The sequence below is a fragment of the Canis aureus genome, chromosome 31 (assembly GCF_053574225.1).
Source record: "Canis aureus isolate CA01 chromosome 31, VMU_Caureus_v.1.0, whole genome shotgun sequence".
In the NCBI taxonomy this organism is placed as follows: Eukaryota; Metazoa; Chordata; class Mammalia; order Carnivora; family Canidae; genus Canis; species Canis aureus.
In genome coordinates this window covers 24,402,441-24,690,798 of record NC_135641.1, presented here as the reverse complement: position 1 = coordinate 24,690,798, position 288,358 = coordinate 24,402,441, and the positions used below count along the sequence as shown (strand labels likewise).

General features: G+C 41.0%; 3 protein-coding genes across 16 annotated transcripts in view; 2 read left to right on the top strand and 1 right to left on the bottom strand.

Annotated features, from left to right (window-relative positions):
- The window catches only part of RTP2 (receptor transporter protein 2), a 3,794-nt gene extending 631 nt beyond the window's left edge, over positions 1–3,163 (top strand). The window contains exon 2 of the mRNA XM_077879526.1: positions 2,647–3,163. Within this exon, the coding sequence (XP_077735652.1) occupies positions 2,647–3,163 (517 nt within the window). The remainder of the gene's footprint in view (positions 1–2,646) is intronic.
- Positions 3,164–25,955: 22,792 nt separating this feature from the next.
- Positions 25,956–27,433, top strand: SST (somatostatin). Of its 2 annotated transcripts, XM_077880038.1 has the most exons (3): positions 25,956–26,214; positions 26,427–26,441; positions 27,066–27,433. In XM_077880038.1, the coding sequence occupies exons 1-3, from the start codon at positions 26,077–26,079 to the stop codon at positions 27,276–27,278; spliced, it is 366 nt and encodes a 121-aa protein (XP_077736164.1). In that variant the 5' UTR covers positions 25,956–26,076; the 3' UTR covers positions 27,279–27,433. The 2 variants fall into 2 exon arrangements, with proteins under 2 accessions (XP_077736164.1, XP_077736165.1); XM_077880039.1 differs by lacking the exon at positions 26,427–26,441 and having other exon boundaries at positions 25,959–26,214.
- A 118,720-nt stretch (positions 27,434–146,153) lies between these two features.
- On the bottom strand, positions 146,154–260,195 carry RTP4 (receptor transporter protein 4). 13 transcript variants are annotated; one of them, XR_013369472.1, is made up of 8 exons: positions 259,868–260,007; positions 209,625–209,730; positions 209,149–209,313; positions 159,961–160,064; positions 158,833–158,897; positions 154,916–155,033; positions 148,350–148,491; positions 146,154–147,184 (listed from the first exon to the last, which is right to left on the bottom strand). XR_013369472.1 is itself a non-coding variant. In XM_077880036.1 (2 exons), exons 1-2 carry the CDS (start codon positions 260,047–260,049, stop codon positions 257,123–257,125), a joined length of 1,287 nt encoding a protein of 428 aa, XP_077736162.1. In that variant the 5' UTR covers positions 260,050–260,195; the 3' UTR covers positions 256,890–257,122. The 13 variants fall into 13 exon arrangements, 1 of the variants encoding a protein (XP_077736162.1); XR_013369473.1 differs by having other exon boundaries at positions 148,383–148,491; XR_013369474.1 differs by lacking the exon at positions 154,916–155,033.
- Between the last annotated feature and the right edge of the window lie 28,163 nt (positions 260,196–288,358).

Here is a 288,358-nt window from a genome sequence, read left to right as displayed (position 1 = left end):
ACATTTATTGTCCATCTGCTGTGTTCTGGAAACTGCCTTGGCAGCTAACTAATTCTATGAACTTGTGCAAGTCCTTTCCCTTCCTGGGCCTCAGTTTTCACATCTTGCAAAACCAGGAAGCTGGCCTTAGAAGATCAGTTAAGACCCTTCCGGCTCTATTGTCTACGGTCTGTGACAAAAAGACTTAGCTTTGGGCATGATTTCCCCTTAGGTTCCTAAAGCCCAACATCTTGTACTTTAAAGGAACCTCATGACTTCCATGGTGCAAAGTGTCCTTGAGTGTAAGGGGTCATATCTATATGAAGCCACATGCCTCTCCTTCTAGACTGTGATTTGGGATCAGGACCACAGAATTCCCTGCCCAGCTGCCTCAAACTCATCTTCAGGGCCTGTGCAGGCCTCTTCCTAAGTCTACTGAGTCCCTAGGTCCCCAGGGAGGCCAACAGGTGGCTGTGCTCTAGGGGTGTGGACACGCAGGCCTTGGACACACAGACTGGGTGATTCATGCATATTTGTATGGTGGAGCCAGCTGCTGAGGGTGGCAATAGGAGGCAGGCTGGGGGTTGGGAGCTTATGTTTGTACTCTTGTTCTAGGACGTGTAAATATTAAAGTGAACTTGTATTTGGGACAAAAGACAGAGAGGTAGATCCTGGTTGGTTTATTTCAATTCGGATCAATTCAAGAGACATTATTGTGCATCTGTTAGGTGCTGGGTCCTGGCTCTGTCTCTGGCTAGCTTTGTATACATGGATGACTCTCTTTCTCTCTGCTTCTGTTTCATCTCAATAAAATGAAAGGTTAATTAAAAGATCCTTAAGGTCCCCTTGCACTAGGTCTGCTCTTCTGAAATTTAAGATCTGAGGTCTAGCTTGAGGGTGAGGAAAGAACTCTGGATTGGCTTTATTAAAAAGCTGTAGAAGGAGGGGACAGAAAACACAAAGCTTCTGAGCTGGCTGTTGAGAGGAGTTCAAAGTGCTAGGAACTGGGCCCAGGGGTTTAGGGGCTGAGCTCCACAGGCTTGTGGCTGCTCCTTGCCTCAGGTCTCAGCTGGTCCTACTCCTGGCTGGTGACCTGTGACCCCCAGCTGGCTTCAGGCAGGCCTTCAGAATGGCTGCTCTTGTGCTTTTCCTGTGCACAGGGTCACTCTCCCTGTAAGTCATAGGATGCATCAATCCTAGTGCCCCACAACTCTAGTCTTACATGAGTGGGGACCCCCTTCTGACTTAGGACTAATCAGGCTGCTCTCCTGGCCAACCCTGCCTTGCACTGTGCTGGCTACTGTTCTGTGCTAATGTTGCCTGTGGGATCCAGGCCTCAGGGACAGGTTTGGCTTCCTCTCTACCCCACGGCCTGGACTGTGTGTGCTTGCATAAAGTAGGTGCTAGGTGGTGTCTGTTGGACTGAATCGAGTTCCTCATCAGAGATTGTTTAGGCCATGCTACCGGGGACCCAGAGAGAGTCAGCAGTGAGGGCAGACTGGGCCCAGTAGACCCTCGATTGTAAAGCTGTTATAACAGGGTCCTGGAAGAGGTTTCTCTCAGGATGGAAGGAACTGTCCTGAAGGTAATGAGTGCTCCATCACTGAAGGTGTGCAAGCACTGGGTGGGGGCTGAGGGAGTGACCTGGGCTACCTGAGTCTCAGACCACTTCTTTCCACTATCCTTAAGGCTGGGACTCTAGCAGGCTGACTAGTCTAAAGTGCGGCCTGTGTATGTAAGTGTGCATGTATGCATGTATGTGGGGGAGGATGCAGACTAGGAGCCACTTTTCCAGTCTCTATTGCAGGATTGGACTGGGGTCTACGGATGACTTATCAAGGAGTAACAGAGTATTCTTTGTGAAGGTATAAGGACCAAACTCCCCAGTCCTCTCCCTGTTGGCCCATCACCCAACCACCAGTCCATCCGATGGAGTCTTTTTTTTTTTAAATTTAGATTTTATTTATTTATTCATTAGAGACACAGAGAGAGGCAGAGATATGGGGGGGGGGGCAGAGAAGCAAGCTCCCTACAAGGAGCCTGATGTGAGACTTGATCCCAAGACTCTGGGATCATGACCAGAGCCAAAGGCAGATGCTCAACCACTGAGCCACCCAGGTGCCCTCATCTGATGGATTCTTGACAGTTATTCAATGAATAATTCCTGTTGGTCTGTGCCCAGTAGTTAGAGGCATCTCCTTTTCTCCCCAGGGCAGGCAGGATGTATCAGTGAGACCTGTAGAGGCAGGGGAGGTGTGAGTGAAAAGAGCCTTATGGGACCTCATCACCCTGCATCCACAGATGAAAAATAAGGCCCAGATTGGGGGAGTGAGCCCTGGGAAGCATACAGGTGCATGTTCTGAGTGCACTAGGCTTAGGGGGAGCTGCGGCCCCAGGAAAGTGTGCAGGAGGCAGCCTGGAGAGAGTGCTAGAAGCCAGATGGTTCCAGTGCCAGCCTCCCGAGGACACTGCTCCAGGCCCAGGGGAGCTCACGGGAAGGAGGCAGAGCCTGCGGAGCGCTAAGGAACCCAGGGGACAGCGACCGGGCAGCCTTGACCTCCAGGCACAGGTACACAGGGCCCTTCCTTCCCGGGCTCCTCCTCCAGGGCAGGCTGGCCATCCCCTGCTGAGACGGAGGCCGAGCATCTCCATCCTCCCCTCCCGCAGGTTCCACTGCTCCTGGTGCTGGCACACCTGGCAGTCGGCCCACGTGGTCATCCTCTTCCACATGTACCTGGACCGCGCGCAGCGGGCGGGCTCGGTGCGCATGCGCGTGTTCAAGCAGCTGTGCCACGAGTGCGGCACGGCGCGGCTGGACGAGTCGAGCATGCTGGAGGAGAACATCGAGGGCCTGGTGGACAACCTCATCACCAGCCTGCGCGAGCAGTGCTACGATGAAGACGGCGGCCAGTACCGCATCCACGTGGCCGGCCGCCCCGACGCCGGCCCGCACCGCCCCGAGTTCTGCGAGGCCTGCCAGGAGGGCATCGCGCACTGGAAGCCCAGCGAGAAGCTGCTGGAAGACGAGGCCTCCACCTACGCCATCTCAGGGGCCTCCAGGCCAAGCGCCCAGGACGCTGCGGGCTACAGCTTCCTCTCCCTTCGCTGGTGCCTGGTCTGGGCCTCCGTCTGCCTCCTCCTGGTCTACCTGCAGCTCTCCTTCCGCGGCTCCGCCCTCCTGTAGGGGGGCGCTCCCGGCCTGCGGGGGGGGGGGGGGTCGGGGTGATCCCTCCGCAGATCCACCTGTGCTCCGCACGGCTCTGTCTGGGCCTCCGTTGTCCCTCTGCAGAATGGGGGCTTTGCTCTGGGGATACTTAATGGTCCTTCCATTAAAATTTATAGGGAGGATCTAAGGAGGACGTAGGCTTGGTGGTAGCAGGAAAACCGGGTGGGGGGGGGGAGTAGCTTCTCCTCCCCTTTCTCCACCTCCATCGCGACCCTTCCTTTGGCTTCATGTCCATCTCCCACCCCACATCAGGACCCTGGTAGGTCCTGTCGAGCCCTGGCCTCAGCTCAAGGTGGTCTTCAGGTGCTCTGACCTGCCGTGGTTCCCCTGGGAGCGGGCGGTGATCCCACCCTATCCATCAGGACTCACTGCCTCTTGGTTTTCAGTTCCTCTCCTGGAGAGTGTGCTGCCCCCATTCTGAAAGTTTCAGATTTTTACTTCGGTGCTAGAGCTGCACTGTCCAATTTGGTAGTCACTAGCTCTACGTGGCTATTGAAATTTAATGTAATTAAAATAGAATGAAAAATTCGGTCCCTCGGTTGTGCGAGCCACATAGCGAGTGCTCAGTAGCCACGCGTGGCCGTGGCTACCATGTTGTGCTGCATGGATATAGAACATCATCGTGGAAATTTCCACTGGACAGCGCTAGTCTAGGGGCTGAAATTCGCACTTAAATGGATGCGGACTCATAAAAATAAGAGGGGGACACAGGTTTAAAGCATGAAGCTTTCTGGGGGCAGAGGGAGGTAGGGATGTGCTGTGTTAGAGATACACAAATGAATCTGTAACCTCTGTGTTTCTGGCAGTCAGTTGATTGGAATTTATTTTCTAGGAAGGAGAACCTGTTAAAATTTGCTGCAAGATGATGGCATTTTCTCTCAATCTCTGTTGCTCTCTCTCTCTCTCTCTCTCTCTCTCTCTCTCTGTGTGTGTGTGTGTGTGTGTGTATGGGGCTTGGAGAATACATTCCTGTGTTTTAAAGGAATGTGTGAGCTATGACATCACTAATTACACATGATGCAGGGAGATGTTCCTCAGCCTTCCTGAATGAAAGTACCTTTGCACCTGATTCTATGGCCTTTCTTGTTCCTGGGGCCTATTAGACAGATCTATGGATGTGGATCTTTCATGTGACAGTGGGGCTATGTGTCTCCATTGAGGGGAGGTGATGACCAAGGGGAAGCATAAGTAGTAGAGGCAGACAGTACCTGTCTTCCAGCATCTTCTTCTCCCAGTCCATGAGACTACCCCATTAGGGGAAATGCATTTGCTGTGCCCATTCCCTTAGGCATAGCTATGACTTGAGTAGTTTGACTCATGGTTTGGTGTGAGATGACCTTGTGTTTATTATTGTCTGGAATAGGAAACAGAAACCCTCCTACTCACACTCCTAATTGTTCCCTGACATTCACAACTTTCCATAGCCCACCTTTAGAGCATCTATCCCAAGTGGTCCCTGAGAACTGAAGATAGGGTTCGAGGCTGGTGTGTCCAGCTAGCTATGTTTCCAGAAGTGAGCTGATTTGGACACAGTGTCCCACCTTCCACTGCATGTGCAGGCTTCTCCAGCTTTAGCGGGGGCAGGAGGGGGTGGAGAGGGAGGGTCTTGGTGGCTTATCTGGATTCCCCTCTGAACTTGTAGGAGCAGAAAGCCAGGCAATCTGGAACAATCTACCTCTCTTTGGTTGGGTGTACTAGAGGTATAGGCAGAGCAATAGACAGGAGCATTTGTGGACTGGGGGGCTTGTGAGGTTGTGTTCACCTCTGTTAGCTACAGAAAATGTTCAACTGGGCCTGTGCAGTGTGTGCCCCATTGGGTGCTGTAGACAAGTGGTGGCTTCTGGGAAGTTGAACTTCAGGAGCCTGTGACTCATATGGTCTCCAGAGTTCTGTTTGCCCCCTGCTTTGGTCTACCTTGGGACTCTCAAGGGAACATAAAGGGACAGGATTGGGATGAAGTGGCACCAGAAGTATCTGTTATTAAACTTGTGGTTTGTGGGGTCAGGGGCAGACTATTGAGATTGTGTCGGGGGAAGGTCAGGCCTTAAGTAGGTTAGGAAAGCTGGAACCTCTGATGTGCGGCCTGGAGTTGAGGAAGGAAAAGCCACTGAAAATGGAAGTGAGGGTGAAGGCCTAGAGTGTATGAGATGAGATCTGGGAAAAATCCAGAAGGTCAACATACGGTCCATCAGCTCAGTCTGAATATCTAAAAATATCTGTGTCTTTCATATTTAACTAAAATGACCCTTCTCTGACTCCACATCCACTCTATTACCATGTATTTTTAAAAAATTCCTTCAAAGCCAAGTTTCTCAAATGAGTATATTTTTCTCTACTCTAATTTGCTCCTTAATTCATAACAGTCTTATTTCCAAGTCCCTAAAACTGTCACCTCATGTTCTATTTCCAAACAGTTGGCCACCTTTCTGCCTGTATGTCACCTGTTCTGGCTACTGCATCCTGTAACTCCTCCTGGAAGATTCCATGGCAGCACTTGTGCCTCATCGTCCCCCTTCTGTTTCCTTCCTTTCTGTTGTGATGTTCCCCCTCTCGCCCATCCTTTACAGGCTGGGGTTCTCCTCGAGGATCCCTGTTGTTCACCTTTGATAATGAGTACTTGCTCACAGAGTAGGTTCTCGTGCCTGGGAACTCCCAGTCTTTGCAGCTCTAGGAGCACTGCCACCAAGCTCCAGGCCTACAGACCAATCAACCTGATCACTGGGAGGTCCCCCAGCATGACCAAGGCTGACCTCATCACTTTGCCATCCAAACTTGCTCCTCTCTCTACTCTGAAATCTGGGAATTACCTCCTGACCCTCCCTGACTGCCCTACCTCCTCCCCTGCACAAATGGATCAACGTGTCCTATTGATTGTTCTTCCCAAGTACCTCTGGTCTCTGTTCTTTCCTTACCACCTTTTGCTGCCCAAACTCATCATTTGGTGTTTCTTGACTCTCAGCCTCCTTCATAATCATAACTTAGCCTTTAGCCTTCCCTCATATTTTATCACTCTCTAGGGGTGATTTCCTATTAATCATATATGGTCAGCTCACTGTCTTGCTTAAACTCTTCCAGAGATCTTTTCTGCTAACAGGCAAAACTTAGTCTCATCAGCCAGGCACACCTCATTTTCCAGATAATAATAATATACAACATTTAAGGAGCTCAATAAACAGTTGTTATTATAATAATTTACTAAGTGTGAGATGCTATGCTAAATGCTTTGTGCATTGTCTCATTTAATTCTGAAAACAACTCTCTGAGGCAGGCACTAGTATCATCTTTATTATGCTTGAGGCTCAGAGAGGCTAAGACATTGGGTCATGCCACCCTTGTTAGTAGGTCCCAGTGCTGAGGTTGAAATCCAGGGTCTTTGATTCCAGAACTTCAGTTTTCCATCACTGTTATCCCGCCACTCTGACCAAGCCAATGTTCCTCGAACTGAGATGTTCACTCTCTGTGAACCCTGTCCCCATCTGGCTTTCAGGAACCTTTTCTTCCATGTCAGCTGGAGACTTAGCTCCTGTGTGAAGCCTTCATTCACAGCCCCAGGCAGCTTAGCGCCTCACCCCCCTGGGACTGCCTCTGCTACTGCACTTGTCATGTTGTGTTGTCCCTGCCATTTGCATGTGTGCCTGCTCACCACCGTCAGTTGTTTTTCACCTATCTCCCCAGTACCTGGCACAAAGTAACTGCTTAATCAGAAAGTTGATGGATTAGATTCTTGTCTTGGATGCAATATAATCTCCCACAGGAACCATCCTTCCACCAGGAACCATCCTGTGTATGTTTCATGGACTTTGGCACCCCCAAGCTGAGAGGGAAGGACATGCTGACTTTTGCCAGCTAATATGTATAATTTCCTCTTATTAACAACTCCTAAAATAGGCACTGTAAATATCCACAGTTACAGGAGGGAAACTGAGTCTTAATGAGATGTTTAGTTTTGCAAGGCTTGAGAGCTGGTTAGTGGAAATCCTGTACAGGAGCCCAGATGGCCAAGAAATGAAGAATTAAATAAGCTCATATGGCTTAATACATGACAAGTATTGAGTCCCCAGCACCTTGCCAAAAGGGCACAACCATCCACAAATATCTGGATGAGAGCTGGACTTCAGACCAGTAGCTGAAGACAGAGAGGGAAGCTGGATTTCTAGAAACCTGGAAACAGAGAAGTCTGAAAAATGTATAAAACTTGTCTGCTGGAATAAACAACAGAAGTTTAGGAGAACTCTTGTAGACATTCAACGTAGGATTAGCCCCATGCTCATGTACTTTTGTTGCTGTTTTGTGGAATGAGTATTTGTACCCCAGCCCTCACCAGACCTATGCCATCTGGCAAGGGATGCCTCTTATGATTATTAGTTTTTGGTTTCTGTATATATCCTACAACTACATCTTTATTATAGGACTTGTAAGAAGGTAGTGCTCTATAACCCCCTTGTGCATCTTTGTACTGATTTTACGCCATTGAGTAAGCACAGATAGCTTGCCTTGGTTGCTGGTTGGCGACTGCAGACTCCCTGATGAAGACAACAGTAAGGCATGCAAAGGAACACTATGCCAAGACTGAAGTTCTGGTTACCCATCCAAGGATACAGTGGAATGAATCAGTATAAACCCATTACCACCTCTGGAAAAATATGGTATGAGGTACATTTTATGGTTATATAGCTGTGTTCTTTCCATTTTCATCCATAAACCAACACACATCAACTCTGTTTGTTTCCTTGCCTGTCCTAAGTTCCAGGATTACAAAGGTAACCAGACACAATCCCTGACTTGGAGGGCTCATGTTGTGCACTAGTCAATGTTGTGCTAGGAGAGGAGACAACCTGGTCATATCTCAGGGGTGAAGGGCTAGGAATGATCTCTTAGAAGAGGAGTCATGCAGTGGGTATATCTTGAAAGATGTATGGAAGTGGTCGGGAAGTCAAGGCTAGGGCTGGCAGGGAGCTAAATTCAATCCCAACTGGAATGAAAAAGGAAGAACCAAAGAGAAAAAGCTCCTTTCATATCCAGGAAGCAGTGAGCAATCAGGTACCAAGAAGTCAGGGGGATGGATCACAGGAGGACTCTGGGAGCATTAGCTAGAAAAGACAGAAAAACAAGATAGGCTGGGGTTGGGTGAAGATGGTTTTCTTGGCTCAAGTAAGGAGTGAGGCAGGAGCATTTTGATTTATGATAGACATTTTATTGTCAGTTTTAGAAGCTGTCTTTAAAAGAAAATGAAAATGTGATACTGAACAGCAATCCTACCCTAGTGCCTCCTAGAAGCATTTGAATGGCTGCACCACCTGTGAATGAGAGGAAGCAATCGGTCTCCCCTCAATGTCATCTCTATCCATCCTTCTCGCTCTCCCCAACAGCTGAGAATAGTCTCAGCTTCCACTTTAGTTATAGACATGAGTGATCTCTTTAAATGCTCTGTGGGCAATGAGAATCTGGGCTGCAAATCACTAAACTATTAACTTTAGTCAAGTAACACAGAAAGCTTTGTTTATTCAATACTGAAATAAGGTCAATTAACTATTGTAATAATCAGTGAAAGTAGGCAATTTGTTTCCTGTCCCAATTGTTCACATATGTTGAATTCAACTGAGGACTGTTATGGTATAAATGATTTTCCTTTTTGCTTTTCTGTTCCTTTTTATTTCTACAATTAAATTACTTTCTTAGAGATTTAAATATACAGGGATCTCTGGCTCAGCTGTTTAGTGCCTGCCTTCGGCCCAGGGCATGAGTCCCGGGATTGAGTCCCACATCAGGCTCCCTACATGGAGCCTGCTTGTCTCTCTGCCCGTGTCTCTGCCTCTGTGTGTGTATGTGTCTCTGTGTCTCTCATGAATAATGAAAATAAATTCTTAAAAAAAAAGATTTAAATATACAGGGACTCCTGGGTGCCTCAGCAGCTGAGCGTCTGCCTTCAGCTCAGGGCTTAAACCATGGATCTGGGATCAAGTCCCATATTATGCTCCTTGCAGGAGGCCTGCTTCTCCCTCTGCCTGTGTCTCTGCCTCTCTCTCTCTTTCTTTCTCTGTCTCTTACATGAATAAATAGATAAAATCTTTTAAAGAAAGATTTAAATATACATGTTTGTATCCATTATAGATGGTAGAAGCATTAAACAAGAATAAATGTTTCTGATAGAATAAAATACGTAAAACTTTTGATAATGTGTGTGTGTTCACATATCCAAGTGCTTATATGAAAAGAAAAGCAGTCACTGACATTTGGATGCTGGCCTTGTCCTCACAGTTAGGTTGTGGCACTCACTTTTGAACATAAACTATTCATACAACACCAGTCTCAGACCAGAACACTCTGGGGTGATGCTGGATCAAGAGAAGCATAAGACCACTCCATAACCATATCTGAATACAAATAGAAGCATGCACATTGTCCAAATCACAAAAAAACAAAAAACAAAACAAAACAAAAAAAGACCAAACAACCCCCTATCATGGCCAATATGAGTGGCTGGTATGTCTTTACCTGTCATACCTTCTGGCCTTCTAGATAAGAATAATTAACGTACCCCATCATAAGATTATCCCCACTTTCTGATAATATCCATTCCAGAGCATATCCTGTTTAGATGAACCTTCCCCCACGTGGCATGTGCTCCAATGGTATAGTGTGTCTTTTTCATCTGGGATGCTTCAAGTTTCCTAAGTGCATCCTTGTTCTTTGCAATAGGTCAAAAAATCCAACTTTGTTCAGTGACACATATGTTCCTGGTGATCTTTGACTAAAAGAAATTGATGAGGAGCTTATATATCACTTCTTCCAGTGTCCATGAGGCATTCAGATGTCTCCATGAACTCAAAGCAAAATATGCAGAAGATTTTTTCTAAGATATTTAACTGAGGAAACCAGCTAATTAAGATAAATTTAAGAAGTTAGAAATTTTAAAAGGGTGTTTCTAAATCTTAGGATAAAAATGAAATGTATATATTTGCATTTATTAGAAATTAAGGAGTGTAATTCCATGTAAAAATTATTTGTTTTCATGCTTTCTAATCTCTTAATAACTTATTTTACAGTATTGTTAGACTTGTAAAAATTGTTTTTCCCATAAAAAGTTAAAACAGGGTCACCTGGGTGGCTCAGTCAGTTAAGTGTCCAACCCTTTGGTTCAGGTCATGATCTCAAGGTCATGAGATCGAACCCCACATTGGGCTGAGTGTGGAGCCAGCTTAAGATTCTCTCTCTCCCCCTCCTTCTGTCCCTGACCCTGCTCATGTGCTCTCTCTCTTGCTCAAAAAAAAGTTAAGCAACAAATGCCTATTCTAGTACTGATTATCATCATATTTTTAGAAAATGCATTTTTACCTCTATTCTTATACATATTTCAAGAACATTACATAAGCTATTAATTTTTTTGGTAGAATGGAGAGAAATTTCACATACCCTCTTCCCTGCCAACTTGAATTTCCAGTTTTGTTAGAATAATCTAGTATTTTATAACTAAATTAAGAAAATGCTTTATGGCTTACATGGTTTCTTCCAAGAATTATATGAGATATATGCATTACATTTCATAATATTAATATAGGAATTGATTTTTAAATTTTATAATTTTATTTCTCCTCACCATCTTTATACCAGCCCACTCCACTTTTGAGGTCTTTATTTTGATTTATTTTCTTCCTTTCATTTGAAGTACTTCTGTGAGTATTATTTTCAGAGAGGGTCTGTGTGGTGGGTTTGGCTGTCTGGCATTTCTGTTGCTTTTATTCCCCTAGAATAGCTTGGTTAAGTATTATATTATGTGATCATAATACTTTATTTTTTTCTCTCAAAACTTGGTGGCATTATTTCAATGTCTTCTGGAATTTATTGAGACAGAGAAAAACTTTGTTTTCAATCTAATGTTTCTTTTCTTTTACATTGCCCAATCTAATATATATATATATATATATATATATATATATATATATATATTGCAATAGCCACACAAATCTTGTAGAAAATACAGTCTAGAGAATTTCTAAAGCTTTGCTTGTTTTGTTTTATTTCTTGTAGTAATGTTGTCCACAGAGAAGAGAGAGGCATTTATTCTGATTCTTTGGATTGTCTTCGCGTGTTTGAACTACAATTTCTCATACGCTTAATGACTTGTCTCTGCTGATGTTTGCAGCAGGGAGATGGGGGATTGGTCTGTTAGAGGCCATACCATGTCACTTCAAATTATCTGAGTGTCTGACAAAGGAGAAGAAAAATGCATTATTTCATGGAAGTTTTGTTTACTAGAAGAGAGGTCTTATTGGCAAGGGGGTGGTAGGGAGGGAGCTTCCCCGACATGCACCTGCCCTAAATGGCCAGAGGAGCATGGCAAAACAGTCCTTTTCTGTATTTTGTTGTAGATCCAGTCATAGGATCATTGCTTCTCTCACTGACTGCCATGAATACCTTGTTAGGAGTTGACTTTATTGGGCTGCATCCCCTTGCTTTACATTTCTGCAAATTTAATCCAAAATTAGTGCAGTAACTAGATGCTCCCTGTCTAGGGCCCTGGTGTAGTTCCAGAGGTTGGGTGGAGATTCACCCCCATTGACGATCCTTCCACTTGCCTTGCCACTCCAAGCAGGCCGGGGAAGATGAGTTAGCGCTCTTCTGCTAGGGGAGGGTGTCTTTGACTCTTAGTCCTGAGATGAAGTTTTTGTTTGCATATGGAGATCCACAGATTGGCCTTAATCTACATTGTACATGTATCTCTCAGCATTTTAGGAATGTAACATTTCTAGTTCCCAGTGAATACAAATCTCTTTCTTTTTGCATTTGATTATGCCAATAGGAAATTTGGGAAATTGAGAAGGTTTGGAAAGTAGGTGCATTGGTTGATGTGCACCACCGTGAAACTGAAAGTATTATTTCTAATTTGGATTTTAAAAATCTACTCCTGTAAACTAACTTGAATCTTCACTCGATCAAGATAGTTGTAAATAAGTACCCTACATATGTTTAGATACATAATGGGTGATATTTAAGTAACTTTAAAAAAAATAGTGCATTGTATTTATGCATCTCTAGTCCTTCAAAGAGCTCCTTTCTTAGCTGTGGCAGATCACTAGTTCTCTCCTGAAATCCTTTGTCCCCCTCTTCCACAGTAATAGGATCTTAGCTGGGCACATAGCCTTGCAGAATAAAGACTGCTTATCCCAGACCACTTTGCAGGTAAATATGCCTTTGTGATATAAGTTACACAGAAGTTACAGGTGAAGAGCTTTGGGGAAACTTCCCCTAAAAGTGTTCACTTTATGGATGGCTCTTTAACAGAAACATAGTGGCATAAAACAACAGTAATCATTTTGTTACTCTTTCATGGCTGCTGAGGGCAGAGAACTCAGCTGAGAACTTTGGATTGGGTGTCTCTCATGCAGTTGCTGAAGCAGAAGCATGTAGGACTGGCTGGGTAACTTTTTTTTTTCATGTAGTCCTGGGTCTTCTCCATGTGGGCTCTTTGGCTTCCTCACAGCAGGATGACAGCCAGATTGCCCGGTGGCTGAAGGTGTCAAGAATGCGTATCCCAGTGAGGAAAGCAAAAGTTAAAATTTCTTTTATGAATTAGTTTGACAATCACATAGTTGTCAGTGTACCATATTCTAATCAGAACTATCACAAAATCTACCCAGTTTCAAAAGGAGAGAGGGCAAAGAGGTCATCTTTCAATAGGAATATGTCAAAGGCACACCAAAAGAAGAGCATATGGAGTGGGAGCTGTTGTTAGAGCCATCTTTGAGAAATTCAGTCTTTTCATCTCCCCATCTTTATCTTTTTTTAATCCTGCTGCCTCAACACAGGTGCTGTCACCTTTGGTCATGAGGTCAAAATAACACATGGCAGAAGAACAGAGAGGTTACCTGGTACCTAATATCGCCAAGTACCTTAGCAGCCATGGATCATCAACCTGGAATATTATGCAAGAGAGAAATGAACATCTTAGCTCTTACAGTCCCCCACTGCTATTTTGAGTTTTGGGTCACTTGAAGTTAAACCTGGCCACCATGAACCCATCAGGCTTTCCTCTCTGTTCACCAGTCTGTACATTGGAGCCTCAGTTACGTATCACTACGCTCTGTTCCCCAAATATGCTGAGCGTTTCTACTGTTCTCATCTCCAGAACACAGATCTCCAAGTTTATAATTCTCTCATCTTCATTCTTCACCAACATCTGCCTTAGTCCCTTCCCTTAAGTCCAATGAAAAAATCCCATCTTTTAGGAAGCTGTCTCAGATGCCTAGAGAGAGGAGTAAGGACCTCATCCAGCATATTCCCACAACCTGTTTGGTGAACCTGTGCTTCACAAATCCACACTGTCTTGGATGACAGCTTATTAGCATATCTTGAAATCTCCTGCTGCCTTGTAAATTTCTTGAGCATGAGCTTTATTGTACTCTTGCTTGGAAGTTCTCTAAGGCACCTACCTCAGTATCCCTTGTGCTCAATAAGCTTCAATAATTTTGTTCTATGAGTCCTTATTCATTCTCTCCAAGAGGATAGGAGAAAATTTTGCATTATTTTTTAAAAGAGATCTCTGCCCCTGGATTCATTATTTCCCGGAAAACACAAAATGGGAAATCTGAGGATTGAATAGAGTTTAATCAAAGTAAATGTGCATACATAGAACAGGATGAACCATTTGAAAGAGACTAAAGTGTATGGCTGTTTGGTAGGCACAAGTATTTTCTGGAGGGTGAGGTATCAATGGGAACCAAACCTGAAGAAGTTGAAACCATATTCCTGAGAGCCTCAAAAACCTGAGTAAGGAGTATGGACTTCTTTTTTAGAAGACAACAATTTGCATTTAGAAGTTTGAAGGAACACAGTGATACCGTCAGATTAGTATTTAGAAGTTGAATCAGGCCAAGTGTGTAGAATATATTTGAAGGAACTGAGTTAGGGATTGGGGAAGAAAGTCAACAATGGGAGTCCAGTTAGGAAGTTTTTAAAATAGCTCACAAGAGACAAAATGTGGTCCTGGATTAGAGTGGTGACCCTATATGACAACAATGGAAAGAAACAGAAAAGAAACACATTATCTAAAGAATTCACAAGATGTGGTTACTTAAAAGTGCCATTGAAGAGGAGAGGGAGAGAAATATGGTAAGAGAAGAGGTAAATTGAGGCATCACTGGGGTAAATATGATAGTTCCAGACATTAGGGTAAACATTCACTCAATATTTGACCAGCATTTTGTGGACATTTCATATATTCCAGGCAATCTTCAGGTAGACCAAGATGGGAGGGGATAGTCTCTGATGTTGAAGAAAAAAATCCTTTTGCAAGGAGCCAGATGTGCAAACAAACTATTGTTAGACAATAAGGCAATTGCTATACCCAAATAAAACAGCACACAGATAGTCCTCTCATTTTATATTATTTAGATGTATGAGTTGTGAAAGGACAAAGGCATATGTGGTTTGCATCAGTCCTCTGGAGTTGCCAAGAATAAATCTGTGCAGAAATGCCCAACCTCTTTTAAAGAAAGAAATGGTACTTTGGAAGTATCTGGAAGACATAGTTTTAGAGGGGCATGGAATCTGAGAACTGAAGGGGACTAGAAGGTTATTACTGGTTGCAAGAATCTTTTCTCACTAAAGCTCATCTCAATTCTCTCCAGACCTAAGAACAGAGCTTTCCTGCTGCACCAGTCCTCTTGGTAAGAACCCAAAGTTGACTCTGTTCCCCTTTGACTTCTGCTGTCACATGTTGCTTAGCCAAAGGCTTTATTTTTTTTCCCAAGGCATGGCATTGGTTCAAAAGTTCACCAGGAAGCTTTTATGACTAGAAAGTGGAGAACTGGGATAAGAGGGAGACAGCAAAAGAAGCATATGGTGGTACAAACAGGTTGAAAGCTGAGTGAACTTCCCATCATGCCATTGGAAGGAGGAAACCTTAAAACTCTCCATATTTGTGTTGTTAGCATTCAGATAAGTATCCACTTGCTACCAATTCACTGTGTGGTTTGGGCAAATGCACTTCTCTGGGCTTTTATCAGCACATCACCCACCACTCCTACTGCCACACTAGGCCTGGTTTCCAGTTTCACCAACTAATTTCTATCTATCTATCTATCTATCTATCTATCTATCTATCTATCTATAGACATTGAGAGGCTTTTCACAACTCATACATTTTTTCCCCGGGGGAAAGAATCCACTATGTATGTAAGTAGGATTTAATTGATCAAGATATATCTGTCTGGAGGGGATGGGGTGGGGTCTTGCAATAGCAGCCAAATTTCAAGGTGAGATTCTAGAGCCTCTTAGTAGAACCCATTCTTTGGAAGAAAACATCTGGAAGGATGACCTTGACTCTGTGACAGGGCCCGAGGTTTGGAGGGGGGGAAGCAATCTAGGTATGACTTGAATCCTGCTCTCTCTGGTCTTCTCAGAGCTGAGAAAAAGGAGGAGCTTGTTTAGTCCATTAGTGTCAATGGCTGCTGGATCAAAAGACCACAAACTGGAGGCTTCAAATAACAGAAATGGGGCACCTGGGTGGCTCAGTGGTTGAGCATCTGCCTTTGGCTCAGGTTGTGATCCTGGGGTCCTGGGATCAAGTCCCACATCAGGCTCCCTGCAGAGAGCCTGTTTCTCCCTCTGCCTGTGTCTCTGCTTTTCTCTCTGTGTGTCTCTCATGAATAAATAAATAAAATCTTTGAAACAACAACAATGACGATGACAAAAACATGTAACAGAAATGTATTCTCTTGCAGTTCTAGAGGGGCAGAGGTCAGGAAGCAAAGTGTCGGGCCACGATTCCTCCAAAGACTCTAGGGTCCTGTTCTTTCTCACTTTTTCCAGGTTGTGGTAGTTGCAGGGGCTTCTGGGCTTGGGGCTCCAACCCTCCAATCTCTCCTTCTGTTTCACATAGCCTTTCTCTCTGTGACTTCTCCTCTTCAGGATCTCATTGTCTTTGGGCCTTCCAGATAATCCAGGATGATCTCATATCAACATTCTTAATTGCATCTGCAAAGATCCTTTCTCCAGATAAGATCACATTCATGGGCTTGAGGGGTTAGGATGTGGACATATCCCTGTAGGGGCCACCATTAAGTCCAATATAGTCAGTAAACACTGCTGTTTCTACATTGTTTAACAGCATCAATTGTTGGCTATTAAAAGAGCAGTGAGACCCTCCAAAAGGATAGAAGGCAGAAGGGACAAGGGACCCGAGAGAGGAGAGGGTAGCACCAGCTCCCCAGTGCAGCAGGGCCTGTCATCTGGTGCTACACGAGGTTATGCAGCAAGTGACAAGAGCAGAAACCAGGAATTTCCAAGGGTCCAAGCAGAGTGCAGTGCACGCGGGCCATGGTCCAAGGTAGTGCGTTAACCACAGTTTATGACGCAGAGTGAGCCATACAGTTAATTTAATGGGTCGTGACCAGAATGAAAGACAAAAAGAAATAGAGAAGAATAGAAAATACCAGAGTTTATTAAAAGTAATAAAGGTAAGTATTGTTTTGAGAAACGTGTGCAGCGGTGTATGTGTGCACTGGGCTATGGTGTAAAATGTTTTTCATATGTTGGTTGCAGTCAAAAGTTTGAGAGTCACTGGCATAAGAGCGCTGGGCATGGCAGTTTGGGGCATCATAGAGAGAGCAGTGGTCCGGGGAAGTGTCCTTGGTTCTGGGCATAACACTGGGAATGATGAGTGGTGGCCTGAACAGCTACCAAAGGGAGCTCGTGACCTATATGAGACATCCTTGGGGGGGCCTCCGTCTCCTGGAGGGACCTTGCAAAGGCACTGACAAGGGGTTGCAAAGAGAGTTTAGGTAGGTCAGTGATTCGGACACCAGTGGGATATTGATGGTGAGTACAGTTCATGAGGTCGGAGGTCATTTGGGTCACATACAGGAGGATGGTTTATATTAGATCTGCAGTTTGCAAACTTTGTTTTCCCTTCTGTTGCTAAGAAATTTTGCTGCAGAATCTGTGCGGTGGCACAGAGTCCCCGCAACACGCCCTTCCTGCGTCCTGGCAGCCCCTGAGGTCGGTGTCCCGCGAGCCCTAGGCCTGGTTTGGGAAGCCTGTAACGACCAGCCCTGGCTTAGAAGGTGTCTGTGGTCCCTGCTAGTGCAAATTCTTTGATTCCATGGCTCAGACAAAATTCTGTGTCATTTATCAGCTTGTGACTTCTCTTCGAAGCCAAGATTGAATTTTGGTCATCTCTGAATCCCCAGCACAGCACTTGGCACAAAGTGCTCAATAATCGAGTGTTTGAAGAAAGTGGGTCTTTTTCGCTACTTCTTTGCATCTCTGGGACCAAGTGGGTGCTTTTAAAAAGTTGGCGGAGTAAACGAATAAAATCCTGCCATAAATCGTAGCCGAAGCGGTCATGTACCAATGTAACCAGCAGAGGACAGAAGAGTTCAGTTTAACAACATCTTCCTTCCAGCCAGGCTCAGCCAAGGCAGGGAGAGCAGGTCTGTTTTACGGGATTAAGAAATGCACAGTCAGAAAAGGATGGAGACACCAAAAGATGGAAACACATTAATCCCCAAAGCTTTATCTATAGGACAAAGCTCTTATCAGGAAATGGGGTTTTGCTTCAGGCCGACCGCAAGGTACAGGGACAGAACAGGGCCGGAGCTGCCAATCTTTCTAACATGACTTCAGCTACTTAGGTGGAAGAGATTCAGGAACTTCACAGCACCCTTGTCTCACAGAAAGAACGTGGAGCTAAGAGATCAGAGGCTGTGACTCTGATACCACTGGAGAGAGGCCTCTCCCTTCTCTGGACTTCAGTTTTTTCCGCATGAAAATGGACCAGATGATTTTGAAGGCCCTGGTCTGCAGATGAGTCCAACTGTAGCACCCAGTCTGCCTCTGCCCTCAGCTCTTGGGGTGATGTCAGGAAAGTCAATGAAGCCAATGCAGTGTGCTTTGCCCCCCTACCCCACCCAAGGCAAGCGATGCCCACTGTGCTCAGGTGCTGCCCAGTCAAAGGGGGGACAGGAGTTGAAAATAATGGTTCTGGTTGACGACATAAAGAAGTTAGGAGCCAGAGAATAAGTGAGAGGATGAGAGAGAAGGTGGACAGGGGCAAGAGCAAAGAGGGGGGAAGAGGAAGAAAACGGAGGAAGAAGAGAAAGGGGCAAGAGACAGAGCAGAGTGAAAGGAGAGAGGGATAGTGTGGGCAATGGTTTGTGACTCCAGTGTTTTCTAGAATTAAGCTTTTCAAAGACGCAGCTTGTGCATCAGAGTCTTCGCAGATGGGACCCCCGCATCCATGTTTGTAAGATGTGTCCTAGGCAATGGTGGTGTGAAGCCAGGCTTAAGAATCCCCAGTCTAGACTAACACTCGTAATTTTGAGTGTAAGGAAATTGGAGCAGTTGTGGGGCTACTTTCCCTGCCCAGGACATCTCTGTGTCTACGTAGCCCCTACCGCACCGGTCCAAAGTGCAGGTTTAGGATCAGCCTGAAGAGGAGCTTCACCATCTGTTCTGTGCTACCCCAGGGGACAGGGCTCTCAGCTTCTCACCTCCCTTCTCAAACCAGCTCCTTCGCTGCTGGTTGCACTGGGAAGGCTCATGGAAGACCCCAGATTTAGGGGGCGAATAGGTAAAGAGAACTTAGAGATGTTTTCTGGGTGGCACAGTGGGGCACAACTGAATTCAGTTTCACTTCACTGGGGAGCCCTGAGCCGAGGTCATAGATCAACAAGTGAGATGCATCTGGAAAGACTGATAAACTCATGAAGAGAAAGGAAAATTGAGAGGAGAATTAGGGGCAAAGTGTCCTTACCTACGTCTAGTGGGAAAGGAAATGTTGGAGTGGCAGAAAGAGCCCTGCTACACACTGCATAACCTGGGCCCTCTCCATTCCCTTGTCTGGTTAACACTAACACACTCAATCAAATGTGAAACACGACACAGACATGAGCTGGCATTGTTATTCACTTCTCTGGTGTACCATGGACATATGCCTACTTCAGTGGTTATGGATGTGTCCTCCTTAGGCCTTTCAAGAGATGGAGAAACTCTTACATTTCCAGTGACTATATGAGCATTTTCAAATTATGGCTTCACTTTACTCTTAGCATTTATGAACAATTATACTGAGCAGTATTTAAAGGTTTTTCTTTCTGAATCTTGGAAATAACTAAGGGATCGATGGATCTGTGTTCTTGAGAGTATCAGCAGCCTCGGGTTGGGGTATACAAAAGAAAAGAGACTATTTTCTAATGGTCCTCAGTTATGTCAGGTTTATGATGTTTATCCTACCTACAGAATCCATAGAGACCTCACAAATAAGGAGAGAGAGAAGTCTATCTTTAACTCAACCATTATTTTTTATGGACTGCTCTGTACTTCACTTTTTTGTGTCCTCTGAGGAGGATACAAACACAGCTGAGGCAAGATTTCTGCTCTTCTTATGGACTCCCAAGGAATGGAAATATAAAGTGATCTGTGAGAGTCTCTACTAGGGGCACAAAAGACATAGTTTGGGGCACAGGAGAAGGCCATATTGATTCTAAAAGACTCTCTTTTAAAAAAAGATATTTATTTATTTATTTATTTATTTATTTATTTATTTATTTGAGAGATGGTGACAGAGATAGCGAGAAAAAACAGGAGCAGAGAGGAGAGGGAGAAGCAGGCTTCCTGCTGAGCAGATAGCCCAATGCAGGGCTCGATCCCAAGACCCAGGGATCATGACTTGAGCCAAAAGCAAATGCTTAACCAACTAAGCCACCCAGGCGCCCCTAAAAGATCCTTGTAAACATCTTAGAATAAAGGTATGATGTTAGCATAGATGGGTTTCAGGTGGAGGGAAGTGCACGCACATAAAAATGGGTGCCAGAGACTTCAGGGTGTGTACAGGGATGAGCAGGTGGCTAGGGGTAGGAGGAGGGCTGGGATACAGAGAGTGACACAGAGTGAGACTGACCAGGAAAGTCAGGAGCTGAGATAACATGACTGTCAGGCTGATCTGTTTGCATTTAAACTGCTTGGCACTGGGGAGTCATTGAAAACTTTTGAGCTGGAAAGTGACAGGATAGAGACTAGATAAAAGAATTCTGCAACAGACCAGTCTAAGATGTCGCCACCTGCTCCTTCTCTTGGAAAAAGTTAACCTTACAGGCTTCATTCATTAACCTCCTCACTCTTCATTATCTCATGCAGTCACGTTAGGTCAGGCCTTGTAGATGTTGGTGAAAGCCAATGTGGTAGGAAAGTCTGACTCCTCTATCATCAGCAACTGCAGAGGTGCAAGCTGGGACTCTTCCAGCTGAAACCCAGCCCAACAGAAGCCCTTAGAGATTGCAAGTTTTCATTCTCATGCTCCATAGTGGTAGGGTTGCTATAGAAGGAAAGGTCCCTCTGGAATTCTGTACTCCACCATTTGACAAGAAGTCTATTTGTTCACCATAGCCTACTGCCATCTCCAACACCACAAGCCACCAAATCTTCCCTCTGTTGGGTGGGTCACTTACTCCAAATAGATCTCTTCTCAAGTCAAATCTTTAGCCAGCTATAAATCTAAAAGACATTCGATAAGTGAATTCACACTAAAGTGTTAATAGCTACACTATTAACACTTAGTAGTTAATGTCTGTGTCTCCAAGGAAAAGTATACGAAAGAAAAGACACTATTTTATAATGAATGAATCCCAGCATCCATGTGCTGCATTTCTGTGGAAGAGATCTTCCTGGGCCTTCAAATCCCACATCCCTAGTGTGAGACAGGCCTGCCTCCCTTGTTGGGCCAGAGCATCAGCAGGGACACTCAGCTCCCAAAGCCTGGCTCATTATCACCCCTTGACTTATGACCGGCTGTGTCCATCTGAGTAAGAACAACAAAAACAGGCCTTTATTTTTTTATCATGTTTTATGGGTTACCAAATGCTTTCCCTTACCTTGTCTGATCTGGTTCTTGAATCCTATTTTAGCGAAGGTGAGGATTATCAGGTCCATTTGAAGTAGGAGAAAACTGAGAACTTTGGTCTAGTGCCTCAGACATCCAAGCCAGGGCTCTTTTCACTGTTCTGTGTTCCTTCTCCCACTGTCTAAAATTCTCACCCTCTTCTTCCCTTTTATTTTTTAATTTTAAGGTTTATTTATTTATTTGAGAGAGAGAAAAGGAACATGCATGCACATGTGTGTGCACACACACGAGTGGGAGGGGCAGAGACAGAATCTCAAGCTGACTCTGCACTGAGCACAGGGCTGATGCAGGGTTCAATCTCACCACCCTGAGACTATGACCTAAGCTGAAACCAAGAGTCTGGCACTTAACCAATTGAGCCACCCAGGTGCCCCTCTCACCCTCTTCTGACTGGGAAATAAAATGGCTTTCCATTTGCAAAATGTCCAGAAATCTTGGTCAGAAATCCACTTCCCGTACTCTCAGGAATTTGTGGAATTTGAAGGCATTTTAGAGAATGTCTGGATCAGATTTTTGGGGTTATTGATGATTCTTCTCATTTCCTTAACTTAATATCCAAAACCATCAGCATGTCCTTCAAAGCTAACCAGTCCCCATTTCCTTCATGGCCACCCCTCTAGCCCCAAACACCATCTTCTCTTGCCTGGGGAATAAGGTCCCCAATAACAAGCACAAAGCGCCTTCTCTTCCATGGAGACAGGCCCTGGGTGTTGGCTGTAGGAGGTCTGGGTTGGGGAGGTATGAAATACCTTTATGCTAAGCCCACCAGTTGGGCTATTGCTGTTTAAGGGAGGATGTGTTCTTTCATTCTGGCTCCTCTTTTCTCTTAAATGTTCTTAGACTCTTAAGTTATCTCTCTGCTTCTATGCCTGCCCTCCTACAATTAATTCTCCACTTAGCAGAAGGCATTACTTTTAAAATATCAAATTAGGTCAATCCCTTACTAGAATCCACTTCCCCAGGGGTTTCCTTAACACAGCCTTCAAGGCTCTATGTGATCTGGCTCCTGCCTGACTTGCTGGCCTTATCTCTTAGCCCTCTCTGATTCACCTACTCTATTCTAGCCCCCTTGCCTTATTGCTGATATTTGAATGTACCAAGCATGCTTCCACCCAGGGACTTGGCACTGACTGTCCTTCCACCTGACCAGAAAATGTCTTTTTGCAGATATCTGCATGGCTAGCTCCTTCGCTTCATTCAGGTATCTGCTTAAATAGTTCCTCCTCAGAGGACATTCCCTAGCCGCCACACTCTGTATCTTGCTTTAATCCTTATCAATTTGAACACATATTAATTAATTATTTAATGTGGTTATGTTTTGTCTCTTTAGTAGGACTTTGTCTATTTAGTTTGCTGCTAAATTTGACCTGTCAAGTAGTGCAGATTCTCAGTATTTACTTGTAGAAAAATTTTGAGTGAATCAATTTTACAGATGGAGAAACTGAGGTCCAGAGTGGGGAGGGCAGGTTAGTAGCAGCATCAAGACTCAAGAGAATGTTTTCTTTCTGGCAGGCCCGTGAAATGTTCACTGCACCACCTCTTCCTTTGTATTACAAAAAAGCCAGATTCTTTTTCCATATTAAGTCTTCATTTTGAGAAAGAAACAGCATTTTTATATTATAATACAGTCTAGTTTGCCCCCCCCTTTTTTTCAAACTTAAAATCTTTGATTATCAGGGTTGGAAGGAACCACAAAAATTATGGATCAAGTCTTTTATCTTGCAGATGAAGAAAGTAATGACCAGACAGGAAGCTGAATCATGGCCAAACCAGAATTAGAACCCAGGCCTCTCAACTCCCAGTACAGACACTTTCTACTTCCCTGCATTGCTTTATGTTGAACATCTATTTCTGCTTAAAATTTTGCTGTTTCTCATTAAAATGGGTTTCAATGCCTCATATTGGCAGGCAGTAACTCCCAAATGTACATTTTGCAGAGTGGTGGGCAATTGAATCCATGTGTCTGATCACATGAAAGAGGCCTGAATGCCTTCCACAGACACATGTATCTTGGCTGCAGGCTGCTCACCCAGGTATCTCTGGCATCACAAGAATAATGGGGAGGGGGAAAGGTTCTAACATGGAGTAACACCCTCCCTCTGACCTTACCCCTGCCTGGCTTGTGCCTTTGTGCAAGGCACTTACGCTCTCAAGACCTCAATTTTCCTCTTTGGGAGACTGGGCTAGCCCAGGCTGCACTGCCCCACGGTGCAGATGAGGAAGTACTTTGTGAGCCACAGAGGTCTGCATAAGGATGGAGGGAGGTGATTCTTGGTGACAGAGGTCTGAAATAGCTCCCCAGTACAACCACAAGCCTCTTCCCCTCCCAGCTTCTGTAACTTGAAAGAGAAGCCATAGGGGTTGGCTGCAGAGGGCTTAGGTTGGGGAAATTTGAAGTACCTTTGGGCCTAATCAACCTTTATGCAAAGTTTTGCCAGGGGGGGGTGGTTTAAGGAAGATTTCCTGTCCCCTTTTGTCCTGGCTTGTCACTTCCAGGGGTCTTTAGATGCCTAACAATGAAAGGATTATAAAACAAAAACAAATAAAAACAACTCCCAGAAGTCAACTCCTCCACAGCCCCAGCACTTCAACAGGAGTGTGAAGGAAACAACCCAGGCCTCATGATTCCCAAGTAAGTATTTAAATAGCTAGAAATCTTGAGTATTTTTCCTGAGAAGCAGCTTAAGGAGGGAGCTGAGGGAGGGAGAGGCTAGAGGCCTAGGCTAGGATAGCCTAGCTGATGCTAGGCTGGGTGGGAGGGGAAGTGCAGAGGAGAGAAAGAGCTAGACCAACACAGATTGAAGTCAGAAAATGATGGGAGAGAGGGTGTGTAGAGAGAAGACAAAAAGATAAAATAAGAAAGATCCTGAGAGAGAAATTCAGAGAAAAGTTAGGAAAAAGGAGAGAGATGAATGAGGAGGAAGGATAGAGGAAGAGGATAAGGACAGAGGAGGAGAGGAGCAGGAGTCTGGGGAGGGAAGGTTGAAGAGATCCCAGAGCACAGAGCAAGGGAGTGGGGCTGCTATTTGTTTCTGGGATGGCTGCTGTTATAGGAAAACTCTCCTCTACTAAGTGGGGCTGTCAAGGACCAAGTCTTGGCTGGAGGAGAAGTGAGATTACTTAGGGGTGCCTGTGGACAGTTGGGCTGATATAACTAGATTCTGAGTCCCCTGTCAGGGGCTGAGGAGATTCCAGGACATATAGAGAAAAAAAACATACAGTGCCTAGATTGAGTTCCTCTGCTCCAGATCCATTGCTCTCTTGGACTATTCCAACATGTGAGTGACTTTTTAATGCCCCAGTAGTGGTTAGCCTTGCCTGGCCCTGCCAAGCCCTGGAAACTTTAGCACTTCTTGCTGTGCATTATCTCATAGCTTCGGCGTACAGTCACAAAAGGGAATGGTGACAATTCCCCAAATCATTCAGGACACCTCCCATCCCCTCCTGTCTCTCAACATTGTGGTTTTGGTCTAAGTATTGAGAATATATTCAAGATGCATGGCTGGGGACAGGATTGGCCAAGTTCTCTGCTTCACTTGGTTTCTGGAGACACAGAATATATTTTTAGCTTTTTATGAGCTTGAAGAACATGAAATATCAGCCCTGGAAGAGTCTGCAGAGATCATCTAGTCCATGCCAGGGCATTAGCTGATCCTTCCTTGATAGCAAATTATTTTAGGAAGATAAAAAAAAAAAAAAAGCCAAAAAAGCTGTTGAAACTGATCTGGACACCAAACATCTAACCAGAGTACAATCAGAATTGTAAGACATCATTTCTTAACCTTCCTTTTTTATGTGTGTGGGGAGCAGAGAAGTGCTGGATCTAGTCAAGAATCTGTTGATTCTTTTCCCACATAGACACAGAATAGTGGTCACATATGTTCAGGGAGTTCTTGGACTTTTGCATGTCCAGACTGGGGCTCCCTGACCTAAAACTACTCCTACTGAACCCCTGGATCTGATAGATAACTTAAAGCTGAGTGAAAAGAACCCTGGTGTTGAAATGTGGAGGTCTTGCCCTTGCTTCAGCTGTGCAATATATGGGCCAGAGCACTTCACTACCCAATATTAGACTCAGCAACTCAAACTCTGACGTTTCCTAGATGGTTTCTGAGATCACTTTCCAGCTCCAAGTTTCTAGGCACCAAGATGAGGTCAGTCTTGCTTTTTAAATACTTGGTATATTTTGTCACAGTAGGAAGGCAAGTAGATCAGAAATCTTGCAGCTGCTAAGTACTTGCTCCTCTAGTATAGGGATAAGTGAAGTTCTTTTAGAATCCATCACATCCTAATCTATGAGACTTTTTTTACAGAGATAATGGAGAAAGAAATGATTCACTCCTAACATCCACATTCCATTCTCAAATCTGCTTTTAGAAGAATGATTCTGAGTACCCCTTCTCACATACTAATACTTTTGCATTTGTCTGGCCCTCTTAAAATCCTTGAGTATGATGAGAGACAGAGTGGTCTGGGTACATTTACCAGTCTGCAGCGGTGCGTGATGGAGCCTTTGCCTCCTCCAGGGCTGAGTGTTTGTGTATGTGTGTAATTTAGTGTGTGAGCGTGCATGTGCATGAGTGAAATCATGGAATGTGTGTGTGCGCAGCAGTGACTAGAATATAAAAGATTGTATAGATAATGTGGTATGCGTAAAATCGTGTGGGCCTCTGCGGGTGCAGGATTATGATTTTTTATTTTTTTATTTTTTAAGTAAGCCACTTTGGATTGTGTAGCCTCCTCTTACTTCTGTGATTGATTTCACGAGGGTAATGGTGCGTAAAAGCGCTGCTGAGATCTGGGGGCGCCTCCTAGTCTGACGTCAGAGAGAGAGTTTAAAAAGCGGGGAGCCGGTGGGGAGCACACAAGCCGCTTTAGGAGGCGCGAGGTTCAGAGCTGCCGCTGCTGCCTGCGGAGCCTCCCCTAGAGGTTGACCAGCCGTCCTCCCGCTCGGCTTCCCCGCGCCGCCGAGATGCTGTCCTGCCGCCTCCAGTGCGCGCTGGCCGCGCTGTCCATCGTCCTGGCTCTGGGCGGTGTCACCTGCGCGCCCTCGGACCCCCGACTCCGCCAGTTTCTGCAGAAGTCCCTGGCTGCCGCCGCGGGGAAGCAGGTAAGGAGATTCCCTCGACGACTTCTTTTCCCTCCCCCGAACCCCCCGATCTTCCCTTAGCCTTCACCCTACCCCCTTGGGTGGATTTAGGAGGTGCTCCTGAAGAGTTTCGGTGCTTCTCTGGGTCCCTCGTCTCCCAAAGCTCTCAGGAAAACTTTCAAAGTCCAGAATCTCCTCTTACCTCCTTTTTTTTTCTTTTCTGATCAGCGCAGTCGGTCACAGTGCAGGTAAGTTCTTTGGCATTCAGGAAAACTCCGAGCCCCGGGTAGCTTGAGCGCGTAGGGGTGAGGCATCCATCCCCCTAGTGCTGAACGCGGCGGTGCTGGCCCAGGTGCTGAAAGCGCGGACCTCTCAAGGCTACCCTTCCTGAGCAGTACCTCCCTCCCATGCTGCTAAAGGGCACTCTACAGACAGAACACAGTATATTTAAGATTGCGAAAGGTCTTGTTCCCCACAGTTAACTTAGCAAAAACGGTAAGACCAATTCCAGTCTGTGGCTCATGAGCTGGAGATTGAAATCGAATTAAACTGTTGACACTTTCATCTTTGCAAAACTGTATTAATAGTCTACTATTTCTGCGTGTATGTGTGTGTGTGTAAGTCTATAGAGGCGGAAAACTTGCAGGAACATTTGAGTTTTTCAAGCCTCTCCGTGTAACTTGGTGATTATAGCAACTACCCTTATTTTTATATCTGTAGTTGATTTTAGGCATGACAAGAGTGCACAGCTATGAAAATTAGGCTTTGAATGTAGCTGAATCTGCTTTCCAAATTAGGCTTTTCCATTTCTTTTTCTCCATCATCATCAGCAACCTTATCCCTTCTCTCTCTTTCTTTTCTACCCTGTTCAGGAACTGGCCAAGTACTTCTTGGCAGAGCTGCTGTCTGAACCCAACCAGACAGAGAATGATGCCCTGGAACCTGAAGATTTGTCCCAGGCTGCTGAGCAGGATGAAATGAGGCTGGAACTGCAGAGATCTGCTAACTCAAACCCCGCCATGGCACCCCGAGAACGCAAAGCTGGCTGCAAGAATTTCTTCTGGAAGACTTTCACATCCTGTTAGCTTTATTAATTATTGTTGTCCATATAAGACCTCTGATTCCTTTCCTCCAAACCTCATCCCACTTCCCTAATCCCCCAATCCTCAGCAAGACCCTTGCATTAGAAATTGAAGACTGTAAATACAAAATAAAATTATGGTGAAATTATGAAAAACAAGGCTTTGATTTCTCATTGTGTATCTTTCTGTTTAATAATATGGAATTAGGGGGATCCCTGAGTGGCTCAGTGGTTTGGTGTCTGCCTTGGCCCAGGGCATGATCCTGGAGTCCCAGGATCAAATCCCACATCGGGCTCCCTACGTGGAGCCTGCTTCTCCCTCTGCCTGTGTCTCTGGCTCTCTCTCTCTCTGTCTCTCTCTTTCTGCCTCTCATGAATAAATAAGTAAAATCTTTAATAATAATAATAATAATAATAATAATATGGAATTAACTTCAGTTGTGATTTTAGTCAAGTTATTTGAGATATGCACTCCAAATCTCACAGATATACTATATAAAATTCCCTGTGGTAAAAAAGGTTCTGTCCTGAATGGAAACTCTGATAGTTTGAGTCATTTCAAACTGAAATAATTTCAAATAACTCTATGACTTCTAACTTTAACTCAGTGGTAATTATTAGGAAAGGCTGCCACAAATGTCAATTACAAATTAAATACACTTAAAATTGGATATTGAAATGAGTATTTATGGGTAAGCAGTCTGAAATGTCCAACTATCCACCAGGCTCTTATGTAAAATATATGAAAAATGAAAGGGAAAAATCACTTAGAAGCTGAAGGAAAGAAGCTGGCTTAAAAAGCTAAAATAAAGTTCTGAGACTTTAAAATCGATTACTTGTTTGTGGACATCTATTTGCATAAACACCATTGGCTTTATATCTTCTTTGACAATCCTCTCTGTAACTGAACAAAGCTAAAAGGCTGCCCATGTTTTAAAAGGGAGCTCTTAAATTTTTTTCTCAGGGGAAAATAATACTTTTGTTGTAAGTTTCCAGGTAAGAGAAGTATGGGTTGCAAAAAATATGTGTATTGATTCATTCAGTGAATGCTATACTGTTGAAAATATTGGAGCACAATGTCATAATTGCAGGATAACTTAAGAAGAGATTCAAGCCTTCTTTTGATTTTATCAGAGAAAGCATCAAATAAAAATGCAGACTATAATAAAACATTCAATACATGCTAGCTATTATTATTAGCATTATAATAACATACTGAACGGTACCACTCAAGGCAGAGATTAAAACATTGCTAATTTAACTCACAGAGACCCTAAATAGGTTTCCCATCAGGGATGTCTGTTTTAACTATGAACTGTATTTCTGAATAGCTGCTAGAACAATAAACCCAATATAAATACATAAACTCAGTATATAGATCCCCATAGTGTGAGCTTACTGATGGCAGCACACAAACATCTAAGAAGGACTTCATATTTTGTAGAAAATATTTGTGTTAGATAACATACATTTTAATATGAATGTGGCTTAGTATAATTAATTCCTGAACAGCTGATCAAAAGAGAAAATCCCAGCCGCTTTACTAATCTCTGTGAAAACAGAAGACCCTTTGAGGTTTTGGTGCATCTTTTATTTACAAGACATTTAGGAGGGAATTAATGCGTGTCCACTTAGGGGATCTGTCTGTGTTAAATGCCTTATGTACATCTGGTTACCAATCAACTCGGTGAAGTAATAGAATCACATTATTATGATTAAAGCACAGAAGAGAACATAACTTAATTGTTTTCTGTGCAGTGTATGGATTGTATGAGTGCCTGGGGATCTTAACTTTTTAGTATCATCTTTAGTTGTCAATTCCCAATAGCAGTATGAAAATAATTGGCAAGAATTATGTAGTGATGAGCCCACCTATACATTTATTCTTTATTTAAAGCCTAAATTGAATGAAGCATTTGATCAAGGTTAATTATCTTTCAGCCTCACTTTTCCCACCTTTATAAGTAGAGGGTTGTACTGAGAAGGAGAGTCATATCCCTTCCGGATGTGACTGACATTCCTTGCTAATGCTGACAAAGGTGCCAGAGGGGTATTGAGTTTTCACATTTTAATTAATATATGGAACATAGCTCTTTTTTTAATATATGAAAGTTTTTATTTTTTTTTACTTCCTATTTAGTTCATTTGCATTCTCCCTAAGTTTGATTCTCCGAAAGAGCCTAGCATTCCAGCCTGTTTATCATTTTGCCACAATGAGCCATTTAGATTATATTTTCCTTCTTCCTTGCCACAACCACAGAATTCAGCAATCCTCAACTACCTGCTAGTTCTTTTTATGGGAGGGCTTGAACGAGGTATTCCTCTTTTCTGGACCTTAGTTTCCCCATCTAAAAATAGGCATACTAAGGAATCAATCTCAGAGTTCAATAGACCACGTGTTGTAAGCTCGTCGTACACGGTAAGTAGCTGGTAAGCATTGAACGTTAATGGTACTAATTTTCTTTTCACATGTGCTGTGCTTCCTAGTGCCTCTTTCTTTGCTTTTTCTGTATCTTTTCATTTCCACAGGTTCAATTATAACCCAGCCTTCGAGACTTATTTTATGTTCTTGCTTCATAAAATTCTTTCTTTATGCCTTCAATTGGGATTGCTCCCTTCTCTGAGTACTTAACCTGCCTCTCTTCCATGGTGCTTATTTATCACTTCTTACCACTTACTATAACTGTATGAATGTATGTAAGACAGTAAGTATTTGTGTGTAAACTTCCAGTGAGTAGATGTATGTCTGATTCCTAGGTATAGTTCACTTAGTATCTCATGTAGTGTTTTGTGCATAGTAGGTTCTCAGTGTTCATTAAACAATAAATGGTCCATAAGTAGTCTTAAGTGACACAAATCTCTATTTACTAGGTGACAACATTCCTTCTTAATGCTTTAGTTGGCAGGGGAAAATGACATTAGTGGTTATTCTATATGATGCTGGTGTGACACCAGAAAGATACAGCATATGGTTTTGATTTTAAGAACCATGACAGCATGTGATTAGCAGACTCAGTCATTTTAGAAGCTTCAATCAGTTTAGTCTTCTTTAACCATCTTACAAAGTTCCCCAGTAGGGCTGCTTTACCATCGACCAACCATGGGGCTTATATTTACATAGAAAAAGATTCACTAACACTTTTTTCCACATTTGTTTATTTCAAGATCATGTGCCTTCATTTTTGAGCCTAATGTAGGACCAATTTTCTTGGCTTTGGCTCAAACTATTCATAATATACAAACAATTCTGTTTTATGATGACATAAAATATACCTTTAATTCCAAATATCAGACATGAAAGAGGGCTCAAAGATCATCTAGTCCTCACTATTCGTTTTACTGAAGGCTGACTTATGGAGAGGTGAAGCTTTGTGTCCAAGATACCTTGTGAGTACCAAAGCTGCAGAGATGGGGCAGAGATGGGGCAAAGCCTAAATTCCCCCTCCTTACCTTTTCTTCTACTATGCTGCCCCTAAGAAATCTGCACTTCTAGATAATTGATGTGTTTCTGATATGAATCCTAGTTTTGCCCCTGAAATTTCTTCACCTTCCACTACACAACAGGTCTGAATCTGAGAGATAGATTGATATAAATTGGCTTCCTATAATTATAGAAAGACAATTATAGGAAGAAACAGTTAAAGGCATTAAGAGGAAAGGAAACTCAAAGAAGATAGTCTTTCACTTAATTGGATCCAAGAAGCAAACATCGATTCTGTTTTGGAATGGAGATGCCGAGGTTGTCCCAGCTAATGGAGGGACTCTTCCACCAAGGGGATGGAATTCTTCCTTGAGAGACAGTCTTCAGAGAAGTCAGGAGCCACACTTGCAAGACTAGGCAGGAAATACCTCATGGACCACCCCCAAATTCCTTAGGAGTGAAAATGAGTGCTTTCATCCCAGAAGTGCAGCTTTTCATGACCTAGAATAAGCCTCAGTGTCAAGGACTTGCTGGAGACTAGGAGAGAATTTGTATGATAAGGCCCCTGGTTTCAGGGAACTGAGTCTAGTAGGTAAGACATATTTATTAAAAATGACCAAATGCTGTAATGGAGGTTTGCATAGAGTACTAGGGAAAAGGGAGGTGTCAGCAACTCCCTCTCTTTTCTATCTCTAAGTTATTCTTCTAATTCATTTTTAAATTATGGTTGGAAAGTCGAAATGCTTTTATTCTGGATGGAATAAATAAACGATAGGTTTAATGATATAAGGCACACTTTTCTTTTTTTTTTTTTCTTTTTTTTTTCTTTTTTTTTTTTTTTATTGGTGTTCAATTTACTAACATACAGAATAACACCCAGTGCCCGTCACCCATTCACTCCCACCCCCCGCCCTCCTCCCCTTCTACCACCCCTAGTTCGTTTCCCAGAGTTAGCAGTCTTTACGTTCTGTCTCCCTTTCTGATATTTCCCACACATTTCTTCTCCCTTCCCTTATTTTCCCTTTCACTATTATTTATATTCCCCAAATGAATGAGAACATATAATGTTTGTCCTTCTCCGACTGACTTACTTCACTCAGCAAGGCACACTTTTCTAACATGATCTCAGTTAGCTTTGAAAGTGTTAATACTTTTTTTATGTATAAAAAGGCAGAGAATCAGAGTTTAAGCAACTTGCCCAAAGATGTCACCAGCAAGTGTGTTGTGGAGTTGGAACCAGGTTGGCTGATTTCCAATCCAGTGCTCTCTCCACTGTATCTTAGGGAAAAGAAACGAATTACAGGGAAATTGTGACTTGCTGGGCAAATTAAGAACAGATCAGCTCCAGACCATCTTAATTTAGCTCTTCTGTATATAACACACATGGGTATTGCTTCTCAGTTATTGTCAGAGGAGAAATGGATTTAGGCTCTGGGGTTGAGGTTTGGTTTTGTGACCTGATTAGGGGTACTATTTCCAAGGAACTGTTTGTAATCTTTATTTTCACACATTTGATATCATCATTATAGTTTTGCTAAGTGAATAAATGAACAAACAAACAAGAAATTCATAACCTCAGCTCTGAGCACTTCTTTCCTACTCATTTCCACATATACAGAGTTCAGTACAACCCAGGCTTGGGCATTTTTCACCTGAAGCAATTAAAAATTGATGAGTCTCAGTTTTTATTCTACAGGCCATGGAATCTGCCTCACTTATGACTGGGAAGTGGCCATATCTAACCCCCCTCCTCCTCGTTCATCTATGTATATCCTGTGAAAAGTGGTCTTAAGGGTGGGATTTGCAGACCTGAGAATTTCATTGAAATATACAAATGAGGTCAACTTTTGCTAAGTAGGCTTTTATGCCATTGAAGCTGATACAGCTCTCAAGGTCTCAGATAAATATTCTAGGTCATGTAAGTACTCTCCTTCTTATGTTTCACATGTCTCTGGAATAGAGTCCATTAAGATGGTGGAATTGTTATCCAGATATGAAATAGTTTTATTAAAATAAGCAACATTTCCAGGAAATTTAGGCTTTTAAAGTAGAGTTCAAATAGTTAAGAAAGTTAATGCATTCTCAGTTAATTGCTGGTTAATTATATATTTCTTGTATAAAAAATATTAAAAGTACACTTTCAGTTCCAATGCTACATTAAGGTCAGATGGCACAATTTAGGAAGGAATGCATTAAACTACCCTGGAATTGCTATCTCTGGCAAAAATTCATTGACTACAAAATACACATAAAGAAAGTCGAGATTTACAAGTTTAACTAGAATATAGTTTTCTTCCTTGTTTTCCATCAATATTTTCCCACTCACTCCCCAAAACAAGGACAGAAGGCAATGATTTTACCAGACTTCTCCCCAACATCTTCTTCATCATCATTTTTGTTTGTTATTACACATGGAATAGTATGATGCATTCATAATAACACTCAAGGTCTGTAACCTTCACAGTATCTTCTGTAGCTTCCTAGCTCTCATGCATTTCCTCTCACATGATTTTTCAAAATACATATTTATGGATCACCTGTTTGTCATTGCAGGAGGCAGATTTCTGATCTTGTTGCTGCTACCCTTCTTCTCCTTCTCATCCCAGTCCTTCCCAGATACCTGTTCCGTCCCTGATAGTAGCATCCTGAATTGTTCTGGTGAACTGTCCCCTGTGCATTCTCAGCCATATTGTTGGACAAGATCAATTCCACTTCCAGTCCAGATTGATACCAGAGTGGATTAAGTCATTTGGTATATACCATCCCTTGGTCTAGGCACTGGTTCATGGCTGGGCACATGGCCAATCACAGTAAATCTTAAGACACTTTTGGGCACTACCAGGACATCTCTTTCCTGCTGATTGTGGGTAAAGAAGGCTGGCAGTGCAGTCTGAAGGTCTGAGCTGCAGAAGGCACAGTGGAGTGATGTAAGGACACTGGGTCATTGGTGGTTTTGTCAAAGTACAGCAGTAAGCTTATCCTAAACAATAACAAAAACAACAACTTTACTTTTCATACATATGATCTAATAAATTCGCTTAATTTTTAAAAAAGAGTTTGGTATTCCTTTAACCAAAAGCTTTCTTATACATACATTAGGGCTATCTTATATTGTTAGCAGTATATGTGTGTGTGCACACATGCTCACTTGTATGATTCCGTGGTTATGTCTTTGTTTATAAACCTGTAGATATTTATGCATTCATGTCCTGAGAGGAAAAAGGTTAAACTCTACTAGACTGTGTCTTCTTGAAACCCCCATAAGTCATAGGCGTAACAAGCTTCTTTATAAATACTATTGATAATAAAGATGAGAGTTGCCTACATTTGTTTAATACTTTCCAATTTATTCAAGTGTTCTACAAATGTTATCTCACTAAATGTTCACACATTTTACAATTCATAAACTAGGCATTAGGGCAAAATTTATACCTCTGCTTTTTTTACAAATATAAAACCTAATCAAGATATTTGAGTAACTTGCCCAGAGCCACAGATTACTTACATGAAAGAGCTTAAAATTAAGCCTCGTTTCTCTGAAGAATCAAGTAAAGCTGACCATCCATTTCAGTTTTAGGGACACTCTGATCAATTAAACAATGCTAAAGACCTCTGTAGAACAAACCTTCTCAGTTTCTGCTTTCACTCTGCTGCTTGTTATGGTAAGCACATCCACCTTATCTCCAGTGATTAAGCCTCACCACTTGGCCCCTGACATCCCAAGATCTCACCCTATCCACTGGATTCAGAGGGTCCTTTTTTATGGCAAGAGTTCTCAGTGTCATTCCTGGCCTACAGAGAAGAGCCTTCATGAACTTCACAGAGCTCTTTGTGAGGCTTCTCATTCACTGTCTTTCTGGAGAGAGACTCTGGATCTTCTCATGGACTGTAAGTAGGAGGTGAATGAGTGGATATTATGTGACAAAATCACTACAGTTTTCCAATCTAGTGTCTTTTTTTGTTGTTGTTGTTCACTCCTTTGACTTTGGGCTTCCTCAAGTCCTCTGACTTGAGAAATACATCTTGCTAAGAATGAGAACCCTGTTGACCATATCTTGAGGCCTTCCCTGAGGATGGTCTACCATCCTAGGTAACATTTTATTCGCTTTTCTAAAATTGCCAAGTTATTACCACTAATGTATTATTTATTTTGCATGCTGTTGATTGGCTATCACATTGCAGAATGTGTGTGTACGTGTGCATACGTGTGTGTGTATAGTTTTTTAAATGATGAATTCTTACAATTTAAAAATATTTATTGATAGTCTGTTTCCTAGGTGGAAGCTAAAAAGATTAAGCTAAACTCTCCATCCTTAAGCAGTTTAAAGTCTGAATGAATATTTACTAGTAACTGTGATAAGATGTTGATTCTCAAAGTGTGGCCTGGACCAATAATATTAGAATTACTTGTCAGATATTAGGCTACTTGTCAAGAATGCAAACTCTTGAGCTCAGTCCCAGATATACTGAGTCAGAAATTTTGGGGGTGAGTGCAAAAAATTGTGTTTTAACAAGTCCTCCAGGCAATTCTGATGCACACTAAATCTGGAGAATCAGTAAGGAAAAAAGAGGCTTGGATGTATTCGGCTGGTCACTATGATGAAGATGATATTTAGTTTTTTAATTTTGCTCCAAAGTTTTTACCAAATAAAGTCACAAATAAAGTTGAAGTTCTTTTTTTTATTTCTTTCCCAGTTACACTCTCTTTCTTCTCTCTCCTTTTAGAGGTAAACACCTTCATCAATTCAGTGTTTACTCTTCTTGCTCATGGTTTTACATTTATACTATGTATGTAGACAATCATAAATAATACGTTGTATTGCTTTGTGCTTTAAAAATATTTTTGAATAACAGCTTACATATTTTTGAAATCTTACCATTTATATTTTTCAGTCATTTTAATCTCTGCATAGTATTTCATTGGACAAATATATCAGAATTAGTTATGTATTTCCCTATTAAGAAACACTAAGGTTTTTTTTTTTTTTCAAATTTGTGCAGGGGAGGGAAGGTGTTGATGTCTTTAGATCTCTCTCAGCTCTGTGAGACTGTATGATCTCTCTTTACTAAGGAAAAATGTTAAAAGCAAAATAATTCTGCTGGTCTCCTAAGCCCTATTCATTTAGCTTTAAGAATTCCATGTTTCCAGGCAACTTTATATTATAATTTGCTACATTTAAAAATTTATATATAAAATGAAGTCCATCTACTTCTGTTCTTATTCATCCCATCAAGATTTGGCCTCACTGAAATTGCTTCTTTCGAAATTGTCTATAAAGAGAACACTTTGCATCTCAGCAGGTGTTTTAAACTCCCTTGATTCCTATTAGTGTAAGTCCCCATTAGGTAGACCTAGGGAGACAGACAACGGAACAAATCAGACACTAGTTTTCAAAAGCTGAAATACACTGGGTAATATTCTACCTGGAAGGAGCTGAATCAAAAGAGACTGGCCTAGGGGATTAAATAGCACAGGCTTTAACTGTCTGGGTGTATCCAGTCACAAAGAAAATCAGTTGCTCACTGAGTCTAGGCCATGGCCATTACAGCTCAAGGCTGTTTTACCTGCTATCCCTCTTTAAGAGTCTTGTAAACTTACATCTGGTGTATTTCAAGACTGTAACAATCCTGACAGCCTCCCAGTGGTTCACCAATGCCCTTCTGATGCTGGCCTGAGAGCTTCCCCAGAGCTACGTGTGCTTGGGACCTAAGTGAGAGAATCCTAGGATTCTCTAGGTATGAGCTTATCCACCATTCAGAACTTGAACCTGACCTAGAGGCTGTGTGCTAGCCCACCATTCAATATTTGAACTTGCTCTACTATATCCCTATTCACAAATCACCCATACTCTGTTTAAGTTCCTCTAGTGACAAAGGACTTATTGCCTCCCAAGGAACTTTGGGTCTAGACAGAGCAAGTGTAATCACTGCCTCAAAGAAAGGCCCCCAAATTTTTCCTGGGAAACACATGCTTTGGTCCCCTCACTATCCCCATATACTTTCTTCTCCCTCCAAGCCACCTCATTCTTCCTTCTACTTTTTTTTTTCTTTTTGCATGCGACATGTACTCAAATTCTTTTACCCATCTCTGCATCTTTGCACAAACTTGAGTGTGGTCTATTTTATTTTCTCTGAGAGTAAGAAATTATTCTAACGGTCTAGGAAAGAATGATTTTAACTACAAGGACAAATATATCAATTTCTTTTTTAAATAAATGACGAAAGTGAGGTTTAGGGAGGAAAAGTATCATATCCAATGTTACATAAAGGATTAAAGCTTAGTTCTCCTGATTTTTTTTTCTTTACCAGTGTTCACTGGTCCATCTTTCCAAAAATACTTGTAGGTATCAGCCAGATATAAGTTAACTATAGAATTAATTACAGGAGTTGAGCTTGTCATAGATGATGGAGAGCAGAGGCATGGGAATGTTATTTTAAGTTGAGGGGTGGGTTAGACAGCAAAAACACAGAGGCTGGAAAATGCAGAATGTGTTTCAAGAATGATGAATCAGTTCTAAGATGTGTTAGTCGGATCTAGAACTTTCCTTGAACCTCAAAGAACAGTTCAAGCTGAGGCTTTTTCATATTTTTGGGGGGCGGTTGAAGCCAGAAGACAAGTCTTTCTCTGAGATGTTTGGAGAATACTTCAGTTCTGTTTTGAAAGGATACATGAGAAATTTTCAATTTCTTTCAGAAACTGAGAAACATTTTTAGGGCTGAAAACAAAGGCTTTTTTGCCATACTCTGCAACTCTAAAATGAAAATAAAATGTTGAAATAGGCTGTCAATATGTTTTTTGACAATTCAAACTTAAGGTTACTTCAAATAAAAGAGAGCTCTTTGGAAGGCTGATCTATTTAGCATGTTGCCTTTTATTTCTCTAAGTTGGTAGCTATTTCAGCCCCTTTCCTTCCTCTTGTGTTTGTCTTAATTTTTATGGAAAATTGATCGCTTGATAATATCCATGATAACATAAAATTCAGTACAAAGCATTAATCAGAATTTTTGGACTGAGGGGATGACCTATGGGATTATCGAGTGGTTATATTAGAAGGAAGATCTTTGTTTTATACATGAAGAAAATAGCTGTCTTTTGAAATTTCCTAATAGTTCCATAGACCTTAAGAATTTACAAAGCACCTTTCATAAATATCAATTCACTGATTAAAGATAAATGTTTTTCTTCCATGGGGGAGGCTCTCCTCTAATATCAGTGATATACATATGAATATGACATACTTCCTGCCATTAAGAGCTCGTGATCCTTATGGTCAAAACTGTCTTAAAAACATAGCTATGACTAAATGTGATAGCAAATACAGGAACAGTTCAAAGGCTGGAATACATAAATTTGTCTATAGGAGGGGGAGTATTGAAGACTTTGCAAAGGATCTAGGTCCTGAGGATGAGTAAAAATTCGTAAGATAAAGAGTTGGAGGATGATTCAGTCAGATGACAAGCAGATGTTCAACACATTATGAGTGACTTAGATTCATTTGGTTGCAAGTAAAAGAAACTCATTTCATCTTGCTTAAACAAGAATGGAAATGTCTGATCAGAAACCTATGGGCATCCTGTGATACCAAGGCAGGTGACTGCTAAGCACATGATGGGGTTGAACAAGAGCAGATGAACCTGCTGAACTGTAGATCTCTGACTTATAGCCCTTAATCTAAATTCCAAAATCTCAGTGGAGAATAAAAACCTGGCCAAGCTTGGGGTCAGAATCAATGCCAGCCCTACCAACATGACCAGAGTGGGAAGATCAAGTGGTCACAAACATGGTTTCCAAGGCCCTCCACTATGGATAAAAATGTCAAAGAAAAGGGCTTAAAGACTGCAAAGGGAATCCAAAAGGGGTCTGCTATAAGCAGATATGAGACCTTTAATGAGAATCTGGGTAGTACCAAAGAGTAGAATAATGTGGAGTGGGGTGTGTGTGTGTGTGTGTGTGTGTGTGTGTGTGGAGAAGGGGAGATAAAGGAGCTTGGAGAGTTGGCATGAAAACGTTGTAAGAGTTTCACCCTTTTGGTTTTTTGTTTTGTTTTGTTTTTTTAGATGATGAGGGACTTTTAAGCATTCTGAGAGTATGATCAGAATTTTATTTGGGGTAGTTATGTGCAGTGGTGATGTAGAAGATGAATTGATAAGGGATAAACTGAAAGAAGAGAAGACAAGTTAGAGGTTGTGGAAATAGTCTAGGTAACAATCAGAGCCTTGGCTAGACAATGAAGGTGGATAAAATAGTATGAAATGGAAAGACATTCAGGAGAAAGAAATAAGAGAATATTGTGGCCTACACAGTATGGCTGGGGATTTAGGAGGAAGCTCACATGATTACTACTTTTTTGATGGAAGCAATAGAGTAACAGAAGGTGCCATTCACCAAAACAAACAACAGAGGAAGAGAAGCTTATGGGAAGCATGGTAGGTTATGACGGGCATGTTGAATTAAGGAAGGGGCTGAGGATCACCTAAGGGGAAACTGCAAATAAGAAGACAGACATTCGGCTCAGGAGTGAGCTCTGAGTTGGAGATAAGATTTGAGAATCATGACTCATGGATGATAATTGACACCAAGGAGTAAAACTTTCCTGGAAAAATGTGCAGGGTCAGCAGAGAAGTAGGGCCAGACTAGCCAGCCTTCTGAGGGGAGCCCATAGTAGGAGGTGATCAAAGAAAAAGACTTTGGAGAGGAGGTTGAAAGGAATGGCCACAGAGGTGAGGAAACCAGAAAAGACGGGCATCTTGGAAACAAGAATAAAGAATTTCAGGAGAGGGAATTTATCACCATCTTACACTATAGGCCAGGTAGGTTTTTTTGTTTGTTTGTTTAGTATAGTTGTTGACACACAATGTTATATTAGTTTCAGGTATACAACTTAGTTATTTGACAAGTTTATACATCATGCTATGTTCACCACAAGTGTAGCTACCAGCTGTCCCATTACATAGCTATGACAAGTCATTGACCATTCCTTATGTTAGGCCAGGTAGATTTTATTTCCACTTTACAAAGAGAAAACTGAAATGACTCATACAAATTTATACACCTGATCAGTGTTAAAGGTCAGGCCAGAACAGATTTTTTTCACTTTCAAGACTGCTGTTTTTCTACTCCAGAATACCACAGAGAAACTCCCTGGCAGAGATTTTCCAGAGCAGTCACTAAATTCTCCTAGAAGGAGAGGTAGGAGCCCAGGGGATGACCCAAGCTGCAGAATAGGAGCCTGCAGCTGTTGCCCTGCCCCTGCCAGTCAGCGGTGGGCTGGGAGCCCTGGGTGGCTGGGCGACAGTAGCGCTGGCCTCTCCCAGCAGGCACCCCCTAGAGGCCAGCTCAGATTTTAAGTGTGCCTGTGACTTTAGCCAGCCTGAGGCTAACAGTTCCCTCCCCTTAAAATTGCAAAAGAGGCTGAAATGTTGAGTCTTCCACCTCTAACTTTATGATTCTTTTTTGTAACGCAGCATATTGGGTTCTTCCTCACTGCGGGAAAGATACATCTTCATAAACTTTCAATTCTGTTCCTAAGCACGAGGATGAGAGGTGATGAGAGGCACTGAGGAAATACCGGGGACCTTATCTTTAGAGACGCATGTAATGCAGAGTTTTACCAGCTTCTATAAAATCATGGGTGGATACGACCGGGAGACAGATGAGTTAGGTGAGGAGGCAGGGACTGGTGGAGCATGAACATGGAAAATAAATCAACTAGAGTGATACAGTAAAGAAAAGAAAGAAAAAAAAGATAAAAGAAAAGGAAGCCTCACTAATTAAAAATAGCTGAAGCCCTGGAGACACATTTAAAAGCAATCACGTCGGAATGTTCAAATTGAGAACAACAAAGAAATGGCTATGCAGACTCACTCCGTGCTCTGAGTGCCGTTTATAAAAAAATAAATAAACTGATATTAGAAAAAAAGCCTTTCCTTTTGCAAATTCTCCCCTTGTTGCAGAAAAAGAAAAACAGAAAACTTTCACATCATTTTCCTCTAGTCTTTGGGTGTTAGAATAAAAGGAGAATGAAATTAAATTCACTTTAGATGCTTTCCTTCTGGGCTGTAAAGCTGCTGGCATCATTTATCCCGGCCCCGGCACTTACATAATCTGGGTGCCTCGGGAGCCCTTGGAAGTCATTAAATAAAAAGAAGCCATCAAATAATAGGAAAGGAAGGCAATTAAAATGCTGGACCCAATAAGCCAGTCAGAAGTCTTGATTTAAATACAACCCCAGGACCCAGAATATTAGAAGTTCAAGAGTGAGAGGATTCAACTGGGAAGGATAAAGGGAGTTAAAAAAAAAAATGCCTTTAGGAGTGAGGAGGAGACCACAACTCCCTGGGGGCAAGGTCATCTCTCTTTGTAGAGAGGAGGAACACCATCACCAACCACACTCTGGTAGTTCTCAGACTCCCTGAGCACTGGAGGGGACACGATATTGGGCAGGGTGAATGCAGAGGGTACAGATCTCAAATGTAGAGAGCCCACAGAAATGAGATCTGCTATGCAAGAAGACATCTTAGCCCCGAGGCTGACTTAAGGGTGTGTGTCTCTTGCTTATCATGTGTGTCTGGTCTGATTCTGGGAGTGGGCTCTGGAGGTCTTGTGGCTAAGACCTCCAGAGCCCACTGGAAATGGCACTGGCTCAGACAAGTGGTTCCATATGTACCGTAGGCTCCATCCATCATCTCAGACTCAGGCCCTTTCCAGTCCAGACAGGGTCTGAAGTTACCCAGGGAAACATAGGACCCTCCAAACACGCTCCAGAAGGTCATCTTTATGGCTCCAGCACTAAGACCATGTCCATCCGCTTCAGGTTCCTGGAACCTCTCATCACCCCCACATCTATCCTTCATTGTTCCTGAGACATGGCTCAAAACCAGGCACAGAAGCAGAAGGTCTAGCATGTTATAGTACCATGCTTGGTATTTTCTACTCTTTCCAGGGTAGGGTCAGAAGCAGGAAGGTCCAGAGATTGTCACTAGGTTTAGAAGGAGGCTTTACAGTCAGGTTTAGGCTTTCCAGGAAGAGCACAAACTCTCAAAATATGGGAGTGAGAGGTCCCACTGCACAGACCTTCAGGATACCACCTGCTCATTGTTGTGGTCTGAGGAATGTGTCTGTTTGCCAACTGGCTGTGCTGGGTCTTCATAAGTCTTACCCACTGCTGGAGTAACCTTTGGAGATGCTCTGGGAAAGAGGCCCTGCTGGCTTTCTGACTTAGGGTCACATTGGTGAGCCCGTAGATTAATTTTACTATGGAAGGTGTCAGATTCATCACCCTTTCCTACTTCTTAGGATGTCTTCCAAAGAAATCCAGGTCCTAATCCTTGGAATCCATGAATGTTTTCTTGTATAGCAAAAGGGACTCAGCAGGTTGAATTAAGTTAAAGATATTGAGATGGGAAGAGTATCCTGAATTATCTGGATGGGCCCTAAACGTAATCACAAGTGTGATTGTGTTCTTGTAAGAGGAAAGCAGAGAAAGATGTGACACAGAGGAAGCCAAGGAGGACACTGAATCAAGATGCCAAACTGCTGGCTTTGCAGAGGAAGGAAGGAACCATGAACCAAGGAATGCAGCTCTGAAAGCTGGAAAGGCTGAGACACAGATTATAGCTACTGGAAGAAGCACCACCTCCCTGAGGCTCTGATTTTACCCAGTGAAATGGATTTTGGACTTCTGGCTTCCAGAATGATAAGAAAATAAATGTGTGTTTTGTTAAGTTTCCATGATCATGGTAATTGTTCAGTAGGCACAAGGAAATGAATACAAGGCACTCCTACCACTCCTGGAATTTTTTTTTAGGTTGAAGGACAAACAGAAGAATAAAAAACCCCAATAAACCATTTTCAGCCCTGGGAGTTAGGCACACAAGTTCTAGTGTCTTGGTTTTTGTTTCTATCTCAACCTACACCAAATGCACAATTTCTCTTTGCTTAAATACAAGTGAACATGTTCACTGACATCCATACCAGTCTGATTTAGAATGAACTTATTAGTAATAATATCCTGATGCATTTTATTAGTTTCTGATGGCAACATTAAAGAGAAAAGCCTGAGGCACAGGCTGCTCATTTCATTCTTTCTGGTTGGCAGAAAAGACTGCCATTCTTACTCGATGGATGGCAGAAAAGACTGGAAAAGACAGAGTTTTCAAGGAGATTGGGAACTCTGCTGAGACTCTCTTTCGTGAGACAAAAGCCCCAGACTGATCATGAGGTGTCTTAAATCCTTAGGCTTCATTGGAGAAGGACTGGACACGTGCCACAAACCTGCTCTTCTTCCTACCCATTGCTCCCATTCTCCAGGCAGCCCACATGGAGCTCCGCCTCCTTGGCTGACCATGCCAGATACTGGAGAGGACCTCAATTCTGGAGGCCCGGCACCAAGAACTAAGACGTAGGTTCTAGCTTAGACTTTAAGGGATGGATTTCAATGGTTCTTATGTCATCAGGATCATCTTGCCATCAGAGAAAGAAGGTGGATTTTGAAAGGAAGAACAAGGTCTGAACAAGAAGCAAACCTTCAGCCTGAGTGTTCTCTGTGACTTGGGTAGGAAATGGTTCCTGCAGAAGTAAGCTAAAAATCTGGTAGCCTAAGGCTATTTCTTGGAGTAGAGATTTTGGCCTCCTTCAAGTGTTTTTTTTTTTTTTTTTAATTTTTTATTTATTTATGATAGTCACACACACAGAGAGAGAGAGGCAGAGACACAGGCAGAGGGAGAAGCAGGCTCCATGCACCGGGAGCCCGACGTGGGATTCGATCCCGGGTCTCCAGGATCGCGCCCTGGGCCAAAGGCAGGCGCCAAACCGCTGCACCAACCAGGGATCCCATGTTTTTGATTCAGAGGAGCATGAGGCTCCTTCTTCTAGCCTCTGGGGATCGTAGAGGCTATAGGCATAGCTTTGGCTTCCAGTCTTTTGATTCAGGTAGGCAGACTGGCTCAAGGTTGGAGCCAGGGACCCTGCCTGGAGCTTCATATTTTGACACAAGGAAGATATGCTAGAGCTTGGAGTTTTCCAGAGCTAGTACCTCTCTCATGAGGCAGTCCTAAAGAGTGCAGTTACTGAATCTTATGGGGTGAGTGGTCATGGGAGACAGAAATCATGGTTGAAAGTCCTGATTTAAAGCAGCTTTGAGATGAGTAGGAAGATTGTTCTACACATGTCATTACTATCCTCACCTAATTAAATAAACTCTAGCCTTCAATTCAATCTTGTATATAGTTTTTAACTCTAAGCCAACCTATCTCTCTCTTCTCCCTTTCCCCTTCTCTCACTCTCTTTTTCCTTCTTTTTCTCTCACATTGTTCTTGCAGCACTGGAAGACTGAAAAAAACTGAAATAGAAAAATCCATTGGATGAAGGGCCTTGTCTTCCATCCTTCAAATCTTGAAACTAAGGTCAAAGATTAGGTAGTGACAGAGTTAATTACATAGGTTTTAGTATGAGATAATCTTTCTTTTGCATTATGTAGTGACATACTGCAGAGACTATCATTAAAGTGATTTTTATTTTAATATCAGAATGACCCTGTCATGCTCCAGGAATTTGTTGGTATAAAAATTACTGGCTGCCCTACTTTTCTGTCATTAAACTCACAAGATAACCACCTATCCTTGGGTGCTATTTATAGGCTACAGAGGGGTATCTTCTCATTGACTCTGTGGAGTCAATAAGGAACCAGTAAGAAAAAAAAAGGGGGGGAAGCAATCAGGAATCAACAGCTCCTGAATTTAAGAGGTTCTTTAGTTTTCAGTAACTTGGATAAGTTTCAGAATCCTGGGAGTTTTTCTTGCTGTTGTTTGCCTGCTTTTTTTCTTTTTCTATTTAAGAAGTCACATGATATGGTTTAAAGAACACTGGGCTTTAAACAGCAACAGCACAGATTCTCTCATCTAATCCTATCAACCTTATGAAATAAGTATTGTTGTTATCCCTACATTATACTGAGGCTCAGGGAGGTTATGATGACACAGCCAGGACAAGAATCCAGCTATGTTTGATGTTAGAGCACTATACTTTGTTATCAACTTTGCATTAGATAGTAGTCATTACCCCCAGGCATTTCTTCTGATCTTGAACTTGGGTGGGTCTAGAAGTGACACCCAGCACAGGCAAATTTCTACGGGGTCCTGTTGGATAGGATCTGTAAGTAAGCAATCTGATTGGCATACTTATTGTAAATAATGGGAAATAAAGTTTAAGAGCTGGAAAACCAACTGTAAGACCGTTGGATACATTAGACTTGATGTGAAATCAGTGCCACCTCTTAAAGGGTCCAGAGTAGAGAAGTAAATAGGTCTGGGATCAGACAAAGTTTCCAGCAGATGGGAAGGCCACTTCTGAAGCCCATCCCAGCATTCACTGGTTGAACTCAAAGTGACCTGGTGGCAGGGCATCCAAAATGTTTGTTCGCTTGTGTAAGAGTTGGAGGCCTGATCTCATAAGGGGATAAGTCAAGAGACATTTTGGAGGAAAAAAAAAGACAGGATTTGATGATGAATTAGACATAAAACCTTAAGGAGAGGAGTGAGTCAAGGGTAACTCTGTGATTCCTTACTGAAGAAAGAGTGTGCACACAGATTTCTTTTATATCTCAAAACTATACTGAGAGAAGGGCTCCATAAGAACCAATCAGGGCATAGCTCAAGAATTTGGGGAGAATGTCAGAAAATATTGCTTTCTGGAATTGAATTTAGATAATCACTTGGAGATGATTTTTGAGTGATGCTGGTGAAAGTATAGCCTTTTCTCCCTATATTTCTCTAAGATATTTCAAAGATCCCAATTTCAAACATAATTAATACAAGATATGGTAGCCTGGAGCTTCTAATTGGTCCTGTCTATCTGAGGAAGATGTGTTTGGGTGTGACTCTGACTGACACAGGTGAAAGGTGTTTTTGTGACTAACCAGGGAAAATGATAAAGGAAACATGGAGAAGGAAAATTGACAAATGATTATAGTACTTTCTGAGTGAGAAACTGTTCCCCAGACCTAAGCAACAACAAGCCAGAGAGACTTTGCTAAGTTTTGCTATACCAGAAAAAATGTCTGAAAGGACCATCTAATTTCCTCTGCTCTGATTCTTTCATCACTAGACAACCTTCTGATGACTAGTTCCATTTTCAGGGATCCTGATCCTAGAAATGGGGCATCTTGGGTGAAACAATGTTGATGCATCATAATTAAGAAAATTAGTGTCAGGCTGTACTCTCAGACTCTTGTAAACTTGGATAGCTTGGGTCAGTTCCACAGAACACAATCTACCCCTAGGTGAACTCATCCAATTAAGGTATAAGTTGATTTTATTATTATTAGTATGTTAGTTTCCTATTGCTGCTATAACAAATTACCACAATTTATTGGTTAAAAATAAAAATTTATTATCTTACAATTCTAGAGGTCAGAAGTCTGAAATCAGTCTCATGGTATCAATAGGGCCATGTTTCTTCTGGAAGCTCTAGGGAAAAATCCATTTCTTTGACTTTTTCCAGCTTGCTCAGACTTCTCATATTTGAGAAGTCATATTTGTTAATTCATGGCGCCACATCACTTTAACTGTCGTATCTCCTTCTCTGACTCTGACCTCCCTGCCTCCTTCCTCTAAAAACCTTTATCCTTCGGACCCATCTAGATAATCCAGGATAATTTCCTTGTCTCAAGATTCTTAACACAATCATATCTACAAAGTCTTTTTTGCCATGTAAGACAACATATATTTACAGATTCTAGGAATTAGGACATAAATATCTTTGGAGAAAGCAATCATTCTGCCCACAAAAATATTGTCACATTTTGCTCAATAGACTAAGGGCCAGTCCTGGGTTTTTTAATGTCCATAGCTAAGGCACAGGAACACTTTCAAGGTCCTCCTCTCTGAGACTGGGCTTGACCCAAGCAGGTCAATGGCAATGCTAAGATGGGTCATAGGAAAAGCATTGTTTATGACTAACAGGGAACCACGAATACAAATAAGACTGTTCCCAAATGAAGATAAGCAGAATGGTGACATCTTGGTTATTAGCCACATGATGAGCACTTGAAAGAAGTTGGCTCTCAGCCGTTGGATCTGTTAAGCAGAGGCTAGACTACTACTTGGTAGGAATGTTAAAAGGAGATTCAAATGATGGCAGGACTCAATGACCTTTATGATTCTTCTATTCATTAACATCTATTAGTTTTATTAAATGAACTGGATGGAGAAGTTCTGTTTTATTCAGGAGCCACTGTCCCTTAGTAGTCATTACCCAATGTATATTTATAAGGATGAGTCCAATAAATCTCCAAAACTTACCAACAAGAAGCAAAAGTCCCAGACAACTAAATGGACTTCACCCTCCCACAGCTTCCATTAAAGTTAATGAGAAGTGAATCATGTCAATAGAAGTGACATAGTCAAATCTTGAGAAACTTGGGGAACACAAGGACTCTAAATGGTTTTGGCAGAATACTAATTCAAATAACTCAACTTCACATGGAGTGGGTAGGAATAAAGGACAGTGAGAGGTTGTATTAATGCTTTGCAGAACATCCCAATTCTAGCTGCAGCAACATTGCCTCTTAGCCTGAAGTGTTTGTCCAAAGAACCACTTCATTAAAAAAGAGTGGTTTGAGCTACTTAATAGCTTTACTATCAAGTCATGAAGGCCCTGAAGAGGTGGCCTTGCCATAAAATTGTTCCCATCCTGTCTGCAGAAATGTCTGGTCTTCAAACTCAATCTCTATCTCTGCTTTTCATACTTTTAACTCTTTGCTGATGGTTTCACTTTGGGGTTATTTCTTGGCATGTTGTTATTTGTGTCCTATCTGCCTGTGTATAAATTAAGGAACTGAAGGGGTGGGAAAAGTGTGTGAGTGGGCAATGAGACAGGGCAGAGAGGGAGGCATCTCAGCTCTTAGCAAATTTGCAGAGTCCTTGAATGCCAAAGCTGGAAGGGTTTTTGGAGATTAACTAACCCCAATCCTTTATTTTATAGTTGGAGTGAATGGAGTCCAGAGAAGCATAGGGAATTGTCCAACATCTCCTCAGGACTAGTGAGAGGAAGAAAAGGGAGTAGATCTCACTTCCTTTAGCTGTCAGGTGGTGTGTGCTTCTTACTGATGATCACATTCTGTCTTCTGGTGGTGGTCTGTGGCTTCCCTACCCACTTTGGTCTTATAGAGTGCTTCCTGGCACCACTCATCATTGTGAACTTAAGAAGGCCCATCAAGGGGCATCTGGGTGACTCAGGCAGTTAAGTGTCTGCCTTTCGCTCAGGTCATGATCCTAGGGTCCTGGAATGGAGCCCCAAGTCAGGCTCCCTGATCATCAGGGAGTCTGCTTTTCTCTCTGCCTCTCTGCTTGTGCTCTCTTTCTCAAATAAATAAGTAAAATAAAAATCTAAAAAAGAAAGAAAGAAAGAAAGAAAGCCCATTGAACTTTGTCTACCCACCAATTCCTATTCTCCCAAACTGACTTCTCTTTCCCTTCTTAGTTTTAAAAGTCAATTTACTAGCACTTAGCATCACTTTTCTTGGTAGAAACCCTCCACACTTTCCTTCTCCTAGGCACTTGTTCACATTCTTCCCTCCTCATAGAATGTCCTCCTGATCTGGAAGGCATCCTTCATCCTCTCTCCTAGAAGATATTCTCACTCCCTCTGAATCTTCGTAGCTTTTCGTAAGTTCTTCTCCGAGACTCTTGCTGTTTTCTAAATTGTATTAGTTATTTGTGCAAATGTCTCAAAGCACGTGGTGATGAAGGATGAAGTGATGAGGACAACGCCCATATCAGATATCACCCCCGTAGTAGGGGCTGCACCCAGAGAAAATAATGATCACAGTAACAGCAAATGCTGGTAAAACACTTACACTGCAACTGTTTTAGTCATTTTACATTTATTCACTCATTTTTAAATCTCATAACAATCAGATGAGGTCATTTTTTAAATCCCCATTTTACAGATGAGGAAACTAAGGCATAGAAGGTTTAGGTATATTTTTCAAGGTTATCCAGTAGAAAGTAACGATGTCAGAATCTGAAGCAGGGAATCTGGCTTCAGGTTCTGACCTTTAAGCACTACACAGAATAGCCTACATATGTTTGTTGAAATATCTATACATCTACCTTCATGCCTGGGTCTACATTGGTGTCTATCTATTTACTTCTATACCTACATATACATCTATAACTATAGAGGTGCTAGTGAGCACTATTCTCTCAGATGATCACTCATGCCAATTCATTAAAGCTTACATTTTCATTATGGACCGAAGTAGTGAGATTGTAGGTTATCGAAGCATCAGAGCAGGTTGAGAGAGAATAGTTCAGGAACAAAAGTAGAATCTCTCTCTCTAAATCGTCTCAACTAAGACATGTCCTGAATTTTCTAGGGAGTGAAAGTGAGAACAGTACTTTATTGTTAATTATCTTTAAATGCTCTCTATTTTCCGATGGACTTAGGGAGAATCAAGACAAACACCAAAAGGTGTAGGTACATGGAGGCTATAACCAGGCTGTGTTTTCACATGAATAAATAGTAACATTATTTGGTTTTCCTGTGGCCCCATCAAGATAAGTTCCAGAAGCTTTAATAATTAATCAAATTAAGACCTAAAAATCAGTCCCCTTTGAGGAAGTTTGTTTCTGTTAGCTATCAATTAACACTGATGACTTCAGTTCCCTTCTCAGTGTGCTTGGAAACATGGAGGATGGAAAAGCGCCGCAGTGTGTTAATGGAGCCATAATATACATTGCCTAATGAAGCATGAAGGCCTTGTTTACTCTGAATGCTGTAATTATTTAAGAGCTTTTAAAACCCAATGTCAAACCTTGACTTTTGCCTACCTCTTTCTCACAACTGGAGTGATGCACTTAATGTTTTATCTCAACTCATGGAAGTGAACTGCAAATAAATAGCTAATTATGCATTTCCATTTGCCAAATTCTTTCATTGCCATGAAAAGCTTTTGCCTGTCTGGACTCTGTCATTGAGAGATGCTTCACAGCAATGTTCAGAGCTCCCATTTACTGAAGGTCTAAATGCTGAGCTTCACATGAGGTGTCCTGCATAATTTACCTCACAGATCCTCACCACCACCCTATGAACTGTGGATAAGGTATATGAGACCCAGATGTGGCTGAGGTTACACAGGACTCAGAAACCAGGGCTGTTGCTTTTTGAGCCAGCAAAGCACAGTGCATAGATTCATAATGGGTGCTTTAGTCAGACTCCCTATGTTTAGATCCTGAGTCCACTACTTTCTGGATAAGATAAGTTATTAAACCTCTTTGTGATTTGTTTCTTTGTGTATAAAACAGGGGTGATGATAAACATGGATCTCACCTCAAAGGGTTGTCACTTGGAATAAACAATAAACCTGTGGGGTGTTCAGAACAACACTTGGCACACTGTAATTCCTCAACAATATCAGCTCTCACCATTACTTAGCTCTCTGCTCCTCATTGTGTGACCTCTGAAAAAATGTCAACACACATTCACTTCACTCCTGGAGGAGGCCAGGAGCCAAACATTGGTAGAGAAGAAAGATCAGGAGCTGAGGAGTGGGAAGGTGGTTGTCTATCTTGTCTCTGCAGTTACCTCACTGGCTGATGCCTGTGAGCAAGTATATTCTCTTCCTGGGCTTTAGATCCCTCATCTGTAAAAGAGGGTTGACCAGCCATTGCATTCTGCTGTGAAAAAGGCTATGTCAATGAGAGAGAAGGATTTAGAATCTGTTGGTACTTGGACCCCTGGTGTGAGGCAATCCAAGTGTAGGATGCTCTCTGACATACTCTAGGAGATGTTAGCCAAATAAGACTTGTTCCTGTCCTCAAAGGGTATGCCACCTTATGGAGTATCCAGATGGACATATAATACCTCATAACAAGGCACAAGGAGCCAAAGGAGCAGGAGGGGCTGAAATCAGCAGGAGAGGCTTCTTGAAGGAGGTCATACTGGGGTTAGGCATCAAAAGATGAAAGATAAGTATAGAATAAGGACGGGTCATGCCAGGGGAAGGTGAGAGTACCAATAATGACATAGAGTTGGTGACCTATAGGATGTGCACATTTAAGGGATGGTGTGTTGCATAGTGTGGTTCAAACCCATGAACTGCCTAGAAAGAAAATAGTCACCTTACTTACTGCAAAAGATTTGGCTTTGGTTTGAATCTCAGTATTACTTTAAAAAATGTGCAATTCATAGACAAGTCATTTGCCTTTCTCAAATTCATTCTCCACACATTTAAAAAAGAAATCACAGTCATAGGCAAATCCCATTTATAAGGATTCATGAAGTGATGTACATAAAGTATTAAAAGAGAGGGAAGCAAAATGTCAAGAGAGAAGAGTGAGGTGGTATGATAATTAATTGTGTACACATCATATTTTCCCAGGTATATGATTATATATTTGTGGGAGGTACGGTGATATAAAGAGAACAGCGTCTGGCCTACAGTAGTTAGTCAAAAGATACTACTTGGTATTGTTTGTCACCAGGACAAGAAGTAAAGGTAGATTGGGACCAATTTGTGAAGGACTTCGTCTATTTAAATTAGAAGCATGGCCTTGGCCCTGTAGGTATCAGGGAGCCACAGAAAATTCATGAGCAGACCAATAAGATGATGTCCACTCAGAGGCAGGGAAGCTATCCTCAAAAGCTGCCTAGAAGATGACCAGATGTAGGAGCTCACAGGCTGAGTGAGCCTTGCTCATAGATGAGGTGATCTGCGCTGTAGAATCGCAGGTTGCACAGTGCTTTCACATTGTGACATGAAGAAGAAGGCTATCATTTCCATTGCACATATGAAGAAATGAAGTCCTAGAGAATCCAAACAATTTGCCTAAATTTGTTTTTTTTTTAAAGGATTTTATTTATTTATTCATGAGAGAGAGAGAGAGGCAGAGACACAGGCAGAGGGAGAAGCAGGCTCCATGCAGGGAGCCCGATGTGGGACTCGATCCTGGGACTCAAGGATCACACCCTGCTCTGAAGGCAGGCGCTAAACCGCTGAGCCACCCAGGGATTCCCCAATTTGCCTAAATTTGTATTGTCCATTCATGGTAGTGGTGGGATTAGAATCCAAGTATTTGGACTTCTGGTGCACTACTTTATACCACAGATGAATCCACGGGTGTGGGACACTCTGGGGGAGTAGGGAAGACTTCAATATCACAGAGGTCTCTAGAACCTGTCATTAATGCCGAAATGAGCTACTCCCAGACATTCAATCATTGTTAAAATGCAAATGGCACTGTGTGTGTGTGGGGGGGGGGGCGGGGTGTAGGCATGGTGAAGGATCATTCATTTTAGCCATTTAGACCCCAGTTTCAGAGAGCAGAATACTTGGGTGAGGAAAGAGCCTGAGGTCTCTGGCACTCCACAAGGTATGAAGTGACCAGTGGGCAGGGCACACTTAGAGAAAAAGGCAACTGTCAAATTTCCTCAGTGTCACCTGCACTATTGCAGGCCTTGGCTGGCATCATGTTCCTATCACCTACCTGTTGCCATCAGGACAACTGATTTCTGTTCAGGACCTCTGAGCCAGTGTTCCTGCTGTTTTCCTCCACCACAGGACTTGGGCAGACCACATCCTGGCAGTTTTTAAAATCTGACACGGCCAGCGTCCTCTGCCCAAGGAGAGGGCTCAAGTCTGAGGAAGAATCTGATACTGGACATTTCCTAGAGACACATCCCTTCTGCTGCCCTGCCATCTTCCACTTCCAAGGGTGCTCAGGGAGTGGAGGGTCATGAGAGTGCCCTGCGGGTCCTGACAATCATGGGCTCACAGTGTCTGTAACTGGCCAAGGGAATGTGGGCAGTGAGTACTGGTTGTTATATTGACTTAGGGCCCCTAGAAGCCTGTTGGAACAATGCAATGCCACCAGGTGATGTTTTTGTCTTGTAAACAGTTGCTCAAGAATCTATCACTGAGACGAGGTTTACACAACGCTTCCCTGACAAGGCCTTCAGGGCTCTTCAGCACCAGAGCACGGATTCACAGGGCTCCCTTCGGCTGGGGAGAGAACAATGGGATGACTTTTCGGAAAACATTTTATTTTGCCTTGAATTATATAATTCTTGTCACCTTCTCCAGCTGAAACTCAGAGCTGACGGTGAGAACTTTTGACCAGATGTCAGCATCCAGAGTGAATTCTAGGATGTTTCTGTGAAGATCTGAAGTTGCTGGCTCCCTGTCTGCCCTGCCTGGGTTACATTTCATCTCCTCCAATACAACCTCCGATTCCTCTTTCTCCTTAGGAGGCATCCCAACATTCACTCCTTTCTGTCAGCAGGCCTTAGTAGGTCTTTCTGCCTGAGTGCCTGAAGTGTCATAGACTTACTCAGTTCCACTCCCCACCGCCCGCCCCCCCCTTGATATCACCCATATATGAAATCTAAACTGAAGAAATAAAAGGTCAAATTCAGAGAAACAGTGAGTAGAAAAGTGGTTGCCAGTGACCGGGGCTCAAGGGAAACAGAAGTTGGTAAATGGTATTAACTTTGGCTCTGGGGCGAAAAAGACTCGAGGATCTAACAGATAACATACTGACTGTAGTTGATAATACAGTATCATGTAATGGAAATTTGACTAAGAAAGTAGAATTTAAATGTTCCCCTCCCCCAAAAGAGAAATACATGAAGTGATGGATGTGTTAATTAACTAGATGACAAAAATCCTTTCACAATGTATGTATATCAAATCGGCACAAGATATGCCTCAAATATCTTACAATTTTGTCAATCACACCTCAGTAAAGCTGAAAGAAAAAAAAGAAGGTAATAAAACTTTACATTAGTTCCTTTGATCTTCGACATTTCTAGGATGGTATGTAAGGGCCAGAAACCCAACACAAAGTGGTAACCACTTTCTTTACCTTGGTAAGTTGGGGAAATGACTAAGTGATCTAAGTGATTAAGCTACGGGATCCTAGCTTACTTTGGCTCTAGGGTTTATTACATCTGAACGTAAATTACCATCTCCTCTCTCTTGCTGGACTGTGAGATGTTTGGGGCAGAGGACAGGATTTCATTTATGTCTGTTCTCCCAGGTCTTGCCCTGAGCCAGCACCTATAAATAACCATGGCAGGAGGAAAAGGGGGAGAGGAAGAGCATGGAGAGGTGATTAAAGGGAGAGTGGAGAGAAACAGGTGGATTTCCTCTCTATTCATTTTTGTCTTTTTTTTTTTTTAAGAAATCATAAAAACAGCTTAACCAGAAGTTAATTTAATTAAATTGTTAAGTGTGAGCTGAGTTTACAGATATTTGCATAGTGTGATTCAGCAGTTCCCAAACAATGAGTAGAAGTCACTCTGAGCTCAGGATTCTGCACGCCAAAGGAGTTCTGCAGATAATCCTGGAGTGGGTAGTCTCTGAGCCACTCTTTTGGAAATGCTGGATTACCTCCTTGGCCATTCTACCATTCATTCAGTGGATGAGCATTTATCCGGGCCTGGGATGTGCCTGGTGCTGTGTTAGAATCTGGGACGCAGAGATGAACAAGTTAGATACAATCTCCACTTCTGTGGAGCTTGTAACTGGGTGGGGAACCCACGTGAGTGTGCTCTGAGATAAAACAGGTGAAAGCCCATTTTAGTCATGAGGAAACAGAGATGCAGAGAAGGATTTTTCATACTCCCATCTGGAGCTATTCTAGAAAAAAGCAAAATAGACAAAACAACAACTATACATACGTAAACATAAAGTATGCTTCAAGAACTTGCTTCTTTTGTTCTCATTCCAGTAATTTCCCTTTGAAGAAAAGGGGATGGATAGGCGGAGGGCTTTTTGTTGAGGCTTGCAAAAAGTGCTGTGATTGTTTTGCATCATGTTGCCCGTCTGTCCCTTGGTGGCAAATATGAGGTGGGTAGCAATCTTCCCTTACTGGTTAATAGTGGTTAAGCGTATGGAGTTGAGCCCCAGATTCTATCACTGACACGCTGGCTCTGGCTCCTCCTCGCTGTGTGATCTTGAACAGATCACATAAACTTCATGCTATGGTCCCCTTGTCTGTCAAAGGGGGATAAAATAGTACCTACCTACTAAGGTTAAGTTGGTGAAATTATGTACAATGTTAAACACAGCTTCTGACACAATACATATTCAATAAGGCTTAACATTTGCTGTTGTTATTGTTATGATGTCAGCCTCAACGTCCTTTCAGATACTAAGTTTCCTGTGGAATGCTCACCATATCTGTGAGGCTTCTCCCAGGAGCCCATTCTTTAGTGGAACATTCTTTTCTTCCAGTTAATATCCTGTACTGGAGCAGGCTTTGTACCCAGCAAGGTCCCAGGTGCTTTGGAGGACATTGCCTTTAAGAAACTTACGGTCTGATGGTGGAGGTAGACACCTACACAACACATTATTTTCCATAGCAAAATAGAGCCAGTGCTGAGAAAAGACATCAGCACATTGCTGTGGAGTGATAGGACGATTGGGGTTGGCCAGGGAAGTCTTCACAGGGAACTAGGACTAGATAGCGGAATAGGAGAATGACGACAGAAAAGCGGGTGAAGGATAGTCCATGCTAGAAACTTAGGACTCTGTTCTCCCGGCCAGAGACCAAGGGAGTTTTTAGGAACAGCCACAAATGATTAACACTGTTCTTTCAGGCAATAATGCCAGTGACATTGAGGGATGGCTTGGAATTGGTTTCAGTTTTCCATACTCTTCTATCCTTATTGATCATAAATGTCATAAAGGCAGGGAGAGGGGAAAGAACATAGTGTCTTCAAGAATGACTAAGGCCATGTGAAAAGAGGTAATAGGAGGTAAGGCTGAGGGACTGGAGAGGTTCGCAGAAGGAAATGAACTTCCTTCTAAGGGTGATGACAGGGGGAGCCTGTGGTGGGGGGGGATGGCCAGAGGTGGGTATATGTGGGAGTCCCATGATCCGTCTCTGATGCTATGTTCTACATACAAATAGATATTCAAGCAAATCTGTCAATAGGCTGAGAGTTTTCAAAAATCTATTTCAGAACTCTGAGGTTGGAGCCAGAACACAGGTTTCCAATCCTTATTCTGCAGGATAACAGAAAAGCTTCAAAAGAAGGAGAACAATAGGTACCATGGAGGAGGCTATGATGGCCCCTCCAGATGCCTTTGCCACCCAAACACACAGTCTCAGGTGCTGTATGTTGGCCACAACACTCATGGCGTGTCACTTCTCTGAAGAATGAAAGCCTTGCCAGACCAGGTCCTACTCAGCTTTTCCCCCTGCCTTGCTCTGCTTTTCTCACTCTATTTCCCCAGAGAGTACTCCCTGCAGTAAATCGCTGGCACCAGAATCCTGGCCTCAGGGTTGGCCTCTAAGGAACTTGACCTGAGACGAGTGCTAACCTGCTCTAGGAGGTGTGGACTCCAGCAGCAGGGTGTAGGGCAAATTGAAGGTGGAGACTGAAAGCCTCACTTTCTTTCAACTCTAGTAGGAGTTTACAGCAATGATTACCATCAGTATGTGCTACCCTGAACTGTTATTTATGTTTTCATGTTTATTTTTGTCTCTCCTACTAGGCTCACCATTCATTTTATCATAGGCGGCACCCTTTACAATGCCTACGAAGGGCTAAGAAACAGAAACTTCCCGACTATCTATGGATAATACTTTTGAATTTTGAACATTTCCTTGAGAAATAAATGAGAAAAAAAAAAAAACCCTTTGCCTGTAGGTGGGTATCTGAAGGCTGTAGCTTCAGTAAGCCATCTTGTACTCATTGAAAACCTGAATCTTATTATCCACAAACATGCACACCCACAATCACCCAACCTTCGTCAGCCTAACATTCTAACACAGCATTGATAAATATTTGTGTTTAATGGCACTTAAGGGGAGCATTTTGATTTCTAAACATTGGCTGGTGAGTAATGATTTTGCCAAGAGCACAGCAAGAATTTTGCAATCTTGACTATTCCTAGTCTTTTGATGACATACAATTACTCCGCACTGCAGAAAGAAGTGGAGAGAAAATTCTTTAAAGAGCTTGTCACCAGGGAATCATTTCATGGGGAATAAGGGTGGGAGCACCAAATGAATCCAAAAGAAGCTCAATTTTGCATTTTAAACACGATTTTTGCTTTTATCTGAACATTTGAGCCTTCTGAAGGGCTTGTGCTCTGCACTGGAGCAAATGGAGCAAGCAATGGTGGGCTTTGCCCTTGTTCATCTCTGCCAGGTTTTAGAAGAACATCTACTTAGCACTCAAACAGATCTAGAAATGAATTCCTAAGTTGCCAACCTGCTCAAGGAGACAGATGTGTGAACTGGGAAGGGCATAGGAGGCTACTCAGGTGGGTAGTTCAGGCTCCATTGGCTGTGTTACTTTGGTTGAAAGGGTTCCCATGCCAGGGTCTGAACTTTTATAGATTTTTAAAAAAGATTTTATTTATTTATTCATGAGAGATACGGAGGGCAGAGACATAGGCAGAGGGAGAAGCAAGCTCCCTGCTGGGAGCCCGATGTAGGACTCGATCCTGGGACTCCAAGATCACGCCCTGAGCTGAAGGCAGATGCTCAACTGCTGAGCCACCCAGGCATCCCTAAATTTTTATAGATCTAAAGTGAGAATTATAATACCTCTGCAGCAAGGTTGCTGTGACAATAACTGAGATGGCACTTGTAAACTAGCACAGTGCCCTTTACAGAGAGAGCGTTTGACCAATGTGAGCTCTCCTCCAGGTGCCGATTTGTGAGCCAAACTCTCCAGTGCTAGGTCTCAGAGTCACAGAGGCACTAAAGATACTATATGGTACAGCCGAAGGGCCCCAGCTGGTGAGACAGGAGGATGCAGTCCCCTCTCTCTGCTGCTTGTCTGCTGTGGTTATTTGACAAGTATGGCCCTTCTGTGAACCTTTCTGCATATCCTCTTTCCTCTCCATGTATTCAGTTTTCCATACCTCTACTTTCAGAACCCTTATGTATCCTTGAGCACTAGCTGCATTGTTCCAGTTACATTTTCAGAGGCATATGTCTTAACTCCCCAACCAGGGGATAGACTTCTTACTGTGAGGGACTAATTATATGTATCTCTGCAGCCGCACCCTAACCTCCAGTTTACAAAATGGGCCCAGCACACATCAAATGCCAACTAAGTATTGTTAGATTAATGGGATAGGGCCAGTTTTTGTGAATGAGACTTAATTTACAGTATGAGGGACTCATTGATATTATTCACATTTGTTTGACAGTTAATTCTTGTGTACCCATTGTGTGCTAGGCCCAGTTCTGGCCCTGAGATAATAGTGGTGAACAAGATAGAGAAGCTTGCTCATTGTTCGCCGAGCTTGTATTTTTTGTGAGGAAGAGACAAAGGACAAATAAATAACTCTGGAAGTCATAGTGGAATATAGGAAAAAATGATAAGGACCATAAGGGAATGGAGGGAAACTGAATGGGGAAAAATTAAAGAGGAAGACAAACCATGAGAGATCCCTAACTTAGGGAAACAAAAGATTGCAGAAGGGGAGGTGGGGGGGGGGGATGGGGTAACTGGGTGATGGGCATTAAGGAGGGCATGTGATGAGATGAGCACTTGGTGTTGTACTATATGTTGGCAATTGAATTTAAACAAACAAACAAACAAACAAAAAAACTCTGGAAGAAAATTGGTAGTGATAGGTGTTGTGATGGAAAGAACATGAGGTGCTTTGCTGGAGTGCTAGGAAGGAGGTGGTTGGTGGCCAGGGAAGGCTTCTCTGAGGAGTTGGAATCTAAGCTGAGCTGTGAATGACCAGTGAGAACCAGCCAGCAAGAGTGTCAGGCTGATGGGACAGCGAGGACTAAGGTCCTCAGACAAGGGCTCATGCAAAGATCCTAGTTTATCAAGTTAAAGGACCAGAAAGAATGTGAATATGGGGAAGGCCTAATAAGGGCAGTGACTGGGGACCTGATATTTAAGTACTTAAGTAGATGAGGTGACCTATTATTAATGCACTGCCATCCTAAGTGCCTTGGTGTTTGTGCTTTTCCTATCCTGCAGGCAGCACTATTTGAGACATCATCTTGTCTACATGGAAAACTAAATAGCCCCAAGTTTCTCCTTATTCTTTCCTCCCTTTGAAAAAACAATCCATGAGCCATAATCACTGCTAAATTTACTTCCCTGTGTTGCACTTACATTCTTCAAAATTTATAAGAAGAAAAGCAAATGTCAGTGGAAAGAGTGCTAAAATTTTCAGTTCCCTACTTACTTATGTACTTATTTATTTTTTATATTCCACCTGCCTCACCAAAGGATTTGCAATTTCCTGTGCTAGAAAGTACAGATACCATTTAAAAAAGCACTGGTGGGATAATGAGGAGCCGGTCACTATGTCAGAGAAGTAATTGAGGGACACAGCAGGGCTGCCAGGCAGCCAAGGCATGAAGGGTATCTGGGTATCTTAAGAGTTTCCATGGATCTAGTGTTTCCATGGACCTTGAGTCTCATGTTAAATTCTAGCTGTGAGGCCTCAGGTAGTTCACCCCCACTTTGGGCTCCATCTGAAAAATGAGAGTATTTAGGTGAGAGGAATTCTCTGGGCTTGTATAATGTCAACATTTGGTGATTCCAGGTGAGGTTTGTGCCACAGAAGGCCAGGGTGGAGTCAGCAGGCAGGAAAAAGTAACTGGGAAGGATTAAGCCCTGCTTTGGGAGATAGGGGGGCTTCATGATGGGACCTTTGTGCTGTTGAGGTGGCAACATGGTGGCTAGGAGCCTGTACTCTGCCAAGTGGACTCCCTGGGTTTGCATCCATGATTGATCACGCAGTCTCTCTTTACCTCTGTTCTCATCTATGAAAGGGAATAATGGTAGTCCTTACACAATAGGGGTGTTGACAGAATCAATGGCATTCATCCATCAAGTACACTTAGAACAATTCTGGGCACAGAGCAAATGTTCAGGAAGTGGGAGTGACTCCTGATGTTGTTGCTGCTACTGTTCAGCAACCAGAACTCCTCAGAGGAGGGGATGTCATTGCTCCCCTGGATCTTCATGACAAAGAATGACTGGTTGAGGCATCAGGATAATTATTTTAGGCCAGATAACTCAGCCTGGATACCAACTTCACGGATGTGACACAGGAGTGAACAGTAATACTCACATATGCTGAACATTTGCTGTGTACCACATACTGTGATAGAAATCATACTTGCCTTTTCATATAATTTTGTCAATGACTCTATGGGCCAGTAAGGACCTTGAGGTTCAGTGTCATCCATTCTTGCTGGAACCCACATCTGTGACACCAAAGCCCATGCTTTTGAGGCAAGTCAAATACTTGTGGAATTACTTGTTCTCTTGCCTCTGAGCACCTCACTGGAGACAATCAGTCTGGGGACTGCCAGAGTGTCTGTTCTCTGATAGATGAGAGTCCTCTCTTGGGACAGGAGAGCTGGGAGGAGTGCAAGGGGATGCTGGTGGGAGAAAGAATCAATCCTTCTCTCTCTCCCCACACACCCACATGTGCATGCACACACAAGCATACACATGCACACACACATGATCTTACCACGTCAATGGCATAAAGTGTTTCATTTAGTCATAAAACATGGGTTTAGTGTTTGCTTTTTCACTTACTGGACTGTGGCCTTGGGCAAGTCATGAGCCTCTTATTTCTGTCTTCTGTAAAATGGAGAGTCGGATACTCCTCAGCTTCCTCAGCAGAGTTGTGAAGTTTAAATCCTATAGATGATGTATGTGAGGATTTTTGTAAGCCATAGAGCAATACAAATGGCATTTTTCTTTCATAATATATAACCTATATTACCAAGATTTTGCATTACCTCCCTCCCTCAATGTTTCCTTTCCTTCTCAGAAAAATAGAATTATCCTCTTACCAATGATTCTGTCTCCGGGGACACTGGTGTGGCACAGTGGAAGGACAAATTGCCTTAGTTTAGCTCTAAAAATTGAGTAGATCAATTTTCAGAGTGTTGTCAAGTATTAAGTGAGTGGACAGTGAATTTTAGTACAGAGTAATGGCCCACGTCTGTCAATAAAGGCAACAAGACGAGGTGGTAGGGGTGGAAAGCTGCCAACCCAGGTGTATGTTCTGCAGCTAACAGGGAAAGGAGATTTTCCATTAGACAGTAACAAGAGCTAGATGGTAATACCTAGTCCCCATGTTTTCCTTTTTTTGGAGAAGAGCAATTACTATGTTGACCTTAGTCTGGCCAGCCGTTCAGGTTTGTTGACTTGACAATTATTTCATCCTTCTCTATGTTTGCTCTACCTTAATGGGGTAATTAGGCCTGCAGGCTGTCATCAAATATAGTGGGTGCCTGGGAACTTGGCCACCCTGGAGAGTAGATGAGGTGGGATGCCAAGAGAGGCCTAATATAGGGGTAAAGGCATGGAGCTGAGCATTAAGGCTCACAGTGCTTCTTCCTGAATGGGAGGGTTCCCTCATGACTGTGCCTGTTTGGAAACATATCTCTGGAGAACAGAGTGAGGCAGTGAGAGGAGAGCTGGGACTGTGACTCTCAGCTACTTGGCCTGGCCACTTGACCTCTTTGAACTTCAGCCACCTCATGTCAAAATAGTGATAATGGTGACTCACACTCCTCAAGACTCTTGGAAGGATCGAATACACGAATTCATTCCTTTTGTCCTTCAACATGTGTTAACTAAGCAACTACTATATTTTAGACACTCTGCCAAGACTTGGGAATATGGCAGTGAAAACAAAGAACCCAGCACCCACTTTACTACATAAAATATATAGTATGGCAGATGGTGAGGAGTGCCATGCAGGAAAAAGTACATCAAGGGAGGTAGTGCCAGAAGGAGGAGAGGAAGCAAGTCAAGTAGATATCTGAGGGAAGAATATTCTAAATAGAAGGAACAGCAGGACAGAGTAAGATAATATGTGTGAAAAGATTTTGCAAATAGTTAAAGGATTGCCTAAATGTATGTTGCCATTGTTCTATCTCTTAAATCCAGCTAGCCTAATAGCAGAGACTAAGTTTTTCACCGACGTATACACCTGCCTCTCAATGCTGCAGAGACCACTCTAGAGGTTCATATCAGATCTCAACACCTCAGCAGCTCAAATAACTCCTGGAAGAAAAGTAGAAAGGGGTCTCTGCATGATTTTTATCTGCATGTCAGCTTTCCTATTATTAACCATTTCTGAGACCATGTCTTAAAGGACTATAAGCAAACGACAAGTCAGGTAAAAAAGAAAGATCACTTTTGCATTCCGTGAAAAGAAAAGTAAAAGGAAACAGAAAAATCTAGTTGCTGAGTAGTTTTGCTTGGTGCTGGGCTGGTGAGGTCTGCCTCCACAGTATAAAATGTGCATTTCTATTGACATTTAGAAATGACTCTGAGAGCTTCAGACAAAAGACTCTCTAGATGTGCAAGAAGTTTCAATTATTCTGCTTGGGAAAATCATTTTTCAGAGATGCTTTTTGGTGTTGGGCGGCCTCAGCTGAAGTAGACAGGAGAGTTAAGGAGTGGAATTGATAATGACAGGTAGGAAAATTGGTTGTCACTCAAGAAATGGCAGGAACATCAGTGGGGAGACCTGTATGAGGAGATGGAGGATGAGCTGTTAGAAAATAGAGATGGGCTGTAGTAGGAGGACACACTACAACTACTTCCATAAGACGGAGCCTGCCTGACTGGGGGATGGAACTCAAAAAACACAACAGTATTTCGAACTTGAGAGAAAAGGAGACTTTGTGATTTTATTATTTCTAGGTTACTTCTTACTTCCCAACCTCAAATGGATTCAAGACTGGTAAAGAGTGTCAGCCACCATTGCTAAGTCTGGTGTTCTCTGCTTAGCCCCAGGATGAGCTGGTTTTTCACAGCTCCTTCTCTGCCAGCTTCGCAATGACCAGTGGCAAAGATAAACTTGACCTGTGGCCTCATTATATTATACTGTGGACTTGAAAGAACCTCTGACCCAACAGTCTTTTTATACAACAGAGGATCCTCAATGACATGAGAGGGAAAGTGACTTTGCCCAGGTACCATAAGGATTTGGTGGAAAAATCAGGATAAAAGAACTGAGGAATGCCCAAAATACCTGTGTTCAATGCTTGGACTTTGTTGAATGGCATTTCATCAATGTTTACCCAGTAAACCTACAGAGAGATCTTGTCCCTGTAACTAATGTCCAAATGATACCTATGCTGGCCCCTAGGACAATTGGATTTTAAACCTTTGCAGAAACAGGCCTAAAGTTGCCTTTGGTGGGATGGATGAAAGAGGCACAGGATAAAGTAGGAGTTAGAGGACTAGGGTTCAGGTCCTTACTGCATCCTGGCTGTGAGAGTGGGGTAAGGCCTAGAATCATGGACACTTGGGGCCAGGAAGGAGGTTCATGGACATTTAAGCCAATTCCTTTTTCTCCCATAGTCCCCTATACCATATGTTTGAGAGGTCCTCTTGCCCTGTGATAGGACAAGGGGGTCATTCCCACTGAGGGCAATTCCAACTCTTGGAAAGGTCATTCTTATGCCAGCCTAAACTCATAAATTCCTTTTGAATAAATTCTTCCAATGTTACTTCTCTGGAACTCAGTTACCTTATTAAAAAATGGGGATTGCAATACCAGCCTGCTCTGCTTCTCTGATAGAGTAGTAGTAAGGTTACATAACAATATATAATTCAGAAAGAGAAAAAGCAGGGGTGCCTAGGTGACTCAGTCAGTTAAGTGTCTGCCTTCAGCTTAAGTCATGATTTCAGGGTCCTGAGATCAAGCACCCCCAACCCCCACCTTCACATGGGGCTCCCTGCTCAGCTGGGTGTCTGCTTCTCCCTCTCCTTCTGCTGCTCCCCTTGCCTGTGTGCGCTCCCTCTCAAATAAATGAAATCTTAAAAAAGAAAAGAAAAAGCAGTAATGGTAATGTAGGGCCCTGGGAATCACTGCTACTTACTGGGAGACTGGAAGTCCCTCTGAGCAGTAAACCCTGCTTTGCGAGATAGAAATTGGAATACCTCCCCTTCCTCTCTATCACAATTTCCGTTAGGATCCAACAAAGAAAATAAGAAAAAGAGGCAACATGGTGTAGCTAAAGGAGCATTACATTCAAAAACTTACCCTCAGGTCCCTACCATTTCATAATTATTCAGAAATCCTTCATACTCTGCGAGCCTCAGTTTCCCAATCCGTAAGGTAAAGGTGGTAATACTTGTTTGTTTGGGTTTTCTTTCCTTCTGTAAGTTTGTGAAAATCGGTTGAGGTTATTGATCTGTGATGTGTGCACCACCACTCAGGGTGCATGTGCCAGGTTGCTGCTCTTCCTGGGTGGGGAAAAGAGAGCCCACGATCTCCTGCCGTCTCCCTCAACATGTCATGCTCCTCCGGGGACTCCACTCTACTGAACTCCTCTCCTGTGTGATCAGGAGAGGGAGATCTTTGCTGGTGTCTGAATGCCAAGATGAGTGTCTCAGGCAAGCCCGGGGGGATGCTTAGGGCAGAACACTCACTTGTCTTTCACAGAACAAAAGGCAGTGCTCTATTCTGGCCACATTCAAGGTAAACTAAAAAGTACCATATAGTCGAGTCACTTTTCCCTTGGGCCTCAGCCACCATCTTGCTTAATCATAGTGAAGGCCTTTCATCCAGCACTAGGCTGAGATTCAGACTCTGGCTCTTCTGCATTCGCTGGATTAAAAATATCAGAGCTGGGAGCAACTTTTGATCATTTAGTCTACCTCTTTGTGTAGTTGGAGAATCTAAAGCCCAAAGGAAGTCTTGTCCTAGAAGATATAGAAGTTAGTGCCATAGCCAGGTGTACTCAAGTCTTCTAACTCTTGACTATAGTGCCCTTTGGGTCATGCTATACTGTGATACCTCGACAAATAGTGAGAGAGAGCTAACTATGTGTTAGGCATGAGGTCAGACTTTTATTAAGTTCCATTGGTAAACCAGACCTATCCCTGCCCACGAGAGCTGAGAGAGTAATTGAGGTGACCAATACGGAAACAAATAACTCCAGTCCAAGAAAGGATTTATCCCCTACCCCCCAGAGGACTGACTTCCCAAAAGCCTTTATGGAATTTGGGCCAAATTTCCAAGTCTTCAAGCTTGTTTCAACATCTCTAAAATGGAGACATTTGTGTATTCATTCATTCTCTCAACATTAAATATGTATTAGCGCCTATTCCTGCCACATTATTTTGACCACATCTACCTATCATCAATGACTCTTTAACACACAAACCTGAGCTCCACCCCTGACTGACACAGTGATAGCATAGGTCCAAGGCAAGGCTGGGGAATCTGCACCGTGAATAGACTTGCTCAGGTGACAGTGACAAGCAGCCAGGTTGAGAATTCATGGTTTATTATGTGCAAAACACTACTCCAGGGTCACCTGGGTGGCTCAGTGGGTTAAGCATCTGCCTTCAGCTCATGTCATGATCTCAAGGTCCTGGGATGGAGCCTCACATTGGGCTCCCTGTTCAGTAGGGAGCTTGCTTCTCCATCTCCCACTTCCCCTGCTTGTGCTTTCTCTCTTTCTCTCAAAAAAAAAAAAAATCTTAAACAAGAAAAGAAGAGAAACACTATCCCAGACACCTAGAGGGGAGAGACACACAAAGGCTATACTCGCTCTCAAAAGACCCCCGTCTAGTTGAAGATGGAAGTTGGGTCAGACAAGTGAACCAGCTCTGATAGTGCTGTCTGAGGAATGTGAGGTTAGAAGCAAGCACTAGTACCAGGAAACAGCACAGGGGCACCTAAGTCATCTTGAAAGGGTTGGGTAAGGTTTCTTGTCGAGGAGATGCTGGAGGTGGGCCTTCAAGCATGTCTATGAGTCAGTTCCTGGGATTGCTGGGGTGGTATGGGCAGATTAGAAAGGCAAGAAGTAGCTGCATGCAGAGGGAATTACAAGGAGAGGGAAAGGAGGAGGCAGGTGAGTCAAGAGGCTGAGAGGTTAGGGATCAGCCCTGGGAGGGCTTTATTCTCTGGGCCAGGAGGGGGAGCCAGGGTTTTATCTGAAGCTGAGGAATGACAGATTCAACCCAATCTTCAGGATGAAGATTTGGCAGTTTTGTGGAGATCGGATGGGGCCTCAGAAGGGCGATGGAAAGCTGAAGTGAGGCATGGATACTCCGTGTGCCATCCTGCAGCGGGCTGTTGGGAGATGACTTGGCAATCAGCGTCTCTCTGCTGAAGCCACAGATGCCATTACTCTCGTGACACTCCCGACTTTCTGAGATGAAAGAAGACAATGGCTGGAAAGTGGGTGGAGGAGTTAGAGAGAGGGGAGGGGAGGTGGGTGGGAAGAGGACAGGGACGTACTTGGTGTCAAACAGTGTTTAAAATACCCTCTTTGCATCACACTAGCTCTTAATTGGCACCAACCACTGAGGGGCTGATTGATCCCAGCAAGGATCCAGCAAAACAGATAATTTCTTACAAGCTCGGAAATGCATGAACCCCGCGGGGGTTCCCACACACCATGGCTTTGTTGTGCTGAGGTCTAAGGCTTCCTTGAAGGGATAAGTATCCAGGGGTGGCAGGTTTTTGTTTTTGTTTTCTGTTTTTTTTTTTCCTCTTCAAAATGCAGAATATATTCATGTAGTTAATGCCTGTGGTCTTGCTGAGCAGATTAAGAGAGGATAGAACAAAGAGCTGGGCTACCAAGCTACTTGTTGTAAATTAACTCTTAATGTAATGGGCTCCTGAGAGAGAAGTTGAGTATGAAGGATGCTCCAGAAACCTAATTTTGGATTAAAGTCTTGATTCATAAAAGATGTGTCCACTGCATACTTATGGGTTGGGTCAGAGGTAGCCTCTATCTTAGGTCCCGGATCGCCTGGGTTCTTCCCAGATTTGCTGGGCCTTCACATAAGGGGGAAGGAAGCCTACATTCATGGAGAACCTACTATTTACTAGGTACTTTGTCTTTGATTTTTTTTCCCCCCAAAACCCCATCTGGCTAAATAATATTATCCATCTCTCTCAGAGGTAAAGACTAAAACTAAAAAGATTATGCAGTATGTCCAAGATCTCTCTGATAAGGGCTTTAGAGAGTCAGCTGGGCCCAGGGCTACAGAGCTTCTGATTTAAAACATGCATTTGGCCACTCATAGGGTTACTTTTACTGACATTGGCATGGTACAGTCAAAGCCTTTTATTTATTGAAAGCGTGTTGGTATGGTCACAGCAGTGTGCACTTTATGACAGGGCACAGGAGACAGACAACGTTTCAATAGTGGGATATGCTGTGCTGCTTCTGGAAGCCAGTGAGTGTTTACCTCCTAGATATGGATTTTGTTATCTGTGGCTTATGTTACTCTGGCTTTCTTCTCTGCACCTTGGCACATCAGAAAACTGTGGGAATGAGGCACAGCACCTTGGCAACCTTAATCTGACTACATGGGCCATGAGGGAATGCTTTGTGGATGCTAGCCCTACTCTGGGCTTCTTCTTTTTGTGTTACACACACATTCCTCCCTTCTTTCTGCTTTCCTGGTCAATTTACTTCACCAGTAGCAGCAAAAACCCTCTTCTTATTCTTACTGTGTGGATCTCTCTGCCTCATTTTTCTCTTAGTTTGGTTTTTTTGTTAAAAAGCAAAATTCAACTGAGTAAATTTAAAGATCGAATCTCCTCTAGCAAGCAGAAAGAAGCTCTATCTGAGGAGCTGGACAAAATGGATGGATTTCATAGGCCAAAGGGACATGGAGCAGAAATGCTCAAAAAATGGATTATTTCTTCCTGCTGTAGGAGAAGGCAGAGAAGTCTTATCACAGATTACCTCACAAGTGGAAATAAGGAAATTCTAGGCTGATTGATTTATAATTCGACTTCCGGAAAAGGCTAAAACTGCAGTTAGGTTAGGCATCAAGTCTTGCTAGGGCTTAGTCACAGGGACACCACTGGGGGCCTATTGTTTCTTTTTAACACCTTTAACACACGCATATAGGCCCACCTGTGCCCACACACTCCTCTTTTCCATGCTGCTTTTTTACACTATGCCCTGGGGCAGGCTGTGTGTATGTGTATGTGTATGTGTGTGAAGCTTCCTTATTACTTCCAGGTAGAGCTGTGGTGAAGGCTGACAACTCCCTCTCAGGTTAGTTAGCGACTATGTGACAAATATTTGCATGCTGTCACAAAGGGAAATAATGCAATAAAATATTTGGATCTTTGTTCTCTGTGATGTGAAACTGAGTAACTCATTCTTTTTTTTTTTCTCTTCGTACATCATTTGGTGTCACATAGACCCAAACCTTTAAAAAATACTAACAGAAATGCCCTGTTAATTTGGCATGGAAACTGATAAGCTCTAACCTCACAGTCCATTAGGGAGACAGATAGGTGTCAGATAAATTATGATACTGAAAGCTACCAGAATATGCCACCCCAAAATGTGCCTTTTTGGCATATGTATTATTTTTAACTTAAGACAATCAGCAATTGAGAGCCAGCAGATGCAGGAAATGTTCTTTACTTCCCCGCATCTGTCTAAAAATAAAGAATATAAATTTCTCCTCTTGTAAAGGAAATTTCCATTTATAAAGGAAATTTCCATTTGTAAAAATGTCTTTCTAGCTACTCTCCGAGACAATCATCATCTGAGAGGCTCTTAGCTACATAACAGATAACCTTTATTCAGCATACACCTCCTCTCCTCCCCTTCCTATAATTTGCCTCCTGGTTCAGGAGCTCCAAACACTCTTTTCCTTTGTTTAGCCTAAGATGGTACATAAACTTCAATGTCTAGCCATCTTCCTGAGCCACATTTTAACTTGTGAAATCCTATGCATACGTACATTATGAAAACTATTCTTTTTGTTGTTGTTGTTAATCTTTTATCAATTTGATTCAAGTGCCCCAACCATTAAATCTCTGAGGATAAAAGGAGAAAAAATTTTCCTCACTATAAAACAAGGTGATGCGATCAAGATATGATTTTAGTGACATAGGAGCACTTTCCAGTTTATATCACTTTCTTATGTCTATTATTTTATTTGACCCTTGAAATAACACAATCTGGTGGGCATGCCAGGAATAAGAATCCCATTTCACAGGTGGAGAAATTGAGGCACAGAGGCTGATTAGTTTACATGTCTACCCTAGCCTGGGTCATGGCAGAGAATTGAACAGGTACATTTTCTCTCTTACATAGTGCTGTTTGCTGGAAGAAAGAGATTCTTGTACATTTGATTCTAGAAAGGCAAGCAAGAGGCTTAAAGCTTGATATAAGAGCAACCAACAAAACAATTTGGTTTAATAATGGATTTCTTTCAAGTGTCAGGTATTCTGCTGTTTTCACAGTGCAGATCAATTTCTGAGAGAATCTGAGCAAAAAGACCATCCATCCCCACTTCTGTGAAATTGACGTGATCTTTTGCGTCTTGATTCTTTCTAGACCCTGCTGCCAGAGTAGGCATCTTTCAGGGTTGTTCCTCATTACTTGTATGGACAACTTGTTCAGTCTTAGTGACACTGTTGTTATAAATAGCGGAAGGGCAATTAATAGTCCCTCAATTCTTAGGAGTTAGAACCCTCCCAGGAACATCCATTTTGGAAACCTTCATTTCAAAGGAAATGCCATCAATAGGAAATAGTTATTTAATTTCCAAGCAGGTTAAGAGCTTCCCTATGCAAGGATGAGTGAATTATTATACTAATCATTTTTAAATAAAGTAGTTGAGACAGGAAACTGTTGGAGGATAAGAAATTAAAAAGTAAATAAAACCATCCTATATTGCAAAGAGCACATTTTAAGTACATCTTAACAAACGAGTCCTTGAGTTTTGCTGCCCCCTGTGTGTGACAAGCGTGTTTGCTAAGAAGCTCTGTGACCTCCCCAGGCACCCCCACATCTTTTAGTGCAGCACAAAAAAAGAGGCATAAGCCTGTTGAGGGAGTAGTCTTGTGAAGTTTGGAGCAGGACTGAGACAGATTCTGGTTGTCAGTACATAATCCCTTAGAAATGAAGATAATATTACTAACCTCATCAGAATTGGGGAAACGCCTCTCCCAAGGCAATCCACGTTGTCTCCATCAGACTTCTCTTTGCCAAAGAACACTACTTAGTTTTGACATCAAGCTGCCATTGGCATACAAGTTATAAAGCTTACTAAAGCAGCTAGCTACCTTGGGAGGTTTTATTCACCCCAGCAAGAACAACCAAAATCAATTTTGAAATTGTCAGCATGGGCCAGTAAGGCTATTTGGTTGAACTCCATTTTTAGTGAATTTAGAATTTCAGTAATATTTCTACTGACTTTCAGAGAGTTTCAACTGAGACAGCCTATATCATCAGACTCTCTGCCCAAACCCTGTGCTGGTATGCCAGGTAAAGTGGCCCTAGTTTGATTGGCAGTCATTTGTGTTTTTTATGAAGGAGATGCTGCTTATCATTCATGGCCATATTGGGAGGACATAAATCTGTAGTAATGCATGAGGACCAATTTCACATAATTGATGGGAGCGGATGTTCACACACTTCTTAGCCTAGGGCATTTAGAAGGCAACCAAACATGAAAGAAAAGCTATTTGAAGTGTAGAAATGCCTACCACAGGTGATTCATAAAGCCTTTAATGAGCCAAATTTCTTTTTGCAGTTACTTTACCAAATACCTGGAATGGTTTGTTTTTAGAGGACTTCATATTGATGTGTTGACTGAATGTCTAGATACACTGGCTGGAGGGTCCAACTATAATTTTCCCTCTACCACTGAGGTCTTAGAACATTATCCTGTGATTTTTTTTGGTCTAGCTCTGCTCTTAACTCAGGTAATCTGAGTAAATAAGTTGGAAGGTCCTTTACAACTTGAAAACTATGCGATTAATCTGTTCTTGTAGAGCAGTGAAAAGTATTTCCTAGCTGGTAAGTTCCTTGCAGACACATCACATCACCTTGACACAATCGGTAATCTCTTCCTCAACGGAAGCTCAGCATCTTCATGTGAAGACTTATTGATATAATTCCTTTTCTAAGATCTCCAGGATTCAAGAATGAAAGGTTCTCTACACATGTTTTCATTATAAGGAAGAGCTTCTTAAGCCTTATAGGATTTTAAAAATTAGTAGAAGTTTAAGCCAGGCAACATAGAATATAAAGAAAATAAACAAAATTCAGTCCAATTTCATCACTGCAGCTCAGCCATGAGGGCTTATCTTTCTTGTTCAAACAATACCCATAGCACTGAGAACAGTGCCTAGCACAGGTAGGGTCTTAATGCTATTTGGTAATAGAAGAATGAATTATAATTTTGATGTGTTTTCTTCCACCTCTTCCTCTCCAAGAATATTTTTTTTTCATGGTATATTCATGATGTCTAAGTTGGCTTTTGCACCTTGCTTTTTCTATTTACTTGCTTTTATATAAAACATGTGCCTTTGGGGCACAGAATCCTCTTAATTATTATTTGCAATGACTGGCTACCATAGGAAACACGCTCTAACATGGCTGCCTAAAAGTTCAACATGTTGCTTAAGGAACTAGTATTTTTTTTCTTGTAAAGCATTTTTTAATAATAAATTTATTTTTTATTGGTGTTCAATTTGCCAACATACAGAATAACACCCAGTGCTCATCCCGTCAAGTGCCCCCCTCAGTGCCCATCACCCATTCACCCCCACCCCCCGCCCTCCTCCCCTTCCACCACCCCCTAGTTCGTTTCCCAGAGTTAGGAGTCTTTATGTTCTGTCTCCCTTTCTGATATTTCCCACACACTTCTTCTCCCTTCCCTTATATTCCCTTTCACTATTATTTATATTCCCCAAATGAATGAGAACATATAATGTTTGAAGGAACTAGTATTTTCTTCTCCCTACAAGTGCTTACACATAGGCTGGTCAGTCAACCATCAGTATGAGTTGAGTTAGAGATGCATTGCTCTAAAATCATTTCTCAGTTTATGACTTATGAACCTCAAGGACCAGCCACTTTGCAAAGCTAATGGGCTTTCATAAAATATTACTGTCATGAATCAAAACTTTTCAAGGAGCCACTCCTCCCAGTCATACACTGTATCTGTTATGCCCATTACTATCTAAGTTTGTAACGTAAATTTGAAAAATAATGGAACTCTACTTCCTTGGAAATAGCCATTAATTCAAAATGTCCTTTCAATAAGGACAACTCAACAAGTAACAAGCAAGTTCCTGTGTACTGGGCACATTTTGAAATGATTAAACCTTAGTCATTGATCTCACAGAATTCAGTTGGCAATTACTAACACTGTATGAAGCATTGGGTACAGAAGGAAAAAAAACCCTCCTATGTTCTAGTGGAATTCAGAAATGGGGATGGGGGAAGCTCTGGGGACTGACATATAGCAGATAACAAGAAGAAAGTAAGATAAATGCTACAAAAGAGCCATATAGAAGGACCTGCCATGGCACCTGACAGAGCAAGGTTAATTTTGCATAATGGAGTGGTATTTGAGGTCAAGAGGCTAAGGTACATCGACTGACAGCTTTTACAAGGAATAAAGAATTAAATGCTTCAGAAGAGGACAGAGGGAATGTGGGAATTCGTTCATATGGAGGAGAGAGGTTTTTCCTGCTAAGAGGTGGTGGAAGAGGAGTCCTGTAGGAGAGAGCATCCAACCATACCTTGACAAGAGGGTGTGAGAATTGAGAAAGGGTTCTACTGTGTTAGAATAATCCAGCAACTTTTATCTGTGGTCAGATCCCTAGGACATAGTGCTTGCCTTTTGTTTCATGGTTTCATTTTTTATTGTTTTATGATATTTTAATAACCAGAGTACGATTCACAGCACCACCAGTGCCCTTGGCAGTTCTAGCAGTGAATGTGTAAGCCACGCTGGCTCACCTCCAGCAAAATTCTCTTCCCCTGGGAGCCAGGTCAGCTGACATGGCATTAGTACTGAGACAGTGCCCAGGGCTTCTCACTGTTACTGGTCTGTCTGCCCTCCACTCACTTTGTCTAAGTATCTCTGGTAGAGAATATGCCCTGGCACCTGGCATTTCTGCCCATTTAGGGCATTATCCATCCCACATCAAGGTGGAGAGCAGATGGCTATGTAGAATTTAGAAGGGCTATAGTATTAAGAGCAAAAGGCCTTTTTTCTTCTCTGAGAGGGAAGAGGTAAACCATGGAGGAAAAAGAGAAGCTTCTCAGCAATGAAAGAACATTTATCTTCATGAAGTTGCCACAGGTGGCTGTGGCAGGCAGTGCTCTTAGAAGTGCACTTCGAATGCCTGTGACACACTGGTGAGAGCACAGAGAGCTGTAGCACATAGTGGTTTCCACAGATCTGGTTTGTGCCAGGCCAAACCTTAGATTTGGAAGTAAAAAATGTAGGTCCTTGTCTTCTGATTCCAGATGATATAAGATACTAATGATAACAATTAATAATGGCAAATGTGTATGGCATTTTCTATGTGCCAGGATCTGTTGTGTCTTTATATACATTAATTCTTTTACTCCATTGAATCTTTGTGACAACTCTATGAGGTACAGACTGTAAACCCCATTTTAGAGATGATCCATGGAAATAAAGGCTGTACAGGATAAAAGTTGTTTTTTGTTTTTTGTTTTTTGTTTTTTTTCATCTGAAGGAGAAAGTTTAATAGTCTTAGTAAACCTCCTATGGTTTGCATGGAGATCTGATTTGTGAAGCCATTTAGGAAACTGCCATACATTCATGAGGGAGTCCCATTACACCATAGTTTCTTCCACATTTTCTTTCTTAATTTGTACTGAGCACTTGCAAGGTAAATGACATGAAGCTATCACTATGATGGAAATAGATAAAGAAGACCCAGCCCCTCCCTCAAATACTTACCACCCACTGGAGTTGGTAAGAGACTCAGGTGAATGACTCCAAAATAAAGAAGGTGGGATAAGTGTCAGGAGAATGATTCAAATAAGATTATATAATAACATGTTATCTGCAAATAAATAATTTTACTTCTCCCCTTCCAAGTTGGGTGCATTTTTTTTTCTTTTTCTTGCTTAATTGCTCAAGCTAGGACTTTTAGTGTTACGGTAAATAGAAGTAGCAAGAGTGAGTATCCTTGCCTTGTTCCAGATCTTGAAGGAAAAGTTTTCAGTTTTTCACCATTGAACATGACATTAGCTGTAGGCTTTCATATATGGGCTTTATTGCATTAAATTTCTTCCATAGTTATTTATTGAGAAATTTATTGATCATGAAAGAGTGTTGAATTTTGTCCAATACTTTTGGTACCTATTGAGATATCATGTAATTTTTATCTTTCCTTCTGTTTATGTATTGTATCAGATTGATTAATTTGTGTATGTTGAACCATCCTTGCATTCCAGGAATAAATCTTTCTTGGTCAAGGTGTATGATCCTTTTAATGTGCTACTGAATTAGGTTTGCTGGTATCTTATTGAGGACTTTTGCATCTACATTCATCAGGGATATTGGTGTGTAGTCTCCCTGTGGTATTTTTATCCAGCTTTATGATTAGGTTGATGCTTACCACTCAAAATAACTTTTGAAGTGTTCATTTTTCTTCTATTTTTTGGAAAAGTTTAAGGATTGGTATTAATCTTTTTTAAATGTTTGGTATAATTCACCTGTGAAGCCATCTGGTCTTGGGCATTTTTTTTTTTTGAAGTATTTTAATTACTGATCCAGACTCCTTATTTGTTATTGGTCTGTTTAGACTTTCTATTTCTTCTTGATTCAGTCTTGGTATGTTGAATATTTCTAGAAATGTACTAATTTCTTTTATTATATTATCCAATTGATTGGCATATGATCATAATGGTCTCTTAAGATCTTTTCTATTTATACAGCATTGGTTTTAATATCTCCTCTTCTATTTCTGATTTTATCTATTTGAGGCTTCTCCCCCCTTTTTTTTTCTCAGTTTAGCTAAGGTTATTTATCTTTTCAGAAAACTAGCTCTTAGTTTCATAAGTTTTTTCTACTCTTTTTATTCTCTATTGCATTTATTTTTGCTCTCATCTTCATTCATTATTTCATTCCTTCTGCTAATTTTGGGCTTAGTTTGTTCTTTTCTTTCTGGTTCCTTTAGGTAGCCAATATGGAAAACAGTATGGTGGTTCCTAAATATATTAAAAATAGAACTACCATATGATTCAGCAATCCTACTGGGTATATACCCAAAGGAATTGAAATCAGAATCTTGAAGAGATATTTGCATTCCCATGTTCACTGCAGCATTTTTTTTTTTTCACAAAACCAGGACATGGAAACAGCCTAATGTCCATTGGTGAGTGAATAGATAAGAAAAACGTGGTACATACATACAATGGACAATTATTTTGACCATAACAAAAGAAATCCTGCTATTTGTGACAACATGGCTGGTCCCAAAGGATATTATGCTAAGTGAAGAAAGAGATACAGATGACAAATACTACATGAAACACTTACATAAGGAATTGAAAACAGTCAAGCTCACAGAAGCAGAGAGTAGAGTGGTGGTTTCCAGGGAGAGAGGGAAACAAATGGGGGGGATGTTAACGAAAGGTTACAGAGCTCCAATTCTTTATAAAAGATAAGACCAAGGGGGTGCCTGGGTAGCTCAGTCAGACAAGCATCTGACTCTTGATTTTGGTTCAGGTCATGATCTCAGGATTGTAAGATTGAGCCCCAAGTCGGGCTCCACAGTGGGTGTGGACCCTGCTTAAGATTCTCTCTCTCCTTCTCCCTTTACCCTCTCTCCTCCATCTTAAAAAAGAAAAAAAGAGATAAGTCATAGAGACCTACAGTTAATAAATCTGCATTGTATACTTAAAAATACACTAAAAGTTAAGTGTTCTTATCATGAACAAGTAAATAAATAAATAATATAGTGGGAAGTTGTTGGAGGTGATGGATATGTTTATGGCATAGGTTGTGATGTGCACCTATCCAAACTCATCAAGTTGTATACATTACATATGTACATCTTTTTGTATATTAATCATATCTAAATAGGTGGTTAAAAAAAGATACAGGAATTTAGAACCTGGTTCTTGATCATGGGCAAGGAAGAGATTCAGCAAAGGTCCTATAGGGGAAATTGTATCAAAACTGGACTCTAAGGCTAAGTAAGTCTGTGCTGTTCTGTCTCCTTCCTAATACTGACCTCCTACTGGGTATATCATGAATCCTTCATTTTATCTTTTGTTTGTTTGTATTTTACATTAGCCTAGGGATGCGTTTGGAGCCTTAAATGGAAATAGTTCTGCTAGTTTTGTGTGGTCATCCCAAACGGACTTAAGCCACACAGGCTTCCAGGGAGTCCATTATCTGTTTATGAACAACAGGCAATCAGGCCAATGAACCATGTTATTGTCATTCTATTTGTGTCTCTCAAGTCATTTTTCATCTCAACTAATCAGAAGATAAAGTCGATACTGCTCCACCTTCCGCCTCCATCCTCATTTCAGTTCCCTGTGGTTTCATGCTGGGTTGGGTTGTTTGAAATCTGGTATAAAACACCCGAGAAGAGCTATAATTTTCAAATTTGCCTGTGGGTAATGTGCGTAGTAAATGTAAAGTACTAGCAATTTGGTTGTTTGAGATGTGACAATTTTTTTACATCAATATGCAGGGTCTGAGGCAGGCACAAGTTTCCAGAAGAAACATGTTTTACTGGTGGCCAGACACAAGCTTACCCAAATAAGTAAGGGAAGAGGTGAGGCAGGAAAGCAAAAGACTGATGTGGAACTTGAGTCTCCTCAATGTTTACCCTGTGGAAGTTTGAAAACAAGGCCCAGGGAGAGAGGGCCTCTAGGGGAACCACTGGCTACTTACTTTCCAAGAGTCCTAAAAGGAGGTGCTCCTTCCATTAGAGAATTGGCCATGGTCTAGTATCTGACCCTCAATGCTGTAGGCTTAGACCTGATTTTACAAGCATCCAGAGGTGTATTCTTCTCCTAGGGCAGACCTAGACTAACCAAGATCATGAGAATGATGTATAAAATCATAGATTCCCCTTTTTATTAGAGCAGGGAGGGGCAGAGGGCAAGGGAGAGAGATGATCCTAAGGAGGATCCACACCCAGCATAGAGCCCAACATGGGGCTCCATCTCACAACCCTGAGATCAAGGCCTGAGCTAAAATCAAGAGTTCAGCGCTCAACAAACTGATCTACCCAGACACCCCTAAATTAATAGATTAGATTCTTAGTAAGAGGAATCTCATGCATCAAATGGTAATAGCATCAGGCTCCCCATCTCACAAAACAAAAGTTCCAGGTCTAGGTTCCAATGGCTTTCTCTTTCCAAGGTACTGCTTGGATGGGTACCAACAGTTCTCTCTGTGATGCTTTTTATTGATGCATTTCTAACCAGCCATCTCTTTGCTCTTATTCTTTTTTTTTAAATTTTTTTATTGGAGTTCAATTTGCCAACGTATAGCATAACACTCAGTGCTCATCCTGCCAAGTGCCCCCCTCAGTGCCCATCACCCAGTCACCCCAACCCCCCCCCCACTTCTCCTTCCACTGCCCCTTGTTCATTTCCCAGAGTTAGGAGTCTCTCATGTGCTGTCACCCTCACTGATATTTTCACTCATTTTCTCTCCTTTCTCCTTTATTCCCTTTCACTATTATTTATATTCCCCAAATGAATGAGACCATATAATGTTTGTCCTTTTCTGATTGACTTATTTCACTCAGCACAATACCCTCCAGCTCCATCCACGTCGAAGCAAATAGTGGGTATCTGTCATTTCTAATGGCTGAGGAATATTCCATTGTATACATAGACCACAGCTTCTTTATCCTTAATGTAGTCCTGTTACTGCAATGGTTGCCCATGCAGAATGAACACTAAGTTCTAAAAACAACCCCAATCTCTGATGGTTTGGCTTGCTCAATGCTTGTTGGGTGAAAAATTCTGCTTTGTGGACTTTAGAGAAGTCTTGTCCCTTGGCTTTCTAGTTATCCTGCCTGTCAGATACTGCCAGTGGGCTCACTGGGGCAGAGTTTAGTACTGGGAAGGAAACCAAGGGTCCAGACTCTGGCCCTACATTTCCTGGTTGGCTTGGTTACAATGTGCTACGTGACTAAATAACTCTTAAGAAGTTAGTGGCTCTGAAACTGAAGTTTTGCTTTAGCAATGAGGAAGCTCAGAACCATATTTGTGGCTTCTGTCAACAGTGTAAGATTACGTGGTATCCATTAACTGCTGATCTGAGGATTCCTTGCTTTTGTTTTGTTTTTTTTTGTTCCATTCCTAAAGTCTGTTCAACAATTGTTTTATACTTTTGTATTTTTGTATGCTCTGCCTCATTCTATAAAGGGAACTCAGAGCTAGAAAATCTCAATGTGACTGCTGATAATAAATTTCTATATATGAAAGAGAAATAGCTGTAAATTTCTTGGAACACTTGAGAAAAAAAGTACAATTTTGTGCAGTTCTTTGAACTCCACAGATTTAAAAAATGTGATTTTATAGTCCTATGTGAGTGGAATTGTCTTATCTGCTAGATTTAACCAGATTCAGATAAGTATGTGGGAGACAAATGGTGAAGACAGATGGGAGAGGGGAGAACTTAATGCACTCAGGGAAGATTTTGTGCACATCGGGAGGATTTCATGTACTCAGGGAAGACTTTGTGCACACAGAGAGGACTTTGTGCACATGGGGAAGATTTCATGCACATAGAGAGGACTTTGTGCACATGAAGAAGACTTAATGTGTACAGGGAAAACTTCATTCTCATGGGGAGGTATCTTCTGAGTTAGGTTGCTCATTCTCTGTGCACATTTGTGGATGTTACCTAGGTAATGTGGGAGTGTGCGGGTAGGTGAAAGAGTTCCAACAGCCTCAGAGAGTCTAATTGAATATGAAGCCCGACGGCAGCTCTTCACAGTAACCTCATTTCTAATCACTGGGAATGTGGGAGGCGTATAGCCCACTTGACCCTTTGTGCTGGGACCACATCCTAGCCTATTTTCTCATTGTAAAGATGAAAAAACTGAGGTCTGGGATGTGACTTTCTCAAGAGCACCATCATTTAGTGGCAAAGTCATGTGGAGTCCTGATTACTGGTCTCCTGGCAAGCTCTTTTTCCTCATGTCCATACCTAACACATCTCCCACCTGTGTCCCATTTACTCCTTGTTTAATCATATGTTATGAATACACCACTATCCTCCCCTTTCTTTACTTTCAGCTACTCAAGGAGAGACCTTGATGCTAGAAATTTTACCACAACCCTGAGATCAAGGCCTGAGCTAAAATCAAGTTAAGTGTTTCAGTTAAGGAATGAATGTGTTTCAGTTAAGGAATGAATTCAACTGCAAAAAAGATAAAAACAAATAAAAGTGTCATAAACAACATACAGAGATCTACTTTTTTATTAAATGATGAAAAATACAGAGGTGGGTGGTCCATTACTGGTATATCATTTGTAAATGTCAATGATGGCTGTAAGGTCCTCGTGTGCTGCTCAGACATCCTGTGTGTGTGTGTGTGTGTGTGTGTGTGTGTGTGTATCTTTCTGGTTTCAAGATAGCTGTGGGGGCACCAGCAATCACAATCTTGTTTTTTTTTTTTAATAAATTAATTTTTTATTGGTGTTCAATTTACCAACATACAGAATGACACCCAGTGCTCATCCAGTCAAGTGCCCCCCTCAGTGCCCGTCAACCACTCACCCCCACCCCCGCCCTCCTCCCCTTCCACCACCCCTAGTTTGTTTCCCAGAGTTAGGAGTCTTTATGTTCTGTCTCCCTTTCTGATATTTCCCACACATTTCTTCTCCCTTCCCTTATATTCCCTTTCACTATTATTTATATTCCCCAAATGAACAATCTTGTTTGAATCAGATAGATGGAAAAGGGAAAGGGACACAATAGCATGTGTCAGCTAATTCAGACTTCTTTAAAGAGCTCTCTAGACCAACCCCCTCCAAGTGACCATGTCACATAACCACCCTAGTTGTAAGGGATACTAGGGAATGTAGTTTTTAGTTGAGTGTTTTGCTGACCTGAACAAAATTAGGCCACTTAGAGAATAGGAGGGTAGATTGGATATTGGGTAAAGAAATTTTATGCCCTGCCATTTTTGTGATTAGGGGTAAATTAATTAATCTCTGAGTCCACTCAACTATAAAATGGAAATAATAGGAGGTTAAGTGAACAAAGTACTTAGCAAAGTAGCTATCACATAGTGTGCAAGAATATAGAACATTCATAATACAGGACAATATTGACAAGATTGATAGGATATAAAAATTCCCTACTATCACTGGGGTGGGTGAGAACTATTTTGGGGAGAAGGAAAGAAGTTATAAATTTGGAAGTGAGATACTTGGCTTCCTTTTTTAGTCAGCATGTTGGGAATGTTGGATGATGAACTTTCAGAGGTGTCTGGAAGCTTTTGTTCTCCAGGTGACATAGAGAACTTGAGACGTTAGGGGACTTGAGAGAGTTAAGGTGGGTACTCTGCTTGCCATCAACCCTTCCTAATGGACTTTTCTCTGACCCATCAGGCTGGGCTAAGTACCCCACTAGAAAATTCTCTTTACATGTCTGCACTCCCTGGTTATAAGCAATTGAGGATAAGGCTGTGTGTTAGTCCCTTTCATCTTCCAAGGGCTCAGCACAATACCAGGGGCATGGTAGGGAGTCAGTAAATGTGTACTGCATTGGAGGCAGCTGTTCTCAGCTGACTCCTTTTAATATTTTCCTCGGCCAAGCCAAAGCACAAAGTCCCCATCATAGCAGGCCTTTGGGCAGGGGGGTCCTCTGAAAAATGAGATAGTTAAGGTTTCTTTACATTTCACTCTCAGGGAATGCTCAAATCTCTGAATACCTTTTAAGTTAAAATGATGGAAGTTAAAAAAAAGTGAAAAGATGGGTAATGACACTGATATTTTAGGCAACATGACCCTGCTCAGTGTCCCCTCACATTGCTCTCACATTGTTCAGTGTGATTCACACTGGATCCAGAGCAGAGGTCCTTGGGCCCAAGTTTTGGCTCTGCCATTTGATTACTAGTGGAGGGCAAGTTTAGGCCAGTGGCCTCTAATTACTTATCTGTCAAATGGGGGAAATAGTACTTGCCATTTCCCACTCCCTTTTGGGGTTGTGGTAAGTGTTAATGAATAAATGGGTAGAAGGAGTTTTGCACTGAAGTGAGAGGTCTACTACGGCTGTGACTGTTCTCATCAACATCATCCTTGAATATCCAACTGAGTGAATTGACTTTCTAGGGCTGCCATAACAGTGCCCCAAACTGGGTGGCCTGGGCAACAGAAATTTATTGCCTCCTGGTTGTGGAGGCTAGGAGTTTGAAATCAAGGTACTGGTGGTGTTGGTTCCTTTTGAGAGCTCGGAGGAGGAATGTGGTTCATGCCTCTTGCCTAGCTTCTGATGGTTTGCTGGCAACATTTGGTGTTCCTTGGCTTGTAGCAGCACATTCTATTCTCCTTGTAGACAAGTCTGTCTCTGTGTCTAAATGTCCCCTTTGTATATAAAGATCATACTCATATTGGAATAGGGCCCACCTCAGTGACTTACTTTAACTCAGTGCCTCTGTAAAGACTCTATCTCTAAGTAAGGTGACATTCTGAGTTAGGAGAGATTGGGACTTTGACATGTGGATTTTGTGGGGGACACAATTCAATCCATAATTCTGGGGGATAGTAAAAGGTTCATAAATGAATAAGTATTTTACCTGTGGTCTGAAGAGTTTTCCCTCCATTTAATTCCTGGTGAATTTAGCTACAGTCTCATTTTCTTATTCCAGTTTCAGTACTTCATAACTCTTGATTTGCTTAACTTTTCTGAGTGTTTGTTTTCTCCTGAGTAAAATGGGACTCTTAAAGACTTTCTTATAAGGTTGTTGAGAATATTAAATGAGATGGCATATATTAAGTGCCATATAGAGTGCTTGGCACATTGCAAGTGCCTCAATAAATGGCCATTCCCTTTCTTCATAGAAATGTTAGATAAAGTTGGGACATCAGGCAGGGGATAGCTACTGGGCACTAGGTTTCATAAAACAGTTATATCAATTTGTCTGGTTCAATCATTTTTGTGAAGAGCTATTTAAGTTTGAAGCTTTGGAAATGGAAAGCGAGCTGTCAGAAAGCTTTTTGCATTGACAGGAGACAAGCCAGTGTTGATAATCCATCATCTTAAATTGCCTACCTTTGATCATGCTCCGCTGTTTTTTTCTGACGATTTTACCCATAATGACTTCTATTAACTTTCAATGTGCCTTTTTAAAAAGAAATGATTTATAAATAAAAATATCCTCCCAGACTGTTTGTGACCTTGAAAACTATGTGAGATTTGATTTATTGTTCTAGTACTTCGCACTTTAGCAACACATGTTCATAACATATTAAAAAGCGAAGCTTAGTTCACCCCTACCATGGTGAGATGGAAGCGAACTTGAAATCCTATAATTCAATCTCCTTACTTTTCAGATGAGGAAATGGGGGAACAGAGAAGCAGGGGGACTGTCCTGCTGTTACCCAATGAGGCAGCAAGGCAAAGTCTAGACTAGAACCTGGGTGTTCTGCTTCCCAGTCTTTATAACTTCTGTTAGTTTATACTCTAGTCTGATTAGTGTCTTAGGCAAGTCACTTCCACTCTCTGGATTTAATCCCATGCATGCGCCATACTCCTCAGAAGAGCAGAGCTTCCCTCCTCTCCCTATCAGACCACCATTCTAGCATTCAATACCTATGGCCATAGGCAGTACAAAGAGGTGGAGCATTCACCCCGTTGACAGGGAGGCAAAGTGAAACTGAGTGATGACCTTTAATACCTGGCAGAAATCAGTGACTCTAGGAGGGGATGTTCACTGTGATAAACACTCACAGAGTTAAGAGGGAAAAAATCCTGTCTTAAATACTGTTTAGACTGTGGTAAATTGGAATCCTATTCTATCTTGCCAAGTGACCTCGGCTGAATGAATGAAGTTAAGCCAAATTAAGACAGGTTAGTCTCGATCATTTCACTGATAGTAATAATGCAAAGACCTAGGTTGGGAGATTGCTTTGAGGATTGAATTAGATAATGTAGGTAAAATCCCTACACAAAGCCTAGTCCATGCTAAATATTACATATAGTGATCATAGTACTAGCATATTAGTAACAATACTTTAAATGAGAAAGAAATAGCTCACTGGTTCTTAACCTGTTCTAGATCTACTGGAAGTGACTGCCTTACCCAAATACACATACACAGACAAGTGTATAAGTGGTTTGAGGGGATTATAATATTCTTGAAACTCCTACATGGGCCTTGGGGGGGGGGTGTCCATGAATTCCCTGGGGAATATCTCTATAAGGTTTCTTCCTGTTTTATCAGTGATTCAGTAAAATTTCCTAAGGTTACCTGACAACTAGTGAAGTACAATATACATGTTTCATAAACCAACTGAATCATAATGCTGCAAGAAAAAGACTCTCAGGCAGTGGCCTGAAATAGAGTAAGACTAGGAACTTTGATGGGAGAAATAATAAGTCTCAAATTCTACATCAACTTAGAATCCAGTTAGCAGTTATTCAAAAATAAAAAAAAGCATCTAATTATGATTCTACAAAATGAAAAAATGCTAAATGTGACATGCTAATAGTTTTTAGAATCTGAAACTCAGAGAAGGGGTGTCTCTTGGCCTTCTGGCCAGGCTGACCTTGACCATTGGGACTGCATTCACACAGGGACAGGGCTGCTAGGAGCTGCTCCATCACCTTTGCAAATAACATGCTAAGTTATTTTATTCCCTAATGTGCCCTTTGAGTATTGATGTGTGGTTGTCTCATTTGTCTCTTTCTATTTTTTTTTAAACATTTTGCTTATTCATTAGAGACACACAGAGAGAGAAGGGGAGAGAGAGAGAGAGAGAGAGAGAGAGAGAGAGAGGCAGAGACACAGGCAGAGGGAGGAGCAGGCTCCATGCAGGGAGCCTGATGTGGGACTCAATCCCAGGACTCCAGGATCATGCCCTGGGCCGAAGGCAGGCGCTAAACCACAGAGCCATCCAGAGATCCCCATTTGTCTCTTTCTTAGCTCTTTCAACAAACTCTGCTCTGAGGCTTCATGGTTCCAATCTGAAGATGACATCCCTGGACGCTTTTGTTCAAGCCACAAACGTTTACTGAGCCCCTCTATATGCAGTGCTTTGTGGTAAGCTATTCTATGAGAGATCTTTCTTATTTGCTTTTAATGTGGATTGGTTTTTCTCTCTTATACTCTTTCTGGGAATACTTTCTGGCATGTTCTTTCTGGTTATACTTTCACTCAAATTATTTTATTCACAACTCCCTGAAAGACTATAAGGGATGACTGACAGGGATTTTTTTTTTTTTTTTTTTTTTTTTTACAAAATATATCTTGCTCTACATCATGCAGGAACAAAGTTTATGTCCGTGGATTTTGACACTGGCCACTTTCTACTGTGTAGAATTGCCCTTTACTTGCCTGGTTTACTATAAGAGAAATCTTATATATGTAACTGACTGTAACACAAGGCAATAAAAGGGAATGGTGGGGGGTTCAAGAGGTGAAGGAGATCTCTTTCCACTGGCCAAGGGGAAGGATGAGGTGAGTCTTTGGGGAGGGGAGTTGATTGGCTTTTTCCCTTGATCTCCCCAGTAGAGTCTGGGAAAAAAATGAGGAACAATATTTTGGTTCCAACCTCAGGAATATACATAGTTGATCCATATCGATACAACATATGCAATATTAATTTTATTTTTTTCTACTAATTTTCTGATGAAGTGCTTTATTCACTTATGGAAGAAAAATATGCTAGACCTGACTCTCAGTCACCACTACCGCTACCATGGAGTAGCAGGTTTTGTGATCATTTCATAATTTCTGTTTAGTTTAATTATAGCACTGTATCTGTATTAGTTTCCTGGAGCTGCAATGACAAAGTACCACAACTCATTGTCTCATAGTTCTGGAGGCAAGAAGTCTGAAATCCAGGTATATTAGCAGAATTGGTTCCTTCTGGAAGCCTAAGAAAGAACAATTTCCCTGCAGCTCTTGTAGCTCTGGTGGTTGCCAGCAGTCCTTGGCCTTTGTTGGTTTGTGGTTGCTCCACTCCCATCTCTGTGTTCTTCATGCTGCCTTCCCCCTGTGCCTCGTGTTTCGAATATTCCCCTCCCTTCTCTTCTAGAGACACCTCTAGTTGGATTTATGGTTCACTCTAAATCCAGGATCATCTCATCCTGAGATCCTTTACTCAATTACATCTACAAGGATTCTATTTCCAAATAAGGTCATATTCACAGGTACAGGAGTTAGAGTTGGTGACACTATTCCACCCACTACAGTGTCCAAATAAGACCTTGCTCCTTATCTTTGCTTTCCAATGAGTGTGTGTATTGCTTGTAGCAGTGCACTCATTTCAAAGAGGGTGAGAGTCCATATAAATGAAAGAAAAAAGTATCTTTGTTGAGTAAACAAGGAGGGTGATGAGAAACATGTTATGAGAGCTACATACATGACAGTGGTAGAAAGGATTCTCCTGTGGGTCCATCCTTTGGCTATAAAGTGCTCTGAACCCCCAGAAGAGTGGTGTGATTACAAGTGTCTAGATATTACTTATAAAGCAAAAACTCAGGATTATTCTCATATCAAGTACCTGGACTTATTTCACTTAAGTGTTAGATAAAATATTTCTTTGTGCCAATCACTATGTACTTCAGACAATGTGTTTCTTCAAGCCTCAATTTTCCAAAGAGAACAGGGGCACTTGAATTATATTGGGTAATAGAGATCTCATGCAAGTGGGTTTTGCATAATGAGAAAGACAGGTAATGAGGGTATGATCTTGTCTGGGTGCTGGGAGAGCAGAGACTCAGACAATCCAGGTTTGATTGGGAGCATTTCATGTTATTGTACAGTTTGCTATAGATGTTTTCCTTGACCCAGAATATAAAAGAAAAAATTAAATTCAGCTAAACACTCTTTAGTGGTTCACATAGTATGTAAGTTTCTGGATTGTTATTTATTACTTGCTTAGGATGAAACAAAAAAGAAAGTCCAAAAACAATTTAGATTGGGATTATGGTTTCAATGTTTTTAAAGGATGAAAATGATGCCAAAGTTTCTTGGTTAAATAATAATTACTTATAATAAAACAAAATTTTGCTTCTCTTTTTAAATCTGGTCCAGGAAGACAGATTTATTAAATGTTAGCCTCTCAGCTTTTAACTCCCTAAATCAACTCTTACATCACAAAGTACATATGGCAAGCCTAATGCTTTTTGAAGGTTTTCTTTAGCGTCACTTCTGGAAAACAGTTTATTTTCTTCACCTGAGGGCAATAGATTAAAAAATAGGTAGCAGCCATGAGACTTCACCAAACATCTTCTGTCTTCCCTTTAAGAGATGTTGAAGGTGCCTAACGGAGTCTGACATGTTTTCACTAAGTATGAAATATCAAAATGGCAAATCCTAACATTTACTTCATCCAAGGACACTTTCATACCTTATGCTTTACCTTGTCAGCATGAATTGATATCAAGCTGGGACAGGTCATGGCTGTCCCTATCATTCCCTATCATAGTTCAAAATGCTCAGATCAGCTTCTTAAATGTGTGGTATAATGTGTGAGGCCATGTGGCGTGATGGAAAGTAGACTAAGTCTCACAGGCAAAAACCTGGGTTCTCACCTAACTTTACCGTTTGCTAGTGATGCAAGCCTTGACAAATCAGTGGAACTCAACAGATATTTATTATGCACCTACTATGTGCCAGGCTTTGTGTAACAGAAGAGCAGAGAGAGAATATAGACACAGATTCCTCAGAATGATCAGATGTTAAGGCATATGCATAAATAACTCCAGGTTGAGGTATATAGAGACTTGTACTGAAAGACAGGACTAGACAAAAAGTTCTAGCAAGCAGAGGAGGGGGAAGTTGCTTAGGTTTGGGAGATCAAGGAAGGTTTAATGGAGGAGGTTGTTTCAGGAGCTAGAATTTAAACAGGGGATAGGATTTGGACATGGTGGATGGGGAAGGGGATATAGGCAGAGTGAATCATGTGACCAAGTCCAAGCCCACTGAGATGGTAAAGCTCTGTGAAGCCTGATGAAGTATCTGTTAACCTGGCACATGCAGTGGTATATGTGGGTAGTAGAGTAGGTAGAGAAAGCTGGCGCTAAGAAGGTATTGAACTTGATAGAAGGAAGGGTTTAAAACACTAAGTTATCTGTTGGAGTTAATCTAGAGGGAAACAAGAAGACTAAAGAAGAGGAGGAGGAGGAGGAAAGGGGAAGAAGGGGAAGGAGAAGCAGGAGAAGAAGGAGGGGAAGAAGGAAAAGGAGGGGAGGAGAGGGAGGAAAAGAGGAAAAAGAGGGGACGTGGCAGGGAGAGTTGTTAGAGGGAAAGAGAAGAAAGAAAGGAAGACAGAAAGCTAGATAACTGGGGGCATGCATATGTACCTGTTCAGCACCTCTGCATGGTCAATAAACAAAGGATAAAATGTCCTTTAGGAGGATTAGAACCTGTCACAGAAACAATCTGATTCAGAGGCCTGGTGGGTCCTACAGTCCTGGAATTTCTGCCCAAGTTCCTCTGACAGCTTTATGACAGACAAAATATATTTATTCATGTGTAAATACGTCCAGAGTCTGTGTAGGCTTTTCCCTGTACTATGACAGATAAGCAAAGCATAAAAATGGTGCTAATAACATTGATCTAAGATTTGGTGGTTTACAGTTTCTGGAGATCCATTGCCTAGTAAAGTAGGCATTAATATCATCTCATTTTATAACTAAATAACTAAGGAAATGAAACAGATGGAGAAGGAAGTCAAGTTCATGTCTCCTTTTGAGACTAAGTAGTTAATTATACCAAAAGTTACCTAATTTTGATAATCACGGTGCTTCAAAATTGGGACAATGTTGGGTACTTAAGAATAATTCTTTAACTCAATTCTTGAACAAATATTGATCTGACTTATAAAAGTCAGCACTATAAAGTACCACTTTCTTTTGGCTCACAATACTTCATTTTTAAAATAAAGGAGATGAACCTTTTTTTTCAGTCTTCACTTTATTTTCTTTGTATGGATTTAAGTCTGTGCCAGCATCAAGTCAAGTCATCATCTAGATTTTCATCCACATGTTATTAGATATTCAAATAAAATGAGCTTTCCTTTGTTTAAATATAGAATTAATACATACAAAGAATTTTAAAATATTCAAACAGTGTGGAAGAACAAAAATATAAAGTAAAATCATCCTCCACTTTATCACCAGCTCCTCTCCAGAGACAGTCACTGTCAGTATTCCCTCTTTTTAGTTTTACTAGTAATTATTATTATAACTTTATCTAACATACTTAGGGACCTACTTTTTGATGTCGTAACTCTAGACAGAGCTATTATTTCCTAGATATGATGTCTGAAGAGTTTATTCACTGACATTACTCTCTACTTTTCTTCCCTGTCCACTTTCTAATTTCTGTTAGCTTGATTATTACTTTTGGGTTTTCTATATATGTTGTCTTCATGAATAACTTAACCCTATTTTGTCACTTTAGACAGCTATACTCCACTACAAAGAAAATCACAATTTATCTCTCCTCTATAATTATTTTTATACTATCTAAAGTTATTACATTTACATTCTCTTCCATAATTAAAAAGATACCTTGTGATTATAAAATAGATGGATTATAAAAAATAAAATGAATGAACAGAATGTACAATATTATGATTACATAAATACTATTCAATATAAGACCAGAGAGTGAGGGATTTAATACAGAACCAGGGATTAAGTCACATAGAAGTAAATCTATGCCATGAATATATTTCAGGTTAAAGGAGAATCCTCCAAAGGCAGCCTCCCTTACTTGATTCTAGTCTGCTTTGCCATTCATTCTCTGCTGCCACTAATTCTGTCCTTTATCATATTTCTGTTCTATTTTGAGTTTTGTTTTGTTTTTCAATCATAGTATGAAGGCAGTGAAATTCTTGAGTTTTTGCACATCCTGACGTGCCTTAATGTCTTTCCTTTTACATTTGCTTGAAAGTATGGGTATAGAGGTCTGTGTTGAAATCCTTTTTTACCTGAAATTTGAAGAGTTTTCATCGTCTCCTAATGCCCAAGAGGTGCTTATAGGAAATCTGCTATTACTAAGTCTTATTTCTTTGTAAGTGACCACTGCCCCATTGTTCTAACATCCAGATTTTCCTTTTGTTATTGGGATTACCAACTTTGCCATGATGTCCTTATCATAGCGATATCTTTTTCCACTAGCTCTCTGCATTCAGCACCTCTGTGGGAGTCAAGTCACTGATAGTAAGAGGTAGGTATTCCAGTGAACTGAACAGGGGATTGGAGTCAATTGCCCTGCATTCAAGTCTTGATTTTGCCTCTTCTAACCATTTTTAACTGTCTACAAAATCTTGCAAAATACTGTATCTTCACTCAAGTTCAATTTTTTTCTACCAAGACAAATCGATCCTAGTTTCAGCTCTGCTCTTTCCTGCCATGTCCCATTATATTGCAGAATTATTGTTACTGTGAAATACTGGAAGTAAAATTGTTTTGCAAATTGCAGAACTGTAAATTAAGGTATACATTGTTATAATAGATGCAAACATGATGAAAAGTATATGGTGTTATAGAAATGTTGGGTTCTTGTTCTTTTCCCTGCACTTATCATGTATCATTTGGCCTGGATGTATTGATATTACTGTGGGGTCTTCATCACTCAAGGCAACTTGCAAACCAAGCTTGTAAATTAGGAGAGTTGGTCCCCGATATCTACCATTAACCTGTGTAGGACATCCTTCTTTCTCAGCAAATGTCAACTGATAAACAACCTGTCCCTTTATCCTTCTTAGAATAACTCCTCCCTGGGAAGTAGAAATGAGGTACATCCTGACATACAGTGTAGCTCCAAAGTTCTTCCAGTCTTAAAATGAAGTAAGAAGAAATCGTTTAAATTACTGTTTGGGGGCATTAACTTGAATGCTTCCAGCAACTCTATTCTCTCTGATTCAACATGTTTCTAAAGTTAAAACAAAATTTCGCTTTGTGAAGTATACTTCCAGGAAGTATTAAACAATGATGTAAAATAGAAAGGGAAAGAGTAAATTAGAATCACAGAATATAAGATTTAAGATATCAATATCACACACCTAACATAGCTACACACACACACACACACACGCACACACACACACACACTTCCAGTCATAACCAAGGTCCTCATTTACAATTAAGGAACTGAGACCCTGGCTAAAGCAGGAACTTGTCCAAGATCACATGAGCTGAATGGAAATAGATTACAAGACTCTTAACACCATCCCACAGTTATTTTACTCAAAGAGTAAGATCTCCTAATAGTATTTAAGTTTCTAACAGATTTCTTTAAAAATGGAAAGCAGAAAGAGTTCTTGCAACATGGATAATCTTGAGGCTATTGAATAGATGTGGTTTGGGGGCAGCACCTCAGAAGACTTTCTGTTACAGACCTTGTGTGGGGTGTGTTATAATACTGACACTCCCCCACCCCAAGTGTCTCATTATTTTCATGGGAGGTAGGAAATTTGGCTCCATCTCAAAGATACGAGGAACTAAAATTTAGGGAGGTAAACAAGTTCACACAACTTACAACATTTGCTTTTAATGAAGGGCAGAGACTGAACTTGAGCTTGAATCATAGGATTGCTTCTCAAAGTAGAGTTGAAAAGAGAATCTAGGAACCCCGGTTTCCTCAAGACTCCAGTCTGCCCCACAGTTTCTCAACATGTACCATGATAAACAAAGGCAAAAGCCCCACTGTTAAAACAATCAGTTCTTAGAATGATTCAAAGAAGTTTTAATGAGCTTAAATTTACTGTATCCTGGATTTCTGATTTTTCAAAAAAAAGTTTTGCCTGGCATACGGATTCCTTTCTCATGGTCTTTTTGGAATATTCACAGAGCTTGGGAGATTTAAAATTCCTTGAAAAAGAGACGAGCTTTGCCTTGGTGAAAACGTTTCTGCAACTGTACATTCAGCTCTCTGGTAGCAGAGAAGAGTGTCCAGGATGGACAGGGTCCTGAGACCAAAGTATGAGAAAAACCGTGGAAGGAAATAAATATGCTCTGCTCAGAGCCTCAGCCAGGAAAAAACTCATGAGGGTACTTATTTTTTTATTTTTTATTTTTAAATTTATTTATGATAGTCACACAGGGAGAGAGAGAGAGAGAGAGAGAGAGAGAGAGAGACAGGCAGAGACACAGGCAGAGGGAGAAGCAGACTCCATGCACCAGGATCCCGATGTGGGACTCGATCCTGGGTCACCAGGATCGCGCCCTGGGCCAAAGGCAGGCGCCAAACCGCTGCACCACCAGGGATCCCCTCATGAGGGTACTTGATAGCTGTGTTCAAATTCCCAAAGGACCATGAAGTAGAGGTCAGATCAGACTTGTATCATGTGCCTTCAAAGGGCTGCTCAGATGAAAATGAGAAGCCAACAGATGAAAATCAAAACAGTTTCCTAACAGCTGAGCTTTCTGAAGATGACATAGGAAATCTTTGGATGAAGTGAGCTCTGTTCTGGAAGGTCATCTGACCACTCCTTAGCAGGGGATTCTGGAGAAGTTCTGATGGGTGTTGGAGTGGAACCATCAGGAAGTCCATTCTAGCACAGCTACTATATTCCTTGGTTTAAGTCTCTTAAATCTCTACAGTTCAATATCACACACCCAACATAGCTACACACACACACACACACACACACACACACACACTTTCTTTATCTTCCTAATACCAATAATCACTTAAATTTATTGAGCATTTACTACATGCTAAACTATATACTCAGATCTTTATAAGCATATTTTCATTTAATCCTCCTCAGTGTTCTATTGAAAAAGTACCATAAGTATGTAATCCATAGATAATGCATAAATATTATAGGGTAAGTAATATGCTCAAAATCCCATAGTTAGTTAATGGGGGAGCTAGGATTTCAATCTAGTTGTGCCTGACACTGAGATCCTAAGTATTCTGCTATTCTGCTTCCTTCTCATGAAGACTAATACATTTGAAGAGCCAAAAATAATTTGCTTTGCACCCAAAATAACTGAGTAAAAGTTAGAGGGGTGCTGAAGATAAACTAGAATAATATTATGATTTCTCTGTCATGGATAACTGACAGCTGTGCTACATTTTGCCCAAGGAAGTAAAATTCTTTTATTAATGAAAGAGAAGAAGAGATTCACAGCCGCACAGGAGAAAAGCCTCCCAGTTTTTGTGGTTCTCTGTCAGTTTTAGGTGGAGGAAACTTCTTGATGTCAACCCAATTTATGGAGGTGCCCTTGACATTCCTGTGCAGGTGCTGAGGTTAGAGAAGAGAGTGGGTAAGAAAGGGCAAAGTCAGTTTTCCCCGGGAAGAACTTGCTTAACTTCAGAGTCTTTGGAAGTTTAAATAATCAGAAGTGTGTATGAGGGCATGAGCGTGTCTGCTCACATGGAGGATTTTCTGGTCATCTGAGGCTCTTCAGCACCTCCTTGAGGAGGAGCCAGATGGTAGTGCTTCAAGTCTGATTAGATGATTAAAAGATGAAACCAGAAAATGGAGAAACACTCCTACAACTCCTCCAGACAGAAAAATAACACATGGAACAATTCTCTGGGTGAGGTGGGAAGTTCAAGAGGCCCTTCTATCAGCTTGATGTTTACAGCTACCTTAAGATGATTCTTCACACTTTGAATTTTTCAAACAATTGGAGTCTACATTCCAAAAGAAGTTTCTAATTGCTTCTACTTCTCTAGTGAGGCAACTTTTCTGTGTAGGATTCTTGAGGCTTCTAGTGGTTTGTGATTCCACAAAGACTTGGGAGCATTGTGGAGATAGCCTCTACTAAGAAAAGCAGACATTTCTAAAACTTTCAAAAACAAAGTCCTGAAAGGCAATTAGAGTTTCAAGTGTCATCTCAAAAAATAATCTGGACTTCGTTTGAAAATAATAGATTGGTCACAGACATGCCTTATTTTGAGGACATGGAGCATGGAGGAGAAATCCATAGAAAAGAAGAGATATTAGTTTGTTTGGGGAAGTCTGAAAGCAGCATAAGGACAATTACAACTTCCGGGCGTGTAGAATGGGTTGCTGTAGGAAGCCCGCCAAGCTGGGACCCCTTCAAGAGTCTCAGCCCTGGGTGAGAAGCAGGAATAGATTGCTGGGGGTGAAAGCAAGATTAGTTGGAAGTCAGCTGGACCTCCAGTTCTCTTCTTTACTCCAGACCACAAGAAAATTATCTGTGCCCCATACTAGAGACCTGAGATTTGTTCCCTTGAAAGCCAAAATCATTTAATTCCTGAGTTGGAGACACCAGGCACAGTGCAGGGCTACTATGAGAAGTGTGGCCCCAAAAAGGGATAAGGGGGAAATCCGAAAATTGAACCCAAGGATTCCCATCCAGCTATATAACTCCTGATCCCAGAGCTTCATGCTGGGGCCCAGCCTCAAGGCAGAATGTCTTCTTTTAGGGGGAAAATGAAGGGATTTAGAGGAAAGACTTATAGTCTTCCTCTAATGGTACTTGGGAACTCTCCAGGAAAGACAGGGTTGATACCTCACTCATCTACACCTGGCAGAAAATTATGAATGCATAGCTCAGGACACCAGACATCTGAAAAGGCTTCAAACATGAGTAAGAGAGAGATTACAGCAAACAAATAATAATAATAAACTAATTCAGAGAGCACAGAGGCAATAAAAGAGTAGAAGATCAAAATAGAATAGCTTATAATTAACATCTCTAGAGTTCTGAAACAAGAAGAGGAAGCATAAAAAGGAATACTCTTCAGACCAGAAAGAACTTTTGGAAATGAAAAAAAAAAAGTCATATCTTAAATAAAACCTCAATAAAAGAATCAGAAGATGAAATCAAAAGAATTTATCAAAAATTAATAGCAACCACAAAGCCCCTAGAGATATAAAAAATAGGAAATAATAGATAAGGAAATTAGAAAAAAGTATAGTCTCATATGACTACTGGGAGTTCTAGAAAATGAACAGGAAAAAAGAAGGGGAGGAAATGATGAAGGATAGAATTCACAACTGAAAGCTAGTACTTTTCAGATTGAAAGGTATCACCAAAGGCTCAGTTCAGTGATTTAAAGATCCCTGCCAATACACATCATCTGGAATTTTAAAATGCCAAGGAAAAATAAAAACTGCTAAAGAAACTGAACTACACAGGCCTGGGAGTCAGCATGGGAGTGGCCTTCCCAAATAGGACACCAGAAGTGTAAAGGCAATAAAGTTAATGCTTTAAAAATTCTGAAGCATTGGGGACACCTGGGTGACTCAGTGGTTGAGCATTTGCCTTGGGCCCAGGGTATGATCCTGGAGTGCTGGGATCAAGTCCCACATTGGACTCCCTGCATAGAGCCTGCTTCTCCCTCTGCCTCAACCTCTCTCTCTCTCTCTCTCTCTCTCTCTGTCTCTCTGTCTCATGAATAAATAAATCTTTAAAAAAAATTTCTGAAGGAAAATTATTTTCAACTATGACTTCTATCCTCAACCAGGAGATAAGCAAATTGCTGCTTTTGCTGCTGCAAAGCTGCTCCACCTTCCTTCCAATCCCTCCAAACAAAGTGGCTGAGATAAGAGAAGAATCTATTTCTGTGTCCAGTAACAGGGCAGGTGTAGGTGGGTGATCCAGCAAGACAGATCAGCTCCACATGGACACTCGGTGTGTGCAGGGGGGAGCAGTTCCCTTTACCTGTTACTCTGCCTTCTCCAAAGGCTGACTTAGTCCACACATTCAAAGGTATCATCACCACCTTGTCCAAGCTCTGCCCAAGAAGAAGAGAAAGGGAGCTTCCATTCTAGAGAAAGGATAGGATGTAGATGTTGCATACACTAACCCTGTTTACAGGCCCTGGACATGATCCAGTCCATGGTCACACCAAGCTGTAAGGCAGATCTAGGAAATATAGACTCTAGTTAGGTAGATGCATATCCAGCTAAAACTATGGAGAATCTATTTCTAATGGGAGGAATGGATATAGGGAAAATTTAGCAGTCTCTATCATACCACTTGATCCACCAATCAAAAGTGAGGTAGATAAAGATACTTCCAGACATGTTTAAGATTTTGAAAAAGATATATAGTAAGATGTGTAGAGATTGCTAGAGCATTTCGTGAAAATTAATGGGACATACATTGAAAATAGGCAAAAGGAAAATAGGGCAATTATTAATTTTGGAAAAATTGAAATGACGATGCATGATTGTAGCATGTGATTGGCTCACTATCTCAAACATGCTCAGTAACAAGCAATATTTGCATTGTTACAGTAATGTAAACATTGGCTATTAATTTAACTAAGATTTTTGCAATGACTATTTTAGGGGATTGGAAAGAGAGGAAAAATAAGCCTTGTGTGAGAACAGTAACTCTTCATCTTTTACACTGGAAATCAACAGAAAATGTCTAAAATTGACAAATCAAGAAACACATGCATACTATTAAAAATAGGGTTGTAGGGATCCCTGGGTAGCTCAGCGGTTTGGCTCCTGTCTTTGGCCCAGGGCGCGATCCTGGGACCCCAGGATCGAGTCCCATGTCGGGCTCCTGGCATGGAGCCTGTCTCTCCCTCTGCCTGTGTATTTGCCTCTTTCTCTCTCTATGTCTATCACAAATAAATAAAATATTAAAAAAAAATAGGGTTGTAAATGCTAAGTAACCACATATAAGAGGTAAGGATGTGGACATGGCACGTTGGAATAAGTGGAGTAAGACACTTCTATCTTCATGGCTCTTTGGTAATATTTGACTTAATCAGAAGCATGTGTTAATTTTAAAATTAAAAAAATGAAAAAGTAATTCCAGTTAAAGAGAATTAAAGGATTTTTGAGTAAAATGAAACTTAGAAGTCATATTGTCCAACATTTGATCAAACTGAGGAATTTTTTCCTCAATACCTCTCTTTAAATTCTCTGATATTGAGCCAGAATTTCCTCTCTTCAGTGTCTGCTTGGGCTTCCCTCTGCCACAGGTCCTCTGAGAGGTTCTTCAGGTCTGCATGAGCACCCTATGGACAGGGAGCTCATTCCCTCCCAAGAGCAGCTATTCTTCCTCTGGAGTGAAGTCAGTCTCTATATGGCTTCCATCCACACACCCTTGATCTCTCTATTCACTGGCCACCAGACGGAGTGCAATGCCTTTTTCTCAGAACATCCCAAAAATATCCTTGATGAGAGCCATGAGTTGTGCTGGTTGAATCTCCTCACCACTCTGTGAGGCAGGTCAATGTGTCTCTCAAAGTGCTGTGACATACCTTAAAAATATCTCTGCACTTCATTGGAGGAAGATGGAAGGTTGTACCCCACACGTTCTTGACGGTCCATGCAGTCAATGGGGCCACATTGGTCTTGGCTGGAGCCACCTCTTGCTGCTATTGTGGGGGATAGAGGAAATTAACTTATGAGAATGACGTGGTCTTTGTGCCTGCTGCTGCACAGAATTTGCATATTAGGAGAGTCTCACAATAAAGAAGAACCAAGGCTGCTCTATTATCTCCAAAGAGAGGTCATTCAGATGGAAATTGAGAATGAGCTTTGGCTAGCAGGGGGTAGCAGAAAAACAACCCTCACACACTGGCAGGAGGGCCTGAATGATACTGGCTGACTCTTCTCCTTCAGGCAGAATTAATATCATTCATATGGCCAAAGATCTATTTTTCTTTCTCAGAGAACACCAAGGGATGAGCTTTTCTCACTCTCAATCCTAGTTCAAGACACTACCCCAAAGACCTCTCAGTGTGCTCTTGGAGATTTGTTTTTTCTAGGATAGTAAGGCCCAAGGCACTGAATCATCAGTAATTAATACATTTTGCTCAGTGTTGTATCAGAACAGGAAACAATGCTGTACCTAACAGTAGCTATCATGATCCTACCTCCTTCTAGAAAAAAAGGTGTTTAGACCCAGTGAGGTAAAGTAAGTAGCTCAAGGAAAGTGATGGAGAAATCAAGCAAGAAGCTAGACTTTCTGATTGCCAGGTGAGCACCCTTTTGAGAGAACAAGTGAAAGAAGAAGCCATGTGCATTGGCTGGAGAGTGAGAAACAAGAAGGAAACCACAGATAATATTTTCTTCTTTTGTAACTTAGCTATGAGCTCACACTAACCATGTTCTTTCTATACATTTTTTTTTTTTCTCCTGGAAATGGAAGTCTTTTTATTGTCTTTGTGCAGGGGTGTGCCCAGTTGGAAACCATTTGTTATTATGTGACTCTGAACCTTCACCTTCTCATCCGAAGCATGTATCCTCATGTTCTGTAATCCTTTCTTCTTTTCTAACCTCCTAAATTTAGTGTAAAAATACCCACTTTAACTCTCCCAAGAGCCAAACAGAAGGATTTTAATGGGCCAAACCTGCTCTTATGATATTTTTGATTTACCCAAAACCTAGAGAATATTACTTACAAGGCCAACTGTAGTAATATGTAGACCCTACAATGGGCAATGGCTCAAAAGCAATAGAAATTTATTTCTTACCCAGGAAGCATAGGTAAAAACTTGAGCATGATGGCTTTCTTTACATGGCCATTTTCAGACTCAAGAAGGTCTGCTGTCTTTCACACAATGCTTCCTGTCCTAAGCATCACCTCCATTTCTGCCAGTCAGATATGGACAAGAGTGTGGAGGGGGAACTGCATGGTAGGGCTTTATGGGCCAGGCCTGGAACAGACACACATCACTTCACAGGCTAGAACTAATCAAAATAATCATATTGAATTATAAGCTTGAGAGGGGTGAGTGGGAAGGGATTGGAAAACTAGTTCCTGGTTTGGTAATTTCCAGAATTAATTCTACACTAAGGAAGGGGAGCATATCATAAAGTTGGGTGGACAGCCAACTTTCATTGTCAAATGGGTATTTTGTCAATATCTTTGGACATGAATCAAAGTAAAATAAAATGTTCTCAACTGTTGCATCATTTTACTTAAATAATTTTAATTCATTTTATTCTTATAAACAAATAGTTACCATACTATATATTCAGCCAACTTTTATGTGGCCTCTGCCTTGAAAACAATTGCATCCACCATTTTTTTCACAGTCATTAACTTATTTTAAAAAACAACTTACTTATGACTCACATGTTAAACATTAAACCAGATGTTGAAGATATATCCATGGGTAAGACAGATAAATTTCCTGCTTACGTGAACCTAAGATTCTAATGCAAGACAGGAGGAAATCAATAATAAATAGACTAAAAATATATTGGGTAACCACTAATATTAAAAGTATAATAAGTAGCAAGAAAAAGAATGCCTGTTAGCAAGTTGGACAAGGGGTTTGACCTGTATTCTTAGAGGAGGGAGGTGGTATTTAAACCCAGACCTAAAGACAGGAGGGAGGGCGGCATTTTGAGATCTTAGTTAAGAACTTTCAGACTCCATAATGACCAGTGCAAATGCCTTGAAGTGGCAATGGGCATGACTGTGAGACAGAAACAAGGCAAGTGTGGTTGGGAAATTGTGGGTAAGTGGAGGACATGATAGAGTTGAGGTCAGGCAGACTTGTTGGCACAGAACGAGATCATACAGCATCTTGGAGGCTGTGCAAAGGAGTTTTAATTTTATTCCAAGTGCAGTGGGAAACAATTAGAACGGTTGATGAATCCTTTTGTTTTTTAAAGTACCCTCTGGCTTTTATGAGCAAAATGGATGGAAGAAAGCAGGAGAGGCTAGGGTGGTGCTTAGGAGGTCTTTGTCATGGTCCAAGATAGGACGATAGTAAGCTTGGAATATGGAGGAAGAAGTAAAAATGAATGAAGCCTGGAACTGGTGAGTATTTTGGAAGTTGTATGGTCTAGACTTGCTAAAGGATTTGTTCCAGAGGGAATGAGAAAGTGAGGAGTTACAACTGCTTCTTACATGTGATACATTCACTTACTTTCATCCTCTAACTCAATCCTAGGTATCCCTAGAAGAAAGCTTCTTAGGGTCTACGACACAAGGGGCCAGGAGTACTGGCTCCTGTTTTCTTGTTTGCTGTTTCATTTGCACAGACAAACTCCTTCTTGCTCTTTAATTTTTATGAGGAAATGAAAATAGCCTCTATCTCTTACCTAAGAAACCTGGTGAAGAGTGATAAATTGATAATATTCTCTGCAACAAAATTCTAACAGAAACACAAGATGCTCTTCTGGCTGAGTGATATGTCCTGAGCATTTGAATGTAATCAGACTGTAGCATATTTCTTTGCCCTTTTAAAATGATGATGACTAACTGGCTCCCATGTGAGTGAGTTACATCTTAGACAAAGGAGAAAACATAAAATAATTCTTGGCTTAGGACAGTTAATATCATTTAATGGAGTCATAGCTGCATAGTCCACAATCGAATGCGTAGAGAACTCTAAGGAGAATTTTTTACCTCTAAAGGATGCTTCTGTCCCTTTGTTTTCTTGCTCCTTTGTTTAAAAAGGGTCTTCTGTTGTGTTCCCATGTGACTCACGCTGCAGACAAGAAGCTTAAAAGTGCATGGGAGGCTGTCATCTGCTTTTTCCATGAGTGAGAAGGTACTTTTAGGCCCCAGAGATAATGGAATTAAAACTTCAGGTACACTAAAAAGCAAAATAGAATTACAAGCAGTACGCCCTTTTGTTTCTAAGAGTTTTGAGTCTGCAAAATCATTTACTTGAGATTGCAGATAAATTTTAGTAACTTTTGTGCAAACTCTATTAAATAACTCAGTTGCAATTTTTTTTTATTTTTTATTTTTTTAGAAAGTCTATTCCTGTTTGGGGGGAGAGGGAAGCAGAGAAAACAAAAGTTTTGTATATTGTTGAAAAACTTTATCTTCTATGAGCATTTTTTCCCCAAATTTATGTATGATAGTGGTGCTCTCATCCTTTTTATTAAGTTGCTCTCTATTTTGCTGCCAAGTATTTTGCTAACAGTATTTCTAAAGCTGGTATTTGAAACCTTATGTGATAATGACCACTCATATTAGAGTAAGATGCATGGCTGTTTATACCACCGAGCAAGAAAATTCTTCTGATTATCTCTGTTAAAAGAAGATTATTTCTGTCTCTTTGGTCTCACAGCTCTTTCTATAAACAGACAAAATGTATAGTGCAACCACTATTTCTAATTATTTCTCCATGCTTTTAATTCCTTCTTTGATATCGCTAATTATTTAAAATAACTTTTATAACTATAGTAGATAATCCTATTAACTTAAGTTTGGGGGATCGATTTTAATCTGCTGTTTCTTACCTATTCTCTGTCTCTATTTCTCTATCTCTCCCTCTATCTCAGTGCTAATTTCCTTTGTTTTTGTAACTTTATATATTGAGATCAACATCTGGAAGGCTTTATCTATGGAAATATTTGGACTTACATTTCTTCTGGGAGGTACCATGAGCCTGAATAACTTTCGTTTTAAGTAGATTTTTAATTTTAGTATAGTTTTAGATTTACAGAAAAGTTGCTATGATTGTACAGAGGGTTCCCATATACAGGGTTCCCAGTTTCTCTTATTATGTAAGAAATGAACCAATACATTGTTATTGACTAAAATCTATACATTACTCAGATTGCCTCAGGTTTTAACTAATTTCTTCTTCTGTTTCAGGATCCTATCTAGAATAACACATTTCATTCAGTCATCAGTTCTTCTTTGCTTTTCTAGACTGTGAGTTTCCCAGACTTCTAATTTTTAATGATCTTGACCCTGTACCTCCCATGAACCTAAAAGTATGTTCTCAATATATATTGATTTTTCTATACATAGAAAAATCTGATTACAAAAAGAACCTGGCAAAGCCACAATTATGGTGGAAGATTTTCATCTTCCTCTTTCAGATTTAAAGATCAAATAGGCAAAAGCTTGATAAGGTATAAGACATCTGAATATCAGATGTCTTGATCTAGTGCAAATACATAACTAGAGCCCTGCATCTCCAAATGAGAGAAAACCCACTTTTTCAAGCATACATAAAATATTTACAAGGATTGACCACACACTCCTCCACGAACCAGATTTCAACAAATATAAAAACCAGATCCTGTTCCCTGGCCACAGTTCATAAATTAGAAATTAAATTATGAGATAATTAAAAACCCACATACATTTAAAAATGAAAGAACACACATAAATAATTCATGGATCAAATAGAGCAGTAAAGTTGTACTTAGAAAATATTTAGAATGGACTGAACAAAAACGTGTCAAAACCTTTGAGATGCAGGTAAAACAGAACTTAGAAGGGAAATTTTTGCCTTAAAACTTAAAAGGCAAGTGGGTTTTTTTATAAATTTTTAAATAACTTACAAATAATTTTTTTAATCACAAAAGAAGAAAATCTTAAATTCAATGCACTAAGCTTATTTTTTAAGAAATTAGAAAGGCAAAAAAGAAAACCAAAGAAGTGGGAGAGGACAACAGGTCAGCATGGTGCATGAAAGGAAGGACAAGGCCACAGGCACCTGAGCTCCCTGAGGCACAGACATGGGAATGCAGTACGTGCAGCATTAGATATAATGCAGAAGACAAGGTTAGGGCATTCCTTCCATGCCAAAAAAGTCAAAAGAATAATGTAATGTCACTTACGTACCCTTCACTGAGATAAAACAATTTTAATGTTATGTATTATCTCTTTTTCTTTTCTCTTTCTGTATATATGTCTTTTTAAAAAGATTTTATTTATTTATTTGGGAGACAGAGTGAGTATGGGAGTTAGGGGAGGGGCAGAGGGAGAGAGAATCTAGAGCCGACTCCACACTAGTGAGGAGCCCGATCCAGGGCTAGATCTCATAACTCTGAGATCATGACCCAAGCAGAAACCAAGAGTCTGATGCCTAATCGACTGAACCACCCAGATGCCCCTGTATATATGTTTTTTTCTGTACCATTTCTGGATAGGTTTTGCAATGAAGCCACTTTATCTTAAATACCTCAGCATTCATCTCCTAAGAATAAAAATCATCTTTCCCTTAACCACAATGCCATTATCACTTCCCCCCAAATTAATAATAATCATTCCACAATATCATTCAATATGGAGTTGATATTCAAATGTTCCTAACTGCCTCAAGGATGTCTTTTATAGCTATTTTGATCTGAGGTTAGGCTCATATGTCAGATTTAGCTGTCGTATTAGTTAGGGTCCTCTAGAGAAACAAAACCAATAGGATATATACATAAATTTGTTATAAGGAATGGGCTTATATGATTATAAAGACTGACAATTCCCAAGATCTGCAGTTGACAAGCTAGAAACTTCCCAGGAGAGCCCATGTTCAGTATAGTTTCAACTCAAGCCTGGCAGGCTTCTGATCCAGGAAGAGCTAATGTTTCAGTTCAGATCTGAAGACAAGAAAAAAACAAATGTCTCAGCTTGAAAGTAGTCCAGTAGAAGGAAGTTCCTCTTACTTAGCCTTTTTTTTTTTTTAAATCTAGTCCTTCAACTGACTGGATGAGGCCCACCTACATTACGGAGAGCAATATGCTGCACTCAGTCTGCTAATTCAAATGTGAAACTCCTCCAGAAACACCCAGAATCATGTTTGTCCAAATATCTGGACACCCCAGGGCCTAGTCAAGTGCACATACATTTAACCATCACAGTTGTTATGTCCTTCAGTTTAGACTTTGAAGCAGTTCTCCTGTATTGTTTTTTAAACAGGACTGAGTCTTTGAAGAGTTTGAATGGTTGGCTTATGCAACACCCTACATTCGGGATTTTTCTGATTACTTTGTCATGTTATCATTTAACTGTTCTCCTGTCCCTCATATTCTCTACAAACTGGAATTTAGGTCTGGAGGGACTTAACCGCATTCAAATAAAACCCTTTGGGTCAAAAATACATCATAAGTGTTGTTTGAATTCTGCACTGTGATACATTGAGAGGTTCCTAATGATAAGTTATCCCACTATCAGTGAGGCTGAGTTGCTCACCTGGTACACATGTTGACCATCAGAGCTTTTTAATGCAATGATATATTTTCTCATTTTAATCAGTAATTTGCATGGTGATATTTTGGCACTGTGTGAATATCCTGTTCCTCTATAACTTTTCACCTGTTTTAGCTTCCTTTGATAATCCTTGCCTAAATCAATTATTATATGGGAGCTTTAAAAAGGGTGATTTTCTATTTCCACCATCTCTTTTTAGTATATGTGCTGCCGAAGCGAGCACTATTTCCACCATCTCTTATACATTTATTAGTTTGGGGATGTTGGATATGATTCAAGGAGTTTGAGGTTTTTTTTTGTTTGTTTGTTTGTTTTTTGTATACAAAGTAGAGGCAATGAGATTTTACATGCAAAAAAAATCTAGAGAAGAGGGAAAGGCTATAGGCTTTTGATGTAATTTCTACCAAGATTCCAGAGTTCCAATATTATTTGCTCACCTCTGAAGCTCCCTGTGGAGACAGCTACTTGAATCTGCATACTCATCCAATCAGATGAGATTCTGTGAAAGAAATGAGGTTCCTAGCACCCTGGCTAGAAGTCTTTCCCAAGAATATGGACTTGGGAACACTTGGGTGGCTCAGTCAATTAAGTGTCGTACTCTTGATCTCAGCTGGGGTCTTGATCTCAGGGTCATGAGTTCAAGTTCCTCATTTTAACTTTACAAGCAATCATCAAGGTTTTGCTTCTGCCTTAACATGTCTTAAACATCCCTAAAAATACTTTTTCTGACCCATGAATTCCACTCCTAGGCATTTCTCCTGAGAAAAATGTACAAGAACAAATCTACAACATCTCATTGTGGTTTATTTAAATAAATAGTATAAACAGTCTTCATGCCAAGCAAAAATATTGGCTAAATAAATTTTTGTGCAGCTATATAATAGATACTATGAAGCTATTAAAAATTACACAGCAGAAGTATATTTAATGACAATAAAAATTTTTCAGTATGCAAATTAAGCACGAGGACAAAGACCAATTCCCTTCCAGAAACCTCCAGGCTCTAATGCAGACGTACAGTTTTAAAGCTTGGGGTTGCCAGGCTCCAATTACTATCAAGATTAGAGCTTTGGTTCAGCTGGGATATAAACGAAATTATTGTAAAGGGAACTGTGTCATCCTCTACCCAACAGAATACGTGTCCCGTTCCTTTCAGTCCAAATGTCTGATATGCTTGGTGCTTGCTCCTGGCCCCCTGTTCCTTTTTTTTTTTTTTTTTTTTTAAGCTCCTTCCAAATTAACTTCACTCATCTGGCATAATAAGCAATGCGGAATACTGTCAAATTCACAGAGGGAGGCAGGGAGAAGGCTGACATTTTGCAGTGCATAGACATACACCTTTAAACTCCCTATGGGCATTGCCTCTTCTTCCATACCTGTTTCCATCCATTCTTTGGCTTTGCACTGCCTCCACCCAGCAGTCACTCCCAGGGCCTCTTCTTTGGCAGAGCAATTCTCTGCTTGTGTATCCTTTCCCACTTTGTAATATCATAATATCATCTTTAAATATATATATGGCTAGTATGCTGAGGATGAAGGTTTTTTTCCTACCCTGAGCAAGCAAAAAATCCTCTAGCTACCTGGATCCACAGTTCTTTTTTATTTTTTTTTAAGATTTTATTTATTTGAGAGGGAGAGAGAGAGAGAGAGAGAGAGAGAGGGAGAGAACAAAGGGAGAATAATAGGGAGAAGCAGACTCCATACTGAGCAGGGAGCCCAAAGTGGGACTCCATCCCAGGATGCTGGGATCATAACCTGAGCCAAAGCCAGACGCTTAATCAACTGAATCACCCGGATGCCCTTGGATCCACACGTATGTAAAAAAAGGTTACAAATAACAAATATTTCTCTCCAGTCAGCCATATGTTAAATCAATGTTCTACTATTAATATGTTTTTCTTATGTAATAAATGGAAAATGAAAAGAGAATGACCTTTTCGATGCTTAGTCCACAGCAGGCATTGGTGAATGCCCAGTCTCCCGACTTGGCAAGTACCAGGTGGAAGCAGCCAGAACAAGGTAGATCTCAGCAGCAGAAGGACCAGGACACTCACTGGGTGATGATGCCAGAGACATTGGGGGGGAGATCAAGGCAGGGAACTCTGTTACTGGGATTGGATTAGGAAGTGGGAGTTTCAAGTTGTGGTTAGGATTCTTTTGGTTGTAAGCAACAGGAACGAAATTCTAATTTAAGCAAAAAATAGAATGTACTGGCTCATCTAATAGATGCAGCAAAGTGACTTGATCCAAGGCTCACTAATGTTATGACAATTGGCTGCTGCTTTTCCATTTCTGTTTTCCTTTCTTGTTTCAACTCCATTGCAAACCCATTCTCCCTGTAAAGTATCAATAAGGTCATCGAGTACTCATTAAGTGGAAGTTATCTCCCCTACCCCAACCCACCATTACTAGCAAAATTTCCAAGATTCACTCCCTTTATGGTGGCTTGGGGTGCATGCCTATGTGTAGGGGATGCACCCATGATTGGCACATGCCTGGGACTGGAGGTATTCAAGGGCTGGGTTCCTAAGAAAGAGTAGCCTGTTGCCAGGAGACTTGGATGTGGCCTGAGAGTCATAACAAATATTCCCTACTGGAGTCTGAGCAGCCACAGTGGCCCGAGTCATTGTAGGTATCTGGGAAACAACAGGATTGCTAACTGGACATCCTGTCTGCACAGAGCTCCTGCCTGGGGGCAGGGCTGGTGCTGTTTCTGGGTTTCTTTCTCTTACCTGAATTTTCTAGTGAGTCTCAAGTGGCCCTGATCTCTGGGGAAAGGAACACATACAGACTGTTTCTAAAAATTATGAAAAAGAAACTGGCCTCAAAACGAGAAGTAGTATGACTTGCCCTCTCCCTGCATGAGAAGGGCAAGGGAGAGCATTAACAAATTAATAATAAATTTTATTACCAGAACTCTTTTATATAAAGGTTTTGATTCCTAAACTGCCCCCTAAGAATTATGCTTAGAGGTATAAATCTTTCAAGCTCCAGTAATATTCAGAGCCCTCATAAACAGTGGCTTTGGAAAAACCATTACTCTTGCTACCAACCCCACCCCTGTCTTAAATCTTTTATTTGGATAAAAATTTTGGTAGAGTCCAGTGAGCAAGTGAGGACAGATATTTTACAGATGCATTTTAATTCAAGCTTAGTTTTATAAGGTGTTTGCTTAGCTTAGAATTTTTCTAGAAACTTTTGTGCTATTTCCATTTTGTTAGCAAACCTTGTTCAAGGGATATGATCATTTTATAAGGAAATGAGGCATGATGAGGGAATCCGTGCCTCACAGTCAGATAGCCTGAGTCCAAACTTCAGCTCTGCCTTGTACTAATTTTGTGTCTTCGAGAAGGGTGACATCTCTGAGGTTCAGCCTCCTCTTCTGAGAAATGGAGACAATAATACCATGTAGGGGAGCTATGAGGACTAAGTGAGAAAACTTAAGGAAAATGATCACAACAGTCTCTGGCACATAGAAGATGCCCAGTAAATATTTTGTCTCATTTTCCTTTCCTAACTTCTACCAAAACAGAAATCATTTTCCCTCGTCATAAACAAACCTCTCAGCCCTATATTCCAGTGCAAGGAGGGCATCCAATGAAAATATTGAAAATATTTTTCTTAAATCTGATTTTGTTTCTGCTTTTAAAGACTACCTAGAGAATTCAAACCCAGCACTGGAGTTAGTTTATAAGTGATTTGAATCTGTGTTCCAAGTAGGAAAACAACTATTGGCTAAAAGACATTGAGGAGAACTAGGGGAGGTTAAAGTGCCACCTCCTCTGAGAAGCTTCCCTTGGTTTTCCAAACCTGGTGGACATGGCTGTGCCTTCCCACATGCTCCCCACCATGGTACTTCTAGAATAGAGGCTGGCAAACCACAGCCCATGAGCTAAATCCAGGCCACCACCTGTTGTGTACAGCCTGCAAGCTAAGAATGATTCTTTGACATTTTTAATGATTAGAACAAATCAAATGAAGAATAAGATTTTTTGACATGTGAAAATCATATGTAAGTCAATTTCTGTATCCATAAATCATGTATTTTGGGGTTTTTGTTTTTTTAGTTTGTTTTTAGAGAGAAAGAGCACATGGAGAGTGGGGGAGTGGGCAGAGAGAGAGAATCTGAAGAAGGCTCCACACTGAGCACAGAGCTCGACACCGGGCTCCATCTCACGACCCTGAGATCGTGACCCAAACAGAAATTACAAGTCAGACGCTTAACTGACTGAGCCACCCAGGCGCCCCCATAAATCATGTTTTATTTGAACACAGCCATGCTTATTCATTTGTGAACTGTCACTGCTTCTGCATAACGATGGCAGAACTGAGAAACTGTGACAAAGACCGCATGGCTAGTAAAGTTGAAAATACTTGTTATCTGGCCCTTTCCAGAAAAAGTTTGCAGACTCCTTCCCTAGAACATTCATGATCATGTCACATTGCATTTACTTCCTCCCACCAGGCAACATAATCTTTGAGGAGTGAGATGCACTCTCTTTGTATTTGTGCCTTTAATAAGCACCTAACATGTTACTTGGCAAATATTAGGTATCTATAACTTAGTGTTTTCCCCATTTCCAGGTACTTCAAGAAAAGTGTATCCCTATTGTAATCCATATTAGGTCTATCCAAGGGTCTCTAGCCTTTGGCCACTCACTCTCTGCAGCCCTGGGCACTTAAGGTCTGATAACTATAGTTATGGTCAAAGACTGATGAATATTTCAGGTGTCTGAAAATTAAAGAGAAGGGACCCCTGGAAAGTCACCTTTCTCAACATCCTGTTGCTCGAGGTTATGTGGTGTAAGGGAAGGAGCACTGGATTTTAAGAATTGACCTAATTGATTTGAGTCCTGGACTAATGACTCCTAAGCTGTGTGACCTTGGAAATAAACCACCTCTCTTCCTTCATGCACAGTACAGAGATCATTCTCGTCCCAGAAACCTCATTGGGTCATTATCACCTTGGAAAATACCTATACTGATGAGGACTGGGGCCATGCATGTCCATCTTGTTCCCATTGCAGGTCCCAGCTTTAGCACAAAGCTTGGCAGACAAGGAAGCATAGGTTCTTGGCTGTGGTTGGAAACTGGTATCATGCGGGGAGTTTTCACTATCCACTTGCAGAGAGCATGGTCCGGACAAGTGAAAGGAGAGTTTCCAGAAATCAGGACCTGGACAGCCGGGGTTTTTTCAGTGTTCTGTAGGCTCCCTTGGTGATTCTGATTTTGAGCTAGGATTGAGAGCCACTGTTGCAGAGAGCTCAGTAAATATTTGCTGACTGACTAGGTGACGTGAAGCTGATCCCACAGGCATTTTTCTCCTCTGTGCTTTTAGGTACTGACTGAAGGAATCAGGATTTTCTGCATAAAGGGCAAAATATGTTGTTTGTCACCCTGGATCAAATTGTTCTCTCCAGTTCATGGAGGTCTGATTGCTTGCCTTCTTCACCCTTCACTGCCTTGCAGGCTCTTGTTTATCTGACCCTTTGGGGCCCCTGCATTCTTTATGCTCTGCTTTTTTCTCCTGTTGGTTCCACATCAGTTTTCCCCTCTTCCTCTGCAATCTTCTGGCCTTTCTTCTTATTGTTTTGAAGTTCATCTTGCTAAGTTCACTGGTAGCACTTGCTTACCACCAGCAGCATACACCAAAGTGTATGCACTTTCAACTATTCCCCTTTTTTTTTTTTTTTATTTACTGCTAAATTGGTTTTGCCTTGTACTTCACATTGGAAAATCAATCCCTGGATGCTCCTCTGCCATCTAAATTACTAAGTTACTGTCTCTGGAAATAAGTATTCTCAGAAGCTTTGAGCTGGCTGACAAATTAGGAAATGCACCTTCCCTGCACCATGATTTACAGAAAAGGAAACTGAGGCCCAGCAACAGGGAACAGCTACTCAGGGTCACAGAGCAAGTTCACAGCGGGCTGGGACTGGATCACAGATTTCCTTCTGTCCTCCATATTTCCTTCAGGGCAACGCATGCCCCTGATAGCTAGGCCTGGAGCTTTTCCTGGGCAACTCACTGTTTCTCTTTCACAGAGAGTTGGCATCTTTCCAAAGCTGGGCCTTGCCAGACTCTATTAATTTTATCAGTCAAAGGAGAAGGGAGCCTTGCTGACGGCAGACACATGTAGGTGTGAGGAGGGCCTGGCTTAGTGACACTTACAGGACACAGGCCTGCATGTCTCAGCCACCTGGTGTATACTTCAGGGGAACCAAGTGATGACAGATGTCCTGGAGGGGCAGCAGAGCAGTGGGAGAGCTCTTTTCTGTAATCACTTCCAGCTACTTCCCAAAAATGAAATGGTCATAAAGAGCCATCCAGTTTGCCTATAGATCTGTATTGTCCAATGCAGTAGCCACTAGTGACAATTGAACTTAAAACAAGATTAAATTAAAATTTTATTTCCTTAGTTGCAGTAGCCACTTCCCAAGTGCTCAATAGCTATTTATAGCTAGTGGCTGCTGTACTGGACCGTACCTATATAGAACATTTCTAGGGGCACCTATGTGGCTCAGTTGATTGAGCACCTGACTCTTGGTTTCAGCTCAGGTCATGATCTCAGGGTCCTGGGATCCAACCCTACATCGGGCTGCACGTTCAGTACTGAGTCTGCTTTTTTTTTTGTTTGTTTCAAATAAATTTTTTTTAATAATAAATTTATTTTTTATTTGTGTTCAATTTGCCAACATACAGAATAACACCCAGTGCTCATCCCATCAAGTGCCCCCCTCAGTGCCCGTCACCCACTCACCCCCACCCCCCGCCCTCCTCCCCTTCCACCACCCCTAGTTCATTTCCCAGAGTTAGGAGTCTTCATGTTCTGTCTCCCTTTCTGATATTTCCTACCCATTTCTTCTCCCTTCCCTTCTATTCCCTTTCACTATTATTTATATTCCCCAAATGAATGAGACCATATAATGTTTGTCCTTCTCCGATTGAGTTATTTCACTCAGCATAACACCCTCCAGCTCCATCCACATCGAAGCAAATGGTGGGTATTTGTCATTTCTAATGGCTGAGGAATATTCCACTGTATACATAGACCACATCTTCTTTATCCATTCATCTCTCAATGGACGCCGAGGCTCCTTCCACAGTTTGGTTACTGTGGAGTACTGAGTCTGTTTGTCCGTCTCCCTCCTCCTCTGCTCCTCTCCTTGCTCACTCTCTCTCTCTCTCTTTTTCAAATAAATAAATAAAATCTTCAAAGAAGAAGAAGAAGAAGAAGAAGAAGAAGAAGAAAAAGAAGAATTCTAACATTGCTGAAGATTCTTTTGAACGGTGCAACTCCAGATACTTGGGTAAGATACCTTTGTCTACAGAAGAAACACTCCCCTGAGGCAGATCAAAAAGAGGTCAGCTCATGCCAATGCCCCTCAGGTTCTGGATGAGACTGGCTGGTGCAGGCATTTAGGACTCTCCTGCTTCCAGCCATCCCCAGGTGTGTCTTATCTTCTCTGCTGGACTGTGGGCTCCTTGCAAACAGTGTCTGTATCTGACTAATGTTATGTTCCCACAGAATCAACCTGACACATGATAGGCCTCAGTGGATGGAGAACTAAAAAAAATTATGTTCTTTATCCATTTAGTATTATTTTAAAAAAATAGCTATTTTCAATACTGTGATAACGATTTGGTTTGTTGTTTTTTGATAAAGAGGAACAAAAGTGAAAACTGGCTGCTGGTTAAGTGAGAATCCATATTAAGTTCCCCTCCTCCTCAGGGAAGAGGCTCTGGGGTGGGTCATGGACAACAGGGTAGGGTGAGTAGGGGGCTGAGCCCAATGCCGCAGCACTCAGGTTCACGGATATGGGCACTGACTTGACTTGGGGATTATATCTTCCTCTGGCACAAAGCTCTGGGATGGAGTTTGGACTGCTAATTCCAGGCCAGAAGGCAACGTGGTATGATGGACCAGGAGGCATAAAGCCCTGGTCCTGGTTCCAATACTCATTAGCTGCTTTGTGACTCAGTGTATCCGTGACAGTCTAGGCTCGTAATAATAGCCCGTTTCCTCCCCAGTGCACAGACAGGACTAAAGCGAAGTTCAAAGGCAAAAAGCCCTACCAGAATCTTTGTAGCCTAAACAATGCATGTCAGTGTGGGGACGGCAGTCCAGATGGTTACCATGAGCATCTTTTGTCAGATCACCAGGACCTACCTGCTAGAAACCCTTTCTGGAAGTGCTACTGTTTGCACTTGCCAACTGATGTTCCTGCTTGCCAACCAGGGCCTTGGTCCAATCCCACATCTACTGAAATTATGCAACGGCCACAAAATTCTCAGCAAGTCAACAACAACAAAAGTGTTTCAGGAAGAGGGTTTTATTTGTTTTACTTAAACAAAGTGTTCCTTCTTTAAGATGTCTCCAAGAGCTAATCATTTCTATTTTCCTCCATTATCATTGCAAAAACCAGGTGGATCATGAGGAGCGAGAAAGAGGAAAAGCAACTGAACTCACATTGAGAGCACTTACGTGACAGGGAATGTGTGTGCATGATCTTGCTTCATCCCAGCAACTTTTGAGTTAGCTATTTTTATACCCATTTTACAAGGGAAGAAACCAAGGCTCAAAGAGCTTAAATTTCTGCCCAGGGTGACATAGTTAGTGAGTAACACACGCAACACATATACAATGTCTGATCTAAAAAGCCCCATGGGTCCCACTGCCAAGTCTTGCCTCCCGCCTAAGCAGAGAGCAAGACAGGGTGAGGATCCGTGCTTTCCACCTGCAACCACAGCCTTCTCTACTGTGCTGTGGGTGGCCGAGCGCTGCTTTATGCTCTGTAACTCATCTGAAAGGCCTACTTCAAGTCATGACTCAAACCAGTTCTCTACCAGCCAGGCCATAGTTTGCATGTTTATGATGAGGCTGAAGTTTCTCTGTTCCTTTAGAAAAGTCTAGGTAATTTTGGAAGGCTTTCTGGTCTGAGATAATCTCATTCAAGTATCGTAATCCTATTTTGGATTACAAAAACTTTGCTGATAATTCTGTGTAGTTATGGCAACAAAGGAATGTTAATGTGCCCAAAGAGCACAGCTAACCTTTCCATTATCTAGTTAACCTTGGACGACCTCTACTTGGTACCATTTCCTCGGTATTTGGAGACTGACAACACACAGACCTGGCAATATTTTTCTTCCCTTTTCAGGTTTAAAATCCCTTCTAATGGTGCTTCACAGTCTGAGAATTTCATTAATTCAATTATTTCCCTTCAGCCAGCAGTTTCTCAGGAAGCACGTGGTCTATTGCTCTCTCTCACTGTGCCTACATCTTGGACAACAGTGGGGTTCCATGTGCCCTCATGCAGCTTGAAGACTCCGCTTGTAACCCTCAGTGGTGGGGCAGTGCGAGGTCAGGCATACGTTTGTTACTCAGTCGTCTTGGGCAGCTCACCTTACCCTGATGATTCTAACACTCTTCCATGAAATGAGAAGAATAACCTCAGCTTTACCCATTTCTCAAGTTGGTAAAACGATGGATTGAAGGGACACTAATGATTGAATTGTGTCACTCGCCAAATTCATTTGCTGAAGTCCTAGCTCTCCCGTACCTCAGCATGAGACCTTTCTTGGAAACAGGGTTGTTGCAGATATAATTAATTAAGATGGGATCATACTGGAGTAGGGTGAGCCCCTAATCCAACGTAACTGGTATTTTTGTGAAAAGGGGAAATTTGGACATAGAGATGTCCAAAGGGAGAACGTCATGGAAACAGGAAGACAAGATCAGAGCCATGTGCCAAAGAACGCCCAAGATGACCAGCAAGCACGAGAAGTTCAAGGAGAGGCCTGGGGTGGACTCTTCCTCCCGACCTCCAGAAGGAAGTAACCCTGCCAACACTTGACCTTAGGCTCCTAGTCTGCAGGGCCGTGAGATCATACGTTTCTGTTGTTGAAGCTGTCCAGTGTGTGGCGCTTTGTTGTGGCAGTGCTGGGAAAGGAGCTACTAGGCTGATGATGTTTGGTTTGGGGACCTGAGCAGCAAGAACAGGGTGAAATACAGGAGATCTAATGCCCTCAGCAAATACTGGCCTCAGGACCTAGGGCAAGTCATTTAACTTCTCTGGGCCTCAGTTTCTTTTGTGAAATGGGAATTTCATAGTGTTTATATTACGTTTTTTTTTTTTTTTTTTTCCCCAGGGACTGCGTAGGATAATTTATTTGAAAGTACTTTGCAAATCATAAAATGTTATACAACTATTATTTTGCAGGGGGAAGTGTTCGTGTGTGATTTGGTGATGGTGAGAGGGAAGGAATGCCTGGACATGGGATTAAGATATGTATTCTGCATTTTTAGAAAACCAAATAAATACTTGAGTGATTCTATGAAGTAAACAAGATGTCTTCATCAGCCAGAGAAGTGAGCCTTGATTCATTCCCCCTCATGTGATTTGGTGCCTGGAGCCCAAGGGTAGAAGCCAGGGGAGGCCTGCAGGATTAGTCAGCCCGCTGGGGTGGGGGTGGGGGTAGGGAGGTAAGGGGTGAGGGGAGCAGTCTGCTTCTGCCTCAGGCTCCTTCCCACCCACTTGCCACCCCTACATCCTCTCTCACGCCAAAGGAAAAATCAAGACACTCTTATTTGGCTCCTGACTCAGCGCCCCCCTCCAGCAGAGACATGGGGCTCAGACTCTTTTAGAGTAAGCTGACACTGAGTTTACTTAGCTTGTCTCCATCTCTGAAAAAACTTGCTGCCATTTTCTGAACTGTCTTCTCAATCTCATGCTTCTTTGTTACGGATGACAGTCCTGCTTCTTCCAGAGGTTGTCGGTCATTTCAGGGAAGCCTTTTCAACTTTGTGAACACCTGTACAGACACGTGCACGCATGCGTGTGCATGTGTGTGTCCTTCATGTCAGTGTGTCCATGTGCCCAGCAGAGGGTTAGCCTCGTGATGTCAGGACCCCATGTCTGTCCTGATCAAGCCAACGCCTGGCTCATGGTGGGGACTGAATTCGTGTTTATGGAAGAATGAGTGAGTGTTGTGTGAGAAAGGCAATATGAGCTCATATTAAAAACTGAAGACTTTGGGGGATCCCTGGATGGCTCAGCACTTTAGTCCCTGCCTTTGGCCCAGGGCATGATCCTGGAGACCTGAGATTGAGTCCCCACATCGGGCTCCCTGCATGGAGCCTGCTTCTCCCTCTGCCTGTGTCTCTGCCTCTCTCTGTGTGTGTCTCTCATGAATAAATAAAATCTTTTAAAAAAAAGTGAAGACCTGGGGGCCCAGTGGTTGAGCATCTGCCTTTGGCTCAGGTCATGATCCTGGGGTCCTGGGATCGAATCCTGCATCCAGTACCTGGTGAGGAACCCGCTTCTTCTACCTATGTCTCTGCCTCTCTCTCTCTGTGTCTCATGAATAAATAAATAAAATCTTAAAAAAAAAAAAAACTTGAAGACTGATGGGGTGCCTGGGTGGCTCAGTCACTTAAGCATTTGACTCTTGATTTCAGCTCAGGTCATGATCTTAGGGTCATGAGGTCAAGCTCTGCACTGGGTGTGGAGCCTACTGTTCTCTCTCTCCCTTCCTCTGCCCCCTTCCTGCTTCTCTCTCTCTCTCTCTCTCTGTCACACACACACACACACACACAAGAATACTGATTACCAGAAAGCTGCATTTTAATTTTAATATCCAGCAATGACATTTCCTGGCTGTGTGAAAGGCACAGAGTACAACTTAGAGAAGCCTCAGTTGCTGAATCCATAGAAGTGACACTAACTTCCCTGCTTAGCTGGGAGAAGTACTGAATGGTCCAAATAGGTAAAGGTGTTGTGGTTAGTTTTGTGTGCCAACCGGGGAAGTCTGTCACACTCAGTTATTCATCAAATACTGACCTCGATGTTGCTGTGAAGATAATTTGTACAAGGGGCTAACATCTACAATAGGTTGGTATTCAGTTGAGATTACTCTTAATAATGTGGGTGGACTTCATCAAATCAATTGAAAGTCTTTAGAACCAAAAACAAAAGTTTCCTGCATAAAAAGAAATTCTGTCTCAAGATTGCAGCTTGAATTTCCAGCCTGCTGATCTACCCTATAAACTTTAGACTTGCTGGCCACTCATGACCACATTAGCCAATTCCTTGAAATAAATCATATATATGATCATAAATACATATATATCAATTAGTATTTTCTAAAGAATATATATATATATATATATATACACGGACATATACACGGATATATATATATATATATTTCCCCCCCCTTTGGACAACACTAAATAATATAGATGGGATAGTGATCAGTTTGGAAGGTTATAAGATGAAGGACAGAGAAGGAAGGGAAGAAGGCTGAGGGGCCAGGAGTGGGAAGGCCCAGTACCCCATCTCTCCTTCTGCCTCAGTGATGAGAGTAGCTGCAGTACTTTCTGCAAGGAGAGAGGTGTCCCAGGAGGTTTAATGGTGCCACCTCCCCAGGTCCTGGCCCTGGGCGGGGTTGGCACACACATTCTCAGGGGGGCCGACTGTGTAGGCAGCAGATTTGAACAAACAGGGCCCCAGGTGTGGAGGAGAGGGCATGGAGAGGGACAGGAACAACTTGCAGCTCCCGGCACCCCGCCTTGGAGAGAAGACTGGGAGCTGTCTGTGTGGGTGTTCTCTTGACTGACACCATCCTAATTAGTACAGTCCCCTCTGGCACTGGGGCTTCTTTTATTAATGCCTTCATTAAAAGGTCTCCCCTAATCAGTCAGCTGTGGGATGTGCTTTCAGAAAGAAAGTTCTTTGGACCCTCAGACAGGCTCATGTGTGAGAAAAAGGGAAGCCTCGGGCAACGTGTGCAGGGTCAGTGGGTCTTCTTGAAATCTTCTTGCAGATCCTACTTATCCTTTACTGGTCCCTCCCACTCTCCCTGCACCCCTCTGCCAACCCCAGAGGCATCTTATGTGACAAAAATGAAACCTTACATGGCATTTTGGACTCACATTGTATTCTCAAACAGAAACAAATTTTGCAAAAGTTTTCAGCCAACTCAGTAATGAGCTCATTTGGGACATGGTTATGCTGGTGCTCCTTCACCACAATATAAGAGCAACATTAATTACCTATCGTGTTTGTACTCCAGCTTATGATTTAAAGTGGGAATTCACATCCATTACTTGCCCGACACCTACTATGTGCTAGTGACTGAGTTTGGCACCAGGAATCCAACCATGGCTAAAATAAGATTCAAATTTCTTTTTTAAAAATATTTTATTTATTTATTCATGAGAGACACACACACACAGAGGCAGAAGCAGAGGCAGAGGGAGAAGCAGGCTCCCTACAGGGAGCCTGATGTGGGACTCGATCCCAAGATCCCAGGATCATGCCCTGAGATGTTTAACCATTGAGCCACCCAGGCGCCCCTGATTTAATTTTCAAATAAATTTCAAAAATAAATTGGTCCACCCCTCATTTCATGCCTAGGAATGACTAGGCACCCCAGCCCCCACTGGACCTCACTTATGGCAATAGTCCCTTTTTCCTGCTTTCCTGGGATTTCTACAGTGAGAAGGGTATGATGGGTGCCCAGAGACAGGAAGCCCAGCCTTCTGACTTGGACTGCACTGATAGTACTGAAGGAGTAGGAATTTGCTGCTAGGATTTTTCTTTGGAGTGGCATGTCTTCTCTGGGGGGCTTGTAGCTGTCCCTCCTATGTACATAAATAAAGTATTTTCAACAGTAAAAAAAAAAAAAAAAAAAAGAACAGAAGAACAGTGGATACTTAAAACATTATGCAGGAAGGAGCAAGCTCTAGAAGGGACTACCCAACAGCCTGACTATTTAAGTAAGGTTCTTCAGAGGAAGTGTGAACAGGCTAGGTGCTGTGGGAGAGAAAATCATATCTTTTTTGTGATGGAGCCCAGACACATGGAAAGCTGTCGTAGAGGCAGCCCGGGACTAGAGACGGGAGGCCTGGCTTGTAGATGTTGCTCAAATGAAATCTCAGCACTTGACTTTGGCAAGTCATTTCCCCTCTGAACCTCAGGTTCCTTATTTGTAAAGTTAGTTCAGTTTTCTTTTGTTGACATTGAAACCTTCTTTTCTGATGTAGGCGGACACCTATCAACTATGTGAAATTGGTAGAAGCAGAGCTATTCTTATCGAAGCAGGGACATGGGCCAAGGTTACAGCGGCTCTCCCCCCAACTTTTCCCCATAAAGGCACCCCAGAAGCATCTCTTTCTCTCTTTCACTCTAGTGCTCCAACTACTACAGCCTGAAACTGTAGTACCGAGTGGTCTTGGAATTCTCCACTCTGAGAATCAGTGTTTCTGTGAAGTTTTCTAAGCAATCTGATTTTTTTTTAAATGGTAACTGCTAATCACTATTTATTGAATGCCGTTTAACAGGCTTTGTGCCAGGGGCTTTGTACAACAACCCCATGAGGTAGGTACTGTTGTCATTACTTTCTGACAGATGAAGAAAGTGAAATATAAAATGGTGGTAACTCACCCACGGTCATGCAATGATGAAGTGGCACAGGCAAAGATTCAAGCCCAGACAGCACGGCTCCACAGCCCACAATAATAACCATTATGCCATCCTGCTTTTTAGCAGCCCCACAAATGTGTTCCTTGACATTTGCTTGAATAGCTCAGGCTGCAGCTTAAGCTCATTTAGTCTTAAGCACATAACCAAAACATCCAATTGAGGAATTAAATGTCATCCTGTAACCTAATTATTGTCTTATAGAACAAAGTTATCATAGTTTTCCTGAATCTACCTGGGCAATATTTTTCTGCTTTACTGCATTCCATTTCTTCATGGTCCCTGCATATAACAAAGGCCATAGGAAGAACCACTGACCCTCATCTTTATAATACTCTCCATTTGGCCACCATTGACACATTTTTCAGCTTCTCCAGGTCTAAGAAAAAGCAGCAGTAAAGTTTGCAGAGTCTTGGGATACCACAGGGCTGGGCAAGGATGCTGCTCTTGGAGAGTAAGAGACATCTGCGAAAGGGACATGGGTAAGCCCACCGCGAAGTCCCATCGTCCAGCCTCAGCTGAGACCTCACCATGCATCACTGTCTTGTACTCCCGTTCCTTCATGCCCCGTTGCTTCCCTACAACAGCTATGCACATTCTCCCTCAACCCTCAAGTCCCAGAGTCTGCTCTGTTTCCTTCAACCTCCCCAGGACGATGCTTATCTCTCAACCTGAGGAGTGGACCCTATCTGCTCCGAGACTCCTCACCTTCTTGTGCCTTCCCAGGAGCATCTCCCAGAGCTCCTCCCCATTCTCTCTTCTTGTTCTTTTCCTATCCTATATCCTTGTGATGGAGAAGTGTCCATCTCTCTTCTCATGCAGCCCTGACCCACCCTGGCCCACTTGGCTTCACCTACTCTTGCTTGCCTCCTCAAAATGCCAAATCTCTTCTCACTCTGCCCCCTCAACCAACAAACATGGCAAGTCTCACTCATTTCAGACAGACCTTCCTTTTGGCCCAGACACACTCAACTGAAGCACTGTGGCGCCATATTTTCCTCTACCAAAATCAGTTCTCTCTCACCATTCTTCCTTGAAGACCCCAACCATCAACAGGGCCTCAACTGTTCTTCTCCTTGAAAGCCACTCCCAAGGCCTGGGACATCATCTATAGCCACCAGCATGAGACACCAATCTTCTGCCTGCCCACAGCTTCTGCTCTGGTCTGCTACCAACCCACACTGCCAGCCTGCTCTTTCTGGAGCCCAGTCTCTTCATTTTTAAAAATTTTTTAAAAGATTTTATTCATTTATTCATGAGAGACAGAGAGAGAGAGAGGCAGAGACACAGTCAGAGGGAGATGCAGGCTCCATGTAGGGAGCCTGATGTGGGACTTGATCCCGGGACTTCAGGACCATGTCCTGGGCACTAAACCACTGAGCCACCAAGGGATCCCCAGCCCATTCTCTTCAAATACGTTTTCAAAGTTAAAACTTTGTTTCAAACACATGTGTTTTCAGAATCCTAATATGTGCAACAAATACAAGACAGGGTGGTCAGACTTGTGAATTTATGTGTGAGCTTGTCTATGAGCATTTGTGTGTGTGTGTGTGTGTGTGTGTGTGTGTGTGTGTGATCAAGGGCTAGTGAGTACCTCCACCTGATTAAAATGGGAAGTTCAGCACCTTTTCCCTGGAAACTTCTTCTTCACTTCAGGATTGGATTTTCAGCAGGTATATTTTGTGAAGTGACTCTGAACCTATGGACACAGTTGATTGGTACAGAGATAGGCACTTAACCTCAGAAGAGCTCATTAGAACCCTCCCCTGAGCCTTAGATTCCAGTTGGGATAGGCAGCTACCAAGATGGGCCTTTATGATACTGCCTCTATTATTCATGCCTTTCTGAACCCTCTAACCTTCAGTGTGAGCTGGACTTAGGGAGGCACTTTTAATAGTAAAATGTGGCTGAAGTTATGGGATGTAGTTTTCTAGGTTAAGTTGCAAAAAGAATGTAGTTTCCACTATAAGAGCTCACTCTGGATCCCATTCTCTCTCCTTCTGTCTCTGATCACTCATACAGAAGGAACAAGTTACCACGTTGTGAGCAGCCCCATAAAGAAGTCTGCATGGATTAGCAAGGAACTGAGGCTGCCAGTCCAATAGCTCGTGAGGAACTAAAGCCCGCCGACACTCACGTGAGTGAGTCTGGAACTGGATTTTCCAAAGCCTTCCAACAGCCATGTGAGTGAACTTGAAACGGATTCTGCACTCCTTCCCCAACTAGTTGTGTCTTCAGATGAAGCCCGTACTTAGCCAACAACTTAGGTGTAGTCTCATTAGGGACCTTGAGCCAGAGATGCCCAGCTAAACTATGGCAGGATTCCGGGTACATAGAAGCTATAAACTAGTCATCATCACCATCATCATTTTCATCACTTACTGTTTAAAGTCACAGTGTTGAGGTAATCTGCTATGTCACAGTAAATAACTAACACAACCTTTGATCAGAAACATGTAAGCCAAGGAGCTCTAGGTGACTGTTTTGCTGCAGGGTCTGGGAGGTAGACACAGCCAGCCTGCAGTGAGAGAGAAGGTGGAGTCAATGTTAGAAGCTTCCTTGTGGTCTTCAGTGCCTTGGTTCTGGCTTATTTGTGTGACCTAGTTTATTCTTGCCTTTGAAAATTCTGTTGCTCATTATAAAAGTCACCCTTTGCCTGCTGTTTGCATTTGTGATCAAATAGGAGGGCTCTGATGGACAAATCTTATCTCCTCTGCCTCCAATGTTCATTTCCGTTTGCCACCCCAGGTGCTCTCCATCCTATGGAGCCTTCTTGACCAGACTTCCCTCTTCTCTCCAGATAGTCAGGCACACTTCTCTGTATGCTTCCTTAGCCCTCTGAGCATGTTTGAAATGTTTATCACAATTCTGAGACTATGTGTGTACCTGTCTGGCTCCAATCTTATAATTGGAGCAAGACAGAGTGAGACTGTCTCATTCATCTCTGTGTTCTCTAACACCTTATAAATGAGTTTCTAAGCCAATAAAATAGAGCAGTATTCATGCCAAGACAGCTTTACTTCTATAAAGCGGATTTTCTCGTGATGAGTTCCCAAGGCTAGTCAGAGATTTACAGAGGAATTCAAGCAGATACAGAAAAGCTAGTACATGTTATAACTTGATATATTTTGAAAATCTGGTATTGAAGAAATGCATATGTTCATGTGAAATACAATAGAGAGAAGAAATAAATTCTGGGAAGATTTTATGAAAATATCATTTAAGCTAGGCCTTGGCTCATAAAAAAGATTTTGACAGATAAAATCTTATTTAGGGGACCGGTAAGGTCCTCCAGCAGACGGAAGAGCTTAAGCAAAAGCATTGAGACATAAAAGTGCCTGGCGTAGTAGAGGAATAGCAGATAGTACACAGACTGAAGGGTTTGGGATACATATAATACAACATAAGGCTAGAAAGCTAGACTGAGACTAGGTAATGGAAAGTCTTAAACACCTTCCTCTGTGTTTACTCTATGTTCTGGTGTTAAGTGGAGCTTTTTGGAGTGCAGGGACTAAGGGATGGCATCAGGAGAGTTGGGTTTTAGAAAAAGAACTCTGTAGGATAGATTAGACAGAGGGCTGAAACGGATGAAGGTAGAGAGGCCAATTCAATAACAGCTCTGGTTGTCAGGTTAGTAGGAATGTAGGTAAGAGGAAGACTGAAGTGATTTGGGAAGCAAATATCCTGTGGGATTGGAAAATGATTAGGAAGCTATGTTCTGGTCTTCCCCTAAGTTTGGAATGCTTAGAGTCTAGGGTGATGATTCTTCCCAAGAGGACTGCTGTAAGAGAATAATTCCTGAGCTGGTATGGAAGATAGGCTAAAGAGGATATTATCCTTGTTCCCAGAAGTCCATTCATGGTAAGCAGTTAAATAAGTAATGAAGCCTGCATCCAATAGACTGTTCTATAGGCAGTACAGTGTGTGAAAGTGCAGGCTAGAGAAGAATGAAGTGAGAGATTTATGAGAGAGAAATCAGAAGTCAATGATAAATCTGAAAGATTGAAGCAGGTAAGAAGTTGGAGAAACAAGGGAGAAGGTGACGTGGATTAAAGATGAACCTACATGGGTAGATGTGTCACGAATCTGCTGGAGACAGCACTTGTAACCATTGGGCAGCGCATGAGGGCAGGTGCTCTGGCTATCTTCTAGTGCAAGGCACACATGCTAAAGGCTGAGGAAGGATTCCAATGGGAAAAATGTTCAAGGTGTGTGTCTCATTTGATAAAAGGGTGATCAGGGAGATAAAGGATTCAGAGATGAGTGTTTCCCATTCAGCCCTGTCCAGAGATCTGCCCACCTTGAACTTCACACTCCAGTCATAACAAACTATTTATATTTTTCCAGGAACACCAGATATCATGCTTCTATGCCTTTGCATATGTGGATGCTGCTCTTTGGACTGATTTTCCCTGTGTTAATCTGGAAAACTCCAATTTATGCTTCAAAACCCAATTGTAGGAAGGAAAGAAGGAAGGAGGGAGGGATGGAGAGAGGGAGAGAAAGTACCAGAGAAAACCATCTCCTGCAATTCTAGTATAAAATCTGGTAGCTCTCCTGGAAAGATCATCTTTATTTTCCCATTAAAAAAATCCTTGTAATGCACAGAAAAGGCAAACACAAAACTAAAAAGTGAGGATCCTTTGAGCTGTATACTCAGTTACCTGGCTTACATCCTCATGAGGGAGATTCTTCCTAAAAAAATGGTGGGAAGAAGGTGTTATATGTAAGTGATAAATCACTAAATTCTTCTCCTGAAACCAATATTGCACAATATGTTCACTAACTAAAATTTAAATAAATAATTGAAACAAAAAAGAAAGGAATAAAAAGTGGGAAGACATAATGTGCCATCACCATTGGATTTTGATAAGACAACCTTGTTCGTATCATTTAATGTATTTCTGAACTGGACAGAGCCTTCTTGAAAGAACAATGGAGCTGGGAGTGATTTTTAAGCACATAGAGTAGGCAAGTGGGAAATGGGAACAAGACAGCAGAGGTGGATTTGGGGGATTGGTAGTGGTTGATGAAATCTTTGGAAGTGTATATCTTACAGAGATAGAGTGGTAAGTAGAAAGGAAAAATTAAGCTAGTCAAAAAAGTGTACACTAGGGAATTGTTGGGTTGGTTGTTTTGGCTTTTATTCACACTATTGATTCAGAATATGAGCTCATAAGTCAGTAAGAAAATCAATCAATAAAAGGCAAATTTCATGAAACAATCCATAAGAAGATAAGTTTGAATTGCTGAAAAACACTTGAAAAATATTTAATACTATACATAATTTTTAAATTCCAAATGAAACCATAGCATGCCAATTTTAGTTTTTATATTGATAAAGATTTTGAAAACTGATAATACAGTCTCATACAGTGCTGGTGATAATTTAATAAAATCCTTTTTGGAGGGTAATTTGACAACACCTAAAAAGAGCTTAAATGTTAACTGTAGCCTTTGATCCAATGGCTATATTACCAGGGATTTGTAATGCAAATAGAAATAGAGGGATATATAATAATTTATGTACAATGATATCTATTATAGCACTATTTATGGACAAAATATGGAAACAACCCAAGTGCTCATCAATGGGAAAATGATTAAATACATAAAGTATTAAAAACACATGTTTTTATTAGAAATTATAGTATTTAAATAGTATTGAATGATTGGAAAATTGTTCATACAATGATGTGAAAAAAGTGGGTTCATAGCAAATTTCTCCAGGATCTAAAAAATGTTATTTCACTGCATTCTTGCCCTCTATTGTTTCTGATGAGAAATTTGTTGTCATTTAGATTATTAGTCCTCTATTTGTAGTGTGTTGTCTTTTCTTCTGGCTGCTTTTGCAAATTTATTATGATGTATCTGGACATGTAATTTCTTTGACTTTATCTAGTTGGACTTTAGTATGTTTCTTGGTTCTCATTGAATATTTTTTGTCAATATTGTAAAATTTTCTATCACTATTTAAAAATTTAGTCTGCATCACTCTTCTCTCATTTTGGGACCCTGATGATATGATTATTAAATCTTTTGGTATTGCCCCAGGGGTCCCAGAAGCTCTGTTTATTATTTTTCCATCTTTTTTCCTCTGTTATTCAGATTGGACAGTTTCTATTGATCTGCCTTAAAGTTCAATGACCTTTTTCCTCTGTGACTTCTATTCTGCTGTTGACTACATCCAGTATATTTTTATATTTTGGTTGTTGTATTTTTTAGTTCTAAAATTTCTATTAGATTCATTTTAATATCTTTTATTTCTCTGCTTAATTTTTTTTCTTTCCATTTATTTCAAGAGTGATGGCCCTCACTACTTGGGGTATGGTTAAAATAACTTCTTTAAAGTCTGATAATTCTGGGGCACCTGGATGGCTCAGTGGTTGAGTGTCTGCCTTTAGCTCAGGTCACAATCTGTGGGGTCCTGGGGTCGAGTTCCTCTTCGGGCTCCCTATAGGGAGCCTGCTTCTCCCTCTGCCTATGTTTCTGCCTCTCTCTGTGTCTCTCATGAATAAATAAATAAAACATTAAAAAAATAAAATCTGATCATTCCAACACTCAATTAGCATCTGTTGAATGTCTTTTTCCTTAAAAGTCATTTAAATTTTCTTGGTCCTTCATACGTTAAGTAATTTTGGATTGTGTCCTGGGTATATTGAGTATCATGTCGTGAGACTCTTGGTCTTAAATCCTATGGAAACTATTAAATGCTCTTTTTTTTTTTTTTTTTTTTTTAAACAAGCGATTGATTGAGTTGGGTTCATGCCAAAAGTTACAGCTGGTATTCTGGGATATATGGTTCAAATACCATTTCAATTGTTAAAGCCATTGCAGTGCAATTTATGTTGTCCTGTGTGCTAACCGGTTCCCAGAAAGGGGTCTGAGCAGTGCTTTAGTCTGTATGGATGTGAAAAGTAAGGGTAAACCTATTTATACTGATCTTTATAGGATTATGTTCCCCCAACTTCCCCTAGCTAGCTCTGAGAATCGCCATTCCTTGTCTTCTGGCTAGCAAGCTGTGAATTACCTATTGTGCTGTGTACTTTTTGCTGTGTACTCCCAGTTCAAGTGGTGAGAGGATTGAGAGGGGAAAGAAAAGCAATGAGAATTCCTCCCACGCTCTTGGCTCAGAGTTTTAGGCATCTGCTCTATTGGCACTGCCATCATTCCTGTTATTGGCACACTATTACTGCCACTGTGGCCACCATGAGTTTGCTTTAGGGCTGGGGAAAGAGAAAAAGAAAAACAACAAAACAAACAACACCACCATCACCACTAAAGGGAATCTACACACTCCCTCCGTCCTTTAAGGGCCCAATTTCCTGCTCCTTGGGCCAGAAAGAGAAGGCTTCACTAAGAGCTCTTTCTCTTTGCACCCGACCCGCACTTCTGGGTTTCAAGCCATAGAGGCACTGTCAGATCAGTAGTAATTCCAGTTTTCCAAACTACCTGATAGTATTAACTTTTCAGAGTCCACAGGTAAATGCTGCATGCATACTGTCTAGTATTATTAGTTATGTTCAGTGGGAAAGAAAGGGAGATGTGTGCTTCATCTTATGCAAAACTGGAACTAATTTCTTCAAGATTACCTTTGTTTATATATCAGCTGTTATTTACATATACATAGAAGGTGCTAAACTATAAATTTATGTGGCTGAGTATTTACCTGTTTATCTCGACACCCTAGCACCAAGTTTGGAACATAATATGTGCTTTTAAAAGTTCAGATTGAATTTCTTTCTAACTTTCCCGTCCTTGTCCTTAATGGACATATGTTTGCAGTTATTCTTAATACCAAATGTTTAGGAAATTGTTCTATCACACTGTTCTGGCTAAAGCAAACTGTGACCCAAATGCCCAAATGTACCCTCTCAGGCACCCCACTTTCTGCCCAGTAAAAATTTAAGCAGAGGATACAACATGTCCTCTCAGTGTCCTCTAGACTTGTAGGATGCCAAAAGTACTATAAATTTACCATATTACTGGTCTTCTCAATGCAGAGCTTTCTCTTATGAGTAATAAAATATGGCCTTCAATGCAAAGTAGCCTAAATGCTTACATAGATGGAATTTTTTAAAAAGCATTCCTGCATCCCCGAACATCAAAATAAATAACTATAAATGTGAGTCATCTGTTAACTCATCCATTAGTAGAAGTTAGAATGAAGCCAAACTAATAAAATCAAAATAATACAGTCATTAAAAGAAGCAGTGAAAAGTAGCATCTTAAGCAAGAGTTTTGCAAGGAAGAGGCTGGTGGAGAGACACTTACTCCCAGAGATTTTTCCTCTCCTTGTACAGAACATTAAGGAGAACCCAGTGGAAGAAAAATTGCAAAGTTAGTCTCTCCGTTTTTCTTTTCCCTGGTACCCCCTCCTCCAAGCAAAGAAAGTAAACAGATAAATGATACCCAACTAATGACCAACCTGTAGGCTGTTTGCATTGAGTTTGGGGATATGTTGTAAAATAAACATTAAGACCTTCGTAGTTGTTTACAAGTCTGGTGGCCAATCTTCAGGAAACTAATTATTTAAATGCTTGTGTAGCAGGATGTGGAGTTTTAGGGATTTTTCCCCCCTTTTGTGCTTCTGGCTATGATTTGTGATGTGGAAACAAGAAGGCTTTTTATTTTATTAAGAGTTTTTTTCTTTCTTTTTTTTTCCACTCTGCCTTCCCAGCAAGACACTGAATGAACCTAATGCAAGGACCTAAGGATGCCTCATTACCAGGAGTATTAAAGAGCCCTGCAGAATTGTTACAATAGCTAATGGAGATCACATTGGAAGACGGGTAATTATTTCTCCCTGAAAACAAAACAAAACATAAAGCCATAGGATTTTTCCTTGGCATTTTTGAGTCAGAAGGGTCCATAGAGATATATCTAGGCTAGTTTTCTACATGTTTTTGGACCCTTAGAAGACTGTAAAGGCAAAAATAGGATTCTCCGGATTTTGTCTTCTTTGATTATTATTGGCTTTAATAATTCTTTCAATTACAAAAACAATATAAAATAATGACATTAATGAGACAATGCAAAATATATGAAGAAAAAGCTTAAAATGTTTTTCCACCCATTCTCATCATAAACTTAAACTATTTTCTATATTTTTAAAATAACCTCAGAGAAACTGTGCATTTGCCTATAATGAGGAGGCAAAAGATGTCAGAAATACCAAATTACTTTGCTTTTGACTGGAATTATATCAAATTAATATAGTTGTATCATCTAGGCATATGGGGATTCCAAGTTCTGCATGGTATTGATGAACATAAATGGGAAAACCTAATTTTTATTTAATCAAGTTTGGTAACAAAATACTAGCCCCTGTGAGAACAATAAAAGATATCTTTGAAGGTAAAAAGATCCAGAATTTACCATCATTCACTGTCTGGCTCAGTTACTCTAGGAATATCTAAATCATTTACTTCCAGCCTACTTACATAGGTTCTGACTCACACTCAGGAGGCAACGTATCTGCTTCTCCTTCAGAAGGTGGCCCAGTCTGAGGATACAGCTGACAGAGGTAATAGGTTATTGATTTTCATACTGCCATTGAGGAATGATCATGTTCGCCTGCATCCTCATTCGTGTGGCAACTATGAAAAAGTAAATTTCAGATTTAATGGGTTCAAATAGTTATTATCACGATGACATTTATGCTTCTGGGGACTGTCAGTTCTCAAATTATGAAATTAAGAATCATTGACCATTAAGCTGGGAGTAGTCTTCACAGTATCTATTTGGATTCTCCCATCACTGGGCTCCCAGCTCAAGGCTAACTGAGTCAAGAAATGGGAAGATCCTGCATCATCCTCTTAGTAACTGCATGTAGTTCTCCGTAGGTAAAAAGAATATTAACCTCTTTCTTGAAGGAGGTTGGATCATTATCAAATGAAAAAACGGCATATGAATTTGGTAAATACCTTTTTTCCCCTGGAGATAAGAATCCCTCACTATGCCTGCAGCTTTCCCGTACATCTTTGGCCTGATAGGATTTGAAATTAGCAAAGAAGAAAATACTGCAGTTGCCTCTCTTCAGAAGGAAACACCTTTACCCAAGTGAAAGCAGATTAGAATTTTTCCATGATATATTCACAGGTCTATCACACAATAAAAAGTTTTGTGAGCAAAACTTTTGGGAAATGCTGAGATAAGCCAAGTGCCATGATTCTCTTTATTTTAGGAATTCTAAGAGTCTTTTTACAAATGGCTTTGTATCAGCAGTACAGCTAATATTGAGTGAAGTACTTTCCATCAAACTTCTTTGACTCCAGAAATATTTTTATATACAGAATACCTTGTTGGACTGGAAACATAAAGAAAAGCCTTTGGAAAGGATGATCACATGAAATTCATTTAGCTTGACCTTTGCTTACTCACGTTGAAGGTCTTGGCTTCATCTGCACTGATAATATTACATAGAACATTACATGAATCCTATGTGCTGCATGAATCTGTGTAGAACTTTCCCACAGGTGACCCTCTGGCCTCTGCTTGAATACCTCCAGTAATGAGGCTCGCTGCCTTTCAAGGTAGCATTTTCCATTTTGCATATCTCTGAGGGTTAGAAAGGCCTTCTTTATCTTCAAGGGTCATCTCTCTGCTTGTGACTTTTGTCTATTCACCATAGTTCTGCTTTATGAGGCCATTTAGGACATAACTAAGATACAGTGTATTGTAAGCTTCTAAAGCTTCATACTCCCCTCCCCTTTTCTTTTCTGCTGCCTCAGAATCCTTGCAAATAGGCTATGAGCACCCTACCCAGGTGACCAGGTATATCAGTGTGATAAGATTGGCCCCTTTCACAAATTCCCCTTTGGGCCCTCCCCAGCTGAGACCTAGTAACATTCAAATGCACCATTGAAATCCCTTTGCACCTTTTCTTGAGTACTCCACCTTGACACCAATAAAGGCACTTGTCCATGGGACCTCACTCTCTCTTGGCTTATTACCTGCTTGGTTGAGCTGGCTCCCTTAGCAATTCTCTTGTGTGGCCCCTTATGGTTTATGATGACCTTGTCTCTTTAGGAACTGTGAGAATATCAGACTTTGTTTTTCTGTGTCTCTCTTGTGTCTTCTGTGGCTGCATCTGACTGACCATCATAGAACACAAAACTGTTAAGTTTTTAGTTTTTTATTACAGAATATAGCTAAGCTTACTGTCCCCTGCAAGGACTGACACTTTTCTTTCTACTTCTACTCCATTTACTCTGGGTCCCAAGCTGTAAATGTTTAAGATGCTTGAGCCATCTCTCTAAGGAGTAGATTCAATTGCTTGCTTTCTTATTTAAAGAATTGCTTGTGTGAGGCATATTTCCTAGTGCTAAAAAGAAAGAAAGCCATCAGACATGGTCTTGACCTCACAAAAGCTGACAGTCTAGGGAGTAGACAGGTCTGCAAAGAGATAATAATAATGCAATAAGATATGGCACAAAAATACTTGAGGTGCTACGGGAGCACAGAGGAGGGAGCCACTATATCCACTTGGGAATATCAGAGAAGACTTTGTAAAGGGGAATATATTTTTTTCTGCTGCTTGAAAGATAACAAAGAGTTTCCCAGGTTGGGAAGGTGGGTAATGGGCATTTTAGAAAAATATGAAATCATATAAAAGTATATGAACTGTATTTGGGGAGCCAAGCATGTTTGTTTGTCTAGAATGTAGGCTGCAGGGGGGTACCACGATAAAAGAGGTAGGACAAAAGGTACATAAGACAGTCTTTGACCTCCAGACCTCCTGAAAGAAATGAAAGAACAATAATTATTGGAAGGAGGGATCAAGGACATGAGCAGAGGATTAATTTTGGACATAAGGGATGATGTTTTGAAGAGAGTAGAAAAAGTGTAGATAAAAAGCTTTGAAGAGCAAAGAAGCCAATCTGAAAAGACTACATACTGTATTATTCCAACTATATGATATTTTAGAAAAGACAAAACTATGGAGACAGTAAAGAGATGAGTGGTTACCAGGGGTTGGGGGAGATGAATGAACCAGCAGAGCACAGATGATTTTTAGGGTAGCAAAAATACATTATATGATATTGTAATGAAGGATACATGTTCATCATGCATTTGTGCAAACCCATAGTATGTACAGCACCAAGAGTAAACCGTAAAAACTATGGATTTGGAATGGTTCTGATGTGTCAATGTAGGTTCATCAGTTGTAGCAAATGTACCACTCTGGTAGGGAATGTGGGTAATAGGGGAGGCTGTGCACATGTGGTGGCAGGAGGGATAACAAAAAATCTCTTGTTCTCCTCTCAATTTTGTCATGAACTGCTCAAAAATAAGCAAGTCTTAATAAACTTTTTTAAAGCTATGAAGATTTAAACAAAAAGTATGAGATGAGGGTAGCCCGGGTGGCTCAGCGATTTAGTGCCGCCTTCAGCCCAGAGCATGACCCTGGAGACCCGGGTTCGAGTCCCGAGTCAGGCTCCCTGCATGGAGCCTGCTTCTCCCTCTGCCTGTGTCTCTGTCTCTGTCTCTCTCTCTCTCTATCATGAATAAATAAATAAAATCTCAAAAAATAAGTATGAGATGATGAAAAGATTTTCTCAGTAGGAGTGAGGAAAAGGCATTAATTTGTACAGAGGCCAATGACTAGATTTCTATGACTTTCCCTAGTGGTATCAGCTTAGGTTCTGGAGAAGAGAGAGTAGGCAGGAAGTGTTTTGAGCTAAGACCAAATCCACAGAAGGCCAAAATCCAGGTTAAGACAAGAGTGCAAAAATAGGTCATCTGCAAGGAATTTCATGCTCCTAAGGAGCACAGAGAACTGCTACTTCTACTACTACTACAGCTATAACTTATAAAGTAAAATACCAGAAGAAGATTCTAGAGTAAGACAATTATATCATTAAATGGTTGACCAAGGGATCCAGGCTCAATGGGAGGAAAGTGAGGCCAGAACCAGACTGGGTAGCCTGGGAGGAGTGGACAAGTGGAAATTACAATGAGAAAGAAGGCATCACAGAGTGGAACAAGACCTGGTATTAGTCAGGTGTGGAAGGCTGTAATAACACCCCAAACCCCAGAGTCTTAACACAATTAAAGTTTTATTTCTCTCTCAGAGAAATCTGGTGCTGATGTTCAGTGTGGTAGATTTCTTCCAGGTGACAACTCAGAGACCCAGGATTCTTCTATTCAACAGCTTTTTGGAGTCCTCAACTTCTATCTGGTAATTGGCAAAAGGAAAAAAAAATAGAGATTATGGATTATATGTGAGGGATCAGTTGGAAGTGGTATATGTCACTTTTGCCTGCATTGCATTGGCCATAGTTTGCTTCAAGACCACATCTAGACGTATTGCAATTGGGAAATATGGTCCTTCTGTGTGCCCAGAGGTAAATAAAATGGTTTCCTGCAAACATAACATTGCCTTTGTAACACACAGTCCCTGCCCTCACAATCCAACCTAAAGGAAGAACCAGCCATCATTCTTTCAATGATACAGTCATATAGTATGAACTGGGTTCTCTGCAGTCACATAGGAAGGTGTGATTAATTGTGGCTGGGTGAAAATAACAAAGTTTACTGAAAGACTGACTTTTAACCTGAGCCCTGAAGAATGCTTGGGAGGCCACCTTACAGAGAAGACAGGAAAGAAAATTCCAAGTGAAAAGAGAACTCGTTAATCAATACCCAGAACTCTGGAAGAACATAGCATATCTAGATACATGGAGGTGGCTGTGGGGAGGATTGGAGGATGAAACTTCTGGAAGATAAAAGGCCGGCTCAAAAAATATGTGATGAATGTGAGAATACAGCAGGTGATTGACATGATCAGACTAAATTTTAAAAGATTACCTCAAGAAGGAACATGGAAGTTTGGAGGAAATAGCATGTAAAAAGTTTATGGTGGGCCCACTGCAACAATGAAAGGCCAACGGCAGGAGCCATAGGCAGGAGGTGATCAATCACTGGCTCTTTTGTTGGATGAATGGACATAATGGACTTTCCACTTCCATCCCCCAACCACGAGCCTGAGGCTGCTGACCTTCACTGAGAGAACTCCATCTTTCTTTGACTGACTTCTAAAATTCATAAGCCATTCTTATACCACCTCTAGCCTGGTGTCTTCTAAGGAACAATGCACTTCATTTCATTTTTTAAAAATGCCAAGTTGTTGGTTAGTTAAAGATTATATTTTCTGGTAAGAAAGACTATAAAGATTGGCCATAATTGAAGGATTTCAAGCACCAGAAAAGCTGAAAAGTATATTAATATTTAATTATTTATTTGAGAGAGAGTGCACATGTGTGAGTGCACACACACACACACACACACACAGGGGTGGTGTGGGGTAGAGGGACGTGGAGCCTGATGTGGGGCTCAATCTCCTGACCTCAAGATCATGACCTGAGCCAAAACCGAGAGTTGGCTGCTTAACCAATTGAGCCACTAGGCGCCCTGAATAGTACATTAATTTTGAACAGAATACTCATGTTTCCATGAATAAGGCCACTGATATGAGATGTCTCCTTGATTTCTAGTACTATCAACAAACTGGATGGAGCAGTGAATTCAATTAAGCAGATGGGTTTGCTTAGAACAATCAAAGGTATAGCAATTCCCTCTTTTGACCACCACCATTTCTGTGTCCAGTCTTGCCTCATAAGCAGTGATGGCTTCTTTTATGGACTACATCATTGCTGGTTATCAACTAAGAACTGTTGTCTTTTTTGAACCATGTCAATTTGGATCACAGTGTTGTATCTTTCTCTCCCTGAACGTGTCTCATAAAAGTTTGAGCCATTTATATTGTTAATAATGAAGCTGGGAAATTACTGGCAACACCGGAGAAAAAGGGAGCAAATAACAAGATTGATAAGACTTAGCTGAGCCACCAATATAGTGCTTTTCATCAGTTGTCAATTAAACTGCCAGACTTAATTGTTGCTGTGTTTAAAAATACATATTTCTGAGAAGTAATGGCACAAATACATACACTAATAAGTGCAAAGCTAGGAGTTTCCTCTTGTGGCTTCATTTTTGCTCTCTAGTTCTCAGCCCCTTAACCTCTCTGTCCCTTGCAGATAAATATTGCCAACTATTGTCTAAGGAGAATGTCATACAGCCTCCAAACAGAATTGCTAGTCAGACTTTCCTGTGGGAAGGGATTTCAGACCCCAGATCATAGTCTTGGGGTCCTTGTGTGGACGGCTTGACTTGACTCATGTCCTTAAGGCATGATCGCAGTACATGAGAACCTGGAGGGTTTTCACTTTCTTTCTTCTACATAGCACACCAAGGAGAGAGAGAAGATAAAGTTCTGTAGAGCCTATTCAGCAAACATTTGTTGAATGTCTGTTATGTGCATCCGAGATAAGGTAGGATGAGAAGTGAAGATAAACAGAACCTGTCTCTACACGAGGAGTTTACAGTCCAGCAGGGAGATAAACACAAAAACTCCTGACAAAGATTTAGGGTAGAGTGGAAGGATGGGGCAGAGGGGCAGAGTTAGGAGACATTTGAAAAGATAGACTGAACTGGATTATGATCTATGGTTTTAGGCTAAAAAGGTATTAAACATCGGCCATGGGTAGGCGGGATACTAAGTCGTTTGCATGCAAAATCTCATTTTATCTTCAGAACAAGTCTATGATATGGGTATTATTATCCTCACTTACATATGGTAAAACTAAAGTTTAGAAAGGATAGGCAGCTTTGCCAAGCTGGAAAAAAGCAAAGAATTCATGTTGAAATCCAGTTATGGCTAATTCTACAGCCTGTCTTCTTCAACGTTAATGTGCTGCCTCCTGGGATATTGGGATGAGAAGAAGGAGGATAAAGATGAGGCTGACATTTCACATAAAAGCAATAGAAAAACGATGCTGGTATATTTCTCGAGACATGAAGCACAGGTGGAGCAGGCTCCACACTCAATTTTTGTTGCATTGTGTTAATTTGGGGCCAAGCTCGGTGTTCTAAGCTCAGTAAATGAAAAATGGATCAGTTGCCTGAAAAACTAGTGATTCTATTAGTTGTAATCTAGTTGATTTGGATAACTAGAAAGATTTTAAGAAAGTCTTTAAGTGTGGAGAGAAGTTTCTTACTTATTCATTCATTCATAACAAAACTATATGCCAGGCCCTATTCCAATGCTTTTTAAAAATATATATCTATTTTTTTATTGAAGTTCAATTTGCCAACATATAGTATAATTCCAATCCTTTTTTTTAAATTTTTTTGATTTTTATTTATTTATGATAGTCAGAGAGAGAGAGAGAGAGAGGCAGAGACATAGGCAGAGGGAAAAGCAGGCCCCATGCACCGGGAGCCCGACGTGGGATTCGATCCCGGGTCTCCAGGATCGCGCCCTGGGCCAAAGGCAGGCGCTAAACCGCTGCGCCACCCAGGGATCCCTCCAATCCTTTTATAAATAAGGATTCGTTTAATCCACACAACATGACATTGATACTGTTTTCCCCCACTTTACATATGAGAAAACTGGGGCAAAGAGAGAGTAAATTACTTTTCCAAGGTCTCCCACCTCCTAAGGAGATTACCTGGTATGGTAGTCTGTGATCATAACCATTAAGAACACTGACTCTCCTTGGAATGACTCACAACTACTGAACCCTTATTTGGAAGCTAATCCCTTCTTCATTTTCTAGAACCAGCCTTGTTCCTTTTTGAGTTATATAAGGAAGAATGAGGTGAGCAACCCAAGCTTGTCCTGTTCTGTGCATGGGTGGCTTTTTTGGCCCACATGACACTTGCTCCTATAACTGAGCTCTTTTATTGATTTCCTCTTGGGGAACTTTTTCTTCTCATGTTCTCTTCCCCTGTGCCAGTAAGAGGCTCAACCTAGATTATTTCTCCAGGAACTAGGTCTGCAACACTCAGAGTTCTGCTTGTTTTTTGTCAATCCCACCATGTAAGACAAACCTTAGACAAATGGCTGAGGCTCTGCTATGCCTCCTTACAAGTACTCCCTGAGTCTACTTCCCTTCCAGATCTCTAATTATTGCCTGCTCCCAGGTTGGTCTCCTGTCATCATGCCCCAGCCAACTTTTGGGGTAACCCACCATCTCATGTTATATGTCTTTGATGGTAATTTTTGCTCAGATGCCCGCTTGTCATTTGTCACTGGGTTTTTTGTGCCACACCTTTTGAATGGAACTCCATTATCTAGAGCTGATTCTCTCCTCCCTACTTTCCTGGTGTCTGTCCCACCCAGTGCATAGATCTAGGTTCAGGTTTCAGACCAAGGCAGGCAACTCTTTGATGTACCACATTTTTAAAATGAGTTACATGGGAGGGAGAAGGTGTAGAAGGAGGAAAGGAAAAGAGGAGACAGTGAGGAAAGAAGAGAGAAATAAAGAAGGGAATGAATGAGAGGAGAGAAGTAGGAAGGGAAGGAATTTGGAGTGATGGAATAAGAATGAGAGAAAGTGAAGGAGAAGAGGTGGGAAACCGGGAGAGAAGAGAGAGAGAAAGAGAGAATGCAGCCATGTCTTTTTTTTAAAGTAAAATTAAAGATGTAAAATCAGAGGTGCCTGGGTGGCTCAGTCAGTTAAGTGTGGGACTTTTGCTTTCAGTTCAGGTCACGATCTCAGGGGCATGAGATTGAGCCCCGAGTCAGGTTCATGCTCAGCAGGGATTCTGCTTGTCCCTCTCCCTCTCTCTGTGCCCCTCTCTCTGCACACACACACTCTCTCTGTCTCTCCCAAATAAATAAATAAATCTTTTAAAAAATGTATAAAACCATGCCAATCATTCCTAGTTAGCAGATAGAGTCCCACCAGATACCCAACAGAAGCAAAACTGTCAGCCAGGATCTCAAAAGCCCCATAATTAGACTTGAAAAATTATAGAATTGTTTGCCATTCAGTTTTCAAGAACAGCTTCACTTTGGGGCACCCGAATAGCTCAGTAGCTTTAGCGGCCTGCTCTTGGTTTTGGTTCAGGTCATGACGTTGGGGACCTGAGATCAGCCCCATATCCTGCTCTGTAATCAGCAGGGAGTCTGCTTGAGGATTCTTTCTCTCTCTCCCCCTGCCCTTCCCCTACTTGTGCTCTCTCTCTAAGAATAAATACGTCTTAAAAAAAAAAAAAGAAGAAGAACGGCTTCATTTTGCATGTTGTTGTCATATATTTGACTTCCTAGATACTCTCCTGAAAGAACTTTTTTGCTTTTGCTTGGATTTTAATGGCCTATTGGGGAAAACTATCTTATTTCCACCCTATTCACAAACTTGACTATAGCAAATATTTTGGGAAATAAAGGAAATAAAAGCAACCTGGGGGATGCCTATCCAATATCAAAATCAACACCCATTTTGATGAAAACTTTTAGTTAGTCAAATCTATTTATTGATTTTTCAGTTCATTTATTTGCAGAGCACCTGCTAGGTGCAAGACAACATACAGAAATAGTGACACATTTCACCTGGACTCAGATATGACACATGCTTTCAGAGAAGCTTTGAGGCATTTCAGGATAGGAAATACAAAAATAATTATGACACAGAACAAGAAGTGATAAAATGAGAAAGTAATAAGAGTTTTAGAAAATGGAAATTGTTTGGGGCTATATCAGATGGCACTTGATGAGCCTTTAGGTTCATGGAATTTGGACAGAAGGCCATAACCGGACCAGACAAAGTAGCACATGTTATAAAAATAAAGTAGTGGGTAAGAAAATAATGTGTGTGGGGCCTAGTGGATAGATCAAACTTGGAAGACTCGCATGTTATACCACTTTATTGATGGGAAATGACAATTTCACTTTCCAGATAAGTTTATTGGAAAAGAACTCAGAAGAGTCTTATTCTTTTTTTAAAAATATTAAAATTTGTATGTTTATTTATTTTTATTTAAATTCAATTTGTCAACATATAGTATAACACCCAGTGCTCATTCCATCAAATGCCCTCCTCATTGCCCGTCACCCAGTTACCCCATCCCCATGCCCACCTCCCCTTCTGTAACCCTTTGTTTGTTTCCCAGAGTTAGGGGTCTCTCATGGTTTGTCTCTCTCTTTAATTTTTCCCACTCAGTTCCCCTCCTTTCCCTTATAATCTCTTTCACTATTTCTTATTCTTAAAGATTGTTCTCAGCTTAAGTGAAAACTCAGGAATTTTTCTGTGTGGTTGGTTATAGTTCTACATTGTTCTATCTGTTCATATCTACTCTCCAGTTTCCTATTCTCAGATGTATGATAAATTTCCTGGGGTCCACTTATCTGAGATAAAAGAATCCTATTGTTTGGGATTGCCTATCCAATATCAAAATCAACAGGAACCTGCTCAGGGCCTTTCAGAGGAGGTCCTTTGGGATAGGAGGGAGAGACACAGGCAGAGGGAGAAGGCAGGCTTTGGAACTTTGGGATATGAGATTGGCACCCACTCCTTTGCTGGGAACCAAGGTAATCCTGTAGTGACAGTCTTTCAGGGGCCTAAAAGGATCAAATGAATTTCTAATCTTGAGAAATCTGACTTATTCACACAAATGAGGAAGAAACTCAGAGAAAGAGTTGATTCTATAAATGTTTATATAACCGTAAGGTTCTGACCTAGGGATACAGAGATGAGTAATCCCTGTGAAGGGCTTATGGTTGGGGTGAGGAGTCAAGTATTATAAACAAACCCACACAACCCAAGAAAACATACTATTGTCAAGATGCAGTAAGTGGAATGTTTACTTTCACCTGGGGGCTGTAGTGTAGTCAGGAAGTCTTCACAGAAGAAGTGACAATTGGCTCTTGAAGAAGGTGCTAGGGCATGGCCTGGAGTGCATGGCCCAGAGTGCATGATGCCCAGGTGGTTCAAGAGAGGGTTCTATGTGCTGCCTCGCCTGAGGGACCTCCTCTGAAAGGCCCTGAGCAGAGATGTCACTGAGATATTACATCTCTGCATTAGCCTCTTTTGGTGTTGTCAACACGGATTGCTTTAACCAAACTCTTTATTCAGTTGGCTTATCTTTTAAAACCTTTCGTTGTGGATGGATCCCTGGTTGGCTCAGCGGTTTGGTGCCTGCCTTTGGCTCAGGGCGTGATCCTGGAGACCCGGGATTGAGTCCCATGTCAGGCTCCCTGCATGGAGCCTGCTTCTCCCTCTGCCTGTGTCTCTGCCTCCCTCTCTCTGTGTCTCTCATGAATAAATAAATAAAATCTTTAGAAAAAAAAAAAACTTTCGTTGTGGAGAATGTTAAGCATATACAAAAGAAGCATATACAGAAGAATATAATGAACCTTCATGTACCTGTCATCCAGCTTTGATAACTATCACCTTATGGCCAATTTTGTTTGTTACCACTGTTCCACTTTCTCCCGTTTCATGTGATTTTAAATGAATTCTAGACATCGGAATATTTTACCTATTAATATTTCAGCATATATCTTTAAGAGATAAGGATTCTTTTCTTAAATCAGTATTTTTTGTAGTTTAATTTGTATGAAAGGAATTAAAAGTGTTTTTATTTCTAGTTTGAATTTATAAGAAACACATTCTCACTGTAGATAAACCAGAATAATTAAATGAACAAAAAGATTAAGAATCTAAAAATCACCCATATCCCTACCACCAAGAGACAATTATTGTTTTCATTTTGTTGTATAAATTTTCAGGTGTTTTTTTCTTGTATATAAATTAAAATGAATTTATATTTTTCACTGTTGATTATATGCTGTTTTTTTCTTTTAACAATATAATTATATACACACACATATAAATACATAGAATGCATTCTCTACCATTGGGCATTTTGTTTCCTAAATTTCTCAAACTTAACTTTTCTCTGTCATGCATCTTGGCATTCCATGTTCCTTCCAGGCTCTGAAATTAAATTATTTCACTGCTGTACTCATTCAGTGCTTATTTATTTGGAAAGCTTTCCTCATTCATACTATAGACAGTTATTTCCATTATTTTTAGTTCTTAATACTTTACAAGAAGTATTTACTACTTAAGTGAAGTAGTTCATGTTATATTTTAACTTTTTTCAAAGTTCCTGTTAATAATTAGATTATATTCATACAGAGAAAAAGAGTTGCAAAATAATTTTTCATAAATTAAATTTGTGGTGAACTGACCACAATGATGTATGCTGGAGGGCTTCATTATTTAGCACTTTCAGTACACTACTAGTCTGGAAAGAACTGGACTAAAATGGGAATGTTTTTTAATGGAAATTATATAAATTTATATGGAGTCAACAAAATTTGTTCTTTCCTCATAATTATGTTCAGAAGAGAACTGTTTTATTGCTCTCAATTTATGTGTACTTTGAAAAATAACTTTACTTAAGTATAATTAATATACAAGAAAGTAAATCCATTTAAAGTATAAGCACTATGAGTCTTGACAGCTATACACTCTACTGAAACCATCACTACACTCAAGATACAGGACATTTCCATTACCCCAAACTTTACTCTTTCCCCTCTGTTCTGTGTACTTTTTAAAAGATTTTCTTTTTTAGAGCAATTTTAGGTTCACAGAAACACTGAAGAAAGTACAAAGATTTTTCATATACTCCCTACCCTGACTTGAGCATTGTCTCTCATCATCAACAGTCCCCACAAGAAAGATGTATTTGTTACAACTGATGAACCTACAGTGACACATTGTTTTTCACCCAAAGTCTATAGTTTACTTCAGGGTTCACCCTTGCTATTGTACCTTCTATGGGTTTGTACCTGTATGCAATGGCATATATCCATTATTATGATATCACACAGAGTATTTTCACTGCATTAAAAATCTTTTGTGTTTGGCCTATTCATTTCCCCATTTTCACCCCAAACCCTAAAAACACCGACCCTTTAATTGTCTCTGTAGTTTTGCCTTTTCTAGAATGTCATATAGATGGAATCATACAGTATGCATAGCATTTTCAGATTAGTTTCCTTCACTTAATAATATACATCTAAGTTTTCTGTGTCTTTTCATAATTTGACAGTTCATTTCTTTTTAGTGCTGAATAATATTCCATCTTCTGGGATATTATTTGTCCATTTATTTCTATAGGACATCTTGGTTGCTTCTAAGTTTTGGGAATTATGAAAAAAGCTGCTGTAAACATCCATGTGCAGTTCTTTTTGTGGACTAAGCTTTCAGCTTCTTTGAGTAAATATAAAGGGCCAATCCCACCAACAATGAATGAGAGTTCCTGTTGTTCCACATCCTTACCAGCATTTGGTATTATTAAAGTTCCAGATGTTGGCCATTCTAATAGGTATATTCTAGAATTTCTCTATAATTTGCGTCTGATAACTTATGATGTGGAGTATCTTTACAAATATGCTTATTTTCCATCTGTATATCATCCTTAGTGAGGTATCTGTTAATGTTTTTGTATATTCTGGATAAGAGTCCTTTATCAAATATGTCTTTTGCAAATATTTGCCCCAGTCTGTGACTTGTCTTCTTATTCTCTTGACAGTGTTTTTCACAAAACAGAAGTTTTAATTTTAATAAAGTCTCCAGTTTATTATTTCTTTTATGGAACATGACTTTGGTGTTGTATCTAAAAAGTCATCATGCCTGAGATCATTTTAGGTTTTCTGCTGTATTATCTTCCAGGAGTTTCTTAGTTTTGTATTTTATATTTAATTAAGTCTATGATCCATTTTGAGTTAATTTGTGAGGGGTGTAAGTTCTGGGTCTAAATTCAGTTTTTTGCATCTGAATGACAAGATGTTCCAACACCATCTCCAGTAGACTTTTATTGCTCCATTGTATTGCCTTTGCTCCTTTGTTGAAGATAATTGACTATCTTTATATATATTTCTGGGCTTTCTATTTTGTTTTATTGATCCATTTATCTATTCTTTTACCAATACCACACTATCTTGGTCACTGTATCATAATAAGTCTTGAAGCTGGGTAGTGTCAGTCTTCCAGCTTTGTTCTCTTTTGAAGTTGTGTTGGCTATCTTGGGCTTTTCACCTCTCCACATAAACTTTAGAATCAGTCTGTTTATATTCATAGAAAAACTTGCTGGGATTTTGATTTGGATTGTATTGAATATATAGATTAAGTTGGAAAAATGCTATTTTTAGTTTAAAAATACCTAAATTCAAAGAAATTTGGGGCCTACATATAAGTTGTAAGAATTTTTATAATGAAATTTCATATCAACTTCAACCAGATTTAACCATTCACCTATTGCTAGAATTTTGTCACATTTGCTCACCCTCTCTCCTTCCATCCATCTACGACCAGATATATCAGCATATTTTTTTTCAAAGAAAAAAATTCTAATCATCAATATGTATCTAATATGCAGTCATATTAAATTTCATTGACTCTCTCAACATTGTACTTTATAGCAAAGTTTTTCCCCTAAACCAGGATTCAATGTAGACTTCGGTCAATTTGTAATGATGGTATCTGCCAGATTTCCCCACTGTAAAGACTTACCTGCTTCCTTTGTAATTACCAAGTAGTGTCTAAGTAAATACTTTGAAATGACATACATATTCTTATCCTGAATAAAATTTTACCTATTGGTGAAATGGGTAAAAGGATGATTTCTGCCTGAGCCAACTATTAGTATCTTGAATACAAAACTGATTTTACAATTCTTCTGTTCCTTCTATATTTATTGACATTCTATTTTGAAAAAGTTTTCCTTCTCCCTCCTTTTATTTGTTACTTTCTTTGCTTATTGATTTGTGTATTTCTATGGACTTCTTTTCACTGAAAATGTTGTAATTTGTTCTTGTCACTATTCATTTTGATGATATATTGTACTAGGTTTGGGCAGCAGAAATTGCATCAAACTGGGTTCCTGTGTCATACTGATGTATGTGTCTTTCTCATTCCTGGGGACTTCATTATTCTCTGGAATAAGATGTTCCAGGATCATCTTGTACTTTTCTTGCTCTAATCCTAATTTCAAATAATTCTCCAACAATCCCTGGTTCCTTGTAGTATTGGTAAATAGTATTTAGAAATCAAGACTTGAGTACTAAGTGAATTTTTTGTCTTAATACCATGACAGTATTATTATCATATCTAACATATTAACAATAATTCCTAATGTCATCATATACCCAGAGTTCAATTATCCAATTGTCTCATAAAGTTCATAAATGTTTTCTCAGCCTACACAGTATGCAGATTTATAGATCTTTTAGGTCTTTTTTACTTTGTAGATTTATTCTTTATTTTTCTTTTTGTGTCTTTGCCATTTATTTGTTGAAAAAATCAAGTTGCTTCTACTGTAAAGTTTGCATTGTCTGGATTTTGCTGATCATATTCCTTTGGTATAGTTAACCATGTTCCTCTGGTCTCTATATTTTCCTGTAAATTAGTGGCTGACTCTAGATCCTTTACTAGATTTCAAGTCTCCGCCTTCTTCCTTTTCTTTCTTCTCACCTTTTCTCCTCTTTCTTCTTCTTCTCTTCCTCCTTCCCTTCACTTCATAGGTGGAATTGTGCTCTACCTGGAGACATATAATGATGATTTCCCTTCCATGATGTTAGCAATGCTGATAATCAGTTAACTTGTTATCAGTTACAAAATGATATTACTCTATCATTCCTTCTTTATTTATTGTCTGTAATGCTGCTATAAAAAGAAACTACTCTTTGGTTACTTTGTGGAAAAGTTCATTTAGGAAAGCAAGACAAATGCTTGCATTTTTCCCATTACTAGTTTTCAAAATAATGAATTTGTTCCCTAGCATCCTCCAATGGTAAAAAACAAAACAAAACAAAACAAAACAAAACAAAAAAAACAAAAACTAAACAAAACTAATTTTCCTTTCTGGTAGTGTTATGAATGTATGAATTTAAGCATATTTGTTATGTTTAAACCCATTTCAATTATTATTCTCATTGATGTCCAAATTGTTCCATTTTTGATCAAAAGAAGTGTGATTATGTACATTGGTATATAAGTCCTTTGAAATAAACTTTGTAGGTTGATATCTTTTCTGCTATTTGGTATGGCATGCTGATCCAGACTCATCTTTATATTTCTTGTCTCAGACATGGAAATAGCACCCTGGGACTCAAAGATGTTTGTTGTTACTGGTTTGGTCATTGTTTGCAGGCCTTTTAAGTGGACAGAGATGTGTTTTTTCAAAAAAGCTAGAATACCTCATAAATTCAGGATAATAGTACTAATTCAACTTCCACACTACAGGATATTTTCTTAATTTCTTCAAGTTTATATCTTTATCTTCTTTACTCCACAGAGAAAATTTTACCACTCAAGGATACTAAAGATAATAGTATTAAAATATCAAATAAGGACTCATTTTGCTCTATCCCACATTACACACAAAGCACTATTAGAATCACAATACCAGTAGTGCTACCAATAATGTGATTATTGAAAGAAGTTTGAAGCATTTTATAGTTACTTTTATCCTTAGATTATATCCTCATTGGGGATGTACAGGCAAATATATGTTTTGCAGTAACTTGAAATAATTTCTGTCTCTACAGTTATGTCATCAATAGATACAGAATAGGTTCATTTATTGTTTTCAATTTATTACCATGCTCTTGACTTCAAATCCAAGTTTTAAAATTTTATTTGAAATCTTCAAAACACCATATTAAACTCTTTTAAAAAGGTTTAAAAAAAAAAGAAAAAGAAAGAAAGAAAGAAAAAGAAAAAGTTTGTTTAGATATTCTTTTTAGCACCTTTTTCAAATAGAGATGGAGTGACACAGGTGAAGGAGCCACATAACAATCTCTTAATGTCTTGTCATCAGATTTTTATTGCGTAAGAACATAAATGGCAGGATTTAGGCTAAGAAGATAAAGAAATGTCTTCCCAATAAAAAATTTTCTACTTTAGGGTTAATAACTTCTCCTGGGGTTGAAATAAAACTTTATTTTATGGCTTATGATGGAAATGAAAGTACTAAAATCTTTAAAATTCAACACTCTATTTGCATTTTTATTCTACTGAGCTGGAGAAATGAAAGGTCTGTGGAGCAGTCGTAGCTGGCTTTGATCTTACAGTTAACAATATCTGTAACATCAATTTGGAGTTAGACACCTGTTATTCACAGAAAAGTTTTTCTGATCTTTCATGCTTCTTATCTTTTTAGTACAGGAGTGAGAGTCCTAGTATAGTGTTTGTTGTAAAGATCAAATGATATATAAAATAAAAGGCAATATGTAAAATAAATTGCTATATAAGAATAAGTACTTTTATTATTTAGATCAGTGTTCTTAAGGGCCAGATATATAGCTTCTGAGAAGCAAAAGGTCCTTATGGTTTGGTGGAAAAGTGGCTATTTGATTAAAAGATTATCTTTCTGGGATCCCTGAATGGTTCAGCAGTTTAGCTCCTGTCTTTGGCCCAGGGTGTGATCCTGGAGTCCCAGGATTGAATCCCATATCAGGGTCCCTGCATGGAGCCTGCTTCTCTCTCTGCCTGTGTCTCTGCCTCTCTCTCTCTCTCTCATGAATAAATAAATAAAATCTTTATAAACAAAATAAAAGATGATCTTTTTTTCCCTTTATTCCCACTAGGGGAAGTTGATTTCATTGAGAGCAATAATATCTACCTGAAATCCTTTAAAATCTTTCTATTTCCTATGGATTAAGTATAAACTTCTCATTTTGCCAAATCAAGACTTTTATAATACTGCCCCAAACTCTTTTTCAGGACTTACTTTTCCCTATTTTCATGATTATTTTTATTAACATGTAAGGAAAACTCATTTCAAGTTTGAGAAAGAGCTTCCATAAAGTATAAAGGCTCACATATAGCTGGGATTTTTTGGCATTCCTACCAACCATTGGAGATACTTTGAAATATATTGAGTTTTGCTAGGACCTTCACAAAAAGTCATGCCTTTGTGGCAGGGCTAAATTAGCCCCACAGTAAAGGCTGTTCTGGATTCACAATAACAAAGCTTAAAAGTAAGGCTCAAAATAATCAGATCAATCTGCAAATAACTTAACTGTATGCCGTAACACTTTTTAAAGGAATACAACTAAATATAACAACCAATCAATACATGAGATCTGGTATCCAATGAAAATTTTCCAGGTGTGCAAATAAATATGAAAATAAGATCCTTAATAGGGAAAAAATAAATTACTAGAAACACACTCAGAAATGACAGCTATGATGGAGATAGCTGATAAGGAACTTGAAATGACTATTGTAAGTATTCACAAAGATATAGAGTAAAACAAATATGGTAAGGAAAAATGGAAGATATTAAAAAATATCTAAATGGAACTTGGAGAGATGAAAAATATATCAAAAATGAAAAATATACTAAATAAATTGACAATAGATTAGACCGTGCAGAAGAAAAAAATAGTGAACTTGAAAACACAGCAAAAGTTGCTATCCAAAATGAATAGCACATAGAAAAAAAAGACAGAAACAAGTGAACAGAGCTTCAGTGAATGTGGGACAATATCAAGTAATCTAACATACATAATTGGAGTTTCAGAGAGAGGATAGAAAGATGAAGGCAGATAAAAATATTTGAAGAAAGAAAAGCAAAAGAATTTTTCCAAATTTGATGAAAACTGTAAACCCACAGATCTAAGAGTTTTGATAAACTCCAAGCAGAATAAATATTGAACACACACACACACACACACACACACACACAATGGCAAACCATTATCAAGTTGGTAAACACTAGAGAAAAAGAAAAAAATCCCAGCCATCAGAGAATAAAGACACTTTATAGTGAAAGGAATGAAGATAAGGATGTAGATTCTCTTTGGAAATGATGCACACCAGGAGACAATGGCGTGCAGAGACGTGGTCAACCTAGACTTCTACACCCAGAAATGAAAACAAACTAAAAACATTTCAGACTAATGGAAGCTGAGAGAATGTGTCACCAGCCGACTCACACCACAAGAAATGTTAAAGGAAATCCTTAAGGTAAAAATGACTCCTTCAATCTGGATCCCTTCTCTTTGTATGATTTTATAGTTTCCTCAACTGGATCCACTGATCTATGTCTTATTTTAATGGTTCCATATTATTTCTGCCATGAGATATAGGGTATATTGCAGACCTAGCCACTTAACCTGAGGTCAGGTTATAAGTATAGGTTACAAGTATAATATTATTAAATAAAATAAAGCTTAATGACCTGCATCTGGGTGGTTTTGCCTTCAGAGTCCTGCAGATACATATGTACCTCCAGAGGCCATCCTGAGTGTCAACTTGTTTAGCTCTTTCTCATAGACAGGTTGCTGATCTGTCCTCATATGCTTTCCTTTTCTATATCCATTCAATCCGTTTTTCACACTGAAGCTAGTGACAATCGAAGGCTCAAATCTGATAATGCCACTCCCCGGTTAATGTCTTTTCATTCTTTTGAATTCTAAGTAAGCCTCCTAAGCTTCTTATGATCTTTAATAATCCAGATTTGCCTATTGCTGTAGCATCATCTTTCATCATTTGCTGCTTCAACTTTTATTTCACCCATTACACAACTGACAGTCCTTGAATGTTCCATGTTCTCTTTTGCTTTCAGGACTCTGTTGAAATTATTCTGTTTTCCTCAAATGCTGTCCCTCTTCTTCCATGTCATCTGTTACCTACTCCTTAATGAAGCCCTTCCAACATCTCAGGCCTGGATTAGGTACCCCTCCCTTGTTCCTAAGCCTTTGGTAGTACTAGTCACACTAAGTTATAATTCCTTCCTTACTTCTGCCTCTTCAAATGAGACTGTGAGCAACTTGAGGGCAGGGACTGTCCGTTGCCTACCATAGTACCTGATATGTTGTTGGGTGCTCCAAGAGATTTGTTGGCTGAATGGTAGCTATTAGTTAGTGACCGAACGTCATTATTAATTCTTCTAACCTCACTACACCTATCATAGTGCCTGACACATATTAGTCACTCAGCACATTTCACTACATTAAACATTTATACTTACTATGTATCTGACATATTGCAATGCCTTTTAGGAAATGTGATTTAATTTAATCCTATCAACCGTCCCACCAGGAAGTATGTTTCATTATCCTCAACAAAAAGATTTGAAAAGTAAGACTCAGTAAATTTAAATAGCTTTCGCAGGGCCAAATTAATGTCCATAATGGTTTCCCAGTTCAGCTTCCATTTCCACTGAAGAAAATATGTCTAAGAACAGGGGAAGAATAACAAGCAACTTCCTTACTCTCTGTCCACTCCTCCCTTTATCAGATTTATTTAAAGAAAAATAACTTAATGTCATTGCTACACATTTTCCCGGTTAAAAGTAAGAGAAAAGGAGCAAAGGAGCCTGACATTATGGAAACAAAATAACATTTATTCCCAGTGAATATCTGTGAAGTTTATCAAATTGAAATGAATTCTGCAAAGAGGCAAATTATGGTCCTTGTATGATCAAATGTTTATCTGCAGGCATTTGATGGGCTTGAGAGTTGACAAGGACAATGGATATAATATCACAGGATCTATAATCAGTGCACAAACTGGAAAAAAGGATGAAATTGATGATGATCGTGACTTTGTCTTCTGATTGAGATATAGAATGCTTATGTTTTTACAGTCAAGTTAGACAGATTAGTTTGGATGGATGGATAGATGGATTAAGTGGCTGTCGATCTCATATTGTTGGAAAGGGGCAGTGAAGGCATCTCTGACTAAATACTTCTCATAAATACCTAAAACATCGTTTGAAATTCACTATGAGGAAATCCAGTCAAACATTCTTTTGGGCAGAGAGTTTACATGGGAAATCCTGGTGTAACAGCCCCAGAAGGCTATGTGGAAAAGCATTCTGGCTTTTGAGGACTGCTTTCTCCCTCTGCTGATAACTTATTCCGTAACTCTTGCAACACAACCAGCAGGGCTGCATTTTCCTCTGTACAACGAAGAGTGGGAACACTTGACCTGCGTGTTTCATCAGCATTACCATTGCTGTGGATCTAGGGGGCTACAGTCATCCTACCATTGCATGAGGCTAATCTGCCTCTGGTTCCTTCCCTCCTAAATTCCCAACTTTCTCCCACTATCACCACTGCAGTGTAGACCACTGAAATGATCAAGAGGTGATAGATTTGTGGAAATCATATAAATCAGGAAAATCCTAATTATTCTATTTCTCTCCACTCCTTTGGTATGGTCATGGATATCAAGGATATGCTGCTAACTGGAAAACATTCTTCGTCTTCAGTGAGCCACAGTTTCACCGTCTTTAAAATGAGATTCATAATGGGTACTTCTCAGTCTTCACTGCAGTCTTCTTTTGTCTCATCCTAAATTATAGGTGAGGTTTGAATGGGCAGTGATTCGCGATAGTGTTGAACAGGATGCCTGGTGTGAGATAAGGAGTGTAGGAAGTTACTCTCCAACCTTACTTTTGCTTTTCCAGAAGAGTAGTAGATCAAATAAAACCAACATACCCATCTTATACCAAATTTGTCCTATACAAATGTGTAGCACCTGACTTTTGATGGCTCCTTATGCCTAGAGAGATAAACAAATTATATGCTCCTGAGTCAACCTCCTCTCAGTAAGCATGGTTTCTTCTGCAGAGCCTGATTTCTCTTACATGTGTGGAAGTGAAGCAGCATCTAATTAGAGATGGGTTGCCTTAGTGAGAAGTTGCTTCTCATTAAAACTCTCATTCTTGAATTGCCTGCCTTGATTTTAAGAAACCTACTCTGCCAGAGCTCCCATTGGTGCCTCCTGCCACCAAGAAATTTTAAATGGCTAGGGTTAGAGGGTCTGACAATGGTGTCAGTTTCTGTGTCTGATTTCATGTGACAATTAATTATAATATTTGTTCAGAAAAAAAGAAGCCTGTTGTCATAGTGATAGCTGACTTCCCAAGTAAGATGCATACCCCCAGTTGAAGTATCTGCCTGCACAGATCCAAATATCAATTTGTTGTGTACACTGTAGAAATAATTGAGAGTATACTTCAGGGAGAAAAAAATTTGATATGGACAGAGTTTCCTATACTTATGCTATTTGCATCTTCTCTGTACAACCATGATTTTTCCTTTGATTTCCATTTCTTTTTCCAAGAATGATACTTTTCAGGGACTTGGCTATATTCCAGAGACTAGTGGTGATGTCGCCTCCTTATATCCAGGAGGCCTTTAAAGCACTGAGGCCACTAAAGGGAATGTTTTATATTTGCTGGCTCTGTGACCTGAGGCAAGCCATGTTCCCTGTCTAAGCTACAATTTCTCCCTCTTATAAATGAAGAAGGTAGGACTAGGTCAGTGACTCTCATGGAGAAGTGGATAAAATATATCATATATAAGAATTATAAAAGAGAATTTGAGGAAGATGATACAGTTTTATATTCTTGTTAATCCCTCTTATAATAGAGATCAAGCCTGGAGGCCAATAGGGCATTATCACTTGTACAGTTAAGATCTTTCTAGATCTTAACTAGAAAGAGGCTAGAGCTCCTGACCCAAATGTTTGAATTGAAAACTGGGGAAAAGGGGATACTGAGTTTCCTCACCCTTCTGATTGTCCTGATACCTCGTTTGCTAACCTCAAAATTCCAGTAGATATGCCATGAGGTAAGCTCAAACTTTTTGTCCCATCTTTATTACGGAGTATAGCAGCTTTGCAGACACTGTCTTGAGTTCACACTGGAGGAGCTGGGGAAATCAAAAGGAAGAGGAAATATTGGTCATCAGACATGTACAAGTCAAGTACTAACTGAGGCACTTTCATATCCATCTTTCTCACCAAAAACAAGAAGGAATCAGTCATTTTTCCAACAGTTATGTGGCCAGTAAGGGGAAAAGACCAGAATATTCCCCCAAACTTTTAAAACCATCCTTTTTCCATAATCCTTAAATGCAGAATCCTTAAATCCTTAAATGAGTTAGTCATCTCTCTGTCTGCCTCTCCCTTATCTCCACTAGCAACCTTAGACTTACAAACAAATATATTCCACAAATGAGATGCAGTGCCAAGCCAGAGAGAGAATCGAAAGGGCACAGTTATCAGAACAGACAACTAATTATTGGGCCATATTCAGAGATAGGCGGTCTGAGGATTTTGCCCAGAAAAACTTCTAATTGTAGGGCATAAGAGAAAAATATTGGACCGAAAGGCTGTTAATATGAGTTTTGGCTTTGGCTTTTTATATTTGCTGGCTCTGTGACCTGAGGCAAGCCATGTTCCCTGTCTAAGCTACAATTTCTCCCTCTTATAAATGAAGAAGGTAGGACTAGGTCAGTGACTCTCATGGAGAAGTGGATAAAATATATCATATATAAGTATCATAAAAGATAATTTGAGGAAGATGATACAGTTTTATATTCTTGTTAAACCTCCTTATAGTAGAGATCAAGCAAATGACTAATATAACAAAACCGAGGACCCTCAGATAGCTAATAACCACTCACTGAAAACTTCACTGGTTGTTTGAGAACAGTGGTTGAAACTGAAAGATGTTTTGTGGGCACAGATTTATGAATGAAAACAGGGAGCTCTCAGGAAGCTTAAATATACCAGAGTAGTGTGGGACCTATAAGCTATCAAAACTACCCAGCCAGATACTCCTTCTAGGATAAAGCCCAGAATGGAGGTGAAACTGCTGAGGGTAGAATCCACATCCAGCAGGACAGGGACATTGGGGACAATGAAATGAGAAAGCTTAGATAGAATGGAAGAGGGGGAAAGTCAGCAGATCTTAAAAAATATGAAGAAATTTTCTACTCAAATTTCCCGTTTCCTAAAAACAAAAGAAAACGGTGTTATGGAGCTAGGAAGCCCCTCCTGACCTCTTTCTAAGAGTATGGTACTATGATTTCCAATTCAGTGGCCATTAGCCACATCAGGCTATTTTGATTTTAATTAACTAAAATTAAATAAAAGTAAAATTTAACTCTCTGTCATACTGGCCATATTCCAAGTTCTTACTAGTCACTTGTGGTGACAACATTATACAACACAGGACATTTCCATCACTCCAAAAAGTTATATTGCACAGTGCTGGAGGCCATCTAAGATGTAGCATAAGTCAACAGAATGAATGTAGTCAAATTCCATCCAAAGTTATTATATGAAGGGAATAAGCAAAATAATGTACCTATAGGAAAAAAAAAAGGATTGGCATACTTATTGCCTAAAGATAGTCACCTAAAATACATAATAAATATCTTATATACATCATAAAAATTTTGGTTTTATGTGCCATTTAATCTGTGATACAAGTATTCAGTTCTGCCAGTAGAGAGCAAAATCAGCCACAGACATTAAGCCAACAGAGGGGTGTGGTTATGTTTTAATAAAACTGTTTACAAAAGCAGGTGGGAGCTGGATTTGGCCCACTGGCCATTCTTTACCAACCCTGGCTTTCGGCAATGAAATTATGTCAAGAGGACACATCCACAAAACAAAGAGAAACAGTAACCTAATAACCAAAATCAGCTACAAGAAAAGAAAAAAATGTGTCAAGTCTGTAGTCTGTAAATATAATAAATATAGGACATGGAGGAAAATCAGGAACATTGACTCTATCTTAGGTTACAAATAAATCCTCAGTAAATTTCAAAGGAAAGAAAAAATACATAAAATTTTCTAATCACAATACATTAAAAATTTAAAAATAAGACTCATTAGATGCAGAGAAAGCATTTGACAAAATACAGCATCCATTCCTGATCAAAACTCTTCAGAGTGTAGGGATAGAGGGAACATTCCTCAACATCTTAAAAGCCATCTACGAAAAGCCCACAGCAAATATCATTCTCAATGGGAAGCACTGGGAGCCTTTCCTCTAAGATCAGGAACAAGACAGGGATGTCCACTCTCACCACTGCTGTTCAACATGGTACTGGAAGTCCTAGCCTCAGCAATCAGACAACAAAAAGACATTAAAGGCATTCAAATTGGCAAAGAAGAAGTCAAACTCTTCCTCTTCGCCGATGACATGATACTCTACATGGAAAACCCAAAAGCCTCCACCCCAAGATTGCTAGAACTCATACAGCAATTTGGTAGCATGGCAGGATACAAAATCAATGCCCAGAAATCAATGACATTTCTATACACTAACAATGAGACTGAAGAAAGAGAAATTAAGGAGTCAATCCCATTTACAATTGCACCGAAAAGCATAAGATACCTAGGAATAAACCTAACCAAAGAGGTAAAGGATTTATACCCTAAAAACTATAGAACACTTCTGAAAGAAATTGAGGAAGACACAAAGAGATGGAAAAATATTCCATGCTCATGGATTGGCAGAATTAATATTGTGAAAATGTCAATGCTACCCAGGGCAATATACAAGTTTAATGCAATCCCTACCAAAATACCATGGACTTTCTTCAGAGAGTTAGAACAAATTATTTTAAGATTTGTGTGGAACCAGAAAAGACCCTGAATAGCCAGGGGAATTTTAAAAAAGAAAACCATATCTGGGGACATCACAATGCCAGATTTCAGGTTGTACTACAAAGCTGTGGTCATCAAGACAGTGTGGTACTGGCACAGAAACAGAAACATAGATCAATGGAACAGAATAGAGAACCCAGAAATGGACCCTGAACTTTATGGTCAACTATTTTCGATAAAGGAGGAAAGACTATCCATTGGAAGAAAGACAGTCTCTTCAACAAATGGTGCTGGGGAAATTGGACATCCACATGCAGAAGAATGAAACTAGACCACTCTCTTTCACCACACACAAAGATAAACTCAAAATGGATGAAAGATCTAAATGTGAGACAAGATTCCATCAAAATCCTAGAGGAGAACACAGGCAACACCCTTTCTGAACTCGGCCACAGTAACTTCTTGCAAGATACATCCACGAAGGCAAAAGAAACAAAAGCAAAAATGAACTATTGGGACTTCATTAAGATAAGAAGCTTTTGCACAGCAAAGGATACAGTCAACAAAACTAAAAGACAACCTACAGAATGGGAGAAGATAGTTGCAAATAACTATCTTCAGTATCAGATAAAGGGCTAGTTTCCAAGATCTATAAAGAACTTCTTAAACTCAACACCAAAGAAACAAACAATGGGAGAAGATAGTTGCAAATAACTATCTTCAGTATCAGATAAAGGGCTAGTTTCCAAGATCTATAAGATCTATAAAGAACTTCTTAAACTCAACACCAAAGAAACAAACAATCCAATCATGAAATGGGCAAAAGACATGAAGAGAAATCTCACAGAGGAAGACATAGACATGGCCAACATGCACATGAGAAAATGCTCTGCATCACTTGCCATCAGGGAAATACAAATCAAAACCACAATGAGATACCACCTCACACCAGTGAGAATGGGGAAAATTAACAAGGCAGGAAACCACAAAAGTTGGAGAGGATGTGGAGAAAGGGGAACCCTCTTACACTGTTGGTGGGAATGTGAACTGGTGCAGCCACTCTGGAAAACTGTGTGGAGGTTCCTCAAAGAGTTAAAAATACACCTGCCCTATGACCCAACAATTGCACTGTTGGGGATTTACCCCAAAGATTCAGATGCAATGAAACGCTGGGACAACTGAACCCCGATGTTTCTAGCAGCAATGTCCACAATAGCCAAACTGTGGAAGGAGCCTCGGTGTCCATCGAAAGATGAATGGATAAAGAAGATGTGGCTTATGTATACAATGGAATATTACTCAGCCATTAGAAACGACAAATACCCACCATTTGCTTCAACGTGGATGGAACTGGAGGGTATTCTGCTGAGTGAAGTAAGTCAATCGGAGAAGGACAGTGTATGGTCTCATTCATTTGGGGAATATAAACAATAGTGAAAGGGAATATAAGGGAAGGGAGAAGAAATGTGTGGAAATACAGAAAGGGAGACAGAACATAAAGACTCCTAACTCTGGGAAATGAACTAGGGGTGGTGGAAGGGGAGGAGGGCGAGGGGTGGGGGAGAATGGGTGATGGGCACTGAGGGGGGCACTTGACGGGATGAGCACTGGGTGTTATTCTGTATGTTGGTAAATTGAACACCAATAAAAAATTAATTTATTTAAAAAAAATAAGACTCTTCTACCTAGATTTTTTTTAAAAAAATGCTATCAAATAAATCTTGGTTCAAAGAAATGATGCAAAACAAAATCGCAGAATTCCTTGAAAAAGAACTGAAGTGACCATATCACAAATCAGAATCCATGAAAAACAGCTGAAGCACCTACCAAAGGAAATTGTATAGTGTTAAATGACCATTTAAATAAAAACTAATGAAACACATGAATTAAATAATCAAGAGTTTAGAAAAAGAATAAGTAACCCAAAAGAAAAAGTAATATGGGTCAAAGCAGAAATCAATGACAGAAAATGGAAAACCAGTAAAAATAATAAATAAAGGTAAAAACTGGCTCTGTGGGAAAAAAATAAACAAAGTGTTTAAACCATTGGCTAAGCCAATGTTACATAAAAGAGTAAATTATAAATACATAATGTTAGAAATGATTAAAAATAATTTTAAAAAGCAGGATATTTTTAAACTATGAGATTAATTTGTAAATATATGCAAAAACATTTCAAAACTGTGATGAAATAATTTTCTAGAAATTATGACTTATCAAATTTTACTCCAGTAGAGATAGAACCATCTTGGAAAGCCAATTACCATTAAAAAAACAAAAAAGAGCTAATATATTTAAAGAATAGAAAAGCACCAAGACCAGGTTGTTTCTATTTCTGTAAACAGACTAGGTTCTCCTTAAAGATATCTTCCTTCCTTTGTCCGTCCCTTAAAATTCTAGTAAGCTTTCTTAAACATAATTAGCATTAGCATTAGCATTAGCATTTTGAAATTTATGTACTTATACACTTATTAAAGGCATTCTGTGAAATTGATGTTGTGTAGGGAATGCAGCAATTGTGGTGGGGCTGGGGAGGTCATGTGGTAGCGGGAGGCTGTGTCAGCCAAGACAGCAGAAGCCTGCAACCAGCAGAAGCAGCATAATCCAGCAGCTGTACACTGGACAGACCTGTGCTTGAATTCTGATTCCTTCAAATTATGGCTTTATGACTTTGGGCAAGTTATTTAATTTCTCCAAACATTATTTTCCTCACCTTTAAAACGCAAATAATAAAACTTACCTTACTTATGTGGTTGGTATGAGGATTAAATGGGATAACATATATAAAGTGCTTGGCTTGTCAGTAGCATGGAGTAACTATTCAGCGAATGGTAGCTATTGTCATTGAGCAGGGCACCATCGATAATAATGTGATGTCCCTGATATTTCTGCAAGGTTTACAAACTGGGAAAGCAAATTGAAATATGGATTTGATCTCAAAATTCAATCTCTGTGTATGAGGAAATATTGTGATCTGAATCTTTCTGTTCTTGCCCTCGATCTTCCTAATTCAAGATTTTGTCCTGAAAGGACATTGGATAAAAACGATGGGTTGGAAACCTTTATGTTGTTTTGCTCTACTCTCAAAACCCATTTAAACAACAGTAAAGTGATATATTTTAAAAGGCAAACATCCACAAGAGTGGAAAAAATGAAAAAAGACAAAGCTGCAAGCAAAAAAATTTTAGAAAGTGAAATGCAAATGAATGTGTGCTGACCAATTTAGTAGCCCAGAAAAAGCTAAACCTTAAACCAACACTGGTAAAAGATGAAAAATAACCTGTTTATATGCAGAAACTCTCAACAATGTATGAATTCACATCAAGTACCCCAGGACTTGAGGATGAACAAGCTTACTTAAAAGTCTGTTTATGACTCAGTTAGATCTCTAGATCCCCTACCTACCCCTTATAGCCAGACAAATACCCATCCCCACTTTGGTAGAAATCTGGAGATGTATTTTCTGCATAGGATACAATAGGTGCACCCTGGACTAGAGAATACTAGATACAGTTGAGAGTAGGGTATCATTCTGAAAACAGGAATAGTAAGAAAATGTATGTATCCTAAATGGTGTCATCTGCAGCCAGCTCTGCCAACAGAGCTCTAAGAATGCCAGCTCCAGGGAAACACAGTCTCCTTCAGTGTAACGCTGGAGGATTCTTCCCCTGAAATATGATCAACCTAAGGGGAAAAATGTATAGATACTGTTATAAAATGGCTTAAACTTACCATTAAAGCCTGCAAGCAAAAAGTCACACCCATGAGCCCAGAGCTTCCAATAAACTTTTCTTGTAACCTAGACTTGCTTGTTTGTATGGTGCCCAAAGGATGACCATCGATCTCTAACCTGAAATACAGATAATAAAACACACACAATAGGTACCTTAGAGAAGACAGATAGCATTTAGGGACAAGACACCCTGAAGGGGAAAAAATATAGACAGACAGACAGACAGACACACACACACACACAGATGTATATAATACATTTACACATACATACTTCAGGGCATCAAGACACTATATTGCATTCATGTGAAAAGAAGAGGGTACTTTTAAAAAGCATATTAAGTGGGGCACTTATGTGGCTCAGACAATTAAGCATCTACCTTCTGCTCAGGTCATGATTTCAGGGTCCTGGGATGGAGCCCCATGTCTGGCTCCCTGCTCAGTAGAGGAGTCTACTTCTCCCTTGCATTCTGCCCCTCCCCTGCTCATGCTCTTTCTTTGTCTCTCAAAAATAAGTAAATAAAATCCTTAAAAAGAAAAGTATACTAAGAGATGAAGGAAAACCTAGAAATTGAAAGTATAACAGCAGATAAATAAAAATTCAATAGAGGAAATAGAAATTAAGGATGAAGATGTATACTCTAAGATAGAACAAAAAGACATACAGAAAAATAGGAAAGAAAGATGAGAAAATAAAAGGATCGGTCCTTGAGGTCCAAAGGTCCAATGTTTAAATAGTAGGGTTTCCTTTTTTTTTTTTTTTTTTTTTTTAAATAGTAGGGTTTCCAAAAGGAAGAGAAGCAAGGAAATGGGAGGGAAAAAATACCAACCAAATAGGTCAGGAAAAATTCCCAGAAGTGAATGACATCAGCTTCCAGATTGTGAGGACCTGCCAAATACCCAGGGCAATGAAGAAAAATATTTTAATGGAGGGAGAAGGAAAGAAGGAAGGAGGTAGGGAGACAGAGAGGAAGATGAGGAAGAAAAAAATAGAGGAGAAGGGGAGCGGAGGAGAGGGAAGAATAATTACAATAACACACAAAGAGCCACAAATTGGAAAAATTTCAGGGTCTTGTCAATAGTCACATTAGAAGCTAGAAGACCATGTAAGGAAGCCCTCAAAATTCTCAATGGAGTGATTCCTAAGTTAGAATATCATAGTTAACCAAAGTATCAGTCAGGTAGGAGAATAAAATAAACACATCTTCAGAGATGTAAGTTCTCAAAATTCTACCTCCCGGATACTCTTTTTCAGAGAGCTCTGCTCTGCCAAAGAATGCACGTCCTTTTAATAAGGTAGAAAACAAAAAACAAAAAGAAGATAGGACTACAGAAATAGAAGATCCAACATACAAAAGGCAGGAGAGAAGTCTTAGTGATGACTGAAAAGGCAGATCCTACAGTGCTATTAAAATCAGCAGGTTCTGCACTCCGATGTTTTTAGCAGCAATGTCCACAATAGCCAAACTGTGGAAGGAGCCTCGGTGTCATCGACAGATGAATGGGTAAAGAAGATGTGGTCTATGTATACAGTGGAATATTAGCCATTAGAAACGATGAATACCCACCATTTGCTTCAACGTGGGTGGAACTGGAGGGTATTATGCTGAGTGAAATAAGTCAATCAGAGAAGGACAAACATTATATGGTCTCATTCATTTGGGGAATATAAAAAATAGTGAAAGGGAATAAAGGGGAAAGGAGAAAAATGAGTGGGAAATATCAGAAAGGGAGACAGAACATGAGAGACTCCTAACTCTGGGAAATGAATAAGGGGTAGTGGAAGGGGAGGTGGGCAGGGGGTGAGGGTGACTGGGTGACGGGCACTGAGGGCGGCACTTGATGGGATGAGCACTGGGTGTTATTCTATATGTTGGCAAATTGAACATCAATAAAAAATAAAAATAAATAAAATAAAATCAGCAGGTTGGAGCACAACTAGGAAGGAATTCTTCAAAAATATATAATTGATGGAATAACTGATGTTTTTGAACATTTTAAGATGAGAGTATAATACTTGGCAGAAGTTTGGATAAATTGGTGTTATCTACATAGAGGAATAAGCAAATTAAAAAAAAATACAAGACCATTATTAGCCCTAAAGAAAATAAAAAGTTAGGGTGCCGGGGTTGCTCAGTCGGTTGAGTGTCCGACTCTTGGTTTTGGTTCAGGTCATGATCTCAGGGTCATGAGATTGAGCCTCATGTTGGGCTCCCTGCTCAGTGTGAAGTCTACTTGAGAATCTTTCTCCCTCTGCCCCTTCTCTCTCTCTCTCTCTCTCTTACTGAAATCAATAAATAAATCTTAAAAAGGAAAAGAGAAAAAGAGAAAGCAAAAAGTTCTTTAGAAAGGAAAAGTGATCGGTGAATACTACAGGATTTAGCTGGGAAGAATGTTTATATAGTTTTAATAATAAGCTCAGAACCCTGGCCTGGCCCAAATCAGATGTATCTGTCATGAGAAGACTTGGGTGGGCTGGACTGATACGTATATGTAATCATGGAAGAGGAGGTACTGAAAAATCAAGAAGTAGCAATATCTGGAACAAAACAAACAAAACAAAACAAAAACAAATGTAGCTGAAATAGTTGATAGTGGTTGCGTCTGAGGAGGGGCCTCTAGAGGGCAGGCAACAGGGGACCACTCCTTTCTGAAACAAATTTGTGAAGTCATCAACTCTAAATGTAAATGTGTAATTTTGATGAAAACAAGGGCACAAGCATACTAAAAAGCAGAAGCAAAATTTCTCAAATAAGCCATGAGCTCTCTGCCTGTGGATTTCTCCACAATTTTAAAAGCTTTCTGGGCATGCTAAGACACAGTGTATTTTCCTCGCCCACCACAATGTGGGACAATGTGAGAGACAACATGTTTGGGAATGAAATTGCCCCACCAACCCTGTTGTAGTGACCAATGTTCACAAATAATCACAGTTTTTACAAATACAAACCCCGCACAATTTTTTTGAGTATTTTTTTTCTTTACAGTTTATGCTGGGATTCCTAGATAGCTGCATCTTTGGTGAATGAGTGGGAACAAAAGATTACCAATAGACAGAGAGCAGTCAGGAGAAGCAACCAGACTTGCGACCAGATGGCAGTTAGCGAGGCTGGGACAGCCAGTAGTCAGCAGAATGCAAATAACAGCAATGCTAATCATTCACATGAATGTAAAACTCCTAGCTTATGAAAAACCCACAGCCTTAGAAAAATATGTCTGCTATAATTGAGAAGAACATCATTGTTTTTATTTAACAAGATAGCTACAGTGTAGGCTTTTGGGGTCAACAGCCCCCTCCAGGCTCCTAGCCAATAGCCAAGATCAACTGCGAGCCATGTGAGTGAACCACCTGGGATGCCGCCCATTCAAGCCAGGTAATGCCAAACCCAACTTCTATCTGTAACCCCGTGAGAGTCCCATAAGTGAGAATCACCCAGCGGAGCCTCGTCAATCCAAAGAATAACGAAATGTTATAATAAATTTGTGGTTTAAGCCACTAAGATTTGGGGAGATTGGTTATGTAGCAATGAATAAGCAGAACAAGGAAACTCTACTCTAGCCCTCTCATGTCCCAGTAGGAAAATAAAATCCTAGGACAGGGGGTAATTTGGCCAAAGTCTCAAAACAGAGAAGACTCAGCCCTTCAAGCCTTTGGGCCATGATTCCTCATCAAGGCCATCGAATCTATACTAAATGCTGCCAGTGTCTTCCTCGCCTTCCTCCTTCCCTTTCTCCTCCTCCTTTTTCTCTTCTTGTAACCTTTTATCTTGATATTTTCAACTTACAGGAAAGTTTCAAGAATAGCACAAGAAACTCCCTATACTGTTCACTCTGATTAACTAACTGTTTGCATTTTACCTCATTTGCCAATGTTTTTCTCAAGAGAACATTCTCCTGCAGGGAGGCTGCCCACATACCTGATTCCTGCTGAGTGGTTAGCCACCGGTCAGCACATCCCAGCAGGCAGAAGAGGAATGGGCACCTGAGGATGAGAAGGGTAGAAAGGAAATGCGTGGGAGAAAAGAAAAGTGTTAATCAAGAAGGGATGTCAAAAGGGAGAGTGGAATCACTCAATATCAATTTGTCCTCATCAAGATATTCCCCAGAAGCAGTTCCCTAAGCTGTGCGTATTGAACTTGAAGCCTGAAGGCACAAGTTAGAATCTTACCACTGGCTGTATGACCCGTGGCGAGTTCCCTTCTGTTGTTGAGCTTTGGTTTCTACCTTTGGGTATAAACCACGTTCAGTAAGCCAACACATTGGAAGGGCTTTGCAAATGATGCAGATGAAAGGAATTTTAACCACCTGTGTCTGTGGAATCACTTGGAGAGCTTATTAAAAATCTTAATGCTACTGCCCCATCTGCAGAAATCCCTATTTCAATGGTCTGGGGTCCAGGCACTGTAGTTTTTAAGAGATCTTGTATAATTGTTAAGGGCTGTCAAGGTTGAGAATCACTGTGATAGATAACATTGCCATCGCTCAGGGGTTGTTTGAACTCCTGGAACCCTCTGGGCCAGATGTCCTCTGTCTTGGCCCCTTTCCCACTTCTGCTACATCTCTCTCGGCACCAAAGTAAACCTCAGAGTTTGGAGGATCCTCCATTCTAAGCCTGAGATGCTTCACCTTTATTTAATTTCTGCATTATCCCTTTCTTTGTCCCTGATGATCGACACCAGAAAGTTGCTTCCAGAAAGAGCTTCCTAGGTTCCCAACCCCTCCACTACTAACCAGAGGTTTTCTGTTTCCACTGCAGTTCAGCAGCTGCCATTCTTCCCTTCTAGCTCTATAAACACCTAATTGCTGGCATGCAGATCTATGTAGTTTGGGATTGGTAGGAATTATGACTCATATGTAAATACCTTTGAAAAGAAGTGTAGGAGGGATTTTATATTCCTTGGTGGTCTTAGCAGGACAAAAGAAGAATTTCCCAGATAGAGCATAACTTTTATTTTATTACAAAAAATATCTTTTGTGGTGCATTTAGCTTCTTCTTCTTCTTTTTTTTTTTTTTTGGTACAAATATTCAGAAATGAACTACTCACTTTATTTTGAAGTTTAAATTCTTCTATCCCTCCTTGCATCTCTTCTACTTCTGCTCCTTCCGTCCCCTCTTTTGTCCTTCTTCTCTCCTTCCTCCTTCCTTCCTCTGTTAAAGAAAAAATTATCAGGACACTTGTTAAAGACAGTAAGGCAAACTATATTCAAGGGAGGAGATTATCACAATATTAGTACGGATCGCTGCAATGGGGCTCAACTCTAAATACAAGGAAAAGTGGGAATTTATAGCTAAGAAGCAAAGTGGAGGTTGGTAATGGAAAACTATTAAGAGAAAACATCAGAGAATAAGGGGGTCTCTGGTGGCAGGCCAGGGGATCACCCAGGGGGATGGGGAAGGAGGAAGTAGCTAATTAAATAGGAAAGGCTGTCAGATGTGGGGAGTGGGGGATTCTTGCTAAAATTGGACCAGGTAAAGATGGGCACAGAAGCCTAGTTGAGAGGAGAATTCAGAGGAGTCTAATCAGAGTTTGGTCAAGGAAAGAATGTTTGTCACCTCCTAACCCTCCTCCTTCCCTAATTCCCCAGTAATAGGGAGACAACAAAACACAATTTGAAATATGTTATAATAGAATTATATAAACTTTTGTGGAAGCATTCACCTTTGTTTGGGATAGGTACAGGAGAGAGGATATTTTATTTGAATTTGGAAAGATGGGCTTGAGATTTCTTCAGGCAGAGATGGGAAGAAAGATACTCTGGGTAAAAGAACAGCAGGTGTGAGAGCCCAGGGCAGGAACTAACTGGATGTGTCAGGAGAATTGCCTTGGAAGCTGAGAGAACAAGAGTGTTCTCGCAGGGGAAGAAAAGATGATGAATGAGGGATTGTTGTCCAGGACTGGCTGGTGCAAGAAATTCTTAGGGGAAACATCTTTGGTCAGAGGTCTGGTTGGTTCCCCGTTTCTCAGATTCACACACTCTATTTTCTTAGCATCTGTAGAGGCCATCAGATTGGAACTTGTCCTACCCCCTTTTACTGCTTACTCCTGTATTCACTGTTTCTACCCAGCAAAACTTTCTCTACAACTATTATGTATATCGATCTGGTTTGTTTGCTTGTTCATACCTTTGTTGTCCATCTTCCTCTTCTAGGATATAAACTCCATGAGGGCATGGCCTTTCTTAGTTTCCCACTGAATTCCCAGAGCTCAGCCAGTATAGGGCACTTGGTAAGTGTTCCACAAATTTGCTGAATAAAGCACATGTTTTTGACCGGAGCCATCCCTTCCCAGGGACCAGAATACTAATGTCCTCCACCTCATTCTCAGTGTCAAGGTCTCTCAGAAGTAAGATCAGAATTCTTATTGATGAGCATGGAAAGAAAATAAAAAGAAACGGGAGTCCTAAGGAAAACCCTAGCTGGGTGAGGCCTGATGAGATGCCCCTGCTCCACAACAGAGAGCACTTATCTGCTCCCAGATCCTGGGCTTCTCTCCCTGGCCCCTCACCCCTGCCCAGCCGCCAACGACTGCTACCCAGGAAGCTCATCAGCCTTTCTGCCCATAGTTTTCAGAATGCCACATCCCATCTCCCTGGGGACTTTCTCCTTGGTGCTGTCAATTCTACAGTCACAGCTGGGACTGGGACTGGGGGGAGGGGAGAGCGCTCTGTCTTCAAACTCTCAGGAGGGGAGCAAAGGAAGAACCAGCACTTTTGTGCCTTGTGGGTAGGAGAGTGACATAGGGTTAGAGAAGTCAAAGGCTCATCATTAGTTGTTTTTTCTGACAAACCTGGAGGGCTTTAGGAGTGTCTTTTTGTTGTTTTTGTTTACTTCAAAGTCAAGCAAATTCTACTAATGAAAGCTTCTTCCAAACCCCTTTTCTTTGGTTAAAAAGATCAACTCAAAAAAGCATATTTAAAAAAGAAAAAAAAAAAGCAAATAATCTGAGGAGTGTTTTTATTTTATCTCTCTTCTAAGGAAGGAAAAAAGACTTTGCATCAGCTAAAGACAGAGTCATCTGTTTCTGGGCCTTGAGTGCTCATGAGTGAATCCTGTAGCTAAAGGCAAATTTCCATTTCAGCCGCCTAGACTGCCCTAATTACCTGGCGGAAATCACGGAAGGTGATGCCAAGTGGCATTTGAGCCTGTCATTTTCTTTTACTGTTTGGGGGATTCAGATATTTTCCACTCTAATGTGGCAAAATATTCAATCAGCTTAAATTATGCATGCACTCCAGATCAAGCCAGCTAGATGTCAGGAGCAATTCAATATTTTTTTTGAATTTGGGAGACTGAAAGTCAGCAAGATAAAAGTTTAGAAGAGCTATATACAAATTAACTTTGTAGTATGTGGTAAACAAGTATAGAAGTGAGAAAACTTTTTGTCCCTGGCTGTGCCAATTTCTGGGATCATTAGATAATTTGCATTAGCAATATTCTGGCAATACTGAACAGACAGTTTTAATTTCCACTGCCCCATCTTGAGTTTCTAAGTATTCTTCGTTTCTAAAAATAGATGCCAAATAACATGTTCTATTTGTCACACTCTTTGTGAGTGTGACCGTATTGCCCCTCTTCTGTGTCATTGCATTCATTTTTTGAGGGGAGGAAACCATCAGGGTCAAGTTGACTTTATAGAGGTGAGTTTGGCATTTCTGGTTACCTTACGTGATATCATTGATTAATTTCAGGAATTCAGGAAACATTTATAAAACATCAACTATGTGACAGAAACTGAGCCAGGGTCAGCGTGATTGAAACCTTGGTGCTGTACACAAGCCTGACTCCTACACTCCTGCCATATAGCTCAGTAACTGATGCAAGGTAGAATGAGATAAGTGTCCTGGAGGCCAAGCAAACTCAGGACTCATGGTGGGAACATGGGGAAAGGTGATTCCTTACGAGTCAAGGATCCAAGGAGAAGTAGAAATTGTTAAGGATGTGTTAGACTTCCACATATATGTGTATTTGCAGAATGTGCTCTAGACAGAAGAAACTACTTGAGCAAAGATACGGATCTGTACAAAATCAAGTGTGCTGTGGCAATAGTGAGTATTGTGGCTGGAGACCAGGATGTCAATGGTGCCCAGGGGGAGGTGTTGAATGAGTGGAACACAATAAACCTCAAAAAGACTATGGAGAACTTTGGTTGACAGATTGAGGGATCTGATCAAAATTTAGTGGGCAAGAGAGAGCCACCTAAGGCTTCTGAGCAAAGGCAGAACAGAGACAGAGCAGTTTGGGAAGATACTTTGAGGCACAGTGTCACAGGGCCTGGGGCTGGCCGTGGCCACCAGAGTGGCATGGAGGAATGACATACTTTACTGCCGATCCATCTTCATTTGGCAAGCTCCACAATAAGGGACGCTGGGAACACGCTGATGCATGACCAAGTTGCCTCACTGCAAGAAGTTCACAGTAGACTAATGCCATATCCAGCCAACCTTGCCTCCGGGGACTCCTGCTCATGTAACTGAGGACTTTCTGATCATGTCTCTATCTCTAATGGCTAATTCTCAGAAAAAAAAGTGAAAAGTTCTGACAATCATCCAGACATGAAATTTGCCAAAGCCAGAGACCTGGATATTTTGAAAAGTGCGAAAAGGAGATTATGTTTCTTATTCAAATATTCGCTAAAAATGAACAAACACCAAAACCCAATCTTTAGAACATGGCATCGCCTTTATTTCCAATAATTTGGATCCAGGAAATCTGGATTCCAATCTTGAGATTTACCTGCATCTCGATTTTGTTTTCCTTATCTGCAAAGCAGTCATAATTCTCAGTCTTTCTGCTTCAGATGAGATTGTGAATATTAAACTATTGTGTCAACTGTGAATATTAAAGAATTATCATCAGTGATCAAATTCTGGGTAAAATAAAAATTTCATTGTAAGATACCTATAGCAGGTGATGAATTGAGTTCCCCCACTCCCTTACCACACTGTTCAAAACCTCAGAATTTGATTCTCATGACCACCCTATATATTTCCAACAAATTGTATGTCCCTAGACGGTAAGTTTCACCTGGTTAAGGAATCATGCTGGTCATTCATCAACGTATCTCGTAACACCTAGAGCTTTTCCTGGTACAGAGTAGGCACTCCATAGATACTGGCTGAAAGAAATAAAATAATGACTATAAGCGCTTTTCCCTTCATATTGGATATGATCCTTTTTTTTTTTTTAAAGATTTTATTTGTTCATGAGAGACATGAACTCCCTGTAGGGAGTCCGATATGATATTTGATCCCGGAACCCTGGGATCACGCCCTGAGCTGAAGGCAAATGCTCAACCGCTAAGCCACCCAGGTGCCCCTAGATATGGTTCTTTTATTTCTGGCCTTTAGCTACTTACCACCCTACATTTACATTATCTTTTTTTTCCCACCCCCCCAAAAATTGTGAATATCTACTATGTACTGGATCTGATATTAAGCGCTGAAGATAAAATGGTGAGGAAAAAATGACTCAGCTCTTGCTTTTATGGAATTTATAATTGAATACATTTTTATTATAATCAGCTTCACAGATCCTATCTTTGTCAAACTAATTCTATATATTGTTATTTGTATTAACATCCTTTAAAATTAGAAATTGGGGATCCCTGGGTGGCTCAACAGTTTGGTTCCTGCTTTTGGCTCAGGGAGTGATCCTGAAGTCCAAGGATCGAATTCCCACATGGGGCTCCCTGCGTGGAGCCTGCTCCTTCCTCTGCCCGTGTCTCTGCCTCTCTCTCTCTCTCTCTGTGTCTCTCATGAATAAATAAATAAAATCTTAAAAAAATTAAATTAAATTAAATTAAATTAAATTAACTATAGTTAACTGAACCATTTGAAACCTCTTGGAGTATCTCAAGCCCAAATGAAAAAGAACTTTCATAAAGATTGACAACTGAATTTTTAAAAATGTATTTAATATTTATACCACTGATGGTTAAAACATAATTATACCAAAGAAGTTTTTTTTTTTTTTAACTTATTTATTTCACAGAGAGAGAAAGAGAACACAAGCAGGGGGAGCGGCAGAGGGAGAGGGAGAAGTAGGCGCCCTGCTGAGCAGGGAGCCCAGATGTTGATGCAGGGGCTCTATCCAAGGACTCTGGGATCATGACCCCGGCCAAAGGCAGACACTTAACCAACTGAGACACCCAGGTGCCCCTGAAGAGGTTTTTTTTTTTTTTTTTTTTTTAAATAAATTTCGATTACTGATAGAGCATTGAATGGCTGGCCTAACACAGAAAACTGGATTTTTTTGAAATTCAACACATTTTTAAAATTAAATTAGGTCAACCAACCAAAGAGTGAGCACGTACATTTAAGTATACATGTGTATGCTACATGGCCAGAGAACCAATTTACAAACTGGTCACACTTCAACCAAATATTTTATATATTAAAGAAAAAATAAAATAGTGGGTTCCAGAAAATACAAGGATTTACCAAAATTGTCAATCAGCAAAGCCTAAGAGAAAGATTTGAGATAAAATTGTCATTGAAAGTATTCCTGCTTCCAGTAACCTATTTTCATCTTTTTTAAAAAATTGATTTCTAACTTATTGATGCCATGACCAGAGAATGTAGTATCAAGTTCCTTAAATTTTACTGGGACTTCTCTGGTCTAACACGAAGCTATATTTCTGCAAAAATTCCATGTGGGCTCAAAAATGATGCACACTCTCCTATTGCTGGATATTGTATATATGTTTTTAGGTGATTGCAAGTTTAGAATTAGCTTCATAGATAATTAAAGTTTTTATTAATATTTAATAAACCTCTTTATTGCTAATAATATTTTTAACATAAAGTTAAAATGTTTGACTTTTCCCTAGAATTTCTTTCTCCATCTGTTTTTTTTTTTTTTTAAGGTTTTATGTATTTACTTGTGAGAGACACAGAGAAAGAAGGAGAGACATAAGCAGAGGGAGAAGCATGCTCTCTGCAAGGAGCCCAATGTGAGAATCAGTCCCAGGACCCCAGGATCACGACCTGAGCCAAAGGCAGACACCCAAACTCTGAGTCACCCAGTCGTCCTTTCTATCTGTTTATTTAAACATCTCTACATCTTTATGGTTTTGTTGTTTCTTTTGTATGTACCACATAACTGAGTTTGTTTTAAATCCCACCTAAAACCCGTCTTCCAACTAGAGTTCAGTTCTCACACATTGGCTGAGATAAATAGCATGTTTGAATTCATTTCTTTCATCTTATTTCATACTTTCCATTTTTCTGCCTTTTAAGTGTTTCTTTTAAATTCCATTTTCATTCCATTCTTTGGATTGACTCTGCCCTCTACTCCCACCCCATTCACCTTCTTTTCCTCCACCAGTCTAGAAGTTTTACATTCCACTTTTCTGGCTACCCTTAAAATATTAACATGACCATTTAACTCAAAGTTCAAAATTAATCTAAAGTCCAAAGTATTTCTCTTCCTCCTGAATAACAGAAGGAAATTCGAATGACTTGAGGTAATCAGTTTCCTCATCCCACTTGCCAATATTGCCCAGCATATGAATTTTATCTTGATTTTGCAACACCACAAGTTGAACTATATTTTAATTTCTTTTACAGTCACTATCAATTTGGTTTTATCCGCAAGTCAACATTGTTCTTTGTTTGGTATTCCTTTCATTTCTTGGGTTTTTTTTTTTTTTTTTCTGGAATCTTTTCCTTTTCTGAAGAACATCACCCTGACATCTTGTTTTTAGGGAGTGTTTTTGGAAGTAAACTCAGTTTTGGTTGGTCTGAAAATGTCCCCATTTCTCTATTGCTCTTGATAGATGATCTCACTGCATATACAATGCTACTTTGACAATTATTTTCTTTTAGCACTTTAAGAATGTCTTCTAGCTTCGAGTGTTGCAGTTGAGAAGTAAATTATCAGTTGCATAGGTAATCTTTTCTCTCAACTACTCCTAGGCTTTCTTTTGATGTTCACTGCTATAGTGTCTCTACAATGTTTCTCAGTGTGTTTCTTTCCATTTATTCTTCTTGGAGTTCACCAACCATTCCGAATCTGAGAGCTTCTATTTTCTACAAATTCTAGAAAATCTCAACCATTACCTCCTCAAGTATTTTCTCTTTCCTTCCTTCCTTCTGAAATTCTGATGAGTACATTAGAGTTATGCTCTATTGTCTCTGTATCTAAACTTTTAATGTATTCATTTTTTGTTTCTCTATTCTATTCTCTATATAATTTCTTCAAATTTATCTTAGAGGCCAATCACTCTTCTGCTGTGTCTAACATACTATTTAAGTCACCCAACAATCTTTTAATGCCAACTTATGTATTTTTAATATATAAAAATTCTATAGTGGGTTTTTTTTAAGATTTTATCTATTCATGAGAGAGAGAGAGAGAGAGAGGCAGAGACACAGGCAGAAGGAGAAGCAGGTTCCCTGCAAGGAGCTCGATCTGGGACTATCCCGGACCCCAGGATCACACCCTAAGCTGAAGGCAGAGGCCCAACCGCTGAGCTACCCAGGCATCCCTATAGTGGGGTTTTCTTTGAACTCTAAACCTGGTCAAATTTTAAAATCTTCATTTGTCTTATTTCAATGCCCGCTTTTATTACTTTAGGTATTTTAATTATATTTATTTTATATTTCTAGCAATCTGTATCAGCTATACTCATGGGTGAGATTCAGTAGTTAATTGTTTTTGCTGACTCTCATACACAGGTTAATTCTGGTGAGTAGAGGTTTTGGTATGTGAGTTCCTATTCCTTGAATGTTCTGTGCAGAAATCCTTTGAGGCCTGAGTTTTAAAGTTTGTTTCCCCAGAGAAGACTTGTATTTGCTCCTTCCAGTCATCAAGACACACTGCACCCCAGGATCTCTCAGAACTTAATTTTTAGCTTGGATTTTTTAATGACATAGACGTACGATAAATTTTGGATTCAGATTCATAAACACTATATGGGCTAGGAATTCTCAGAGAAAACTCTTTCCTCTTCTTTCTTTCTTTCTTTCTTTCTTTCTTTCTTTCTTTCTTTCTTTCTCTTTCTTTCTTTCTTTCTTTCTTCTCTCTCTCTTTTTTCTTTCTTTCTTTCTTTCTTTCTTTCTTTCTTTCTTTCTTTCTTTCTTTCTTTCTTCTCTCTCTCTTTCTTTTCTTTCTTCTTTCTTTCTTTCTCCTTTTTCTTTTATTTCTTTCCCTTCCTTCTTTCTTCCCCTCAATCTCTCTTCTACCTTCATTCCTCCTTTACTTTACTTTCCTCTTTCTCCTCCAGCTAGAGTCAAAGTAAAATCAGGTATTTGTCCATTTTCTTCCTCTGTGAGTTGTGGGACTTTCTCCTTAAGGAATCCAGCTCTGTGTGGCAGTCTGTAATCCACTCCTACTCCACCCAAGCTCAGGCTTTGTCTTCAGTTAGAAGCCAGACCCTAGGCAACCCGGATCAGAGCTCATGCTAGGACAAGCTATTTTTTCTTTTACGCCTGGCTTCTTCACTTTCCCCACAGCTCATCCATGCCTTGACAAAATATGTGTTTTTTATATTTTAGATGGGTTATATAATGAGAAGTGTCCCTGAGCATCTCTTCTATCTTCTTTCTGCTCAACCTTTTCCTTCTTCTCCTTTTGTTCCTCTACCTGCAAACAAAGCCATTGTACAGGAAAAACAAAATATTAAATAAATTGTGCTAATTTTAACTCTATTAATTTGTTTGCCATCAGTTGGACAGTAATTATCTACTTTATAGATGTTTTTAAGTTGATGATGCATCCTAGGCTAACACTATTTTTTGAGTGTCCACTGACAATGTGTTTACCCTGCAAACTATTTTCTTTGCTTAACCTCAGTAAGTGAGTTCATAGGGTAATGCCACGTACTTAAAAGGATTTGCTATTATCAGGAAGGGGAAATTTTCCACTTATCCCTCTTGGTTCTTTTGGCTAGTCCAGTAGTTAAATTAACACAAGACAGATTAACAAGAGAAAAACACCACAAACTTAATTTCATATGTATAGAGGTGTCATAGATAAGGGACTAAGAATGGGCCAAAGCAGGCTGTTTATGTACCTTTTAGACAAAGAAACAATAAATTTATGAAGAACTGACTTAGACTTAGGTACTAATCAGTGAAGTAACTAATCAGAGTTTGTTTATATAGCCTTCTTGGCCCTAAATTCTCTATCTCTGGAAGTAAGAATGTCTCTCTACATCCTGGTATAGGGAGAATACCTTTCGCATGGGACATTTATTTCCTGCTTTCAAGGAGATAGGAGTGAGTATCAGAGTGTCCTCCTTGCATCTGCTGTTTCTTAAGTAACTTTAATTCAGAATAATTTATATGCCACTTTGGCCTGTTTGAGGGTGGCCTTTCCTGAGTCCCATCACTGTTAAAGACAAACAATAGCATTTTATGGTAATTGTGAAGCCTAGAGATACACACAGCCATTCTTAAAACTCAGTTCTAAATTCTATGTCCTTAAAACTTCAAGATGCCTTTGCTACTATCATTTTTCTATTTGCAAGAAAGATTCTAAGTGTTGATTAGATGCTGGAGAATGAGATGGGGGCCTATAGAGAGTACCAACAAGCATTTATGGAAAGTCTACTGTTAGCAAGGAATCATGCTTTGTGTTTCAAGGACCAGGAATGAGTAATAAATGGTCTCTATTCTTAATTTATAAGACAAGATCTAGAAAACATAGTTGCTAAATCCTGTTAGATCCATTTTGCTCATTTCTCAGTTCCTATAGGAGGGAAAATATTAGGGATGGATATTGAGTAGGAGGTCAATAATGTTTACTACCAGGATTGCAACTAACCTAACTGGTAAGTCAGAGGAGCCTCTGGCAAAAGCCAGATTGCAATGAGGACAATAGGATCATGGGTACAGAGAAATCACTGCTAAATAGAGGCTAGTATGGATGTTCACTTTCAGTAGCAAGACTGAAAGGGAAGGAATTAGAGATCTCAAAACAAACAAACAAACAAACAAACAAAAAACAGAAAACAAAAACCAAATTCTGGATGCTGCCACTTTATGCCCTTGATGATCAAAATATAGCCGCACCCCAGAACCACTGTACAAGGGTCTTCATGCTCACAAAATCCCCAGGGAATTTGCATGTTCATTAGAGTCTTAGATGTTGTCTTAGGGTAACCAACTGTCCTCATTTAATCTGGACTGAGTTGGGGGAATTTCAGTGTTAAAATCAGACTATCTTGGGAATTAGGGACTCCGGTTGTCCTCAAGGCACTACGTTAAACTGTCCCAACTAGTTCTTTCAGAGCACCTATGCGCTAGGTAAGAGAAGATTACATGTGAAAATATAAAGAATTCTATCACTGGGGATCCAAGTGGGACACAGGAAGGAGAAAGTGTACCCCTATTTGTAGAAGAGAGTTTTGGATATAGAAGGTAAGCAGGGAAAGTAAGAAGGTAAGCAGGTGGTGGTGGTGAAGGGAGCAGCTTCCTCAAACATCATTTGTCACTAAGGGGTGACCTGTGACAATATTGTGGGAAGCCTGAGCAGCATTAGGATGTGATGAATGTAGAACCACAACATGTGACCAACAGGGTTTCAGCTCTCCAGCCCCAGGTCTTCAAGAGTCCAGCAAGAACACTCTGTGAAACAGAGAGGTCAGAGTTGCAGAGGTTGTCAGCAAGGAGGCTGGCTTCCTAGACAGATAATGGCTGAGATCATGTAGAGGGTAGCATTCAGAGCAGAAATATCCAGAAGGACAGCAGATATGAACTAGTAGTTGACTAATATGTGAGAGTTGATATCTTCCTTTTAGTTACTAGGAGGTCATAAGATCAAGAAGGTCTGAGACCTGCCATTGGAAAAGTAGGAATTCGGGGATTCTCTTGGTCTCCAAAGCCAACCATAAAGGGAAGTACAATTATCCAGATTTTCTATCACCAGAAAATTCACCAATCATACCTTCCATCAGTTCTCTCAAATATAACTTTTCTGCTTAAAAAGCTATGGGCTGTTGTAAGGGCAAATACAAATTTAAAATAAGAGGCTTAGTTTTCCTGTTGAAAATAAAGGAAAGGCTTTCCTTCTTTTCCTTCTGCTTAGAGCATTTACCTTCAAAAACTTATAATTTGGTCACTATTCTTAAGTAATTTAAGAATAGAGGCTCAGTGGTTGAGCATCTGCCTTTGGCTCAGGGCATGATACTGGGGTCCTGGGATCGAGTTCTGCATCAAGCTCCCCACAGGAAGCCTGCTTCTCCCTCTGCCTATGTCTCTGTCTCTCTCTGTGTCTCTCTCATGAATAAATAAGTAAAATCTTTAAAAAAAATAAAACTTGTAGTTTTAAGCACTTTATTTCTTTGACAGGCACCCCTTTGAAGACTAGATAGATCTATTGTCAGTTTTTTACTACTCTTGGGTCATATGACCCAAGAGTGTCTTCCTCAGGAATCTGGGAATTATCTTTTTGAAGTGCAAACATCAAGGGAGATAGCTCTTTATTTCCCAGTTCCCATAGGAGGTCAGAGGCTAATTTCAGTGAGTACCTTGCTCCTCCTATTTGCGAAGCTACTTCTTATCATAAAGATATGAAAAGTTTATTTCTCTTCCAGATAAAGCCAATTGGCTAAGTGTCTTTTTCTCTCCCTCCTTTGTAGAGAGGTTTTCTGGGTTGGGTAGAGATTTTGTTTTCAATTATATTTTCCCAACACTTTTAAGCAGAATGATACCCAACTAAACTTCTTAAACATCTTTGGACCTGTTGGTTTCCTCCACTGAGCTCCATGACCTGGCACAAGCCTCCTTAACAGTAATGCCTGGGGCTAGTTAGCAACACCCTCCAGGAGCATGGAGATGCCTGAGATAGATGCCTGCTACGGGCTAAGGCACAGATGGAGTTTAAGCTGATGCCCAGATTGTATCCCATCACTCACACACACACACAGGTTTTATTCAATGAAAACTTATTTCTCCATGTACCTGACAGCATGCTAAAATTCAAACATGGTCCAGGCTACAGGTGTTACTTCTTAACCCTAACATATTTCTTTCTTTTTGCTATTTAACAAAGACCATATCTCTATTTATGTTAGGTCTATATAAGCAAATACAAGTTAAACAGATTAACCATCAACCATATTATTTCTTTACATTTACACAGTGATTTTTTTCCTATTATCAAATGTATTTGTCAATTAAAATTCCTGGAATGCAAAGATTTGGTCAGAGGCAAGGAAAAGTTTTATTGCCATACAGTTTGCAAATCACAGAGACATAGCTTCCCAACAAATCAAAAGTATGCTCTTAAGGGGAAGGATTAAGCTCAGGGCTAAATAGGCAAAAACAAAACAAAACAAAACAAAACCCCACAAGTTCTGTGTCCTTTACAGAAACTTGCCAGACACAAGTCCCAAACTGCAAGTTTCAGGAGCAGAGTGGCAAGCAGGATACAGCTCACTATTTCTGGTAGCAGTTTCAGGATGTAACAACCGCTGGAGAACATAACAGGATGTATTGCAGGGGTCTTTTTGCGAATTTTGCTGAATTTTGTGCAAGCTTGTTATCTCAGGCTTTGCTGACTGATTTTGTTCCTCTTGGTCTTTGGCCTGCTTAAAAATCTCAGTTTCTCTCTCTTGACATCGAGAGCCCAACTCGTCTGTCAGGGGTTACTGTCTAATTATTGGAGTCTTTTGCTCTCATATTCATATACATTACGTCATTTGAGTGTTACCGACATCCAGTAGGCAGATGGGTACTATTTCCCTGTACTTCAGGTAAATACACAGTTTCAAAGAGAATAGTTTTCTCAAGGATAAACAGGGAATTATAAGTCCACCATGCTTGCCCAGAGCTCATTCCACATATCCAGGCTTTCAAGTTTTGAAGCATGTCTCAGGAGCAACTCTTTAAAAGTTAGGCTCAGCTCACTGACAAATGTCTGTGTGTCTTGATAATGACAGATGTGAAGAATGGAAAATCCCAGGGCAGCCAAGCAGTTGACAAGATGAAGCCCAATCGCTGCTGGCAAGCATGATAGGTTTCTCAGGTGGTTCAGTAGTGGTAAGATAGGATCCAAGGTGACACTTTTATGTTTCTTTTATCTTGGTTGAGACCTTGGGAAGAGGTTAAAAAGCTGGAGAAAGATTTGTTATTCGAAGAGGAGACTTTACTTGAGAATCTGGCATCCAACTTGTTTTGCTAGGCTTTCAGGAAATTAATAGTCAGACTGCATTCCAGCCTCAGGACCCGGGCTGGTAGCAGCTGTTGGATATTTGGTTGGTCGATTAAAAATGCTACTGTTAGAAACCTTTTGCAAATTAAGACAAACACCAGGTTTGTTCCTGCTCTGTTGGGGAAAATATTCTTGCATTTTCAGCCAGAGCTAATTATCCACACCTGAGAAAATTGCCATACAAGTATGATCTGCCTGAGGTCTTATGAACTGCCTTCTAGAACTTTTTGTTCTTAGCTGTCTTTATTTCCTGGAAAAAAAAAAAAAAAAAGAACAAAGAATATCTATACTGCATGGAAGACTAAGCTGTGAGAGAACAACTTTCCTCTTTTTGTGTCTTACACCAGGATTACTGTACTATAGTGTGCTGATGACCTGTCCCAGAGCTTTTATAAAAGTAGATAGATAGAGTTGGCTGAGTCGATCACCCGAATCAAGAAGGTTATTTTTGCTCTTTTAAAACTATTCTAGAACTGAAACTTAAAATGAGAATTGACAGAGTAAGAGTGTTCAAGGAGGTCGTAAAAATCTGAACAAGAAAAAAAATATGTGTTTCAGAAGATTTAAGGCTGTTTTGGCTCACTGAGTGTTTCTGGCCTGCAGGATCTGGGTCCTATTTATCTCTATATGCCTGGGCCTGTTCCTGGCACACAATAGGCCTCAACATATGTTGTTGAATGTTTACTAAGTGGTAAACATGTCCATGGAAGCTGGTTTTGGATACACGTAGCAGAGAAAGAGAACCCCTTGGCAAGGCTAGAAGCACTGTAAGGCTCTCAGAAAAATGCATTGGAACTCCATCCATGTTTTTGGCATGACTTTACAGAGTGAGTGGTGGATGGCCAGAAGTCAGACCTGGTGGTAACTGGAGAATAGAATGAGAGAACAAAGAATGAAGTGGGTTTTAGGGATTGGATGGGAATTACTATTATTGATGTTCTCCCCAACCTGCAACAACTCCTAAAACCTTTGGTCAGACACTGGGGGAAAGGATCTGTTTTAAAAATGATGGGCATTCATATCCTCATGTGAAGTTTGGAGATCTGCTTTTTTACTCTCTTAGCCAGTTTGACCAGAGAACTGCATTAACGATGCAGGACTCACATGCTTGCACAATACACCTTGATTTCCTGGCAAAGATGCCTAGCCCTCTCTAGCAACCCTGCTAGTCTGTGATGTTGGGTCTCAAAGAGACATTTTATGGAAATGTACAAGGGAAGCCATCACCACTTTGAAAACAATGACCTATTTAGGACCAAGGGACTGAGAGGCCCCGTAGGGGGCAGGTGCTAGAGGAGAATGAGGATCAGAGAGATGAGCAAGGAGCTTTTAACCTAGTAGGGGGTCCAAGATATGCACCGAATAAACACAAGACAAGATAGAAAGCAATGGATATTATGAGAAATATACAAAAAAAAAATTACTGTGGAATGGTAGCAGAGGGAGAGGATACCTCTGAGGATTCTTAGGGGATGTCATGTTTCAGATAGGCTTTAAATGATGGCTGGAATTTGGACAAGCAGCTTTGGGAGTGAGAGGCAAGGAGGTTCCAGACAGAGGAGAGAGAATGAGTGAGGTTAGTGAAGCAAGAAAGCACCGACTGTGCTTGGGGATAAGCGAGTGGCTCCATTTGGCTGGAACATACGTAGGAGGAGAAAGGTACTGAAAGACAAGATTAAAGAATCATAAACACCAGAAGAAGGCAGCCAGGCCTTATTTGTAGCCAAAATGAAAAGCACGTATGGGAATAATGGCAGGTCAGCATTTTCATCCATAGATAGAAGATTATCAGAGCTTCCAAGAAGTTCACAGCACTTTACCAACAAGATTTTCACCAGCCTCCCTGCTTCTTTGCAAAGGAAAGCAGAGACTATGATATGATTACATTGTTCTTGTTTTAGATGGAAAAGGTAACATTGGAATGTGGAACATTAGATGCCAGTGAATTATCAGACTTCATAGCCCCATTCCAAATCATATCTTTTTCTCAGGGATGTGTAGACTTCCTTTTCAGATATTCAGACTGTGTACTCTATTCCCAGAGTAACGCTGCCATTGGAATTCAGATCCAATGGTGGACCATTTCAGGGTAGTTCCTGGGCAATAGCAGCCTGACTGAAGGCAGGGGCAGTAAAGTTGGGGAACTTGGGGATTTAGTTGATGGGAATGAGTGACAGGGTGCATGTTATTTCAGGCCCTCCAGGAAGCAGATGTCAAAATAGAGTTATAAGTGTGAGATATATATTGAGGTAATGTCTGTGAAAAATAAAGAGAAGAGGGAGAAAAAGTGGGTAGGGAAAGTCTCTGACTACACTGCAGATCTGAAATCTGTGAAAGGAGAGGAGGAGGGAAGGATGGATGATTACATAGGAAGAACCTCAGATTTTGGGGAAGCTTTGAGAACATTTTCACCAACCCATCAGACAGCTCTAATCCCAGGATTGTCCTATGGGGAATCCAACTTGGGCAGACATGGTGACGCTCATTCATTGACTATGGATTGCCAGAAAAGGGGCTCAGCTCAAATGCTATGATAGATCTTTAAAAACTGCAGATGGATGCTGTCAGGAACTGTACTCTTTATAGTAGGCTGTCTCCCAGGGGAGATTCAGAAGGATTTCTTCCATGGCTACTCCAAGAGATGAAGGGAGAGGGGAGTCAATGAATCCAAGCCTCCTTGATGGATGGTGGCTAGACATTCCCTAATATTAGGAACACAGTGCAGAGAAATGGATGGGGCATAGCTTTCTTCTCCACCTGTCTCTGACATAAACTCTGCTTGGAGGTAGAGTGTGTGATAAAGTGACACTTTTAAGCCTATGATTTCATATCCTTTCTTGTACTCTGCTCAAGTATCATGCATTATATTGCAGCCTACACTCTAAAACCACTGCTTCAGCTTCTTCTCAGATTATCTCTTCCATCAAACCAACATGAATCAAACTAAGACAGGAAACATGGTTGATAGAATGCTGTGGATTCAAAGCTCTTTGCCAAATATATCATGACTTTTTCTTGAATTATCTTCAAGATAATTTCTCAATGTTTTTCCCCCTTACATGCTTTTCTCATTGAGGATTCTGTCAAGGTCATGGTTACAAAATTTTAAGTCTTCCTTCCTTGCCTCACTTCTTTAAAAAGTTGTTTGCCACTTTATTGAGATATAGTAGATATACAAAAAACTGCACACATTTAATGTGTAAAATTGGACAGGTTTGACATCTGGATACATCCTATAACCACACAACAATTAAGATTACAAAGATTTCCGTCATTCCAAAAATTTTCCTCACGCCATATTCTTCTCTTTATTCTTGTTTGCAAGAAGCTACTGATTTTTTTTCTGTAGATTAGTTTGCATTTTTTAAAAGTTTTGTACAAATGGTAGCACCCGGGTGGCTCAATCAGTTAAGTGGTCAATTCTTGATTTCGGCTCAGGTCATGATCAAGCCCCGTGTTGGGCTCTGTGCTAGGTGTGGAGCATGCTTAAGATTCTCTCTCTCTCTTACCCTCTACCCCTCCCTGCTCTCCCTCCCTTAAAAAATTTTTTTATACAAATGGATCATGCACTATGCACTCTTTTTTGACATGGCTTCTTATACTCAGTATAATTATTTTGAAATTTATCCATGTTGTGGCATGTATCAATAGTCTGTTCTTTTTATTGCTGAAAACTACTGTCCCATCAGATTGATTTGCCACAAATTGTTTACATTACCTTGATGATTGACATTCAGGTGGAGTCTGTATATGACCATATATGTACATGTGGGTCTAATTCTATATTCAGTTCTGTTGCATTAATAGATTTCTCTAACTTTATGTCAAATCTGTACTGTCTTGATTATTATAGATTTTTAATTGTGAAATCAGGTAGTATAAAAACTGCAACTTCGTTCTTGTTTTTCAAAATTGTTTTAGCCATATTAGGTCGAATTTTTGGCTGATACAAATAGCACATCCCACATAGAGTTTCCTGCATAGAGCCTGCTTCTGTCTCTGCCTATGTCTCTGCCTCTATGTGTGTGTGTGTGTGTGTGTGTGTGTGTGTCGTGAATAAATAAAAATAAAATCTTTAAAAAAAATTAGGTTGCTGAATTGTAACAGTGCCTTCTATTTCCTGGATAAAAGCCCTTTGTCAGCTATATATCATGCAAATGTTATTTCCTAATCTGTGATTTCACTTTAAATTTCCTAACAGTACCCTTTGAGGAGAAATTTTTTAAAAGATTTATGTATTTATTCATGAGAGACACGTAGAGAGAAAGACAGAGACATAGGCAGAGGGAGAAGCAGGCTCTATGCAGGGAGCCCGATGTGGGACTTGATCCTGAGACCCCGGGATCACGCCCTGAGGGTGAGGCAGATGCTTAACCACTGAGCCACCCAGGCATCCTTTGAAGAGCAATTTGATGGAATTCAACATACCTATGTTTTTCTTTCATATTTTATGCTTTCAATGTCTTACTTAAGAAGTCTTTGCCTGACACAAGGTCATTAAGACTTTTCCCTTCCAAATGTTTTATAGTTTTATCTCATAATTAAATCTGTTTCATGTGAGTTACTTTTTTCTAATATTGTGGTAGGAGTTGAGGTTGATTCATTTTGCAAATGACTATCAAATTTTACCAGTGTGTTGAAAATGTATCCTTTCCCTTATTTAATTCCCTTTGTGTTTTTGTTGAAAATCAATTGACCATATATGTACATGTGGGTCTAATTCTATATTCAATTCTGTTGTATTAATAGATTTCTCTAACTTTATGTCAAATTTGTGCTGTCTTGATTATTATAGATTTTTAATTGTGAAATCAGGTATAAAAACTGCAACTTTGTTCTTGTTTTTCAAAGTTGTTTTAGCCATAGTAAGTCCTTTGAATTGTCATATAGATCTTGAAGTCATCTTGAAAATTAAATTTGTATTTAAAAAATGCCTGCTGGCAACACCCTTTTTGAACTCAGCCACAGTAACTTCTTGCAAGATACATCCAGGAAGGCAAAAGAAACAAAAGCAAAAATGAACTATTGGAACTTCATCAAGATAAGAAGCTTTTGCACAGCAAAGGATACAGTCAACAAAACTAAAAGACAACCTACAGAATGGGAGAAGATATTTGCAAAGGGCTAGTTTCCAAGATCTGTAAAGAACTTATTAAACTCAACACCAAAGAAACAAACAATCCAATCATGAAATGGGCAAAAGACATGAAGAGAAATCTCACAGAGGAAGACATAGACATGGCCATCACGCACATGAGAAAATGCTCTGCATCACTTGCCATCAGGAAAATACAAATCAAAACCACAATGAGATACCACCTCACACCAGTGACAATGGGGAAAATTAACAAGGCAGGAAACCACAAATGTTGGAGAGGATGCGGAGAAAAGGGAACCCTCTTACACTGTTGGTGGGAATGTGAACTGGTGCAGCCACTCTGGAAAACTGTGTGGAGGTTCCTCAAAGAGTTAAAAATAGACCTGCCCTACGACCCAGCAATTGCACTGTTGGGGATTTACCCCAAAGATACAGATGCAATGAAACGCTGGGACACCTGCACCCCGATGTTTCTAGCAACAATGTCCACAATAGCCAAACTGTGGAAGGAGCCTCGGTATCCATCGAAAGAGGAATGGATAAAGAAGATGTGGTTTATGTATACAATGGAATATTCCTCAGCCATTAGAAATGACAAATACCCACCATTTGCTTCGACGTGGATGGAACTGGAGGGTATTATGCTGAGTGAAATAAGTCAATCGGAGAAGAACAAACATTATATGGTCTCATTCATTTGGGGAATATAAATAATAGTGAAAGGGAATATAAGAGAAGGGAGAAGAAATGTGTGGGAAATATCAGAAAGGGAGACAGAACATAAAGACTCCTAACTCTGGGAAACGAACTAGGGGTGGTGGAAGGGGAGGAGGGCGGGGGGTGGGGGTGAATGGGTGATGGGCACTCAGGGGGGCACTTGACGGGATGAGCACTGGGTGTTATTCTGTATGTTGGCAAATTGAACACCAATAAAAAATAAATATATTATTTAAAAAAACAGTGTTATTGCCATTTGCTATTATTACTAACTAGAAAATAAATAGATCTTAATGATAAAAAAAATGCCTGCTGGATTTTTAATTGGAATTTCATCAAATCTACAGATCAGTTTAGAGAGAATTAACTTCTTAAAAACATTGAGCCTACCAATCTGTGTGTGTGATATATCCTATTTCTTTAGGTGTTCTTTCACATGTCTCATTAATGTTTTGTAGTTTTCAGTGTATAAACTCTGCACATTTTTTGTCAAATTTATCACTAATTACTTCATATTTTTAAAGATTTTATTTATTTATTTGAGAGAGTGTACAAGTGGAGAAGCAGACTCCCCACTGAACAGGGAGCCCAGACATGGGGCTCCATCCTGGGACTCTGGGATCATGACCCAAGCTGAAGGCAGACACTTAACTGACTGAGCTACCCAGATGCCCTTAATCACTTCATATTTTGATGATATTGTAAGTTATTGATTTTTAATTCTATTTTATGATTGCTTATAGCTTATATACAATTAATTTTTATTGCTTCTAAACAATCTTCATGTATTATGCAAACTTGATAAACTTACCAATTCTTATAGCTGTTTCGGAGATTCCTTAAGATCTACAAATACATTATACCATCTTCTAATAATGATAATTTTATTCTTCCTTTCCAATTTGTGTGGAAATTTTTCTTGCTTTATTGCAATGGCTGGGACTTCCAGAATAATACAGAAGAAAAGCACTGAGAACAGGTGTTCCTACCTTTTTCTTTTTTTTTTTTAAGATTTTATTTATTTATTTATTTATTTATTTAATTTATTTATTTATTATTTATTTATTTATTCAATCAGGAAGGACAGAGAGAGAGAGAGAGAGAGAGGCCGAGACACAGGCAGAGGGAGAAGCAGGCTCCCTGTGGGGACCCCAATGTGGGACTCAATCTTGGGTCTCCAGGATGATATCCTGGGCCAAAGGAAGGTGCTAAACCGCTGAGCCACCCCAGGATCCCCCTGCCTTTTTCTCCCAATATTAAGATTCAATATCCACTGTTAAATATAATATTAGTCAAAAGCTTTTTATAAATGCTCTTTATCAGTTTGAACAAGTTTCTTCTATTTCTAGGTTGATAGGAGTTTTTAGTCATGAAAAGACATTGAATTCTGTCAAATACTTTTTGTATCTATTGGGATTATCATGTGGGTTTTCTTTTTCAGTCTCTTAATATGGTAAATTACACAGACTGATTTTCAAATCTTAAGGAAAACATATTTCTGTGACAAACCTCAATCATGATGTGTGAACTCTTTCTATATTGCTAAATTAAAGTTGTTAAAATTGTATTTATTTATTTTTTAAAAAAGATTATTTATTTGTTTATTCTGAGAGAGACACACACACACACACACACACACACAGAGAGAGAGAGAGAGAGAGAGAGGCAGAGACACAGGCAGAGGAAGAAGCAGGCTCCATGCAGGGAGCCCAACTTGGGACTTGATCCCAGGACCCCTCAGGGTGGGATCAAGATCACACCCTGGGCCAAAGGCAGGTGCTAAACCACTGAGCCACCCAGGGATCCCCAAATTTGCTAAAATTTTATTAAGAATTTCTGTGTCAGGAAGGATGTTGGGTTGTCAGTTTTTGTGTTTTTTTTTTTTAATATAATATCTTTGTCTACTTTTGTATCAAGAACAATGCTGACTTCATGGAATGAGTCAGGAAGTGTTCTCTCTTCTTTTCTGGAAGATATTATGGAGAATTATTATCATTTTTTCTTTTAGTGCTTGGTTGAATCTACCAGTGAAACCATCTGGGCATGGTCATTTTTTTTTGATGGTTATTAATTATTTATTCAAAGTCTTTAAAAACATGGGTGTATTTGTGTTATTTATTTATTTTTTTTTAGTAAACTTTGGTAGTTTGTGTTTTTCAAGGCTTTTGTCCACTTCAAATAATGTGTAGAATTTACTGGCATAAAGTTGTTTATAATATTTACTTTTTAGTCTTTTAATATCAATAAAATCTATACCAATGATCTTTTTTCCTTCCTTCCTTCCTTCCTTCCTTCCTTCCTTCCTTCCTTCCTTCCTTCCTTCTTTTTCCTGATCAATATGGCTAGAGGTTTACCAATTTTAGCACTTTCTCAGATAATTGATTATCTCTATTATTATAATGTTTTCTATTTCATAGACTTTAACTTTGATCTTTATTATTGCTTTCCCTTGGCTCATTTTACCCTCTAAAAAATGTTGTTTAAGATGAGAGGATGGGGGATCCCTGGGTGGCTCAGTAGTTTGGTGCTGCCTTCAGCCCAGGGTATGGTCCCGGGGTCCCGGAGTCAGGTCCTGCATCAGGCTCCCTGCATGGAGCCTGCTTCTCCCTCTGCCTGTGTCTCTGCCTCTCTCTCTCTCTCTCTGTCTCTCTCTCTGTCTCTCATGAATGGATAGATAAAATCTTTCGAAAAGAAAAAAATGAGAGGATGATTCCGTACTGACTTTATCATGGCTCCAAACAAAGATTCTTTGTTCATATTTTCAATGAACTTATCATCTCTGCTCCCATCCTTTATACAAACACTAGGAATTTAATCAGCATTATTCTATTCGATATTCTAAGTTGAAAGTATGAGATATGTTGGGTGTGGGCAGAGGCATCCTGCTGAGGTAATAAGGGAATTGAAAGTAGGTCCAAACAAAGAACCAGAGAAGTGATTAGAAATCAAAATTTACAAAAATAGAAGATATTCAGAATAAGGGTCATAAACATAATTCTCCCTCATCTAAAGAACTGTCTTTATAGAATAAATCTTAGACTTCTTGGTGGATCAACAGGGTATAAATTACAGAGATATAGTTTTTGTCACAGTCAGAATGTCCCAAGTATGGGTTATTTCTGTGGAGATGGGTGTGAGTTCTCAGTCTCTGAAGAACTGAACTGAACTAATATTTGAATATTCATTGAACTTGTAATTTCTATCCCTGAGGTCAGACAGGCTCCATGAAAGAAGCCTGATGTGGGACTCGATCCCAGGACTCCAGGATCACACCCTGGGCCGAAGGCAGGCGCCAAACCACTGAACCACCCAGGGATCCCTCAGACAGGTAGATGTTTAAATGCTACTGTCACTACACATCAATTGTGTGACTCTAAGCCAGTTACTTAACCTGAGTCCCAGCTTTCTCATATGTAAATGGCAAAATAAACATGCCTATTTTATAGGGTTATAAAGATTAAATGAGATACTGTGTGAAAAAAATATTTAGCACAGTGTCTGGTATAAAGTATATACTCTGTATATTTTTATTTGCTTGTTTATTTATTATTAGCCTGTGCTGAAGTCCAGCATGGGCTGGAATGGGAGGAGCTTACAGGTCATTCAGGTCAATCCCATTACACAATGGATGGGGAAGGTGAAGCAAGGAGCAGTGGCTTGTCCTAAATCATATAATTTGTCGTTTGATAAAATGTGAAGCCCAGGTATTTAGACTCTCTGGTCCACTGACCTTCCCCCACTTTACCCCCCCTGCCCCCACATTCCACATCACACACATACAATAGGAACTGGGGACAGGAAGCTCAGTTATAGATTCTGGTTTCCACTGTGTGCTATATGATTTCAGGCCAGTCCTTTATGCTCTACAGATCTCAGTTTCTTCATCCATAAAATAGAAACATGGCCATATTTCTAAAGGCTTTCTAGGGTTCAGAGTTTTGTGTTTTAAAACAGGTAATTTAAGCTGATGTGTAATTGTTTTCCTCAAACAGGCACTTCCATTGCTTTACCCATGGTGACAAAAAAAAAAAATTGCTTTTGTTTCATGTTCTATTTTAAAAAGAAATCTATCATTCATTTCTAATCTTGTTTGTTTGCAACTGTGTTGAGTTAAATAGCACAGTAGGCTTAAGTCAAGCCGGCCGGCTTTCTGGGAAAGCAGTATGGGGGTGGCTACTTTGTTTTCCTTATCTTCCTTGGGGTACAGATAACACAGCCTGCTGCCTGCCCTGTCCCTGTCATCGGCTTAGGGATTTGCAGAGACCACACTGTTCCTCCAGCACCAGGGACCCCCGCCACCACCTTAGAGATAATTCATCATTCAGGCTGTTCCCAAGTTGGTGGGGAGTTGACTACATGCCTACCTCACAAATGCCTACATTCATCCACAAAAGAGAAGCAATAAACTGAAAAGATATGTCAATTAATGCTCCTGCCTTCCAACTTCCTTTTGCTGCAATGAAAGAGGAAAGATTTGCCTTTTCTCTTGTGTTGATTTTGCAAGGTTTTCTTTCTTGTCACCTTAAATGGATATATAGCCTGTTGGAAATATGCATCTTCCTTCCATAAGGTACTTACTAAGCACCCATTCTGTGTGCAGTGCCCAGTTGAGACTCTATGCCTGCCTCAAGGAATGCATAAGCTGGGGATGGTGGGAAAATGAGCAACTCTTGAGTTTAAGTTTGTATTTTAATTCATACACATCTAGTGCTAAGAGAATATGGTGTAGGGAGATATGAACTCTGCTTGGGACTCAGGAAAAACTTCCTGGAAGTGGTAGGATTTATGACTGAAAGATAGGTAGACTACAGGTGAGCAGAAGGGACAGTTTGGGCAATTAATTTCTTTAACAAATTTCATAACCAATATTAATTGAAGGTGGCATGTTCTATGCTAATTAGATGTTGGAGGATTGACTTGAGAGAGAGAAAAGATTAATCTAGTGGTCCAAGACAACATCCTCCCTGGATGATGACTGTTGTTTAATTCAGGTAGAGCAATGGGGGCAGTCTTATGTAAGGTTTCCCGTGGCTCAGAGGAAGAGTGGAGAATGTAGGAGGCATATCCTGCCTTTGCAATTACTACTAAGGGTTCTCAACTCAGCTCTACTGACATTTTTGGCCACCTAATTCTTTGTTGTGGGAAACTGTCCTGTGAATTATAGAATGTTTAGCAGCATCCCTGACTTGTACTCACTAGATGCCAGTAGCAATCTCTCTACAGTTAGGACAACTGAAAATCTCTCTAGACATCATCAAATATATCTTGATAGGCAAAACCACCCTGGCTGAGAACCATGTTGAGATGCAGTTTAATATGTTGGAAAGATCATAAAAATCAAGATCAGAAGAATAAGTCTCTTCTTTGAGGTTTTGGACAAGTTGCTTTCAATTTGGGATTTCAGTTTCCTCATTTTAAAAAGAGGAATTGTACTACATTCATCCACTTTTTATTTGTTCCTTCATTCAATCAGTAAATCTTTTGTAAGCTCCTGCTACAGGCCAGGCATTCTTCTAGGTATGATGGATACAGCAGTGACCGAGAAAAACAAGGTCCCTGCCCTCATGTTGCTTACATTCAAGTCATGGGAGGCAGGCAATAAACAAATGGGCATAAAAAATATAATAAAATCCTAACCAATGACTAGTTCTTTTTTTTTTTAATTTATTTATTTATGATAGTCACAGAGAGCAAGAGAGAGAGAGAGGCAGAGACACAGGCAGAGGGAGAAGCAGGCTCCATACACTGGGAGCCTGACGTGGGACTCGATCCCGGGTCTCCAGGATCGCGCCCTGGGTCAAAGGCAGGCGCCAAACCGCTGCACCACCCAGGGATCCCCTGACTAGTTCTTTGATGAAAATAAAACAGAGCAATCTTATAGGCTGTTCTTCAAGGAATTATTCTCACATGGCATTTCAGCTGAAACTGATGGAGTCATCCATGTGAAGCTCAGAGGAGAGAATGCTTTGCCTGGAGAATGCTCCAGGCAAAGAGGACAAGAAGTGCAAAAGCTGTGAGTTAGGCCTGTCTAGAGGGTGGTGAAGAGTGGAGAGAATGCTAGGAGGGGCCTGAGGGGTAGATAAGGGTCAGTTCCTACAGGGCAATGTAGACCAGGTAAAGAAGTCTTAATTTTATTCTACTTGCTATAGAATGCTATTGGGGGATTTGAAACAGGAGAGTGATACAATCTGATTTATTTTCATAAAAATTATTCTGGCTACTTTGGGGATAATGGATTTTAAGGGGGTAAGAATGGAAGCAAGAAACCAAGCAATGAAGTGGTTTTACTAGATCAGGACAGAGTGGGTGATGGCTTGGTCTAGAGATATGATAATGCAGATACAGAGAACAGAATAGAATTTTGGGATATCTTTTGGAGGTAGCCAACTGGATTTGCCGGTGGTTGAATGTGAGGGCTAAAAGAGAAAGGGTAACCAAGGATAATGGCCGGGCTTTTGGCCAGAAGAACTGAGGGGATCATTTTCCCATTTACTTATGAGAGAAAAACAGATTTTGGGGTGAAACACAATAGTTCAAGATGAGTTTAAAATAATTCTCAACTAGAAAATTCAATTCTACAGTGGGATTTAGTGCTGCCTTTCTTTTATTTTCTCCAGAGACCTCAATCCACCTCTCCCACCTCCATACCACACATCTATCACAGATACACACATACAAAACTCTAACAAAAACAAATGTGTGTGACAACGGCATAGCAGAAAATCAGGGTGGTTTCCAAACTACCTCATGCATGCACAGATAATCTCTTGCCTGACAAGCAACAAGGGTCTTTGGAAAATCATGTTAGAGATCTTGTCAATGGGAGGCTTTGCTATCAAGAAATCTAATGAGGCTTTAAGAGAACTGATAATTCATTAGCATTCTTGAACATGCCTCCACTGTGTCGCGTGGTAATTATTGAGTAGCTACAGACCAGCTCAGAAATACAGTGACAAGATAGAATGCTCCATCCATCAAATCTCAAAGCTATAATCATCTAATGAATGCTACAAGAATCAAACAGTGGAAATAATAATAATATATTTGCTTCCCCCTGAGCCTTTCAGCAAGGTTTCCAGAGCCTATGGTGAATAGATTTACTGGAAAGTTTGGCTTCCTCTAGGGTGTAGGCCACAGTTGTCTTACAGCTACTGGACAAATGGTTCTTCTGACACACAAGGCAGAAAGGCAGGTAGATACAGCCTTTTAGCGTAAAAGAGAGCAATCCTTCATCTTGGGCCCTCACAGGAGAGTATGCTGTTGAGAGCAAGCATGGATCTTACATGAGGCTTGCAGTTTTCAGGAGTCTAAACTAAGATTGGGCTTCTCTTTAGCGTTGGCATAAGGAAGACATCCCCAGAAGCCTTAAATCCATTCCATCCAACACTGAATGAAGAGATCACAGGGAATGCTGACAAGTGAAAACTGCAAAACTCTCAGCACACATGACTTTATCCACCATCCCCCCTTCCATCCCACCTCCCAGTTAAGAGACTTGAACAAACTCTAGCCTGGCTTCTATTAGCTCAAGTCCATATCCCTGGATGACAACTCCAACCCCTTTAAATGACCACCTGAGAAAGCTCAATGTTGCCAAAAGAATTTACTGTTTGTTCCAGCCAAAACCAGACTATATGCCCCTGACCTCACTTTTTTTAGAACATTTACTTTAGAAAACCTGCAATTGTAAGTCCCTTTTCTGTCCCTTTTGAGATGTATCTTCTGCAACCCAGAAATGTCTGTCCCAAGGACCTGGGTGCCATCCCTTTGAATATGATCAATAAGAGATAGAGCCAGAGTCTCTGTGGGAGGGTGGGAACCTAACTTTAATAAATGCCAGAGAGGCCTAAGCACATTGGCCACTCAGTCCTAGTGTCCTTCAGTACTTCCCTTTCAGCACATTCCAGCATTTTAAAAGCCCACTACTTCTTATTCAGTGGAGTTGAACTCAATTTACCCACTGAAGTCTCTCCCTTACTATAGTTAGCTCCAATAAAATATGCCTTGCCTTTTTTAACAAGTGTCTGGTGTGAAGTTTTTCTTTTCCACGAGCCTGGGTTCTGGGACTTGGAAGACACAGGAGCAAGTCTGGACTCAAACTCTTCTATTGTCGTAACAGTAGGCAAAGGACTCTGTTGCCTATAGCTTTAACTTCATAAGTGCAAAATGAGGATTCCAAAATATACTCCATATATCCAAGCAATTGCGATCATAAAACTGCATAATGCTTTATAATAAGAATGCTTATACTCGAGTGTTAAAAAATCCGAGGGGGTTTTATAACGGATATCTTTTAGAACAGGGCAATCTTTACGAAGGATGTACTGCTGACTCACAACTAGCCCATGACACAGAACATCCTTGTGCCCATCCCCTCAATTTATTTTTCTCTCTTCTTCTTTATAATTCAAGCGTCAAAGCCCAAGATTTAACCATCTTTGAAAATATACTGATCTTGGGTTTAGGGACTACATTTTTGTGACTATTTTTAAATATCTTTATTAAGTACAAATACTCTAGTTAGTAGGGGCAACACATGGGCTTGATTGCAGCCATTTCTGCCCTGGCAGAGGTGAGTTTGTGAATACCTGACAGATCACCCAATAGAAGGTGATTTTAAAAAAAAAGGCCCAGAATGATATCAAGTCATGAGAATGGCATTTGTGTTCTTTCTCCTCCAGAGATTAATTGTTTGCTCTTCTATGATGCTATCGCTGTCAGATAAGTGAGCAGTGACCTTCAAAACATGAGTTCCAGTCCCTGCCTTTTTGCCCCTGTACGTGGTGGACATTGAGGCCCCTATGTCTCTTCCTTGAGTCAAACTTGGAGACCAGGAGTACACTAAACATATCTACCAGGAAAACCCAAGGATAGTTTCTGTTCTGTGGACTTGAGGCACTGTACCCAGGTAGGCGCTGGCCTAGCATACTACCTCACCTAAGTTGCAGTTCTCGCCTGCTTCCTGCTATCCTTGTTCAGTCAATATGAATAGACTTTTGTGCCCCAATTTCCATCTGAACCTGCAGGTTTATAGCCATTTTGACTAGGCCTAGACACTCTGTGTCTTGCCTTTCCCCACTTCTTGGGGCACTGGATCTTATCTCTCTTCCCTGCACTCATTAGTCCTGGTGTCCTGCTCAAACAAGCAGCTCATCCGGACTATAGTGCCACGCTGATAAACTTACCTGAGATCACCTCACCATTGCCTGCATGCTCCTGCTTCACACCCTACCTGTCAGACTGGATTTCTGTTCTGGATCCACCAGCTCACCTGAGCTGTTTCAACATTCCTGCAGACAATGCAGTTTGAGCTGTCAGCCATCCTGGTCAGAGTCCATTTACAAGTCAGATAAATTCCCATAGTTCTGGTCCTGTAGTGTATCCTCCACCACTAGCTTCTCACAGGGGCCCTGAGGTAAGATCTCAAAAGATCTTACACAAAATCTGGCTTTGGAATAATTCTAATTCTTTGTGAAACTTTTTCTGGAGTTTACTCTGACTTAGTTTGATGCACAAATACTTCATCCTCGTTGCTTTATTTTTTTTATTTTTTATTTATTCATGATAGACAGAGAGAGAGAGAGAGAGAGGGCGGGGGGTCAGAGACACAGGCAGAGGGAGAAGCAGGCTCCATGCCGGGAGCCTGACGCGGGACTCGATCCCGGGACTCCAGGATCGTGCCCTGGGCCAAAGGTAGGTGCCAAACCGCTGAGCCACCCAGGGATCCCCCATCCTCATTGCTTTAAATATCCACCTCTTCTATGATGAAGATGAAGTGCCTTGGTATTGTCAACTCACAACTCTGTTTTGCACTTCACTTCTAAGCATGGGAGAATTTGAATTGGCAGAAAAAACATGAAGGGCAATTCAATACATTATCAATTCTGATAAATTATTATTGACAACCCTGTTGTCAGGGTTCAACAAGATTTCATTATATTTAAAGCAGTTAATGTAATGCTACCTTGATCTTAGCCAATCCTTCTATTGGATGTAGCTGACCAACTTCAGTGAGTTTCACACTTAAATATATCCTTCAAAGTACTGATAACAAAGGCCTATGCTGTGATTGCAAAGAACCACAGAGCCATCTGAACCAATGCCTTTGGGTTGAAGGATTTTCCTGCAGAGGTTCAACTGGAAGATGTATCCCGTGGGTGTTTAATCTTCATAGAGAGAAGGTGGTGTTAGAATTCAGATTTTAGTCCTTCCTCCTTTTGTGTGAAATGCAATCCTTCAGGTAAACCCATCAATGATTCAGCTTAGTGCCATTAAGTTTTTCTAACTATAACAAGGGAAGATAATAACAGCTCAGGGTTTCATGAGTCATCATGCAACTCTTTACCCTCTCCTAGCCTCAGCTGGCTCATATGTAAAATGGAGGTATTGAGTATTGAGTAATATCTCTTAAGTCATTCCCATTCTTAAGATTTTTGGGGTAGTCTATTGGCTTCCTTAATGAGCATCTTCTAAGCTTCAATTTAACTCCAATTTCTCTCTGAGTTGGACAAAGACATGTCTTCAGATTACTCTTAGCTATAAATTTTCAAACTCCAAACTCTTCATTCGGCCATAAAAATTATTAGACTCCTAATATGTATAAGACTAAATTTATTGAGGTTGTTACAAAGTTACTGTGGAATTACCTTCTGATATCTGTTGCTTTGGGCCCCCTGAGATTGAGCTAGATCCCTGCTTCACAGAACAAGCCTTCAGACCTGGAGACAATGCTGTTGCTCCTTCAGGGAGATTCACAAGAAGCAGAAGATAAGTGAGACAAGTTCCATCTTAAACTTTAATCTGCACTGACAGGTTTATATTCTTTTTGATATGAAAGAGACTTTTGAAGTCCTATGATCCATTCCACCCACCGGCTTATTTCACAGTAAAGAAACCAAGACTCAGAAAGGAGAAGTGAAGTAGTTAGAACATTGATGATTAGAACTGAGGCACACACACCTGGGTTTGAGAACTGGCTCTGCCACTGGTTAGTTGTGCAACTCCATATTGAATTTTTATGCCTCAATTTCCTCATTTATAAAGTGGTTATAATTAATACCAACTTCATAGAGCTTTGTAAGGATGGCTGATTAAACGGAAATAAGCATGTAGTGGAGTGCCTAGCCTATCTTAAATACTCAATGAATATCAAATATATTGATCACAGTGCTTTGGGACCAAACCCCCATCTCCTGCTCTCTTTGATTATACAATTGGAGCTTTTGTTTTATGGATCTAGAGAAAAGCTAAATGAAAAATGCCTGCGTCTTAAGTGTCAAGAATGGTTGTTTTCTTGAGACAAAACATATAAAAACAAAAAATAAGGTGAGACCAGTGGCTAGACTTTGATATAAATACAGTCTGAGCGTGTAGATTGCTGACAAATTATTCATAATTGCAGAGGCTGCTGGAGGAGACATCAGGATAATCTTATAGAAATAGTTACAGAGGACAGAAGAAGACTGTGATAAATGAAGCATAGGATATGCAGGGTATGGAGACAGATGGTAGTCATGGAATGTGATTGGGGAAGGGGAGTGGTGAGGGAGGTATCTGGCACAGGCAGGCAATGGTGATGACATTGGCCAGCAGTCTCTGGACCTTGGATGCAGAAGTGGAAAAGTTACTAGAGCAGGAAGGCAGAGTTTCAGTCCTAAAGGTGTTCAAGACTTCAAGACTTGTTTTAGAATTTCCAGTGTGTGTGTGTGTGGGGGGGGGGTAGAATCCCATGGTGGCTCAGTGGTTTGGTGCCTGCCTTTGGCCCAGGGTGCGATCCTGGATTCCCATTGGGCTCCCAGCATGGAGCCTGCTACTCCCTCCTCCTGTGTCTCTGCCTCTCTCTCTCTCTATGTCTATCATCAATCAATCAATCAATCAATCAATCAATCAATCTTAAAAAAAAAGAAAAAAGGAAAAAGAAGAAGTTCCAGGGGGGAAATGCTGGATGACTCTTGACTGAGAAGTAGCCCTCTTCCACAGAGAAGGTCATCCTTCATGTGCAAAAATTGGAGAAATATCCTTGAAGTGGTGAGAAGGAAAGGGACCACCTACTTGAGTAGCTAGAAGAGTCCATTGAATCTTGGTCTTAGATAAAGGCTTAAATGTTATAGCCAGATTCCAATCTTGTTCATCTGAAACAGAGAGATATCAGTGCGCTTTCCTGAGAGGCCAAGTGGGGCCAAGATGGGCAGAATTTACAGACTGATGATATTGCATGGGGCTTGGTCAGAGTATGGCAGAAAGACACCATTTAGGGAGCATACACATAAGCAGGCAGTCTTGATGCCAAGTGCTCTGTACTCCTGGCATAGGGAGTCTTAAATCACCATGCCTCTACAATGATAGATTGGCTTTTAGGGTCAGATATGAGACTAGGTCAGTAGAGGGCTAATAAGAATAGGGTGTAAGAATAGGGTGTAAGGAGCAGTTGCTATCCTTGAAGTGGGGAACAGTGCAACTTGTTGAAACTCTTTCTTCCATGCACCTTGCACATATCTCTGTTACAACCACCACTATAATCTACCAGGACTATATGTCTTCTCTAGGTGACAAAATATTGAAGGCAGAAATTTTGAAAGACAGCAGTTAAGAACATTTACTCTGGAGCACTACAGCATGGATTCCATTCCAGCCCTACAATCACTAACTGTGTGACATCAGGCAAGTTTCTTACCCTTTCTATGTCTCAGTGTCCTCATCTATCCCTGTCACTCGTGCAGTGACAATTATATTAGTTAATAAAGCGATTACATAGTGCCTCGCATATAGAGAATGTAATGTAAGTATGTGTTAAAAAAATAAAGTTTACCTCTGTCCCCAGCTCCTGGTATGGTGCTCATTTTCAGTGTTTGGAAAATGATGGTTGAAGTGAAAAATTAAGTCTAGGCATTTTGCCAAGTGATGGTTGGAACCCTAAATTCCTGGCCTATGATCTGTGACCTCACCATGACCCAAGACACCAGCACCATGTAGTACTTATTGGTTGAGATGATCCCAGCATCCGGGCATGGATGCAGCAGAGCAGTCACCATGAATTAAGAAGACACATGCAAGTTTAATCCTGTGAATTAATAATAATAATAACAACCCTGTAAATTATTCCATCCCATCAGGCTGCCACAGGAGACAATGGCTGCTGCTCTCCCAGCTCCTACCCCACCTACCTTATTTCCTTATCAGCCTCCAGGTGCAGGTACAGATAGAATGACAGGGGCCCTAGGAGGAGAATATCTGCAGGCACAGCCTCTTGAACACAGAAAGGATTCACAATGAAAGAGTATAAATCTGGAAAGTGAGGAGGTTAGACGCCAGTAAAAGCTGAGGCAGTAAGCAAAAGAAAACTAATCCTGGGGCTACTGAAAGCAAGCCTTCACCTTGCTTCCAGGACTTTGTCCTCTAAGGCACCCTTGAGTTTTCCCTCCACCAACTCCCCATCCCTTACTCTTCCACTTCCTGCTTCCCTCCCAACATACACCACCTACCAACACCAACAGCATGGCTTCTTGTCAAATATGACTTAGTTCCAGGAGACAGAGCCTCAGCCTCCCCTCTATTTCAAATGGAGATTGTAACTCCCATTTCATGGGGCTCTAGTGAGGATAAAAAGACAGTGTGTGGGAGAAGGTATTTTGGAAGAGTGTTTAATGTACGAGCCCAGAACAAATTATTTTAAAACGCACCATTTATAAACAGCCAATCATTGTTTTTATCTTATTTTATTTTATTTTTGTAATTAACACCCCTGCCTGAGGGCTTGTATAAGACTGACAAAGTTCAGTTGCTTTTTGAATTAGCGCATACATATAGATAGTAACTGAGTCAACACAAAGCACTTCTGAAGGTTTCTTACACTGGTAAGCATTATGTAAATAAAGGATGATATGTATGTGGAAATGACAGCGTAGGGGAGAAATCTGGACCACACTGAACATTCTGTAGAATGTTCTGTGGCTCCTACACAGGACTCTAAATCCGGCTCTATATTTCTGTTTCCTCATTATTTAAATGCTGATATACTTATTCTGCGTACTTCATACATGGGGTAGTGTTGAGAATCACAGCAGAGATGTTGGTTGGTGAATGTGCTCTATAAGCTGTAGTATACTTGACACATTTTAGAGATTATTCATGGTGTGTGTGTCAATGTTGATACGCTGCTACACCTGTTCACTTCTTTTCAAATACTTCTATCCCTTTCTCTCTATCTCTCTCCCTCCCCTCTCTCTCTCTTCCTTTTGCAGTTGGAACACAAAATATTGATCAGAGTGATTAATCAATGTCTAGACAACCTTATAATATTTGCTTTAAAGTGTAACTTATAATTACCAGGGCTTGAAAATAGTAAAATGCACACACATACACATTCTCACATACACACATTTTGAAGCTCTGATACTTACCATCCAAAAGGAATCAAACATTTAGCCTGGGTGCTGAAATATTTAACCTGGAGTGTTTATTCTGATCTGCGATGTAATTGGACTTGATCAGCTGAGTTGGGAATAGGAGTTAGCCCTTAATAGGATTAGAAAGATTATCTAAGACTTTGCTTCACAGCCTACGCGTTGAAATCTATATTGGTTTGTCAACACTGAACCTACTGTGACCTTCTGCCCCTAGCAGAATGGCTTGCTCAAGGTTTTCTATTCAGAGTGGAGTTGGACTGTACTTAAACCAGCAATTTGCTCCTATCCAGGTTGCTTTTTCTAGGAGAAATAAATGTGATTCAAGGTTGAATGAGAAAAGTCTGACTGCCATCACAGGCTCTTGACACTAGTCAAGCTTCAATGCACAGCATGACATGAAACTGGACAATGGAATACTGGTCCTGACCCCAGTGCTACCACTGCATAGCTGTGTGAATTTGGAGATGTCACATGGATTCTCTGGACCTCAGTTTCTTCATTCATGAAATGGAAAGAATAGCATCAGCCCCGCCTATTTCAGGTTTGCTCTGCATCTCATATATGATCCTGTCCTTTGTTAATCAGGCCTTGTAGACAAACCCAAAGGTCTACAAAAACACTTTGACCTCTTAATAAAGAAAGTTATGGCTTTATCACTTGGTGGGGGAGGGGTGGAATATTCATAATGTAAAATTCATTTTTCAGAGAAATTGAGGGCAATTATTGATCAGTTTTGTCTTTGATGTCAGGTAGAATTATTGCCCAGAGAAGCATGTTTTCAACTTTTCTCAAACTTTGCCTGAGGATCAAAAACATAGTTCCCTTTGAGATTTTTCATGCATTTCATGCATTGAGGGTAGCTACAAGGTCACAGATTTCTGGGGACACAGTTATGAGCAACAAAGAAAGTTTCCTGTTGAAAGTAGCTTAAAGATATAGGTACCCCTTGTTCCCAGACTTTTGACAGAGCTGTGGTGGTCCTGCAAAAGCACTTTCCTGACTCTGCCCAGGGTAGCAAAGGGATCATGCTATGGATGAGGCAGATTGGAGTTGGCAAAACTACCAAGTATACTGGAATTCTGGGTGGTTTTTGCCCCTTGTTTGAGTCGGATGCCCAGGTCATTTTCTCTGGAAGACCCAGTAAGAAAGTGGCTTTCCTATAGGATCCATAAAGCTCCCTTTCCTGGCTTCCAGCAGAATAGCACTGCTCTCAAGACACTTCCTAGGGCCAACTTTCTAGGGAAGCCGGGGTGGCTCAATCAGTTAAGCATCTGATTTTTCATTTCAGCTCAGGTCATGAGCTCAGGGTCATGGGATCAAGTTCTGCAAAGAGCTTCACACTCAGAGAAGAGTCTGCTTGAGATTCTTTCTCCCTCTATCTCCCTCCCCCTCTGCTCCTCCCCTACCACTCCCCTTCGCTAGCTCATATTCTCTCTCTAAAATAAATAAATAAAATCTTGAGAAAAAGGAGAGCTTTCCTCTCTAGCGCTGCATTTGCTTCTCGCTCCTCTGGGTTCTGGGTGCCACACTGAGTATACTTGCTAGGCATGCACCTGCCAGGGGCTCATGTCTCCTGGGAAGAACACATTCATAGCCAAGTATGACCTGCTGGCTGCAGTGACAAATATCTCTACAGGCACAACTGGGATTACAAGAAGGACTGATAGTGAGTGAGTTTATGTTGAATCATAAACCACAGTCATTCTTCTTCCCCTTCAGCTTGTGTTGGATTTCTTTCTCAATCACCTCTCTCTACCTCTCCTGCCTAAGCCCCAAGATAATTCCCAAGAAGAAAATCTAACAAACCAGATGGTACTAATTTTTGGAATCAAAAGGACTGCGTTTGAATCCTGGATCTATACCTCACTAGCTCTGTAAGCACAAGAGCTCCCAAGACCTCCCAAGTTCTCCAGGTCTCAGATTCTGTACCCACAAAATGTCAATTGTAAAGATTAAATATGAAAACAGTAAAAACTCCTGGCCCATGATAGGAACTCAATAAAGCCTAAAACAGCAATAATAAAGTGATCCTCCAGAATCCCATCATTAGAGTCTAACAACCCCTTTCACATGCAGAAATAATAGGAGCGGCTCACCCATCGTCCATAAGAGATGAATTGATGCTTGCGTCAGCCCTTTGCAAACAGACTGATCGATGGAGCCAGTGATCAGGAAAATTGAATTCCACTGAATACACATCGCTGTCTGCCTGGCATCATCATATTTCAATGAAGCAAAACTGTAAATAGTGGGAGGCATTTCTGATGAGCTATGTGTTTGGGAATAGGGGATTTTGAAATGTCATTTTGAGCTTAAATTAATCAAATTTTGAGCAACCGAATTTGGAGAAACAAGTTCAATAGCATCTAAGTGGTGAACGAAAATGAATTCAGTCTGAGGAACAAAATAGCCACAGACAGGACGAATTCCTTGGTGCTCCCTTTGACTTTAAGAAAAGCCTACGTTAATGTGCTTTCTGTATTGTTCATTCTCTAGACACTTATTTAAAGTATTACATATGCCAAGTATTGTGCCAGGAATTAGGGAAACTCAGCTGCAGACCTAGAGACAGGCCCTGCCATCAGAAGACTCCAGTTCAGTGGGCAGAGAGGATGCTCAGATGGAATACAGATCACAGGTGAGGCTACTATGCCCCTTGTAGGTCTGGTGAAACCTGGCCTTGACCCATAGTCTATGACCTGTGATAATCTAAAACCTTTCCTAAAATGTCCATTAGAATCTTCTACTTATTTCTTGTCTTTATGTCCATGCAATGTGGCCTGTCTTTCCCTCAATACCCTGGATGTAGGCCTTTTAGCAGTGCCCTGAAAATTTGCTTCTATGACGTATCTCATAATGATTTATAGATTTTACTCAAAATTTTATGGAAATCATGGTGTGGGTCACATCACAGAGTGGATGACCTCCTTTTTTCTCTCTGGGGTATTCAACAATTGCTCTTACATTTGAGCAAGGTAGTTCAGACCTGTTTTATATCCCTCTCAGTATAAACTTCTACCCCATGCAGTCATAATTTTTCCAAATAAGTGGCTTCCTTCCCAGAAGTTCTGATGACTCTTGTCACCATAACATCTTCCCCCCTCCTTATATAGGTAGAATGTTATAATATGTGATATCAACGGTATTAGAGAAGTCAGGAATAGGGAGTCTTTCTTCTTTGACCTGGGAGAGTCAGAGGTGGCCTTCCAGAGAAGGAGGTCTTTGCATGAGCTCTGGCATAATAAACAGGTAGGGGTTGGGAAAACATCTAGTTAGAGAAAATGGAAAAGAGGTTTGAAAGACAGTGGTATGATCCTATCTGTCCTCCCTGCCCCAGCCTCAAGACAAAGTAGTACTATCTGAGGGCTTCTTGTGTCCTGCAAGTTTGGACAGAATGGTGGGTTGGACATCAACACCAAATAGAGCCAGGTAAGAGGCATCAGTGGATCAAGAAGAATGACAAGAAAACCAGGAAATCTGCTGAGTGGATCCAGCCAAAATTGTTGAAAGAAGGGAACTATCCAGATAGAAGGCATGGGATGGAAACTAAGTGAAGAAAATTTGATGGGAAATTGGGACAGAGGATCTAGAGCAGTGGTTCTCAACTTAGCTATACACTGAAATCCCCTAGCAAGCTTCCAAAAACCCCATGCTGAATATCGCTCAGACATCTGATTTAGTTTGTCTGGGGTGTGGCCTGGACACCAGGTTGGTTGAAGGCTTTCCACATAATTGGAATAAGCTGCCAAAGTTGAGACCCTCTGCTGTAAGGAATATTCCCCAAAGGTGGTGGTAACAACAATAGCAGCTTATTGCTTCCTCCACTGTGCTTGGAGGTGAGGGTGAGGAAGAAGAGGAGGAAATCTTCAGAATGCAAGCCTAACCAGGACTTTTCTGAGAGCCATGAACCAGGAGAAGTCATATTTTAAACTTAAAATACAATCCAATACAATATTTTCCAAAGTGTGACATTGAACCACATCACCAGAGTCGCCGGGAGTACTTGATAAAATTCCTATTTCAGAGCCCCATGTCAGAATCTCTTAAAGGGGGTGGGACTGAGAATCCACATTTTTAAAATAAACTATATAGGTGATTCTTACCCACATGAGGGTTTAGAAATCATTGTAGCAGGTAACTAGTATATCTTATATTGCTTCAGTTAATGAATGACACCAAGAGTAAAGGTACTTTTCACTGAGCACATACTGTGGCAAATGCTATTCATATAGATTATTCCATCTTGTCCTTAGATAGATACTTTATTTTTTTAAAGATTTTATTTATTTATTCATAAGAGACACAGAGAGAGAGGCAGAGACATAGGCAGAGAGAGAAGCAGGCTCCATGCAGGGAGCCTGATGCAGGACTCAATCCCAGGATCATGACCCAAACCAAAGGCAGATGCTCAACTACTGAGCCACCCAGGTGCCCCAAAGAGGGACACTTTAAAGGAGGTATTGCTATCTTATAAGGAAATTGAAGATCAGGGAAGTTAAATGACTTGCCCAGAATCATGGGACTAGTGAGGAGACAAACCCAGTCTTCAAGCCATCATTTTACTCCAAAACTTTGCTGTGCTTTTTCATTTTTCCTTTGCCCTGCCCTCTCCCCAAGGACAGGGATATCATCTTTCACGGTCAGGCCATTTTCACGGTCAGGCCGTTCCCAGGTCAGCAGTCCTACTGCTATCAATTGCTTTGATGGGTGCCTATTACCTTGCAGTGGTGGTGAAATGAGAGGAAACCCAGACCTGGAATCAGAAGACTATTTGTGCCTTGGTGCTACCCAACATGGTCTTGGGTAAGCCACTTTGCTTTTTTTTTTTTTTTGCCACTTTGCTCCTAAGAGCATTTATTCAGATATAAAAATGTAACTCACTATGTTCTCCAGATACAGCTCTTTGCCCCACTTCTCTAAACTTGCTCATATAGCCTGAAATGGGGTTGAGCACACTTCTCCTCCTGAAACTGTCCACTTGATTAGCAATGTCTCTTATCCAAGGTCCTGTTGGAGGAGGCAATATTCTTTTTCCTCCTCTAACTTTATTGAGGCCACATCAGATCAGTAACTCCTGCACTGATGGAGTGCTACTTCCTCTTAGGAGTGAGAAAAACTCCCTCTCTAGTCTTCCAAAGATAGGAGACTTGACAGATTGTCCAGAGCTAGAACATTTAATGAGTCCAGTTTAACTGTGGCCTGGCTTACTGTACCTTAAACAAGCAGCACCTTGTGCTGCGTTCTTTCTTGTTTTCTGTTTTTTGTTTTTTTGTTTTTTTGCCTGAAATGCAGGTAAAGCCTTGGCCCCAGGCCAGATTGACCAGTTTTGTTGGTCTTTGGCTTCCACTTATGGCTGATTGAGTAAACAGATTTAAGGTCCCTCTTGGGCCTGATTCTCTTTCTTTCTCTTAACAAAGATATTCTTGAACGTATGAGACCCAGGATAGATATTTGGTGCTTAGAAAGGCAGTTAATAAGCCTAACACATGTTCTCCAAATCAGCATTTAACAGAAAACTCCTAATCAGGGATTATCAGGCCATGGCCTTAGTGGTAAGCAAGGTGACAGTTTTGTGACCATGCTGCTACAGTTTACTGTGTGCTCAACAACATCCAAGAACCCTGTACTGAAGAGTCAGACACTCCTGGGTTTGGGGCCAAAATACCAGCATAATAGAGCCAAGGTTTCCTTCTTTACTTCTAACCATGCCTCCATGCTCTCGTTCACCAAGTCCCCAAGTATCATTTTGACTACAGACTAGATGTTATTCTTTTTTTTTATTTCCCCCTTCTCCACATACTCAGAAAGTGCTGTATACAACAAGTGTTCAATGCTACACTTAAATGATGTCCAAACCCACTGACAATTTTGGTGAACAAAACACACACACACACAACACACACCACCAAAGGACAAAAAAAAAAAAAAATGATGCTAAGGGAATTTGGTCCTCATGCTGTCATTTCTTAAATGGCTGATTTGGGATGATTAAAATCATGAGGAGTCCAAAAGTGGAAGAATTCGTCATGTTTGACGTTGGCACATTTTAACCAATTTTAAAAATTGCTTCCGCATCAGTAATGTGGCCAATTTACATGTACTTAGGTAATGAGGAAGAAAATATGCAGACACTGAACGTGAGAAGGAGAATAACCATGAGGGAGGGCAGGGAAGGAGCCAGCCCAAAAGAAGGAGGAGAAAGACATGAGGAAAAGAGAGAAAGCAAATAATTTAAGATGAAAGAATGAATAATGAAAGTAAAAACAATAGAGTACATAAATATCCTCCTTATTCAAATTTAGGCTGTCAGAGTAGCAAGCGAAGTTTAGATTCCGACGTATGCAAGAAGAAACTCAAGCTCAAGGGGAAACAAACCACCCAAGGCCACATTCAGTGTGAGGGCTGGAGCGCAGGTCTCCCTCAATCAGGCTGGTTCTGTGGAATGTCGTCACTTCCGATTCACTGTGATCAATCCCACACATATAGTAGGCACGTAAGCATTGCTTGTGGAATGGAAACATGTTGTGCAACATTCTGACCTGGTCAGAAATCATTTGTTTTGTTGTTGGGTCATTGGTTTTTATTTTTCAAGGTGAAGAATTTTAAAATGTGTATGTTTTTCTGTCCCTCAACCAAGCCTTCCTGTGTTTTGTCTTACCAGGTACCCTCACCCTACTCCATATCACAAGTCTTCCTAACCTCTCAAAGATCTTATTTGTTTCTGCTTTTATACCTTCTGGTGGTCATACTTACCTTGCAGTGCTCTCTCCTCTTTGTCTCATCTCTAAGCACTTTGAGATCAGGGATCTCATCTTAGCTGTGATAGAGTGTCAATGGCATTGAATTAGCAGGTGGGTTTGGGACCCCACTTTGTTGGACTTTATTAAACCTGAGGGTTAGTTCCCCCATCTGTAAAATACTGGTAGGTAGTTCCTGGACACTTCACCTCAGAGGATGCCTGTGAAATCCTCCTGCAATACTGTGAACTGTTAACAACAGTGCAGCTCTAGAAATGGGAGGATTGTGGCTGCTGTCTCCCTCACAGCACTTAGCATCTAGCTTCACATAGGTACCACCCTACAGACACATGTTTGTTGAATGAATAACGTAGCAACCACGTTAGCATCTTCTATTTTAAACCAGCCCTTTCTCCTTCTAAAATTAACAGAATCTTCTGTTTTCTAGAACTTTGAAGATGATAAAACTTCATTTTGAGTTTTCTTTTTGAGTCCTCAAAAGTTCTTAAGAATCTCTTTGAGTCATTCAATTCTCTTTACATAGTTCTTGGACAATAATCCTGGGTCTATACCAAAGGATAAAGCATATATATACCCAGACATTTCATGTGCCCTATCTAATTGGGAGCCTCACTATGATAATGTAAGAGAAGCACTATTATTAGTTTCATTTGCAGATGAGAAATTGAAGTATAGAACTTAAAATTTTGCCCAAGATGCCTTTTCTATCCAAATGGCAAATTATAAGACACATGGAATACAAAATACCAACGTCTGTCTATTGAACTACTCCTGACAACTATGTTATATCATTTGGAGGCATAGATTTGGCTAGTAAAAAGGGCTCAAAATCAAGAACCCATGTCTTTTTAATCCCCCTCTGAAGGCTGATTTGTAGTCATAGGAGTTGTGGAATCTTGTCATGCCATGTCTTTCCAGCCTTTTCTTCACCATCTGCCTTCATGGAAAATCCAGTCAAGTTTTCTTGGAAAAATCTTTGAAGTACTGCTCTCAGTCAAAGAGGAATAGAAAAACTCTGCTAACCAGTTATGTTTCCCATTATTGCTCTAATATATTACCACAACTTAGTGGCTTTAAAATAACACACATTTATTCTCTTGCTCTTCTGGAGTCAGTTTCAATTCAAGGTGTTGGCAAGACTGCTTGGGAGGCTCTAAGGAATGATCTATCTCCCTGCCTTTTCCAGCTTCTAGTTCTGCATCTCTTGCTTTCCTCTGTCTGTGGCCTCTTCCTTTATTTTCAAAGCACTTTACTCCAATGTCGACTTCCATTGCTATATCGGCTTCTCCTCTCTGTAGTCAAATCTCCCTCTGCCTCCTCTTGTAATGACACTTGTGATCTCAATGACACTCAAGATCCAGTTGAATAATTCAGGATAATATCCCCATTTCAAGATCCTTGATTTAAACATATCCAGAGTCATCTTTTATTTATTTATTTATTTATTTATTTATTTATTTATTTATTTATTGCCATAAGGTAACATTCATAATTTGTAGGGATTAGGGCCTGGATATCTTTGGCAGTCATTATTCAGCCTACTGCACCAGCCTAGGAAGATTTAGAGTAAATGAATATATCACCTATATGTTACAGGATTCCTTAAGCCTCAAGATTTACATTAAAGTATTTCTGGGGGGAAGCCTGGGTGGCTCAGCAGTTGAGAGTCTGCCTTTGGCTCAGGGCGTGATCCCGGAGTCCCGGGATTGAGTCCTACATCGAGCTTCCTACATGGAGCCTGCTTCTCCCTCTGCCTATGTCTCTGCCTCTCTCTCTGTGTGTGTCTCTCATGAATAAATAAATAAAATCTTTTTTAAAAATAAAATAAAATAAAATAAAGCAAAATAAAATATTTCTGGGATCATGATACCTCTGGGGCACTCAGCAAAAGCAAATGCAAAGCTTTCTCCAGAGTGATATTTCCACAACCCACGTTGCATTGAATTCCTAGTCACTCCCATATTGTCATTGAAAATGTGCTCGCACTCAAAAATCATAAAATTCACGAAGAAAAAAAAGTAGAGTACACATACACAACACATTAAGACTCCATGTAAAAAAAAGAAGAGGCAGATTTGAGAAAGAAACAACTGTTACTCCTAGAAACAAAAATTGTTGAATTTGAAAGCTTGATGATTCTGAGAACAGAGTAGATGCAGTAGCAGATACAACTAATGCCTGGAAGACAGATTTAGGGCTTTAACTAGAATGCAGTCTACCATCTTTTAGGGGGTTCAAAGAGAAGGGAGAGGGTCAATATTCAGTGAGAAAATGGCTGACAATTTTCCATAGTTGAAAAAAAACATAAACCCTCAGATTGGAGATTTACAGGGCACCTGGAACAAGAAGAAAAAGAATGACCCACACCTATGGGCTTTGAAATAAAAGTGCAGAACTAAAGGATTAATGCATTGGGATAGATACTCTCTTAGTCACAACTTCACATTTCCGTAACTCTCCAGTTATCTCTACAGTTTGATTCACTCCCTGAACCACAGAGCTGAAGGGAAGCCGGGATCATCTCACCTAAAACTTTTATTTTATTGAGGGAAAACTGAGGCCCAGATAGGGGGCATGGCTTTCTCAGGATCACTCAAGAATCTCAAGTCAAAGGAAACCTGGTATCCCAAACCCTAACTAAGGCTGTTTCCAGAAGCTCTGAGGCTTTATCTGCTTCTCCACAGTGGTCTAAGGACAAAGGAAAGTATACCCACAGTGGGGAAGTCACCAAAATAGACAAGGACAATTTATTAGCATTAAACATTGGCTAAATGAGACCCAATATTATCCTTTATTAAGTTAAGCTGAGAAGTTGAATGCAGGGGGTGTTTTATATGTCAGCACCATAGCCATTGTGAATAGACTGATTAATAAGTAAACAAACAAATACTAGGAAATCAGACCTGTTTTAATGCTTCAAATTCACAATAACACCCTGTTAACATGAACTTCAAGTATTAACACTAATAATCACACTAATCACAGGGATGAAAACTCCAAATTAATTCAAATGCTGCTCAATAGACCATCACTGTGTCCTCACTGTCTGTTCCTTTCATATCTGTTCAGATCTCTATGCAGTAATTAAATCCATTAGAATGTAAAACTAGCTTTTGTTCTCAAGGGGAAAAATGAAAAGGGGAGCTGAATAACATCCCTGGAGATGGAGCTGTGACTTCTCAGAACTTTCATTATATCCAAATTCTTGGCCTTTTTTCTGAAACAGCAGCTTTCCCGTGCAAGGATCCAGTTGCCAGGCTGGGTCCACAGTATTTCTTATCAAGAAAGAAGATGTGGCCTAATGAAGAGGATGAGAATAGAATCAAGAGAAGACTTACACTGACATCCTGGCTCTGCCTCAAACAGCTGTATGATCTTGGTTTTTAAAAACATGTTTTTTCTCTGGACTTCATTCTTCCTATTTGTGAAATAGGAATGATATCTGCTCTCCCAGGCAGACTGTAGCAATCAAAGGAGATGATAAAAGTGAAGGTGCTTTGTAAACCCTAAAGTATTTTTGCAAGGTGAGTTATTACTCCCCAGAATGCTCTGAAGCTCACAGGAACTTCGATTTATTCTTTAAATAAGGTGTGGGAACACGGTGCAGTGTGAGAAAACAAGGTGTATGCATGGTTTGCACTTATTAAAGGATACATTTTAAAAGATGATGTAATCATGACTCTCATACAGATAGAAAATTGGATATGTCAGAGATTTTATTTAACTCATTAATTAATGAGGAAACCAGTAGATGTTGCAGTGAATCCAAAAACAAACTCAAAGGGTCACATATTTTTAGTCAAGTATGGAAAGCTGAAATGAATTTATAAAAATATGAAAAAGTGCTCATAAAAATCAATTGCATCCCATTAGGCTCGATTTGCATTTCTGTGGGCAGGAATTATTTGAATTACTGTCCATTTTCTACAACTTAATTTCTATCTGCACAGAGCTGTAAAATAGCCCAAAGAAGAGGAGAGTCAGAGATAACCTAGGTGGATGAGCTAACTATCAAATATTAAAGGCTTTCACAAATTTTCCTTATAGACCCTTGATTGAAAGAATCCAAACCTACTTAAAGTAACTGCTCAAATTTTGGCTTCATTCCATGTCAACTCTACAAACCTTAGGTAAGTAGTGGGAAAACCCTGGACCGGGCTCCAGTATGCCTACTCAGCTGTCTGGATCACCAGCAGATGTACATATGAGATAACCTTGGCCAAACTTCCTCTTGTATCCAAACTTCAGTTTCCCTCTCTGAAAAGTGAGGGCATTAGACCAGTTGACTACTGGCCCACACCAATAAGAATGTGGACTGAAAAATGTTTTCTGCAGCAAAGACAGTTTTACCCTCCACCCCCCTCTCAAGAGGGTGTATTACTTTTATTCAACCACTCTGAACAGAGAAATAACATCACATGGCTCTCCGACTGCTTTACCTCCTAAAATACATTTGTTTAAAAAGAGAAACAAAATAGGAGTTGTCTGAGAAAGACAATGGAAAGAGTAAAGTATGCACACATGCATGCTATCTGTGATAGTTAATTTTATGTCAACTTGACAGGTGTTTTGGGATGAGTTTAACATTTAATCAGTGAACTTTGAGTGAGCAGATTGTTCTTCATTATGGGTGGGTCTCACCCAATCAGTTGAAAATCTATATAGCACAAAAAGATCAGTATCCTGTAGCAAGAGGGAAATATCTATCAAACTACCTTCAGAGTTCATCTGTACCATCAGCTCTCCCAGGTCTTGAACCTGCTGGTCCACACTCTAGAATTTGGACTAACTGGCCTTCATAACTGTGCGAGCCAATTCCTTATAATAAATAGGTTTTACTCACTCTATATGTACATATATACAGTCTTATTCTGTGGTGGGTTTTTTGTTTTGTTTTGTTTGTTTGTTTTGTTTTGTTTTGTTTTGTTTTGTTTTGTTTTGTTTGAGAATTCTAACACACTACCATTACCCAAACGGAAGTCTCCACAGAGGTAGTGAATAGTTTTGACTCCACTCATGGCCACTCCATAAAGCCATGAGTTGGAACTTCCCAATGAGAACCTGGGAATCCTGGTTTGTGGGAGGCAGCAAGATCTGGTCAGTGGCCCCTGTGGCCAAGGAGGGCATCCTATGGAACCTGGCATTCCCAATGAGAGGTTTCAGCTCTGGTTCAGAATCACTACCCCTCTCAAGGGCAGGAGTCATATCAATAGACATTCCTGGCTTTCCTGACAAGTGAGCTATGGGAAAATTTGAGGGAGCTTGAGAACTGGAGAGCAAGGATGGAGGGAGGGTTATACCCATGCTAGAAAGCTCCTGGGAGAAGAAACAGACTCCTAAGAAAAGGCTTGTGCCTGCATTTGCTGCAACTCCAAATGAAGACATCACTACTGTGCTAGCACTTACTGAGTCTGGCCATTATACTGGGCACCATGCTGAGTGCACTTTATAGAAATTATCACGTGTGGTCATATCAATGATGCTGAAAGTAAAGGCATTATCCCCATTCAACAGATGAGTTCAGTGAGGGCAAGTAATTCACCCTAAATCACCCAGATCCTGGGAAGCATAAAATAGATCCCTAAGGAAAGAGTATGGCCCGAACCTAAGGACCAGTGAGGGAGATACTAGAGACAGCCAGTGAGCACCCACCATAGGAGTTCTGGAGAAGAGAGAAGACAGCAGGAGATTTGGGAAGGGGGTTGGGCAGGCAGTCAGCTGCCTGAGAATGGCTTGGATGGGGGCCAGGATCTCCAACTGTTCCCCCAAAGCTGATGCTCATTTGTACATTTGGCTGGCAATTGGGAATCACCAGCAACATGTCACCTCCCCCTAATTAAAGCTTACCAGAGTCAGCCAAGGAAGAAGTTACTGTTGGCAGGATAGAGCTCACCCAGTTCCAGCACCATCCAAGAACAGAGGCCATTTACTGGTTATCCATGAGTTTCATTTGCTAACAATTACACCTCATTTCAGGGAGTCTGGGGAGTCCCTGATGCAGGCTTACATTTCCACACACCCAGATTTCCTGAGGGAGTTCCTCAGAGATGTCAAGTGAGATAAGACATATGATAGAGAATGGATTGCAAGCAAAGGAGTTACCTCCATGATGTCTGGCTTGAAGAGCAGTATACATGTAGGTGTGGTCAGGATAGTGGGTTGGACACTACCAGCTCTGCCATTTTGAAGATATACAGGCTTGGACACATGTCTTTACTTTTCTGAGCTTCTGAAAATGGAAATGTTACCATAGGCCTACTATGAGAACCAAATGAATGTACAAATGTGAAGGGTTTTTTACACTTTAAAGCAAGGGTCAGCAACCTTTTTCTGTAAAGGGGCAGATAATAAATAACTCAAACTTTGTGGGTCATGCAATTTCTTGCAGCTACTCAAGCCCACCATTGTACTGTGAAGGCAATTGTAGACAATACATAAAAAAATAGGTATGGCTGTGTTCTGATACAACTTTGTTTATAGATGATGGAATTTATTTTTTATTTTTTTATTTATTTTTAAATTTATGATAGTCACACACAGAGAGAGAGAGAGAGAGAGGCAGAGACATAGGCAGAGGGAGAAGCAGGTTCCATGCACCGGGAGCCCGACGTGGGATTCGATCCCGGGTCTCCAGGATTGCGCCCTGGGCCAAAGGCAGGTGCCAAACCGCTGCGCCACCCAGGGATCCCTGATGATGGAATTTAAACTTCATATAATTTTCATGTGTCATGAAATATTATTCTTATTTTGATTTTTTCAACCATTTAATATGCAAAAAAATTTCTTAGCTCTAGGCCAGACAAAAAGAGAAAACAGGGGCCATTGATTGTCAACCTCTGCCCTACAGTGCTGCATAAATGTAGAAGGCATAGCAGCAAAAAAGTTTTGCAAAAAGATAAAGAAGATTGCATTTTTTCCTATGTTAATATGAGGCTTTTAAAAAGCAATTATTTACTAGGCTTTGTGGTGCAACCATGAAGAGATTAGCAATCTGGGAGAAAAGGCTGGTGTAGGCTGGAGCAACCAGCAGAGGGATTCATAGAAGGTGGCCATTTGGTTTGAGCCTGGAGGAGGAGAGGAATTGCAATAGGTAGAGTCAAGGTAAGAGGCAGGTATTTAAGGAAGAGAGAGAAAAGTAAGGGCACAGTCCTTTTTTGGACAATTGAAAGACAACCAGAGAGGGCAACCTGGGTGGCTCAGCGGTTTAGCGCTGCTTTCAGCCTGGGGTGTGATCCTGGAGACCTAGGATCCAGTCCCACGTCAGGCTCTCTGCATGGAGCCTGTTTCTCCCTGTGTCTGTGCCTCTCTTTCTCTCTCTCTCTCTCTCTCTCTGTGTGTGTGTGTCTCTCATGAATTAATGAATAAATAAAATCTTAAACAAAAAAAGACAACCAGAGAGAGGAATGTGGTATAATTGGCAACGTCAGGACTCCAGTCTGATGTTCCCCGCTCTTTCTATATTCTAGACTCCTGGTAAATTGTGTGGACAAATAGAAAATCCGGAAGTGTCCAGCTCTAGGAACACATTGTCAGATTGAGAGATAGCAAGACATTCCAGAGGAAGTTATTAAAAATAACAATTGACAAGACAGAAACTGTAATGAAATAATATCCTTTAATTGAGCACATACTCAAGTGAACATTAGGTATTCTCCAAATGCTAACTCATTGCGGAATCATAATTACACTTTGGAGATCTTGTTATCCCCATTGTCCCCATTTAAAGATGGGGAGGCTGAGAAAAGGTTAAGAAAATGTTCCATTGGGCTCACTGATCATCCTTAATAACAACAAACAAAGACCTGCATGTTGTTTTCCAAAGACTCTTGGCAGGGACTGAGGGAAATAAGAGGAATAATAACCTAAGAACTGTGTCAGTGGCCTGAGGGAGGACAGAAGCAGCTCACAGGTGGGACAGCCAGGGCTTCAGGGGGAGGAGCACAGAGGCAGTGTCGGTAGATGAGTCAATACCAGCCTGACTGGAGTGGCTGCAGACTTCTTACATCCATTGGTAAGCCTGGAGCGGTTCATAAGAATGTTTACAGATGTCTTACTGGGGAAGGCATGCTCTGGAAGGAGTCATAGTAGCAGCAGCATGGGGGTTGGAATAATTAAATAATATTTTCAGATCTCCCAAGAGCCATTAGATGAAAACAAAGAAGCAGGTGAGAAGAGGAAGTTGAGAGTTATTTGCGCTGTGTTAATGGGCCGTTAATCAACAGACCCCCACCCACCACCAGCAGCAGCCGTTCCCTGCAATCTGGGGAGACTGTGTGCTCACAAAGCGCCCATTCAAATGCCATGAAAGCTGGCACAATGAAGCAATCAGACAAGCCCTAGCTTCTCCATGGTGCTATACCTGCACCTGTTTTCACAGCAGGAACTCCTTTATCAGCTTTAGAAACTTACAGAATGGAAGAGGTTGTCTATAATCACTTCTCTTCCATCCAGCCTTTGGAGGTAGAGATATTAAAGCCAATATCCAAAAGCTAATTGCCCTCTCTCCCTGGAGAACCAGTGAGCCCATGTGGGTCTGGGCAGCTACAGGTCTATCATGTGGCATCGACATGACTGAGCCCCTTGATCTGTGAACCAACTCCAGCTGTGAGGGTGGGAGTAGGGGTGGTAGTGATGGCTATAGCTGGAGCCAGGGGGATGGGAGCTACATTAGCATCCTCCCCACCACTGTTGGGGAAAATGCATGAGCTGGCTCGTCAGGTGCGGAAGGAGGATGAATGCTTTTTTGATTGCTATAATTGCGGTAAATTGGACGCTTGAGAGTGCCTCTTTAACGAGAAGAATCTCGTGGATGAGACTTAGGGAAGAGGCCCCTCTTCGGATCCCTCTCCTTTGTCCCATGTGTATGAGATAATTCCCCAGCCATTATGGATTATGAATGGGCTGCTAATTTTAGTTGTGCAAGCCAAACAAAGACCCTGGTTGGTAGATCCGGAAGGTGATTCATCTAAAATGATGTTTGTATAGTGAAAGCTGAAGGTCTTGAGAGGCACCCCTGATTATTTAAAACTTTCCTTCCAAAGAGCTGGAGAATTTAAGTGACCATCTCAGCACTGACAACCAAACATGAACTCCGGTACCTTCTTTTCTGCTCAAGGTCTTTCTATCTTGGCGGTGCTGGGTGCTTTGGGTGTGAGTGTCCTCTCATAGTTCTTAATTGGGAAGAATCAGGAAGGCAACAGTGAAAGACCCAGAGTAAAAGCCACAGAGACCCAACATAAACCAAGTCCAACGGTCTTTGGTACCTGTGGGGAGAACAAACAAGAGGTAAGAGAATTTGGGAAGCCAAGTGGAAGAGAAGTTCAGGAACATTTGAGGAAGGTTAAAGGTCGACTGGAGAGCCCTGGTGCCTTCTTTGATTCGTTTGTTTATTGTTTGTGAGTGGTTCTTGGGCTTCTTAGGCTGAGAGCTGCAGGGTTGGTGCCTTTTTTTTTTTTAAGTCCACCATAATAGCCAAGAGAATATTATACTATACTTAGCTGGCTTTGCTTACTTGCTTGCTGTTTCCCTTCAGCAAGTCACTCTATTTGGTTAGGCCTTGAGGTGACCAACTTACCTCAGTTTTCCAGATACTTTACAGTTTTAGCCCTGGAAGTCCTGCATCTGGGAAAGCCCCTCAGTTCCAGAAAAACCATATATCCTGCTTCAGTGGGGCAGAGTACCTAGGGATAAGAGTGGAGAGGTAAGGGTTAGATGTGATGAATTCTGGCTACTAGGCAAAATGCCCCAAAGTTATCTTGATAACCCATTTTTCATCGGCTCTATCCAAACATTGCTGTTGTTTCTGGAAACCTGTTCTCTCTACCCTTTATTGTACTTACTGACACACTTGTCTTTTCTGTGAGCAATTTGAGGGTAAGGGCTCTTCTCCAAGGGACAAAGTACCTGATACCTATCAGGCCCTTTGTTAATGTATTATTGAATTAGATCCATCACCCCTTGGGCCTTCTGTCTATAGGTCCAGAAACCATTCAAATGAACAGCCTCTTAAGATCATTGTGATAACTAAGAGGCTTAAATGCATAAATAGAAAAGAATAGATCCAAGCCCTTGTAAATCTTCTCCTACAAATTTGCTGTGTGACTTTGAATAAATTACTTTCCATCTCTGTAGCAGTTTTCTGATGAGTAGTAAGAAAAACTAATAATGTGGTGGTCTTGTAATATATCAGCTTAGCTAAACTGGAACTATGGATCCTAGAATTCTCTTTTCTGTATGGTTTCAAGTTAGAGTTGGCCACAAGCCAGTGTTCCAAGTTAGGGTCATGTGAGCTTTGGAAGAGGGACATGAAGGAGAGCCATTTAATAATTTTGCACTCTGAAAGTCAGTGAGGGCTGGCACTGTTGTCACCAGTCTAAAAGCTTACTTGATTGCTATGGGGTACAGTTGGTCCTTCAGCTCATCCAGCTCCTACAAGATCCCCTCCTTCAACTTCTCTGAGTCATGGGCCATGTGCAGGTGCTACACTGGGGTCTGGGGGAGCCAGTTCATCCTGATGCCTTTATTGTAAGTCAGCAGCATCATTGAGATTGAAAGGGGTGAGGGACGGATACTGTTCCAGCTAATTATTGTAGGTTCTAGTCTGTTCTTCGTATCTCTACTTTGTGTCTATTTCCCTCTATATTTCTAGTCCTGCTGACTTTAGGCCCAACACTAAATACAGAAATTATAGACTCAAGTGGCCAACATTATTAGCCTCCACAATTGTGTACAGTCCAATCCTTGTAATATATTTCTCATTCTATACCACATGAAGCAATTCTGCTTCTTGGAATCCTGAATGATGCAAGTGATATTTATCAAATGCTTACTATGTGCTAGTAGGCACTTTCTTGATGGTTTCCCTATATTAATTTATTTAAAACACCCAGAGCTTTTTGTGTTGTAGATATCATCCTATTTTGTATTATCTCCATTTCATAGATGGAAAAACTGTAGCATAGAGAGTTTAAGTAACTTGCCCGAAATCAGACAGCTTGTAAAAGGCAGAGCCAGGATTTGAACTCTAACAGTTTGCTAGAATCTGTGCCTTTACGGACAATATGACGCTCTTTCATTTGTAGATTGAAAAGTTGTTCTTGAAGTCTCTTCTGGTCTGAACACTCTATGAAATAGTTTCTGTATTGAATTTCTAACCCCCAGAATAGGGTATCTTGAAGTGTGATGCAAGAATCATCTACATAAAATCACCTGGGAAATTGGTTAAAACACAGATCCCCTGAACCCCTTGAGTCTATGAGATGTGGTGGTAGTGATGGTGGAGGGAGTGGTTTCTGCACATTTACAGGTTTTTCAGGTAATTTTGATAACATTGAGGTTTGGGAATTACTTAGTGTCCTAGAAGAATAATAGGTAGAAAAATAAATAAATAAATGTGTATGTGGTTTGGGGTTTTTTGTTTTGTTCTTTTGAGAAAGGAAAAGCTGTAATGAATCAATTTAGAAGTGGCTTCTGCCTCAGGGCTCCAGTCAAGAAGGTGCACTCAATCGAGTTGGTGGTATCAGAAAGCTCTGGCAGATTTGCCTCTGCTCCTCCCAGAAGCGCCCCTAAAAACAGCTTCAGAATGGTCTTTGATGAGATAGATCGTCATCATCTTGCCCCAAGACAGTGCCCGGAAGCGATTAGAGTGGTAGGAGCTAAAGGGGCAGCAATGCCATTTGCATCCTCCTTTCTGACCAGCCCTCTGTCATCAGCTCTGAGTTGTTAATGAAACATGTCTCCCTCCCCTCTCCATAGGCTTAACAATCATTTGTCTTCTCTTGGGAAGTCAGAGTCCCCCTGGCTGGAGATGAGCAGAGGTTCACTGGAGTGATCTTGTCTATTACCAGCCTCTGGGACTCAGGGTCCTGGAAACAGAGCTGCCATAGGTTACACAAATTGGTGTTAGAAGAAGGCACAACAATGGAAAACCCCTTCACCACCATTTCACTTGTGGTCATCATCAGCAGGCAGGTAGGGTTGGTAATGAAGGCCTCTTCCATGCAGTGATGCTGGCCTCAGGACACCAGCACCCTTGCTGCAAAGCCAGTGAGCAGACCCTCTCAGGCCTAAGGTGGTCCCTCCTATGTGGCAGGGAGGAGGGTGGGGTGCTACTTATGAGTTTGCAAAAGCTTTCCTATGCGCTGTCTCGTTTGAGCTTCTTCCCACCAATTTTGGAATAAATACGTTATAGAACTTAGAATCTGATTGGAGAAAATGTTAATAACAAATAATTTCCTCTCCTTGTCAAGCTTCTCTCACACAAAATGTGTAATTTTTAAAAAAGTATTTCAATTCTCCTAAATGTGATGGTATGAGACAAGTATTGGGTTCTAGTGAGGTGCTAGGTACTGTGTTTGGCAAATCACTTAAGTGGTATCATATAGTCCTTATGGTGCCCCCCAAACAGTATCATCAGTATCATGAAACAGATGGGGAAACTGAGGCTTAGAGAGTTTACATAAATAATCTCATGAGATTTCGAGGAGGGATTGGTGCACCTGCAAGCTGTCAGTACAAGCATAAGCCAAGAAGTAAAGCTGAATTTCTTGAATGGATCTTTGTAACAACCTGCCAATGATGAGCTTCTTAAGACTAAGAACTGATCTAAATTTTCTCCCTGCAGGAGTCAGTTCAAGTGCCAAGACTGGGGTGAAAGGAAACCAATCTCATGCTTTCTTGACTTTGAAATCAGGCTAAACCTGGAGAATGATTCTCCCTTTTGTGTGGAAGAATTCTGATAGTTCTTTACATTCCTCAGCTCTCCTGGAAGGACTTGGCCTATTGTTGTTCCATCCTACATTGGTTTTCCTCCAGAGAAAGGAAGAAAAATACCTCCCTGCTTCCATTTTTTACTCCTATTGAGTCTAATCCCAGCAAGAGGCTGAATCCCAAGCTCAGATGCTCATACTTATAAACAGATTTTTATATTCCCATGTTTGGAAGGTACTTTTCTAATTGTAACAATTTGATCCACTCACTTTACCTTCCCAATTCTAATGTCCTTGTCTAGAAAATGAGGATAATTTCTACCTCACAAAGTTGTATAGTTTTTACCCAAAAGAACTTTACCAAGGGTTTTCTAGATGTCTGATATATAGTGACTGATACAGAATCGGTTACTACTAAATATTACTGAGGATTAATAAATATTTACTAAATGGTTTGGTAGGGACTTGTCTAGTTAGGGAAAATCATTATTAAACATAGGACCTGTTTCCATAATCTTTACTCCTTGTCCCTTTTGACTTATGTACTAGACACAAAAGAAAAGAAATAGAAGCAGAGTAATGACTTAACATTTTATGTTAATGATCCCATATGTTATCCATATTCTGTGTCCAACCATTTGGAATTCTGTTGGGTGCACAACTGAAATATCTAGAATAAAAATAATAGGTGTGAGTGTGAATGTTTTTCCTATCTTTTTTGCCAAGTGACATTTGTCAGGTAACTTTTTTTTTTTTTTAAGATTTATGTATCTATTTCAGAGAGAGTGCACAAGCAAAAGGGGCAGAGGGAGAAGGAGAGAGAATCTCAAGCAGACTCTGGGCTGAGCACAAAGCCTGACTGGGGGCTTCATCTCACAACCTAGAGATCATGACCTGAGCAGAAACCAACAGTCAAAAGCTTAACCAACTGACATACTCAGGCGCCCCCAAGCAACATTTTATTAAGCCAGCCTGAATGTTTATCTAAGAGAATAGGTTAGTGAAAGACATGGTAATTATCTTGAAATACATGAAATCCTTTCATAAAAGATGAATTAGATTTTTTCTGTGTGTCCTCAGGGAAGAATCACCACTGACAAGTGGATATCCCTTCAGAAAATATGGGTGTGTTCGCTTGGTTGGGGGTGAGAGTGGAAACCACTGAATTGACATGATTCTGGCAGAGATCAAGACTGAGCAGAAGAGAAATAAAATACTTCTCATTTAATAATGGGGTTCCACTGACTCCATTTTTAAATGAGTAATTGATTCTATTTTTAATTGAGTAAAGCCCATTTTATCTGAACCATCCCCAGGACCCTCACAAACACACTCACACATACCTGCATAGACACACACATGCACACACACACACAATTTATGTTTGCCTTGGGAGCTTTTCCCATCTTACTAGGTGCCTGTTAAGAGGAACTTTCAGCCTCAGCATTTACAAGAGAATAGAGAAAGGGAACCCTCAAAAAGCAACTCCATGTTCAGCTTCCCTTGGGGATCCAGCACCTATCCTGTGCCCACCTGTCTATGAAATTTGATTCATGACCAACATTATGAGGGCTGAGAGTACATAATTAAAACTTAAGTCATTTTTTTTTCTTTTAAAACTTAAGTCATTTTATATCAGGAAAGAGCAAAAGCTCTAGGAAGAAAAAATTCTTCCTTCATGAAAAGATAACTTTTCATAGAAGGAAGTGGGGTTGAGGTAGAAATTTGGATAGAGACCCTTGAACAATGAGACACCTGATATGAGAGAGGAGGAAATGGCCAAATCTGAAGATGGAGGATCTAGGCTGAAAGCTCAAAAGTGGCCACAGAGGATCTTGACGTAATGAGTCCCTTCATTTTTTTTTTTTTTTTAGATTTAAGGCAATATTCACATTTGCTTCGATTATACTTTCTTCCTTTGTATAATTCTCTTCCAAAATCATCAGAAGTCTTTATAAAAGGAGGTTATATGTTACCATACACCTAGAGATACTGGTCTTGAGAAAATGAAACAATGCCAAGAAAGGGGGGATGCCCTCGTGCCCATCTGTACCTTCTATTGTCTCTATGGACCTTCTCTACAATCAAGTAGACAGGCTGTTGCTAGACAGAAGAACCAGCCACACCCCATCAAGAGAAAGAGTCTATTTCCCTAACCTGAGTCTGATGGGCTTTGTGATTTGCTGTGTCCAATAGGAATGTGGCAGAAACAATGCACCGTTTTCAAAATTAGGCCTTAAGAGACCCTGCAGCTTCCTTTCCACCCCCTTGGAAAACTGCCTGGTGGCCACCATGAGGAATGCCAGTTTAGTCCAATAAAGAAAGGATGGGCATGTGAAGGAAAGCAACGGAATCCCAGGCAACCGTCAGCACTTACTGCTGGACATGAGAGTGGGGTCATCTTGCCCCTTTCCATGCATCCCAGCTTCCCACCTAAATGCACACTGGGGACCAAGAGAAATCAGGAGAGCAATTTCCTGACCAATGCTCAGAGTCATAACAAATAATGATTTGTTTTTGTTTTAAGCCACTAGGTTTTGAGGAAACTTACTAAGCATCAGCCCATTTAATGAAGCAAGAGCCCCAGGTGATGCCAACCATAGAAAAGCCAGAGGCAATAAGAAAGGCCCCCAGTGCTAGGGAGCACTCCAGAGAGGGCAGAGCCATGAACAAAGAAAGGAAGAAGCTGTATGGATTAGAGAATACTGCTCTATAAAAGGAGAAAGAAAGTGACTAAGCAGACACCTAAGGCACTAATGAAAGAAGGAACTTTCTGGCAGAGTTGTTTAAGAATGGAATGGACTGCTTTATGAGGTGCTGAATTCTTTAACATCAGGAGTGTTTAGGAACAGGCGAGAAGGATGCTTGAAGGGCAAATTGGAGCACTATATCGTTGGCTCTGTGAGGTCACTTCCAACATCAGGCACCTGTTAGGTTCTCTGAATCCTGTTTGAGAAGATAGCAGTATTCACAGAATTATGTCAATACATCTCTCATGTTCTCTTGCAAAGAAGCTCTGGTTTATCAAGAGTGGTGATGAAGTGCATGTGAACGAGACAATTCCTCTGTGTTTATGATGACTCCTCTGTGTGCATAGCTTATGGACATTCGTGTGGCCAGGCTGGTCAGAGCACACAGACACGTAGCCACAACAGGCACCAGAGGACTGGGAGATTGAGTTATTGGAAAAACATCCAGCTCCAAAATGAGGCCTCTGGGCAGGGATTACATCTTTTTTGGGGCTCTTCTTGGGGCCCGGCTCTGTTGTTACCATTAAATGAATCTGAAAGATGATCATAATAATGACAACAATAATAATGATACTGTAATGGGCAATACTCCAAGTCCCCACTGGCCTCTTACTGCCTGCAACAGATCTGCTGCTGAGATGAGCCATATCTCTCTTCCCTTTAGAAAAGGTTCACAGAATGCCAAGAGGTGTGTTTGGCCCTATAGCAAAATGCCACTTCCTTTAAGAAGCAGGTGGACCCTCTTGAAATTTCCTTGTGAGAAAGGCTGCAGGCTTGATGTATACTCATTACACTACCTTTCACTGACATTCTAAGGGGGAATTAAACCTTGTGACATGCTCATCAAAAGTTGTGCTGATTCTCCTTTTTAAAGGAATGCAGTGAGGCTCCCAAGACTGGGTTTTCTCATTTCCACATCCCCACCCTCACTAGATGAGGAGAGCTCAGAAGTAGAAAACACTTGGAAAAGAACATTTAGAAATTCCATCAACTAACTCTTTCAGGTTTAACTGCATATAGGAGAACCATACTTCAAAGCAAAGATAAAGGAGCCCAGCAAAAATATTTCCAAGGGAAAACCAAGGGTTGCTCGTAAGCAGCATGCACTTAAACGTCCTCAAAAGAATGAAACTTCAGGAATACACAGATGTAGGGTCTTCCCTTGAGAAATAGAGCCTTTTCAAGCAGAGAGCAGGTCATTCTCTCCTCTTTCAATCTAAACCTTACCTGAGAGACAGTCTCCCAACAGAATCATTGCTTCTTTACTCTGAAACTTAATGGGGAAAGAAGAGACACTATAGGAGCAACGGAAAGAATTTTTGCCCTAGATTGCTAGATGATCTTCAGCAAGCCATTTGCCCTCCCAGAACCTGCGATCACTTCCATATCTTTCTGGATTTATAAATTGGTGAAATCTGGGCATCACAGCCTCTCAACTTCACTCCGTTTTGCAAAGCATTCAAAGGAACACACCCTGAATTAACTCCTTTTGAGATTAGAGATGGGCCATTGAGAGGATGGGGCCGACAAAGGAGGCTCCCCTTTCCTACAGAAAATGTGTGGAATTGAACTGTGATCTGTTGTTTGTACCTTGGCTGTCACACTTAAAGGAATTCTCCTACTCTGTGCTGGGTAGAGGAGCTATGGAGAAGCCAATGAAAGGATGGCCAAGCCTTAAGGGCCAGGGGAAGAGCATTATGTTACGATGGCCCAGTGAGAGGGCACCAAGTTTAGGAGCAAATATAACTTATTGTGGCCCAGAATCAGATGAACCACCCAAGAAGGCAGCTGGACTATGATTAAGAAATCTCCTCTCTTCCTCTGTGTGTGTCTCTCATGAATAAATAAAATCTTAAAAAAAAAAAAAAAAAAGATTTGTGAAGGAAAGGGAAGGTGAATTGGTGAATTTCTTTTTTCTATTTTTTTTTTTTTTAGATTTTATTTATTCATGAGAGACACACAAAGAGAGAGAGAGAGAGGCAGAGACACAGGCAGAGGGAGAAGCAGGCTCTACGCAGGGAACCCGACACGCGGGACTCGATGCCAGACCTCCAGGACTACTCCCCGGGCCCAAGGTGGTGCTAAACCGCCGAGCCACCCAGGCTGCCCAGGAAGGTGAATTTCTTCCTAGCATCACTTCTCTAATGACATTTCTATTTTTTTTTTTTATGATTGATTGATTGATTGATTGATTTGACACAGAGGCAGAGATATAGGCAGAGGAAGAAGTAAGCTCCCTGTGGGGAACCTGATGCGAGACTCAATCCCAGGACCCTGGGATCAGGACCTGAGTCAAAGGCAGAGATGCTCGATCACTGAGCCACTCAGGTGCCCTCCTCTAATGACATGTCAAACATCCATAACACCGTCTGCAAAAGAAATTTCAAATATTCCAAGTCCCTCCCTCCTTAATATACATACACCACAGTGACCCCCATTGTACAAAAGTAGAATGTTCACTATAAAGATAAAAGACTCTTGGGATCCCTGGGTGGCACAGCGGTTTAGCGCCTGCCTTTGGTCCAGGGCGCGATCCTGGAGACCGGGGATCGAGTCCCACGTCAGGCTCCTGGTGCATGGAGCCTGCTTCTCCCTCTGCCTGTGTCTCTGCCTCTCTCTCTCTCTCTCTCTCTGTGACTATCATAAATAAATAAAAATTAAAAAAAAAAGATAAAAGACTCTTGATGGAATCACTTTACCAACAATAAGCTAAAACCCTGTACAATTAACTCATGGTGCCTTTGGGCTGATGGTGTTGAAGGCGCAGGCGGTGACTTACTGCCCTCAGCAAGGCACAGACTAGGTGAAGCGCTGACAAGCCTGACAGAGACACATTTGCTCTGGCTTTCAATCCTCTAATCTTTTCGTAAAGAAGGTGAGAAAGGAACTGGTTTGCTGAGAAACTCCAAGCTAAAGGGCAGATCTGGGCCATAGCTTTCTAGATCTTCAGCAGACTCATCCTGAGACACAAAAGAAAAACTTCTTTTCTTTAATAAAAGTTCCTCAAACTGCTGAAATCACCACCAGCCTCTGAGTGGGTGCCCTGTTCATTCTCCCGGGGTGAGAAGCTTTCGTAGGGAGAAAGGAGCAGAATTATTTTTCAGCTTAATCAAAGTGTAATTGACAAGTACAATTGTGAGATATTTAAAGTGTACAAGGTAATGACTCGATATACATATATACTGGGAAAGACTTTCCCTACCATCAAGTTCATTAGTCCCTGGCTGGCTTATTTCACTTAGCATAATGCCCTCCTCCACTTCATCCACATTATCCCAAATGGCAGGATTTCCTCCTTTTTTTAAGGCTGAATAACATTCCCTTGTGTGAATATCCCATGTTCTTTACCCATTTCCCTGTTGACAGACACTGAGTAGTTCATACCTTCACTATTACAAATAATCCTGCAATGAACACAGGGTGCAAATATCTCTTCAAGATAACAATTTTGTTCCCTTTGGAAATATACTCAGAAGTGGGATTGATATGATAGCTCTACTTCTAATTTCTTGGGGAAGCTCCACACTGGTTTCATAATGGCTGTATCAGTTTATGTTCCCAGCAAAAGTGCAAAAGGAACTCCCTTTTCTCCACATCTTCACCAGCATTTGTTACTGTCTTATCTTTTTGAAAGGAGCAGAATTCAAGGAAGGCTTGTGGAGAAGACAGATAGGGCCTTGGTCTTGCCAGCCAGCCAAGAACCCACTTGAAAAATACCAGCTCTGGGGATCCTTGGGTGGCTCAGCGGTTTAACACCTGCCTTCAGCCCAGGGCATGATTCTGGAGTCCCGGGATCGAGTCCCGCATCGGGCACCCTGCATGGAGCCTGCTTCTCCCTCTGCCTGTGTCTCTGCCTCTCTCTCTCTCTCTCTCTCTCATGAATGAATAAAATCTTAAAAAAAATACCAATTCTCTTTAAAGGTGAGTTGACTGAGTGCTGAAATCTAAAGGGCAGCCTGAGAAGCAAGACTTTTTTTGTAATGAGGTATAATTTACATACACAGATCACAGGCATACAGACACATTTTATCTAGTATCATTTTCCGCTGGCCTGGAGAACTTTCCTTAACAGTTCTCCTAGTGCAAGAGAGCTAGTGGCAAATCCTCTCAACTCTCATTGGTTTTTATTTTGCCTTCCTTTAAAAAATATTTTCTTTGAATATGGGTTTCTAGATTGATATTCTTTTCCCAGTGTATTAAGGATGTTTCAATTTTCTCTGCTTTGAATTGAGAAACCAGTGGTCATTTTTATAGTTATTCTTTTGTCTTTCTGTAATATATCTTGCTCCCACATCCCACCCACACTGCAGCTGCTTTTAAGATTCTTTTTAATCATTTGTTTAACACATCTTTGTGTACAATAATGCCATCAGAATACAGTGTGAGGTGGGATGTGTGTGTATGTGATTATCCTGCTTGAAGTATACTAAGCTTCTTAACATCTGTGAGCTTATCTTTTTCGTGTCATTAAAATTTTTTCAATCATTACTTCTGTAAATATTGTCTCTCTGTTGTCTCTTCATGGTACTCAAATTATGCCTACCCAGGATTCCTTGGTATTATACCACAAGACAATTTTTCTTTGAAATTCTGTCCATTTTCTTCCAGCATATTCTCTCTCTGTGCTTCCATTTATATAATCTCTGTTGTTCTGCCTTTGAGTTCATCGACCTTTCTTACGCATTATTTAATCTGATGCTAAATCCCATGATTTCTTCACTTCAAATATTGTATTTTTTAGTTCTAGAATTTTCATTTCTTTCTATCTTAAGTTTTCCTTTCTTTCTTAAAGCTCCCTATTCCTTATGTTAACATTTTCCTTTAAATTATTTATTAGAATTATATGTTTTTAAGTTCTTGTTTGCAAATTTCATAATCTTTCTCATTTCTTGTTTCCGTGTTTCTGATTTTTTTCTTTTGATTACAGATCATGTATTTATGCTAATTTACATATCTAGCAAATTTGATTGTATGGTTGGCATTATGTGTACTACAGTTTTAAGGATTTTGTCTTCTTTCAAAAGAGAGTTTAGTGTTTTATTCCAGCAGACATTTAAATTACTCATGGGTCAAGAGAGATCTTTCAAGGTCTGCTTACAAACTTATATTTTTTATAGATTTTATTTACTTATTTGAGAGAGAGAGAGCAAGTATGAGTGGGGTTCAGAGGGAGAGAGAGAAAGAAGCAGGTTCCCTGCTCAAGGCTTGATGGACCTGAGCTGAAGGCAAATGCTTAACCAGCTGAACCACTGAGGTGCCCCATGTTTGGAAGCTTTTAAAGAGCCAATCTAGAATGTCTGTTACCATAAGGTTAGACTAATTCTATTCCTCAGGTGCTGACTTTCTGTGGGTTTTATTTAGTTTCTGGAATGTTCATGCAAAAGCTCTCTATTCTGCGGGTTAAAATGTCATCCCCTAGCCCTGTACAAACTTTGGTATTTGTTTAGTTCCCAGCTCCCCATAGTTGTCTTCCTCTGGTAGATGTTTTCAGCCAGCTTCATTCCATTTTTCTCTGAACATATACAGGTTAGTATTCAGCTAAAATCTCAAGGGGGTCCATAAGCAGACTTTTTGAGCTTCTTTTGGACTCAGCTATCTTCTTTCACTTACCCTGTCCCAGAAATTCTAGCTGACTTAGTCACCCTGAATTCTGATCTCTGGCTTTTCAGCTCTGTGAGGCAGCTGTGGTATGGGTGGCTCCTCTTTTCTGCACTGCTGTCTGAAACATGCCTCCAAAAGAGAGCAATGCTAATCATGGGGCTGACTCGTTTGTTTCTCATCTCCCAGAGATCACAATCCCATATGGCTTTTGACTCACATCAGAAAACAGTGATTTTTTATATAATTTGTCTAGGTTTATAGTTACTTACTACAAAGAAACTAGTGTGGTATCTGTTAATCCATCATGGCAGGAAACGGACATTCCACCAAACAGAATATATGATGACTTGGTACCAAGTGCTGTGCTAGTCTTTGAGGCTTTACAAATGACTAGCATGTCCCTGGCCTCATTATCTGGTGGAACCACAATCACGCAAATAAGCTCAATGGTGTTAGAGGAGCTTTTGTAGAGGAATGTACTGAGTGTCATAGAAATCAAGAGGAGAGACTATTTAACTATCTGAGGAAGTCAGGAAAGGCTTCCTAGAGGAGATGACATTTAGGCAGAGAATTTCTATTTTGCTAGTTGGAGAGCAGAAAGACATGTTAAGCAAACGAACAAAGAATAAAGCATATGTGTGTATAGTAAGAAACATTAAATGACTGCTATATGGGTTCTATGAGGGTGAAGGAAAACTGCTACAATGTGAAACTAGAAAAACAGGGTCTAGCTAATGAGCATCACATTAAATAGATTGGTTTATCCTGTACAGGAACCCATAGCATCATAATGATTAAAAGCAAGGTCTCCATGAGACCCTGTCCATAACTTATTCACTAGCCAGGATTTTGGATAAACTTATTATAATCCTCAGGGGAGTGTTGTTCTTTAGTTTTTAAAATAGGACAATGTCATAAACTGCCCTTATTATCCCAGTGATGGTTAATGAAGTTAATGCCTGTAAACCACTCAGCTTGGTGTTTGACATTTATTGCTCAAACATGATAACTGCTTATGTTATTGTTATTTCTACAGGCATATGGAGTTCGTTTGTGAGATGGTTTGTTTTATGAACAGGCATGTATTTTAAGAAGAAAAAAATGTGCTGTTGGCTAAATGTGGGATAAAGTACATGTAGAAGAAAGGCTGGAGAAGACCAGACTACAGAGAGGTCTGGAAGGTTCACTCAATTGACGGCAAGGAGGTCCATCTTCTGCGGGGAGAAGCATGGCACCATCAGGGCCTCAAGCCATAACCAATTGCTGCTTTGCCCCTATTGGAACGGGTTTTACCTGCATTTGTTCTAGAGCAGAGATGCTCATTGATCTTTAGTAATCCCTAAACAAGGAAGTATCATTACCAGGGGTGATGGGCTTATTCATACATTCATTTAAAAGCATTACCTAATGTGAGCATTTTTGCTATTTGTGGAAGATCAGATTTTTCAAAGTGACCACAACAATAACTCTGATCCCACACATTCTTCTTACTATGCAACATTGATGCTGTACCCATTAATTCAGAGTGCACTTGTCACTGAGCAGAAATGGAACTATATAACTTCTTAGCCACAGTCATAAAAGGCAATACAGGTGATATCTGGTCCTCTTGGAACTCAATTGGCATGCCTTGAGAAAACAAAGAGCCCATGTAGAGATGCCATGTATAGGTTTTGTGGGTGATAGCTGCAGCTGAGTTTCGACAGTGGGTACCAACCTCTCCACATGTGCATGCCTGAGATCATTAATGATTCTGGCCCCAGTCTTCAATCCACCTCTGCTCCATCGTGTGAAGCAGGGATGAGCTGCTCTTGCCAACCCCTGCCCAAATGCTGATTTATGAGCTGGAAAACCAAGGGTGTTGTTTTAAAACATCAGATTTGAAGATTTAAATAGGCTGATTGCTTGGTAGGCAGCAATAGGTAACTAGAAACTATTTTATATTTCCTCTTGTTCATGGTTACTAAATGTACAGCTATTAGCATTTTAAGGTCCTCGATCTTTCAAAAATATTACAAGGGGCCTCATATTCACAAAAAAAAATATGAAGATCTACTGAACTAGGAATTTTAATGGGTAAAGTATAGCAGAGGCCATTGTACCAATGATATTGGTTAGTTTTTTCTAATAAAAGACTATTCTCTACCTGTAAGAAATGCAAAAGAGTTTCCTGAAGCTGGATGCTATCTCCCATAGCAATTATCTTGACAATATATTTTTCTTTTACTCATGATAACAGACTTATTTTCTACTCAGGCATAATTTGTTTTTTAAAAACAAGAAAATTATGCCTCTCTTGATGCTGACAAAATCAGGTGAGCTTAAATTGGGAACATAGGAATCTTTTGAAATCATTTCTGCCAATTTGTCCCCTTTCATTCCCACTCCCTATACTTCCTCCACACAGCTCCTTGCATACATTCTCAAATGTGGTCACAACAGTTGGCAATAACAACCAAAGATTAGGCTTCACAGAGAAAGACTAATAAAACTAAAACTAGAGCTGGAAACATCCCCAGTTTTATTCCCTTCTTCTTGAAGTTGACTTGTGAAGAGAGCTCTGCTGCATGTGGTTTGAGAGAACAGGCCTCCCAACATCCTGGAGAATTGTTGAAGTCTTATAAAACAGAAAGGATTGTGTAAACTGTTGAGATATCACAGGCAAATACAGTGAACATCTTCTCCAAATAAACACCAGGACACATTGATCCAATTAATGGTCTGACAGTGGGGTAAAGCATTTGGATACAAGACCCGTGGTCTGTCTGTTGTTCTGAGAGAGAAAGGTAAAGGAAAAATATTCAATGATAGCCCAGTTGTTCTAATCCATTTAGGAAATATCCTATCCCATTCTAACATACAGCGTGCATCAAACTGGCCAGCATTAAAGATAAACAAAACAAAACAAAACACCTTTATTTTTGCCCAAATAAAATAAAGTTCCCTGTGAAACCCAGAATTTTTTTTAATCCATTAGTTTTTTTCTTATGTCAACTGAATTCTTACATTTGCTGTTCACACATTTTGCATTCATGTCTCAGAAATTCTCAGTGAATTCCCCCAATTGACCACTGCACAAAGAGTTAGAGTGTTCTCCCCAAAGGGAGATAAGATGTTTACTAAGTGTTTGCTGATTGATCATTAAAACCAGGAAATAATAACTTGCTGTTATGTTTTAAAACAACTGATAAGAACAAATGGCTTGAGACAAGACTAATCTTTTAAGGAGTCTAACAACCCAATTAAATCAAGAAAATCTACCCCACAAAAAGGCACAGAAGCACAGGGAATCCAATTTGTATGACAATTTCAGAGACTGCATGGACTTCATTTTTTTTAAAGGTTTTATTTATTTATTCATGAGAGACAGAGAGAGAGAGAGAGAGAGAGAGAGAGAGGCAGAGACACAGTCAGAGGGAGAAGCAGGCTCCATGCAGGGTGCCCGATGTGGAACTCGATCCTGGGACTCCAGGATCCAAAGGCAGGTGCTAAACTGCTGAGCCACCCAGGGATCCCTGACTGCATGGACATCAGGTTAAGAACCCCTGCCTAATGACGATGTATTCTACACAGAGTATGAGCTAACTTCTTTGGATTTAAAGTCAGTCACTATTTATTGTAAGCCTACTAGAAGTCAGGCACTGAGAGGCCCTCCACTTCTACTTCATCACAGTTCTGAGAAGTAGTTAAAGATGGCCATAGTTTACAGCCCAGGAACCTTCTTTCTTCTCTCATCCTTTCCCCATAACAACTATTAACATTCTCAAAATTCAAAGTTCTTCCAATACATTCTGGGTAATGTTAATATGGTCAAAATATTTTATTCTAAGGGTAAGAAAATTGAAGCTGAGAAAAAAAGAGAAGTAATATCCTTAAAGTCAGATGGTGAGTTGGTACAGGTTGGGCTTAGAACCCACGTCCGTCTCCCAGGCCTGTGCTCTTTGACTATACCCATACTCAAGAGAAGGGTATTTATATACCAACTCCAGTGAGTTATTTGTTGAGGGCTGTTTGTCAGATGGGGAGATTCATTAACTCCAGGCTTTCCATCCTCCATCAGTGGCCAAAGCAGGTTGTCAGTGAAATGCAAATCCTGACAGGAGCAAGTCCCTCAGCATGTGTAGAAAGTGAGGGGATATTTTCAAGCTACTGATAATGTCTGTCACACTTGTGTATTCCTGTGCATGTAAGATCTGTGGACTAGTGTGTGGCATATTTGTTTGTGAGTTGGGAGTCTTGGCTCCTCATTTAATATAGTTAAGCTCCATGTGAGAATCTATAACTGAGCACCATTTGGAAACTCAAAGAAATGCTTCTAGAGACAACAACCAAGATAATGAAAGGTTTATGAAGCAAGCCGAGGAGGATGATGGTTCTGGGTTTACGAAGCCTACAGAAGGGAAAGTTGAAACAGAGATTAATTTTAGCCCACTGAATCCAATCACCTTCCAAATTCTGTTGATTCTACATCCACAGTGACTTCCTTTCATACTCCTTGGTCCTTTGCCAAGATTTTTGATATTTATCACCTAAACCAGTCACTTTCAACACCGTTACATCTAAAATTTATTTTTCTAAAAAATAAATAAAAATAAAAGATTTTTGATGCCCTGTCTAGTATTTGGAAATGAAAATCAAAGATAATATAATCTAACAACACATCATTCCACAAACAACAATATAACGCTTTGCATTTAATACGTGGAGAAGTAAAGGAAGGTAATTTATAACAAAACAATAATATTTTTCAGTAAACTAGTGTATATAATCAAGTAGTAAAATGTTTCCATACTTTGAGTGCTATAAGTACAAATGCATGCCAGTATAGGTGTGTTGAACTAGGATTCAAATATCATTAGTTTGTATATGCATAAAACAGAGTTAAATGCTGGCTCTGACCATTATAAAAAGGGATATTTGATTTTTATGTGGAATTCAGAACAATTCTTGGTTGTTTGTAGCTGTCCTGTACAATGCAAGATGTCTATCATTCTTAGCTTCTATTCATTGAACACCAGTAGCAAAGTGTAAGATCCCTCAAAATTTCAAAACATGCCTTAAAAGCAGTATTACTTCCCCTGAGAACCACTGGCTTATTACAATAAAATCCTAGCTGTTCCTCCAACCTATAATCTCTCTCACCTACCCTCCATGGCCAGCAGAGTCAACTTCCTAGAATGCAGGGAAGACCTTTCTCCTAAGCTTTCATGGTCCCTTCAGTCCAAATTCCTTTTACCTGGTAGGACACCTGGGGGTTGGTCTGGCTAGTAAAGGTCTCAGAAAGTTGGAGCCAGAACCAATACACATAGGTACCAAGATTTTGCACTGCTAGATTCCAGGGGGTATTACTTACTTCTTTTCATAGACATAACATGTGATGTTTAAAACAAAGAAGAGTAGGGGCACCTTAGTGGCTTAGTTGGTTAAGTGTCTTGCCTTTGGCTCAGGTCATGATCCCAGAGTCCTGGGACCCAGCCCCGTGTCAGGCTCCCTGCTCAGTGGGAAGCCTGCTTCTCCCTCTGCCCCTCATCCCACTCATATTCTCTCTCACATGCACACATACTCTCTCTCAAATAAATAAATTCTTTTTAAAAATTAGTATATATAGCTTAGGGTCTATATATAGACTTTATATAAAGAAGTCCAGTGTTCCTCTAACTGCTCTGAGAAGCCCTTGTTAAGGTCTGGGTTACATAGAAGCATGGGCATGCTGTCAAGGTTCCTCTTATATCCATTCTCTCCCAGTAACTCAGGCAGTGAGTGTGGGTGTTACTGGAGTCAGAAGAAACTGGAAGTTCCTGTCTCTGTGCTTGTGCTCCCTCTCTGGTTTCTGGGTCCAGATTTTTGGGTCTTCGGTGGACTCTGGGCTGTTCATAGCCCAGGAGCAGTGGAAGATGGATAGGATGGTATGAAGGATGACAAATGAAAGTGTGAAACCACAGGGCTGACAACGTCTTTCCTTGGGAAGAGCCCAGCAACAGTCTTCCAGGTTCCTTAGGGACAGGTGGTGCTCAGAAAAGCCAAAGAGCATCTGGTACTGGAAGTCTTGTCCTGGTTCTTGGCACCTGCCAGCATATGCCTCCAGCAGGCTTGTCAAACTTATTCATCCAAGTCTCCCTAATGGCCAAGGAGAATGAATATGGATACCCCACACATGGGGTATGGATATATGGGTAGAGTGGGAGAGAGGAGTTGAAAGAGGCCTAGAAATTTAGAGTAAAGTAACATGCTGCAAACATAATTTCTTTGAAATCTCATGTTTTATCTTTATGCTTTATCTATTCTTGTATTTCATAGTACATCATAGTGTTTATTTTTTATACCTATTTATGTGTGTGTGTGTGTGTGTGTGTGTGTAATCTCCCCCACTAAAGCAACTTTGAATAAAACTAGCACTCCAAGAATAAGTGTCATGTTTCTTCTATAGTTTCAAGTCACCACAAGTGGGTACAAACGTCTCATTTAGGATGACTTATGTCCTTTCTTATTACTTGTGGTTCTTCAAGGTATTGGTGCTTTGGAAACAGGGTCTTAACAGGAGAAGAATCCATGCTTTGGAGAGATGTTCCAAGGGGAACAATATGGTTTGGCAGGGCAAATCTGCAGTGGCACTTGCATGAGAATAGACCTTCAATTTTAGGATCCAAGTGATTCTCCCTGTATGGAAGTCATTATGGATGGTAAAGAGAGGGCTGGTTTATCAATTCACCCAATAAGTATTTACTGAATCCCTACTTAGAAATGCTAGGTACTCATAAGAACTATGTGGAAAACTTAGAACTACCTCTTTAAAAAAGTACTACATGGGCCATGGTTAGAGAGCTGATGGGTCACACAGGAGAAGGCAAGTTTCCTTCAGGAAAGGGTGGTGGTGCAGATAGTTGGGAATTGGAGCAGAGAACCCAGGTCCATTGCAAAGCTCTTCCATGCATGGAAGCAGAGATCTTCAGGATTCTAGGGACATGCTTGACCTGGGTATGTTAGCTTGAGTTTCAGGACATCTTCTGTTTGGTTACAGTAGTTAATATTGGTCATAGCGGTCCATCTGGGTGATAACACACCAAAGTGGCAGTTTGTAGCTCTGGGCTTCTGTAGCCAGTACAGACAGCCCTTGACATGGGATGGTTCCACTTTACAATGGTGCAAAAGCCTTACACATTCAATGGAAACTCTACTTCAAATTTTGAATATTGATCTTTTTCCAATCTAGTGATATGTACTATTCTCTCTCCTCATGCTGAACTGGGGTGGCAAACTGCATGTCCCAGTCAGCCACAGGATCATGATGGTAACCAGCCGATATGCTGACAGTCATTCTGTACCCATACAGACATTTTGTCTTTGAGGACAGCATTCAATAAATTACATGAGATATTCACCATTTTATTATAAAATCGGCTTTATGTTAAATGATTCTGCCCAACCGTGTTCTGAGCACATACAAGGTAGATGAGGCTAAGCTATGATGTTTGCTAAGTTAGGTATATTAAATACATTTTCAACTTATGATATTTTCAATTAAATGATGTTTGTCAGGATGTAATCCCATTGTAAGTTGAGAAAGACCTGTATATGTTTCATTAAGCAGACCTCCTTTATGAGCTATTCCACCTCTGGGTTTCCAGAAGAAAGCACCTGTTTGCAGTTCATTCTACTTCCAAGTGCCGCTGAAATTGTTTTCTTAAAGGTCACCATCAACTCCATACCATAAAATGTTAGTCTTTGTTTTATGTAATCTATGTAAATTTGACACTGCTTTGCTCTGTCCTTTAGCTCCTTTGACACCATGCCACCTTGTTCATCCTCCCGAGTCTCAGCTCGTTCTCATTTTCTTCTACTTGCTCATTCTCAACTGTACCTTAGGCATGTGGTTTTACACGGTTCTAGGCATCCTTCCCTCATTATTCCTTCCCTAATTGCATCTATATACCTGTACTTTATTACCATCTATTCACCAATAACTACATTCCCCCCCTACCTGCCCTCAGCAAACCCTCCATTTATACAACTTCTTGCTCCACATATTTGTTGTGACGATTCATAGGCAGTGGTATGCTGGAGCAAGCTCTACCTGGATCACCAGAACTTATAGCTAAGTTTCCAGAATTTTTCAAGCTGCTTGTTAAACCACTGGGAGCTTGAAATCAGAGGTGATGGAAGCATATACAGCATGAAATCAGGAAATGCTACAAATCCCTGTCCATTTCCTCTCCTCCTTGAGAAATGTTTGCCATGCACCACTGCCACAGATACCTTCAATTTAGCATTTCAGTACTGCTCTATCAGTATTCTTCCCTCATCTCAAACCGGGTTCTGTTCCAGCATTTCCTCCCAGAATAGTGAGGGAAACTACCATCCACTGAGTTGCTTCAACTGGAACTTTAGGGATAACTTGGATATCATTCTCCTTAATTTCTTTATTTCTATCCACTTTTTAAATTTATTTTTCTTAATCTGATTGTATTAAGATATAATTTACATGAACTAAAATGTGGCCATTTTAACTATATAGTTCAATGAGTTTTTGACAATTGTATATACTTATGAAACATCATCTCTACCAAGATATAGACTATTTCCACAAGCCAATCAGTTCCTTCATCTCTCTTCGTAGCCAATTACCCCTACAACTGACCATAGGTAAGCACTGATCTGCTCATAGATTAGTTTTATCTATTCTAAATTTTTATAGAAATAGAACATACATCTATATTCTTTTGTCTGGCTCCTTTTACTCAGTGTCATGTTTTTTACATTTATCCGTGTTGTTGCACTTCTCTGCAATTTTTCCTTTTCATTTGAGTAGTATTCCACCATATGTATTTACCACAATCTGTTTATTCCTTCTTTGACTGGTGTATATCTAGATCATTACCAGTTTGTATCTAGTATAAATAAAGATTCTATAAAGATTTGCATATGAGCATTTTTATGGGCACATGTTTTCATTTCTCTTGGATTTGCAGATGTTATAGGACTCTCTTAAGAAGGCAAGATTTAAATGGTGCTCCTAGTATTTCTTTTAATTTTTATCTAGTTGCAGAATAACATATTAACGCTTTCCTTATCTTCTGAAAGATATTGTGTAGGATTGTTATTTCTTCTTTAGATATTTGGAGGAATTCACCAGAAAAGCTATCTGGGCTAGGATTTTTCTTTGTGAATGTTGTTAATAAGAAATCTATTTTTTTTAAAGTACATATAGGACTGTTTAGAATTTCTATTTCCTCAAGTCAATGTTGGCCTTTTTTTTCAAAGGCTTCTTTTGTTTCATATCAGACATTGAATTTTTTTGAATAAAGTTGTTCATAATAACTCTTAATATCCTTTTAGTAGAATCTGGAATAACTTCCCCTCTTTCCTTCTTGACATGAATAATTTGATCTTCTCTCTTGTTTTTCTTGATAAATTTAGTTAGAAGTTATTAGTTTTATTGAAATGTTGGTTACAGCAGCCAATCAAGATGGTGACACATTGCTTGGCAGGTCAGAGCTATGGGCCTCTACAGCCAGTATACATTCCAGTGGGCAGACCTCCTTTATGAGCTTCTCTCATCTCAGGGCTTCCAGACTAAGATGTCTGCTTGTAACTCAGGGCCTGATACTTACAGAGTCAACTTTCAGTTTTTATTGATTTTCCCCATTATTTGCACATTCTCTATTTGACTAATTTTTGCCATTATTCCTAGTATTTTACTATTTTACTTACTTTAGATTTAACTGTCTCCTCTTTTTGTATCTTTTTATTATGGAAGCTGAAATCATTCTTTGAGTTTTTATTATTTTCTACCATAATCACTTAAAGTTCCAGAACTTCTTTTAGGCACTGTATTACCTCCATCCCACAGGTCTTGATATGTTACCATTTTATTTTCATTCAGTTCAAGATATTTCCTAATTCCTCTCAGGATTTCTTTCCTTCTTTCTTTTTTTAACCCAAGAGTTACTTAAGACTATATTGTTTATTTCTTAAACATTTTTCTGTTTTTAATTCTAATTTAATTCTGTACAGAGAACATACTCTATGATTTTGATCTTTTAAGACTTACTGATTTTAATCAACTGAAGGATTCACCTTGTTTATTTTCCTGCTCCATGATGATGATTCTGTGATGCTTATTGTCCAGTGTCTGAAAGTGCTTATTGTTGTATATATTTTTCCCAATTTTCTACTCATTTCTAGTTGCAGTACATGTCCTACACCTGTTACTTCGCAATGACCCAAAAGCTCCCTGACTTACTGAATCTGGTTCACAATGATTAACTTCCTTAATTGCTTTCTATTCCTCAGGTCTCAACATTCCCCCTGGGAAGTCTCCCCTGACTGCCTTCCTCCCCTAGACACTTGGTTAGAACCCTCTTTTGTATGTGGCTGTTCTTCAGCATGCACAAATTTACTACTATTTGTATGCATCCCACTCTATTGTGTTTTCCTGTTATGTTTTTACTTAATTCCCGTAAAGAATATGTATTTTATATATAAGATTGAACCATATGAAGTTTCTGCTCTTCGACCATTTTTTTGATCTGCAAAACTAATAGTTTTCCCTGGTTCAAACTAATATGTATATTAAAAACAATATTTATTCATATAGAGAGAGGTTGTGGGGATCTCAAAACAGCCCTCTCTTATGAAATGTTTTTACTTTATAATAGTCCTTTCTCAGAATTTTGGAAAGTGGACCTACCACATTCCCTGATTCTTGTTATAAAGCTGCTGTGAGGATCAAGTGAGATAATGTATGTAGAGCAATTAGAAAAGTATCTGGTACATGATAAGTGTTCAGTAAAGCTTAGTAGTGTTGCTGTTCCATTGGTGTTCTTTAGTTGCTGCTGTGTCAGTTGGGCTTTGTTTCTGCTAGATGCCAGGCAGATCCCTCAGACAGCTGCTCACTCTGTAATGTCCTTGCCTCACAGCAGCCCTTTAGAACCCTGTCTCAGCTTTTCCTCAGCTCTCTGCTTTTAGTTAATGCCTAGGAAAGAGTCCCTTCCTTTGTGACAGGGATTAGGTTCTATGGGCTTCAAATTGGTTGGAATAATCCTTATACTTGATCTGTTCATCTCTCCAGGAAGCTTCTCAGGTCCCTAAAACCAGCTTCATGACCAACCTTTCTCATTCCTGAGGTGGAGAGGGACTGGATCTCAAGCACATTCAATAATCCTTTTAGTGTTTTATTTGTTTGTTTGTAGTATTCTTATTTCTTATCTCTTCAGCAATGTTTGGCTTGCTTGGCTAGAGTTTCTTTACTGAGTTCTGGGCTAGGGTGTCCTAGAAGTAAGATGTTACTGATGGCAGGAGCTGCTATCCCAGGGACCTGCTGTTTCTATAGCTGCCCCTGTCAGAAGCTCACAGGAAACTGAAAGTAGAAATGGCACCAGCCCTCCCTATCAACCATAGTTTAACAAAAATGAAGAAGGCCCTTGTCTAGAAGACTTAAAATCTGACTCTTGTCTACCATGTGCTGAATGATTTGGCCAAGTGCTATTCCTCTTGAGACCCCAGTTCTTTCACCTGTGTAAGGCCTTGTTAATTCTCAAATTCTATGACCTGCTTGAGTTTTTTTTTCTTTTTATTATTATTATTTTTTAATTCATCTTGAGGATTTCTATATAGAAGAAATTGGAGGAATTCTTTTTCTGAACTGCATTTTCCTTGGACAACGCAAGTTGGTAATGTATTAGCGCTTTAGACCTTTCTTAAGTAGAGGCTTAATTTATTATCTAGGAACAGCCTTGTACCTTAGTACTAAGGACACAGAATGAACTTCAGTCCCAAAGGGACTCACCTTTATGTCCTCCTCAATCATGCAAGTGAACACATCAGATCCTACTTTGAAGGTACCATTTCTCAAATAATAACATGGGGGATAATGATTCCTGGCCACCTACCTACATCAGAATATTGTCACTACACATTACTTAAAAGGCACTCTAGAATAGTGCTTCTCCTGGGATAACTAAAGTGGAAAATGTCAGTAATCACAGGTGCATATACCTCTGTGGGCTGCATTAGCCATGGTCCCTTGGAAGCAGTGGGGGCTGCTTAGCTGATAGGGAAATTGTAGGCATGTGGGCTCAGATTCTGTGAGGAGCAATTACAGCCCAGAATACAGAGCAATTGTGGGAGGAAGTTGACAGCTGTAATTGAAGAACATAATATGATAAGTCAATGGAGTGAAGAGACAAAAAGAGTGAAATCCACAACAGCAGGATAGCAATGAAATCCCTGTGTTTGATCATTTTCATGACCTGTTTTTCTGTCTAAAGAGAAGGACTCCATAGAAAGTAGGCCAGTATTGAATCCTGATCTTGCCATTTACTAATGGTAGCATCTTGAGCAAATCATCCTCTCAGGCTTAGTTCCTTCCTCTGTGAAAACTAGGGTGGTAATGTTTTGCAAAATTGTTGCAAGGAGTAAATGATTTATATATGTAAAAGCAGCTGGTGATAACACTTCAAGACCACAAATATACATTCTGAGTTCTCATTATGTGCCAGGCACTGTACCAGCCAAAAAGGAGATGCAGGTAGAAGTGAGACAGTGACTGCCCTTCAGGAAATGGAGGCTGCTGGAAGAGAGACACAGATACACAACTACTTAGGATTAGAAGGTAAACTATTGGTTTACATAAAAGAATCCAACTCATTTCAAAATACTTCTTTCAGGTATTTTATAGATCTTTCAGCTCTTCTTTTACTATTGACAAAGATCATGTCCCTAGTTAAGTAAAAGTCTATATATCTGCATATTTTATCTCTAAAAAAATCATCATAAATGAGTTAATTCTTTAATAATAGTTATCACATCCACAAACCACTGTATTTTTAATGCCTTCTGAGATTCTGAGGATCTGGAGATATTCCTATTTAAAAATTCAGTAATTTTTGTGTATGATGAAAGAGAGTGGTCTAGTTTCATGCTTCTGCATGTGGATGTCCAATTTTCCCAGCACCATTTACTGAAGAGACTGTCTTTCTTCCAATGGATAGTCTTTCCTCCTTTATCGAATATTAGTTGACCATAAAGTTCAGGGTCCACTTCTGGGTTCTCTATTCTGTTCCATTGATCTATGTGTCTGTTTTTGCGCAAGTACCACACTGTCTTGATGACCACAGCTTTGTAGTACAACCTGAAATCTGACATTGTATTTCCATGGTATTTTGATAGGGATTACATTAAACGTGTAAATTGCCCTGGGTAACATTGACATTTTCACAATATTAATTCTGCCAATCCATGAGCAAGATAAACTCAAAATGGATGAAAGATCTAAATGTGAGACAAGATTCCATCAAAATCCTAGAGGAGAACACAGGCAACACCCTTTTTGAACTTGGCCACAGTAACTTCTTGCAAGATACATCCACGAAGGCAAAAGAAACAAAAGCAAAAATGAACTCTTGGAACTTCATCAAGATAAGAAGCTTTTGCACAGCAAAGGATACAGTCAACAAACTAAAAGACAACCTACAGAATGGGAGAAGATATTTGCAAATGACGTATCAGATAAAGGGCTAGTTTCCAAAATCTATAAAGAACTTATTAAACTCAACACCAAAGAAACAAACAATCCAATCATGAAATGGGCAAAAGACATACATGAAGAGAAATCTCACAGAGGAAGACATAGACATGGCCAACATGCACATGAGAAAATGCTCTGCATCACTTGCCATCAGGGAAATACAAATCAAAACCACAATGAGATACCACTTCACACCAGTGAGAATGGGGAAAATTAACAAGGCAGGAAACCACAAATGTTGGAGAGGATGTGGAGAAAAGGGAACCCTCTTACACTGTTGGTGGGAATGTGAACTGGTGCAGCCACTCTGGAAAACTGTGTGGAGGTTCCTCAAAGAGTTAAAAATAGACCTGCCCTACGACCCAGCAATTGCACTGTTGGGGATTTACCCCAAAGATTCAGATGCAATAAAATGCCGGGACACCTGCACCCCGATGTTTCTAGCAGCAATGTCCACAATAGCCAAACTGTGGAAGGAGCCTCGGTGTCCATCGAAAGATGAATGGATAAAGAAGATGTGGTTTATGTACACGATGGAATATTACTAAGCCATTAGAAATGACAAATACCCACCATTTGCTTCGACGTGGATGGAACTGGAGGGTATTATGCTGAGTGAAGTATGTCAATCGGAGAAGGACAAACAGTGTATGTTCTTATTCATTTGGGGAATATGAAAAATAGTGAAAGGGAATATAAGGGAAGGGAGAAGAAATGTGTGGGAAATATCAGAAAGGGAGACAGAACATAAAGACTCCTAACTCTGGGAAACGAACTAGGGGTGGTGGAAGGGGAGGAGGGCAGGGGGTGGGGGTGAATGGGTGACAGGCACTGGGGGGGCACTTGACGGGATGAGCACTGGGTGTTATTCTGTATGTTGGTAAATTGAACACCAATAAAAAATTAATTCATTAAAAAAATAAAAAAATAAAAATTCAGTAATTAAAATGAATTGTCAAGTAAAGCCTATGATCTAAAGTGCATCACGCTTAAGCACTTTCATCTAAAAGGAGAGTTGGGAGTTGTCTGGGTGGCTCAGTTGGTTAAGTGTCTGACCTCAGCTCAGGTCATGATCTTGGGATCCTGGGATTGGGCCCTACATCAGGCTCCCTCTCTCAGCTTGTACTCTCTCTTTCTCTCACATAAATAAATAAAATCTTTAAAAAAATAAAAATAAAAGGAAAGTTGTTCCCAAAAAAACTAGATCTGATTTGAGCATCTAAGGAACATGTCATTGAAGGGTCTACCTAGCTGAGCCCTGGCCACTTAATAAACCTGAGACTCAGGGCAGAAGAGAAGTGACCTTCAATGGGTGTGACCCTCAAATTCCTAGCCAGAGATAAATTCTTTCTAAGACCCTGATGGAGCCCAAAGTAGTCTTGGCCACTCTTTGACCTCCTGGTTCCTCCAACAATTTTTCATGGAAACCAGATGCTCCATGTTCTACTTCCTTCATCCCAACCTTTGCCATGAGCTGCACTTTCCTGCCCTAAGCCACACTCAGTTGCCACAAGGCATTCCCAGATCAGATCCTACTAGTTGACTAAGCTCCTTCTTTGTGAAAACAGTAAATATACAAAGGCTACAATAGAGGTAACAAAGAAAGACTACCCCAGATGTAAAGAAAAAAGATATTACCCATAGTGCCTCAGGAAAGAAAGCTGCTTGGAGGAGGTGGAATTGGAGCTGGGCTTTGAAGGAATGTTTTGATTTTAGAAGATATAAATTACAAGGAGTGAAGGTTCTCCAGTAATTTCTCTGGACCCAGAGCTTTAAGTGCAGTGAGACCCTCCCCTCCTCCTTAGTCCTTTCCAGATGGAAGTTCTACTCCTGTTTTGCTCTCCAAGGAATTCTGTGCTCCCCATCATCTAGGGAGAGGGCTTTGGCTCTTTTTTTGCTTCTGAAGGAGAGTAAGATACAGAATAGGTGTCCACCATACAATGCAGCAGGCCAGTATCTGATGGAATACTTCAAAGTTCATATCTTTCCCTACTCACCCCAAATCTATTCCATGTCTGAAAGTTCTCTGCTAGAAAGATATTTCTTTGAATTTCAAAAGCCTTTCTGTATTCTACAGAATACACAGCTGGTGTTCAAAATATTTAAGAAATAGATATACAGATGAATACTTCATAAAAGAATACATCTTAAACTGTTTCCAGCTAATACTTTTTTGAGATTAATTCACAAATAGCTGAAATAAGGTCATGTGGACACAATAGTAAGGATAATTTATTTTGGAGAGTAGTTTGCAGTTTCTAAAAAAACTTCCACACTCACTGTTTTATTTGATTGACCTGACAACTCTATATTATATTAGCCTTTGCTACCTATGAAACCACTCCAAGTCTTAGTGGCTTAAAAAACACAATCATTTATTCTCACAGAGTGGGACTAATTTGGGTTCTGCTCATCTTATCTGGGTTTGGTCATGGGTATAGGGGTTAACTGGGGGTCAGGTGATGTAGGATGGCTCAACTGGGACAAGTTGGCTCTGCATCACCTTCTGGGAACAGTGAGCTAGCCTAGGCATGGTCTACTCATGATAATGGAGGTAGCCCACCAGAGAGCAAGTAGAAACAGAAAGAGCTCTTGAGAGCTAAGCTCAGAAATATTGTACTGTCATTTCTGTTTTACTTTACTGACCAAAGCACATTATATGGCTGACTCAGTCATGGTCTAGAGAAATATCCTCTTCCCTTTTGCAGGAGGTCACATGGCAAAAGGCATGGTTATGGGAGCAGATAAAAAATTAGGGAACTTAGTGCAATCTATTATAAACACTATGTGATAAGAGGGCAAGCATTACTATCATTAAATTCATCCTATGTGCAAATAACTGGAATCTCAGATAAGTGATTTTTTTCCATGGAGTAGAGCTGGGTCTTTTGGCACCAAACACTCTTCACTTCTATTGCACCATGGAAGATTTGCTTGGGAATCTGCGTACTGGAGTTAGATGGAAGGGATTCTAGGAGAAGAATGGCTTTTGAAAGACTGAATATTGTCAGTGGTCAGTGGCCTGACCATATATAAAAATAGAACTCTGACCCATGACCTCTGCAACAACCAGTCCAGGAAGCCAACCTACAGCTTTTGCAAGATTAGACCCCAAACAGTCAGGACCTAGTCAATCACTGCCAACTTCCTTAATCTCCCTACTTCTGCCTTAGGACTAATCAGAGAAAGCCAAATACACTCCCCTAACTAATCAAATAGGATGTCCCCATTCTAGTTAGTTGTCCTTCAGTTCCCCATGCCAAAAGTCTCCAATTGGGACATATTTGAAATTTCCCCTTTTCTTACTACAAAACTTTCAGACTCTCCTGCCTGCTTTTGAGTCTCTGCCAAAAGTGTGATGGTAGCTGACTCCCTTGTTAGTACAAGCTCTAAATAACAGTCTTTGCTTTTCTTCATTTGGGTGGTCTTTGTTTATTTCCACACCCTGCCACCTAGAGACCAAATAGGAGACTTTTTAGGTCCTGCCTGTAAAGTCAAGGAAATGGATATTGGGCCCAAAATACTCACTTTAGAATTCCCCCATTTTTCTCCAACATTGAGCAACCTTCTTGACTCTCAGGAAAGTGGTAGGAAATGTTTAAAATCTTTATTTTAATAATGTTTTATTCTTCTATCCTTTTCCTGAAATAAGCTATAGATTTTAAGCATTGTCATTTTGGGTTCTGTGAGTCTTCTTAAACAATCAAACACTGACTAAACACAAAATTGGCACCAACCCATATGTCTGTCAACTACTGAATATGTAAGAAAATGTGGTATATCCATACAATGGAATACTTTTCAGCAATTACACACTAAACAAAAAAAGTGAGACATAACAAACTACCTATCACATGCTTCCATTTATATGACACTTTTAGAAAAGTCAAACTTACAGAGACAAAAAGCACATCAATGGTTGCTAGGACCAGCTGTGGGAGTGGGGATTGACCACAATCTGGCATGAAGGACCTTTTTAGGAAATATTCCTTCATTTAGAACATTTGAAAATGTTCTAAAATGGATTGTAGTGATGTTTGCATAACTGCGTACATTTACTAGAAACCACTTAACTATGAATTTATAATGGATGAATTTTATGGTATTTATCTTATACCTCAATAAATCTGTTTAAAAAGAAAGCATTTTGAAAAACAACATGCCTTGGAGGGGAATAAACACATAGTATGGATGAAAAGGGAATATCGGGATCCCTGGGTAGCTCAGTGGTTTAGTTCCTGCCTTCGGCCCAGGGCATGATCCTGGGGTCCCAGAGTCGAGTCCCACATCGGGCTCCCTGCATGGAGCCTGCTTCTGCCTCTCTCTCTCTCTGTGTCTCTCAGGAATAAATAAATAAAATCTTTAAAAAAAAAAAAAAAAGGAAAGGAAAGGAAATGTCAGGAGAATTGCCAAAGACCCAATGTTTGTTCTATCATTACTTGCTCCACTCTGTGGAAGCTGGATATTCAAAACTCGCTCCTTGAACATAACTCCCCTATGACCAGAGTATGACCTTCTCAGGAGCCTCCTGCTTGACCCATTGTTCCTTACCTTTGCTAGCTTTTAGCACACAGAATGTCAGACTGGTAGGCATGGCAGGTACCTGGGCTTTGGAGTCAGGCAGACTCAGGTTTGAACTCTGGGTTTGTCATGTATCAGCTGTGTGACCTTGGGCATATAATTTGGCTTCTCCAACCTTTGATTCTCTCGCATATAAATTGGGACTGATAATTCATACCTCATAAGGTAGTTGTGAAAATAATTTGAATTAATGTGTAACAAACTACCCCAAACTTAATGGATAAAAACAATTGTTTTATTTGATAAAAACAATTGTTTTATTACGTCTAGTGATTCTATGGGTCAGAAATTCCAGAGGGTTTGTTAGGGTGTCTGTGTCTGATCCACATGCTGTTACTGAGGGCACCAGGGCTGGGGGATCTACTTCCAAGATATTTTTTTCACTCATGTGCCTGTTGCCTCCACTATCCTTATTCTCTCTTTTCATGTGTCATCTAATCTGTAGGGCCTTTCCATGAAATTTGAGCTTCTCACAAGATGGTGTCTCAGGTAGATGTGCTTACATGGTGGCTGACTTCTCCAATAGTGAAGAAGCAGAAGCTGCCAGGCAAGTTGGGGCACTACCTAGAATGGCAGAGTATTGCTTTCACTAATATTATTGATCAAAGCAGCCCCAGGACCCACCCACCCAGACATGGATAAGTGGGGTTGGGTTAGAAAGTTACATGTTCACCTGAGTGTATGGTTTGGGAGATAGTATATGAACATATTGGAAGTACAATCTACCACAGGGTTAATGACCACATGGTACAGAGGTTGGCCAACTTTCACTATAAGGACCAGATAGTAAATATGTTAGACTTTATAAGCCATGTGGTCTCTGTCATGATTACTCAATTCTGCTGTTGTAGCACAAAGGTGGTCATAGACAATACCTAAATGAAGATTTATAGCTTTTTTCTAATAAAACTTTATTTATAAAACAAAGGAGGCCAAATTGATCCATGGGCCATAATTTGTGACCTTTGATATAATTCATGACATATAATAAGTGGTCAGTAATAGTAGAAATTGTCATGGTCATTGTTATCAAAAGCCTCTGGAAAGCCCCTAATCCACTCTTTACCACTCTTCCTATTTATAAGGTTACTTGACTTAGCCAAGTTTGGTGTCTCTGGCCACCTAGATGTTCCATCTTTTCAGTTTCTTCCATAACTGGCACTTACATTTCAGGTTCCAATAATCATCACCAATCCCCATCCCCCACCTCATCTTAACATCTGCTCTCCCTCTCACTGCTTGAGCCATGCAGGTTTGGTAGGGCCTTGGCTTATACAATATGATCAGGCTCTCTTTAAGAGGAGAATACAAAATTGAAGTAAAAGTGAATCTTTATCCAGAATGAAAAAAAATCACAGCAAATACATTTTAAAATGCTGAAAAATCCATAAATGCTAAAAAATCCACAAAATCCAGAAAAATGGCAAATACTGACATCTCTGTCATACTTTTTCCTAAAATCTGTTCAAATTTTTGTTTGATTTTGTAATATTTACTATAGAGAGACTAGAAAGATAACACAGTTTTCTTCTACCATGTTAATCAGTTTTTTTGAAAACACTATTGATAGTTTAGTAAAGTTCCTTTAAGCTTTACAACTCTATTAATAATATCATCCAAAGTTTTAGGATCGTTATCAAACAAGGGAATTTTATCCAGTTTTTTTCTTGTGTGAGCAGGAAGTTTTCAGGGCATTTCAGGTTTCTTTGTACAGTGACTCATCTTAAGTACTCTGAATCAAGCCACTCATTAATGAGCTTGTTGTTGATGTCCTTGGTATAGTGAATATTATCAGTTTTTTATTATCCTTCATTGATATTATCGTTCCAGGTCAGGTCTACAAAATATTTTAAAATTTTCCAATGTGTTTACATGACTCACTTCACTTTGTTGATTGGATTATCAAACAATCTAAGAGTCTATTCACTTATTTTATTGAAAAGTTATCTCTTTCTCTGAATGAATTACTGTCTGGTGATTTTTGGTTTCTTACAATTTGCCTCTCAAGATCAGAAAGTTTCTATCCATTATGTTGCTTGTGTTGACCCCCATTTTCCTGTGCTCCATTATTTTTTGTAAAAGTCCCTGAATTTTTATTATGAAAGTTTTAAAATATGCAAATAGTTTTTAAATGATACAATAAACAGTAATTTTCTTTCAATTCTTCAATAAATAAATTTTTAAAGGCTAAAACAAGATATACTTCATGTATGTTCAAACAGGAAGCAAAAAACTCTCATTTGACTTACTGAAATATTCTGATGTCTTTTCAAACAGCAGCTAACATGGTTTGTTTGAACATTACCAATTTTCTGCATAAAATAGTGCATCTTATTCAGATATGTGAAATACATAAATGTGTCCCACTCAATTAAGATCGAATGTATTTTCAACTTCCTCATAACCAGACCCCCCCAAAAAAATCTATAATCTATCCTATGCTACCTGAAACTAGCAAATTTGAGATGAAGACAGATTCAGAGTGGGAAAAGATTGTGATTTTAACTCAGTCATTAAAATACATTAACTTAGAAAACAGCATGGAAGTTCTTACAACTCAGCAATTGTGCTTCTAGATATTTGTCCAAAGGATACAAACATAGTGATTCTAAGGGACACATGTACCCCAATGTTTATAGCAGCAATGTCCACAATAGCCAAGATATGGAAAGAGCCCATCTATCCATCGACAGATGAATGAGTAAAGAAGATGCAGCATATATATATATGGGGGGAGGTGAGGAATACGCACACATATATATACATATATATACATATATATATAATGGAATATTACTCAGCCATCAGAAAGAATGAAATCTTGACATTTGCAATGACGTGGATGGAATTAGAGGGTATCATGCTGAGCAAAATAGGTCAATCAGAGAAAGATAAATACCATATGATTTCACTCATTCATAAGTGGAATCTAAGAAACAGAACAGATGAACATAGGGGAAGGGAGGAAAAATAAAATAAGATGAAAATAGAGAGGGGGTCAAACCATAAGAGATGCCAAACTCTGGGAAACAAAATGAGGGTTGCTGGAGGAGAGGTGGATGGGAGGGATGGGGTAACTGGGTAATGGATATTAAGGAGGGCACCTGAAGTAATGAGAACTGAGTGTTATACGCAACTGATGAATCACTAAATTCTACCCCTGAAACTAATAATACAGTATATGTTAACTAAATTGAATTTAAGTAAATATTTTTTTAAATACTTTAACTTGGGAAACTTATCAAAACAAAGGAATACATTGCTAGCTTCTATCCCCATGCCCAGTTTTGGTTTGAGGTTTTTTGTTTTTTGTTTTCTTTTGTTTTGTTTTTTTTTTTTCTTTTTAAGAGAGAGCAGGAAAGGTGGGTAATATGTAGCACAGTAAATATGTGAACAAGGGATCAGTGATCTCTTTTGCTAACCACACTGTGAGACTCATGGCAAATCTTTTCCTCTCCAAGCCTGTCTCTGTGTCCCTAACTCAGTATAAATCCATCTTAGCCCGGCTTTGAGTGTCAAGACTCAGGGACTAAATAGAAGTCTGGATACCCACGTCAGAGTCATGAGAAACATTTGATTAAAATGATTCCTTTGGGTTTTCATTCTTTGGGATTATTTTTCTCTAAGTTTCATCTTTCTTCAAAACAAAGACCCAAAAGATTTTTACCAAGTCTCCATTTGCTGCATCGTAAGTATAATCGAAACATACCCTTTAGCTAGAAACACATTGTCCCAGATGCAGAAACAGCAAGCAAGAAAGATCCACATAATTTCCTACACAATGACTCCAGAGAACATTTTGTAGAAGACAATTGATTTCTACCAGCACACTCATTAATTTTCATGCCACCTTCTCTAAGTTTGGGGAACAAATGAAGTTATTAATATTTGAAGACACTGGGCAGTATTTTCTGGGACACTTCATTAAAAAGGCTCCATTGTCAACTAAAGACAAGGAGGGGGGTCTAGACCCAAAATCTAGTCTTAGAGCTGGTTTATGAAAAGCCAGGAGTCCTGCCATTGTGATGAAAAAGTGGGTTGGGAACACTGGAGGCATCCAACTGGTTCTCAGAACTGGCACTTCACAGTCCATGTGAATAGAAAGGAATGTGTGCAGGAGCAGGCAAAGGGGATGGAAGGACTTTGCCAGAAGCCCTCTGCAAACTTCTCTTTGCATCTCAGTGACCACCTTTGTGTCAGATATCAGTCTATGAACCCATCACTTTTCTTGGAGCTGGAAGTGAAGCATGTGAGCTTTGTGAGAGAAAGAGGGATGTCTTGGGGGGAAAAACCACAACAACAACCTACATTCTAAGCAAAGAGTGGAAATGGCACTGGGCAGGCAACCCATAGTGTTCACGAACTTGGATATTTACAGCTGTCTTGCTTCTGCACTCAACTGCTTGGTTCTGCACTCAATAGGCAAGACAGCCCTTGCCTGTTTCAGATTTTCAGAGTCCAGTGACGGTGGCCCCCACCTGACTAGAAGTAGAATTTACTCACCAAGGAGGGAAGCAAGATGAGAGAAGGCAAAGTTTTGAGGAGGTGGTGTCAAATGTGCAAGACTGCAAAGCACAGAACTTAAGAGCAGAGTTGAAGAGAAAGATCTCCAGCTCTGTCGTCACCAGCTGTTAGATCTTGGATATCAGTCCCCAGTGAGCCTCGGTTTCCCATCCATTAAAAGAGAACGACAGTACTGGCCTCAGTGTTCTTGTGAAGATTAATTGAGATAGTAGAAGTGGAATGCTTTGAGCTTAAAATTTAAAAAGGATATTTGAGAAAAAAATCGCTATTTCTTTACAATTTCTGAGAACTGAGGACAGTCTATGGGGAAAATGTTGGGGATTGAGGGTGAGATCAGTGGAGACAGAAGCTGGTCCTAGAGGCCCTGTGGGCAAAATCTGAAGGATGATTTGATCTGAGGAGAGGAAAATGGCCTGAAACCACTCCTTCCTGCCTCTGCTGTGTTTTATGATGCAGCCTCAGAGAAATATCCCTCATCAGTGGGACAGTTCAGTAGACAAGGTACTAGCTCCAGCATCTTAGAGCTTTGTTCCTCCTGCTTCATCCCTTATAAATCTCAAAAACAGGCACCCAACATAGGGGTGTGAAACTGCACAAGTTATATTCTTTCTCTGGGTCTTCATTTCTCAATCCATAAAATTCTAATCTCTCAAAAATCTCTCATATGCCCTTTTCCCTAATATACTGTGAGTAAAAGAACAAGATTAGAACTTGGGCACAGCACTTTTGAAATGTTCCCATTTCATCCCAAACTGTGATCTAAACATTATGATGGCTCTGAACTTCACTTAGCCATGAGAAACTTATCCTTCTTAGAATTTTTCTTTTCTCTTTAATTAGGGGATAAAAACATTACAAAAACAAGCCTCAGAATCAGGGCGTGGGGGTAGATGATTCATTCCCATCATGTTATCTTTTGAGTGTAGCTAATAGTTCCCCCTACACTACCCCCATTCCTTATCTACCTGAATTCCACTGCAGACAAACAAAATGATAATGGCAAAGGCAATCTTAGACACTAGCGAGTCTGATGGACTCTGGTAAGGAAGTTATTACAAACTCTGCCGCCCACAAAGATCTGGCAAGAACAAAAGGATGGGTGTTTGTGCAGATGCCTTGTCATAGCTCAGTGTCACTTGCCTCGGGCTACCAAATCTCTCAGCAAATAAGTAACTCATTTATCCTCAGAGACCCCCCCGCCCCCCAAGGAAGGACATCAGTATTCATTCTGATGAAGAGCCAGGAAATTAGAGTTTCTCTAAAGCCAAAAAAATCAATGCTAGCTTTGCAAACCCACCAGAGGCTTTCTAGGTTTTTTATGCAGGTTCTCGCTCCCAATTGGGAAGACAGACTTGAATTGAAGAGTGATTGAATTTATGAACTAGACAGGTCTTTAACAGATACCTGTGCCAACCGAATACATTTAGTATCTAAGTCCCTTTTTTTACACATCTCCACGAGGTGTCCTCTACCTTCACTTGAAAACATCTAATGAAGTTTCCAACAGAGAATATACAGAAAAGGAGCCCAGAGAGACTGAAATATGAGGATTGAGTGTGGAAGGGTGGATGATGGGATGATTAAGGAATCTTGCTGGAGAGAAGACAGGGAGTATTGAGACCACACATTGGGTTTGGGGAATGTGGGATCAAGGACCCAGTTTGGGCTTCCTCAAAGGTCAGTGTTGGCATGAGCAGCACCTTCCAGGGGTAGGTGGGCTGGGTAGACAGGAAGTAGGGAACGCAGCACTTCCTTAAGCAGTCCTTTCTCCAGTTGACAATTTGGCTCTTGTACATCATGGTCTTTCTGGACTGTGTGTTGCAAGGCCGGAAAGACTGGTTTGGGCAGAATGAGACTTCAGCTGTAGGATAATCACTACTACTCATTGCTACTAATCATTGCTACTAGCAATGACCAGTGTCATTTTGACAAGTTAAAAAAAAAAGATTTCCTGAAACTTGGAAATAGGTGAAAGAGATTATCAGGTACTCTTTCAGTGCCAGAGACTACTCTGTTTACTGGATTATTTTTCTTCACTATAAGGCAAAAGCTCCTTTTGAAAATTTTGTTCTGTGGAAATGCAAATAACTTCTTGCCAGTGGAACTAAGAGCCCCAAAGTTAACAGTTTATGATCTTGTTCAACACACACCAGTTTTTGCACAGCCTGTAACCCTGCAAGCTGTTAGATTGCCTATACATAGCTAGTGTCTCAAATGCTCTTGGGCCAGTTTTAAGTCTTCTTGCTCTCCACATTAATTGAGGAGCTCAATAAAATCTGTGAAACATATTCATTTAACATCTATATGAAAGAACATGATTTTATCTTTTCAAAAACTATATTTTAACAGGCAACTCACTTTTGCCTCCAAGAATTTGATCTCCTTCTCTGTTAAAAGATACTTTAGGACTAGAAGCTGTCTAAGGGCCCAGTCCAAGGCCACCTACAACCTCTTTCCTAGCATCGAGGGTCTCCAGGGAAACTGCTAGGCTCACTCTTTGGAGCGGAGAATTAGTGCCTGCCCGTGCCGCCCCTGCCACCCAGCTCCCAGAGAGTGGTCAGAGCACACTAGAACACTGCTCTGCATACTGCAACGGTTCTAAGGTTGTTTAGAAGTTCCCAGGAACAAGACTACATAGCTTTGCCCAATCTACTTCCACTGCCCTGCCTTTCCCTGCCCCAACCAGTCCCCACATGCAACGATAAGCCTCAGAAATTCTTAGTTCCACATCCCCAGGCTTTTAGTTTAATTGGGATGGTAAGGAGCTTCCCCTGAGCGATCACCTACTTGACATCCTAGAGTGGAAATCAGCACCTTTTGGCTGCCACTGAAGCAACAGAGGTCAAGCCACTACATCCCTCATCCCTGCTGCTGCAAAGGGGCACGTGGGAGTGCTCTCTAAACCTGTTTCTGGATCTGACATCTGCTGAATCTGAATTTTCAAATCTCCAGAGGCTCCTCTCCCTCTACCTGAGGATGTTGAGCCATCGTACTCACCGCTGAAAGTGTCCTGACTTCGGGGGGGTTAGATGTGAAGGGTACACGGGACAGAGAACATGAAAGGTGGGTAAAGAGAGACCACTGGATGCATCTAATATTCCCCCAAAAGCCACAACTTTTGGCCCTGGACTATAGTTAATGACCAACACAGAAATACTTTCCATTTCAGGGCACGCCTGATTTTGTTAACAGGAGGAGTGTTGCTGGCCAGGGGCCAGGGGCCAGGGGTTGCTTTTTGTGTTTTTGGTTTGCCTTTTTTTTTTTTTGGCTGAACTTCCTCAGGTCAAATCTCTGTTTGCCTCAGAATCAGCTCAGTGCTCCTAATGTTCACAAAATAAATATTTTTGTTTCTGATCCCAGCTTGGCTGCCTGGCCTGACAATACTTGCAACATGGCTCGGCCAAGTGTTTTGTTGAATTTCTCTGCACATGTTTCTGCCCTCCAGTGACATCATGATGCATTATTCCTGTTAATTCCTCAACATGGGGATAGAGTCATGCTTCTTTCCAGGCCAGCCACATCCTGAGCCTTCACCACTCCAGGACAAAACAGTTTAAGGCTGGGATAGCTGCAAGTTTGGGTGGAAGGAAAGACCTACAAGTCACATAATATTTATTGGATATTGTGCAGTTATACAAGGTGCCCTAGAAACAAAATCATCAAGTGCTTGGGTATGGTTATCCTGGAAATCTAATTTGAAAACAATCAGCAGGTGAACCTATTTAACACCCTGAATGGGTCTTTGTTTAAAAACACCTTCCTCCTTGGGCATCTGGGAGGTTCAGTTGGTTAAGTCCTGACTCTTGATTTCAGCTTAGGCCTTGATCCCAACATTGTGAGTTCAAGCCCCCTGTTGGGCTCCGTCCTGAGTGAGGAACCTACTTAAGAAACAAAAACTCAGTCATCAGAAAGGACACCGATGTAGATTGAACTGAAAAGTATTATGCTGAGTGAAATAAGTCAATCAGAGAAAGACAATTATCATATGATTTCACTCATTTGTGGAATTTAAGAAATAGTGAAAGGAACCATAAGGGAAGGGGGAAAACTGAGTGGCGAAAAATTAGAGAAGAAGACAGAGAGTCCTAACTCTGGGAAACAAAGAGTTGTAGAAGGGGTGGTGTGTGTGTGGGCGGGGGGGAGGGGGGGCTAGGTAACTGGGTGATATTAAGGAGGGTACATGATGAGATGAACACCAGATGTTATACTATATACTGGCAACTTGAATTAAAATAGTAAAATAAAATAAAATGCAGTTGTTCTTTAAAAACAAAAACAGGGATCCCTGGGTGGCTTAGCGGTTTGGGGCCTGCCTTTGGCCCAGGGCATGATCCTGGAGTCCTGGGACCAAGTCCCACATCAGGCTGCTTCTCCCTCTGCCTATGTCTCTGCCTCTCTCTCTCTGTGTCTCTCATGAATAAATAAATAAAATCTTAAATAAATAAATAATAAAAACAAAAACAAAAAAACACCTTCCTCCTTAATAGTGATGTAGGAATGACGTTAGCTTTCGAAGCCAATGACCAAGAAAGAATTCTTGAGACATCTTTGGTGCAAAATGGTGGTTTTTTTAAAGCACAGGGACAGGACCCATGGGCAGGAAGAGCTGCTGCCCCAGTCCTGTATGGGGTGGCTGATTATATACCTGGGAGTTGGGAGGGGATTGAGGACAGCATACTCTCTAAGGAATTTTGGAAGCAAGGTTTCCAGGACCTCGAGGGACCTGCTATTGTTGGGAAAAGGTCACTTATTACCATCTAATAAAACTTGAGTCATGAGACCCTTCAGATGTATATCAGTGGGTCATATGTTTGGGGGATGATTGCCAACACCTATCTTGGGAGTTTAGAGAAAAAGGAAATTTCTGAAGGAATTTTTATATGAAGTAGACTTACAGGATCCTGGGGGTCAGGCTAAGATTGCCTTTTGCCCTTAGCAAAGTATGAACATCATCGAGGCACTTGAGTCTGTAGAGGAATGTCACTCTCCCTGTTTCAAGGACTTGTCAGTGTGCTCTGTCCTCAGCTAGTCCTGTGATTCCCCCATCAGGGTCATGAGGGGTGGCCCATTATAGACTTTCAAGTCCGGAGGGGGTTACGGATAGCATAGTTCTAAAGAATTTGGAAGCAAGATTTCCAGGACCTCGAGAGGCCTGCTATTGTTGGGAAAAGGTCATTTATTATCATCTAATAATACTTGAATCATGAGACCCTTCAGATGTATATGGGGGGGAGGGTCATATGCTTGGGGGATGATTGCCAACACATATCTTGGGAGGTAGAGATAAAGGGAGTTTCCAAGGTAATTTTTACAGGTTAAAGGAGACTTACAGGGTCCTGGGAGTTGAGCTCAGACTGCGCCTTGCCCTTAGCAAAGTATTAACACCAGACATTTGAGTCCTAGAGTAATGTCACTCTGCCTCTTTCAAGGACTTGTCAATGGGCTGTAGATAGTAAGGGCATTGGATAGTTTTTCTTCTGACTTTGTTTCCCGCATGAATAGGCCAAATGACTTGCGGATCCTCCGCTCCAGTTTAGGAAGAAGTTTCTCCAAGAAGTTTGGGTGAAGGAACATTTGTCTCGCTGAGAAGAAAAGCCCATTCCAAATCCCTTTACAAAAACTCTGAATCTCAGAGACACAGTGGTCTCTAGGAACATATTCTGAGAAGGGGAAGAAAAAAAAAGGCAAAGGCAGGAAGGGCGGGGGTGGACATCTCCCCAACCCCAGGCTGGGCGAGAGGAACTGCAGAAGGAGCAGGAAGGACTGAAGGGGTGCTCACGCCCTCCCCCCTTGCTCTTTCTCCAGGCGAGTCCTGCACCTGCTGGCCCAGACCCCTCCCTCAGCCCTGTCTGCTGGGGCGCCCATGTCCCCCAAAGCCAGCCCGAGCACCCCTAGCTGACCACGGGGTCCCTGGCGGCTTTGGACGTCGGGGGTCGCCGCGCGGCACGAGTGGGGGACACGGAGGGCGGCGGGGGCGCAGCGGCGTGGAGGTCTAGGTGGAGCGGAGGTGTGTGCAGCCGGGGGGGGGCCTGGAGCCCCCTGTGCCCCCTGTGCCCCCTGTGCCCCCCGCCCGGCTCCCGGGCTGGGCAGCTCCCGCCCGCCCACCGCGGGCCCCTGGCTGCAGCGTTGCTCGCCGGCCCAGTAAGCCTCTAACCCCAACCGCACGTCGTGGTTCAAGACTATTACTTTGGGGGGGTGCTTTGCCACCCGCGTTCAGGACTGGCGGAGCTCCTGATGTTAAAAAACAAACAAACAAACAAACAAACAAACAATAGGGCAGCCCCGGTGGCGCAGCGGTTTAGCGCCACCTGCAGCCCAGGGCGTGACCCTGGGGCCCCGGGATCGAGTCCCACGTCGGGCTCCCTGCATGGAGCCTGCTTCTCCCTCTGCCTGTGCCTCTGCCTCTGTGTGGTGTGTGTGTGTGTGTCTCATGAATAAATAAATAATTTTTTTTTTATGATAGTCACAGAGAGAGAGAGAAAGAGGCAGAGACAGGCAGATGGAGAAGCAGGCTCCATGCACCGGGAGCCCGACGTGGGATTCGGTCCCGGGTCTCCAGGATCGCGCCCTGGGCCAAAGGCAGGCGCCAAACCGCTGCGCCACCCAGGGATCCCCCTCCTGCATACTTTTCCATGTTCGTGTCTAAATCATCTCCAGACTGTGGGAAGTGGGAAGTCTCCTCCATACATTCAGTTCCCTTTGATTGCCCCTTGCAAACATTCCCTGCTGGACCCTTCTGTCAGCCAACTTCAGTGTGATCTGTTTCTCTTTCTAGGCCAGCTGGTAGCCAGTGTTCTGGGAGCTGGCTTCTCCAGCATTCTGAGAACTCCTCAGTCCCTCTGCTTGTGGAAGCCACTACTTCCTGGGCTCCAGGTATTCAATATACTTGGTTTACTTCCTCATTTTGGGAGGGTGTGAGGATGGGGAGAGGGGAGATGGGGTAATATCCTCTAGTAGCTTCCTGAAAATGGATACCAGACGAGAAAGGAGATAAAAATTTGACTTCATGGGTAACTGAAAATAAAATTATTCCATACCTACACTTGACTAAATTTTGGCTGGGTATCAGATTCTATGTTGGAAATAATTTTCCTTCAGAATTTTGAAGGCTTCATTGTCTTTTAGTTTGCTGTATCCCCATCTGCTTTTTAGTGTCTTGTATTTGAACTTAGACACAGAGCCCAGGACTACCAGATTTTTGAGGAAATCCTCTAATATGAAAGGCAGAGACCAAAACAAGCATAAGATAAAGAACTTAGGAGAGCTAGCCAGTGCAAGATTCAGAAAATGATACATGCCAACAAACAAAAGCATGAATGCCTCAGAGAGATATTGAGATGTTGGAAGGCTGATATCATTATAAGTCTAGGTCCTTTATATGTTTTGTTTTTGTCCTGTTTTTCCTTCCAAAACTTTTGGAGTCTTTTTTAAATTTGGTCTTAGAAGTTTCTTTTTTTTTCTTTTCCTTATTTTTAAAGATCTTATTTATTTATTCATGAGAGACACACAAAGAGAGGCAGAGACACAGGCAGAGGGAGAAGCAGGCTCCCTGCAGGGAGCCCGACGTGGGACTCCATCCCAAGATCCCAGGATCACCACCTGAGCCAAAGGCAGATGTTCAACCACTGAGCCACCCAGGTGCCCCAGAAGTTTCTTAATAATATGTCCAGAGGGGATCCCTGGGTGGCTGAGCAGTTTGGCGCCTGCCTTAGGCCCAGGGCGCGATCCTGGAGTCCCGGGATCGGGTCCCACATCGGACTCGTGGCATGGAGCTTGCTTCTCCCTCTGCCTGTGTCTCTGCCTCTCTCTCTCTCTCTCTCTCTCTCTCTCTCTATCATGAATAAATAAATAAAATCTTTTTAAAAAATATGTCCAGATATGAACCTTGCCCATTCATTGTGTAGGGGGCCCTGAGGTGGACCTTCTCAATCAGGAAATCATGTCCTTTGGTCCTAAGAAAGGCTTTTAAAATCATCCTTTCATTATTTCTTTCTTTTCATTTTCTGTTTTCTTTTTCTGGAGCTCCTATTGTTTGGATATTGGGCCTCCTGGACCAATTCTCTAGTTTTATCTGTTTTTTATTCTCTATGTAGAGAACAAATAGGTGGGCAGCCAGTAAGAGTATTTCTCAATTTACACAATCAAAAGAAACCATAAATAGATGATCAGGAGACTGAGACCACCTGAACTAATTAAAAAAAAAAATCAGAACTCTTTATTCAGGAATATCTGAGCCACTTTTCAGATCCATAATTCATTGGCTGAAAGAGACGATGGTTCCCAAGGAGGAAGAATGCTGAAAAAAATCCCCAATCCTTCCTTAAAGAGGTGAATGGCCATTTATTTGGGTAACTGTATGCTGGAGGAAAGGGAATATGCAGACATTTCGAGGACTTTAGGATTCAGGGTCTGAATTGATATTGATCCCCAGAAATCTGAAATAAGTTACAGACTTCTGTTTGAGTAGATGTGGGGGCCAAGTAATAAGCTGAGTCCTGGCTCAGGTCAGGCTCATGATGGATCCACTGAATCCATAGCTTACCCAGTGGTCATTTTGCCAGTCCCTGAATGGATAATTGGAATGGACACATGCGGTAGATGCCAGAACCCTTCATTAGTTCTTCAGTCTATGGGGAAAGCTGAGGACTTCTCTTTCAAAAAACTTCAATAAGGTATCATAAAAACATCTCAGGGGGGAATGGCAGAGATTAGAGCCACCCTTGAGACCTAAAAGACACAGAGCTGGGATCTCCAGCCTGTTTTCATTTGATCCGCCAGTCTGGCTCCTAGAGAAACCAATCAAATCCTGGGAGGATGACATTGCACTAGGTGTAATGTGTGTGACACACTATGTGTGTCAGATACAACCAAGTAGAGGTCTCAATTACAACTACTGTGCCAGAAGTGATATTTTTGCTAGAGCAAATTAACATAGCTTCAGAGACATGGTATATGGACATCGATCGGATGAATTTATTCTTTCTCAGAAGAACTTTTCATATAGAAAGGGTAGCAGCTTACATATACACTTTTGTCCCAGGACCATGTTAATTCTCTCAACCTCTGTCATAATCTGCAGAGTCTGAACCATCTGGACTTTCTGCAGAACATCACATTGATTTACTCCATCAATGATATCATTTTAATCAGACCAGAGGAGTAAGAATTGGCAAGTGCATTGGAGACCTCACACCCTAGAGATGGGAGTCCTACAGAACCCTACAAAGATTCCCTGACAAGTCAGTAAAGGTTTTAGGGGTACAGCAATTTGAAGCATGCCAGGACAACCCTTCCAAAGTGAAGGGCAAATTACTGCATCTTGACCCTCACACCACTAAAAGGAAGCACAATACCTGGTAGTCCACACTTCTATGATTCATTTACCAATAGATAGAGAAACCTGCCAACTTTGAGTGGGACCCAGAATAGGAAAGGGCTCTGAAGAAAGTCCAGTGCAATGCCCTGCCACATGGGCCATATGATCCAGCAGACCCTTTGGTACCAGAGTCAGCTGTACTGGGAAATGGTGCCAGATGATGTTTACATCAATCCCCAGTAGGAGAAATACAATTTCTAGCACTTGTGTTCTGAAACAAGGCCATGCCATCTGCATCAGACTTTATACGCCATTCAAAAACCAACTTCTACAAGCCCTAGAGGTAAAACTCCTGATGGTGAGATACCAAAATATGATGGAGCCCATCATATTTTCATGGGCAGAGATGCCCATCATGACCTAGATTCTAAAAGGCACATTTAGTCATAAGCAGGCCCAGCATAACCCATCAGAATATGGAAATAATGCACCCGGGCTTGAGCACAAGTCAGGGATAGAGAATACAAAGGAGCTGGATGAACCAGTGGCCCAGGCTCCAGGGCGACCTCCACTTGTACACTGATACCTCCTCTCCCTCAGCTCACAGCTAGTCATGTGTTCAAGGAGAAGCTATTACTTATAACCAGTCAACAGAGGAAACATAAGGCCAATCTTGGTTCACCAGTGGCTTAGTTCAATTATGTGGTGAAAGCTCAAAATGGTAATCAGTTAAGATAAAGTCATACTGGAGCCCTTGTAAAATAAGGGAGAAATTTGTATATAGAAATGCACATGTGAAGAACACCACGTGAAAGTGAAGGGAGACATCAAAGTGATGCTTCTATAAGCCAAGGAACGCCAAGATGGCCAGCAAATCACCAGATCCTAGGTGAGAGGCATGGAACGGATCCTTTCTCATAGGCCTAACAAACTAACACATCACATGATATCACATTAGATAAATGACCAAATATGTAGCAAAAGAGTTATAGCCGAGGTGATAAGGTCATGGAATTTCCTGGTTCCATCAAATACAGCACCACCCAAAAGCTGCCACCCTGACAAATCAATGACACAGCCTCTTAAAGAGGCAGCTGGGATGCCCCTTGGTGATGCTGCCTTGCAAAGATGAGTCACCATCCACCAGGGTATAGTATATATCCTGAATCAATGACCACTATGTGTGTGGTCCCAGTAGGTAGTGTGTATGGGTCTGAAAATCAAGAGGCGGCAGTTTACCATCACTCACATTAAATCTGGTGCCATTTTCAAATGTCCCATCAACCATAACCCAAGGTTCCACAGGTCTGGCCAGCCTAGGTAGGGACTTGCTCTCACTGAGTAACACAGTAATAACATTTTTTTTTTTTTTTTTTTGCCAAGAGAACAGCAGGCAAGAAAGTGACATTCTCTTGATCCTCAGAGGGAAATAGGACTCCTGTTACATTGTGGAGGCAGTAAGAATATATTTGGCACCCAAGTGATCCACCAGAGCCCCTCTTGGTACTTTCCTGTCTACTTTTGACAATGAGTGGACCAGTGCAGATGACACAGACTGAGAATGGCCTTGTGACCGAAGGCCTACACCCCTCAGGGATGAAAGTCTGGATAACCCCATCAGGTAAGCCACCTGACCAGCAGAGGTGCCTGGGTGAGGGGGATGGAGAATGGGCAGTAAAGGGAGATAGTGAATATCTAGTTGCCATCCCAAGACAGATTCAGTGATGGGGCTCCATTTGCCTGCTGAACATTTTATACCAAGCAAGTTGGTTAAAGTGGTACAAAATATTGACTGTAGTGGAGGCTGTGGTCCCCTGCCCAGATCCTTGCCTTTGGGATCAGGGCACTCATTGCCCCAGCTCTGGGGAGCATTGCCTGCTAAAGACTAAAGCTAAGTGGAGATCTCCCCTAGGACTCCCCTCCAACCAAAGATAGCTGCCTCACCTGAGGTTGCTGCAGAGAATTTGTCTAATTACTGTTTTGTGAATATTATACCTCCTCTTATCTCTCTGAGGCATAAATCATAGTTTGACTTTTGAAATATGTTTTTGGTTTGTTTTCTTATCCTTGAAATATCTCTGTTTTCTTTGACTCACCACTTTTTTTAAATTTTTTTTTATTTATTTATGATAGTCACAGAGAGAGAGAGAGAGAGGCAGAGACACAGGCAGAGGGAGAAGCAGGCTCCATGCACCGGGAGCCCAATGTGGGATTTGATCCCGGGTCTCCAGGATCACGCCCTGGGCCAAAGGCAGGCGCCAAACCGCTGCGCCACCCAGGGATCCCCTGACTCACCATTTTTTTAGCCATTTTTTTCTTTTTCTTTGCCTTCGCATTTGGAGATAAATCACATATTTAATACCCCTTGACAGTCTATCCAAATTAGGTGTCTGACACCGTAGAGCTCACTGGAAGCTCTGTAGGATTTTTGTATATGTCGATTCACTCTGGAGCTACTTTAGCTAGTCATTCCACTGGATTCCATTGGAAACTGTCCCCCTCCACCACCACCACCCTTTTTAGTAGATATATATTGTTTTTTCTCTTGAGCTCATAAGTTTTCCCAAAGAGGGCCCATCCACTCTCCTATGTATTTGAGGAGTGGGTAGGTAAGGCATAAGGCTGGTATGGCTCCTGGGTTTCATGTTGAGGTAAGGGAGTCCCAGAGTCAGTGTGTAGACTTTGACTGTCTTTCTGTTGCTGGGTGGCACTCCCTTGCTTCGCATCACCCAAGTCTCTGAATCCAGAGTCCCAATAAGTCAATGTCTTCAGAGAATAAACCTCCATTCTTCTCCCTGGAGCCAGTTGAGAGTGGTTACCAGGCTGCAGAGGAGTAGAGCAAAGAAACTTGCCATAAGGCTTTCAGCCAATCCTCCTGCTTCAGCACCCCAGCACCTACCTTCAGAGCTACTCTTGCCTATAATTTTTGAACTTTCTGAGATTGTGCCACATGAATTGCTTTGCATCTCAGTTTTCCCTTTCCTAATTTCTATTCCAGATCTCCTCATCCAGTGCTGAAGGAAGTGAAAGAATAGGATAGCTCCAGGGGAGCATTTGGGTAGATTTAAGTAGGGGAGAAGGAAGAACAAGAGGGCATCAGGATATCAGTATTTCTAATCCATAAAATACTCTCTTTTTTGGTTAAAACTGCAGCATACCTAAAACATAATTGCCTGATCCTTGGGGTAACATTGATAGCTGTATTACTTTCCCATTTTAGCTGTAACAAGTTACCACAAATTTAGTGCCTTAAAACAACACAAATTTATTATCTTACAGTTCTGGAAGTCCAAAGTTTTAAAAGCAGTCTCACTGGGCTGAGGTCGTGTGTCAGCAGAGCTAGTTTCTTCCAAAGGTTCTGGAGGAAAATCTATTTCTTTGTCTTTATGAGCTTCTAAGAGGTGTCTGCGTTCCTTGACTCATGGCCACTTCCTCCATCTTCCAAGCCCATCACTCCAAACTCTGCTGTCGTCATTAAATTTCCTTTTGCCCACTTTGACACTCTTGCCTCCCTCCTATAAGGACTATTGTGATTACATTGAGTCTATCCAGATAAAGCAGGATAGGTTCCTCATCTCAAGATCCTTACATTAATCACATCTACAAAGTCCTTTTTGCCATGTAAAATAACATATGCACAGGTTCTGGGAATTAGGACATGGATATCTTGGGGTGGCCATTATTTTACCTACCACAATAACTTCCTGATATCATTCATGACCCTCAGTTCTTGTGAACATATGTCAAGATATCTTAGATAGATAGATAGATAGATAGATAGATAGATAGATAGATAGATAATAGAAATGAATGAGTACATGAATGAATGAAGTGCTTTTAGTTATTCAACAAATATTTATTATTAAGTCAATTATTTGCTAGGTTATGCTTTAGACTGTCCACTAAGGAGATCTAGGAAACTAGGAAACTAGTGTTTATTCTAGTTACAGAACATTTTATACCAAGCAAACCTGACCCTGCTTGGTCTCAAAGCACATTCTGTCATATCAAAATGGCAACCAATTTATTGCTTACCATGTAATTAAGACAAAAGAAAAGAAGACAAGCTTATTTTGATCTTTCTGCTTCCAAGTATTTGCTTGCAAAGGTAAAGAAAAAAATAATACAGATAACACAGAAGTAGAAAAACACATCCGGGTCATAGAAAACCTCTTGTCGCACTGAACGAGAATGTATGGGACAGGTGTTTGGAACAGAAAATCCAGATGAACTTTCCCAGACAGCTTGAGCTCCCCTGATGGTCACAAACCCGGCTCTCCTCTGTGTGAGCTTTAGGTTTGGCCGTAGGGTGGAGGGGGCTATTCTGCCTATAGTCTGAGTGTGTGACCTTGATGTAAACCTTAGGATTGCCCCTGACGTGGTCTTTGGGTCTGTCCTCCATGTGGCTTGTGAGCATGACTGCTGTGCAGACTGTTGGCGAGCCATCTTTAGAACCTCAGAGTATGTCCTCCAGGGGACCTGTGTGGCTTGTGAATTTCCCTGTGTGGTCTGCCTGTCTGCCATTGGGGTGGTCTGCCACTGTGCTGTCCCTTGTGTGAATTGTGAATTTCCCTGTGTGGTTTGTGAATCACCCTGTGTGGTCTGCCTGTCTGCCATTGGGGTGGGTGGTCTACTAGTCTCCCCTTTGGGCTGAGTGCCTGCCCCAGGTGCTTGGGTCTCAGTAGTGGTATGGCTGGGCCCTGACCCCTTAGAGCCATAGTAATTCCCACACTCCTGGTTTTGGCTGGACACGTCACCAATGTGAGAAGAGGAACTCCTATTATCTGTACAGGAGAATGGCGATATTGATGGCTCTGTTGTGTTGTTTCGTGACCTCAGTAAACAGTAGCCCAGAGTACATGCTTCACAATTGATTGTGTCATGGGACCCATCCAAAGGCACCTCCCTGATGATGGGTAGCTCTGGAAACTTCGTAAAGCCATTCCCGTAGAATTTCTCCAGAATACGCCGCACCACATTTTTCAGAATCCTCATGGTACTCTCTGGGGAGAACTCAGGATCCTCAAATCGAGACCAGGAGCACTTCTTGCACCTCTGAGCAAAGAGCCGCATAATCACCTGGCCCTGGGACTTCTGGTGCTCCAGGTACATGTGACATAAGATAAGCACTTGAGCAGAAGCCCAACTTCGCTGGCATGAGGAACACTGAAACCTGCAGACAGAAGGAAGGAGGCTGTTGTGCCTTCAGGTGATCATGGACCTGAAGGAGGTGGGTCTGGCTTCAATCTCTAAGATCTCTTCCAATTAAAAAAAGTGTAGATGATGTTAACAAATTGCCAAATAAGACTGAGAGGGATTGGGAGGCTTGAGGGTTTTGTTTTGTTTTTCATTTTAAAAATTTTATTTATTTATTTGAGAAAGAGAGAGGACAAGCAGTGGGGGAGGGATAGAGGGAGAAGCAGACTCCCCGTCAAGCAGGGGGTCCCCGTCAAGCAGGGGGTCCGCTGTGGGGTTTGATCCCAGGATTCTGGGATCACGACCTGAGCTGAAGGCAGACGCTTAACCAACTGAGCCGCCCTGGCACCCGGGGATTGTGTTTCTGATAAAGCTTTTTCCTGTGATCTGCTGAGCTTCCACCCTACATGGTCTGAAGTTTACCTCTTTGCTAGTAAGATATCTCTGATGTCTCAGAGGGAAAAGTGGTTTTGCCATCTGCCAGCCAAATTTGGACCTCCTAATAATCACAAAAAAAAAACATATAAAATAACTACTTTGAGGCAGGCCTTGTAATAAGGGCTGCAGTGTTATCCCCCTTCATCTTTAAAGGTCCCCTCCGAGGTAGGCATTATTGAGCCCAATATCCAGATAAGGAAACTGAGTCATAAAGGGATAAGCAGACTGTTTTTAAATACGTATATTTATTCCCATTATCTATGGGAATGTAGAAGAAGGAACACTGCCTCGGAAGACCAGGGAACGCTTTAAGGAGGAGGCGGCCCTTGAGCTGGTCCTTGAAGGATGAGCACAAGGGAGGGAGGAAAGGGCCTGCCAAACAGGCAGAGTGTCATGATAAGGAAATAGAAGTCTGAAAACGCACCAGCACGGTTCATAATCCAAAAGATGGAGCAGAGGACAGATGGAGTCAGGGTGCGGCAGAGAGGAAAACAGGACAAGTAAGGTGGAAAGTAGAGTGAAGGTCCCTGTGTGCCCCCTAAAAGGAGACTCGGTTGCCTAGGTCAGCATTTCTCACCACCGCCCCACCCTTACCCCCAGCACAGGCTCTGCAGGAACAGACTCTGGAGGCTAAAGAGGAAGATCGCCCATGAGGGGAGGGTGTGACTTAGGGACTCCAGGATCTAGGTTTTAGATGTCTTGCTTGCTGCATCATTGCCTCTCTTATCCCCAGGCTTTGAGCAAAGTCAGGGTCAAAGTGATTGTGTAGCCTCCCTCCAAGTCTTGGCTCTTTCGAGGAAGGCCCTGGTCCCAGGCTGGGGCTGGACCAGGAGGGCTGCTGCCCGTCTGGACTGGGGGCAGAAATAGCAGAAGTGTCTGGATGGAGGCACTCTGGAACAGGAGGTGGTGGGGAATGGGGAGGGCAGGTTTATGGAATATGGAAGCAAGCCTTGGGGACTTCCAGAAACGTTTAGGGAGGAAAACTAGCAAAAGAGGAAACTCCCTCCAGCTAAGCAAGTTGGAGGCATTGCCAACCACAAGATCGCTGTGACCATGAAAGGATGGAGGTCCTGGTGACATTTGTTCCTAGAAGGAGCTCTCCAAAAAAGCAGTCAATGGCTGCTGAGCTTGACCCCCCTGTGCCCAAGAAGGCCTGCCAAGAGGCAAACCCTGGCTCACCTGCCAAATCCTTTTTGCTGGTACTGCTTCCACCCTTCTGCAAGGCAGTCTGGCTCGAGTTTCCCATCCAGCTTCAGAGTCCACCTGGCCCGAGGTTTCTCCTGCTGCATCAGTTCTTGAAATGTCTGCTCCCATGTCCGGACGTCTGACACCGTTTGCTTCCCTTGAGGCTGGGAAGCCATGCCTGGTGAGGAGCTCCGTTGTACTGGGCAAGCGGCAAGAGGGGAAGGGAGAAAGAAAAAAAGCAAAAACTACCTCAGTTTCGGTTTCTCAGCCTGGAATGCATCGGCTGTCTTCTTAAGTTTCGTTTTCCACTGTTGGAGCCCACAGAACAGGTTTTCTTTTCGAAGACAGAGGGCAGCAGAGTCTTGCCAATTTGTGAACAGGCCTTGCCGAGAGGGATCTGAGAGCAGAGCTCTGTTCTAGATTCTGGAGGCACCTGGAAGTGCCCTGGGGATTTTATTTTTCTCTTATGTTTACACCAGGCAAAGCACTATGCTCAGCGCTGGGATAGATGCCACCGAGCAGTGGTTTCTACCCACATAGATGCTCACACTCTTGCGCAGACACGAGAAGGCAGCTGGGGGAGCCTGTGTCCGATGCTGTCTCGGGCACCGGTGACTCCTCACCACATCCCATGGGGGGATTATTCCTCGTCTTCTGCAAGTGAAAGCACAGAGGAGTGGGTCGCCTTGCCCAAAGCCACACAGCCATTGCGCAGTGTAGGCTCGTGAGACTTGAACCCAGGCCTGTGGGGCTCTAAAACCTGTGATGTCCCTGAGAAGAAGCTGAGGATGGTATTTCAGGTTCTAGGCTGTCACTCTGGAGCCAGGGTGGGAGGACCATCTTGAACCCTGACCCAGTGGTTAGGTCTAGTGAGATCTCCTGGGTCCTGGGGCAGGACACCAAGCTATTTAACTCTGCCATTTGCCATGTAAATTATCTTGCAGGGCAGGATGCAAGCAGGTGTGGGAGCCGTCTTTCAGGGACAGGATAGAGAGAATTCCCACTCAGAGGGTGGGGGACCAGAACCACATGACCTTCAAGTCACTTCTAACTTAGAGTCCAAGATTCTAAAAAGTGAGCTCTGTCCCTCTGGATTTTAAACTCAAATAGGGGAGAGAACGACAAGCAGGACCTTATGTCCTTGGAAGCCCCATTAGGGTTAGCATGTCTCAGACAGGATCAGCCTAAACCTTCTCTGGCCTTCTAGACTTTCACGTGCTCCTCTTCTTCCCTCCCTCCCCGGATATTCTGTTTTATACAAACTCTCTGCTTTTCTAACTTTACACATTGAGGGCACCTATGTCTACACAGATGATGTAGAAAACTCTTGTGTACCCAGATAATTTTAGGAGCTTGGAATTGGACCCACAGGATTTGAGAGAAGCCTAGAAAGCCCTTAGGAATTAATTTTTTCTCTTTATGGCAGTCATCCACTTGATAATTTATTTCTGTAGTTGCTCTAGCTCAGGGGTGGAAGGAGCTGGAGGGATTTGGTTTGGTTAAAGTTGAGAAACAAGAAACAGGAAGTGTAGTCCCAGGGCCCCTGGGTGGCTCAGCTCAGTTAAGCATCCGAGGCTTGATCTCAGCTCAGGTCTTGATCTCCAGGTTTTGAGTTCAAGCCTCACATTAAAAAGAGACAGAGAGGGAGAAAGAAATGTAGTCCCTAGAATAGCAATAATTTTACTTATATTTTTAAACATCCCTTCAACTAGCAGAAACTCTATAGGCACATGCAGAACAGATACAAAAATTTTTGGACGTGGTTGATCTGGGAAATGATGAGACTGGATGACCCCTAAGCTAAGTCCATTTACCCTGCCTTGGGGGTTCAGAATAAGGAGAAATTAATACTACAATTTGAGTGCCTGCTGTGCTCGGGATACCAGACACATCTTCACCTCCTGGACTCCAGGATGACCTAATAAGTGGCAGAGCCAGGCCTTAAACTTCTCTGAGGCTACACTAAATCTCCTGAAAGTGTGAGCTTGTCTAAAGAAGGAATGGGTTACTAATGGTAGAAGAACAAGCAGAAGACAGAAGGAGCAATTTTGAGGAACCTGAGTGGGGGGTCTTCATGCTGCTCTTCTAAGGGTTGCACCCTCTGGGCTGGCGCTCCTGGGTATATCCTAAGAAGGACTACTACTCCACTTAGAACTACTCAGCAAAGGGTCACCTGGAGGGGAAGAAGGAAGGCGTTAAGACCACGTTGTCCCAGAATGTAATAGAAGGAGCAGGTTCTCCTCACCCAGCCCCTATACTGCACATTATGACTACTCACAACTACTTACAACAGGGAAAGCAGAATTAGACAGTTGTCTTTAAAATAGCAGATGACACATCATTAAATACCTAGAATCTGCTCATCCTTATTCTCAGGATAGCAAGAAAGACAGATCAGTGAAGGAGCATCTACCTTCAACTTCCCTGTCTCACTTTTCTTGGCTTATCCTTTTAATGCAGAGCATAGCACAGAGCCAGCCTGCCCCGGGGTGCATCCCAGTTCCTCCACCCCCTACCGTGGCGGCCTGGGGAAGCCCCTCCACTGCTCCATACCTCAGTTTCTCCATCTAAAATGTGGCTATAATAATACCACCTATCTCTCAGGGTTGTTCTGAGTATTGAATGAGTTTTAAAATAGCTATCAGCACTTGGCAAGCAAATAGAAGGGTTTGCTACTTGTTGTTGTCACGGCATTGCATGTTTCTCTGTTAAGTTACCATAAAACCTTTCTTAAACATGTTGGGAATACAACAAAATGAAAGTATATAGAGACGGTAGTACATGGCAAAAACAAAAAACAAAAAAACAAAAAACCCAACCTACAAATAAGTGTGCATATAAGGGCTTGGAGAGCACAGTCGTCACTTTATTTTATTTTATTTTTTTTAAATTTTTTTTTTAATTTATTTATGATAGTCATACAGAGAGAGAGGGAGAGAGAGGCAGAGACATAGGCAGAGGGAGAAGCAGGCTCCATGCACCGGGAGCCTGACGTGGGATTCGATCCTGGGTCTCCAGGATCGCACCCTGGGCCAAAGGCAGGCGCCAAACCGCTGTGCCACCCAGGGATCCCAGTCGTCACTTTAGAATTCAGACTGGGCAGAGATGTACATTCCTATCACTACACATTCCTAGATACGCAGATATATTCCAAGCTATTCCAGATACACATTCATTCCTATCATCCTCCTGTTACGTAACCCCTGTCCCCACACTGTGAACCTCCCTGGGCAAGGCCACTGCTCCCCCAGGACTCACATCTAGCAACCATCTTGATAGCCAGCTACGTGTGAAAAGTGAGCTAAGAAGTAGGACAGCAGCCCAGAGCCAGCTGCTGCTCAGGCTCAGGGCTAGGCCCACTGAGGACTCCATTCCAGAGAGCAAAGATGGCACCAAAAGGGCAAAAACAAACAAACAAATAAATAGATAAATAAATAGGCTTTTTAAAGAGAATCAGAAGAGCTGTGTAAAATCAAAAGAACTTGAACAAAAACTCGTAAGTTTTCAAAGGTGCGGCTTGTTTCACATTCTCCCTGAAAATCTGTTTGGCTTCAGGCCCTATACGGTCCCCATGGAATGCTGGGGTTTGCCTCCATAGACAACCATTTGGATAGTTGCAGTAGAAAGACCTTCCATGAGCGTGAAGGAGGCTGAGCCCTAGAAAGGAGAGTGACCAACTCAGACCATCCCGAAGCCCCTACAGATAGAGCCCCGACTCCCATTCTCGACAGTACTTCCTCTTTTTCAATACAGGCAGCCTTAAAACCAGAGTCAGAACTATTCAGGCTCTGTTCCAAGACTGTGGTGAAGATGTGTTAAAGCAAGGTCCCTAAAGCACCTTACCCTGCCACCCCCACTGCAGACCAGTGCCAGGAAACCAGAAGGCTAGAGCCACACCATTCACTGGCTTTTCTCATCTTTCTGACTCACCTTACCCAACTGTTCCAGCCCCAGAGATCACATTAACCACCCGCACCAAGGTCTTGTCTCAGTCTGTGCTTTCTGAACCTCAACCATGGCAAAGAGCAGTTTCATTAATTTTTTTCCACTTCCTTCCTCTGTGCACAAAGGCATATTTTTAAAAATTTTTATTTATTTATTCATGAGAGACACACAGAGAGAGAGAGAGAGGCAGAGACATAGGCAGAGGGAGAAGTAGGCTCTCTGTGGGGAACCTAACGTGGGACTCCATCCCAGGACCCTGGGGTCACTACCTAAGCCAAAGGCAGATGCTCAACCACTGAGCTACTCACGTGCCCCACAAAGGCATTTTCTGATCTGACACAAAAGTTGCTGAACTGCCATTCTCACAAGAAAAAAAAACTGAACAAACTGAAAACTAACAACTCTTCTTAGATCCATTAGAGAAATGGGGTCACAGGGCAAGCTGCTGCCCTGAAAACTGGAGAGACAGAGGGGTAGAGACAGAATCACAGTTTCTCAGAGCCAAATGCCCAGGAGCTGAAGCCACCGTTACTGGAACCAGTACAGGCAGGAACACTTGAAATTGTCGTTGCCAATGGCTGGAGGCTCAGTGAATAGCCGAAGAACTGAAAATCCTGGAGGCCCTATCCTAGGGGAGATCCCCATGCTTTCGTGAGTTCTACCTCCAGGAACCCTACCAGGTTCTTGTTATGAAGACGGAGAAAATTCTTGTGCTTCCAGCAATGGGAGCAGGAAAGTACCTTTTTTTTTTTAAGGTACCCAGAACTCTCTGTTCATAACAAGGTCTTCCTTCAAGGAAAACTATTTCACCAGAGCGTAACACACCTGGGTTTATAAATACCCGATGCCAACTGCTGCTGGCCTCCACCGTGCACATGGGAATGACCCCACTCCTCTCCGTGTGTGACCTCCTTTCCGCTGGTATAAGGACAAGACCTACCAAGCTTGCAGTGATGAGAGAGGAGAGCCAGGCATAAGCTTAACGGGGCAGAGCCGGGAGCAGAGCCAGGTCCTACACGGGGCGGACTCATTCTCTTCTCAGCCCACAGTATCAGGGGGAGAAATAAAGAATTCAGTCAGCTGTCAAAGATTTCCAAACATCCACTGGAATCATTCACCCCACCATGCCATGGAAGAGATTTTAAAGGTCCTCTAAGACCCATTCTTTACTGGCTCACTTTGTAATGGTTGACATTTGATTTGTTTTTTTTAAGATTTTATTTATTTATTTATTTATTTATTTATTTATGACAGACACACAGAGAGAGAGGCAGAGACACAGGCAGAGGGAGAAGCAGGCTCCATGCAGGGAGCCCGATGTGGGACTCGATCCCAGGACCCCAGGATCACACCCTGAGCCAAAGGCAGATGCTCAACCGCTGAGCCACCTAGGTGCCCCAACATTTGATTTATAAGTGAAAGTTTAGATACAATTCTTGGAGTGATTCAGGGGGAAAAGCTTGTGCTTCAGATTAGACCAGGGTGTATGTTCCTCCTCCAACCCTTACTGAGTTACTTAACCTCTTTGAACCTCAATGTCCTCATCTGTGAAATGGGAGTAATACTCAGCACACTATATTTAATAAGATATGCACTAATATGACATAAATATGAACTATAACCACTGTATACATGACATAATATAAACTATATCTGATAGTATTATTTCAAAAAAGATGACTCTATAGAGGCTTGAAATAGTTGCACTTGGATGGATTAGAGCATTTGAACATAATAACTCAAGAGTAAAGAAGACACAAGGACTCCCTTATGGAAAAAAGAGAGATGTTTAGGCCAAGAACTTAGAAAGTGTCTGTTGTCTGTGTGTCGGGCAGAAGAAAAGCAGAAGATTAAAATGAATAAATTTTAACTATTTTTTAAATTTAATTTAAAATTTAATTTTTTAAATTTTAGAGCATTTCATGTGCTAGAATGTACCTTTATCCCCAGATCCATGCTGCCCATCTGGAAACCTGATGGCTTGGGACTCTTAATAAGAAATGTTTCAGAATGGAAGAGAGATATGAGCAACGGAGGCAGGTCAGCGAGGGCCACCACGATGTGAAGCTGCAGGGACACTGCATAGCCTGCTGGTGGTCACTCCAGTCAGCAAGAGCTTGGCTTTTTACCCCTGCAGGCTGAGGCTGGCCTGGCCATGAGAGTGCAGCTCAGCCCTCAGGGAGATCCATGAAGCCCTCCTGGTATCACTGAGAATTTTAAACCTGCACAGAGAGCAGCCAAGACCCCAGGCCAGCAGCAGAAGACCAGCAGGCCCAAAGCCGCAGCCCCCCAGGGGTGGTTTGTGAGTATATTAAAAGGTGAGGGCATCTTGACCTCTAGGCCGATGTTTTTGCAATATTGTCCCCTCAAGGACAGCTCAGGAGGTTGGTGCTGGAGCCGTCTCAGAATCTGACCTAGAATCTTCCACGAAGTTATTGATTTTCCCAGTTCGTTCCCCAGATCATTTTCACAGCCTGTTTCGTGTACCTCTCTGTGGGAGCACTCCTCATTCTCGGCCAGGAGATGGAGGATTAGGTTTTCCATTGTCGTTGGAGGAAAAGAGGTCAATTCTATCTCTCTCTCTGCCAGCTCTGCAGGGATTTTTTTTCCATTCCATCTTTGAAAATCCAGATTCATTATAACCTTGTTTCAGTGAGGAGGGGCTTAGCTGGCCCTGCGAGCACCTTTAATTATTGAGTATCAGTAGCGTATGTCAGGCCTGCAGAGAGCTCAGGGAGACCTACTGCTTCTGAACACACGGTGCTGTCGCCAGAGCCGCTGGGAGGTGCAGGTGATGAATGTGGCTGGAGGCATCAGTGCCGCCTCACTGCTTCTCTCCCTGCTCGCCCCTTCCAGCCCCGTGATTTATGACGCTCTGTCCTGTCCAATTTTGGCCGCAGCCTGATGAATGTCATAAGGCTGTAAACACTCCAAGGCTTTACTTTTTGTGTGTTTTCACCCACTTTGTATTTGTTATGATCCATGACACCCAATAACAGATTAATTTTTGCATCCACTTTGTGTTCTTGTGAAGCTCCTGCAGTTTGGGAAATGAATATTCGCAGCACTAATACGTGGAACTGAGCTGAAAGATTATTCTGGCACGGAAATTTAGGGAGACGAAAACGAGATACTGTCCCCAGGGAATTTGATAAACAAAGAGGATGGGATTCGGGAGAGAGGACCTAGATTTGAATCCCCTGCCGATTGCCATGATCTGGACAAGTATAATACTGCTCCACCTCAACTTCTTTTCTGCATAGCAAAGCATTGGCTTAGATTGTGTCGGGTTCAGTCCCACTTCTGGCATTCTGCAAGTGGTTTGGGGCTCTGGATATACATTAGAGGTTGCAAAAGGGTCCTCCTATATCCCGCATTGATATGGTCGACAGTGTGAGATTGTCCCAGGTGGGTAGTAGAGGGAACCTGAGCGCAGTCCTCCAGAGGCCGAAAGCCTACCTCCTGGTAGAGCTTACACTTCCCTCTTCCCACTTTCAGAGAAAACTGAAGGGGGGTGGGTTGGCAAAGCTGAGAAGGCTATCTAGACGTACCTGCTAGAAGAGAAGGGGGACAGCGTGTAGGTGTCAGTGCCTAAGAAGAGGGAAGAGTGCTGAAGTAAAGGGGACTATGTAGCTTGGGGAAGGGAAAATGCACTAGAAGAGGTCTCGCTGGAATTTCCAAAGATGTTTCTGCATGCAAAAGGATGCAAGCTCATCCCTGAAAACCGAAAGGGCCAAACTGCAGGCAGGGGATGAAAGGAGAGCTTTCATTCAATGTAAGGGACAGCGGAACACGACTGTCATTCCAAGTTGGACAGAGGTGGGGTGGGTTTCCCCACCCCCAGCCCCTCTCTCTAGTGGCATCCCATGAATTTTGAGTAACACACAGAGGGCCAGATTAGGAATTAAAGACTGGGATTGAAAGCTATACTTTTCCAGGAATGGACAGGGCAACCACACAGAGAGGATACCAAACAGTTCCACACCAAAGGTCAGCTGGAGGAGATGACTTTCAGGCCTCTTCCTACATTTGTTTAAAATCCCCCGGGGAGTATCTCCTCCTTCCCTGGAACTGAAAATAAAATACAGGAGAAATTGATATGGCCCTGTTTGGTGCAAGTCAAAGTATCGGTGTAAATGGGCCAAGTAGGTGTTTGTTTACAAAAGGACTATTATGAAGTCCAGGCTGCCACATTTTCCGTAGCTCTAACCCTCAAGTCAATGAGCACACAATGGTGCATACCCATTTGTAGCCTTCAGAAATGTTTCCATTCTTTTCCACATGATTTCCTCAAGTGTGACTGCTAGGTAGATTTGAGTGTAGCAAGTACTAGCGGGTCTAGATTTATGGATAGAATGCAACTGAGAAGTGGAAACAAAACACTACTTATGATCTGAGCTCATTTTGAGAGGTGTGCTAGACCTCCAGTCTGCCAAGACAAATCAGCTTTGGTGAAGAAAATCCATCTTTGGGCAGTCCCGGTGGTGCAGCGGGTTAGCGCCGCCTGCAGCCCAGGGCCTGATCCTGGCGACCCGGGATCGAATCCCACGTCAGGCTCCTTGCATGGGGCCTGCTTCTCCCTCTGCCTGTGTCTCTGCCCGTCCCCCCTACCCCACCCCATCTCTGTGTGTCTCTATAAAGAAAAGAAGGAAAGAAAGAAAGAAAGAAAGAAAGAAAGAAAGAAAGAAAGAAAGAAAGAAAGAAAATCCATCTTTACTCCTGAATCTATTCCTATACAATGCCTTTCACCTCCACACTGTTTGTTATCCTGGCCCACAGAATCACCCTTGATCGTGTCATGTTCTAGATCATCCATCTGTCTAACCGCAACCAGCTCTCTCCTCCGGCTACTCCCACCAAGGCTGTTCTAGACCTTGCCAGCCCCTGACCTCTCTGCTCTCTCTGTCCCTCAGCACCCTGCCGCCTTTATCTCCAGCTCTCCAGCCCTCTCCAGTCTAGATAATGTGGTCTTACACTGAGGCTTGTCCCATCTGACTGCTAAAAATCTCAACCAGAGGTGAATCTACTTCCTACTTTAGTCAAATATGTAAGTAGCCTGCTGGCTGCTGCTGGGAAAACACACACGTTGGTGTCATTGTATATTTACGTCCCCAGTCTCCATAGAGCCTCTACCTTGTCCATACTCTCTCTGCTCCCTCGTCTTCCACTGTTACAGCTATTTCGAGCGATGTGCATTCTCCCCCACGTCCCAACCCTGCCAGTTTACCAGCTCGCTCGAGGGAGATGGCCTTACCTCGTTCACTGGGAAAGCTGAAAGCTTCAGATTGGGGATCTCCTCAATGTTCTGCCACCAAACCCACAAACTCCTTTGCCTGTACCCATCCCTTTGTGCTTCACTCCTGCTTTTTTTGCAGAAGTGTCCTTCAACCTAGGTCGAGTGATAACTTCTGTCCTTCCTGAAAATCTTGACATTTTCATTTCCCTCTTTTATACTTCTGATAAGCTTTGCCTACTGATGCTTCCACTCAGCATTTAAATGTGTTGACCCCACATCGCCTTTCAGCTGTCACTGATCTCCTCCTTCCCTGTCACAGCCACATGTCTCAAATGAGTCTCTTAACCTCACAGCCTCCCACGTCACAGCCTCAAAACTTTCTTACCTCCCATTTCCTCTGACTTCCATCCCCACTACACCTGACTTCTGTCCCCAACACACCACTGAACCTGGTCTTACCATCATTTCCCTTAACCTCCTTGTTGCTAAATTCATTGGATAACTCCCGGTCTTCATATTACTCGAACTCTCTGCAGAGCTTTGGCCTCTGTGAAACAATCTACTTTGGCTTCGGTAATACCACACAGTCTTGTTCTGTTTTGGTTTTCTCCTCAACTTTCTAGCCACTGTCTTAGCCTCCTTCATAAGTTCCATTTCCTGGGCTTGTTAGTGTCTCTTGAGCTCTGCCTTCTTGTCTGATGCTCTACTCCTCTTAGGCTAGGCCTTCCCATGTACACTGCCTTATGCACCCTGCTGCCTGCCTACAATTCCATTCTCTTCTGAGTGTCATAATCATATCTTCAGTTGCCTCTTGAACATCACCACTTTGATTTCTATAGGACTTTCAATGTGCTACACTGAAAGCGATCTATCTAAAATTCAGATCTCATCATGCCAATCCCACACTGAATCCCACGTTTCCATGCTATTCTTAAGTGGAAGGACAAATTCCTTGGCTTGACCCCTTAACCCTTTGGGCCTCTGCTTACCTCTTAAGACCAGCCTCTCACCTCAGCCATTGATATTTTGGTCTAAATAACTTGTTGTTGTGGGAGGCTATCCGTGCATTGCAAGATATTTAGCAGCATTCCTGACCTCTTTCATTTTTATTGTTGAATAGTATTCTAACCCATTATATTTTTGACATTTGTTCATATTTTATGAACAATGTGCAATTTTCTTTTATTCATATATTCTCCTTACCTTTGTTATATGATTCTGTCCTTGCATGTTGCAACCTGCAGTCTCTAACCTAGGTTCTAGAAAGAATCATGTTTTACAGTGGCTTCAACAGGCCACTCTAGAAGCCAGCTAACCCTGATCTTATGTTAATAATTGGATTTCTCCTTTGTGAAGAATATTTAATCCTGCCCTTTTTCTTTGCCTCTCCCCTCATCCTTGCAACTGGGCTTGGTGTGATCAGAATTTTGAGCTTGCTACAATACTGCCCTGTGCATATTTTTACCAAAGCACTGTACTATATGTTACCTATCCTACTTACTATTCTGAATAGTTTAGACAACTAGAAACAAAGACAGCATATTATTGTTAATGCTTCTAGCACCTAACATGTTGCCTGGAACATGTTAAACACTTAATAAATTTTTTGTTGAATGAACAAGTCACTGCTTTGTAATTTGCCTTGTATTGTGGTTTCTTTGGATCTGGGCCTGACTTGGTCCTGGTCAGGCTTCCCAGAGATGGAGTCTTGCCTTTGCACAGGGTAAAGAAGCTTTGACAAAGATCTGTTGTCGGAGACAACAGATGGTCAGAGACACACTGGCATGGTTCACTGCCTGCCTCCATCCTAGATGTCACATAACCATCTCTCTAGGATACTCGTTGATGCCCTTTGCATTGACTCATTGACTGAACTGTGTTTTACACTCACTCCTCATCTGGTTTTGTACTTTAGCCTGTGTCCTGAGTGAGCTGGCTTAGTCCAGGGAAGGAACCAGCAGGAAGTCTTATGTTTAAGCAGCTGGACCCATTGTTCTGGAGGTTAGAGAATAAGCATGGCTATCTTGAGTGAGAGACACCAGAAAGTAAATTCTTACTCACTCTTGGCTGATGCAGTGTGGAAGGATGTTTTATTTTTTATGTAAGATGTATTTCATTTCTTATTTAACAAACAAAGCATTGTTCTAACTTGCTCAATCTTCATAACAACATTATGAGGTAGCTCCCACACTTATCCCTGTTTCACAGATGGGAGCACAAAGAAATTAGTTCATTCACCATCACACAGCTGCCAAGTGGCCAAGCCAGGATTTGAATCCAGGTGCTCTGGCTTTCGAATCTTGTTCTGCTGCCTCTCACTTCTGGGTCTTTCCACATGGTGTTCCCCCTTGCTATAAGATTCCTTCATCATCCTTCACCTGGCCAACTACTGCCCAACCCTGAAGTCTTATCTCAGATATCTTTTTTCTCTAACACATAAGCATTTACTACTTCCCTAAGCCCAGATTTTGTGCCTACCCCATGTGCTCCCAGAGTAGCTGATATTTTTTCTTTTATAACACTTTCACGCTTAGAGATCTATTAACTTTGTTCTAATCTCTTCTATGACTTAAACTTTTCAAGAGCAAGAGCATTTTCTACCTGGTTCAACATCGTATCCTCACATTGAAGAACGAAATACCAGGAAAGTAGCAGGTGCTCAAAAAAATTGTTACATAAGTGAATGAATCCAAACCTCCATATTTTAATATCAAAATTTAGCATTATTCCATGAAATTCTTCTAGTCTAGTCTCTTTGCTCCCCTCTTATCGATTTTTGGATTGATGGAATATCAAAGTGGGATAAAACCAAAATAATGGGAATAATAATCGCTCCCACTCACAATTTTCTTAAACTGAGTGATTAATATAATAAATTCACATAGCTGGGGCACACCTGGGTGGCTCAGTGGTTGAGCATCTGCCTTTGGCTCAGGTCGTGATCCCGGGGTCCTGGGATCAAGTCCAGCATTGATATCCCCGCAGGGAGCCTGCTCCTCCCTCTGCTTCTCCCTCTGCCTGTGTCTCTGCCTCTGTGTATCTCTCATGAATAAATAAATAAAATCTTTTTTAAAAATAGACTCACATAGCTAAGTAAATGTATCTCTGCAGTATTCAGACCACTTCCAGAACTTGTCTCCAACTCTGAGAACACAGTAAAAGGACATTAAAATTCTGAATATGTTATGGGTGACTCCCCATCACCCATTTAATGCTGTGGTGTGATGGGGCAGGGAATAGTAGTGAATGGACTCCATCCCAGCTCTAGGGGCAGGAGGAGGGCCACGACTGATCTAAACCTAACAGTGAAAGTGCATTTCCCTTCAATAATTACATGAAGTCCAGTTGCCCATTCTGAGTCAGTGAGTTCCTTCTCCTACAGCATCATGTGGGGTGCAGAGAGGACCTTTGGGTCTTATGGCAGCCCCTCTGTCTCTGTGAGGAAGTTCTGCCTCAGAGTGAAGTTGACACTTCAGAGGTAGAGAAGGGAGATCAAAAGAAACTGGGTTCTTGACAACATCACCAGGTTGTGGCATAACATTTCAAGAGTTCACCTTCTTTCGGTTAACCACCCATGTTCCCCTTTATTGTCTGAACCTGTTTGAATTAAGTTTCCCAGTCCTTGCTGCATAAAGGCTACATTGGTACATTGGAGCTTGTCCAAGGACATATGACCATGGTGCCAGGTGGGCAAATGAGGCCACTACCCCAGCTAGCTTCCAGATCACACAAACACGGGAAAAAGAGCTGTGGCAAAGAATGCAGAGCTCCAGATCATCATCATTGCCTCTGGCTCTGTGTCTCTTTACCAGGTTTTCGGAATGCAGAACTAGCAAAGAAAAACTACCCTAAGCCTAAACTTCTTCAGTCTCTCCTTGTCTACACCTAAATGTCTAAAAGGTCAACAAATAATTCTTGAGAGATTCAGGCTCAACATCTGACACTGGAAAAGCACAGACTTGGAGATCAGAGCAACATCTTTCTAGTAAATAAGGTTGCTAGGGTAAAGAGGGATGTTTAATTTGTATTCTGAGAATGTTCGAATAGATATTTCTTCTAGCAACTTCATGCAATTTTGTAAACGAAAGACTGTCTGACAACAAAGAAAACTGACAGCAAAGTACAAACAGAAGGCACTAGATATCAAGGGGAACCAAAGCAGGAGAGGGCATGCTCAAGAGTGCCCCTGAGATCAGACAAAAGGCAGAAGGAGGTGAACAATTAAAGAAAAATAAAGATGTAGGGGACAAATCCAGAAGGTCCCATGTAGGTATAAAATATAAAGCCTGGAAAGAGAAAATTGCAAATTGAGGAGAAACAAGAAAAGGAAGAAGAAACATTGCTTGAGTCAAAAAAAAAAAAAAAGACATATTTCAATTTGAGAGGATGTCATAAAGAGCATCATTAATCAGGATTCCTACACATACACATACTCCAGTAAGTTTTTTTTCATATCAGAGAAATTAAAAAAAAAAAAGCAAGACTGAGCAAGACTGGGAAGAAATGGCTTACCTACAAAGAAACAGAAATAAGATTGGCTTCACATCATTTCTTATTAATATTAAATGTCAGAAGGAAAAGAAGCCACATTTTGAGAGTTTAAAGGGAAAATATTCAAGGCCAGAAAAATATATCAAGTTATTTTCATTTGCAAGGGGGTAAAAAGATATTCTTAATAAGCAAGAACTCAAAACATGTATCTACATTTCTCAGAAGCCTTGTTAAAATTGTGCTCAAAAGACAAATAAAATAAGAACTCTGGGATTTGAAGATCTTTAGTCTTTTAATATTTAACATCTGAAAGATAATTTTTACCATATTTAGGATAGTTCACATTCTTACTATTTTACATAGAATTTTAATCATTAATATGTAACTTCCATGAGGCAGAGGTTTTTGCCCATTTTGTTCATCCTATATCCAGTGACTAGAAAAATGCTTAGCAAATAGTTGGTGCTCAAGAAATATTTATTGGAGGAATGAGTCAACAGGAAATAGATGGTAAATCAGATCCAATGCCTTTCCCCTAGGTATTTTTTTTCTTTTTAGGTAAATACTGTTCTGATTTGCATTCACAGACTTCCTAATACAGAACCATCCTTGCACACCTAGAATACTCTTCATACTAGCAATATACTATTCCTTGAATATATAGCTGCATTTGATTTGATAAGATTTTTATGACTAACCTTACATTAGATGCTACTGTTTTGGTTTTTCTATTTGTCTGTTGTCTGTGTGTGTCGGACCTTTTTTTGTTTAGTCTACCTAGAATCCATTCTCCTTTCTCTTCATAAAAGGCCCTATTTTCATGCGGACTATTACCACTTTCTCATTCTAAGCCCATAAGGTTCAGGTTGGACTAATTCTACCGCTGTTCTGGGAATGGACACATCATCCACTCCGAGCCTGCTGGAGCACCAGATCTGCCACAGGGAGTGCTTCAATAATGGGAATGGAAGCCAGGTGGGACCAATGAGATACCTTCTCAGAACTTGTACTGGAATTGTCAGTAGAGAGACGCTATTATTCTGCTGTAACTCTCCGCTGATGGAATGTCGGCTTGCACCTGCCGGGGTACGCCTTGCCACAGGCAGGTGAGAAAGTGCGCTGAGAATGAAAGCAGTAGAAAGGAAATTTTACATGCTTATTTTCAGCATGCCAAAGCCATACTCTCATATCTGTTAGTAACATGAACAAATAAGCTGCATTTTTTCCCGTAAGTCCATTTGACATAATGAATATAACATTCATAAATTAGCATTGTCCATATTTGTGTGTGTGTGTGTGTGTGTGTGTGTGTGTGTGTGTGTGTGTGTGTGTGTTTGCTCTATTAAGTTTTGGTGTCGGGTCTATGCCAGCTTCATAAAAATATTTGGGAAAATACTTGTTCTGTTGTTCTGGAATATGTTGGAAATCCAATTACCCACACCTCCTTCCACTCATATTCAGAACACATTGGAAAAATAGACACTGGACCTAGGGGAGAATGAAAATATAGTAGACCCTGGGTGCTTGGGTGGCTCAGTGGTGGAGCATCTACCTTTGGCTCAGGTCGTGATTCTGGGGTCCTAGGATAGAGTTCTGCATCAGGCTTCCTGCAGGGAGCTTGCTTATCCCTTTGCCTGTGTCTCTGCCTCTCTCTGTGTGTCTCTCATGAATAAAAAATAAAATCTTTCAAAAAAAAAAAGGAAAAAGAAAATATAGTAGACCTTATAGTACTGGTAAAGCTGGCCTGAAGAACATGATGAGCTCTGCAGTCAAAATGGGGTCCTCCTGAACTGAACTTCCCAGTCACTGGAAGGTACTGGAACAAAGGTTTCTCCCACTAATGCCCCTATGCCCATACATACAATGTGGGGAGGGCAAGAGAGCCCTGCCTTGAGTTAGTTTTGGTTTTTCAACTTTCCTGAAGAATTATGTATTTCACTTAGATTTTTCATTTAGTTCTGCTTTTTCTCATTCCTAATGCTTTATGTTTTTATTTTCTCCATTTATTCAAAGCCAAGTTCCCAGGGATTGCTTATTTTAACCTATTCCACTACAAATCTTTAAAAGTTAGATCCTGATTGTGCTCATATTCCCTCAAGAAGAGACTATTAGTGTGCTTTCTCTTACTCAATCCTCCATCTGCCTGTTAACATGATTGTGATTTTTACTCTGAGTTATTAAAATATTTGTTTCTTCTCTTTTAAGAAGCTTAATTTACACTTAAAAATGAGATTTACGGGGGCACCTGGGTGGCTTCGTCAGTTAAGCATCTGCCTTCAGCTCAGGTCATGATCCTGGGATCAAGCCCCTCCTTGGGCTCTCTGCTCAGCAGAGAGTCTACTTGTTCCTCTCCCTCTGCCCTTCCCCTTGCTTATTCTCTCTCTCTCTCTCTCTCATAAGTAAATAAAATCTTTGGGAAAAAAAGAGATTTGCTGGATTCAGTGAAACTCAGTATTTTTTCTTATATGTATTATTTCCCCCAATCTGATCTCTTATTCCTGATTAAATTTTAATCTAGAGGGCATATTTCTTCAAGTCCTTCATAAGATGTTCACAGTGCATACTCTTTTGAGCCCTGCAGCCCTTTGGTTGGAGAACAAAAGGCATCACCATTTTTGCTTTGCCACTGCTATTCTTTAAATATTTCTCAAGTCTACCAGTTTCCCAAGTTGCAGATACAAACGTGAATGTCAAAATCATTCTTTTCCCCCTTGTAAGTAACCTGTTCTCTTTTCAAAAACTTTTAAAATGTACCTTCTATTTCTAGAAATTAAAACTTTACCACAAAATGTTTCCTTGTATTATTTTTATTAGTTATGTATATAATCCTATGACTTTTAATCCAAAAGTACTCTTTATTCAGCTCCAAGAAATTACATTTTAAAAAAATTATTATTTCTCCATTCTTTCCTTTTTCTCTTCTGGAGCCATTTGTCTTTGTCAACTATACTTCCTGAGTCCATCCTCCATTTCTCTTTAATTTGCATTAATATTTTTCATTGATTTGTTTTTGTTGGTCCATATTCTGTAATATGTTTTTAGGTATATTTCTTAGATTAATAATCCAGTTTTCAGCCTTCCATACATTTTCATTCCTTCTGTAGAATTTCAACGTTAGAAGTTGTTTTTTAAATTATTTTTCCTAATTTTTGAGGGTTCTTTTTTATTATTATTATTGTTATTTCTTATTATTTCTCTTTTGTAACATCTTGAATCTCATTGAAAAATTGTATCAATGAGTTCTCTTTCTTGTTCTCTCTTCCCTCCATTCTGCATAAATGGGCCCTGTTTTATTTTTATGTGATGTTCTAGCTATTCCATTAGGCTTCTCATCCTCTCAAATTCTCAGCATTAAGATGATGATGATGATGATGATGATGATGATGACGTATTTTCAGTCTTATGAACGCAGCCTAGACCTGTCAGCACCATCAGCCAGTGTAAGTTCCGTTAACACTATTCAGGCTGAGTTGTTCGGGCCTTGGAGGTGTTAGACCCTCTCCAGGTAGGTCTACAGCAATAGGTAGACAGGCCTGGGTTCCTGAATTAAGGATGGGGAAGGCCACTGGGTTCATGAACCTATCCTGGTTCATGAGAGGGAAAAGAGAGCACTGGAAAAGAGCTGCGGCCCTATGCAGGCCTGGTCCACCCAGGACAACTCGTGTCAGTAGGACTGAGCCTGTCCTGGGCCTGTAAACACCACACTGACTGCAAGGCTGGTTGCTTCTCGGCTTTGCTCTGGGCTGTCTGAGATGCAAGCCATCACCTGCTGCCGGCAGATCCCAAGTGGTTGCCTGAATCGTCTCCATGGTAACTGAGGTGCCAGTCAGGCAAATGGGACTTCTTCCAGGCTTTCTTTCTTCCCTGAACTCTGGCCACTTGGTTAAGCCATCTCAAAGAAGTACTAAGACAGATATCTGAGCTCAAAACATAAAGTTAGAGTATTTCCTTTCTCCTTTACACTTGGAGAAGATATATTCCACTATTTATAGTTTGGAAGGTAAAAATAACTGTTATTTTCTAAAAGGGAATTCATGGAATGGTGGCAATCACCTCATGCGTGAAGTCAGAGGCCCACACAAGGTTCACAGCTCACAGTGAGCCAGGCCTGTGTTTCTCATTGGTGAAGATTACTGATAAAAGGGGCCCAAATCTCTTCCCAACAATCTTGTGAAAATCCAACATTAAGAATGTGAAGATACTTTCTTAAAAGTAAATCATTATGAAAATACAATCTGATGTTACTATTAATATCTATAAGAACTGGAGTTATAATAAAAAAGAAATGGACTGTCTCACATAGCAATAAAACTCCCTGTCACTGGGTACATTCGTGAGCAAATAGCACAGCCCTCTCTTAGAGATATTTGGGGAGATGGATGCATTGGACATTAGAATCATTAATCTCCAAGTCCCTTTTCAATTTTCTGAAAGTCTGTGATTCATCCAGCACTTGGAAGTGTCACAGGCCTGGGAACCAAAATTTCCCTGAAGTTAAACTCAGCTCCATAAATTGGAAGTCAAATAGGAGCAAATATATATTCTAAATTGGGGTAAAGTATGGCCTCAATATGTGGCTAATGCACACAGACTTCTCTTTCACTAATGACAGGGAAAAATATTACAATGGGAATTCTCTAGTAAAATAGCTAGCTGTAGCCCATTGTCATCATCCTGACAGGCTGAGGGAGAAAGAGACCCCAGACTTAATTAGCAAAATCTGACAAATTTTCTCTTGAGCCTTAGGCTTCAAGCCCACCTGCTCCTGCTGTCTCCTAGGCCCATATTCCAAGTCTCCAGTCTATACCTAGATGTGGTATAAATGGATGAGTTCATATCTGCAAGCTATCAAGAGAAACCATCCACCCGTATTCAAACAAACCTAAGCAAGAATCATATCTCTGTCAGTTGTCATATCCAATATATTCTGAAAACTAATGAGCCTTGTTAAATTTCTACCAGAAACTGACAAGAGACCCCATCCTCATGAAACCAAGTACACAATGCAAAATGAAAGGGAAAATCAAATCTGGCTAATGAGGCCTTTTGTGATTTACTTAATTCATTAATTCAACCAACACTAACAAAGAATCCTTTGTGTGCTGAGGCACATGGCTCAGTACCATGGAGAATCCATAAAAGAACCGGTGAGGTCACGTTTATGGTAACAAGTACCAACAAACTATGACAAAGTCAAGAATAACCATGAGATGTAGAAGTAGGAGGCTCAGTTGAGGGGGTTAGTGGGACATGGGAAGGTTATTTCTCACCAGGAAGATTAGGAAACATTTCCTGGCCAATCAGTATATGAGCACAGTCTTGAGGAATGGGAAGAATATAGATGTGTGAGGATGAAGACAAGGAAGGCCTAGAGACAGGTAAGTATGGAGAATATTCACAGGTCCAGAAGCTAATACATGATATTTATCAAGTGCTTACTGTGTGCCAGGTGCTGTGCAAAGCTCTTTAAACAAATTCTTTCATTAGATTGAGAGAACTAAGGCACAGCGAGATTGAGTAAGTCCTTCAAAGTCATACAGCTTAGAAGCTATAAAATTGATACAATAGCAGTGATGGTTATAGGAGGATGTAAAAGCTATTCATGATAGATTAAGAGGATATTACATGTGAAGTTGAGGAGACAAATGTGTCTAGCTTTTGAGATAGTCTCTCTAGATCTTGTTACTGAAAAGATCCAATAACTCTGTTATTTACTAAATTTTCCATTCATCATAGTGGTTTGGGAAGTCTTGAAAACCTAGACATATTTGACAGAGTGAAAATGGCCAACTCCCATTTCTTTCTTTACCACATGTTTCTTGGTTCTGACTTCAAGAGAACTCTGAGGTGATTTAAGGGAAGTATACTATAAGCTGAAACCTCTTGTCTCTGGGAGAGTTGAAGGAAGGAGCCTTGAGAAAGTCCCTTCGTGAGTCAGCTTAGTGGAATAGGACAGAATCCCACCACTCACTTCAGACTGAAGAACATCAGTCCTATTGTGTGGAAAACAGAATAGATTAGAACAAGAGTAAACAAACCAGGGGTCAACAAACCAAATTTAGCTTGCCACGTGTTTTTGTGAATAATATCTTATTGAAACAAAACTGAGCTCATTAATTCGTTGCCACTTTCACAAGATAATGAGGATGCTGAGTAGTGCTACACAGACCATGTGGTGTGCAGACCCCAAAATATCAGGCCCTTTGCAGACGAAGTTCACTGTCCTCTGAAATAGAAAAATCAGAGCATTCTAGTATATTTACATTGGAAGGAAGAATGGAAATCATTTATTTCCTTCTCCCTTCCCCACCCCCAACACATAGATAAAGAGATAGAGCCCTCGAGAGGAAGAGGTTTACCTAAAATCACAAAACTGGTAAAGGACTAACTGGAGTCACTAACCCCCAGACTAGCATTCTTTCTACTACACCAATCCTGAAAGACTAAAATAGCTTGTTTTCTTTTTTTAATATTTATTTATTTATTTATTTATTTATTTATTATTTATTTATTTATTTAGAAGTGGGTTGGGAGAGGATGAGGGGGAGGAATAAGCAGACTCTGTGCTGAGCCCAGAGTCCGAGGTAGGGCTCCATCCCACAACCCTGAGATCTTAACCTGAGCAGAAACCAAGAGTCAGCTGGTTAACAGACTCAGCCCCCAAGTACCCCAAAAGTAGCTTGTTTTCTAAACAATTACGCAGTAGCTAATTCATGAGATGTGGGTGACCAGCACCATGCTTCCTCAGGGTTCAGTGGAGGATGAGAGTACAAGTCCTGGTGCCTTCCCATTGCTTGGTCCTCAATAGAGGTTGACATCTGAGGAAAAATCGAACCATACCCAAATTTCCCTCCAAACTCTTTCAGAAAGGCCCACAACGGAACCCAACTTAATGTTTCTCATGGAGTCCAACACCATCAGTTGGCCTTTTCAAGGCTAGAACTGACGTCTACTTTCTGGGGATGCCTCAGATGAAGTAATTTGTGTTGGCAGCCATATCACTGAGGATGCTCTAAGCCCCTAAACAGCGCTTAGGGAATGAGATGAGGTAAGGCAATGAAGACTCTCACCTCTCACCACTCTCAGCCTAGCATGGAGCCCCTGTGTATCAACTGGAAGTCCAGGTGGCTTCCCCACATTATTCAAATGATTTTTCCTGCTCTTCTTCCCCCTCAAGCTTGCATAGCTGCACAAGTGTAGGATGTGCCTCCACCACATATTAAAAGCAATTTGAGGCACTGTGGGTAAGTTCCTTTTGCACTGTAGAGATTGTCCACTTGGGGATATATGCAGAGCTTATGTGTGTGTGCATGTAGGAAGTCAGACACAAATGTGCAGAGAGGTGAAAGATTTTCCCAAACAGGAAAGTCTTTGTGGAAGCAGCAAAACTTGATGTAGATTTTGTATCAGAGGTTAACAAAATCTTGGAATTAGAATGCCATCTAATGAGGCCATTTGAGAGCCAAAGACTCCCAGACCATGCCCAGAGCAGGAACTGCACTGTATGTGCAGCATCTCGGACAGACAACCTCTACCTGTGTCATCCAGATGGCATGCTCACTATTTCCCAGGGAGCCCATACTGTGTTCAAACAATATCAACTGTTGGATAATTATTCTGCACATTAAAATGAACTTTCTTTCAGATCTAAATGTGAGACAAGAATCCATCAAAATCCTAGAGGAGAACACAGGCAACACCCTTTCTGAACTCGGCCACAGTAACTTCTTGCAAGATACATCTGGGAAGGCAAGGGAAACAAAAGCAAAAATGAATTATTGGGATTTAATCAAGATTAAAAAGCTTTGGCACAGCAAAAGAAAGAGTCAACAAAACTAAAAGACAACCTACAGAATGGGAGAAGATATTTGCAAATGACCTATCAGATAAAGTGCTAGTAGCCAAGATCTATAAAGAGCTTATTAAACTCAACAGCAAAGAAATAAACAATCCAATCATGAAATGGACAAAAGACATGAACAGAAATCTCACAGAGGAAGACATAGATATGGCCAACAAGCACATGAGACAATGCTCTGCATCACTTGCCATCAGGGAAATACAAATCAAAACCACAATGAGATACCACCTCACACCACTGAGAATGGGGAAAATTAACAAGACAGGAAACAGCAAATGTTGGAGAGGGTGTGGAGAAAGGGGAACCCTCTTGCACTGTTGGGAATGTGAACTGGTACAGCCACTCTGGAAAACTGTGTGGAGGTTCCTCAAAGAGTTAAAAATAGACCTGCCCTACGACCCAGCAATTGCACTGCTGGGGATTTACCCCAAAGACACAGATACAGTGAAATGCTGGGACACCTGCACCCCGATGTTTCTAGCAGCAATGTCCACAATAGCCAAACTGTGGAAGGAGCCTCAGTGTCCACCGACAGATGAATGGATAAAGAAGATGTGGTCTATGTATACAGTAGAATATTACTCAGCCATTAGAAACGATGAATACAGAGAGAACAAATTATTTTAAGATTTGTGTGGAATCAGAAAAGATCCCGAATAGCCAGGGGAATTTTAAAAAAGAAAACCATATCTGGGGGCATCACAATGCCAGATTTCAGGTTGTACTACAAAGCTGTGGTCATCAAGACAGTGTGGTACTTGCACAAAAACAGACACATAGATCAATGGAACAGAATAGAGAATACAGAAGTGGACCCTGAACTTTATGGTCAACTAATATTCGACAAAGCAGGAAAGACTATCCATTGGAAGAAAGACAGTCTCTTCAATAAATGGTGCTGGGAAAATTGGACATCCACATGCAGAAGAATGAAACTAGACCACTCTCTTTCACCATACACAAAGATAAACTCAAAATGGATGAAAGATCTAAATGTGAGACAAGATTCCATCAAAATCCTAGAGGAGAACACAGGCAACACCCTTTTTGAACTCGGCCACAGTAACTTCTTGCAAGATACATCCACAAAGGCAAAAGAAACAAAAGCAAAAATGAACTATTGAGACTTCATTAAGATAAGAAGCTTTTGCACAGCAAAGGATACAGTCAACAAAACTAAAAGACAACCTACAGAATGGGAGAAGATAATTGCAAATGACATATCAGACAAAGGGCTAGTTTCCAAGATCTATAAAGAACTTATTAAACTCAACACCAAAGAAACAAACAATCCAATCATGAAATGGGCAAAAGACATGAAGAGAAATCTCACAGAGGAAGACATAGACATGGCCAACAAGCACATGAGAAAATGCTCTGCATCACTTGCCATCAGGGAAATACAAATCAAAACCACAATGAGATACCACCTCACACCACTGAGAATGGGGAAAATTAACAAGACAGGAAACAGCAAATGTTGGAGAGGATGCGGAGAAAGGGGAACCCTCTTGCACTGTTGGGAATGTGAACTGGTACAGCCACTCTGGAAAACTGTGTGGAGGTTCCTCAAAGAGTTAAAAATAGACCTGCCCTACGACCCAGCAATTGCACTGCTGGGGATTTACCCCAAAGATTCAGATGCAGTGAAGCGCCGGGACACCTGCACCCCGATGTTTCTAGCAGCAATGTCCACAATAGCCAAACTGTGGAAGGAGCCTCGGTGTCCACCGACAGATGAATGGATAAAGAAGATGTGGTCTATGTATACAGTGGAATATTACTCAGCCATTAGAAACGATGAATACAGAGAGACCAAATTATTTTAAGATTTTTGTGGAATCAGAAAAGACCCCGAATAGCCAGGGGAATTTTAAAAAAGAAAACCATATCTGGGGGCATCACAATGCCAGATTTCAGGTTGTACTACAAAGCTGTGGTCATCAAGACAGTGTGGTACTTGCACAAAAACAGACACATAGATCAATGGAACAGAATAGAGAATACAGAAGTGGACCCTGAACTTTATGGTCAACTAATATTCGATAAAGGAGGAAAGACTATCCATTGGAAGAAAGACAGTCTCTTCAATAAATGGTGCTGGGAAAATTGGACATCCACATGCAGAAGAATGAAACTAGACCACTCTCTTTCACCATACACAAAGATAAACTCAAAATGGATGAAAGATCTAAATGTGAGACAAGATTCCATCAAAATCCTAGAGGAGAACACAGGCAACACCCTTTTTGAACTCGGCCACAGTAACTTCTTGCAAGATACACCCACGAAGGCAAAAGAAACAAAAGCAAAAATGAACTATTGAGACTTCATTAAGATAAGAAGCTTTTGCACAGCAAAGGATACAGTCAACAAAACTAAAAGACAACCTACAGAATGGGAGAAGATAGTTGCAAATGACATATCAGACAAAGGGCTAGTTTCCAAGATCTATAAAGAACTTATTAAACTCAACACCAAAGAAACAAACAATCCAATCATGAAATGGGCAAAAGACATGAAGAGAAATCTCACAGAGGAAGACATAGACATGGCCAACAAGCACATGAGACAATGCTCCGCATCACTTGCCATCAGGGAAATACAAATCAAAACCACAATGAGATACCACCTCACACCAGTGAGAATGGGGAAAATTAACAAGGCAGGAAACCACAAATGTTGGAGAGGATGTGGAGAAAAGGGAACCCTCTTGCACTGTTGGTGGGAATGTGAACTGGTGCAGCCACTCTGGAAAACTGGTGTGGAGGTTCCTCAAAGAGTTAAAAATAGAGCTACCCTCTTTGGGATTTACCCCAAAGATACAGATGCAGTGAAGCGCCGGGACACCTGCACCCCGATGTTTCTAGCAGCAATGTCCACAATAGCCAAACTGTGAAAGGAGCCTCGGTGTCCATCGAAGGATGAATGGATAAAGAAGCTGTGGTCTATGTATACAATGGAATATTACTCAGCCATTAGAAATGACAAATACCCACCATTTGCTTCAACGTGGATGGAACTGGAGGGTATTATGCTGAGTGAAGTAAGTCAATCGGAGAAGGACAAACATTATATGGTCTCATTCATTTGGGGAATATAAATAATAGTGAAAGGGAATAGAAGTCAAGGGAGAAGAAATGTGTGGGAAATATCAGAAAGGGAGACAGAACATAAAGACTCCTAACTCTGGGAAACGAACTAGGGGTGGTGGAAGGGGAGGAGGGCGGGGGGTGGGGGTGAATGGGTGACGGGCACTGGGGTTTATTCTGTATGTTGGTAAATTGAACACCAGTAAAAAATAAATTAAAAAAAAAGAAACGATGAATACCAACCATTTGCTTCGATGTGGTTGGAACTGGAGGGTATTATGAGTGAAATAAGTCAATCGGAGAAGGACAAAGATTTTATATATATATATGTATATATATATATATGTATATATATGTACATCTGTATATATACATTATATGGTCTCATTCATTTGGGGAATATAAAAAATAGTGAAAGGGAATAAAGGGGAAAGGAGAGAAAATGAGTGAAAATATCAGTGAGGGTGACTGAACATGAGAGACTCCTAACCCAGGGAAATGAACAAGGGTTAGTGGAAAGGGAGGCGGGGAGGGGGTTGAGGTGACTGGGTGACAGGCACTTGACAGGATGAGCATTGGGTGATATGCTATATGTTGGCAAATCGAACTCCAATAAAAAAATAATAAAATAAAATGAACTTTCAGCTTCTAATCCCATCTCCCAAAGCCACATAGAATGAGTCTCTTTTCCTTTTCTTGTGATGGTTCTTAGGATGCACCCACGTCCATCAGACCCCCTCCCTACCCCATCTTATGTCCTCCTGGTAATGAAGCAACATGGGTGGATGGCCCCCGCATGTGTGTGCATGTGCACATATGTATGAATGTGGTGAGATGTGCAGGGAATGGAGGAGAGAAAGAATTACAGCAGTTCTAAATTAGTGAGGCATAAAAGCCATGTGAGTGAGGGAATTGAAAAATAGGCAGACCATATTGCACAGGGCATTATATGCCAAACTAAAATATTACGCTTTAGCTAGGAGAGTAACGCAGCCTGATGGATGATTTAGAAAGATTATTCTGCCTACATGATACGAGAAATATTTGCAGGACCAGACAGGAAGCCTATTAAGAGCATGCTGCAGGAGTGCAAATGAGAGATTATGGGGCCAGAGCAAATCAGAGTCCATGAAGATGGGGAGACAAAGACATGGACTAGAAATGTTCAGGAGGGACCCAGAAGAGTTGGTGAGTGGTAGAGACTGTGAGGAAGAGAAAGAGACCAGGGAAGATGCCAGGGGTGATGGCAGAGTCAGCAGACAGAGCATCTCCAAAAAGCTGCCACTACCGGAAATGTTCATGTCATGGCCTTGGAGCCCTCCCAAAGGAGAATCTGCAGAGAGAGAAATGATACATTAACTGCGGAAGTTGGCAAGGAGTGAGGAATAAGAAATACTAATTACAGGCCAAGATAATTAACCAGCAGGTCTGGGATCAGCTGCATGTAACCTCAGCTCATCTGCGCCTGAAAATGGCCAAGGGAGGATGCGAGGGACAGACTTGTGGGCAGGACATTTTGCAAATGCTAAGGGAGCAGCTGAGCTCAGACCTTGGTGACACTTGAGTTTGATGTACTTGGCACTTTAGTTCCGGTTGCTGGAACCCTTGGGGTGCCAAATGCACTGTAGCCAGCTGTCCAGTTGTCCAAATGTCACTTATGCCTCTAGGCCACTAATTACCAGGCTCCCCTTTAACCTTATTGCGTCACTCCATTAGGGGCTTGTTGGCAACGTGTACAGGAAATGGATTGGAGGCCATTAGACTGTCCAGGTTGAGAAGGGTCAGGTCTTGCCTCATGGGAGAAAAGTCGACTTTCATAATCTGAAGCAGGAGAAAGATCTTAGGACTCAGAAAGAATATGTTCTTGTCCCAGCCCTTCCCTATGGCCATGAGCAAGCAAATTTTCATGTCACACAGCCTCTGTTTGCTTATCTGTAATCTGGGGCATAAATAATCCCTGACAGTGAACATCAGATGAGATCAGAGGTTTAGGAGTACGCATGAAAGGAGCTGTTGTGACTGCTGGTGATGTTAAATGCTCACCTGAATTAAGATACATGGGACTGGGGATAAAGAAAGCATGGTTTAAGATACATGGTCCTATTTCTGCTAGTATGTTGTATGACCTTGGGCAAGTCACTTCTTCTATCTAGGCCTTAGTTTCTTCATCTGAAAAACTGAAGGGATTGATCTAAAGCAGTGATTCTTAACCAGAAATGAACACCAGAGTTGCCTATGGAACTTTTTAAAAATGCAGGTTTCCACACTCTACCCCAGACATAGTGGAGTAAATTCTCAGGGGATATGAGAATCTCATAACCACTGAGGACCATTGGAATGGACAGTCAAGCCCCCCTGCTTCCCACCTCTGCAAGCCTGTTCCCTCCACACCTGTAACTACTTGTTTCCCATCCTCAGGTAAGCCTCCCATAGGCTCCAACACCAATCCTGTCCTCAGGCCAAACCTCTGGACCCCAGCATCAAGCGCTGTGGTCCTACACTGGCTTTGATCTCCTGTTTTACTCTCCCTCTGAGCCCTGACTGACTGTCCAGATGTGATGTTACCTTGTTCCCTAAGAAAGCTGCGTTGCTGGGCTTGTCCAGCCCTGACTGGCAGGGCACTGCCTTGCTTTTCTCAGAGTCTGTGACCCCATTCCTGAACTCCAGGCTAAGGGGAGGGGACCTATTACTGGCATCATCCAAATACCCCCGGCTGTCAGACCTCTCATTTCATCATGCCACACATCCCTGTCTGCCTCACGGAGAATGCTACTCCACCCAAGATTGGTATAAACACTGTGATGTGGCTTCCTTCCCAGGACTACACACCACCTGCCACACAACCTGGCAGGGGTCGTTTTCTGCCTGCAGCCCACCTTAGGCCTATGGCTTCATTCCTATCCCACTCCAACCTGATTCCTACTCTCTGTCCAACTGCTGCCAAGTTCATCTTGACCAGTTCTACCCAACCATGTGATTTCAGTGGTTTCCAATACCCCTCTTAATGAAAAGGTTAGGACCAGAGTGGTTGATTTGACCACAGGAAAAGCGTTGGGCCTTGGTAGGCTTATCCGTAAAACAGGAATGCCAACATCTGCCTTGTAGGAGCATCGTCTCTGACTTAAGTGCTTCTCCCCACCTATTAAGTGAACTAAGTCCTACTTGTTCATGTCCTCAGGCCTCAGATCTTGGACATTCCTTCATAAAGCAGGTTTCCTTTAATCAACATTCCTCAGCATCACTGTTATGTGCTCTGATAACTTGTACTTTTCCTCGATTGCTTAAACACATCTAATTAATCATTAATTATCAGCTTAAAGTCTCTCTCCCCTACTAAATCATAAGGTCCATAAGGGAAGAAACTGCCTTGCTTACCAACAGTAAATCCCCCATGCCAAGCACATAGTAGACATGAGACGTGTCTGATGACAGAATGGTGAGCTGTTAGATGTGCCTGGTGAATATTATTCCCTCCTCTCTGCTCTTAGGGAGCACCGCTAAGCCAATCCCAAGATATGAGCCCCTCAGTGCAAGCGAGCACCAGGGCACTGCTGAGCTTTGTTCTGGACTCTGTGCGGGAGCCACAAGCAACTAGAAGTCTGGTGAGAATGGTTCCACAGCAGCAGTTATCAACATCAAAAGAATTCCATCTGAGAATTTTCTAAAAGAATACCGGCACCAGCTGGGCCAGCCCATGGAGACTTTGTTTTAATTCATCTGGAGTACAGTCTAGGCGTTGGCATTGTGCAGTAATTCTCCCAGGTGATCCCAATATGCAGCCATAGATGAGAACAATTGATCTGGTCCAACCAATTTCAGATATGAAGGGGAAGCACAAGGGGAGAAGGAATTAGCCCAAG

Coding starts and splice junctions, on each gene's coding strand:
- RTP4 (XM_077880036.1), bottom strand. CDS start 260,049: ATGGCTTCCCAGCCTCAAGGGAAGCAAACGGTGTCAGACGTCCGGACA. Junction 258,228..259,867: donor CAGCAAAAAGGATTTGGCAG/GTGAGCCAGGGT, acceptor TTCTGTCTGCAG/GTTTCAGTGTTCCTCATGCC.
- SST (XM_077880038.1), top strand. CDS start 26,077: ATGCTGTCCTGCCGCCTCCAGTGCGCGCTGGCCGCGCTGTCCATCGTC.